Raw genomic sequence first — 288,358 nt, 5'->3', positions numbered from 1 at the left:
TTTAATTGTTAAAACAAACCTTCACATTTCTACTGAAGGTGTTGGTGTCTGTGACATAGCAATATGTTGTCTATTCAAATAAGAAAGAGCGTTGAAATGTATTGTCGTTTGTGAAAATTTTCCACTTCAGGAAAAACGACTCTGGTCTGAGAAAGGTTTGCGTTTGACTGTGCTCATTAGATATACTGTCCTCACTGACTAGCGTGACCCTGGAGCAGTTCAGAGCCCATTGCTGTCCTGCTTGAGCTGTCTTTAACGACTGCATTCCAACATAGTCCTTCTCCTTTCCCTGATCCCAAACAGCAAGCCGCAGGCAGAGCCGTTAAACACAGAAATGTGAACATCCACCTAAAATATGAAAACAAAACAGTAACAATAAGAAAGCCCTGCTTTTGCTATCTGATAATATAGACTGTGTTATCCTGTGTTATGTATTTTATGTGTAGATTTACTTCAGGATTGTAAAGGATTTTCCTTTTAAAGCCCAAACTTTTGTGTTCTGAAGAAACCTATTAATGGACTATTTTAATCTAAGTAGTCTGATTTTACCTTTTTTCTCTAACTTTTAATGACTTTACCAATATCTCCCTTTGAATTTCATTAGCAGGGGTGTTTCAAATTGGATTCAACATACATCTGAAGAGTGTTTTTAAATTGGGCAGTAAAAATATGCTTTGAATCAGAGTTGTACTAGAACATAGATGCACTAATGTTTCTCTCCTTTTTGCTGCATTTTTCATATTAGTTGCTAAGTAAAGCCATAGCTATATAGAATGTTTGATAGTAATGCAATGCCTTTTTATCAGTAGACAAATGTCCACTTAATATTCTAGCTACTCTTAATGGACCTTAGTGCTTAGATTTCAATAAATATCAGTGCTCAGATTGGTTGATTTTGACTGTAACATTGAGCACCTACACTTGGTCCCAAACTTTCCAGATCAATTTAATTAATAATCAGTTAGGCAAGTATAAGCAAAATTACCAATAAATTTTATTATGTAGTTTAATTCTCTGGATTGCCAAATTCATACATTTAAAACAAATTATTTTTGTAATCTTCATATTCTTATTCTTCTGTTTCAGCCTTTTATTTGGTTACGTCTTTGAATTATTTCAATCTTCTTTTGTATTTATTTTGAGAATAAGAAAAATAATCAACATATGTGATTCCAAATCTTGTCAAAATCTTGTCATCTGATTTTTTTTTGTTTTTGTATGATTATGTGTATATATATATATATATTATGATGTATATAATGTGAAATCGCTTAATCAAACTAATGGAATAGGGCAGGCACTAGACAAAGTCCTACCTTTAGTTAATATGATCTTTTACTTGTTGCCATCATTTCCGTCTCTGTTCTATGCTGTTGAATATTTCCATCTTATACAGTCCTTATCACTCTCCTACATAGCATGTAACAAGTTCTCCTTAATTTGTAATGATACCTAAGGTTATGTTTGTAGACTTTGACTATAGCTCAGGGGTAGACCACTTGGGTACTACAGTCAAGATCCTGATTCCACTGCAGCTATCTTGCAACAGCTAATTTTTATAGTAAATCTCACCCAATTTAGGATCATCCAGTACAAGATTTCTTAAACACTTTTTACTCATGAGGGGCTTTTTTTTTTGCGCTAGATATCAGTACGTGACTTTGAGTATATTCATTCATAAAATATGTACAAACATGAACATTTAATGATTGTAAATTAAAAATGCATTATTTTAAAATAATTTTTGATATATATTTAGTATTTATTAAAGGTGAAAGGAAATGTATATACTAATGAGACACATAGACTTATACTTTTACACAAAAACTTAAATTTAGGCTGAATAGTTGATACTACAGAACACAATATATGTCCAACATATTTCATTTCCTGATATCAATAAATACTTAAATTTATGATTATCAGTATTAGAATGCTACTTTTATAAATATGTTGTGAAATTTGAATTATGCTTTGGATTATTTTACAATTTGTTGGAAATTTGTGACTTAATATTTTTTTGATTTTTATTGAGCTCTACATTTTTGTCTGTTCCCCTCCTTGCCTCTCCCCTACCCATCAAGCCTCTCCCAAGGTCCCCATGCTCCCAATTTTCTCAGGAGATCTTGTCTTAAGTCAAAATTTTTAATGCTTTCTTTAAAACACAAGTTAACATTTCAAAAAGCATTTTTGAAACTCATACATGTTAAAAGAGTACATACATTAATTAGACACTTGATAAAGAACGATGGTTAAAAAATTTAAGAGCTTTTTTTTTTCTAATTTAATCCATTCTGTTTAACAGAAACAGAAAGTTTTACATGTATACTAAAAACAATGTACAATAACCCCAAAGCAGAATCAAGGTGCTTAGGCAGCATTGTTGGCCTTGCATGGCAGGATGGCATGCTTAGGACTGAGTGCCCATGTTGTGAGTTAAGAATAAATGCTGCAGTGACATCATATGATGCAGCACAGGCCATTTGCCTCAGATCCATTCCGAGTTCGATTTTGAATTAATCTGTAAATTTTAGCATATCCTGTTCATTTCCTTTTCATTACTTGATTAGTAGCAACATTTATTAGTTCTTCCCACCTATCCATCATGATGTTAAACAAATGAGAAAGACAACTTTTATTCTTGATGAGTTTGTTCTCCAGTGAAAATATGTTAGTTTCTGGGTAATTCTAACACAGAACATGGAGGACGATCAGAAGGATGAGGGAGACATTGGTGCAGTGTAACAGTAAAAAGCACCTACCTGTTCTTGCAGTGATTTCATCTTTGGGAAACAGCAAGCTTTATCTAAATTCTTATAATTCTGCAGCTCCCCTGGACTCACATGACAAGGGGGAGGAAAAGAAAGCTATTTACACCTTATTCTGACTAATTCCTGATACATGGTATACGGCTAGGTCATGCTATTAATTTTGGGGTTATTATAACTACTAACCCAATTACAGGAGGGAAGACAGTACTTGGGAACACTACAGATTGCTTTTGAGTGAATGAGAATAAAACTTTGAGTCGTGTAATTTGATTTGGTTTCTTGATTCTGCTACTAGAAAATGATATTCCTTCTACTCACTGAAACTCAAAATTGCTTAATGTAGTATGAACAGGTTTTAATAACCTTTTATTCTCACCCTTCAACTTTGATTACTTGTTAATACTTAAATATACCCTCTCACAGATCAAAGAATTTTTACTCCAATATTGTTAATTTTACCTAAAGAAATAAGATTATTAAATCATATATAAACAGTACAAGTATTTATTATATAAACTAACACAAACAAATACCTTCTGCTTTTACTTTTATTTGTCTTCATTCGTTTTACACATTAGTGGAGGGTTACAGGGTCTTCCATGGTTAAAGTCTTTAGAATATTTTTAAGGACATATCTTTCCAACCATCAGATTTAAAGGAGTTCACAAAAGGAAGGAAAAATAACAGAAGATGTAAACCCATGACCCTGCAAAGCTGATTATTCATCAAATTCTCCTTTCAAATGCCCTAGCATAAAACTGGGGTTTCACTGAGCATGCCAAGGTCTCCTGAGACCGCTTCTTCCTCCACTGTGTTCTTCAGATTCACATAACGTTACAGATGTTGAAGACTCACAGCCACAAATGGTTATATAAATGCTGAATGTGTCTCACCAAAATTAGCCAAGTTTGAAGGAATTATATGTGAATGTCAGGCTCACATATTTGGTATGAGTATAATACATAAACACAAAATATAACACTGAATGATCTCAAGTGAAATAAACTCAGTTTATTATTTTTTCCTGAGCCTCACATGGGCAAGTTTGTTCAAGATATGTAATTTTAAAACTTATTCAAAACAGTAGGAAATCATAAATCACAGATTATAGGTTTTCATCTATCAACATGATTTGAGATTTCTGAGTTACAAGTTCTGGACTGTACTCTAAAACACACCTGCTGTTTATTTGCCATCTGCATCTTTTGCATTGATGGTATATAATTTGTAATCAGGCTATGAAGAATGTAGTAACATTCGTCAGAAGGAAAATGGAGAATACCTTTGTTTCTTGACATATTGATCCCAACAACTTGAAAATAATGTACTAATAACAGCATCACCAAGTATATAGAAAAATGCTCTCTGCTTTGCTGAAGATTACTTAATGTTTTTTCAGGAAATGTGTTAGCTAATTTTATCTGAAAGAGAAGTGTGGACCTTACTTTATTTATTTTTTATATGTTATTCCTACATGAAATTAAATTGCATTTGTATATTCAGTGGGGAAATGGTTTTAAAAAGACCTTACGAAGGTTAGCATTTATATTTTCTGACTTATATGTGTGCTAAAAATGACAATGAAGAAATGTTTAGCTCTATGAAGCAACAGCAAATTTGCATAATAATTAATCTGTTACTCATCAATATTCAAGGTAATAGTCATGCTTGTTACATAAAAACTAGAAATCACAATTGATTTAAAATTCATTTAGATCAATAATGGGGGTGTTAAGGAACTCACAGAGTAAGGATGCATCATTGCTACAAACCATCAGGTGACCTCCATTATAAAATGGCAAAGTTGGCTGATTTGAGTTTTATTATTTTACATACAAATTAATATTCATTACTATACAAATTTCTAAAAGTTATGTGTATAATTTTTTGTTTGCAGTGCTGTAAACAAAAAAAACTATGGTTGTTAACAATGTGTAACAGAAGTCAGTATCTTTAGGCTGATAACTAAAAATAACTGAGTCGCATAAAGCCACCAATCAAAGGCAAACCACTGTTAGTGCTGTTCTCATTTTCTCTTGGTAATTGGTTTTCTTTCTTTATGCTTTTGGAATTGGAGACTTGACGGTGAAAGAAAATAGGCATGCAGAGAAAATGTGTGCAGCCCGATCCTCAGGATTAATGCTGTGCTTTTTTCTCAGATCTGCTAATGACAGATAGGCTCAAAACACCCACATTCTGAGGAGTCTACCTCCCCGGCCACTCACCTTTCCTCTTTCTTCTGTTTCTCCAGACCAAGTATATTTGTCTTGTTTTGCTCACTTGCATTTTCCTTTTCATGTTAGTGTGAAATGCTAGTGTTGGCTTGCAAAAGTTTAATTGAACATTGTTAAGTCTTCCCCTCAATCTTAGCCTTAAACCTGAGAAAATTTAAAATGAGGGTAGGGCTGTGTCCTTTCTGACAAAATGTTCTGTGTGTTTCTATTTCTTTTCAGTCAAGAAAGCCATAGTTTTCATAGGGAACATATTCATTACAAGACCTCAGTGAATGCCTTCAGCCACAGATAGCACCCAACTCTTCATATACCATATTTGTCCACATTCATGCATACTTAATGTTTAACTTACATATTATATGCAATAAAATATTAAAAACACTAACATAATAAAAATGCAGCAATATAAACCAAGAAAACTTAGGTGACTTGAGTTCTTGATTTTTAAAGAATGAGAAAATATTAAAATTTTCAGACAATGCTAACTGGGTCACTGAAACCATAGAAAGCTATGGAAAGGGGATGGTGCAGTATTCTACAATAGACTCTAGCAGATGGAGCCCCTAAAGGCAAAACCTGGACTGCAAGTATGGGAGTAAGGAGTAAAGAAGTTATGTACCAGGAGAATGTCTAACACCCTTAATTTTAGTTTAAAGCTACTTTTTCATTGTTCCTAGGTAATAGTAAACCAACCAGACATGTATCCCAGTAGAAATTTAATAGTTCTCGAAAACTTTGTAATTAAAATTTATTGTATTTTGCTAAGTTAAATATTTCATTATTACCATATTTGATTATCAAAATAAAGTATTTTGGAGAAAATATGATGTGGTGTGGGTGTGTGTGCAAGTGCAAGTGTGTGTGCACATAGACATGTATGAAATGGCCAGGCAGCAAGAAACCTCATCTGAAGATGGGGCAATGTCCATATCTGCATTTATGTATTGAACCATTTCCATACTGACATATACTTAGCATATACATATTGCTTATTGTGAAATTTAGATGCATATATTGTTTGAATAACATTTCTACACAAGACAATGCTTTGTAGAATTTGTTTTAAACATACCATTGAATATCTGCAATAATGTACCTGATTAGTTACCTATTCTTAGTTTTTTTAAAATTTTTATTATGAATAACATCACAGAAAATCAATTGCAAGTTGGATTCTGTAATGCGGTTTAGATACATAACACATCCATGTACTCCTTAACAGACTGAAAAATGGGTTAACAATGCTTTGGGAAATAATGCACCTCTCCGAAATAGCAGCAATTATTACTGAGTATCCTAACTCATGATATCCTTGGCAAATCCTCACTGGTGCTCACACTATGGCTTTATGCATATTTTTAACCAGTATAACAGATAAAAAGTAATCTTAATTTTTTATACTTTTAATATCATTGACAACAAAGCTGAATATATTCATATTTAACATATACTTGTGTTTCATCTGATGACTGTGGAACTATTTAGCTATGTTTTTCTCTTCTCATATTTGTAAAAGTTTTGTTTGTAAATTCTCTATATCTATCTCATATTCATTTATACCAAATACATCACCATGAACTTTGCATATTAATTTATAGGTGACATGACATTTTAAAGACAAATATCATTTCTTGTAATTAAACTATCAGTATATTATTTCTTATTTATATGTTTTATATCAGGGTTATGAATTGGAAATTGGCAACCATATAGCTTTTGAAAAATTCATCCAGTTAACAACTTCTTTCAAAAAATATTAACCAGTTGTATGTGTTGATTAAGACCATCTTCATATAATTTACCACATAACATTTGTCAAAATACCCCAATGTTGTTTTTTGACCTGAATTCACTAATTTTGAGTCAGTTTCTTGTTCATTTAATTTCACAAACTTTAGTGATTTTCTAACACTTGTCCAATATTTTCTTTTTATTAAATTTCATTTGTTTTATTTTGTATTTTTCTTTCTTATTTTTTGAGACAGCGTTTCTCTGTAGCTTTGGAGCCTGTCCTGGAACCTGCTCTCGCAGACCAGGTTGGCCTCGAACTCACAGAGATCCACCTGCCTCTGCCTCCCGAGTGCTGGGATTAAAGGTATGCGTCACCACTGCCTGGCTGTATTTCTTTTAATTATATTGGTTTGACAGCTTACCAAGGTAGTCAAGCTTTCACTTCCTTAATTCAGATGCATTTTCAATTCTTGCATTCTCTGGCTGGAATGGTCACTTTGATTCATAGAATTTCAGAGAACAGGAGGTTTTGTTCCTCAATCTTTATAATATTTCTCATTTCAGCTTCGATGTATAGAAGAAGGCAATTGATGCTTAAGGAGGTGTATTGGATGCATTATTGAAAATATAAGTCAAGATTTAGCAAACAGGGTAACAGTACTTAGTGATTGTAATATGAAAAGACGGAAGGAAAATGAACAGGAGGAAATGTGAGGCCCTCATTCTTTCCTGCACGCAGAAGGAAATGTGAGGCTCTCATACTTATCTGCACACATCATAGCCAGTACATTTACCTTAGCGAGTGTAGATTGCTTCTGTCTAATGTCTAAACATGAGATGTAGGGCAGTGCACTCAGCCTGTCTGTGAAGAGCACACCTAGACTTCTCTGTGAGCACCTTGTGAGGAGCAAGAGCCCCACTTCCACTCACGCACCACATGTGAACACATGTTATCGTCTTGTCATGTACTTGTGTCTCAAAAGTCTCTCACTTTGGGAAGAGTTTAGAAAGTCAAATACAACTTACTTAGGATAGTTTAGGAGGGGATGAAGTCTTTAAATTGGGTTTTATTGTGGAAAACAAAAATTTTCCTTCTTTTCTTCCTCCCTTTCTTCCTCTCTTTCTTCCTCTTTTTCTTTCTGTCTTTCCCTCTTTCCCTCTTTCTCTCTTTCTCTCTTCCTCTCTTTCCTTCCTTCCTTCCTTCCTTCCTTCCTTTCTTCCTTCCTTTCTTCCTTCCTTCTTCCTTTCTTTCTTTCTTTTTTTGAGACAGGATCTCTTTACATCACCCAGGCTGTCCTAGAACTCACTATGTAGACAAGGCTGGCCTTGAACCCCTAGAGGGCCACCTGTCTCTGTGCCTGCCAACTGCTAGTTTTAACGGCATGTGCCACCATGCCTGCCTCCCTTAAAATGTTCCTTGTGTGTTCTCAGAATATAAATTTTACTTTCTCCCTGAGTCATATCAAATACCTGTACATCACAGTACCTGTGCCAGAAAAAATACTTGTAACCAGGATTAGTTTTTTTCCCCTTTGTCATTTAGTTCTTTTCTTAAGCTTCTGTTTCTGTGTATTCAACCAGGGAGAGGATGGAAGAGTGTTCAGTTAATATCTTAGCCTTAAGCCTCTATGTGCAGTGCTTTATGTATTTTTGTACATTGGCAGTGCCTTTTCTCCAGGCAAAATTTGATTCCTGAGACAGCATAGATGGAAGCTGATGGCTTGGACAGGGTTTCTTGATGCTGATTTATAAGGACATTTCATTTCAAACATGGGCATGATTTTTTTTTTAAAAAAGAAGGAAATACTATGGGATAGGTTTTCTTTACAAACTCTCTTAAGCCCAATTTTATTAAAGTTTTAAGGCCAATAACAGTTAAATTTACACAGCAGCAAAGCTTTTCCAATATGGGAAAACAGTTTGTGATTAATTTTATTCCATTGTGTTTTGTTCAATATAAGTTCCTTATCACACACACACTATGAGCCAGATGCTAAACTTTAAATCTAAAACACATACACCTTGTGTGAGAAGAGATGACATTGCTTTGTTGAAGCTTGCATTAAACCAGTCTTTAAAAATGAGGTAGATATGTATATATCAGTTAATAAAAAATAATTGCAAAGGGCAGTGAAAGTCAAAAGTAGGATAAAAACTTAACTTATATATTTTATAAGTTGGGAATTTTACTGGGACACAACTCAGTTAGATGTTACCCAATCATGGAACTGGAGACTTCACTTGGTGACAAGTTATTGCCAGTTAGAACTATCTCCCTTATAATTGGGAGATTTCATTTAGATCACCTTCATGTTTGTATTTTAGTAAGATTCTAGTGTATTAGGTTTCCACAGTACCCCTCTAATGACAAATTTAGCTGTTTCATCCCACATTCCCTTTCGTGTTCCCCTTTCTCCCCCCTCCCCCCATTTAATTCTCCAAATCCACTACTGACATTTATCCATAATTATTTCATTTCCCTTTCCTTGGGAAATCTATCTGTCCTTCCTATTAACTTGCTGAGTACCTTGTATCTGTGGTCCTACATATTCTACCTTGATTGTCATTGATTTGATAGTTAATATTTACATATAAACAATTAAATGCAATATTTTTCTTTCTGAATCCAAGATTTCTCATTCAAGATGATTTTTTCTAATTTTATCCATTTACCTGCAAATTTCATAATTTCCTTTTCCTTAATGGTTGAGCAAGTTTCCATTGCATTAATAAAATGTACCACATTTTTCTGTTGAGGGATGTCTAGGTGTTTTCCAATTTCTGGGTATTGTGAATAAAGCATCAATTTATATGATTGAGCAAGTGTCTTTGTGGTAGGATTTAGTGTTCTTTGGGTATATGCAGAAGACTGGTAAGGCTTACTCACAAGGTAGATCAATTCTTATCTTCCTGAGGGACCACCACACTGATTTCCACAGTGACTGCACAAGTTTGCATTCCACCAGCAAGAAGGAATGTTCCCCTTGCTCCACATCCTCTCCAGCATGAGCAGACACTTGTGTAATTGATCTTAGCCATTCTGACAGGTGTTAAGAGGGAATCTGAAAGAGGTTTTGATTTACATTTCCATGATCACTAAGGATGTTGAACATTTCTTTAAATGTTTCTCGGTAATTTGAGAGTCATCTTTTGAGAATTCTCTGTTTAAATCTATACCTTGTTTTTAAATTGGGTGATTTGTTCTCTATTTTTAAAGTTTGTTGAATATTTTATGTATTAGTCTTTTATCAGATGTAAAGTTGATAAAAATATTTTTCCACTTTATAGGCTGCCTGTTTGCCTGAATGACTGTATTTTTTGCCATGCAGAAGCTTTCCAGTTTCACGGTATCTTGTTTAATTATTGGTCTTATTGCCTGTGTTATCATGGCTTGGTTCAGAAAGTCTTTTCCTGTGTCAATGACTTCAACGCTATGCCATACTTTCATCTCTGTTAGGTTCCACGTATCTGGTTTTATGTTGAGGTCTTTGATACATTTGCAGGTTTTTTCCACAGGGTGACAAATGAGTCTATTTGGATTCTTTTGCATTTAGGCATCCTGGTTGAACAGCACCATTTGTTGAAGATTCTGTCATATTTTTTCCAGTGTGTATTTCTGGCTTACTTATCAATAGTCAGGACCATATGCTAAAGTCTTCCTTGTTTATGTACTCAAACCTCTGCTCATTTATAGAATCATCTTCTTATATGCTCTCCTGTCTGCATTGGTTTCAGCAGCTAAAAATGATTGAAAAGCACTTTATGCACATAGTTATGAGATTTTTTCCACATCATTTTCCGATAGAGTTGTTTTCTGATTTATATGTGACTCGGTTCTATGATTATGCAAGAAATATATTATTATGACTTTTAAGCATATCTTTTCCTAAAGGCAGAACTGGGGAAGATGCAATTTTCTTTTATATGACTCTGTTTTATTTCAGTCTAATGAATTTCCTGCCTAGGGAGGCGATCAGAGGTGAGCACAGGGTAGCTAAAGAAGTCTTTGTGGCTTTGAAAGACCTGCATACTTTTTAAGTGGAGTGGAGATAATTCATGCAGAAAACAAACTGAGCAAAATAGTTGATGTCTGGTCAAGACTATAACCTAGGTACCCACATCATATTCAGAAGATAAACATTTGTCAGCGTGAGAATGAAATCATGGGAAATGGCATTTGAAAAGATAATTTGGGATGAAACTCTGTAAAGTGAAGATACTTTTGGTGTCTTCTGCTTTGCTTTTTCTTCTTAATTGAACTTAATGTTAACATTTTCCTACCACTGTGACTAAGGTTGAGTTTTATAATAGGTACTTAGCATCTAATCACTCAACACCCACTCTAATCTGCTGGTGCTATTAGCATAATTCACCTAGCTATTATTATCAAAGTTTTTAGTTGGACTCCTTTTCTCCCATTATTTTAAATGAACCATCTATATAACAGGTATAATGACTGCTTTAAAAGGTCAAGAATATTATGTATTTTCTGTTTTCAACTTAATCCTTGAATATTTCACTTGGAAAAAAAGCTACAAATACATTCTTTAGTCTTTGGTGACACCCTTCTTTCAGTACACTTCTAGCTTTGCTCCCTATCTACTTTTCATTCTCCTTCTCACTTATTGAACTGCCATCAAATTGGCTATTCTGTGGCCCCTCACATCAAGAAGAATCAATCTTTATTTATAAAACAAAACCCCCAAATCCCCTAAATCTCTGGCTTGCTCTGTCATTTATCACATACATAGTTTAATTAATTTCCTCAATTTAATGAAGTCATGAGTCTAATCATGCCTCTCGTCTTCTTTTTTCTTTTTTTGGTTGTTCATAATATTATTTTATTTATTTACTTATTTACTTATTAAAAATTCACACCTCCCACCTGCTTCCCTTTTCCCTCCCCCTCACAACCTCCCTTTCCCTTTCTAGTCCAAAGAGCAGTCAGGGTTCCCTGCCCTATGGGAAGTCCAAGGTCCTCCCCCTCCATCCAGGTCTAGGAAGATGAGGATCCAAACAGACGAGGCTCTCACAAAACCAGTACATGCAGTAGAATCAAAACCCAGAATCAAAATGCCACTGTCCTTGGCTTCTCAGTCAGCCTTCGTTACCAGCCACATTCAGAGTGTTCAGTTTGACCACATGCTCCATCACTCCCAGTCCAGCTGACCTTGGTGAGCTCCCATTAGATCAGTCCCACTGTATCAGTGGGTGGACGCACTCCTCGTGGTCCCGACTTCCTTGCTCATGTTCTCCCTCCTTCTGCTCCTAATTTGGACCTTGGGAGCTAAGTCCAGTGCTCCAATGTGGGTCTCTGTCTCTATCTACATCCATCGCCAGATGAAGGTTCTATGATGATATACAAGATATTCATCAGTGTGGCTATGGGACAAGGCCAATTCAGGCACCCTCTCCTCTGTTGTCCAAGGAACAATCTGGGCACCACTCCTTGGACTTTGGAACCCCTTTAGAATCAAGTCTCTTGCAAACCCTAAAATGGCTCCCTTAATTAAGATATTTACTTCCCTACTCCCATATCCACCCTTCCTCCATCCCACCCATCCCATTTCCCCAATATCTCCCGAATCCTCCCCTTCTCCCTTCTCTCTACCCATCTCCCCTTACATCCACCCCCACACCCCCGTGCACCCAAGTTTTGCCTGGAAATCTTGTCTACTTCCAATATCCAGGAGGATAACTATATGATTTTCTTTGGGTTCACCTTCTTATTTAGCTTCTCTAGGATCACGAATTATAGGCTCAATGTCTTTTAATTATGGCTAGAATCCACTTATGAGTGTGTACATACCATATTACTCTTTTTGGGTCTGGGTTACCTCACTCAGTAAAGCGTTTTCTATTTCCATCTATTTGCATGCAAAATTCAAGATGTCATTGTTTTTTAACGCTGAGTAAAACTCTAATGTGTATATGTTCCACACCTTCATTAACCCTTCTTCTATTGAGGGGCACGTAGGTTGTTTCCAGGTTCTGGCTATTACAAATAGTGCAGCTATGAACATAGTTGAAAAAATGCTTTTTTAGTGTTGGACATCTCTTGAGTATATTCCTAAGAGTGGAATTGCTGGGTCCCAATTTCCTGAGCAACCGCCACATTGATTTCCAAAGTGGCTGTACAAGTTTGCACTCCCACCAGTGGATGAATGTTCCCCTTACTCCACACCCTCTCCAGCATAGGCTATCATTGGTGTTTTTGATTTTAGCTATTCTGGCAGGTGTAAGATGGTATCTCAAAGTTGTTTTGTTTTGCATTTCCCTGATCGCTAAGGAGGTTGAACGTGACCTTAAGTGTCTTTTTGCCATTCGAACTTCTTCCGTTGAGAATTCTCTGTTCAGTTCAGGACCCCATTTTTTAATTGGGTTAATTAGAGTTTTAGTGTCTAGTTTCTTGAGTTCTTTGTATATTTTGGAGATCAAACCTTTGTCTGATGAGGGATTGGTGAATATCTTCTCCCAATCAGTAGGTTGCCTTTTGGTCTTAATGACAGTGTCCTTTGCTTTACAGAAGCTTCTCAGTTTTAGGAGGTCCCATTTATTAATTGTTGCTCTTATTGTCTGTGCTACTGGGGTTCTACCTAGGAAGTGGTCTCCTGTGCCCATGTGTTGTAGAACACTTCCCACTTTCTCTACTATCAGGTTCAATTGGTCAGATTAATATTGAGGTCTTTAATCCATTTGGACTTGAGTTTTGTGCATGGTGATAGATATGAATCTATTTTCATTCTTCTATAGGTTGACATCCAGTTACGCCAGCACCTTAACAAATAGATCTTTAACAAATAGATGTTTTCTTTCTTCCATTGCATAGTTTTAGCTCCTTTGTCGAAAATCAGTTGTTCATAGGTTTGAAGATTAATATCTGGGTCTTTGATTCGATTCAATTGGTCAATATCTCTGTTTTTTGTGCCAATACCAAGCAGTTTTCATTACTGTAGCTCTGTATTAGAGTTTGAAGTCAGGGATAGTAATGCCTCCTGAATTATTTTATTGTATAGGATTGTTTTGGCTATCCTGAGTTTTTTGTTTTGCCATATAAACTTGATTATTGTTCTCTCAAGGTCTGTGAAGAATTTTGCTGGGATTTTGCTGGGGATTGCATTGAATCTATACATTGCTTTTGGTAGAATTGCCATTTTTACTATGTTGATCCTCTCTATTCAAGAGCATGGGAGATTCTTCCTTTGTCTGGTATCCTCTTCAGTTTCTTTCTTCTAAACCTTAAAGTTCTATTCAAATATATCTTTCACTTCCTTGGTTAGAGTTACCCCAAGATTCTTTCACTATTTGTTGCTATTGTGATAGGTGATGTTTCTCTGATTTCCCTCTCTGTATCTTTGTTCTTTGTGTATAGGAGGACAACTGATTTTTTGGAGTTGATATTGAATCCTGCCACAGTACTAAAGGTGTTGATCAGTTGTAGGAGTTCTCTGGTAGAGTTTTTGGGGTTGCTTATGTACACTACCATATCATCTGCAAATAATGAAAGTTTGACTTCTTCCTTTCCAATTTGAATCCCCTTGATCTCTTTATGCTGTCTTATTGCTATTGCTAGAACTTCAAGCACTATATTGAAGAGGTATGGAGAGAGTGGACAGCCTTGTCTTGTTCCTGATTTTAGTGGGATGGCTTTGAGTTTCTCTCCATTTAATTTAATGTTAGCTGTCGGCTTGCTGTGTATTGCTTTTATTATATTTAGAAATGAACCTTGTATCCCTAATCTCTCCAAGATCTTTATCATAAAGGGGTGCTGAATTTTGTCAAATGCCTTTTCAGCATCTAATGACATGATCATATGGTTTTTTTTTCCTTCAGTTTATTTATATGATGGACTATGTTAATAGATTTTCGTATGTTGAAACAGCCCTGTCTCTCTGGGATGACGCCAAGTTGATCATAATGTACGATTTTTGGATGTGTTCTTGGATTCTGTTTGCCAGTATTTTATTGAGAATTTTTACATCGATGTTATTTAGTGAGATTGGTCTGTAATTCTCTTTCTTGGTTAAGTCTTCGTGTGGTTTTGGTATCAGGGTGACTGACTGTAGCTTCATAAAAGGAGTTTGGCCATGACTCTTCTGTTTCTATTTTGTGAAACACTTTAAGGAGTATAGGTATTAACTCTTCTTGGAAGTTCTGTTTTAATTCTGCAGTGAAACCATCTGGTCCAGGGCTTTTTTTGGTAGGGAGGTTTCTGATTACAGCTTCTATTTCCTTACGACTTACAGGTTTATTTAAACTGCTCAACTGGTCTTGACTTAAATTTGGTATGTGGTATTTATCTAAAAGAGTGTCCATTTCTTTCACATTTTCCAATTTTGTGGCATACAGGCTTTTGTAGTAAGATCTAATGATTCTCTGAATTTCCTCTGTGTCTGTGGTTATGTCCCCTTCTTCATTTCTGATCTTGTTAATTTGTGTGTTCTCTCTCTGCCCTTTGATTAGTTTGGTTAGGGGTTTGTTAATCTTGTTGATTTTCTCCAGGAACCAGCTTTTTGTTTCATTGATTCTTTGGGTTGTTTTCTGTGTTTTAATTTTGTTGATTTCAGCCCTCAGATTGATTATTTTCCAGTCTTCTACTCCTCCTGGGTAAGTCTGCTTCTTTTTTTTTTCTAGAGCTTTCAGGTGTGCTGTTAAGTTTCTAATGTGTGCTTTCTCCATTTTCTTTAATTGGGCACTTAGTGCTATGAACTTTCCTCTTAGCACTGCTTTCATAGTGTCCCATAGGTTTGGGTATGTTGTATCTTTATTTTCGTTGAATTCAAGGAAGACTTTAATTTCTCTCTTTATTTCTCCCTTGACCCAGGGATGGTTCAGTAGTTGACTGTTCAGTTTCCATGAGTTTGTAGGCTTTCTGGGGTTAGAATTGTTGTTGAATTCTAACTTTAATCCATGGTGATCTGAGAGTACACAGATGATTACTACAATTTTTTTATATCTATGGATGTTTGCTTTGTTACCAATTATGTGATCAATATTTGTGAAGGTTCCATGAGATGCTGAGAAGGAGGTATATTCTTTTCTGTTTGGGTGGAATGTTGTATGAATGTCTGTTAGATCCATTTGGCTCATTACATCTGTTAGTTGTCTTATTTTTCTGTTAAGTTTCTGTCTCATTGACCTGTCCATTGGTGAGAAAGGAGTGTTGAAATCACCCACTATTAAAGTGTGGGGTTTGATGTATGTTCTGAGTTCTAGTAATGTTTCTTTTACATATGTGGGTGCTTTTATATTAGGGGCATAGATATTCAGGATTGAGACTTCCTCCTTATGAATTTTTCCTGATATGAGTATAAAGTGTCCATCTTTGTCTCTTCTGATTGATTTTAGTTGTTAGATATTAGTATATTACCCTCTTGTTTCTTTGGTCCATTTGATTAGAAAACCTTTTCCCAACCCTTTACTCTGAGGTAGTGTCTGTCTTTGTGTTTGAGGTGTGTTTCTTGTAAACAGCAGAATGTTGGATCCTGATTTTGTATCCATTCTCTTAATTTGTGCCTTTTTATTGTTGAGTTGAGTCCACTGATATTAAGCGATATTAATGATCAGTGGTTGTTGACTTCTGTTATTTTTCCTGGTGGGACTGTTTGCATGTTTCCCTTCTTTGAGTTGTGCTGGTGGAGGGTTGTCAGATGCTTGTGTTATTATGGGTGTTTGTTGGCATCCTTGGTTTGTGATTTTCCTTCTAGTATTTTTTGTAAGGCTGGGTTTGTGGCTACTTATTGTTTAAATCTGTTTTTGACCTGGAATATCTTGTTTTCTCCATTGATGGTTGTAGAAGGAGCAGCGGGCTGCATTCCCGCCCAGCTCACACATAGCTAGTTTTACATCCAGAAATAACAACTCACAAACTGTATTCATTTAAACACTGCCTGGCCCATTTATTTCAATCTCTTATTGGCTAATTCTCACATCTTGCTTTAACCCATATTTAGTAATCTGTGTAGTACCACGAGGTGGTGGCTTTCCGGGAAAGATCCTAACCTGTGTTTGTCTTGGAGAGGAGAGTCATGGCGACTTCCTGACTCTGCTTCTTTCTCCCAGCATCCTGTTCTGTCTACTCTGCCTATCTAAGTTGCTGTCCTATCAAAGGCTGAGGCAGTCTCTTTATTAACCAATGAAAGTAACACATAGACAGATGACCCTCCTTCATCAGATGGTGAATACAAGCTTTGCTGGGTATAGTAGTCTGGGCTTGCATCCTTGGTCTCTTAGTTTCTGTAGCACATCTATCCAAGACCTTCTGGCTTTTATGGTTTCCATTAAGAAGTCAGGTGTATTGCTGATAGGTATCCCTTTATATGTTACTTAATACTTTTCCCTTGCAGCTCTTAATATTTGATCTTTATGCTGTATGCTTTGTGTTTTGATTATTATATGGTGAGGGGAATTTTTTCTTGATCCAGTCTATTTGGTGTTCTGTATGCTTCTTGTACCTTCATAGGAATATCCTTCTTTAGGTTGGGAACGTTTTCTTCCATAATTTTGGTGAATATATTTTCTGGGACTTTGAGCTGTAAATCTTCTTCTTCTACTCCTATTATTCTTAGGTTTGGTCTTTTCATGGTGTTCCAGATTTCCTGGATGTTTTGTGTTAAGAACTTTTGGATTTGTTTTGTTCTTTAATCAGTGAGTTTATTTCCTCTGTAGTATCTTCAATGTCTGAGATACTTTCTTCTATCTCTTGTATTCTGTTGGTAATACTTGTCTCTGCAGTTCCTATTCATTTAACCAAATTTTCCATATCCAGCCTTCCCTCAGTTTGTGTTTTCTGCATTACCTCCATTTCATTTTTCAAGTCTTGAACTGTTTCCCTCACCTGTTTGATTGCTTTTTCTTGTTTTTCTTGGGTTTCTTTGAGAGATTTATTCATTTCATCTACCTTTTTGTTTGTTATCTCCATTTCTTTACGGCAGTTTTCACCTCCTGTATAAGTTCCTCTATTATTTTCATATAGTTCCATTTAAAGTCGATTTCTTCTATTTCTTCTGGAGTAGGGTGTTCAATTCTTCTTGTTTCATGATCCCTGGATTCTGTTGATGTCATGTTGCCTTTTGGATTGTTGCAGGAATTTTTGCACTGGCACCTGCCCATCTCTTCCTTCAAATGCAGCCAGGAGACTCTTGGTGTCTTGGTCCAACCTTTGCTGTGACTGACTCTGGGTCGATCTCCTCAGTGCAGGCACAGGAACTGTTCCCCGGTTGACCGGTCTGAAAGGTTGTCCTCAGCACAGGGGCAGGACTCTTGGAGGTCTAAGGACCCAGCAGACAAAAGGGCGAACTGGATGGGGAGGGGAGAGTTGTGAGGAGCCAAGAAGCCCTTGCATCAGGAGCTGGAGGTGCTGTGCACTCCCCTCTGGGGCAGGTGCACACTCACTCCTCTGGGTGGGTAGCCTCAGTGAAGGAGCAGGACCTGGTCCTTGGCCAAGGACCTCACAGACAATAGGGCAGGCTTGGGGGAGGTGAGCAGTGGGCAGGGAATTGTGGAACAGAGAAGCCCCTGAAGCAGAAGCTAAAGGGGCCCAGTGCTCCTTTCCTGCTTTGTCTGCCCCGTTCTGGGATGGCACCCACTCACCGGTCAGAAAGGTTGTTCTCAGCACATGGATAGGACTCCGCCCCTCGTCTTCTTTAGTTTACTTATGACTTTGTTATTTTCTTCCTGATGTATATCACTACTTAACAATATTGTACATATTATCCTTTACTGTCTGTCTTCTGCAGTAGCCTTTATATTATTTAGACACAGTTTTTAAACTAAAAAAATTAAGATACTGATGAAAAATTTGAAATGATCAAGAAGAATGTTTGAAATTTGAATTATAGCCAATATCACTAAAGATAATTTTTGTCCGAGACAACTAATTATGTTATAAAGCCATCACTAGAGTCACAGTTCTGAAAAATTAATTGTTTGAAGAAAAATGACAATGTTTTAAATAATATTTTGGACTGCAATAGAATCTAGCACTTTATGAAACTTAATAAGATAAAACAAATGATGAGTTGAGGTTCCTTAATAGTTCTGAACGACCAAATATCATTTTTTCATTATAGAAAGTTTTGTTGTGGTTGTCATTTTCTTGGTAAAAATAACTTGAAATACTAAATGGAACTAATGTGTGTTGTTAGGAGATAGAAACTCTGTAAAGAATAAAATAGCGCTGTCAAATTCATATCACTTCAGGAGCCTCCTTAAACTGATGTGTGAATGCATAAGTTTTATCACTATTCACACTATGGCACCTACTAGATTAGAATTATTTTGTAAACAAAGAAAGATACACCTCCAATGATGTGTTCTCAAAATAAATGACTTTATTCAATGAATAATATTTTATGATTGTGTGTTTGTGTTTGTGAAAACACTGAAAAAAGTTGCTTACTCAAGAAAGTCATTGAAAGGAAGGAAACATACTGCTATATTTTGTTAGGTGAACATGATAACATATTGTCTTCTAGATATACATTTATTGTCATAGATTTATGCTGTTCTTAGCCTTGCTCAGAAAAGTTTCTTTTAGCAGTGACAGAGGCGTATTTCTTACAATTGTAAATTATATTTCAGTTTAATTGGTGGCAGAGGTATCTTCACAACTGAAATGTTATGCCATTTGTAAATAAAGAATTGGAAAACAGAGTATCATTTATAGCTGTTTTGATTATAACTTAAAATGAAAAACAATACAGCAGATCTTTGAATTATTTCTCAGCATAACAGAAGTATACATGAATCATAACTCAGGTCATTCACTGTTATGCTAACATTTATAGATTTGACAACTTAAAAGAGAGACTTTTTTCTTTTAAAGAGATTGTGATAGTTAGTCTTTGTTGTCACCTTCACTGGGTTTAGGATAATCTAGGGAGATATTTCTGGCAATGTTTAGGAAAACATTTCTAGAGAAGTTGAAGAACAAGGAAAGTCCCATCTGTTTGGGTAGCACTTTCCAAGGACTGAAGTCTTAGAATGGATACAAAGTAAACAATGGGGAATATGAATCAAACATCATTCATCTTGTTCTGCTTCTTCCATTCATATGTAATATGCTCTGCCTCCTCACATGCTTGAAGCCATTCCTCATTGTCATGATGGACTGTGGTCCTTCAACTGTGGACCCATCTTAAACGTTCCTTCCTCAAGTAGTTTCTATTGTTTTTTCTTTTTTCCCCATATAACAGGAAAATAACTAACAGAACAAGCAACCCTTTTAAATTTTTTTGACCTTTCTAATGATGAGAAGGCATATTATGCTCAAGACTATTTTTAAAGTCAAAATATTGTTAAGTTAAATGTATAATTTTAACAGAGAAAGATATTGAGTTCTTGTTCAACTAACTATTTGCCATGACTAGAGAGTTTTGAAAATATACAATTCAAAATGTTCTGATTTATTGACAAAAGCACTAGCAGATATATCAGCTCTACATTATAAAGTGTTTTTTTCTACATACAGACCTGATAATAACCTCCAAGTTTTCCCAGAGAAGGGTTATCTCTACTGCAAATACCTCTCTCTCTCTCTCTCTCTCTCTCTCTCTCTCTCTCTCTCTCTCTCCCTCTCTCTCTTTCTCTCTAAAATATTTATATCTGTTTTAAATAAAATGTGCTTTATCTTATAAGGTCTGAATAACAGAAAGATAAAAAAATTTCTAGCTCAATTTTATATTGATGGATAAAATTGAAACAATATATTATTTAGTAGATATAGTAAGATAATTTTTCTATTTGGATCATTTTTCTCTTTAAACTATTTTAACCCAGACATTATGTAAAATTTTGCATTGTAACATATTTCATACCTCAGTAACAGATGTGAGAATATCATAACAGGATTATTAGACAGTCACAATAAAAGTGCTTATTACTGTTTATTGCTTTAGACAGAATTGACGTTACAAACAGCCTTTAAATGGAAAGGATCTCTAAGGTTTGGTGGCACATTTTTCAAAGATGAATCCATGACATTCAATTAAGTATGAAAACAAAATGAAGGTATAAAACAGACTTGGCATTAAAATACCTCAAAATGTTACATAAACATCAACAAAGTGTTTTATAAGCACCATGCAGTTCTAGAATGTACTCGTGTATTCTTTTAGCCATTACTATCTCTATGACCATTTCTAACGTGAAGATACTGTGTTACTGAGCTGCCTTTAAAGGTAGCAATTAGTCCCAGTCTAAAATCGTCACATCCCAGAACATTCTTGGCATTGCCTTTCATAACAAAATTTAAAATGTTTTTTTTATAATATGAATTCATGATTTTTTTTTAGAAGAAAGCACTTACTGTTGCTTAAAAATGTGAAACATCACACATGTGAATGTGACTGTGTTTCCTTCTCAAAGCCAAACTCTTTGCCTTCCCTTGAGTCCTGACTTAAGTGGTAGCTGCTCATTCTCATCCACTCCTTTCTCTTGTGTCATCTCATCCTTAGAACTAAGGGAGAGCCTTGGTTCATTCATGGTTTCCTTTTAAGCAGCAGCCCAAAACACAAACAATTTTTTTTTTTGCCCATACTCTATTTATCACTTAATTTGTATTTTGTTTTGAAACACCAGAAGATAAGGTGTCCATTTTTTGTTTAAATTTCTCTACTTCTCTTTCTGAAAGTAAATTTTTTAGTTCCTTATTTATGTTCAACAATTTCTTTCTTTTTATTTATTTTTTAAAAAGATGCATGTTGATTACATTCTTTCTTCTCCTCCAGCTTCTCCTTCCAGATCCTCTTCTGCATATCTACCAAATTCATGTCTATCCTGTCCCAAACACACACACACACACACACAGAGAGAGAGAGAGAAAGAGAGAGAGAGAGAGACAGACAGACAGACAGACAGACAGAAATCAAAATGAAAAAAACTAAGAACAGTACTAACAATAAAACAATAAGACAAAAAATGTCAAAACATAACAAAAGGCACTCAATAAGAGCATGGAGTTCACTTTGGGTTTCAACTAATCCTGGGCATGGGGTCTAACTTGGAGTGTGCTTGGTATATCTACCCAGTGACACTCTATTGGAAAAAGTTGTTTTCTTTTTTTTTTTTCTTCTAGGTCTCAATTGCAAATACCTTGCTTAGGGATGGGATTTTGTGCCCACTTCCCCTTCTAAGCACTGGGATTTTTGCTGATTTGAACCTGTGCTGGCCTTATGTGTGTTATCACAGTTTCTGAATTCGTACGTTCACTAGTCCTTTAGTGTCTAGAAGCAGTTAGCACCGAATGAAATTTCCTTATTAATCCCGTTTTCTCCAGGCACAGGTTTCTATGTAAAAGAGGTAATACAATGACTGCAAATGGCAGAGGTGGTAGATGACTACAGAGATTTCTCTTTCAAACTCATGCCTAGTTAAATGACCCCTTTTTATTCTGCTCCATGATCTTCCTGTCACATTCTGACAGAAAGGACCTGAAATGTCCTTTCTTGTTTTATGATATCTTTCTGTTTCTCTGACATTTGTAACCAATCTTTTGCAAGTCCCCAAGTTACCAAGAATCTATATTAATTCCTACTTATTCCCTGACTCTATAGATTAAAGTATCTTTCTTTTATAGAGATGTTTTATTGTAGCTGTCTCATTTTCCCTCATGAAACTTAACATAGACTTAAAATATACTTAAAAGGATTATGCAGGAGTGGCCAAGTCAAGAGCTCATAACGTTGATAGTGTGTCACTGAGAACGTAATGTTTAGACATCACTAATCTGAAAGTAGAAATCTGAATATTCCAAAATAAATTGGTTAAGGACTGACATTAAAACATATGTGAAAATTTTCATATGACCTTCTATGATATGCCACAGTCAAAAGGCAGGTGTCTGGGAATATATCAATAAATTAGCTTCAGAGTTAAATATATAAGGTATCTATGAAACATAATGTGAGCTGGGCATGGTTGTGCTCACCTGTAATTCTAAAACGCAATAGGATCAATAATTTGAGGTCAGAGCATGCCATATAGTAAAACAATATCGTAACTCTCAAATATGCTTATACTAATAAAAAGAAATATTGTAAAGGCCCCAAACTGTGAGGCTATTCTACTTTTTCTGAATGTCAAAACATTTGAGGATGTTCAAAGTTGTTAATAACAACTGTGGCTTCACATCCTGACCTAGAGTATGGTTGCTTGCTCTTTTGGACATTAAGATGGCCCATAGAAGGAGATTCACTCCACCCTGACCAAAGGTCAGAGAAATTCAAGCATACTTCTGCTCATTCTGTTGAATTAGGATGGTTGACTTAGGGAGTGATTGCCTTCGTGATACTGCATCTATGGTGGGTTTACTGCCTAAACAACAGAATGCTTTTCGTGAATTAATGGCTTGTTGTCTCGAAGCAAGTAATGGTTCTGGTTGTCCTTTGTGTCATGTTAAAGCATTCTTTTGTCTTCTTCCTCCTTTTTGTATTTGAGTATAAAGTATACAGGAAATTAAAAATGGGTGAACTCAGCCAAAAGAAGAATTCAGCATTCAGTATTTGCTGAGTTGCCCTCCCAGTACTATCCTATGTTTCTGTGTTTCCATCTTATCTCTGTTTCTCCTATCATTTTTAATGCTCATGCTTCTACCCTGGAACGTGTAAACCCACCGTGGCTAGGACCGTGTCAACAGTCACGTGAAAAAGGTGGTTCCCAACATATGACAGCCAATGTGGCATGGCTCATGACCAAATATATGCACATATATGTAAAATTGGGATCCTACAACTTAGATATTTTCTAATGTGTGTGCTCATTTCACAGCAGAATCCTTGCTGCCTTCTGAAACATCACAACGTTGCCATTTAGTGTCCACGTTTTTCTCACCGTTTTTCCTACTTCCCAACAGAACAGTCCATGAATCCCTGCTTACAGCACTTTAGGGCTTTTGTAACCCCAAATCCCACACTATTAGATTCCTCCTGTAAAGCAGTTCCAAAGGCTACAAACCACTTGGTAAGGTTTGCGACATCAAAGGAGGCCCAACTTCTCAGCATCAGTTCTCTCTATTGCTATCCTTATTACTGGGACAGTGTACCAGGCAAGCAACTTAAGGAAGGAAGAAAAAGAGGGTTTGTTTTGACTCAGAATTCACAGGTACAGCCTATCATAATGACGAAGTCAGGATGGCAGAAAGTGGGGGCAGCTGGTCACACTGCATGTGCGGTCAGACAGCACAGAGAGATGCTCAACAAAAGAGAGGCTAGCCAGCTTTCTCTACCTACGCAATCTCAGTTCTGTGCCCAGCAAATGATAACTGCACATCAGAGATATTAAAATTCCTTCACAGACATGTTCAGATTTTTTTCTCTAAAAGATCGAAAATGCCATCAAGTAGACAGTTGAGGTCAACCATCATACTCATCATGACACAGAACAACATTTTGAAGACACTATAATACTTTCTGCTGTGTCATAGTCAGAACAAATTGGAGGACACCAACTTGGCTTTTGTTTTATCATTTTTCATGTTTATTTTTCAATATAGGTGCTTTAACTGTTTACTTCAGTAACAAGAAGTTAGGAATATTTGCCCTTAGATCTAAGGATGGATGGATGCACAATAACCCTCTCATTGGTTAATATGTCTCTAGATAGAGATCACAGCTGGAGGGTCACATCTGATAAAAGGCATCTCTTCAAGGACTGTGACATTAACACAAAGATTTCTCCTTTCATTTTATACAATGTACAGAACAAAGAAGAATTGTTTGCGTAGTCTCTTAAAAAGCAGTGTTGATCTTCCCTGCTTAGTCTTACTCCCCTATCATGAGTGTGGTCCAGAGTGTGAGATATAAAGACAATACATCATGTGATATTCTCAGCTGCTTTGCTTAATTCAGAAAAATGAATTGTGAAATCTTTCAAAGAATGACATAAAGACATATAAATGCTGCCCTGTTTGGGCTGTTGGCTCAGTAAACCGATTTCTAAGATTGCACATAAAATATAAAAGTCATTCTCCATGGTTGTCTGTGTAACTTTACTTCCATTTATCAGCATTGTCTGTAAGCAGAAGAAGGTCTTGAAGATGAATATGTTTGGATTGCTCTATCGCTCAGTGTTAGAGACAATGAATTCTTTTTGCCAGAGTTTATAGAGTAAGCTATACCATCTCCATGACAAATGAAAGGTAAGAGAAAGCAGGAAATATTCATCTTAGTCAGAGTAAAAGCTTAAAGATACTATTGTGTTCCTAATTTTCATTTTCCCTGTCATTTGCTCAGTAATACTGCTTGTTAATTTCATTCTGAAAATAGTGCAAAATAATGGAAGATTTTGTCGTATCCCCTCTGTCAAAACAAAGCAAATAAACAGACAATAAAAAGAGGGGAAAAGAAAGAGGAAGCCAGTTAAGAGATGTGGTTAACATTTAATCTTTATATAAGATTGTTTTATGTTCTGATATTGAAAATTTTTGTTAGTTGAAGACAAAATCACAAGTCTTTGTCCATCTTCTTTTGGAAAACCCCATTTTCTTTTATGCTAGCATAAAACAAATTTCCCCTGATTTGGTACTGAAAATGGTTTTCTGTGCTTGATATTTGGAGATGTTAAATATGTTTGATGTTTTTTCATAGGACCTAAGTTCAGTTCCCAATACACATATCAGGAAGCTTATAACTGTCTGTTACTGATGGCTCTTCCAGGGTTTCTCATTAATTCTATAGGCATGTGTGTGTGTGTGTGTGTGTGTGTGTGTGTGTGTGTGTGTGTGCCCTGTGTGATGATGCTTTGGTACACTGTAAAGATTTGTCACTCATATTGGTTTAATAAAATGATGATAGACCAGTAGCCAGGCAGAAAGTATAGGAAAGACAACCAGACTAGGAGAATTCTGAGAAAAGACAGAGACATAGTCACAAGCCAGATGCAGAGAAAGCAAGATGAGAATGTCTTGCTGAGAAAAGGTACCAAACCATATTGCTAACATAGACAAAAATTATGGGTTAATTTAAGTTATAAGAGTTAGTTAATCATAAGCCTGAGCTAATAGGCCAAACAATTTTTAACCAATATAAACCTCTGTATATTTCTTTGAAACCAAACAGCTGAGGGACCAGGCAGACAGAAACTTCTCTTTAAGTGTGTGTGTGTGTGTGTGTGTATGTGTGCATGCACACATACACACACACACACACAGAGATATACAGATATACAGGCATAGAGATGATGAATACATACACATGTGCAAGCACACATACACTCAAAAATAGGACTTTAAAAAATTCCATTGACCTGCATTTGAAACATTAGAACAGTGTTATTTTGAACAACATTTAAGAAAAAAATCTTTCTCATAGTCCCCTTTCAATCTGATCTTTGTACTTTGCATACTGAATTATGCTTTTCTTGAATTCATAGAGGGGAAATAGATTCCTGGGATGTTTTTGTAACATTGTTTATACAATATTTAATGATTTAGGTGTCCTGAATGGCTATATATTTACTCTATATTGGAGTGAACCAAATAGTACAAATAATTTTTAGATATATTGTTTTTATTTTTAATTGTATGCATACGTGTGTGTGTGTGTATGTGTGTGTTTATGTGTGTGTGTCTGTGTGTGCATGTGGGCATGTGAACATAAGTTGAGTATGGAAGTCAGAAGCTTGTGAAAATCTAAAAATACATGTTCTAGGAGCTGAGCTCACATCCTATGGAAGAGAAGTAGGTGTTGCTACGTGCTATGTCATTTCTTCAGGCCCCAAATAATTTTTGAGTTAGGGTATGGCTATGTTGCTTAGTCAGGAATCTAACTCTTAAAGGCATGCGCTTCTATGCTTGGAGTTCAAAATAACTTTAAAAGTGAAACAAACTTTGTTTTTTTTCTTTTGTGGATTAATGTATAATCCATGTCAGAATTGTTTCACAGTTAAATTTTGAATTCCGTGGTATGGGGGTTTTGTTTCATACACCTTTTATGCGTATTGTTGTATAAACACCTTTGTTACAAGGACGCTTAATTTATCAGCAGAAATATCATTTCTTTCCATTGTATTTTCAAGTCACTGTTTTCTGGAAAGTATTTTCAAAAGCACTTGATCCACATCATGAAAGTCTCACTGTCGCTCCTGAAAAAAGCTGCATTTGCACTCATGCCCTTTTCAGCCATAGCAGATGAGTTAATTCATCATTTCCTCAGCAGAGGTACTGAAAGTGGACATTTGTAAGGTATGCTTGTATCTCCTATTCCTATTTTTACACATTTCTGTCATACCCTTTAAAGCGTGTCAGTGATTCACTCATCATTTCTTTTACCTGCCACTGTTTGAGTCCCTGTGCTTACCAAGTACTTTTTACATCCACTCTATGCATTTTGAAATCTCTTCTGCTAGACACAGATGGAAAAGTTACTCCATTTTTTAAATGAAAAATGCTATAAAGGTAGTCATGTATAGTCTTTTAAAGTTTAGATTTTAAGTTTTCATTGACATAATTGTAAGTTTTAAAGCTTGCCTATGACATCATTGGTGTTCTGCTAGGAAGTTTTGGAGGTGAGTACTGTTCTTACTACAAACTCTGACAAAATTTTTCTTCATATTATTGTTCTACAATTTTTTTCTACTAAAATATTCTTTCAGAAAATTCTGAAACCTTACCTGGTGATTAAGATATCAATTAGAACAATCCACGTTCATTTCTGGTCTTTGCTTTTAATTTAGGCAATACATAACTGTTGATGAGACTTAGTCTATAAGAAAGGGTATACGTGCTATAAAACTGCACTTTGCAAATTCTGCAAATATCTGTTGTGAAATGTGAAGTGAATAAATATGCACAACCCTCTTATGAAATATCATCTTCACAAAAGATTGTTTAAATTCAGATGAACATAAGCAAGAAATTATGCATAATTTACAAAGATCTTAAAATATGCATTACATGATTGTTGTTGAGAAGAAAACCTTTCTGGATTACTTTAAAGCAAACAATGAAAGCAATACAGAGAAGGGAGGGATATATGTCTACATTAAAACCTAAGTAGGTCATATTGACATTCCTGTTTGAAACCATTCTTTCGTTTTGTAGGCCTGTGTCCTTATAGAATAAGCTGTGAATTTTCATATAACTTGAGGGGCTTGACATAGTGCTCAGTTCAGATATTATTTAAAAATGAAATGTTATCTTTGAGAATTCTAGTCTTTAGAGAAAAAAGTAGAAATGAAGGAGATGTGAATATCAATCAGATTGAGAACTACTTTATTACTCTTTCTGGGTTAGAAACTTAAACTTCAGTATAGGCCTTTTCCTCTCAGTTCCTGAGTTCTTTTCTTACTCATTCAGGACTTGCAGCAAATCTGGGGAAAATGTTAATATTCTTGACTAGGAATCTTTCCCCATAGATTTCTGAAAGTCTCCCTTTATAATCTACATTTGTGACACTCCATGTGATTGTTGGTTTTATTTGTCAACTTGACCTAGTCTAGAATATAGGCAATAGCAGAGTGCTTCCTTAAATGAGGTATTCAAATAAAAGAACAACCATCAAAGGATAAAGATGGCATCATTAAATCTGTTGTTTACATCATGCAACATAAAGCAACTGGGAAAGCCGAAGAGTCAACTGGGGTTTCCAATTCAGATTTCTCTTCATGAATGAATATTCTATGGTTCAAACTTCGACTTTCTTTTATCACTTGCAAGCACATTTAAACAAGGGGCAGACAATAGTAACCTCTGTTGAAGCTAATTTACCACCTAGTTATTCTCAAAACATAATATTTTTTACCTTTGAGCTGTTTTGTTGTTCTTTTTTCTACCTGTTACAGATTTGGGGGAGCCAGCCTATTATTAGACAAGAGCCTTAAAGGACACTTTGAAACAAACATGAGTCTGGAATGAAATAGAGAAATGTCTTGCTAGTTTCTTAGTAAATTCAAAAAACATATCACAATTTCCCAATATAATATGTTATACCGATTCTAGCCTAAATAGAGAAAATTGAGAAAGAGTATTTCCTTTCAAATTGTAAAAGTCAAGGATTCTTAAATGTAGTACTGGGAATTTTAGTCAGAGGAATAACACTGGTAAAAAAAACAACAAGACTGAAAGTAGGCAGAAAAAATTCTACATGCTCTGTTTGCTGATGATAATTTCCTATACTTAAAAAATTTCTGGACATTACTAGAAAACTCTTAAAGCTTATACTTTCATTAAAAGTGCAAGATGCAAAAGTCTATATATAAACTGAATAACTTTTGTATATATCTTTAACACACTTATTAAGGAAGAAATGAGGGGAAATATTCCATTCATGGTAACTTCCAAAAATAATATACTGAAAGATAAGTTAAACAAGCAGAGAAATGTATTTCACAATGAAAACACTGAATATAAAAACTGAAGAAAGCAACTAGTATTTGGAAAGACATTCTCTGACCATGGATTGGAAGAATTAATTTGTAGACCAATATGACCTACAGATTCATTGTAACCCCATCAATGTTTTAATAATATTCTTTTCAGAATTAGAAAATAAGTCATAACATTTACCTAGAATAAGAAAAGATTCCCAATAGGCAAAACTATCATTAGTAGAAAGAACAACGGTAGGAACATAGTACCTATCTCAAATTACATTACACAAGTATATAAATACGAAGTTATAGTTGCAGAAACTGCATAATATTAGAACAAAACTGACATGTAAACCAAGAAATAGAGTACAGGACTCAGGAATAAGCCCACACAGCTATACTCACTTATATTTTCCACAAAATAGGAATAAAAGTAAATTGTAAAAAAGACAGACTATTGTACTTATGGTGTTAGGAAAACTGGACATCCACATGCAGAATTAAACTGGATCTATTGATATTACCCTGAACAATAACTAGTTTAAAGTATCTCAAAGAGATTTGAATCAAGCATTTGGCAAACTCCTTCAATCACAGCATCACGGAGGCAGAGGCAGGAAGATCTCCGAGTTTAAAGTCAGCTTGGCATACAGAGTAAGTTCTAGCACACTCAGGACTGCACAGAGAAACTTTGTCTTGAACAAACTTCATGAAAATGAAAAGGGGAAAAGAGAAGAGAAAAGTCTCTAGTAAACCCTAACTGACTCCCTTAGTTGAGAAATATTCTTCCCTGATCCCATATCTATCCTTCCTCCCTCCCCCCCTCCCAGTCCCCCGAGCATTCCCGATTCCTCCCCTGCTCCCTTCTCTCTAACCCTCTCCCCTTCCAACAACCATCCCCCGCCCCCCATACACCCGAGGTTACCTGGGACTCTTGTCTATTTCCAATCTCCAGGAGGAAAACTACCTGAATTTTCTTCAGGTTCACCCTCCTATCCAGCTTCTCTAGGATCACGAATAATAGGCTCAAAGACCTTTAATTATGGCTAGAATCCACTTATGAGGGAATACATACCATATTCCTCTTTTTGGGTCTGGCTTACCTGACTCAGTAAAGCGTTTTCTTTTCTTTTTTTTTATTTTTTTATTATAACTTTTATTATTTTATTTTTTATTAATTTTTTATTTAATTTTTACTGGGAACCCCTCCAGAATCAAGTCTCTTGCAAACCCTAAAATGGCTCCCTTAGCTGAGATATAAACCTCCCCGCTCCCACAACCATCCTTCCTCCCTCTCCCCTCCCATTCCCCCAAGCCATCCCCAATACTCCTCCTCTCCCTGACCATCCTCCCTTATTTCCACCTCCACATCCCCCATGCACCCGAGTTTGCCTGGCAATCTTGCCTAGTTCCACTATCCAGGAGGATAACTATATGATTTTCTTAAGGTTCACCTTCTTATTTAGCTTCTCTTAGGATCACAAATTATAGACTCAAAGACCTTTAACTATGGCTAGAATTCACTTATGAGTGAGTACATACCATATTCCTCTTTTTGGGTCTGGGTTACCTCACTCAGTAAAGCGTTTTCTATTTCCATCCATTTGCATGCAAAATTCAAGATGTCATTGTTTTTTATCGCTGAGTAAAACTCTAATGTATATATGTTCCACACCTTTTTTAACCATTCTTCTATTGAGGGGCACCTAGGTTGTTTCCAGGTTCTGGCTATTACAAATAGTACAGCTATGAACATAGTTGAACAAATACTTTTGTAGTATGATAGGGCATCTCTTGGGTATATTCCCAAGAGTGGAATTGCTGGGTCCTGAGGGAGGTTGACTCCCAGTTTCCTGAGAAACCGCCACACTGATTTCCACAGTGGCTGCACAAGTTTGCATTCCCACCAACAATGGATGAGTGTTCCCCTCACTCCACATCCTCTCCAGCATAGACTATCATTGTTGTTTTTGACTTTAGCTATTCTGACAGGTGTAAGATGGTATCTCAAAAAGGTTTTGATTTAAATGGGATCCCAGGTCCAAGGAGAGATCCCCAGATTTTTCTCTGGACAGAGGAGAGGGTGCCTGAACTGGCCTTGTCCCATAACCATACTGATGAATATTTTGCTTATCACCATAGATCCTTCATCTGGCGATGGATGGAGATGGAGACGGAGACCCACATTGGAACACTGGACTTAACTCCCTAGGTCCAAAAGAGAAGCAGAAGGAAAGAGAACATGAGCAAGGAAGGCAAGATCAGAGGGAACCTTCATCTGACGATGGATGGCGATACAGATGGAGACCCACATTGGAGCACCGGATTGAGTCCCCAAAGGTCCAAATGAGGATCAGAAGGAGGAAGAACATGAAAAGGAAATCAGGACCGCGAGGGGTGCGATCACCTACTGATACAAGGGGACTGATTGAATGAAAGTTCACCAAGGCCAGTTGGACTGGGACTGGAACTGAGCGAGCATGTGATCCAGCCAGATTCTCTGAATGAGGCCGGATTCTCTGAATGTGGCTGGCCCGGAGTCTTTCTGAAAAGCCATTGACAATGACACTGGGACTTGTTTCCTCTGCATATACTGGATTTTTGGGATCCAGTCTGTTTGGATGCTCACCTTCCTGGACCTGGAGGGAGCGGGGAGGAGCTTGAGCTACCCATGGGGTGGGAGACCCTGACTGCTCTTGGGGATGGAGAGGGAGGAGGGGAGGGAGTGGGGGGAGTGGGAGCGTGTTGGGAGGAGGGGCGGAAATGGAGACTTTTGTATTTTAATAAACTTTGAGAAAAAAAAAAGAGAAGAGAAAAGAAGAGAAAGGAAGAGAAGAGATGAGAAGAAGGAGAGGGAGAGGGAGAGGGAGAGAGAGAACATAAAATAGTAAAATTTCTAGAGAAAAATAAGGAAATCCTTTCAAGATTTGAGACAGGAAAGAACCTACTGGAAACAATTTTAACAATACAGTAAATAATAAAGTTAGACAAATCTAATTCCACAAAATTAAAAATCTATACAGCCAAAGAAACTGTCAACTTATTAAAGAGAAAGCCTACAGAACAGGAGTAAATCTTTGGAAATTTACTTTGTAAAAGGAGCTGTTATCTATAATAAATAAAGAACTGTAAAATTTAAGCACCCTCCCCTCTGAACGACTGGAAATGTAGAAATGTCCCAATCAATAACTTGGTCAATTGGCTTAATGGTTAATTCTACAGCAGAAGCATAAATGGCAAATAAACATTCTAGAAAGTGTTCAACATTCTTAGTTATTAGAAAAATACAAGTTAAAACTACATTAAAATTCAATCTCACTGAAACCGTAATGGTCAACACCAGTAAAACAAAGGACAAGTACTGGCAAAGACATGTGGAATGCGGAACCCTTTTCACTACTGAGGCTTCCTTTGTGAAAATCAGTAGGAGGTTTCTGGAAAAAAAATGAAAATAGAACTACCATATGACCTAAATTTATCAATCATGTCATTTTCAGGAATAATGGATGAAAGTTGAAATTATATTATGCATTCAAGGCTCAGAAAGACAAATACCATGTTTTCTTTTATGTGTGGATTTTGTTAAACACACACACACACACACAAACACACACTCACACAGGTACTCAGCAGGCTACCAAAAGTGTAATGTGTACACAAACCTAGTCACAAAACCTTTGATCTATAACACTTTCATGCCTGGAAAATATGCTAGGGCAATGGTATAATACTTGTGGGAGTCACCGATCAATAAATGATTTTTCTCAAGGAACTCTCCATGAGATTGAATTCACACCCAACACTGCTTGAGTGACCAAGAACCAGGGACTAGATTACCCAGAGACCTAGGGTACAACCAAATATTACTTGTCAAAAAAGTAATGATAAGATGATACCTAATGTAAGCTTCCGCACTTTTCTGTGGACACCCGAACCTCGAAACAGGCGCGCGCTTTTCCTGACTCGAGCCCACGAGAACGGACGATCGTCCTAGGAGTTAAAACATATGACACACACACAAAGAGACCGGGCTCATCTGCCAAGGAGCAAATGGCAAATGACAGCTTTATTAAGCATAAGTCGGGTATATATACTGTGGGGCAAAAGGACACCAGCCCCCCATCAGGAACAAGGAAAGAGAGAAGTCAGGGGGCCGCACCCAAGGTCGGAGAGCAGCTGAACAGAGAAAAGAGGAAGCCAGGTGGGCGTGCTCAGGCTCAGAGAAAAGCTGACCCAGGAACCTTGCCTGCGGGCGAGAACCTTGCTTGCAGGTGGAATTACCATGACAGAAGAGTTCTCTCTAAGCTATACCCTTGGGCCGTAGGTGAAATTAACATAACAGGAGAGGGCAGTTCTATGCTACACCCTCAAGCTGATGCAGTGGAACCAGGAAGCAGAACAGCCCTGCATAGCGCCTCGGAAAAATGGGGAACCTGTGTACCTACAACCTAATAATACTCTGCTATAATCACAGATAAGCATAGATCATTGCCTTATTCAGTCATCATCAGGGAAGCTTCCTCCTGTAGTAGATGGGAACAGAGACTCACAGCCAGACATTATGCAGTAAAAGAGAGAGAGAGAGAGTGAGAGAGAGAGAGAGAGAGAGAGAGAGAGAGAGAGAGAGAGAAAGACCTGAACACAAAGCTCTAAATGGGATAACTCCATTAAATCCCTCCCCTCAGAGCTTACAGAACAGCGCAGAAGCAGAGGCACTAACATGTAAGAGTCAGGGGTGACAGAAGACAGAATGCAACAACAGGTGAGCAAGTTCTTTTTAATCAACTGAATCAAGCTCTTCTAAACCCACAGAGACTGAAGCAGCAAGCACAGGACTTGCACGAGTCTGCACCAGTTCATCTCTGTTTACAATGTATTATTAATGTGTATACAACTTTTAGTTCAGTATTTGTATGAGACTCCTGAGTGCATTAATGAGTGGCTCTCTGAGTCTGGTATTTTCACTTGTCCTCTTTTCCTTCTGTTGGTTTTTTTTGTCCAACTTCGATGTGATTGTTTTTGCTTCATATTATTATATTTTGTTGTTATCTCTTAGAAGCCTGTTCTTTTCTAATGAGAGAGAGAGAGAGAGAGAGAGAGAGAGAGAGAGAGAGAGAAAGGGAATGGATCCAGATGGGAAGGGAGGAGAGGAAGTAATGCGAGGAGTAGAAGGAGGGGAAACTCTAATAGTGATATATTTATTGTATGAGAACAGAATACATTTTCAATAAAAGGGAGAATGTCTATCTTAACATTTAGCATAGTTTTTCATTTTCTTACATACCACTATCAGTATCAGTACTATTTCTTCTAATTTTGAGGATATAAAAATTTCACCAGTGGACCAGAGACACTGCTCAGTGGGCAAAGGCATTTGTCACCAAGGCTGAATACCTGAGTTCAATACCTAGAATTTACATGGTGAAAATAGAGACCCAACCCTTGAAAGTTGTCCTTTAACCTCCACCTCCTTACTAGGCACTCGCAACAACCCTCATGTGCACTCAAACAGAGAAAATAAAAGAAAAGAATATAAAGGTAAAGTTCCCTTTCACACTTCTCACATCACACTGATCTGATGCCCTTCTCCGCTGAGTCTCCTTTCTTTCTAGGCTATTTGCTTAATCTTACCACACCATGTGTTACTGAGAGCAACAATGCATGCACAGTTTGAAGCTTTAGAAAATATTGCTAACCAGATTTGGGTTTGGACAACCCACTGATAAACAGTTTAAAAGAGTTAAATTTCATCTTCTTCAACATCTTTCTGATTTTTTTCAGGCTTTAAACTTTTAAACAAATCAAATGTTGACTTACTATTGCAATTTACTTGGACTTCCACCCTTTTTACATATAAACATACAAAGAATAAATATTTACATATAATTTTCTGTGCAATTTAATATAGGTTGTATTTTCTGGCTAGTAGTACGTGCATTTTCTTCTTTGTATCATTTCTGCTTAACAGGGGAAAATTGCTATTGCGACCAAAAGACAAGGGCAATCAACAGTCCATTTCACTTCTATTTTCAATGATTTTGTGAGTTAAATTCTCCTGGGATGGAAATGCTATATAAAATGTGAGTGCTATTGCACACCAGAGAAATGAAGTGCTTTCTTGGGAAGAAAATGAAGAAAATTTACAGGGGAGACTCAAGGGGAGCTGAGATTTTGGCAAAGAAAGAAAGAAAGAAAGAAAGAAAGAAAGAAAGAAAGAAAGAAAGAAAGAAAGAAGGAAAGAAAGAAAGGAAGGAAGAAAAAGCAGAAGCAACTTCCAAAGAAGATAAAATGACTCACATCTGCAGAACTGGTTGGGAATATATAACTTTTATTTGTGGGTTTATTAAGTGCACACATCAGCATTCAATGCAGCAAGGCTTTAGATGGGAATTTGCTACATTGCATGTGGCAAACCTTTAATTGACACGTTACTTATTTGAAAAGTGCAAGTAAAGCTTTTGTTAGGGAGTGAAGGGCTGTCAACCCATGCTCTGTGAATCTGTGATGTGTATAGGTTTTACTTCTGCAGATTTCACATCCTTGCTAAGAAATGGAGCATGGCAAAAACCCAGGTGGTTTTCTAGAAAGTGCCAGCCTGTTTTGTACTGCCGATTCCCATGTCTTCCCATCATAGCATTATATGCTTTTAAATTAGTACATTATAATATAAAGTAGTAATTTATTTTCCTGTCCTAGTTTAGTGGCATATTAATAGTTTCCCTTGTGTAAATAAATGTCTAATGTGGTATTTAGACAACATGGAGATGAAAATATAATGTGCTACTTTCCCATAAATGAAGACATTAAAATTAATATTTGAACGGGAATAAAATTCATGAAGGTTGTTAGGCAATACGGGAGTAGGCCATGGCGCTTAATCATGTTATTAGTGGACAGATGAAGCTGAAATAATAAAGATACATTTGTTAAAGGGGAAAATGTCTTTGGTTTTACATGCAGGCTCAAACAAAAGTGCAGAGGGAGATCATAGGGCAAACAAATAGAGAAGACATTTTTCTAGATCTGTGTCACTCTGCCGGCGAGGCTGCATTACCCCATGTAATTTCCATTTCATAGCTAAAAGTTATGCCTGACCTATGTAGTGTTCTTCATCATCATCATCATCATGGTTGCCTAGGAAACCATATATGTGAAGATTTTGGGATCTTATGTTTATGATGTAAGGATGATACCTTTATGCTCTTGTAGGAAACATGCTCCAGATGAGGAATTTTGTTGTTGTTGTTTTTGATATTTGTTTTGTTTTGAAATAGACTTTGGAAATTCTAGGACTTGCCCAGTGTCACCCTTTAGTATATTTGTTTTCTTCTATCACACTCTTTATAGCCTTTATTTTTAAAAATGACATTTGCTGTGGTTAGTTAAGTGGTTGCTAAGCTTCTTCACTGGTTAATTGGCACATACTAGGTTAGAAAGTGTTTTGGTTGGCAGTGATGGAAAACAAAGATCAAGAAATTTAGGAGAAATATTTAAAAGGCATGTATTTGTATTCATCTGTCTGTACTAGCTAGTCCAGAAATGGTTTCAATGCTATCTACTTCTTTAAAATCAGACCTTTACATTTTTTCCTCCCATATTATGTCATTACTGGTCTGCATGATCAACAAATTATGGTAAAATGATAGTTTTAACTTGGGGGAGAAATTATAAAGGACTTTGTAGCTTCTCACTTTCTCTCTCAGATTGGCAATACTGGAAGAGATCTCTTTGATGTGCCATGAAGTCCCTCAAGCAGCACGCTGTAGAGTATAGGTTGAGAAGATCTGAGCCCTCCACAAATGTTAACGAAGATCTGAGCCTTCTGGTAAAAAAAAAAAATGTGAGTTATCATCATGGGAAGAAATCATCTGTCCCCATTTTATTCTTTAGCTGATGTTCTTACAAGTGACACCTCGTCTTCAATAAGGGAAATCCCAGGAGAGACATTCCATTTAACCCACTCCTACATTCCTGACTCTCAAATCTAATATAAAATAACATCTCTTTTTTTTCTATTTTTAAAATGCAACTTTTAGAGATAATTTGTCATACAGAAATGTGTATCCAATAAAAGAATTGATAAATCTCATGATAGAATTTGCTGAGGTGTGTACCAATTCAAATACTCAATGCTGTGATCAGAATCAAATATCACCACATATCTTAACTCTGGATTTATTCTATTCTCTTCCATTTTGAGAATTCTTCATGTGATAGAAATAAAGATCCCTATCTAATTCTGGTACACATTAATTTACATTTTTAATATTTTATATGAATTAAGATCTTCTATTTCATGCTATATATACATGAAGTACACATATGATACATAAAGTAGTTTATAAAATATGTGCTTTTAAAAAATTTTGTGGCAACCTGGAGCCTCATGTATGCTAGCCAGGCTCTTTACCAAGAACTATATCTGCACGCCCTACTATTTTTTCTAAAGTAAACATATTTTCAAGTCTAGGTTGGGAGTGATCCTCTCAGTCTTATTAGACATCCCAAATATCTAAGCTAAAAATGTATACTAAACTCATTTTGCTCATACCATATTTTTAAATTTCACATAGTTATGATACAGTGAGGTTTATCAGGAAATGCATACAATATAAAATGATTGCATCAGCATGAATAATTAACTGTATTAGTTCAAACAGTTGCCATTTTACTGTGCTAGGGTTGTTAAAATGATTTTTTCTCTTGTGTAAATCTGCCATATTTACTTTAGTCATTCTTCCATCAGTGCACAATAAAGTAGATTCCATATTTTGACCATTGCAAATGTTGTTGAAATAAACACAGATGCTGACATTTTTCAATAAAGATTTACTTTCTTTTGGATATGTATCAGATACTAGAATTGCTGAATGATAAGAACCCTAGTTCTAGTATTTGGACAACATCCATACTCTTTTCTCTAATGGGTACATGCAGCTAGCTACATTGCTGCCAACAGTGTGTGAGGGTACGTGCAGCTACATTCCTCCCAAGAGTATGTGGTAGTTTTTCTGCATCTTTAGCAGCACTGATTTATTTTTGTCCTTTATATAATAACTATGTAGGTGTGGCATGTTAATATCTCACTAAAGTTTTGAGGTGACTTTCACTGTGATAATGTTTTCTCTGAGACATGCTGGCTGTTTGTGTTTACGGTGTGCTTTTGAGTAATATCTACTCAGATCATTGACTCAGTTTCTAGTCAGATTATTAATTTTATTTGTTGTTGAATCATTTGAATGTCTGATATAGATTGGATACAAACCCGTTGTAAAATATACAATGTATAGATATTTTCTTTTATTTTGTGGTCTGTTCACTCTTCTGAATATGTATTTATATAATCTTCATATCTATATCATCTTTCATACATTTGTATCATTTTAACTTGCTGCAATATAATAAATGTTTTTAGTTTTGTTACCAATGCCTTTGGAATCATATCACCAAAATTTAGATTAGATAAGCACCCTAAAAATTTTTCCCTATTTCTTTAACTGTTCCATTGTTTAAAATTTTACATTGTTTGCTCTACCTTGAGTTGAGTTTTAAAATATATGAGATAGTCATTTTCATTGATCTGCATATGGAGATCTGATTCCTCAAGCGTCATTCATTCAAAGGAGAGACTTTCTTCAATGAATGTTCTTGGTTCCTTTGTGAACAATCAAATGGATGTAAACACAACATTTAAGTTGGGTTCTATGCTCTGTGTAATTGATATAGGCATGTTTAATGCCAGCATCATGCTGGTTTGGTTATTGTAGACTTTAGTATGCTTTTGTATGTAAGTTTCCTGTGTATACTCTTATACAAGACACTGAATAGTGCTATTTGGAACATGTGCTACATTTTAGAGCAACGTTTTTGAGGTGGAAATTCACTCCAGGTTACCCTTTGTGGTCTTATTTTAGCATGGGAACCATTTAACAAATTGTATATGCTCTGATGAGGAAAAGATGTGTCATGGGCAGACAGTCCCACTTAATCATACTGAATAATTTTCCTCATCAAAACTGCCAGTAGCCAGGAAGTATAGGTGTGGAAACCAGACTAAGAGAATTCTGGGAAGAGGAATGGCAGAGAGTCAGTCACCAGCCAGATGCAGAGGAAGCCAGATGAGAAAGCCTCACTGAGGAAAGATACCAAGTCACATGGCTAAACATAGATAAGAATCATGCTTAATTCAAGTTGCAAGAACTAGTTAATAATAAGTCTGAGCTAATAGGTCAATCAGTGTTTTATTAAACATACACAAGTGACAGATATTTACAATATACATAAGCATTTTTCCACAGCATTGTGAAGAGACATCATAAGTACAGTAACTCTTAGAAAGGACTACAGCAACTCGTAGAAAGGGAAGCATTTGATTGAGGTAGTAGCATACTGTTCAGAGCCCTTTATCGTCATGGATGGGAACACAGTGGCATGCAGACAGACATGGTGTTGGCTATATCTTGATCAGAAAGAAGCAGGAAATGAACTGAGACACTGTTCCATATGTTGAGCATAGAAAACCTCAAAGACCACCCTCACAGTGATGCACTTTCTCAAACAAGGCCATAACTACTCCAACAAAGCCACACCTTCTATAGTGCCACTCCTTATGAGCTCATGGGGGCCAATTACATTTAAAGTACCATAAAACCCTCTTCTATTTTTAAACCAGAATACAATTTTAAAGCCCTTAGCATATCTGGGCTGATAAGAATTTGTGTTTTTTCCACTGTGTCCCCAGTCTCTACTTTTTGACTAGCACTAATAATCTCAGACATATTTACTGAATCTACAGGTAAATTATGCAAAAAAGTGGACATTAGGTTTTCTTTTCTGATATAAGATACCTCTAAAGTCATGGAAAATATCAACCTTGTTGATCATATTGAAAGATATAGTGTCTTTGCTTTATTGGTCAGGTAAACAAATATCTTTAGACAAGTTAACATCTTTGATTCTGTTTACATGTCTAAAAAATAGTGTTAAATATTCATATGGGCACAACCTAGAGAATAAGCATAGACCTTCAATATTAGCTGCTCAGGAAGTTAAAACGAGAGAATGTTAAGTTCAAACTCCATGGTTCAAGATCAGTTCTGGTAATAGAGTGAGGCCCATGTGAACAACAGAAAACAGAAAAACTTCAGATAGGATTTTATTCTTTAAGCCTTCAGGAAGAGAACATAAATGAAAAACCTAATTTTATCTGTAGACACCAATGACAATAATAGTAAAATCAGGCTATAGATAAAAGATATTTCTTACTTACCACGAAATCATAATTGCCCATTAATAATAAATTTAAAAAAAAATTTCCAATATTCAGTAAAATGTCTTATAGGGCAGCATTTTTGTTTGTTTGATTTTTAAGTCTCAATAACTTAAGAAAGCGAATCCCAGGAAGGTGTGCTGTGTCAGTTGCCAGTGTTCTAACAGATCAAACACTTCAGTATGGACAGAGTATGGTGCCTTAATCTTTGTGGAGTAAAGAATATTTTGAAAAAAAAAACAAAAATCAGTTGATTAATTTATGGCGAAAGACATCTATTAACTCCATTTTTTTCTACAGATGCCTCCAAGGATGGAACGGAAAATAGCAAAAGCATTTGGGAGCCGAAGACAGACGGCTCATCACACAAGATGGCTTTATGAAAGATTCTGAGTGCTATGTGTTGAGCGATGATTAATCTGCTAGATGCTTTTGTCTCGACATCAGAGTCTCCTGTACAAAAAGAGCTATTGATCAGTGTTTTCTGCTGACTACTGTCATCATCTGTCAGGTGCACTGCTTTGGCTCACAAAGAAGCCCTTTGAAGGTTCATAAATAAGCCCACTACAGTCTTGCTATCAGAAGGTTTGTGGGTTGGGTACAATGCTGCTAGAGGAAACATTACTTAGCAGGCACATGGAAAATTTTGGAAAAGAGCCTAAAACAGTATTGGCTTTGAGTGACTTATGCAAGGGCAGGAACATGACTAAAACCCGGAAACATGGGTAAGTAACTAACTCCTTACTACAGGACAAACACTCATTGTATGAAGGCATCAGACCATAAAGCATACTGATACTACTTGGTAGGCAGCAACACCCTGTCATCTTCCAAAGGCAGAGGAGCCACTTCTAAATTTATTATATACATTAATTTGATTGCATAGTGATATATTCATTCGACAGATTTCCACAGGTCTAATTGAAGGGTGGGCTTAATGCCACCTGATTACTGATTACATTTCATTTATTCTACCCCTAGTATTTGTGTAGATAAATTAGATGTAATTTCCAAGTAATAAAACTTAAGTGGTGTAAAATCTCAAGGTTACTAGATTGAAAATGAATGGAGATACTTAACCACATCATTGAGTGCTGTGAGTTATTGAAGCAGGCAGTGTGTATCAGTGTCAGAAATACAGAATAAGAATGGAATACTTATCTTTTCTGTCTTGGTTTTGTGAGGTCCACATACATTCTCATAGTAAAGGACGCTGATTCTTCAACTCAAGATGAGTTTATTTTCACATAATATCCAGGGTTGTTTTTAAGAAAACTAACAAGATGGGAAGATTGAATATATAGTGATAGATACTCATAGGTTATGACAACTACATCCTATGTTGTGTACATAAGCCAAAGAAGGTTTTTACTCCCTGTTCTTTCTAGAACAATCCAAATCCCTAAAAATGTGACCAGATCAAGGTTGTTTTCTTCTGTCACCTGTATGTGAAGACATTTTAAAGTACATAAGTCATTATTTACCATATTATCAACGGACATCTGATAAAAATACATATTTATTAGGATATAATAGTATATCTTTATTAAACTTAAATTCTTTTTCTGTTTCCAATATAGCAGTATTTGAATTATGATGTGAAATACTCTTTGTATTAAGGACGGCATAAACAGAAAGCTGTCATTCTGGGTTTGATGTGGTTTTTTATTGTGATTCCTTAATGATAATATAATGATAATAAAATTTCACTACTTTTAATGGTTTGGCCCTAATACACTTTAAGTACTCTACTGGAATGTGGATGTACTTTTGGAATTCTGAACTACTAATTCATAATGGGTGGCTGAGATGCAATGTGGAAGGAGACGGAATGAAAAGACTGCCGGTGATTGTTCCAGAATCTTGAGCCCACCGCATTGTCAGAAAAAGAATGTATGCAGGAGTCTGCCTGGCATGTGCCTTCATTGCTTTCTCTGTCAGGTGTGTGTGTGTGTGTGTGTGTGTGTGTGTGTGTGTGAGAGAGAGAGAGAGAGAGAGAGAGAGAGAGAGAGAGAGAGAGAGACATAGAGACAGAGAGAGAGACAGAGACAGAGACAGAGAGAGACAGAGAGGCAAAGCATTGTGTGTGTAACCTGAGGTATCAGGAATTGGCATAGGACTAGTTTCTTTCTTTCTTCCCTCCGTCCCTCCCTCCCTCCCTGCTTTCCTGCTTTCTTTCTTTTTTCTTTCTCTTTCTTTCTTTCTTTCTTTCTTTCTTTCTTTCTTTTTTTTTCTTTCTTTCTTTCTTTCTTTCTTTCTTTCTTTCTTCCTTTCTTCCTTTCTTCCTTTCTTTCCTTTTTAATTGTTCTGCCTAGCACTGGGAGTCCAGCTATCCTGGAAGACTCATATTTGACAATTTTGCCTTCTGATATTTGAGTAAAATGGGAGTATTCTAAGGTTTGTTAAAGGTATTATTTAAAGTCCCACTTCTCAACCCTGCCAGAACCTCAAGGTTAATTCTGTTAGAGGCAACATCTTCAGGCTTCCTTTGTTTACATCCCCTGCACTGCCTTATTTCCAGTAAGCCTGCTCCTTGTTACTGTCTGTAATTCACTATAGTCACCTGTCTTCATGATATATTTATTCATTCTCAAAAAATGATACTTTTGTTTTTAAAATATCGCATAACTTCTAAAAGATTTATTTCAATATCTTCCCACTTTATTTATTCTATCTGCTTTCTTTTATCTAGTTAATTGTCTTTTCCAGGATGGCAGCTGGCTTGTGACATATATTAGTAAGTTCAATAAATGTAACTTAAGGTGGGAAGCTGAGATAAGCCCAACCACAAGTGTTTGCAAGATCCAATTTTATTTATTGTTCTTTCTGAAGTTATACTAAGTTGTTTGCAGTTGAAAATGCTATCAATAAAATTAATCAGAGTTTATAGTGTAATGCAATATCCACCAAACTTAACTTTTCCATAAACTGAAAAAAAAGAATAGAAAAGAAGAGAAATTTGGGCATAATATAGTATTTCTTTCCAAAGAAAATCTAATAATGTTTATAACTCAGCTTAAATTTCACAATACACATTTTACTCTGATATATGCTACAGAATAAATGTTCTCATATGAATCACAATGGGTAAATTGTAAATTTTTTCTAGGTTTAAAACTTAAAAAAACCTTGTATGAGATCTACAAGATAAAATTTGATTCAAAGTGTTGAGATGACCCAGTAGACTAGGAATGTGTCCTAGCATGCAAACAATTTTGGAAACTCATAAAAACACATTTTTAAAGAATCCAATACAAAATTTTAGCCAAATGAAAAGTAGTAGACAATTTGTTCTTCCATAAACCAAGCTTTTTTTCCAAAAGCATTTTGCAAGTCTTCTGGGATTACAAAAAAAAAAAAAGAAAAAGAAAAAGAAAAAGAAAAGAAAAGAAATAAAAGAAGAAGAAAGAAATAAAAAGAAGAAGAACCTGGTTAGTATTAGAGAGGGTAGGGGAAGGGAGGTGGGAAGAGAGGGAAGCAACAAAAGGGAACACACATACACACATACACACACAGAGACAGAGAGCGGTGGGGAGAAGGAAAGAGAGGGATGGAGGAAAGGAGAGAGATTATTTGGTGTTTTGAAATTAAATATTCTTTTGGTCAGAACATTCTAATGGAAGTAATTATTTTCAAGGTTTGATCATCTGACAATTCAGAATGCTAATTTCGGTGAATACATGTGCAAAATTTTCTGTTATTATTTTTCATAATCTTGCTATTTTTATTTTTAGGAAACAATGCCAAACACAGCCATCACAACAGAAACTTCCTCAATCACTGTCTCTATTATATGCTTATTCATGGCCAATTAACTCCTGCAACATGAACCAGTTGTGTGAGGTTATGTTCCCCTTCAAAGATTTATAGTCTTCTATATTTCCACTTGCTGATATACTTAATGAAATTAAATTGCAAGATGGGAGTCCATCTACTTCAAGATACAGCTATATCACTCTTGGGCATATATTGAAAGGACGCTTCATTCTGCCCCAGAGGTACTTGCTCAACCATCTTCATACTGCTCTCTTCATAGAAACCAGAAACTGAAAACAACCTACATGGTCCTCAAAAGAAGAATGGATAGAGAAAATGCTGTAAATTTATTCAACAAAATATAACTCAGCCATTAAGAATCATGAAATTTATAGGCAAATTAATGAAAATTTATAAAAAGTCATGTTGAAAACATCAGACCCAGAAAAGCAAATATGGTATGTGTATGTATGTATGTGTGTATGTATGTATGTATGTATGTAAGTCAGTGATAACCAAGCTATAATCCATAGAAACACAGATATGCAATATAGGGTAAGGGACTAGAAGAGGGGAAGATAGCTCTCACTAGAAAAGGGAAATAGATTTGATAGGTATGAAAGGATTGGATGTTGGAAGGGAGGATCAAGAGGGGAGGAAAAGGGAAGAGGAGGGACAAGGAAGGGAAAGAAAACTAAAATTAAGTGGTATGTGAGGAGAAAAATTGAAAATCTATTACAGTAGTAACTTCCTAAAATATATATATTTATGAAAGCAATTTGAATAAAGTCACTAAATAGTGGAGAAAACAGAGCCCCAACTTGTCACCAAATGAAGCTTCCAGGACTTGGATTGGCTTATATATAATTGAGTTGTTGGTCAAAGGGATCCAATGGGAATCCTCAAACAACCCAGGCTGGTGCCAAGAGCATAGGTTGCTCTCCACAAGCTGACAGCAAGTCTCCATTACTGAAGACAACACCTATACAACACATTGAACATGGAAAAGTTGAGTTGGTATTTACAAAGAGCCTTCACCTCTATGTAGGAGTGTCTTTGGTACAGGAAGGGACTCTACCTGCTACCAAAAGAGAAATATAAACTCCATGCCAGCCACAAATCCCTGGATCTACAATGCTGTTCTGCCTGTAAGATATACTAGAGCAATGGTGGCGCAAAGTTTGTAGGAGTAACCAACCACTATCTAATTTCACTAAAGGTCTGCTTCACAAGATGGAACCCATACTTGACACTGGCTAGGTGACTAAGAACCTGAAACTAGATACCCTCGGGGACCTAGGGTAAAATCAAAATCAAATACCTCTAGTCTAGAAAGAGGAGGAGGAAAATAAGAAGTTAGCTATAAAATGCCTTCTCTTGACATTCTGTATATTCGTAGATCAATGCCTTATTTAGCCATCATCAGAGAAGCTCCCTCCTGCAGCAGATGAGAACAAATACAGTGATCCACAGTCAGACATTATGCAGACAGTGAGAGACTCTTAAACACCCAATGGGAAAGGGGATATCTCCACTAAATTCCTCTCCTTAGGGCTAAGGAAATGCTATGGAAGAGAAGGTGGAAAGAGTGTAAGAGCCAGAGAGTATAGAAGACAAAGCCCACTAAATCAGCATGGTTGTCTTAGTTAGAGTTACTATTGCTGTGATAAAACACCGAGAATAAAAAACCTTAGGAGGAAAGGGTTTATTTGGCTTATAACTCCATGTTACTCTTCACTTTTAAGAGAAATCAGGGTAGGAATTCAAACCTGCAGACAGGAACTGATGGGACCATGGAGGAGTCCTGTTTACAGGCTTGCTCCATGTGACATGCTCACCCTGCTTTCTTACAGAACTCAGGACCACCAATCCAGTCCAATCCAAGCATGGGACCACTCACAACAGTCTAGATCTTCCCTATCATTTCCCAGTTAAGAAAATGTCCATTAGGCCGATCTTATGGAGGCATTTTCTTAATTGAGTTTCCCTCCTCTCAGATAATTTTTGCTTGTGGGAAGCTGACATAAAACTAACCAGCAAGATGATCAAAGTTCATGTGAACTTATAGAGACTAAGACAGCATGCACAAGTCCCACAAAGCCCTGCACCATGTTCTCCGTGTATGTATTATGATTTTAGTTTACTATTTTATGGGATTCTTGAGTGCGGAGGGAAAAAGTGGGGCCTTCTCTGATTCTGGTGTTTTCTTCTCTCTTTTTTTTAATTTTTCCATTCAAAAATTTATACTTCCTCCCCTCCTCCCAGTCCCCTCCCGCTCCCCCACTCACCCTCCTCCATCCCCCTCCCTGCTTGTGAAAGGTTAGGGAAACCTGCCCTGTGGGAAGCCCAAGGCCCTCCACCCACCATCCTCCAGGCCTAGGAAGCTGTGCAACCATATAGACTAGGGTCCCAAAAAGCCAGTACATGCAGTAGAAACAAGTCCCAGTGCCTTTATCAATGGCTTCTCAGTCAGTCCCCATTTTCAGCCACAATCAGAGAGTCTGGTTTGATCACATGCTCATTCAGTCCCAGTCCAGCTGGATTTGGTGAGCTCCCATTAGAACAAGCACTCTGTCTCAGCTGGTGATCCAACACCTCCCGGTCCTGACTTCCTTGCTCATCTTCTCCCTCTTTCTGCCTTTCAACTGGACCTTGGAAGCTCAGTCCGTTGCCCTGATGAGGGTCTCTGTCTCTATCTCCCTCCATCTGTTGCCTGACGAAGATTCTATGGTGATATTCAAGATAATCATCAATGTGATAGTGGGCCTAAGACAGTTCAGGCACCCTATCCTCTGCTGACCAAGGACCTAGCTGGGGACATCCCCGTGAACACCTGGGATCCCCCCTAGAGCCAAGTCTCTTGCCAACCCTAAAATGACTCCCTTAATGTAGGTGTCTTCTTCCCTGCTCCTATATCTGCCCATCCTCCATCTCTACCCTCCCTCTCTCCCAAGCTCTAGCCAGTCTTTCCCTTCTCCCTTCTCTCTCCCCCTCTCCCCTTCCCCCAATCTCACCCTCACCCCACCCCCCACCACCATGCTCCCAACTTTTGCCTGGCAATCTTGTTTGCTTCCAATTTCCAGGTGGATCTCTATATATTTTTCTTTGGGTTCACCTTGTTATTTGGCTTCTCTAGGTTTATGAACTATAGGCTTAATGTCCTTGGTTTATAGCTAATAATAATAATGCATACCATATTCATTTTTTTGGGTCTGGGTTATCTCACTCAGGATAGTGTTTTCTATTTCCATCCATTTTCATGCAAGATTCAAGATGTCATTGTTTTTTACCGCTGAGTAAAAACTGATTGGGAGAAGATATTCACCAACCCCGCATCAGGCAAAGGTCTGAGCTCCAAAACATATAATGAACTCAAGAAACTAGACTTTAAAATTCTAATTAACTCAATTAAAAAATGGGGTACTGAACTGAACAGAGAATTCTCAAAAGAAGAAGTTCAAATGGCCAAAAGACACTTAAGGTCATGTTCAACTTTTTTAGTGATCAGGGAAATGAAAATCAAAACAACTTTGAGATACCATCTTACACCTGTCAGAATGGCTAAAATCAAAAACACCAATGATAGCCTATGCTGGAGAGGATGTGGAGTAACGTGAACACTCATCTGTTGTTGGTGGGAATGCAAACTTGTGCAACCACTGTGGAAATCAGTGTGGCAGTTTCTCAGGAAATTGGGAATCAACCTACCTCAGGATCCAGCAACACCACTCTTGGGAATATACCCAAGAGATGCCCAATCATACTACAAAAGCATTTATTCATCTATGTTCACAGCAGCATTATTTGTAATAGTAAAAACCTGGAAACAACCTAGATGCCCCTCAATGGAAGAATGGATAAAGAAAGTATGGAATATATACGCATTAGATTCTGGTGTTTTCTCTTGGGTTCTTTTACTTTGTTTGTTTTGTTCAATTTCAATGTGTTAATTTTTGTTTTGCTTTATTTTATATTATTATTATTATTATTATTATTATCCCATGAATATATTTGGGTTCTTAAAAGAAACAGAAAGAGAGTGGGTACATAGAGGATGAAATGTAGGGATGAAATTTGAGGAATATAGGAAGAAAAAAATTACAATCATGGTATACTATGTAAGAAAAAAATCTATTTTTTATTAAAAGGAAAAAGAAATACAGACAAAAGATCTCAGGTTTTATAACCTCAGTTATGAATTCCTTTTCCAAGCCACACATGAAAAAAAACTATAACTGTCTCTCTCAAGATGTGTTCTGATCTCCATCCACATGTTTGTACACATGTGCATGTGAATCTCTCTCTCTCTCTCTCTCTCTCTCTCTCTCTCTCTCTCACACACACACACACACTCACTCACAGAGAGACACACACACCTCTCTGAAAAACATAAAAATAAATAAAAACACAATAAAAAGGTAGAAAAATATAAGGATAAATGTGTGCAAATCAATCAGCCCACAAAGAAAATTATTTCAAAGAATTAAAAAACTCTATCATAAGAAATGTTCTGAACAAGTTGAATGCCACTTTTCCTTTAAAGTAAATGTAGCAACAACAGGAGAAAAACTTTGAATCACTAATGTTGTCCCAACTGTAGAAAAACTAGATTTGCTTTGACATAATCAGTTTGATGCCTAACTCATTCTCAAATATGCATAGAAAATAGATACAATGATAACATATGTATACTATTGACATCTGTGTTTTCATTGTTAAATCTTTATGTTAATTACTGTGTTCCATAATATATTCGCAATATGATTTATAAGATTTCTCCCCATATTTTTATAAAGATTGTTTTTCTATTTTCTGTTCTATATAATGAGATAATTATTTTGATACAGAGAGCTCTTTTTGACAATAAAAATAACTTTCTTAAAATGCATAATAAAAGTAATTTTGTTGAAAATATATATGTCTTATAGGTATATGTTATTATATACACAGAAACACATATAATGCATACTGTTGTATATACATATATATATATACATGTATATGTACATATATATGACTTGTTTTTAGTGATCTTTTTAAAATTAATTAATTTATATTTTGAAAAAGAAAACAAAACATCTTTTTTCATTATACAAGTTCCGAGTTACTCCCCTCCTCCCATTCCCTCCACATACCATCCTACCCCACACCCATCCAGTTCTCAGAGAGGGTAAGGCACTTTGTTTTGGGGAAGGTCCAAGGTCCTCCCTACTGTTTCTAGCTGAGCTAGGTATTGATCCAAAGAGAATAGGTTCCCAAAAGACAAGTATATGCAGTAGGGATAAATCTTGGTGCCACTGCTAGTGGCCCCTCAGTCTGCCCCAGCCATGCAACTGTCAACCACAATCAGAGGGTCTAGTTTGGTCCTGTTTGTTCCTTCTGTAAGGACATGGAAAATTTTAAGGAACTTTGTGCTTGCTTAGTAGCTGAATAGGGCACTGGGTTCAAATGCAAGACGCCTAGGGCTGCTTGGAAACAGAATATCTAACTAGGACGCTGAGCACAGAGCACTGAGCACAAAGTGCCCCTGGCATCCTGGCAGCAGACCACCTGTTAACACCTAGCTCTGTGGTCTATCAGGGAGCAGAAAAGTCGACCGGCTTCGGGGAGGGCTTCGGGGAGGGCGAACCTGCTAGTCATAACCACTTTGGGGAGGGGGCTTGTTAGAGATAAGGCACACCTGCTGTTATGCAAGACTAACTACTTTGACCCAAAATGAGCCTGGCTTGCAGTTTTTGCCCATATAATACTAACCCCAAATGATAAGGGGGCTCTCCTCCCTACTGTGCTGCTACGTGTAGGGGACAAGACCCCAGCCTGACTGAATAGAGCTCCAAATAAACCTTGCCTTTGCATTCTGGACTTGATTGGATCCTGGTAGTTTCTCTGGGAGTTGCTACTTGGGCACAATACCTCTTCAACAGGATTCCCCAAGCTCTGCATAATGTTTGGCTGTGGGTCTTTGTATCTATTTTAATCAGTTGACGGATGAAACCTCTCTGGTGAGATTTCAACCGGGCTAGGCACCAATCCCTGAATATAGCACAGTGTTCTTAGGCATTATTAAATTGAAGTGGTTTTTCTTTTTCCTTTTTCTTGTCAGTGGTGTTTGGTTCTATCCTAGGTCTCTGGGATATCCAGACTCTGGGTTCAGGCAGTACCAAGCACGTGCTCAGTGTCAGGGTCAGGATCTCAGGATGTACCAGGTGTCGGCTGGCTACTCTCACAATTTCTGTGTCACCTTTACCTCAGCACATCCAATAAGCAGTACAGGATATAAGTTGAAGGTGATGTTGCTGGGTTGACATCCCAATCCCTCCCCTGGAAGTCTTGCCTGGCCACAGGAGATGGCAGTTCACAGTATTGTATTCATTATTTCTAAAAATCTCAACCAATAGCATCCTTGTGGATTTCAGGGGGTTTTCCTTGTAATAGGTTACTTTCCAGTGTCTTTTTCAGTACTCTTACCCCACCCCCCATATGATCCCTCATGTTCCCATCCCCACTTGCTCTCAGCCAATCCATTAAATCTCTTTTTCCCTTTCTCACAGCGATCTAAGCATCCCCTCCCCCATGGCCTTCTTGTTACTTAGCCTCTCTGCGTCTGTGGATTGTAACATGGTTAACCTTTACTTTACAGCTAATATCCACTTACAAATGAGTCCATTGTGTAAATGTACCACATTCTGTTCATCTCTTCTTTGGTTGAGGGACATCTAGGTTGTTTGCAGGTTCCAGCTATGACAAATAAAGCTGCAATAAATATAGTAGGACAAGTATCCTTGTGGCGTGATTGAGCATCTTGTGGGTAGATGCCCAAGAGTGATATAGCTGGGTCTTGAGGTAAAATTTTCAGAGAAACAAACATTTTGATTTCCAAAGCAGCTGTACAAGTTTGTAATTCCACCAGCAAGGCAGAGTGTTCTCCCTGGCTCCATGTTCACTCCAACATGAGCTGTCTCTTTTATTGTAAATTTTAGCCATTCTGACAGGTGTAAGATTAAATCTCAGAGTCATTTTGATTTGCATTCTCCTGATTCTTAAGACTATGAAACCTTCTGTAGGGCTGGGTTTGCAGAGAGATACTGTTTAAATTTTACTTTGTCATGAAATATATTGTTTTCTTCATCTATGGTGATTCAAACTTTTGGTGGGTATAGTAGTCTGACTGGCATCAAAGTTTCCTTGGAAGTCTGCAAGACATCAGTCCATGACCTCCTGGCTTTTAGGGTTTCCATTGAGAAGCTTGGTGTGATTCTAATAGGTAGGTCTGCCTTTATATGTTACTTGACCCTTTTCCCTTGCAGCTATTAATATTCTTTCTTTGTTATGTATGTTTACTGTTTTGATTATTATGCGGTTCACAGATTTTCTTTTCTGATCCAATCTATTTGGTGTATGCTTCTTCTACCTTTATAGGTATCTCATTTTTTTAGGTTAGGAAAATTTTCTCCTATGATTTTGTTAAATGTTTTCTCTGGATTTTTGAACTGGGATCCTTTTCCTTCTTTTACTGATATTATTCCCATGGTTGTTCTTTTCATAGTGTCCCAAACTTCCTGGATGTTTTCTGTTAGAAGGTCTTTAGTTTGACCATTTTCTTTTACTGATGTATCCATTCTTTCTATGATATCTTCAATGCCTGAGATTTTTTTCTTCCATCTCTGGTATTCTGTTTGTGATTCTTGTTTCTGATGTTCCTGTTCACTTATCCAGATTTTCCATTACCAGAAATTTCCTCACTTTGTATTTTCTTTATTGCTTTTATTTTGGCTTTTAGGCCTTGAATATTTTTATTCACCTGTTTTTTTTTTCTTTCTTTTCTTGGTTTCCTTGTCATTCTTTAAGTGATTTATTGTTTTCCTTCAAATTTTTGTTTGTCTTTTCCTTGAATTCTTTAAGGAACTCTATCATCTTCATGAGGTTGCTTTCTTGTGCTTCGTCTGCTTTGGAATAATCAGGTCTTCCTGTAGTAGAATAGCTGTGGTCTGGTGGAGCCATTTTGCCCTGACTGTGGTTGACTATAATCTTACTCTAGCATTTAGGCATCTGGTTTTAGTGTTATTATAAGTCTAGGTTCTGATTTCTGAGTTTGTCTTTGTTGGATGGATATCTTGTTCCTTTGTTTCATTTTTCTTTTGATGTTCTAGTTGGGGCTTGGATTTCTAGTGACCTTCCTGACTTCTGATCTAGTAGGGAGTCTCTATCAAATTTTGGAGCTGGCCTTCTGTTGGTTAATTTGGCCTTTGGTTCAACAATGAGTTTTCTTTCTTCTGACTAGTGTGGCCTGTTTTTCTGATAGTTGTCATCTGCACCTGTTCTTTGTATTGGTGTGGTCTCTGAGATGCTGGAGTCTATTCCTCAGACTGAGCAGTCTAATTCTGTTGTAGTTGGGGGCAGGATCCAACAGAGGTGAGCATGATGAAGAAGGAGGTGAAGGGTCATGCAGAGAGATGGTTTCTGGGGATCTGAAAATAGGAAGTGGGGCAGCTCAGCTGGCAAAGAGATCACCCACCTATTCTTCTGACTCCAAACAACTTTTCAATTGCGTTTATTTAATTCTTAAACAGTCTACTTTTCCGATGAAAATTTATTGTCTCTTCATTTGACCTAATATTCATCAAAGGTTTACTGGACACATTGTTATGAAATAACTATGTTTTATGGATATGGTTTTAAATAACTTTGTGCAGAACTCTCAAGAAAGTCATTATACATTTTTGTTGTTTTGTTTTGTTTTTGTGTTTTGAGACAGAGACTCACTATTATATAGTTCTGGCTGTTCGAGAATTTGATATGTATACAAGACTAGCCTTGAACTAAGAGAGATCCCACTGCTTCTGCTTCTAAATGTTGGAACTAAAAGCATCTGCCCATGTTTCAAAGGCTGGAACATGTGCCACCCATCATACATTATACTGTTTCATTTGTGTGTGTGTGTGTATATGTGAAGTTATTAGCAATAAGCTGAAGTTCTAACGTGCACGTTGGTGCTGCAGATTATATTTTTTACTTTGGAAAGAATTTTTCTCTATGTACCTTTCAACAAATGAATTTATTTCATTTAAATACTAAACTTGATAGATATAAATTTGTTTATAATTGCTGCAATCCACAACATTATACAGTAATTGCTGAGCCATCCTTTCACAAGCACCTTATCAGAACCAAGGAATCTGATAAAGGCTAAACCAAAAGGCAAGAATTTTTGGCATTATTGCTTTGTGAACAAAGTGGCTGTCTTTTTTGTACACTTTTGCTGTACCTAACACACTTTCTGGTAAATATTTGGAAGTTACTTCCCCCAGTTCAGAACTATTTTACAAAAACAGTTTCCTACTCTGCCCTCTGTTCCTTTCCCATAGGTAAATGCAGAGACCTGCCTTCCTGCAATTATCTTTATCAGCAGGCATTTGGTCAGTGCTTAGAGTTTAGGCATAGAACATTTCATCTAAGATATTCACAGATATCCAAGGACACAGAATTACTACTTTGTCAAGTTGTTTCTTTAGTTTTATCCCAAGACCAGAATGGCTGATAACAGCATACTCCAGAACTGATAATTTAGATGTCTGAGTCCCTTTTTTGTTTCTACTGCCTAGAATAAAACACCAGACTTAGGTCAGGAGAAACTATAGTCTGGTGTATGTGCTATCATATTCAGGAGCCGTCAGCTTCTCCCAGACTGTTTATGTAGATTTATGTAACCTAGCTACCTGGTATCCTCTTTGCATACTGGGAGAAAAGAAGCCAAGTGCTGATTTAAAAAACCCAGGCCCTATTCATAATTTTACTGAAAATAAACCTTTCTAACCACCTAAAAATGTAGTATAGCCCACTTACCTTTCCCTCTAGAATTCCCTGATTATTTAATTCCTTTCTGAACTTTCTCCATTAAGGAGTTCACGAGACATGCATGGATATCTCCCACCCCCTTTGTACATGCGTGCGTGTGTGTGTGTGAAAACACTTATCTGATTATTCATGAGGAAAAAGAATTCTGACCCTGAAATCTGCTAGGGCTTGGGAATTGTTGGTTTTAAGGGTGCCTACGACTGGGAACGTTTGTAAGGGGTAGAATAATGTAGATCAAGGAAGAACAAGAGAGAATAAAGAAGAAAAAGAATTGAGAGAAGAATAAAGAAACATGGACAGATGATTTTCATTGCGAGAAGACTACTTTACCCTCAGATTTTAGCTCCTCATTAGCTCATACTTGGGTCTTTAACTGAACACTGAATAGAATCTTTGAACTTTAAGGCTCCGATAATATTTTATTCCCTCAACAGCTTTCTGATACTTCTGGAGACTGTTGTCTAACTTCCAATCTTTTTCCAGTTTCACTTTTTTTTTTGAGATTTCATCTACAAGTACTGTAATTATACCATTTTCACCTCACACCACTCTCTGCCGCCACAATCTTTCTGTGACCTTTCAACTCCCTCTCAAATTTATGACTTCTTGTTCCTTAATTATATCGTTACATTTATGTGTAGCTATATCTATATAAGTAATAATTATATACCTTGATAAGTACCTTTAGTGCTTTCTTTTTAAAATATGAGTTTAGGGCTAACCACTTGGGAAAATTCTCTTTTATTCAGCAGCCATTAATTGTTATAGACATTCAAATAGTGGAGAGGTCTTGTGAGCCCATTTACTCCATCCACTTGTGTATGTCAACTGACATTTCATTGGGGAGGTCTTGCTTAGGAAACAATGTGGAAGACCATATATCCCAACAGATGGCTTGGTTTCTGGCCTTTAGATTCATCTCTCTCCTCATCAACATTGTTTTCTGAGACTTAGGTTTAGGGTTTGTTTTTCAGAACTATCAACTGTGGGGTAGTATCATGTGGTTTATTATTTTCTGCATTTTGAGTACTTGTGGCTTCCTGTAATGGTGTCTGTCTGCTGCACAGTGAAGTTTACTTGGTAATGGCTGAAAAAAAGTCATCTTTATATATAAGAATACACGTTTAGAATATGTATTAGTTAGGAATTATACTGATTTACGAAAGTAGGAGTAGTAGGGTCTGCTCTAGGTCCATAGCACTTACCATGGGAAGTCTATTAGGTTTACAGTATCAAGTATTAATTCCCTCCTACTATGTAGGCCATATGTATAAATAGAAGGCTGTTGGCCACATATAAGATATATGCACCACTGTGGAACACTCAGGTATGTCTTGTGATGCTGATTATTACTGTGGGATTTAGGGCTTATAGCTGGTTAGGACTGTTAATTGCTTTTCTCCCTTAGCAGTTTATATAGCACCTTCAGATATTATGGGTAAGGCCTTACGAAAGAGGCTTTCTGTCTTATTCCAGGTTGATTCCTCCAAGTTCTGTATATGAAGTGTTGTTGGGAATAAAATCTTCTAGTTTTGAAAGTCAGCAAAGAGCCAGAACAATAAGCTATGTTATTGAAAGTCTTCAGGATTTTATTGACCAACAGCTTCCCATGCCCAAAACTAGGTTTCTTGTCAGGTAGTCTATTGTTCTAATGGGCAGCATTATCACTTCTAGTAGTTTAATGCCATTTAAACTATACATATATGTATATATATATATATAAATATATACACATACATACATACATACACACACACATAATATATGTGAAGAGAAACCATGACCATGATAGCTCTTATAAAGGAAAACATTTAAATGTGGTGGTATACTTGCAGTTCAGAGGTTTAGTTCATTATCAGCATGTTGGGAAGCAAGGCAGATATGGTGCTGAAAAAGGAGATGAGGGTTCTTACATATTAACTCACAGGTAACGGGAAGTGGTTTGAGATGTTGCACATGGCTTGAGCATATGTGAGATCCCAAAACCTGTCCATCACAGTAACACACTTCCCCAAACAAAGCCATACCTACTCCAAGAAAACCACACCTCCTTATAGTGCCACTCCATTTCTGGGCCATTTTCTTTCATACCACCATTATATATATATATATTAAATATTAAATAATATATGTTCAAGTAAAGTTAAAATAATGTTTTCCTATAGTTTTTTCAGTCATATTAGTGTTCTTTACCCCCATTTCCTTTCTCTCCCTTGGTATTGTCCTTTCTCCCTCGCTCCAGATACCTACAATCAAGTTTTTTAGGTGCCCTTTTATATCAGCTTTATCTTTCTTCCTCACACCAATTGTCTTTTTTTCCTTTTTTGATATCTCCCATTACTCCAGGTCATATACCTAAAGACTCAGAGCTAAGATCCCCAAACAGTAGAATATGCAGTGTTTGTCCTTTGAGTCTGAGTCACCTCACTTAGTGTATTACGTTTCTGGTTTCAACCATTTTCCTGAAAAGTTTATGAATTTATTTTACTTTACAACGAACTAGCATTTCATTGTGTGCATGCATCACGTTTTTAGTATCCACTCATTAGGTGAATATTTACGTTGTGTCTGCATCCTAACCTTTGTGAAGGGAGTGGCTGTGAACATGACTGAGGAAGTTATCTGTGGCATGCTATAGCTGGTCATATCTACTTTTGGCTTTTTCAGAAACTTTCAAATTGATTTCCATAAGGACTGCGTAAAGTTACAATCTCACCAACAGTGAATGAGGCCCACTCCCACTCTCCACATCTTGGACAGCAATTGCTGTCACTGCTTTCCTTGCTCTTAACTGTTCTGTCTGGGGTGGGATGAAATCTCGAAGCAGTTTTTATGTGGATTTCTCTGACCACTTGGTAGCTTGTTTCTTCTCTCTCTCTTTTTTTTTTCTGTTCCTCATGATCAGTACAGTGGATAGTATAAGATAACCTCTCTCTCTCTTCATCTCTTTTTTTTATTCTCTTCTTCTCTTACCCCTTTTATTCTCCTTTTTTCCTACCTCCTGATATTTGGCATTTTGTCTGAAATACAGTTTAGGTTGTTTGTTTTTCCAGACTAGAAATATTGACATCTCAGCTCTAGGATCTTCAGTATCTGTTCTATTTCCTTTTGAAAGTGGTTATGATTTGCTTTTCATTTTCAATTTTTTTAGAGATTTGCCTTTTTATTTTCATTCAATAGTCATTCTATGAGAAAGATTATTGAATGAATGATGGTGTAGCTTCTTCTAATGATTTCTGTTGGTTCTGCTGACCCTTAATGTTTCTTAGTTGTATAATTTGAAATTGGGCTTTGATATGAGGTGGGATTATTCGTTCAGGAGGTCTGATTGCAGTCCTAGCACACTGTTCTTTATGACCTCATAATCTGCATACCTGACTATCGATTTCTTCCCAAATTTAACAGTACAGTTTATAGGAATTTCACTGTTAATTGCTGATTAGAATTGATTTTTGTCACCCCAAAATTTGATGACATTCAAAGTGCATAAAGAAAAAAGTGACTTTGCTTTTGGTGACAAGCACTTTAATGACTGTGTAATTACTCAGCAGATTTTTTCCCAATTATCCTGTTGAAAGCACTAGATTCATCTCATTTTAATCTTAACTTTTAAAAATTTATTATGAACCAGCTAATGATTTCAAAATGACCTTTATAGTTTATCCCGTTTTTAGCCTCTCCTCTGAAGAACTTTTTCTATAATCTTCAGTCTATGATTTCAGAATCAAAAATCACAGTATTTTCTCTGACTCTGGTAATAAGCAGTGCATTGTATCAGTGAAGTTATTCTCAAATCTTAAGTTTACAGTTACTGTAAAATTTCAGCTGATTATAATATTAAATGCTACATTAAAAGATATTTGAAATGTCTCAAAGATTTGCAAAATGACCTGTAGGAACAAAGTACCCTATGGATGAAGGCCATGGTTGCAGAAGAGGAGAGCCTATTCCTGGTTTACAGGTCATGTTCATAAATGTTACATTATGCTGTCTAATAGAGATGCCCTGTCTTAGGGATGCCACTTACTTACAAGACTGTGTCTCTTGCCAATTCTTCCTTTCTCAGACACAACAACTTTGAGCACCGAGGGAGCAGCCGGGAGAGATCAACCCCGAGGGGGACCCCACGGACGCCTCGTGGACGGGCTGCGAGCCTGGGGAAGGGCGGGGCACCGCCGCAGTTAAAGTTCCCGTGTGAGCTACCAAGACTTGATTTAGATTTGTTCTTCACACGAGTTAAGTGGAAAGGCCGACTTTGAATTTTGATGCCTTCGGTTTGTCCACGAGGTCTTGTACAGTTGTAAAATGGGGGGATCCAAATTCAGGGATGACGTGATTACTCCACGATAAGAAATTAGGTGCCAGATCAGATAACCTTTCTTGGGGGGCAGGAGATGGAATATTGACACCCTAAATTAATTGAAATTGCATCTATTTCCCAAAATGGAATCCCTAGGGCCCTAAATAATGCCTTGAAATTTGAATATATGTCGTTCCGGATGTGACATTGGAAAGTACAAGATGTTAAACACTAACAGTATTACTTCCTGTATTTATTTTACATTGCCTTTGTAAAGAATGCAAATGATTTGAAATACCATAAAAAAAAAACAAAAACATGGAACTAAATTAAATTTCTTCTTCTTTGTGTTCTTCCATCTCTAAACTTTTTAGAATTCACCCCTTTCTTTTCCTGAAATATCAGTCAAAGAATGCCCTTCCCATGACTGTTTCTTATTGTTTTCAGTGCATTTTTTCCCTTTCTAAAAATCTGTTTGAGAATAAAATATTGGAAGATGTGGGACAGATTTGCATCTTAATCTACCATCTCTTAAATTTGTAGCAGAGTTCTCTATACTCTTAGGAAAGTCGGTGTTTGTGGTGGCGTGGATACTGATCACCACTTGAAGGTCTCTACACCCTTAGGAACTAAGTGAGCATTTCTGGCAGGGGGACACTGAACACCACTCGGAGTTGAGAAAGAAACTGCTTCCTTGGGTTCATTTTGAATTCATTAATAATATTCCTTAACAGAAAATCAAAGTAAATTAAACCCATTTAAAGCAACAATTTACTTTTCAGTGAAATCTTAGAATAATATACTGCTGATTAAAACTGACTACTAAATATTTTGTTTTCACATATTTTCCTGAAAACAAGCTGTTTTCCATATACATTGCTGGCATCTTAATATTGGAGGAATTTGGTTTCATGCGTGAAATTTGATTTATGTACTTATGTTGATATATTTATTACTTTTATAATGCATGTTGTGAAATATAAACCAATGTTTTTGTCCAATTTCTGTTGCTATAACTGCATAATTGGGGTTACAGGTTTATTAAAGAATGTAGTATCTTTGTCTCATGGTTCATAATATATAGAAGTCCCAGAGCCTGGCACTGGAATCTGGAAGACTTCCAGTGAGACTTTTGGATGTGTTATGCTAAGTGGAAACACACCACACGATAGGGTGGTGTGTTTCCGCTTCGATCTCCTCTTTCCTTTCTCTTCACTTCCCTTCTCTTCTTATAAGGTGTTCGTGTCTGTCAGAAGCCCACATTGATGTAAACAAGATTACCTTCGTATACAGCACTCACATATACACGACAATCATAAACCTACATCACTTACATATAACCGAAACAGGAACATACACCGCTCACACATCCATGCCAAAGAATGTGCATATACCACTTTAATACACACGCCACTCACACCCTTTTTATTTAAAGATTTTGACTTAATCTTAGTTGAGTGTCTAGACTAGAAAGTGTAAAGCAGATTGGATGTCATATTACAGCCTGCTGGAGATTCCTTTTAATAGTTACATTGATTTGTTGTCAAAATGCCTTCTAAATATTTATATTTAAGCCCATAAATTAGTGCTTCTTTCAGCGTTGTTCAGAGAAGCATCGATTTGCAGTAAGTAACTAGGAATGCAGAAAAAGTGCAGAGAATAAGTGGCTGCCAAGTGTTCAGCCCTAAACATTGAGTTTATTCTGTGCCCTCAAATGCCCAGTGAATATGGAAGAAGGGGTGGAAAGAATCTAAGAGCTGGAGGATGGGGAAAAGGGCTATGAGGTGTTCTCTTTTGGACATGACATGACTGTTTTGTTAATGAAGCCTCACCAGTTGTGGTTACCTAAAAATGACTTACACAGATGGGGCCCATCAACCCTCCTGAGTCTTCAGTCCTGCCATATGACTAGGGGTAGCTAATCATTACTGGAGAGCATTACCATTTTCTTCATTGGTGAACAGTCCAGGCTCAAGCAAATAACTCCCTATTGCTACTTATTTATATAAACAAACATAATTATACATAATGGTTAAAATAAAAATAAAACAAAGAGGAAAGTAAAAAAGGAAGCTAGATGTGAGAATAGGATGCGGACTCAAGAGGAAAAATTCAATAGGAATCGGAGTCTTTCTGAAAAGCCATTGACAAGAACACTGGGACTTGTTTCCTCTGCATATACTGGATTTTTTGGGATCCAGTCTGTTTGTATACTCACCTTCCTGGACCTGGAGGGAGGGGGGAGGAACTTGAACTACCCACAGGGCAGGAAACCCTGACTGCTCTTAGGGATGGAGAGGGAGGCGGGGAGGGAGTGGGGGGAGTGGGAGGGTATTCGGAGGGGGCGAAAATGGAAACTTTTATAATTTATTAAACTTTGAAAAAAATTTTAAAAAAAGATAGAGAAGAAATAAAGACCATTTCCTACCTGGTAAACAGTTCTCACTTTTTCTCCAACTGGGACTCTGTTCCCAAAAGGTTGCCAATGTGCTTATAAAATAATAGTACCAGTTTACTTTATATATGGCAATTCCCAGAGTTTCAGATGGATGTAAATCTTTCTGTTTGTTGTTTGTTTCGGGGTATTTGGCCATGGATTGTAGGTTTTCAAATATTCAACATTTTTCTTGATATCAAGCTACATTCTTTGTGATGAACGCACTTGTACTGTCTACCCAAAGAATGTAATAGTAACTGAATTAATAACACAATGTATTTTAGATAAAATAGATGAAGAGTATTTGGAAAGACTGAAGAAAAGATGGAGTGGAAATACTTGGACTACTATTTATTCTGGTCCTCTTGTAAATCTGCATGGTGTATTAGTTTACTAATTGTGATATTTTTATGATGCTTTGGATCAACTAGGAATCTCCTATATGTTAACCAAGTACTTTAAGGTTGAGCTGTGAGCCTACTTTTTAAGATGAAGAAATAATGAAATGGTGTTCATGAATTTTACAGTTAGAAGAGGGAGATCTGAGAGCTGAACATGAGCAGTCTGTTTCCAGGACTCTGATATTTTGGGCTTCCACATCGTGCTTCCTTTTTCTAAATAAATATACTGTATCTTAATATGCCTTACATTTAGACACAAGAAGGGATACAACATTTATTTTTAAATGATTTACAAGCTTATCAATATGTATTTTGTGGTTTCCAAGTATTGTACATCTGCTCATAAACTTTCAAGAACTTTTGATGTTGCAGTGTAAATCAAAGCAAGGTAAGCCAGTTCCAATCATGAAACCTACTAAACATTTATTAGTTTGTATGTCTGTTTTCATGAATGGGCCCTTAAAATTACAAGAATATATTCTGTCCTTAAGACTTTGCTCAGATCTCCATCGAAAGACTTATATAATTTGCTAACTAAATTCTCACTTCTACAAAACAATAATTTTTCTGTATCCTTTTGCTTTAGAATATGTTGAAATATTTTATATCTGGAATGCATTTTGAATCATAGCATATATTTTTTGAATATATTCTTAAGGATGCTAGGACTTCACCAGCGAGGGAAATTGCCTGGGAAGTGGGTGATATGTGAGGTGTCAATGACAAGACTGCCTTGGAAGTGGGTGACATGGGAGTCATCAGTGGCAGGATGAATTAGAAGGAAATAAGAGTCTAGACAATTTGTGAGGAAGTCAAATATAAAAGAACAAAATGACTTGCTACCAAATCAGGAGTTTACCTAAGAATGGACAAATCCATGAAGAATTTTAGTGTGTGAGTTTCAGGAAGTAGGGCAGAGGAGATTACTGGCTAGCCACACTCTAGTTGAATTTTTCCACTGTCATATTTTCTTATTTATTTATTTCCATTATTAGTGATAGTGTAAATCCTGAATTTCAAAACTTTGAGGAGTTGGTCAGTGCAGGTAAAAATTCTTTGAAATTATGTCAACTTAATTAACTCAATGGCAACAAATCAGAAGAAAAGCGTCATACGTAAGAGATGTCTTATGATCAATTCAACGTAAGGAAAAAGGGTCGAGTTTGCAGTACCAACCAGTACCATTACATAAAGGATGAGAGAAGGGAGATGTGTTGAAATTCTTCCATAGTGGTGTTTATGTCATTAGATGACAAATGGCATTCAGAAGATAAAAGCAGGTATTTGAAAGGAGATGTCCACAGTAGACATATTGAGATTGTAGCTGTTGTTGACTCTGCAGGCCTGAATTAGAAGGCTGAGATGGGGATGTACAGAATCAGAGAATGGAGGTCACAGAAAACAAGGTCTTCAAAGTTAGGATCAGGAAAGAATGAGATTGTTCTGAGTCCCATGCACAAAATTTCAATTATTAATGATTTTGGCTATGGTACTGAATCCATTAAAACAATGCTTAAACAAACCCCATGTGTGCACTGGTTGTTGATATTTGGTTTGCTATCTATAATAAATGTGTAACCTGATAAGTATATTTTAATTCACTATCAGCAAGTCTAGATTTGCATGGGAGTGAAAATAAATTCTGAGCGGATAAATTGAATACAATCATTGCACATAAGCAAAACTATTATACATTTAAATTGAATTATTTTATTTTAAATATTCACATTACAGGAATTAATTAGGCCCAAACAGAACATCATTATTTACACATCTAATAACTCCAGTGTCAAATCAGTGAGGTATTTACACTGAATATCGTAAATGTGATGTAAGAGACTTCTTACATACAGGCTCAAATTCTTTACACATTTATTTTTCCGCATTGGAATCTTTGTGCAGATTATGAAAACCATTAATTACTAAACAGAATTTCACAAAATTGTAGCAATCACATCATAAGAGTTATATGCCTGAAAAGGCATCAATGATCAGGAACATACATGGTAATGACATATTTTAAGGGAAGAAAATTTCAAATGGCAGCTCCGGTTTATTTTATGGAAAGTACAATTTCTCCAAACAGCTGAAAGTACAGATTTCCTATGACATCATGCCTTTCATGGCTTATTAAATATTTACTTAGCTGCCACAAAGTGTTGTTATTTACAGGTGAATTCAATGAAAGGATGCATGCGGTATCAAACTACGAGACCAGATCAGATGCTTGCTGAGTGTTACACACCTACAGTATTGTAAATGGCATATTCATCTTTTCATACTCCTGCAATATCATGAATGAATGATATAGTCATCCCTTCTGTGACAGGACAGGTTGCTCACACTTATGATGCCATGACTGACAAAGTCATCCTCTCTGTGGTGGAACAGGAGGTCTGTTCATCACTTGAGTCAATGCTTTACTTTTGGACTACAGAGGGACTCAACCTCAGGATTTTGACTTGGAATAGTAACTAGAGTCAGTTTTCTTAGCGTTATATTAACTTCATTGGTGCTGTTAAAATTAGACTTGAAAGAAACAATCTGCTGTAAATAAATAAATAAGCAAATACACATATTACTAGGATTTCTTTGCTTTGTTAACATAACAGGAAATCACCTTCCAACATGGTGAAAGTTTATACTGGTAGTTGGAATTACTGAAAGCTATATTCCACCCATTATATGTTATGATAAATGACTGCTCATTATGGAGAGGGAGAGGTTGGTCTACTCATATTACTTGCCTAAAATAAGGCCTTTCAAAAACACATGTTTTTTTTCCCCCTAAAATAAATCAGACCAAACAAACAAAATGCCTCAGCACATCCTTTCCAAAAGGACTTTTGTTTTCAGAGAGAGCTGTGATCTTTCAGCATGTAAAGGCGTGTCTCTGCTGCCAAAATTCAAACTCCTTCTACATTTTGCAAATTACCGAGAAACAAAAGATTTGGTCTACCATTCTCCCATCTCTGTTGTACCAGTTGGTTGTAGTCTGGATAGTCCGTTATTGCTCAAGTATAATGCAGGTCTAACTTAGTGTTTCTCCTTTTTGGCAGTAGTACTGATTTGGCAGTGTTTCAAAAAATGATAAGCTTTCCTTGATTATCCAAAGAGCTGCCAGAATATTGTATTCATATAATGGAACATTGTACAATGACTTTTTCACATGTTCATGCTAGAAACTTTAACTTTCTATGCTGCCACTTGGAAGATTTGCCAGCAAATAATTTTATTTTTTGTAGTTAATTGCTGAAAACCCCAAGAACAAGACTTTTTGGGAAAATTTATAACACTATAATGCAAAGTTGGAAGAAAAACTAAAGCAGGACAGTATTCTGCCTTGTCACAGGGGCTTGTCAGCTCTAAGACTCACAGTTCACTATGTAAATATTGCAAAAGGACTCTTGAAAGAATGCAGATCATGCACACAGATTAAGACAAAGCTTGCATGGTTCATTATAGCATGCATATGTTCCACTTACAAACACAACCTTAATATTATCACAATATTTAACATCTTATTTCAAACATGCATTGGCTACTAAAATAATATTTCAAAGAAAAACTGATGTCTGATATAAAATAATCATGTTATTTCAAGTGTGGAAAAATACTCTACAAAAAAATAAGTAAAAAAGTGATTTCTGATCAATGTATGATTTTTTATCTATAAAATCCTAGATGACTAATTAGTGTGCTTACAACAACCCTGTTGGTTCTGCATCATAATAACACACCCAGGGAAAGTTAATAGCATTAAACAACTGGCACAATGCAATGTAATTTTTATAAGAAATAACATGAACCTATGATCTACACATTTGGCATTAGAGAGCATTTTAAATTTGCTTGAACATGACAATATCGTAGTGCAAATTGCAGTACAATAATAAAACATATAATTGCTTTTAAAGTCGTTTAGGGCTTACTGGTCCTTAGAATTTACATACTGAAAGAATTGGCACATTTTGTTTTAGTGTGATTGCTTTGCCCTTCGTTTCTTGAGTATGAGTCCCTTTATGAAAATGACTTTAACTACTCAAGGCAAGCATCGACTATGGTTTATATGGCAACCTTGACCCAAATCAAGGTGGTAGGCACATACTCTGTTCTTCCTTTCTGGATCTTCACTATAGCATTTTTCTTTAGCAGTACTTTATTCCAAGCTTTATATGGAATGGTCTGCCCCTTTCCTACCAGTTATAGAACATAGTCACCTGGAAGAAAGCATGGAGGAAAAGTCTAGAGTATATGGTAGCCCATATTTCTGATCAGGATTTCTGACCAATGTCCATGTTTATCAAGAGTTTCTTAGGTGAATCTAATGACAGTCTATCACCTTTGGATAACAAACGAGGAACCCGTGGCTCAGAAATACTAGCAAATTACACTATAGTTGCTAAAAGATAAAATGGACTTTGATCATGAGTTTACTTCACATTTTCTTGTTTCTTCTTGATACTCTCTTCTCTCTGAATCATGTAAACCTGGGTCTAAATTTAGACTTGTTAAACTCCTTATTTTGTGTTGTTAAAAAACACTATTTTCTCTCATGCTGGTATAGATACAGAATAAATCACATTACTACTGATAAGATAACTTATTTCCAAAAGTATACTCAGAGCATTTATGAAATGGAGTGTTCTCTTTTACCTTTCACCCCCACAACACCTGCTTTGATTCCTAGGGAATAATATAAAACAACTGGACTCCTATCACATGTGATTTTAAGAAATAGAGAAAGAAATGGAAAAAAAAGCATGTTCCTTGATTCGTTTTTAAAAACAGTGCACTAGAATCTGTGTTAAATTGTGCCTTCTTATAAAGTAGGTGGTTACCAGATTTATGTAGACCATCAATTAGTCTGAACTCAGATCTCGTCATAGTCCATGGAGATACATAATATCCTAATCCACTTGTACATTCCTTTGGTGATCTCACATTGACAAGGATGTCATCTCTAGAATTGTCTCAACTCTAGCCTGAAGGGAGATAGTGAGGGCAGTTTGAAACAGGGCGATGCATTTTTACTTGCATCCATTTGTTGCATAATAAGTAGTCCTGGGTCCAGAATGTTAATCGAGTCTTTGTAAACTATTTTTTTCCAAGCCTGCTTATCTAGCCGCTATGCCCTCATTAATCAAAATGAAATTCAATCATGTGTGGAAAAGTTAGCTTAACATGCTTCTCCAATTTTAGATTATATAGAAATCACCTGTAATCCCCTTTTTTTTTTACTGTGTTTACCACAATAATAGCTCTAGTCACCTCTTATTGTTCATTACATATTCAACTAATTAAAAATATTCATTTGCCAGAGAATTCAGTAAACCAATTCAATCTTTTAGGCTTTCTTTTAAGATATAATATTTCTAGTATCTCTTAAGGAAACACAATTAAAAGATAATTAACATAATATTTTCAATATCACTCTATTTTCATATGAAAATTTTCCTTAAGTGTATTTTTTTGGGCCATTCATTCAATTTAAAAATTTTACATATATATATATATATATATATATATATATATATATATATATATATGCACAGTTGTTATTGTTCATGTCAAACTCCTATTTATCATGCAATTTGTAGGGACTTAATCACAGCCTGACTAAATTATTTCATTTCTGCACCACTGAACAAATTAATTTCTGTTTAATGAGTTTCTATCTTAACATTTTGACTTTTACATTTTCGGTAATCTTTGGGAACGGTAAAAGGAGGCTGGGTTCTCTTGCATATTGCCCTTACTTCGTTCTGTGCCTAAGCCACGGTTGATGTGGAACATTCAGGCAGGTTGTTAGACATTTCTATGAGTGATTTACTCACCAGAAAACTATACTTGAGACTACTTCTGCTATTCTATCCTTGAACTTCAGCTGCATGACCTTCTAAAGAGACAAATTAACATTAATTTAATGATTTCTCAAAACAGTGAAGAAAAAATAAGGTCTGCTTATTTTAGGAGATAGTCTATGTGCTTAGTGAGGCAAACTGTGTCCATCCATCACTGCCACCACCCAGTGACCCTTTCTGTACTCTTTAATTTCAGTAGATGTTACTGTATGCTTCTACACTGCGTTTGTGCATATCTCTTCTATTGGATATTTACCCTTTGGCTTTTTAAAATTTTCAGCAATTCTTGTGAACTGCCAGCTTAACATCAACAGATGTTAGAACTGAAATTTTGATATGTTCCAGATTCTTCTTACCCTCTTTCACAACTGAGGGATATATTAAAGGTAGAACACACACACATACACTTAAATATATGTATATATCATTGTCTATTATTTTAAGTTATTCATTCATTTGTTTTCAAGATAGGCTATAGGTTATGATAGCTATAAAAATCTGAGAGTTAACAGAGGCAAAGAGCTCAAGCACAGCTAGTGAATAACATAACTTGCATTTAATTGTGAATTCATGATTGTGGACAGTCTACAATGTTATAATTGACTGTCATATCCTAACTATCACACAGACTGCTGAAACCCAGCAAAGCAAGTGCTCAGGCATGTACGATGGCTTGTTGGCTGCAAGAGATTCTAATAACTGTCTGCTCTTGGTTTTGTGCTGAAAAAAAAAACTGCATTGAAAAACTAAAGGAGAGAATGAAAAAAAATTCTCCAGGTTTATAGCTGGGAATGGTAAATTGTTTGCCCTAAATCACAGGATTAGCTGAAGAGCGGTACAACTGTGTAAGGCATAATTAGGTATGAGGAACATCTTGAGTTATGAAATATAGTAATACATATCATTATATTTAAGAAGATTGCAAGTGAGCAGTATTTCATGCATTGTTTGAATATAGAATGATTTCTATTTAATAAGCAGAATACAGACTGTTAAAACTGGCAACATGCCAGAATCTTCTAGGGAGTTATTAAAAATATAGACATGGGGCATTAATGCTATATAGTAGTAGGGAGTCCCCAAGGTAGATGTCCGTCAGGCACAGGGTCCTAATAGCATGGTTCCTCCCTTTTTCATTCTTTTTTATTCTAAGTTGAAAAGATTCCAATTGCCTAAAACAGGGACCAGTTGTCATATTATTAGCAAATGTCTCTTACAAACTCTAGATCACATGACGTAGTGACGATTAATTAGTTATGGGTTAAAAGAATAAAATTTCTAAATTTATGCTCACAGTCTTATACAATCAAACTGTCTATTCCTGTTGATGATGAAATGCCTGAGGAGCTTAAACTGACTTCCTGAGTTTTGCATCAATAAATAGTTTTATTATAGTAAGAATTTTAATATTACAGGAAGAATCTGAATTATTTTAGAATAGAGTTCAATATATGGTTGATTTTCTACAGGCAATCAAATTCTCAGAGTGCAGTATGTTACAAAGGACCTAAGAGGAAGGGAATACAGGAGAGAGATTAGTTAATTGAGCACTTGCTACATTGTAAGCTTCAATAAAGAAACAAGATTTATATTCTTTCCATCATTAAAGTAACCAGTTTCATGCTTTAAATACTTATATATTGCTGTAGAGAAATAAAAAGGAATTCTATTTGGAGCATTAACTTCCAAAATATTTCTAGATGGGCAATAAAATTTGGAATTTAAATTTACGCAAATATAAATTCAGGCCCTGTACTAAAGAGCAGGGGTGTTGAAGGAATCCTTACGGACATGGTAGTCCAGAGAGGTTAAGTGACTTTCTCATGGCTACAATTTGTTGCAATTATTGCCTAGGGTAGAATTACTTATATTTCTAGTTTAGCAGTGTGTCTCCCATTTGGACTCTATTAACTGCTTATGAATATGGATGGGTTGAACATGAATTAAAAAGCGGGACCACACTTCAGATAGGAACAGAACTTACCCGTTTTCAAAGTGTTATAAAGTTGCTGGGGTAGAGATGTTCCCAGTTGAAAATCACCTGACTGACTTATGTTTGCAGTACCTTCACAGTACAACAAATGCAATTAGCAAGGGATGAAGGGTAAAACTGCTTTCTCTTCTCACAGTTTGATAATACATGTTTGCTTATCATGGTGCTTCATTTTGTATGGTATTAACATTACCATCTATTTTCTATTAGAAACAGCTGGTGAGTGATTAATATTAAAATAGAATAGAACCAACAAGTTCCAAATATAGTTTAATCTTTTTAGCATTTTATTTCTTTTGAGTTCTTTTATAAAATTTTATCTATTTATATGTTCTGTATTAGTGCTCAATGTACATACCTGCATGTCAGAAGAAGGCATCAGATCCTATTACAGATGGTTGTGAGTTACCATTCTGATTTCTGGGAATTGTTTTCAGGACCTCTGGAACTCCTGCACCTCTTCTGGATTCTCAAAGCATGATAAGAATTTATACAGTTCACTCTCTCTATCCAGGGAGCAATGTGAACAGTAAAGTTAATATAAAAATTATCTCCCTTTGTCTGGAAGAAGCTGGTATTTTGACTACATTAAAAGTATTTTTCATGTCCACTAATTTCACTGATGTAACCATTGATGAGGCATTTATTAGTGACCTGTCCTTCACCAGGAATGACTTACCCTTTAGCTTCTAATGTCTGTTCTATTCACCAGCTTGACTATAAATTTTAATACTTCCTCCCTTGAGATTAGAGTACAGGGCAGGTGATAGACATGAAGTAAAAATACAGAGAGCTAAACTTCATGAAACATTAATCCACACAAATCACTTTTCTGGGTGAGTAGCTGCCTTGAAATCTAGTCTGAAAATAGACCAGTAAATAAAAAAGGTTTCAGTAATTTATTTTCTGTTTTTGTTCCTCCTTTATTTAATCTCTAATTAGAAGAATTTAAAGACTTAGGAAATAATTCCTTAAGTAATCTGTCATATGTTGTGTGATGTCATTCTGTGTATGTGTTGCTTTATTGGTTGATGAATAAAAGAGTTTGGGGCAATGGCTAAACAGAGGGAAGTCAGGCATAAAATCTGAATGAAGATAAAGATAGAGAGTAGATGGAGTCAGGGAGATGCCACATAGTTTCTGAAGGAGGATGCGTTGTAACCTTAGAAATCTTACAGGTAGGTCACAGCCTCATGGCGATACATAGGTTGATAGACATGGGTTAATTAAAGATGCAAGAGCTAGCTAGTAATATGCTAGGGTTATTGGCCAAACAGTGTTGTAACTAATATTGTTTCTATGTGATCATTTGGGTCTAGGCAGTCTTGTACTACAGTCATTTTATACATCAATGCTTTTAGCCCAGGTTTACACACTTTAGGGCTATGCTTTTCACAGTAAGTTGTTGATATTTTCCCACTAAGATTATTTTTTTCATAGTTTCTACCTCAGATGAAGTCATGGCTGTCCTAAAATAAATGACTGTCATGGTTTTTCTTCTTCAAATATGGATCCAGATAGATATAGATAATTCAGTATATGTTCTTATCAGAGAACTTTAATCAATTACATATTCTTACTAATAAAGCCTACAATACTTAACAAATTAAATATTCAGAGCACTGGTTGTAAAGACTTTCTGCACTTGGAATGAAAACTTGTTCATGGCCCTTTTAGAGTCATAGTCTATTCCCAGACATATTATGTGTCTTTATTATAACCAATCGCAAGCCAAGTTGATTGAATCAATCTATCTTTCACATGAGATATCCTTAAAAAACTGTGAGTCACAGGAATTTTTATGAGTGGCCAGTGGCAGATCTTTCCAGTTGTTATTTTTCACTTACACATAGCAAAGTTCACTCTTCCTGCTAATGATCAGCTGCTAAAACAAATCAGAAAAAGTGCCAACACTTAAAGTTTTGTTAACTATATATTCAAAAGGTGAAGTCCCAGAGCTTATCATCCTACATGCCAATGTGATATCCACATTGCAGGAATTGGGACAAATATACAATAAGTTGTAGAAGGGGTGGAGACAAACATGAGATTAACAGCAATAGGATCCTTACATTCTAATCTCTACTATCACTATGTGTGGGGTTTGAATGACTTTCAACATATGTCATGAAAAAATAATGCTCTCTATATAACTAATTCAGATAGAAAGAAGAGTTTAGCTTATGAATATTGTTGTGATTTTCTCTAATTAAAAAGCTGGCTATTGATTGTTCACTTGGAATTGAAAAACTCATTTCTATGGCTTGGATTAGGCTTACAATGTACAGATGCACTAATGAAATACTTGTTGCCTTGGCTTGGTTTATATTTCTGGCATTTATATTGTAGTTTCATTCCAAGAATAAGCTCAAATTCACTGTCAACAGAAGAGACAGCTAGGTGCCTCCAGGTCTCTCAGCGTCCAGTTTAGCAATGATGGATGGAAACACCATTAGATGCTTTCCACCTTTCAGAGAAAATGCTTTCTAAGCTTAGCATTGCATTGCATCTTTAGGTACCCACATTTTATGGATCAAAAAGATAACAAATAAATATAAATGTCTGAAATTAGCTTTTAAACAAATAAATATATGGTAGAGCTTTTAGGACAGTACCCATGTATATGCACTTTTCCTCCATATACATAAAACAATGTGTGGACAGAAGAAATAAATATATGTCAGATCAAATGATGGAAAGAGCTTGCAGCTCCAACACATGCTGAGTAGCAAAACAATTGGATAAATTCATTAGTAGTTTTTTTTTCAGTAAATGAACAATGACTCATACAATCTCCATTAAGAGTTGCACACAATCGAACTTAGAGGAAGCTCTCTTTTACAAGCCCCTTTAAGGCAGTGACAACACGTTTTCATCTTTATTTTTGTGTTATGTTGTTGTGTTTATCTTGTGTATAATTATTTCTGAAAAAAATGAACATGAAACCCCAATTTCTGTTTAATTCTGGAGTATTTGTTCAAATCCTTCCCATGCCAGGAAAGCTCATTCTCACGGGGCACACAACTACCAGCTAACTGAACTAAAATTTATCTTTCCCTGGGATCTATACAGAGAGTGAGTAAATTCTGTTGATTGTAACAGTTAATGGGAAACCTATAGTGAGTCACGAAAGATCCAATTGGATTTCATCAGAACATTACATTTCCTGTAGGTTTTGAGCAGAGTAGAGCACAAGCATTAGGAATCCTTTGGAGAATAATTTTCTGTAAAAGTCTTAGGTATCTGCCTTTTTTTTTCCTAATCTACTTTGTCTGCATACTCCTGTCTACTTCCTCTAGACTTTCAAAAGAGAATTTCTGCAGGCAGCTGAAAGTTCATGGGTAACAAGCCCCCAAATTCAGTGCAATAATAAGCTTATACTGGTTCTGTACAGCCCTGAATAACATAACATATGCTATGCTTGAATAGTTTTAAAAACATAATAAAAAGATAATTTTCAATTAATAGCCATAGACTAGAACTGTTCCTTTATTGAAACAAAGAAAAATTACCCATGATTTTTCAATGCTGTTAATTTATTTAATAAAAATATATTGAGATCCTATTCTGTGTTAGCACTGTCTGTTCCTTGAAAGTTCCCACTTTACTATATTTAATGATATATCTACCAATTGTAATAATTTTGTTTAGGTGTTTTAAACCTTTCAAGTTTTACATGTATTTATTACAGAATATGGAAAAAATACAACTTGTAAATATTGATGCTTTGGAAACTATTTCAAATGGACAACGTAATTAAAATTATATAAACGGCACAATTTATGTATTTTATCTGTATTGCAGATACCATTTTACTTGTTTTATGAGGAAATTGCTTATTTTTGCAAAAATGGCAATGTTAAGGATTTGATAGGGGACAATCAAAGCTTCTCCTAGCTGTTATTAGGCATTAAAAATATCACATAAATTGTATGCCTCCAAATTCTTGGGTATTTTAAGATATTGAGAGTCTGCATTTGCAAAACAACTTAATGAAAATGAATATAAAGTCTAATAACATTTCTGCTTCATATCTTTCTTATTTACTACATGAATAAGTCCGTCTTCACAAATGTGGTAAACAGGTAAAAGCAACATCAGTTATACACAGTGTTCAACTCTGAAGTCGAAGAGATTAAGAATTAAGTGATACTCTAATCCTTCTTTGTTAACATTATGCAAGCTAGAATCTAGACATTATAATCCTTGGTAAAAATCTTTCAAATTTTAGGATATGCATTTTTCCATTTCCCAAACAGATTATAGATCGGGTTGGTGTAGAAACAATTGAATCGTAACCTTACTTTACAGGCAACTATAAAATGTGAAAAAGAATGTTTACAAATAAGAAGGAAGAATAAATTATTTCCAGTGCTCATTATCACATATATACAGGATAATTTAAAACCAAAGGGAGTGATCACTAATTCTGAGCTCTTAAAAATTTCCATCAAAATATACATGTTACTCAATGGAGCGTGAAAAAAATAAACTGTGACGTAAAAACAAAGTGTTTCTCTTCTTATCGTCAGAACTTGAATGGTGTCACATTCAGATATTTCACTAAATGTGAAACTATGAAAACTTTAATTCCAAAACCATTTCTCTAAATTACCAACAGACTTATATTCTTGATGCCTTTTTACGTGATCACAAGCCAGGCAGGCATGCGATTCCCAGAATCGTGGGAGGTTGACAGTGAAATCCTTCCTCCAGTTAAAGTAACTAAGGTACAATTTATTGTTTTTGTCAACTTCCTTTAGGTATTTTGCCAGCTCACTGGGAGAGTTATAATCTTCCACATGAATGAATGAATCAGCTGGAATGTAATTCTCATAGTTTTCCCTAGATGGTCCCAAGACAACGGGTACTGAGCCCGCCAAAAATGCATTGTAAAGCTTTTCTGTGATGTAATCTTTGTGAATTGAATTTTCAAAAGAAAGATAAAATTTACAAGTAGATATAGTGGGAATCAAGTTTTTGTCATTCACGTATTCTCCAAATGCTTGCCCATAGGTGTGGATTTCAATACTCTTGCTCAGCTCATTATAATACTTGACCCTGGCATGCTCGGGGTTCCAGTTACTCACAACCCAGCACACCAGCTTCTCTTTGTTTGGCACTTCAAACACAAAGGGATTTGTGCTCACCGTCAAGAAGCCGTAAGGCACTTGAATATCTGAATCACGGCGATAAGTTAGTGTCAGGTTGAACAAGTGCTCAATCCCACTCTTCTGGGGAGTATGAGTGGGTGACTCTAAGTTCATCCAAATCCATTTCTGAAAGGGTGGCCTCGCCTGCTGAGGTAAATTGGTCAGATCCCAGCTGATGTCTCTGTGGTGTATCAGGACCGCGTGGGACTTGTTGTACAGTGAGCGGTCTGTCGTGAGATGGCATCCGTGGATGTTGAACATCGCTTGGCAGGATGTAAGGTCAAATGTCTGCCCAAACGGCCACACCCAAACCAGAATAGTGGTTTCGTTAAAATAATCCGTTTTTGTGGAGAAGAAATTTTTCATTTTCAGGACAGAACTGGCAGATTCCATTGGACTGAAGACCCAGCTGTTGGTCGGCTTGATGTAAATAAGCAGACATGCCATGAAGCAGACCAGGATGATGCAGACGATTAGAAATGGACGAAGAATGCCTTTGGATGTTGATGTCATAATTTTTTCTGTGGAAAAGAGAAAGATAAGGGAGGATAAAGGTAGGAACAAAAGGAAATACCAAATATAATTTAAGAGAAATAGTAAGACTGTTGTAACCTCTGTGAGAAACAGGTTTCGTGTAGGCACAAAATTGGTTTTAAATAGAAGTTTTCAAGAAACTCTGGCCTAGGAAGAATAAATTAGAATTCAATTTCAGCATTGCTTCAGTGACTCTAAACCTACTCTGATTTTGTTTGTTAAAAAAAACTTACAAAACAGATGACCATAGTAAAAGTCTAACTATATTTATCAATAAGTATTCCTCCATAAGATTTGTAAATATTTTCCAATTGATATATTTGCTTGTTCACAACTATGCTTAAAAAATTTTCTTTTTAAGAAATAGAAATAGCATGAAGTTGGGTGGGTAGGGGATATAGAAAGTGTTGGAGGATGGAAAAGAATATGATAAAAGAGTCTGTGTGAAATCCTCAAAGAGCCAGTAAAAATTAAAAAGAGATAGCTACTTACTTTTGCCATTAGCATGAAGTTAAGAGAATATTAACGTTTTTGAAAAGTTATTATTTGTTTCTGGTAAAAGTATATTCTACCCTTTATATATAAATATATCAAGATATCCATGTGATGAAAATGTAATCTTTGATATTTTCTTTTTGTAAATAATAACAAATCTAGTACTGTTTTCCTCTTTTTATTTATACATTTCACAATTGTCTGACAATTTTGTTTCAATAACCTTGTAGTGAAACAAGTAGGTAGCAGTATTTAACAAGCACACTGTTGTCATTAGAAGAAACTCTCATTGGTCAGATATTAGGGTTTCAAGCTTATCCTTTGGAATGAAATAATATTATTAATAAAATTCTTAAATAAAATTCTTAAAATAAAGACATCATGGAGAAAAACATTATTAATCAACTGAACTTTAATAGCTTGTGCCTAAAGCAATGAGTCATTTGACTTTTTTTGTGTAAGAGTCCTCAAAGGTGTTCTTTTACATTTGTCTCTTTGTGAATATGGAAAATGAATGTCACATGTAATATATTTACAAGATTATTTCTTAGTAGAATTATTACCTGTTCTCTGAAATTCATATTGATTTTTTTTCTCTAAAATCACATCACTCATCAACTTCAGATGTATGACTTATCTTGAAATCTTGATCAAGTATAGGGTATTATAATATAGAATACTCTTACCTAAATTTAGGTGAACATTTGAAAATTCACACACACAAACACATACACACACACAAACACACACACACACACACTTTCTTCACAGCCTTTTAAATAAAATAATGCTGTGTGAGTTATAAAGCTCGATTATGTAAGTATAAAAATTATGGACATTGAATTCTAGAGAATTCCCTGGACAGAATTATTGGAAAAAAATGAAGTTTTCTCTCAAAGTTAGATTCAGTCTTGAAGTCAGTAACCAAAAGAACTGACAAAAAGGGGAATATATACAACATATCTAAGACCTATTAGTTCAATCTTAGTCTACAGAGAGAATTGGGAAGGAATTATAAAGGAAATCTCAATATTTACAAAAAAGTAATATTGCAAGTATTTTTATTCCCAAGTTTATGGTATGTGAGAGAAAAATAGTACTTAGAAGAAAATTACGGGTTTGATAGTTTTCAGGGGATTGATTATTTGATCAGTTCAAGAAGCCCCACAAAAGACTATGTAATAAAGTTAACAAAAAAAAAAACACCAAAAAAGAAAATGAAGAAAATAAGTATAGGCAAACTCACTGATGTTAACAGCTTAAATTTGAGGGGACTGGTAATATCACAATATCTGAAATATTAATAGAAAGATTAATCAAGACAGAAAAGAAGAAATCTGGGTTAAATATCAAAAGGGTAAGTAATGATTAATTTAATGCAGATTAAAATTAGAAATAGTTATTTAGTTATTTTACTAATATAATTAAAGGACTTGATAAAATAAATGATTATGATTTGAGTTTATTGGTATAAAAAAATTCCATTGAAAACAGAATTTTTCAAGGCCTGGAATTTATGAATAACAATTGAGATTAAACAATAGACCTAGAGAGCACAAAAGGACTGAGATCAGGAATTCATTAAATTGAAATTTGCTGTGATAACTCTTTTGAATGCTGTGAATATATGTTGCTCTTGTTGGCTGACAATAAAAGCTACTTTGGCCTATAGCAAAGCAGAATACAGCTAGGCAAGAAAGAAAAATGTGGCAAAACACAGATAAAAAGAAATGGGTTCATTTAAATATAAGAGCTAGTTAGTAAAAAGCCTGAATTATAGGCCAAAAGATTTGTAATTAATATGAAGCCTCTGTGATTTAGAAGCAACTGTAGAAGAGGAAGAACAGAGAAACCTACTTTACAGAGATTGTTATCGTATTTTTTTTAAAAGGAACCATTTTAGAAAACATAAAATTAAGGAAAAGTGATTTAATTATTTATTATATTAGTTAAGTTATAATCTTGTTAAAAATATATCTGAAAAGATATTTTAAAAGGTCAATTTCAGTTAGAAATACACACAAAGCTAAAAGCTTTAGCAAAAAGAGATTTGTAAATATCAAAGAATGCATTGCAGAAGAAGTTTATGGACGTCAATTTACATGGAGTCAACACCCATTTAACTGTTTGAAGAAATTTTCATGAAAGTCATGCTAACCCACACTAACATGCTATCCTGTGTATAATCGCATCAGAGCTGCTCCCTCTGTAAGATCGGGTTACAGTTATGACAGCCACTATTCAATAACTGCCTATTCAGCGGGGACTGTTCCAGGTTTGCATGGGCCATTTCTGCCAGTCCTTGTAGAACAGTTGTGGAGAAGGCCGTTGTTGCCGCTTCTTTACAGATGATCAAATAGGGGCAGAGGTACATCTTACAAGTAACTAGTTTAACCACTGAGTTGTTTTCTATAGTGCACACCAAGCAAAATAATACATCAATAAACTATTTGTATTATGCAATTATTACTTCTGAGACTGATCTAAGACCTTACACTCACTCACAAACATCAACATATCACCTCATATTACCATTTTACTAAGAAATACACTGAGGCACAAAATGGCTAATGAGCAGCTGGCACAAGGTTAGTCAGTCAAGAAAGTTCAGAGCACACTTTCCAGTGCAGGCTGCTGGCTGCAGGGAATGAACTCTTGGTCGTGTTTCACAATCTACAGTTTTGTTCACTGCAGGCAGAATCTGCAATCATTTTAGCAATACCAGAGTGAGCCCCTTGATAGGCTTTGCTTTCTTCATTGATACAGCATTGCCCTCTGTGTAGAATAGGTGCTTAATAATTGTTCCTGAGTCATGTGAATAAATGAATAAACTACAGTGCTTCACACACGTGTAAGGTGCCGTGCTAGGCACTACAAACACAAACTATGGCATGAGTGTGAATTTGTGTTTACTTGTTTTCTCTACAAATGCAGCACATGGTTGTGTCGACAGTGAAAAACACTGAGGCTCATAGGAAGCATCTGGGGAAAATCTTGTATGGGATTTTTCTCCTGTCTCAATGTTAGTATGCATGCAGTTGATTCTCCTTTCTTTATTAAAAAAAATGATTTGGTCACAAGGCAGAACACAGCACTACTTTCGCTATGTGTTCTTTGATTTCCCTGTGTCCTGGGCTTTTTGTATTGCTTGCTCTTCTCTTTACACCCTCTACCACTAATTCTTCACTGCCGTCAGGGTCAATTACTAAATGATGGCCCAGTCATCCAATAAGGCGTCCATTCACAGAGACTGTCACAAAGCTTAACCTCATAGGGCCAAGCTGATGCTCCTTTGACAGGAACAGTTTCACTTACTCCTCATAACGGAAATTCAGGTGAAAACTCAACATGTATTGATCTATCAATCAAGTCAACCTACTTTTTTAAAGCCTCGAAGCAGAGTTGCTATATAGCTTGCTCCCGCAACAGCAATGAATTCACAAAATAAGGGGAATTGTAGCCATAAATCAGATAATTGAAACTTTTCAGTTATTCTGAATGGCTTTATGGTGTGTGGGAGATGACAAAGATTTACTATTTAAAGAAAAGAACAGAATTCTTTGGTGAAAATAATGCTTACTAAGATTTTGTGTAGGAAAATATTGTCCATTGAGAAACTAATCCTATTTTTCAATATTGCCCTAATACATGATTTAAAAAGTGGAAGGGAATTTAAAATGAAAAGCATTGTGATTTGCAAATGATAGATGCATTTTCAGATGGTTATTATGCAGAGAAATGAGAAAGCAAGGAAGTTGGGAATCTTCAAATGCTTGAGATTCTACCAAAAGCTTCTCTGTGTGTGCTGATTGATTGTTGAGCTAGTATTTTTAAATGGAAAGGGCATGGACTAAAATATAGAACAGAATTAAACAATTGCCTAAAACTGTATGAAAGAATCAACCTTTTGGCTTGAGTTTACCATTTAGGCTTTATCTCCATGTGATGGTTACTACATTTTATTGTCTTGCCTACATTACACAGTTGGAAGAGATCACTACTCATATCAGTAGGACCTACCCAGTCAACACATTTTATCACCATGGAGTAGTCAGTTACTTTACATTGTGTGTGTGTGTGTGTGTCACATATTTTTATCCTTATTAAAAGAAAAAGGTTGGTCAATGAATACCAAATCCAAAAACTAGGAGTGAATTAGTGGAAGTTTGATGGGGGGCTGGTAGTTGTTTGAGTAGTTATGGTCCTCATAGACTCATGTGTTAGAATACTTGGTCCACAGGGAGTGGTATTATAGGAGGTATGGCCTTGTTGGCATAAGTGTGGCCCTGATGGGGGATACTTTTCATTGTGAAGGTCGGCTTTGAGGTCTTATGAGTTCAAGTTTTGCCAGAGTGACACAGACTCCTGCTGCCTGTAGATCAAGATTTAGAACTCTCAGCTCTTACCCCAGAACCATGTCTTCCTGTACACTGCCATCTCCCACCATGATGATAATAGACTAAACCTCAGATATCATAAGCCACCCCCAATTAAATATTTCCTTTATAAGAACTGCCATGGTCATGGTGTCTCTTCACAGCATAGAACACTTAGACATTTAAAACAAAATACAATTATCTCATTGTATACCAAATTATACTCTCTCTCACATTATAAAGTTGTATATATCAATTACTTCTCTTTCAAAGTCCTTTGGAAGTTTAAGTTGTCTTGAGCCTTTCTCATGGGCTTTATTGGTTTTATTTCCCACAGTTCTCTGTCTTTGACACGGAGCTGCAAACCTGCTACCTGGGGAGAGATGCTGCTTACTTTCTGGCAAGGAAACACTGGTTGATTTCTGAAATGCTCTCAGATTTGTGTCTCTGAACCTCTGTCAAAGATCCTTAAATATAATCTCTGGTGTTTCCCTGAGTAAACCTTTGTTTTGCTTCCTTGGACGCTGGGGGAGTTTCCACTAAATTGCTTCAGTAAGAATGGGATCACCCGTCTTTCCCCAGGGTCACCAGGGCTTTTCCTGAGTCTTCTTCAGAATGGTTTCCATAGGAGCTTTGTCTTTAGGAAGCCTAATGAATGGCTTTCTTTCACCCTGCCCCCTTTCCTTTCTGTCTTCAGATATTTGCTGCTAATAGTAAATGTGCTACCAGATGCCATTTTTTTTTTGTGCACTATCAACTCCTTTATTTTCAGGACTTTCTATATTCATTCCCTTTGAAATCCTATTCAATTGAGGGATTAACCCCTTTTCTTCTGCTCTTTCTCCTTTATCACTAGTTCTTAATCATTGTCTTTATTCAATAAGAAGCTCTACTTACCAGCTTGAGCTATAGTGACAACAATCAGATTTGACACAGAGCCCAAGTGTAGTCTGGCTCAAATTCCCTAGGGGATGCTGTAGAGAAGATCAGGGGCCCCTTCATATTCTTTTCCACTAGAACATGCTTCCCTGTGCCCCTGGAGGCCAGTTGTCCTTCATAACATGGCAGTCAGTACCAACATTCTCTATGATTACTGTCAGGTATAGACCAGATAATAGTTCATGAAACACAGGGAAATTTTGGGCGTGCGCGCGTGTGCGCCGCACACACACACACACACACACACACACACACACACACACACACACAAAACCCCTCATTTTGCTTTGGGATATTCACATTTCTTCTTATTTTAAAGATAAAGCACCATTTTATCCAAATAATAAGCAACTAATTCAGACAATTCTCTTAGGCAATTCTTCATTCCTTATATTGACACAAAGTCCTGACCAAATATTATCTGAAAAATATTTGTTGCATTACTTGATTATTCTTCATTTATCTAAGTAAAACACCTGTCATCTCTTGTGTGGAATACTGGCTTTTCTTTGAAGTTACTCATTTGGCATTGGCTTTTTAAAATTGTCTTTTGAATAAATTGTACAATCATAAAATTGTATATGGTAAAGGAACATCTACCATGTAATGTTCAATAAATCATGTAATGTTTTAATTGGATCAAAATATTTATATCTACAAACATTAACCATTTATTCATGGTGAAAGTTTTCAAAGTTTTTTTCTTCTTCTTTTTCAAATGTCTAGCCTAGTACATTATTCACATAAAACTGTATGTATCACCGTACTGTGCCTTTACATATCACTATATTGTGCAATAAGGTAACAGCTTTTTAACTACTTCTATATATTTATGCAGTGATTTCTTAGCTATGAATCAGTTTTTGCCCATTTTTCTCTCCCCTTCTCCCTCCTACATATAGGTAGCTAACATGCTCCTTTCTCCTTCAAGGAGGTAGTCATTTTTATAGGCTACATATGAGTAAGAACACACATTACCTGTCTTTCTGCTGGAACTTACTTTGCTCCATTTAAATTTGCTCACACTACAGAGCACCTGTGGTCTGTAAGGCCTGGTCCCTAGACCATAAAATTCACCTCTAGCGTTTTGACATTCCAAAAATAACACACTAATGAGCAAGTCAAATCAACCTCAGGAAGAAAGCTTCTCTCTGGCCTCCCCATCACTTCCTGTCTCCTTCATCACCGTTCTTCTCAGTTATATAAACCACAATTCCTTTTCCTGGAGAGAAGACATACAAACTGGACATTCATTCTTGAAAGCAAGCTACAGCTCCCCTCCAGTTATTGCCCTAATAATTCACACCCTTCTGCTTTGGAACTGTTGGTGACGAGATTCTTTGGTCTACCTTGTTGTTTAGTGGGTCAGAAGATGCTAATTTCAGCAGGGATCCTGTTGGATAGTGAAGAAGAAGGCATGTATGCTGCAGAGGCTAGGAAGAGTCTGAATGCACTGGCCTTGCAGGGCTCCCATGTAATAGATCATTGTCTATGGTCCAATCTTGTTTCTGATGATGCCCATGTTCCATTAAGTCTGTACATTAACATCTATATCTTATAATGGACATTTATGTACTTATTATTAGGATTCCCTTGTCTTATACAATCATCATTGGATGACAAGAGGTTATGTGAGTCATTGTTCACCACAATCCTTCATGATGTCTGCCTCTATAGTATCACTTGGGGTATTACTAGAAAGATTAATTTTCCCAGCAAAGCAAATGTATGAAATTAAAAACTGGAGTGAGTAACAGCAATCTTTTTAAGAACCCTACAAACAGTCCTGGTGAACAGCGAAGTTCAGGGATCCCTGAAGTAGAGTGACATCTCGATCCTCTAGTCAAAGGTACTTTTTGGTTCAGGCTTCTTTATTCTAATGGCTTTTAAGAAGTTTAAAGTGGACACATGTTCCACAGACAGCTCCTGATGATAGGGCACCATGGGCTCTAATCTCATTCTTGCCACTGTAACATCAGTTGCATGTCTTTGCTTGTCCCTATATCACACGGTTTCTGCCTGAGAAGGTTTCCTTTCTCAGCATCTGAGTTACTGCTTTTCATGTTTCAATTCTCAGTTGCACTCAAAGGTCCTTATGAAAGGGATGCTGATGACCTTCTCCAACATACTACGTCAGAGTTCTTAAGTGCATGCTTTCTTATACTACATGTCATGTTTGCACTGCTTCATAGGAGCAAGTCCACACATTTGTACATTTGATGTTGCTGACCCTGTTCAACTGAAAGTAGGTTCATAAGGCAGAGACGTCCCTTTAACACTCACATTTTAATTTCTAGGGTTTAAATAACAATGCGTAGTTTTGCTCTTAACATGTTTTATTGGTCCTTACAAGGGAGTGTAGGAAGGTCAATTAAAGTAGGCAAGAAATCTAGGTTTGTTTTATTGTCTGGTTGTTTCTACAGCAACTAAGGAACAGCACATGTTCACTACCCATGGACCACTGTTGATTCAAAGCCTCTACAACACTTCTCTGCTAGCCATACCCTCTTTCTGACAATCCGTTACCTGACACTCTCTTCAAGCAGTTTTGTATACTAATTTTATATATGTGTGTGTGTGTGTGTGTGTGTGTGTGTGTGTGTGTGTGTGTGTAGTAAAAAGAAAGAGGTAAAAACATTTTAGTCAGTTAATATTTAAAAGATTTACAAGTATGGATTTTTAACCAATAATTCATGCAATAAAATCCTTTTCTAAGAAAAAAAAAAAACCTCTATTGAATTTCTTGGCTCTCACCTGGACCTCACCATCTATGTTCATGTACTTTAAAAGGCATTATCACGATGGTTCAATCCTCAGCAGCCTGGCTAAATGGAGTTTTATTTTTCCTCAGTTGATGTCCTTGCTTTTCATTTGGCTGCCCTTGATTTGTGAATCTGTGCCTTCAACTTTATTCCTGACCACATCCTCTGAATGTGTGGACCCCAGGTCTTAAATCCAGCTTCCCCTGAATTCTAACCTGATTGCCAGTTTCTAGGTTTTAGTTGCTCTTTCAGAATCTGCCACCAAAGTCAAACATGTCTTTGACAATGCTTTGAGTTTGCCAAAATGATCACATTTCTTTCAGTGTTTCCTCCTTAATTTCTCATCCTCTGCCCACTGATAATTGGAAGTTTCACCCCAGTTTATATTGGACAGTAGTAAAACCATAAAAAAAAACCAAGTACTTGATCCTCCTATTCTTCTGGAATTCTCTTCCTTTCCTCCCTCTTTTTGATACAGATGCTTGCTATGCAGGACAGGCTGGCCTGAAATTTGAGTCTTCCTAAAATTAGGGTTAAAGCATGCTGCACTAGTACACATGTCTTGCAGTAAAAGATTGTGAAGCCCAGGTATGAGCTAAACCATATACTCTTTGGTTCATTCTGGTTATTAAGAAGAAAGTCCTGGAGAAGGGAATTTGTAACATGATCAAACCTGTTGGTAAACACAGTAACATATGGAGCTCCTGACAAAAAGAGTAATAAAGTTTGCTGAGAAGAAACTCCTCATCTACGAAATACTTAGAGACAATTCTTAGTTTAGGGCTGATTACTGAAAACAAAACTAAAGTTCCAGACATTAATGAGATGTGACTTCCTGGAGGGTGTCTGTCACATTGTCACTGATATACCCTAACCTGGAAGTTTGAATGCAAAAATCCAATTGGGATTTGTGTTTTTCCAGATCAGAGTGTGTTTTTATTCTGAAAGTCTTATTCTTTTATTTGCCTCTTTCTGTCTCTTTAAACTCTTAGAGCCTAGTTTCTTACTGAAGTGAATCTGATGGGACACATTTTTTGCTACTCTTCTCAACTGCCATTCTGATGGTTATTTTCAATTTTCCTCTAATGTAAATGTTACCAAAAATACCACATATGCAAAATATTTCTAGTTGGGATGTTGACTCTTTCAACTCCATAAATTTTATCTTGAGTTCTCTTCAATCTTTCTCTCTTCTTACTTAATTCAGTTCCCTAATCCTAAAATATCTGTGCTTGGCCCTTACTCAGGTATTTATTGCTATTTCCTTTAATTTCATTGAGCTCTTCGTTTATGTTATTTTAAACTCTTTCAATTATGTGACTAATTTATGATTGTTCTTTTAAATTCTGTGTCTTAGAGTTTGTCAAAGTAAATTTAGAGAACCTTTCTATAGAACTGGTAGGGTTTTTTTTTGTATTTTTGATTTAATTGATTCATTGATTTTACATCCCAACTACAGCTTTCCCTTCCTCCTCTCCCCTATTCCCTCCTCCTTAACCCCATGGATACTCCTCTTCTGTTTCTGTTCAGGAAAGAGCAGGCCTCCCATGGGTATCAACAAAGCATGGCATATCAGTAGACTGAAGATGGATGACCCAATATTACAGAAGAACTTTGGATGACTGTCCAGGTAGCAAGAAATCTCTGTCAATTCTAGAGTTTTAGAAGTTGCTTACAATGTACTTAGTGTTAACTTAGGTAATATTGTATCATTCTGGGGTCTTTGAAGAGTTAGAGAAAGGTAGTTAAAGTTGTCCTTAGTTATGATAAAGGAAAAATTAGATATAAAACTTTTGACTCATGATGATAGGGGGAAATTGGTTTCTCAATCTCATGGAGCCAGACTTGCCTATTGAGCACACAGTTTTTGACAGAGTTTTAGCCATTTCAATATCAATTGTTCCTTGAAAATTTAAGACAATGGTGTACCTGTTAGACCTGTGTATATAAAAACAAGTATACAATAGCTTACCTTGGCAGGTAATTTGTCAAATGTAAATTAACCAAATATTGTAACTATTATTCTTGCTTGAGATCTGCTTTATTATATGTAATTTTATTATGTGAAAGTTAAAACCTTTCTTTTCATTTAGGTAGAAAAGGGCAGGTGATGTGGGATTTTTCTCTGTATGCTGTTAATATGTTTTATTACCACTGGTTAATAAAGAAACTGATTTGGGCCTATGGCAGGGGAGAATGAAGCCAGGAGGAAAATCCAAAAAGAGATAAAGAGAGAAAGAATACAGGACAGCTGTCAAAGGAAACAGATGTCTCAGAACCTTACAAGCATCATGGTAAAATACAAAATAATAGGAATGGGTTAATTTAAGATGTAAGAGTTAATTTAAGATGTAAGAGTTAATTAATGAGAAGACTAAGCTAATAGGCCAAGCAGTGTTTTAATTAATGTAGTTTCTGTGTGATTATTTCAGGTCTGGGTGTCCCTGAATGAAAAAGCAGCCTCTGTCTACATAATTAAAGTTAAATGAGGTTCTAATGATGGAGCACTGATTGAATAGAAACAAATTTTTAGCCACTTCAATATCAATTGTTCATTGAAAATTCAAGACAAAGAGGTACCTATTAGACCTGTGTATATAAAATGAAAGTATACAATAGCATACCTTGAACAGTTTTCAGCACAAAGCAAGTATTCAGTAAATATGAACACTAGAGTTAAACATGTGCATAGAGCTTAAAAATGAAGAATATTTTATTCTTGAACATAAAATTGTCACATAAAGCAGTAGTAATTTAAAAATGTACCTCTCCAGAGAGAACTACAAGAAACTTTACAATGGTTGACCTTGTCACTTAACTATGAAGTAATAGGCAACCTCTCACAAAAAGAAAATGCTCCTTGCATCATTAAAGTATCATTGACTGCACAGAAAATCTAATTTGCTCAATTTGAATTTTATTTTGTTTCATCTTTTAGAATAATTACTAGTCAATTATTTTGTCATAAACTGTGTGCTCAATAGGCAAGTCTGGCTCCATGAGATTAAGAAACTAATTTTCACTGATGTAGTTTGCTCAGCTTGGACTTACAATTTGTGAAAATATATCCTTTTATGTTGACAGAGCTTTCTGTCCCCTCTGGTCCTGTAGCCATTCAATGACAAAGAAACACAGAGAGGCCTACGTTAAATATAAAATGGTTGGCCTATTAACTCAGGCTCTCATTAACTAATTGTTACCTCTTACATTAACCCATAATTCTTGTCTGTGTTAGCAATGTGGCTTGGTACCACTGATAAAGGTGAGGCATTCTCATCTTGCTTCCTCTGCGTCTGGGTAATAACTGCATACTGAGTGTTTCCTCTTCCCAACATTCTCCTATTCTGGCTGCCTCACCTATACTTCTTACCTGGTCACCCATTCTATACTTTTTGCCTGGCTACTCGCCAATCAGTGTTTTATTAAACCAATACAAGTGTCAAATCTTTACAGGGTATAAGATCATTGTCTTAAAGATGTTCTCTTTAGGACTAAATAATTTTCCATTTATTTTTACTCTCTTGACTTTCAATGTTCTTAAATAATTAAATTCTACCTTTCTCTTTCACCAAACAGACTAACACAGTAAGGGTTTGCATATGAGAAATATTAATTCGTTCTTTTTAAATTATAGGCTTATGATTGAGTGTTATGAATGGTCATCATAGCTGCTACAAGAAAACTCCCTTAAGGAATCCATAAATACACAAATCTATTAATTCACAAGTAGATATACAAATTCTGCTGAATAACTCATCCCTTTAAAAATGTTCCTCTTAATGATGCTATATTCTATTCTTTCTTCCTTGGAAGATCCACTCATTCCCCTAGTCCCTTAATAGCTACTAAGATCTAGTAGTTATTCAAACTGAAACTCACGTATCTAATGTTTAAAAGCTAACACCCACATAGAAGACAAAACATACAATATTTATTGTTTGGGGTCTAGGTTAACCTACTAAGAATAATTAACTGCATTTAGTTTCATCCATTTACCTGAAAATTTCAGAATTTCATTTTTTAATATCTGGATAATATTTCAACACATAAGCATAACATAATTTCATTTCCCATTTAGCAGTGATGAACATCTAAACCTATTTCCTAAATTATGACTTTAGGTAAGGGCTGAAAAGAGTTCAATTTTGTCAAGTTGTGAGCCCCGTATACTCACATGCTGAATATTTGATTTATAATGAAAGCTATTTTGAGAAGTTCTGTATTTAGGAAGAAGTTTGAGAATATAACTAAGGATTGTCTCTATCTTAGAGGGTCAAGGGTAGAAGAGGAGGACCCTCAGAAGATAGTATGGTGTTTTCCTCATTGAGTGATGGTAGATTTACCATTCAGTTTATTTAAATTCTACTCTCTTCCTGTTACGTGAACACACATTTTTTTTAAAAAAATCATGCTTTCTAAACTATGTGCATATTATTTTATCCTGTCAAGTTGAGAGCTAAATTAATAATCAAATTAAATTGTATGTCATAAAACTCTAGAGTAACTCTAAAGTCATTTCTGACAACTCTGAGGCCATTTCTCGGCAGTAGTGCCCCCCTTCCCCTGGGAACCAAGGACCTAACAGCTACACATTCACCTACTGAATGAAATGCTGGGAACTTTCCATCTCCCTCAGTTCTTGTGAGTGTTCTCCAAATAGCGCTTCATTCCTGAAATTGGGACAAGATAACCCACAGATGTCCACAGATGTTCTGACTCAGTCCCTGGGAAAGGGGCAAAGTAACTCCAAAATGTTCCCTTTTACCTCATCTGATTTGACAACTGCTCTCCAACCAATTATTGGTAATAGTCCTTTAAATAAGCCAATCGTAATAGTTAAAGAACAAACCCTAGACTCCCCCCTTGTTTCTGTGCCTTTTTACTTTAAAAGTAGCCTGTACCAGCCATTCAGAGTCTTTCTGGCTTCTCAACTGCAGAAAGACCCTGTCATGACAGAATTAATAAAATCCTCATGATTTTACATCAACTGTGGGATGAGTTGCGGTCTCTTAGGGTGACTCCTCCTGGTAGTTGGATTTCAGGGTACAACAATGTAAGCCAAAATACTTATTATGACCTATATAAAATGTTTACAACCATAAAGTTTAAGACACTAGGTTGAATTTTATTTTAAAGTTAATTCTTAGCTAGGTGGCTAAGAAAAAAATAAAGTTAATTCTTTTTATATATTTATCTATTCATTCTGGTTGGTAGATTACTAATGATAACGTGAGAACAGTTTAAAAAACACACTCAACATTTTATCTATAGGAGTTAAATATACATCTAAGTTAGGTGTTCTAAAGTATTTGCATGCAAGTAACTGCCACACAGATGTTGGTTAATTACAATACTTGAAGGCTGAGTTTGTACATTTATCAAGCAGACCATTAATTTTTCTCTGTTTTGAAAAGACTATATCTACCATATGTTGCTTAACAAAAAATGTTAATGGCAACACACTCAGTTGACACAAAAGATGGAAATGGTAGAGAAGGGAAAGAAAAATAAAAGGCAAAGGCAAATGGGCTTGGTGGTAGGGAGAACCAGGAAGTGGGGTCATCTTGAAGAGGACACCTGTCTTTCTCTCTGATGAACTCCACACTTTATCTCCTTCACTATAATACCTATGAGCCAAAGGGGCATTCTTTAGTTCTAAACTGTCCCCAAAGGAATCAAGGACAATTTCTTTTTCTTTTTCTTTTTCTTTCTTTCACTTGGTTTTGGTTTTTCGAGACAGAGTTTCTCTGTAGCTTTGGATCCTGTCCTGGAACTCATTCTTGTAGACCAGATTGGCCTCGAACTCAGAGATCCCCCTGTCTCTGCCTCCCTAGTGCTGGGATTAAAGGCTAGACCACCACCGCCCAGCCGACAAGGACAATTTCTAAGTGTGGTTCTAGGAAGGAAGACCCCATTCAAACTCTATTTAGGGAGGCAAGATCACCTCACACAATTCACTGGTCCATAGCAGTATTTATGCCTGCCATCTAGAAAAACTATACCAGCAATAATCATTTAAGAATATAGGAGTGATTCAGAATGTGATAAGAAAAATGCATATATATGTAATAGTTTGAATTAATTTTAGAGGACTTTTTGGAGCGTGTTTAAGGCCATTCCTTTTGGACGCTGGAACAGGGAAGCATAAAACTGTCCTTGCGTCTGCTCTTGTTCCCAAGTCGCTTACCACCTATGAATTCTTCTGCCTTCTCTGCTGATCCTTTTCCCTCAATCCCACTATTCTAGATACTCTTGTGTTTATTTGAATTTTTTACCACGTGGTTCCAAATAAAAGCATACTAATGAAGAAAAATTGAAATTCCTTTACCCTGTCTCCTAGTTCTAACTTAACCTGTAACAGTGAAAGATGATTGTCCTATTTCAATAGCCTTCAGAAGTGAGATGTCTGTTCCTTTCCTTTGTTTTGTGGCTTTGGTTTTGCTTCTCCGAGACAATGTCTTACTTTGCAACTGTCACTGACCCAAAACTCTTTCTCTAGCTACAACTGGCATTTTTTTTGCCTTAATATGCATCATTTATATTGTAATATGCAACCATTTATTTTTATTTGGTCCCATGTAAATGGAAAACTTCTGGTAACCTTTAAAAACAGCATTTTTTATGCTTAAAAAACAATGATAAGAAGGCCTCAGCTATCCTTTCTTTAATAGCATCTTTAGTGTTTTTAACACCTGTTTATAATAATGGCTGTCCTTTAATACAAAGCTGTGATTGTTACAATATTAATTCTGTCTCTTTTGGGACCAGGCAAGAGTTTGCCTTTAGTCTCATCTCTCTTACTCATATCTGCCATGTGCTGTTTGTAGATTTCAAAGTGGTGAGTGGTGATATCTCTCTGACACATGCATGAGGAAATTACTGGGCCTTTGAAACTTTGTGTTTTCTATTTTAATCTGTGTAAAATATTCTTAGTTTAGAACTCCCATTAGGTACTGATTCCTCTTAATCCTAGTTCACACAATAAAATTTCACATCTGTGTTTAGAAAACCTAAACTAAGTTAGGACATATTATTACCCATTTTGTTATGCAAAATATTTCTTAAAAAATGCTTCATCACAACCATCTGGCAATCACATTCATTTGAAAACTCTTACCAGTGTTGTAAAAAGACAGTAACTATTATGAAATACTAAAGAATACAAAGTAAAATCTGTAGGACCTTTCTTTAAACATTCATAATACATGTAAAATTATATTGTGCATGTAAAACTCCAGGTGCACCATTTGCCAAATTTATAAGATAGATGCAAATCTATTATATCTGAAGAATTCAGCAATTTTATCTTTTTTTCAAAAAAAGACTTTAAATGAAACAAGTATATGAATCAAGAAAAACTCTAGTGAATTGATCGAACAAGTCCAAGTCTAAAGTCCCATGAAAGGAGAGTTGTACACGATAGTCTGTCAATACGTTCCATAAGTAATTCACTACCAGCAATGCGGAGGCCCAAAGAGGCCAAAGATCAGTTTGGGACTTGTTTTTAGTTCATTCATAGCTTTTGGGCTTCAAACTCAAACAAAGATCCCACCTAGTTGTAAATCAGAGTTCTGCACTCTCAAGGCTCTTGTCAACAGGTGTGGCTAGTTGTCAGACCTTGTGCTCCTGCAACAGGGAAGTAGTTGGTTCCTACCTAAAACAAAAGTCTAAAAATTCAACTAAGTTCCAGTTCCCTTTATGGAAATAACTTGAGTGGTTTGCCTATATGGTGTTTGGTCTAGGGCACAAGCAATGAGTCTACCCCGTGACTTTCAATTTGTATGTTAATGCAGTCCTTTTGTTCTCCCACCTTTTGAAATCAGGGGTATATTAAACTGTTGGAAAGTAAAACTTGGGCGAATTTTCAGTACTCACTGAAATTCCCTCCTGATATGTTCCTGCGTTTTATTATTTTTGCTCGCATCTCGTATTTATTACTATATTTTGAAATTCCCATACCTCCACTCTGGAAAGGGTATTTTTGTCAGGGCTGGTCCCCATCACAACATCGTTTCAAGCACTTTACAGATTGCTTCCAATGCATCTAGCAAGGAAGAGGAGGAGGTTGTCATTTCTCGCATAACTAATTTTTTAGTGGGGGATGGCAAAAGAAAGGAAAGAATGTAAGTGCGTGAATGAGAGAGCATCAATTCAGGCAAATTTTACGGAGAAAATAAGGCATAATGTGTGTGTGTGTGAGAGAGAGAGAGAGAGACACAGAGAGAAAGACAGACACAGAGAGAGACACCTTTGTTAACATAAATAGCATGATAGAGGGTATTTAAGGTAAGACTTTGAGTCTTCTTCATAACATCTAAGAAGCAACAGAGAAACTGAAAATGTAATGAAGAGGAGCAGCCCATTAGTTCCTGATAAGCCACGACCTCGTGGTGACATACAGTTATTAGAAATGGTTTGAATAAATATGTGAGAGTTAGCCAATAAGAGGCTAGAACTAATGGGCCAGACAGTGGTTTTTTTGGTGCCAATAAATGATGGTTTTACTAACCCCTTTTTCTTTGAGTTTGACAACTCAAAGTCAAATTCACCACATTCTGTGAGTCCTTTTCTAAGTCCAGCTATTCATTTGAGCATAAGTTCATTAAAAGAGACTCTTTCAATTAAAAACAATATTTCAACAGTACAAGGAAATTTCACATCTAATTATACTTAGGGGTCTTCTATTCTAAAATGAGGATTGTGTTCTTTCTTTAGCTTTCCATGATGTTCTGAGTGAGAACGGGAATTCATCCCTATGTCAAACGTACAAAAGGCTGACTGTCCAGGCGGACTTTCAGACACACTTCTGAGTCTCCCGTCTACCTGTTTGCTTGTTGTGTCTCCTCGCTTGTCCCCCCCCTCACCCACACGTGTATTTCACTTTCGATAATACTTTGCCGAGTGCTGAGACCTTATTTTTCCTCCCTTCTTATTTATTAAACAGGCAGAGAAAAAGAACCCTTTTCTGCAACACTAATAGCCTCACCCTGGTAGCATAATGACTATGGAATGGACTTAGATTTTCTACACCTGAAAGGAGGTTTCACGAAAAGGAAGGACGTGGAGATTAACAACTGAAATACCTTGAAAAGTAATGATAAGAGGATGCTAAGAAACAAACAAAATGAGGGAACCATCCGGGTGTGTGGTTCACGCCTGTAATCTCAGTGGACTAGGTAGGCTAAAACTGGAAGATTGGAAGCTGGAGGTGATCTCAACTACGGAGATCTTGAAGTCAAAGACTCTGTCCTGGAACACAAAAAACCAAAAGAGGTAGCTGAGTTCTAGCTTCACTTTGCTGCTGAGATGAAAAAGCGGGAGAAGATATTTTTTCTTTTTTATTCTGAGACAGGGTTTCACTGTAGTTTGTTTTGGCTTTTGCTTTTTTGTTTGTTTGTTTGTTTTGTTTTGTTTGTTTGTTTTAGAACCTGTCCTGGAACTAGCTTTTGTGAACCAGGCTGGCTTAGAACTCACAGAGATCCGCCTGCCTCCGCCTCCTGAGTGCTGGGGGATTGAAGGCGTGTGCCACCACCGCCCTACTGGGAAGAATGTACTAATTTTAGTTTGCAGGTTATCATCTATCCTTGAGGGAAGTCATAGCAGGATTTAGGCGGAAACATGAAGCAGAAACATACTGTTTCCTGTCCCACAGGTTTTTGCTTAACTAATTTCCTTACACAGCTCTGTAGCATCTGAGCAGTGAATGGTGACCCACCCCAGAGGCTGAACCCTTCTATATCAACTAATAAGACGTCCCACCCCATACAAAGAAGCCCCCAATCTAATCTGATCTACGAAATCCCTCAATTGAGACCTGCTTCTCAGGTGGCTCAAACTTGCTAGGGCGGTATACCTCTTACTGGGTAGTGAGCTTTATTCTTTCATTTGGAGGGCTATCCTGTACGTTTTGGGTTCGTGCTCAGCCTTAAGCATTCAATGGTTACTTCTTTTCATGAAACAATGGGACTGCTTTCCTACTTCTCTCTGAGAGCCACTTCTGAACACTGGTGAGTTCTGTAGAAGCACACAACTAAGGCTTTAACCTCAAGAAAAATAAAATGTCGCTTGTAGTCATGCATTGAATGTCAGAAATAAGAGAGCAAAAAGTCACCAGAAAAGGTTTTCAGAATCATTCACAGTAACTAGCAGGCATTTCGGAAGGCATAAAACAGATGCAAATGTTCTAGCTGAATGTGAAGCCAACTCTCCTAGACAGATCTCAAATTTGGTTCTGCAAATCGGAAGAAGCGTCCTTAGCTGGGGAGGTCATAGGCTACAGGTGGGGATCTACTGCTACTGGTCTTGATAAATGATTACGATTCAAACTGCCTTCTATACATTTGTGTTTTTGTCCACAGAGCAGTGCTGTGCGAAGCTTTCATGGGAGAAGCTTCTTACTGCAGTGGCCAGTAAGAGCACAGAGATCTGGAGAAGCGCAGAGATAAGAAAGTGCTTTGTTGTGGGACTGTGGTGTCACACGCCTTTAATCCCAGCACTGGGAGGCAGAGGCAGGCAGGACTCTGTGAGTTCAAGGCCAGCCTGGTCTACAAGAGCTAGTTCCAGGACAGGCTTCAAAACTACAGAGAAACCCTGTCTCTTAAAACAAACAAACAAAAAAGTGCTTTGCCACATAGGGAATAAGTAGTTCGCCCCTTCACAAAGGCTCAGAAAACATGCAGAAGGGGAGAGTGAAAAGAATACAACAGTCAGAGTACGAGGAAATGTATGGCAAAACGATATCTTCTGAACATGGCATAACTTTTGCATTAGTGAACACCATCAGCTATGCTTATGTGCCAAGAGTTTATGGGAAAGACGGGTGTTTGACTCTAGTGTTCCTTTATACCATGCTAAGAACCCTACCTCCATCCCTAACTCTTGACTTAGTAAGTCACCAGGCTCCAGCTATGGATTCCAGGGTGAATTCTTTGGATTAGAGTGCCAGTTATTTACTCTCTTAAATCTAATCAGGCTGATGAATATAAGCTAGTCTTGGGATCCTCCAAGTATTCATTCACCAGCAAAGACAATGCGCTAGCCAGTTAATATCTGCTTGCTTAGCCTTGTCTAAATGCATCTGCGAACAGACAGCATTTATCTTTGACCCCCAGTTTCTTAAGGCCTCTTAGAACACTATTTAACTATGTGTTGGTCTGCTTAATAACATATTCTAAATGCAGCTACCACCCCTTTCCCTGTTCCCCTATATAATTTTATCCACCGCCACCCCCAACCGAAGCCAAAGCAGTAGGATTTAAAGAAAATACCCATAGAAATGGACCACATTTAATCCCCACCCTGCAAACAGAAAAGTTACTTCATCTCATTTTATATATGTATATATATATATATGTGTGTGTGTGTGTATATATATATATAGAAAATATATTTTTTTTTCTTTATATTTTTATCTGATGCAGGACACTCACCCTATTCTCCAGTGTTTAAAATGTATTACGTGAATTGACAACTAAAAAAAATCCTTTTCAAGTTGCAAAAATGTGTCTTTTGCAGCTAATATAATTTTATTGACTTTCAATAATTCATAATATTACCAGAAACCATTATCATAAATGTATAAAGTAACAATTCCAAATGACAATAATATCACTACTTAAGAAATTGACCTGTATGTATGTGTGAAAACATATGACTATAGTTTAAAGGTTTGACATCTGTATAAACAATTCTTTCAACAACAGCAAAAATGAGAGCTTGATTTGTGCAGCACCGATCTTGATATGTTAAGCTGGATTTTATTTTTCAGGTCTGTGGTTACTACAAATAACTGTTCTTAACATTAAATATTGCATAGAAGATCTCTTAAAATTCAGACATTCAAAACTGAGTTTCTAGCATGATTAATAAAAACTCAGAGACAGATATTGGTACTGAACCTGAAGGTCAGAAAAGCAAAAATGCCAGTCACTGGCTCTTACCTCTACCTCAGTCTGAAATGGTGAACGTGCCTCCAGGAATTTCAGAATGAGACTGTGTGTGAGAGCTGTCTCCTTCAGCCTTATATTCCTCTCTAGGGTTGAGATTAAAGGCGTGCACCACCACTGCCCAGTTTCAATGGCAAACTAGTGTAACTGCTGAGATTAAAGATGTGTGTGACCATTGCCTTGTCTGTAAAGCTGACCAGTGGGGCTGTTTAACTCTCTGATCTTCAGGGAAACTTTATTTATAAAATACAAATGAAATATCACTACATCCTACATTTATCAAGTAAAAACATTCAACTCTCAGGGATCACAATATCTTTGATCTGAAGTATACATTGTAAGCTATTTCAATTCCCTTGGAACTTATTAATCCTGTGAGATTTGGGCACAAACTCGATTATCCTGCATGATTTCACATCACTGACTGATGAATAAGAGAAACTTCAAGTGAGAAGTGAGTTTGTTATGCTGTAGACATACATTTTCCCCTCTGAAACACTTTGTGATTTCATTAGACACTCCAAAAACCTATCTGGATGTAAGCATTTTTTCAATATCGAACCGAGTTTGAACTGCAAATGAGTCCTATTTGTTTTCAGGATTGGTTTTATCTCATTAAGTCAAGAGTATTTGTTTTATGATTGTATGCAGAAGTAAATAGCCTTTCACAGGCCTATGATAAAAGATTAAAATTTGTTTTCAATGTATTTTGTTGTCAAGAAAATGATCTTTCACTCATTGCTAGCCTATGATATTATGTTCCATTTCTGCTACAATAAAATTTTGAGTTGATTTTCCCTATATGAGATAAAATTAAAAACAATTTTCAAAACCAAAAGAGAAACAGTAGAGAATACATTACATTTCAGAAGAGATGCGAATAGAAGAGTGAAAGTCTGATTCATAATATCTACACACTATAGAAAAGGTCGTCACTTAAACACTCCAAACACAGAATATATTGTGAGTTTAAAATGATTGTGCATATCTGTAATAAGTAGATGTAGTGAAAGAATATCTCCTAGTTCTGATTTTGAATGAAAAATGTCTCAAGCGAAATGTAGAAATAAAACAGAATCAACAATAAAATGACTCTCTATATGACTACTGAAAAGGACCTATGATTTAGTTAGATTTAGCTTGTAATGGAGCTGACACTCGCAGGTAACTGCACATGTACCTATAATATATCTACACCTAATAGTATAATCATGTATCTATATGCACATCATTAGCAATATTTCATGAAATATTCAAGTAACCATCTTCCAGAATAATGAGATTATGCTACTCTATTGTACTAAGGATGGATTAACAACTGAAATCATCAAATAACTCAACTTGAAGCTAAATACATAAGTCATGAGAACCTTAGTTAAGATCCCTAATGAATACATAAAAACCAAGCATAGTAGTATATGTTTATAGTTCCAGTAATGATGAGGGAGAGGCAGTCAGGTGCCTGGAACATTCTGATTAGCAAGCAATGATGAATTAATTAGCACCATATTAATGAGCACCGTGTGAAGTGAGAGACCCTGCTTTAAAAAATAAGAGGACGACTGAAGAAGATACTCACACACTCATGCACGCATACATATATACCATATACACACAAGGAGATAAAAATACATTGAAATTTTTATATTCACTTCATAGTTTCCAAACCACATTAGTTATTATTTGGTGAGTCTATAGCAGATACAATTGGGACATTATACAAATGCTTCAGCTATGACTAGCTCATTTATTTCTCCATTGTTATATATTATGTATAATATATATGCATATATATGGGAGATTTGAAATCTGGCTGTTCATTCCAGATTAGAAACCAGTGACAAATCCAAGAAACAATCCCATACAAGAAGTCTAGCACGGGGAACCAATGGGCTTTCAGGAATTACTTACAAGAAAATGAATGACTAAAAGTTGAGTCACTGGAAAACCGAGAGACCACATCTTCAACTGCTAGCATGAACGAGAGCACACAAACTGGAACTAGGATATCAGGCTATAAACTCTTAAAGCACAACCCCAGTGGCATACTTCTTCTAACAATGCTGTACCTCCTAAGCCTCTCCAAACTTTTTTACAAACTGGAAAAACATGTTCGAATGCCTGAATCTATGAGGGGCACTTTCATCCACATCTGCCACATTGGTACTACAGCATTTTGAATCTATAAACTAGCAGTGTTGTCAGCGGAAACTCTTCTCCAGCAGACTGTATACTGCACATCAGTACAAGAAAAACCACAAAAGAAGGATCTACCCTCTAGTATATTCCATTTTTGGTTTTCTCATGTCCTGTAGCCAAAGATGTCATGTCTTTAGCAAGTGACTATTGCCATCTAGCTCTGGAATGCAACCAGCATACAGGCATTATTTATATGGTTTGTGAGGTGCTGGGAGTGATGCTGGCCATAAAGCATTAGGGAAGTACTGCAATCCTGGTACTGGAATTGTCAATCAACAAGCTAATGGCTTCTGAGAGTTGCATTTGCCACTCTCGTAGGAAACTTTCCTTTAAGCTTTTATAGATCTGTAAAACACTCAAGGCTTTACATTCCATACCTTTTCACAAAGATCTCTGAAGGCACCCTCTTGTTGTACACTCTAAATAAGTGGAAATCATTCTCACAGCTAAGAAGAACCTCGAAAAGATACGTTAGAAAGACCCAACATAGTGGGAAAGAATCTGATTCTGAATCAAGTATGTTATCAAAAGAACTATGCTGATATATATCATGGGTAGAAGGTATTAATCCAACTGTCATTTAATTATTCAGAGTTATTTTTTATTTTATTTTATTTTTCAAGACAGGGTTTCTCTGTGGCTTTAGAGCCTGTCCTGGAACTAGCTCTTGTAGACCAGGCTGGCCTTGAACTTGCAGAGATTCTTGAACTTGCTGCCTCTACCTTCTGAGTGCTGGGATTAAAGGTAAGTGCCACCACCACCCAGCCAGTTATTTTCCATTCTGCCTTCTCACTTTTAATGCTGATGTTCCTCAGCACCACTGCGCATCTTTCCATCCTTGATGGTCTTGGCACAACTTGCACCAACTCAGGTCCCAGGGAGAACAGGGTTGTGATCAAGCCTTCCCTGCTTTTACTGGAGACTACTCTCCAGTTCGGACAACTCCTAATCAGCATTGTGGCCCTTGGTTTTTCACTGGCTACACCTGTCAACTGATAGGCTTCAGGCTGTGTGAATAATCTCCACACATGATCCCCCCGCCCTGTGTGTGTGTGAGTTTGTGTAGGGGGGTTATAGGATATGTTCAAAACAAATTCTGGAGGGTAGCTGACCATACCTAGGACAAAGTTATTTTTTTTTTAAATTTGAACAGCTTTATCACGTATAACCTTCTGAAAGCATTAGCTCAATATTTGAGTTTCTATTAAAATTTTTCCTAAGAACTCCAGATTAGCAAAACATTTATTACATTTGCCTTTGAATTACTTGTACAGACAACTTATATGCTTTGTCTTTTTCTTGTTCCTCCTTGATTACTTCAACAATTCAGGAAGATAATTTATATGTTGTTCAAAATTATGTAGCTTCTCCCTAACCTCTCATAGATGGTATCTCACCATGAGGTTCAGCAAAACCATCAAAACTTTATGTAAAAGCTACAGAGAAACCCTGTCTCGAAAAACAAAAACAAACAAACAACAGCAACAACAAAACCCTTATGTAAGTCCCATTGGCCCTGCTTATCCAACTTTATTTCAAGTTCTTCTATCAAAACATTCCCAGGAATCTCTCTTATGACCATTTCCCTAAAAAATGCCTGGCTCTCCACTATTTTCTTTCAGATCAGAGTATTCAAAAGGGCCAGCCTCAGTCAGTGATGAGCAAGTGTCCCTAATTTCTTGTCAGTCTATTAGGAATAATTTCTCTCATAAGCCTTCAAATTTTTCAACCTTCACCTCAAAGGGAGATGGGAAGTTTTTATTATCCAGTTTTTCAAGTTTTACAAACCCCTTGACCCCATGTCCTGGAGCCTCTGGAGCCATTCTGTGAGAGGCACTTTTATTGCTTGGTTAAATATCTTTCCAACTCATTCAGATAAAATGTGCAGTATTCCATTGTTGCCATGGTTTCCTATACTGAGCCATTATTAAAGACCTCGACATCACCACATTTACTCTCATTTGTGGATTCTTGCTTTTCTCTGTAGTAGAGGTCGCCCCTCAGGGATATCTTCTATCACTTCTATTAGTTTATCTCTCTGCTACCTGGGCTTTCTGTTGCAAGGATTCTAAGATTTGGGGTCCCACGAAAAGGCCTTTGCTTGAATCTTATTTTACACTGTCTTTTGCTTAAATCCGGCTAACCTTCAGAAACTATGCCAACACTTTTTTTCCATTCTTTTGTTCACTTGTCCTGCTGAATCAGAAGTTAATACAGTGGATAGAATCTTGATTTCTTTTCTTGATTTTTCCCCCTCATTGGGCATTTTCTTTCTTGGAAGATGGCTGAAGCTAAATTTCTTGTATTGTCCTCAATAAAAAAAAATGCAATTGATTCTACAGCCTGCTTTTGATCTTGTTCTATACATGCAACTTTCAGGACCAGCAATATATACTTTTAAGCCATCAGCTATTATACCCATCTCATTCTCCACAAATATAAACCTCTCTACCACCACTACATAGAAAATTACATGGCCCACTCTGTAATTCCCCTCAAAGATGCTCCAATTGTGGATACCTTAGTCTGGATCTCATCTTAGTACCTATTGCAGGAACATGCAACTCTGACACCATCATTACATTTTAGGATTGCCTTCACAGAAGGCTCTGCATTCTGACATCCTCAGTTGCAGTTCTCACCACTCAATAGGGGACATGCAACTACAACTTCCAATTACTCTTTGGTTCTTTAGATTGGACATTGGCTACTAACTGTACCATGTACTTTTCCTAGGGAGGCATGAACTCACTCTAGATAGGGTACTGATGAGAGACCAACGACAGTTCCACTCACAGGTATCTTGGTGAATGAATATGCCTTAAAGGAGCGTGAGTGACTCAGGGGCAGCTGCATCACTCCTACATGGGTGATGACTCACACAAGCTCTATCTGTCAAACTTCCTGGACCAACTGTAGATAGTTTGTTTAGATGGTCTCTCTACAGCTATTGTTTTTTGCTTTTATGATCTTGGATGGCGCTTCCCACACCTTGTAAATTTCAACATACTTCCAGAGCCTTAAAAATTTCATTTACTTCCCAAGCTTGATGAATCTCTTACTCTGTCCACATTCAGAGGAAACTGCCACAACACTGGATGAAAAATATCCAGAGAAGTCAACACAGCAGCATGCTAGGGTATTCTACCTTTTTGCATGCTTTACTAAGTGAACGTTATTCTTGTGAAGACCAATTCTTTACATAAAGAGTGATATCCCTCACCCCTCACTTTTCACTGTTTTTTTTTGGGGGGGGGAGGTTTGAGACAGGGTTTCTCTCTAGCTTTGGAGCTTGTCCTGGAGCTAGCTCTTATAGACCAGACTGGCATTGAACTCACAGAGATCCGCCTGCCTTTGACCCCGAGTGCTGGGATTAAAGGCGTGTGCCACCACCGCCCAATTTTCCTCACTTTTCATTGATATCATTGCAAACATCACTCATTTTTTTTTTAAAAAAAAACTTCCTTATTATCATGGAAATTCAAAGATGTCTACTATTTACATTAATCAGGTGTGTCCTGTGTGATGATTCATTCATACTGAAAGTAGCAGTCAAATCAGAACAATTCTGCCTTTTCACATTCTTCACTTTTTTCTTCCTAATTCTATTAAATTCATTGTAACCTTGAATTTAGTTTTGCTGTGTCATTTAAAAACTCTTCTCTACTTTGCTTAATCAAGTTATTATTCTATAATCACTTTTATTTACTTTATTTATATGAAACATTTGGTATATCTACTTCTCACCTCCAGCATAACTTTCCTTCAAGAAACCATGTTTTTTTTTATTGGTATTTTACTGCACTAGTCAATCCTGCCAATACTTAAGATCTCGTCTTTAATCCCAGCACTGGAGGCAGAGGCAGGTGGATCTCTGTGTGTTCAAGGCCAGCCTGGTCTACAGAGAGAGTTCCAGGATAGGCTCCGAAGTTACAGAGAAACACTGTCTCAAAAAACCAAAAAAGAAAGGAAGGAAGGAAGGAAGGAAGGAAGGAAGGAAGAAAGGAAGAAAGAGAGAGAGAGAGAGAGAGAGAGAGAGAGAGAGAGAGAGAGAAAGAAAGAAAGAAAGAAAGAAAGAAAGAAAGAAAGAAAGAAAGAAAGAAAGAAAGAAAAAATATTAAGCCGGTGGTGGTGGCACACGCCTTTAATCCCAGCATTCGGGGCGGGAGGCAGAGTCAGGAGGATCTCTTTGAGTTTGAGGCCAGCCTGCTCTACAAGAGCTGGTTCCAGGATAAGCTCCAAAGTTACAGAGAAACCCTGTATCAAAAAAAAAGAAAAAAGAAAAAAGAAAAAAAATGATAAAATAGGCGGTAGTGGTGCACACCTTTATCGCAGCACTTGGGAGGCAGAGGCAGGTGAATCTCTGTGAGTTTGATGTCAGCCTGGTCTACAAGAGCTAGTTCCAGGACAGGCTCCAAAGTTACAGTGAAACCCTGTCTCGAAAATCCAGAAAAAAAAAAAGATCTCAAGGCACAAGTATCCTCTAATTAATACCTAGCCTTTACAACTTCTTTTATTAAATCAATATATGCACAGTAAGAACATTCATATCTCCAGATCAAATCATTCATGAATGCTAGCTAGTCTCAGGTATTATGACACCTATTTGGCCTTTCCATTTATCTTTTCCACAGATATAGCTCAATTTCCTTCTGACATTAAAAAGAATGCTACAAATTAAAAAAAATAGTCAAACAGGGCAGTGGTGGCACATGCCGGTAATTCCAGCACTCAGGAGACAGAGGCAGGTAAATCTGTGAATTTGAGGCCAGTCCGGTCTATAAAGTGAGCTCCAGGATGGCCAAGGCTACAAAGAGAAACCCTGTCTTGAGAAACTAAAAACAAACAATCAATCAAAAAAAAGAAAGAACCCAAACAAAAAACAAAAAAGGAAAGAAAAATAATTTAAAAAGTAGTTTATTACTGACTTTGCTTAGAGATTAAAGAAAACGTGAAACCCTCCTGTATTAAATCTCTTCTCTTTCATCCCTCCATCTCTCTGTGCGATAATCTCATCCTTTCAGACTAGAGAGAAGATTTTACTCTTCATCCCTCACAAATATCCAGTTCACCACAAACTCTTTTGGCTCTGTGTGCATATGATACTTCAATGATTTCTAGATCACTATATCCTCCATTCTTCCTGCTAGTTCCCAGTTTCTTTTTAAATGCAACAATGAATCCCAGGCGCTAACCTGCTCATTCCTTCATGCATCACACAAATCGTTATCTACACATGGAAGAGTCTTTGACTTTGCCCCCATGCTTCCAGTCACTGTACTATATAGGGATAGGAACTAACCATTGTTATCCAATTTACTGACAAAACTCACTGACACGAGAAGAAGCCCAAATTAATGTTAAAATGCTTGTAAGAGACTGGAACTTGTCTAATACCCAAAACCTTTACCGAGTCTCTTGCTCTTATTCTAGTGCCTGTTATGATGATGCCTTGCAAGTTATTTCAGTTGACAACAGCAATGTTACCAAGCCTATAGGATAATACTTGGAGGGCATATACTAAAAGTTTAACCATATATTTTCTGATGCTTTATGTAATATAGACCTTGGACTGAAAAAAATAAGTTGTGCCTGTTCTCATTTTCTTAATTTTTGTTTCGTGTGGGAGGGCCTATTTTAGGGTGTATGGTTCCAGCCCTGTGCAGGTGATCCTGGATATAAGAACACAGGTTGACTAAGCCATGGGAAACAAGTAAGTAGGTACCATCCCTCTGAGGCCTCTTTTTCAGTTTCAGCCTACATTTCATGCCAGTATCATGTAGATGTTGGAAGAATCGTGGAAGTTCTTTGCACATTTAAAGTCCCATCAAAATGTTTTGGATCTGTAATTGGGAAAGACAAAAGTCTTCTGGGAAGTTTTTCCTCAGGGTCAGCACCCAGAAGCTGCAGTTCAGATGGCGGCTGAGGCTGCTTTGTATTAATCTGTTAGCCAATCCTGATTATGTGTAAGAGTCTCACAGGTGCAGTAGTTCTAATGGTGTGAAAGCTATATGGCTGAACAGGTTGTGGGTAGAAGCTGAGGCCTGGTGCCATGAGAGGCTAGGAGAGGCTGCTAGTGAGAGTGCAGCCTTAATTGCAGTGAAAACTCGGTATGCTGCAGATGCTAGGACTGTGGAGTGATTACCAAGAATGGGAGCAGGTATAGAACTTGGGAAGCCTGGGGTAGAAAGCAGGCTATGTGTCTTGTAGATAACAAAACCAGAGAATGTTGCTGCCTACCTCGATGCCCAATATATCATGAGTCCAAGATAGCAGACATTTTCTTGCAGAGTTTAATTTACATTGCTTCGGTTTGTTTTGCTTTGATTATGTCTTATCTGTGTCCTGATTCATTCCTGTTGGAATAAGAAGTATGTGACTTATTTTTCCATTTTCAGAGAGACTTCAAATTTTGAAAGTGACAGCAGTCTCTTTAAAGAGACTGAGCTTTTAAAATGTATGAACATTTCAGGACTGGAGCTTTTAAAGTTATACTCTGACTTTATTGTGACATTAACAAGATCTTGGAGACAAACATGAGGGAAAGACTATGTTTTACAGTGATATATCTCAGAAGCAAGTTGACAGGACATCAAGTTGCTAGTTATTATTATTATTATTAATTATTATTAATTTTTTAAGTTGGCAAATGCTAGGATAATCTCAAATTAGACCCTGACATTCAGGCCATACCCATAAGTACAGCAATGGAAAGCAGACCTGTATGAATGAGGCATTTGAGGCCAACCTTAGCTGCTGTAATAGTGGCATTTCTTGTTGCTGCAACAAAATATCTGACAAAAGCAACTGCAAAAGGAGTAATTGAGCCTGGAGAGATGCATCAGCAGTAAGAGCACTTATTGCCATTGGAGAGGACATCGGTTCACTTCCCAGCATGACATGGTGTCTCACAACCACCTCTAACTCCAGATATAAGTTTCAGGGGCTCTAAACCCCCTTTCCACCTCTGCAGTCACTGGGCATATGCGTATAAACATGGAGGAAAATACACTAATAGAATATAGAAATAGCTATCTATTTATCTAGATAGATAGATATGCAATTTTTTATGGAAAGGATTTATGTTTGTTTACAGTACTAAGATTTAGTTCCCAATGGTGAAGAATCCTGGGTATTAGGAGGCTTGAGGCAAGGGACACCCTGCGTACAAAGTCAGAAAGTAGAGAGAGATGAATGTCAGTGTTCAATGCTCTTTCTCCGTTCATATGTAGTCGTAGGATTAGTCCACAGAATCATGCTATTCACAATTTTGCTGGGTCTTCTCATCTCCATGAACCTAATCTAGGAGTATCCATTTTCAGAGTCTCGTTACCATGGTGATTCTAAATCCCATCAAATAGACAAGATTAATCATTACAGATACAAAAGAAGTTCACAGCCATTCTGAGAAATATGAGATCCTATATAAAAAAAAAACTAATTTCTGAAATTGAGAAGTTAGTGTCATGACACGTATCTGCTGTTACAGTATTTAGGAGGCTGAGCCAAGAAGACAGAAAATTTGAGGACCAGGAAGCAGAAACTTCTCAAATAACCAACATATATACACATGTACACATAGAGAAAAATTTCCTCAATTGAAACACAAAGAACAAAATGTAAAGAAAAGAATAACAGAATTTCAAGGACCAGGGAGCAGTTTCAGGAGCAACATATCATTAATTGGAATATGATGTAAATTAAGGAATCTGACAACACAAAAAATTTAATAATGAACAAAGTAATAGAAAAGAATTTATTAAATAAGCAACAACAATAACAACAACAACAACAAAAACAAAATCAGTGATCTAAGTCCAAAGAACACCAAGTAATAAAAAAATTTGCCTCTAAATGCATTGCATTACTTCCAAAGCACAGAAAATTAAGGATAGAGTGAAATACCTTGACAGAAGCTAAAGCATGCAGAACATACCAAGCTGGGCGGCCTTGGCACACGCCTTTAATACCAGCACCCAGGGAGGCAGAGGAAGGCAGATCTCTGTGAGTTCAAGGCCAGCCTGGTCTACAAGAACAAATTCCATGACAGGCTCCAAAGCTACAGAGAAACCCTGACTCAAAAAACCACCTTAACATTTCCTGAGGTCCCTCTATTTCGAATCTTCAGACCCAGATCTGAGCAGGTGCTGCATCTACATTCAATCTTGACTACTATGGTTCAGAACACTTCCTGTGCTATCCATCCAGGCCCCACCTCTAGACTCAGGTCAAAGCTGTATCTGTAAGCTCTTTTGGTGAATTTGACTGTTTTCCTTCCTCCCACATCTTTCCCCTTAAGGGTCAGGTCTAGTTAGGTAATATGTTTGTGAACTCTTACTCTCTGCTGCTTATCCATGCATCCTTCCAGGCATCAATTAAATCTGTATCATCTATCTCTCTTATCCCAGACACAGCTAGGATCAAAATTTGTGTGCTCCCTTGCTGAATCGAACCCAGGTCCCTGGACATATTCTGCTTTCCTGATTCCAGCATATCTGAGAGCAACACTGAGTATTTTTCAGTGGTTCTTCCTGATTATTTGCTACCTTCTGTTTTTTCAGTCTCAAGCCCAACTGGAAACTGTATCAGAGATCTTGAATTTTACTGAAGAAATCACAAACAAAACTTAAGAATCACACATCACATTTGTAACCAGTGAGTAGGAATCACTCTACCACCTCTAATCAATAATCAAGACTTGGCATCTGGAAGACTGACCTGACAGAAAATCAATAAAGTTCAGATGGCAGAAAAAGCATAACCAAATATCAACTTAACAGAATCAGGCTAAAATTTTACATCAGAAGTATAATCAATAAAATAAATTCACATATTTATGTCCTGTCACAAAACCACAAACATGAAAGACCAAGACAATATGTCCCTTCCCCAAGGTCTACTGGTCCTGTGGAAATGCTCTTCAATGGAATTACTATATTAGTTACTCTCCTATTGCTGTGATAAAAATAACTTGACCCACAGCAACCTCTAAATGAAAAAATTTAATTGGGCTTATGTTTCTACTGGGTTAGAGTCCATTATGGTAGAGCAAAGGCATGGTAACAGAAACAGCTGAGAGCTTATATTTCCAAGTGCAAACAGGATGCAGAGAGAGTGCACTGGAATTGTGAAATGCCCTTTAAAACTAAAACCCATCCCAAGTGAAACACCTCCTTCAATAAGGCCTCCTAATTCTTCCCAAATAATTCCACCAACAGTACAGTATTCAAACACATGCGCTTATGGGGACTATTCTTATGCAGACTAAAACAGCTACACAGATTAAACTTATTTACAACATAGAATTCAAAAGAATAATTTTAATCTAAGAATTCAAAGAGCATACATGCAAGTATCTGAAAGAACCTAAGGAGGAATAACTAATTTAAGTACAAAAACACCACAAACAACTGACTGAATGGAATTGAAAAAAATAATACAACATTTTAATAAATAGAAATGCCAAATAAAATCAAGCTAAAATGAAGACACACTGAAAAAACAAACGACCCAATATGAAAATTCAGAGGAAAGTTTTATGAATAGAATAATCATGACAGAATATTAGATGTCCCAATAAAACAGAGAAATTGAACTAGTCAATGAGAGAAAGTGATAAACTAAAAGAAAAGCAAACACCATACACATAAAAGGAATATGTACGAACCTTTGCACTCCATGAAACAATCAAATCTAAATTATCAACGATGAAAAATAAAGGAATATCATGTCTATGGTATAGAAAAACTCTCTAATAGGATCATAGAAGAAAACCTTCACAAATTAAGGCGAAATATTTCCACAGTTACAAAAAGTACACAGAGCACCAAATAGACCTGACACATTATAGTTAAAACACAAAATATACAGATTTTGTGTAGACTTTGTAAAAATCAGTAATGATAGTCACAGATTACACATTGTGCATTGAACCAATCAGGATTAGGGAATCCTTGGAAAACATTACATCTGTAATGAACATATCTGCATATATTCTTTTCATTGTTACAAAACATAGTATGACAACCACATACATTGTGTTAGTTGTAAATGATCCAGGTATAATTAAAGCATAAAAGACAGTGTTAATAGATTGCATTCAAATACTATGACACATTATATAAAAAAGATGAACATTAAATGTTAGTATCAGAGAGCTGGTTCCTGGACATAATTCTCAAGAACAGTCAAGGCCAGCTGTTCTTAGATATGACTCTTAAATAGAGACTTCTCCTGAAGTCTCTTGGTTAGATATCCATGTGGCATGATTATTGTGAAGGGATTGGATCCTGAACATCCTTAACTAATCAGAGAATTAATCTGGGGATATCTACCACAAGCAAGGAGATTCAGGTTTGCTTTCTTCAACCGTTATTCCTAGGTCCTTTTCAAAATCACAGAACTTTAAACTCAGTTTTCAGTTTCTTAGGGGATCTCTGCATCATCAGGACAGTTTCTCTAATAGGGATTTTAGCACACTTTTTCATGCTCCCTTGGAGGTATCTCTCTCCAGTGTGTACTGTCAGTTCTTTTCTAGTATAGGTAAAGACCTTTTTTCTAATGACTCCATTAATTTTGGTTGTCAATGAAGGGTTGGGTGTTTCAGTCAGAAGCAGTTACTTCTGAGTTTGGAAGTTATTCACTGATAGTAAAATATGATACTACATGGGTCATTCAGTCTTACATAATTTTTAATTATTATTGGCTCTAATGCCACGCTGTATGTTGGAAATGGCCCTTAAAATATACATAAACCATGTTACAGGTTGGTCTCATGACATTGCAAGCTATGGTGCTGCCATGTAGCCCTGGGAGATGATCCTAATGTGTCCTCCTGCTCTGCACTCTCGAACAACACAAAAGGTTTTAAAATTACTTCTCTTGAGTGAAATCTTAATATTTGGCACATCATTAGTAATTTTGTCAAAGCTTTTAATAAACAATAATCTATACAATTACAATCAATAATTCACGAACCTATTCTGGGAGATCTCAGCAGATCTTACTTTTTATATTAAGACTTCCTATAGATTGTTATAAGCAAATAACCAACAGCATGGTGCTACAGAATTATATTAGAAGTTCTTGGACAAGACATTTCTGAAGGAAAACCTGTGAATATAATGTCAAATAATAAAATCTGGAAATACCCTTGAAACTTTTCTTTTTAGTAAAGATTTGGGAGGCAATTTTACGTTTAATCAGAAAGAGGACTCTTGGCTTCTTAACATGTACTGCTGTCTGCTATCAAATGCCTGTTGATAGAAAATATTTCTTCACCCAGAATTCCTGGCATGTATTTTATCTGAAGGGTAGAGGATATGGCATTGCAAGTTGCTTACCCTCCAAATAAGATTCTGTCAGTTGAATTCTCTTACTTCACTTTCAAAATCTATTTTATTCCCTTGTTATAACCAGGGATGAAATATTGCATGACCCAATGACTCCAAACTAGCATAGTGTGATATTTCACTACCTTGTTTTATCATTAGTCTTTGAGAAGACTACATCCCATTTTCTCTTCTATCAGGTTCAAAGTGGTCGGATTAATGTTGATGTCTTTAATCCATTTGGACCTGAGTTTTGTGCATGGTGATAGATATGGATCTATTTTCATTCTTCTACAGGTTGACATCCAGTTATGCCAGCACCATTTGTTAAAGATGCTTTCCTTCTTCCATTGTATGCCTTTAGCTCCCTTGTCAAATATCAGGTGTTCATACGTTTGTGGGTTAATACCCGGGTCTTCTATTCGATTCCATAGGTCGACTTCTCTGTTGTTATGCCAATACCAAGCTGTTTTCAATACTGTTGCTCTGTAATAGAGTTTGAAGTCAGGGATGGTAATGCCTCCAGAAGTTCCTTTATTGTATAGGATTGTTTTGGCTATCCTGGGTTTTTTGTTTTGCCATATAAACTTGATTATTGTTCTCTCAAGGTCTGTGAAGAAGTTTGATGGAATTTTGATGGGAATTGCGTTGAATCTATAGATTGCTTTTGGTAGAATTGCCATTTTTACTATGTTGATTCTCCCAATCCAAGAACAGGGGAGGTCTTTCCATTTTCTGGTATCCTCCTCAATTTCTTTCTTCAAGGACTTAAACGCTTTACTGAGTGAGGTAAGCCAGACCCAAAAAGAGGAACATGGTATGTATTCACTCATATGTGGATTCTAACCATAATTAAAGGTCTTTGAGCCTATTATTCGTGATCCTAGAGAAGCTAAATAAGAAGGTGAACCTGATGAAAATCATGTAGCTATCTGCCTGGAGATTGGAAATAGACAAGAGTCCCAGGTAACCTCGGGTGCATGGGGGGGTGGGATGGTTGTTGGAAGGGGAGAGGGTTAGAGAGAAGGGAGTAGAGGAGGAATTGGGAAAGCGAGGTGGACTGGGATGGGGGAGGGAGAAAGGATGGATATGAGATCAGGGAAGAATATATTTCAACTAAGGGAGTCATCTTAGGGTTTATAGGAGACTTGATTATAAATGGGATCACAGGTCCAAGGAGATCCCCAGATTGTTCTCTGGACAGAAGAGAGGGTGCCTGAAACGGCCTAGGCCCATAACCATACTGATGAATATTTTGCTTATCACCATAGAACCTTCATCTAGCGATGGATGGAGATCGAGACAGAGACCCACATCGTAACACTGAACTTAACTCCCTAGGTCCAAACGAGAAGCAGAAGGAAAGAGAACGTGAGCAAAGACGGCAAGATCAGAGAGAACCTTCATCCCACGATGGATGGCGATACAGATGGAGACCCACATTGGAGCACCGGACTCAGCCCCCCAAGGTCCAAATGAGGAGCAGAAGGAGGAAGAAAATGAAAAAAGAAATAAGGACTGCGAGGGATGTGATCACCCACTGATACAAGGGACTGATCTAGTGAGAGTTTACCAAGGCCAGTTGGACTGGGACTGAACGAGGACGCAATCCAACCAGGTTCTCTGAATGTGGCCGGATTCTCTGAATGTGGCTGGCCGGAGTCTTTCTGAAAAGCCATTGACAATGGCATTGGGACTTGTTTCCTCTGCATATACTGGATTTTGCGGATCCAGTCCGTCTGGACACTCACCTTCCTGGACCTGGAGGGAGGCAGGAGGAACTTGAACTTCCCACAGGGCAGGAAACCCTGACTGTTCTTAGGGATGGAGAGGGAGGAGGGGCGGAAATGGAAACTTGTATAATTTAATAAAATTACAAAAAAAATTAAAAAAAATAAAATAAAATTTTCTCAAAAGGAAAAAAAATCTTTGAGAAGCTATGTAGATGGCTGAGACTATAGTGTGATAATACAAAAGATGCTTAAAGAGAATTGAAACTCATTAGGAACCAAAGAGACACATATTTCCACAACGTTATCTTTTTCAAGCATTAATTTGATTTGGGATTCTTTAAAGTCAAATATCAAACTCCTGGAGAATCTTGTGATCTCTTGGACTGTCAAGTGAATCATCACTTTTATGACCAAGATAGGGAAAGCCTTTTAGGGCAAGTAAAAAGATACAGGAGGCAAAGCATTTAAATGGAGTTTCTGGGCAACATGCTTCAAGTTATTTGGTAGCAGCATGGGCCAACTGGTTATCAGAGTTGAGGTGGTGAGGACGGCTCCCACCTGATAGTCTCAGAGGCAGTGAATGGACCTCTGCCATGAGGGACTGGGCAAAGTCCAAAGGCAAAGCAGCCTTAGTCCTAGCTAAGCTGCTTAGCATTTTAAGAAGTGGTACTGATCAGAAAAAGATTATAGATACACAATAAGGACAGATTCAGACATAAAATACCTCTAAATGAGACACAGTGTGTTTAAAACATGAACACAGGCTTGGGAGAGAGAAGAAAAAGAGTAAAGAAACAGTAAATGTAGTATAACAGAATACAGACAGTCATAGATTAAGGAAGTAAAGATAATAAAATAAATATTAAACTTGCAGAAAAATAATAGAATAAGCAAAATAAGCCATATACAGATGGAAAATGAACTGAAAGTCTGAATTTGTATATTATTGTGTTTTCTTTGATCTTTTTTGATTGTGAAGGAGCTAAGTAAAGAGAGACATTTCATTGTATGAACTGCTAAGTTAAACTAACATAAAGGTATTTTGACTTCAAATTTTGAATCTAAGGATATGTTACTTTGGAAACATTTATTATAGTGAAAATGAATACAATTTCAATTAAATATATTTAAAAGTATATCTATATTTCTGTTTCTATGCTGTCTCAAAAGCACGTGAAGACAGACAATTGGGAAGTACAACTGAAGATATACAAACAGTAATTTCTACTATAAACTTCTGTTTTCCTCAGATTTCTCCTGACATTAGGCAGTTCAGTAAATCAACAACTTGGACAACTATGTATCACAGCATGTGATCCAATGAGGGTCTGAAACTTTACAAACATTTAAAGCTCCATGAAAGCTTCCTGATACATTACTCCAGTTATCTTTAGCTCTGATTTTACTTGGATGACTCTAGTGACAATTACACAAATCATAAAAACACAATTGTTTTCCTTCAAGTAGAAACAGCCAAAGGCAGAAATACTTCACGGTCAGACAGCACACCTAAAGTATTTTTCACCAGCACAAATTACTAGTTACTAAAATGATCGAACAATTGAAAAAGCTCATCAAAGAGCTCACTTTTGACAAACTTCAGGATTTCTTATTTAATCCAGTGTGCTAAACTTTCATTTAGTGTTGTCCATACTATAACAAGCTTTGAATTATCTTCCAAACTAGAAGCATAGGAGATAGTGATAGTTTTAAGAGATCATTCAAGAAGTCTGATGGAAAAAATTCTACCCATTTTTATCTTTATGTAGCTATATGTATGCAGATGTTGCCCTACCTCTGGCCATATCTGACTCTCTGCCCAGTACTTAGTAGAGACTCACTCAGAATGTCTAATGCCTGCTACTTTTATATCATATATCTTCTCGGCAGGGAAACTTATTCTCTGCTGGTTTATATGAGGATTAAAAGCCATCAAATGTATTCTTTCGTTTGAAAATATATACCATAAACGAAGTCAGTGGCAACATGTCCATTAATTAATTTATAAAGATGTTTATATAAGATAGAAAATTTAAGAGAAGATCATGGACAGAACTATTGTAACCATTAATCTTATTTTCTTCATAGTTATATACCATTGAAGTTATCCTTGAGACCACTTCTAATTATTGTTTCTAATAATATTTGTTTTATTTTTAAAAATAATCATTTTAATTGACACAAAAAAGTATAGAGAAAAATATAGAGCTAGGTAAATTACATTTGCTATAAGTGTACTGTTCATTTATATCACCACATTACACAAAGTTTCTTTATTTCTCTATTATCTCTCTTTGGAGGAAGACATTGATAGATTGGAGGACAGCTGTACATGAGACAATATACAGTAAGGTCACTGCATTCATCTGATATAAATTAAAAATTCAGGACTCAGCAATTGTCACTAATGTGTATGTTCATTTCCTGCCTTTGAAAACATTTTTATAAAAAAGAGATTATATGAGATATTTAAGTTAGATTTATAGCCACCATTAAATTTCTGAAGGTTGAATGTGTAAATTTTCCTGCACTGTCTTTGTTTGAATAAAGTTTTTAAGACCCCAATTACTTTCAAAATATTATTACTTTTATATAATAAATTCCAAGCTAGAACTTTTAAAATATAACTACCTCAAAATCTTGAAGTATTGCTTTCTCTCACGCAGTATACATATCCTGCGAAGCTTTGTGTGTGTATGAGTGTGTGTATTTTCTTCTATAATATAAGCAAAAGATACTCCCCAAATTAGTATATGGTTTATGAAAAGATTCAGCATCTTAGCCTGTTTCTTTATTTAGTGTTTATTTAATAAATTCTGAGGAACTCAAGGTGCTGCGATATTTTCAGTGATTTTGGTAATTGCTTTGGAAGCACGGTAGTTAGAAATATCATATTTCACATGCACAAGAGAAATCCAAGGTAAAGACTGATCATATTATGTGGAATCAAATAATAGAGGATCAAATAATATATAATAGGAATCCAGTAAGAAACTAGATCTAGTTTAGCCTTGTCAGCCCGTCACGGTTTCGAAACATCTTTAGTAGTGGGTACTGCTCACTCAGTTCCTTTGGGGACAAAATTTAGTTAAAACCTTTGCCTTTTATTGTTTTCGTTCTTGTTCTAACAAAGAAATGGAACATTAATGGGGGTAGAGGGAATAAAAAACATTTCAAACCAACATTCTCTGACAGTTATTTTATTTAAAGCATCATATCTCAGTTCTTTAGACACAGGCAGTGAAATTTACACCCTGAAGTTTCAACTCTCTGAGCACCTGAAAAAGGAGCAGTTTCATTTATATCCCATAAACTGGCTTTGTGAAGGGGTGAAGGGAAACAGCACAGGAATGTCCTGATGGCAAAAGTGAAAAAGATGAGACAATACTAACGGGTAGCAAAAACTATTTGACTGGTTCATTGTGACGCGTGGTCTGGCTTGTTTATAGGATCCTCAGAGTTTTTTGGAGGTTGGAAGGAAAGCTGCTTGGACTATAGATACTAATCTACCTTGCTGTGCTGTGTAATGTGATGAGAAAAAGATCATTCTCATTTGGGATAGGCAACACAGTTCAAATACCTGTGTCTTAGTTAGGGTTTCTCTTGCTGCTAGGAAGCACCATGACCAAAAAATAAGTTGGAGAGGAATGGGTTTATTTGGCTTACACTTCAGCATTGTTATTCATGCTGAATAAGGAAATCAGGACAGGAACTCAAACAGGGCAGGGTCCTGGAGGCAGGTGGTGATGCAAAAGTCATGGAGGGGTGTTGCTTATCGGCACGCTGCACGCTGCACATGGCTTCCTCACCGTGCTTTGTTATAGGACCCAGGACCAGCAGCCCAGAGAGAGCACCACCTACCATGGACTGGGTCCTTCCCCATGGATCACTAATTGAGAAATGCTTTACAGCTGGATTTCAAGGAGGCATTTCCTCAACTGAGGCTCCTTCTTCTCTGACGACTCTAGCTTGTATCAACTTGACCCACAAAATCAGCCAATACAACTGGCAAATAATTACTTTCCTCTGTAAAATCAGTTCCCATTGTAACCACAAAATCTTGAATTAAGCCTGAAAGAAAAAGTTTGATCTTGCCCAATAAAAAGATACTAAAATGTAACCAGCTACAGTTGAAATGTTCCAAATTTGTCTTTTTGAGACTTGGTTGCCTTACTCAGACCTTTTATAGTTCTATTCATTTAACTGCAGATATTACTTTTCTTAAAAGCTAAATAATATTCCACTGTGTAAGCACACATTTCGTTATCCATTTATTAGCTTTATTGGTGTTGAGGATGTTCCCTATGTTTGGCTATTGCACAAGGAGCAGCAATGAAAATGGGTAAGCAAGAATATCAGTAGTAAGATATAGTGCCCTTTGGGTAGAAGTCGAGAGTGATATAATTGGGTCTTGTGCTAGATCCACTTTCACATTTTTTAGGAAACTCCACACTAATTTCCATAGTATCTGAACCAGCTGGTTCTTCTATCTGCATAAATAAACATTCCCCTTTCCTCACATCCTCACCAGCATGTGCTGTTATTTGTTACTTTAATCCTGGGCATTTTCACTGGATTAAACAAAAACAACAGCTCAAAGTTTTCTTAATTTGCATTTCTATGGTGACTAAGAATGCTGAATGTTTTAAAAAGTGTTTCTCATCTGTTTATTTTCCCCAGTTTTGAGAATGCTGTTTAATTCTATACTCCATTTTTAAAATTAGGATATTTGTTTTCATGTTGTTTAAGGCTTTTTGTTATTGTTCAAGTACTCTGCCATCAATCTTTTGCTGCACATACAACTTTAAAGCTTTCCCCATTTATGAATGGCGCCTTTCATGTCTGTACAGAAACTTCTTAGTTTAATGACATCCTATTTATTAATTTAATGACATCCTATTTATTAATCTCAATACCTGTGTATGTCCTGCTCAGAAAGTCTTTTCCTATTTTCTTTTATATGTGGATATTAGTTTTTCAGCTTTAGATGTGTGTGTTTCAATTAAAATAGTCACAGAGGTTAGGTAGCAACCAAGAGATGAGGAAGGAGGAAGGGATCTTCCAAGGAGGGTAAATGGAATATTGTCTTATAAACTGATGGAAAGGAAAGTAGGAGGATTAAATGAGGAGGGGGATGGAAGGGCAGAGTAAAGAAGAGAATATGTGAAATGCAATGAATCCCAAAGACCTTTTGAAAAGCCACATGGAAACTTTTTACCATAATATGTGTGTACATACACACACATGCATGCACACACACACACACACACACATACAAGCAGCACTAGAAATCATCATGTTAGACAAAATAGGCAAAGAAAAATGCCATATGCACACACACACACACACACACACACACACACACACACACACACACACACGGAATTTAAATGGAGACACTATGAACTGGAGTATAAAATGCCTCCATTATACGTTTTATGCCATAATGTGAAACCACCAATACTAGGAATTACATTTTAATAAGTCATTGACCAAAGGGATTCCACAGAGCACATCAAGCACCACAGGCTGTTGCCAACGCTATTGCTTACTCTTCCTAACATGACAGTAAGGCCCTATTGCTGAATACACCATTTATCCATGTTATTGAACATGAAGAAATTGATCTGGTGCCTAACCAAAAGCTTCATATCTACAGACTAACACTCATAATTTTAGAAGGTATTGTGCAAGTTTCTGCAGGAAAACAATTATCATTAATACTGTAGTCTAAAACAACAGCCCGCTTTCAAGATTTACTGGTGGAATAATGCTACAAATGTTATGGATGTAACAAATCACTATTGATTGGATTTAATTCCATGAGATAGAATCTATGTCTGTCACTGATAAAGTAGTCAAAAACCTAGAACTAGATAGTTTATGCGTTTAAGGAGAAAGCCTACTCCTATTATTCTGTTTGGTGAACATAACAGTAAATTGACTCCAAATGACAAACCACTATACCACTATACAACATGGTAATGTACAAGGAGTGAGAGATTTTGTAGCCCTCAACCCTAAATGAGTTGTCTTTTACAAACCCCTCCTCCTCAATGTTTACATCCATGTGGTAGCAGAGGTGGAAAGGTTTTTAAGATCTAGATGTGCTGGGTGACTCCAAGGATATAATATTTTCCAGATACAACAGGGTTGATAAAGGTCTGTTAAACTGTGATACCATAATTAGAATCTGCCTAAGTTCAAACCAGACCAAAAAAATCCTTCACAGAGAAGAGAGAAGGAGAAGGGATGCAGGCTCTCACTCTTAACCAAGAAAATATTTGTTATTGATACCCTTGAGCAAAGACAAACTCGGTTTTCTACAAAGGAATGTAAGTGGGTATACCAATCCAATTCCAGGGCAGGACTCATCCAGGGTAATTCTGCCAACACAAAATGGACTACATGTTTCTTGTAAACATTTTGTTTTATTTGGCATTTTTTATCTTATTGGATATGTTGCTTTTATTTTAATTTCTTTATTTTTCTGAGAGGAAGAATATAAAATTGAGTGAGGTAGGGATGGGAGAGCTCCTGAGAGAAGTTGGGGGAGAGGGTTAAATATGATCAAAGTACATTGGACGAACTTTTTAAAAAAATCCTAAAAATCAGAGAAATTTAATCAGTTCCAGGAGAAGTTCTAGATTAGAAATCAAATTATCTTGCTAGCAATAAGTTAGAAATGAAATGTCTAACAGCAAGAAGACAGCATATGTGGCATAGACATGTTGGAGTTTTAATCAGACATAAAAACCGTATGTCACTTGGATGAAATAGATGATGCTAGAAATCATCATGTTAGGCAAAATATGCAAAAAAAGTTAAATGCCACATGTTTTTGGCTGGATATGAGAAAAAGTATATATATATGACATAAAAATGGAAGAGCACTACCCAGGGCAAAGAAAGAGGAGGAAGAATGGGACATGATAGAAATGACCTTCACATGGTCATGTCTCTCTCTAGTTTTAGCGACAATGTCTCTTCTTGAAAGGCTACTAGTTACATTATATTATAGTCCATTACTACTAAACTTGTTTTAACTTGATTGTCTTTTAATTGGATTGTTTACTGGAGAATGGGAATTCAATATGTGAACAGGGATCAGAGAGCAGCTATTCAAACCCTAATATGGCCTCTTCAAAATGACAAGAAAAACCTTGTAAAATAAACTAATTGCTGAGACTTATGTTTGCCTCCCACTGAATTCCTAATCTGTATTTTTTTTATGTTTCAAGTTAAATTTAATAATAAAAGTAGGTGTTATCGGGAAGTATAATTTAATTGCCATAGAGTCTAGAAATCCTTTTTGCTTTTTGTTTTTTCTAAAATATGAGGGGCACAAAGGTGCTAAAGGAGGGGGACTTGAAAGGGACTGGAGAAAGGATGTGGGATGATTTAATTAATTTTATTTAAAATGATTTTTAAAATATTCTAATTTTATTTAAAATAATTTTTAAAATATTCTAATATTCTTAAAAGAAAAATTTTTATCTGCATATTGTAGGCCACTTTTATATAGAAAAGAGAAGATTTGTATTTAAGAAAAAAATCTACTGAAATGATAGTAAAGTATGGGTAACATTGAAGATGGTCATTGCCTGCTCATCATGCTCGGTCAAGCACCTTGAGGACTGACTCTACCATGACAGAATCCAGGAGGCCTCACCTAGTGCTCACTTCTATCTGCAGACAGAGGAACTCCACAGCTTTACCCATCAAGAAGTGTGCATATGAAGGGCAGATTTTTTAATAAGAGTATCTTGTTACTTAGCCCGAGATGTTCTCTCTTCAAAGTAAATGTATTTAAATGCTACAACTATTGTAAAAAATTGATGATGATTATATCTCTTTATTGAATAAAAGGAGTTGGATTGAATTAAAGTCAGTTAATATGTAATCATAATGTACTCAACGACCACTGATATCTGAACTCTTTAAATACAGAAGTTAATAAATGTATTTTTCTTTTAAAAATCTGAAATGTACATTTTACTTTTATTATTGTTGGACTTTTAATGACAAACATAGTTTTCTTTTACACCAAAATGAAGAGATAATTGTGATTAGAGATAATTAATAAAACCCAGAAACATACACAAGCATTAGCAGTAGATCAGCAGGTGGGAAGTGGTCACTGCTTTGCAGCCTTGCATTTCATTCTGCACTAATAACCAACTCTAAGAAGCATGATCAATATTATTAGTTTGACAGTGAAATACTGAAGAGCTTTTAAGAGAAATGTGAAGTACTATTGTTAATAATATCAAGCATTAGACATTAGACTGAAAGCATCTTTCCCATGTACTGCCCTTGCTAAACTGAAAACTGGTGCTAAATTGGGTTAACCCACCAGAAACACAGTGATAAATGCAGAGAAAAGAAACATATAGCATCTCCCCTCTTGGGTGAATTATGGATTTAATCAATTTGTCCCTCTGTTGAGGTAGGTTCCCAGCCACAACTTAGCAAAAGAAATATTTCTTAAAGGGGCAACAAATGAAAATATAAATGCAGATGGAAATAACAACTTAAAAAATTAAATAAGAGCAGTGTTTCTGGCATTCATGATCTAAACTGGTAAAGTAAAAAAGAGAGAATTAAGAAGTAGGCAGTGGCTCCCATATACTGCTAAGAAATGGTTCTGAAAGTATAATGCAGGAAGATTTAGCAAACGTGTGTGTGTGTGTGTGTGTGTGTGTGTAGATACATGAACACGTGTACTTGTGGGCAGAGAGAACAAAGGAAGTGTTGCAATTTATCAAACTTTACTGACCCTGGAGCTAGGTTGGTTACAAGAAAGCTGTAGTAATTCTCCTGTGTTTGAGTGCTTTGCTCCCACCCCACCACTACAGGAATGGTTTACATGTACACATGACCATAACTGATTTTTTATGTGGGCATAGATTATCCAATGCCAGGAAATGATGAGCAGAAATGCTGCTACTCGCTAGGACATCTCTCCAGTCATGACTCCAACAAGTTTCTAGAAAGGCTCACCCAATTGTACTTTCTTACCTGAATTTGGTCTGACTTCACTGCTTAGGAAGATATTTGTAAAGTATCCATTGCTTTTTTGTTTGCAAAGTACTTTTAAAGAATATCATACTCTTAGAGAGTAATGATGCATTCTGCTTACTCAGATCTAATCCCCCAGTCTCATCCCCAGCTCTGCAGATGAACACCAATGGAAACCTTCCTTTCCCACCGATCTCCTGTGGATCCCATAGATCTTCCCTTTCTGGCATTTTTCTTCACACTGTTGTAGCCACTTTAATATCTAACAAAATAGACTTCAAACTCAAACTATTCAAAAGATATAAGCAAGGATACTACTCACATATCAATGGAAAAATCCAACAAAAAACATTTCAGTTTTTAACATCTATGCCCCAAAGATAAGGGCACCCAAGTTTATACAAGAAATACTGCTACAACTGAAATTATATATTGATCCCCACATACTGAGAGTGGGGAACATCAATACCCCACTCTCATCAGTGGACAATTTAGAAAGACAAAAACTAAGCAGAAATAATTGAGTTAAAGACTTAATAAACCAAATGCATCTAACAGATCTTTATAGAACTTTTAGCCCGAACACAAAGTATATCTTCTCTGCCTGTAACATGAGTGGGGCCTGTTTTTTTGTGTATCTGTCCTGCCCGTTCCCCCAGCTGTAAACTTTGTACTTAGTCCCAAAGTAAAATCACACAAGGGACTCCGTAAGTTATAAAGCTGATTGGCCCGTTAGGTCAGGCTTCTTACTGGCTAACTCACACATCTTATTTAACCCATTTTTCTGATCTATTTTAGCCTTGTGACTCTGTACCTTTTGCAGTGGGGCAGCTCACATCCTGCTGCTTCAGTGATCTGGGCAGGAGAGAGAGCAATCAACTTCCTCCTTCCCAGAATTCTCCTGCTCTCCTTGCATCACTTCCACTTCCTGTCTGGTTTTCCCACCTACACTTCCTGCCTGGCCAATCAATGTTTATTTAAAACATGATTGACAGAATACAGACAATTCTCCCGCACCACTTCCCCCTCTTTTTTAAAAAAAAAAAACAAAGGAAAATATCCATAGTCCATTTTTTGGGAATGTGGGTGTAGTATTCAAGGCTACTTCCAGCTGGTTGGGGGCGCTGATAATCTTATGGGGGCCTAAAGAAAATTTAGAGTTATGATCAAGTCCTGACTGAAGTATCTTGTGAGTCTTGATCATCTCAGGCAGCAGTCTTGAACCTGTTCTGAAGAACTCAGACATCTGGGCCATCTGTTCCTACTGGAGATTGCTCAGGTGGTCTCCCTTGGTCAAAGATGATTTTTCTTAACTCCGAATAAATCCAGAGCCTCTCATTTTCTGTGGAAACAAAAGCAAAATCTCTTCTCCAATGTAACATACCTTTTGACTTCAGTTTTGAAGCCAAGGTATTTTCAAAATACTTATCTTGGATTAATTCTGCAGCATTTATAAGCAAATATCTTTTAGCAGCTGTTGCTCCTTCCTCAGTATTTAAACAATTCAAAGAGAGCATAAGAGCAAACAGTATCAAGATTCTCTGTGTATTTTCCATCTTTATGTGGCTTTATTTTAACCTCTATTTCTTTTATTTTTACTTTTAACTTTTGGCATTTTGAGACAGGTTCTCTACATATCTTTGTCCTGGAATTCTCTCTGTTAACCAGGCTATCCTTGAACTCCCAGAGATCTGTCTGTCTCTGCCTCCTCAGTGCTGGGATTAAAGGTGTGTACCACCGCACCTAACTACTCTTTTTCTTTCTTTTTAATTTTAAGGCTTTAAACCTATTTTTTTCAAGCCTGCATATATTTTTAACACACTGTAAACCATTTAGAGGTTTTCTTACTCTTTGAATCTCTCCTTACTGTATATCTCTCTTTTTCTGACCACATGAATCTTTAATTTGCTAAGGAATATGGAGAAGACAACACTCAAAAGCTCCTATGGTATTTCAAGGTCCTTGCCAGGAAACAAGCAGCAACAGTGTATCCATAGTCCTGATTGCCTGCTTGAAAGAGTCAGTTTTCCCTGGCAGGCCGGAAAGCTGGCATTTTAAAACAGCGCAGCTTTTTTCCCTGCTACAGCTGAAAACCAAAATGCTTTACTCTAGTCTTTCCCAAGCTTTCTCAGGCTTTCTGTGGATGCAGTTATCCACGTGGGCGCCATTCTGTAACATGAGTGGGGCCTGTTTTTTTGTGTATCTGTCCTGCCCATTCCCCCAGCTGTAAACTTTGTACTTAGTCCCAAAGTAAAATCACACAAGGGACATCTTGTGTCCTTGCATCACTTCCACTTCCTGTCTGGTTTTCCCACCTACACCTCCTGCCTGGCCAATCAACGTTTATTTAAAACATGATGGACGGAATACAGACAATTCTCCCGCATCTGCCCATCGTGGAACTTACAACAAAATTGACTATGTACTTGGACAGAAAGAAAAATCTCTATAGATACCAGAGAATTGAAATAACTCCCTACATTCTACCAAGCTTCCATGGATTAAAGCTGGATATCAGCAACTACAGAAACAACAAAAACTTCCCAACTCATAAAAACCAAGCAACTCTCTACCGAACGGAAAATGAGTCAAGACAGAAATAAAGAAATTGAACATTTTTTAGGACAAAAGACGTAAGCACACCCAAGAGTAGTAGATGCCAAATAGTTAAACTGAGGGATGAAATGAATAAAGTAGAAATAAAATGAACAATACCAGGAAGCAGTAAAAGAGGAGTTTGTTCTATGAGAAAAATCAACAAGATAAACAAACCCTTATCCAAGCTAACTAAAAGGCAGAAAATAAAAATATCCAAATTTTGTAAAAAAAATCAGAAAAGGTGGACATAACAACAGATATTGAGTAATTTTAGAGAATCATAAAAACATACTGCAAAACCTGTATTCCACTAAATTGAAACATCTAAAAGAAATGTATAATTTTCTCATGAAGTATTTACTTGAATTACAAAAGTCAAATCAAGATCAGATAAATAATTTAAGTAGAAGCAATCATTAAGTCTCCTAATCAAAATAAGCTAAAGGCCAAACATTTTTAGTGCAGAATTTTACCAGATTTACAAAGAAGAGCTAACACAAATACGCCACAAAAATATTCTACAAAATAGAAACAAAAGAAAAATTGCCCAATTCTGTTTATGAGTATACTGCTACTCTGTTGTACAAAACACAGAAAATGCAAGCAAGAAAGAAAATTACAGACCAATTTCTCTCATGAATATAGATGTAAAAATACTCAATACAATGTTTGTAAAATGAATTTAAAAACACATCAAAAATATCACCCACCACAATTAAATAGCCTTCATTCCAGAGATGAAGGGATGGTTTAATATATGACAATCAGTAAATGTAATAAACCAACAGAAATGCAAAATTTACACGATCATCTCATTGGATACAGAAAAGGCTTTTGACAAAATCCAACATTCATTCATGATAAATACTATCTTAGAGATTATGGATACAATAAATATTTTTTAAAATGATAAAGGTTATTGTCAGCAAGACTATAACCAATATCAAATTCAGTGAAGAGAAACTCAAAGCAATTCCACTAAAATCAGGGACAAGATAAGGTTGTCCATTTGTTTCAAAGTCTATTCAGTATTGTATTGAAGTTGTAGCTAGGAAAACAAGACAGCTGAAAGAGATCAGGGAGATACAAATTGGAAAAGGAAAAGTCAAGGTTAGTTGCAGATGATATGATAGTATATACAAATGACTGGAAAAATTCCACTGGAGAATTAGTACAGTGATAAATGCTTTCAGCAAAGAAGTTGTGAAAGACTTGTATGAGAAAATCTTGATGTATTTTCAGAAAGGCATGGATGCTGATATCAGAAGTCAAAAAGATCTCCTATGCTTATGTTTTGGTCAGGTTAATATAGTAAAAATGTGCATCATACCAAGAGCAATCTACAGATACAATGCAATCCCTATCCAAATTCCAATATAATTCTTTGCATAACTTGCAAAGACAGTTCTCAACCTCATACGGAAAACAAAACAAAAGAAAGCAACCAAAGGTATATAAAAACAATCCTGAACCCTGAACAATAAAATAATTTTTAGAAGTCTTACCATTTCCAATTTCAAGTTATACTACACAGCAATAGTAATGAAAATCCCATGGTATTGGTATGAAAACAGGTTGATCAACAGAATCAAGTTGAAGTCCCAGACATAAGTCAACACTCATATAGGCAACTGATTTTAGATAAAGAATCCAGAAATACATACTGGAAATAGATAGCATCTCTCAACAACAGTGCTTATCCAACTTGATGATTTCATGTAGAGGAATGCAAATACATCCATACTTAACATCCTGAACATAACTTAATTCTAAGTGAATCAAAGACCTTAACTAAAAACAAAGCAAAGCAAAACAAAACAAACAAACAAACAAACAAAAATACACAGTTAACATGATATAAAAGAGAGTGGAGAATATCCTTGAACTCAGAAGATGACTTTCTGAACAGGACAACAATATCCCAGAAAATAAAATCAAAGATTAATAAATGGTATGTTAATAAACCAAAAAAACTTCTGTAAGGCAAAGGACATTACTATTAATAAGACAGAGCAACATTCTACAAAATGGGAAAAGATTTTTACCAACTCCATATCTCTCAGAGGACTAGTATCCTAAAATATATTAAGAATTCAAGAAAATAGGTATGAAAAACATAACCCAATTTCAAATTGTGGTACAAATGAAAACAGAATTTTCAATAGAGAAAACTCAATTGGCTGAGAAACACTAATAAATGTTCAACATCCTTAGCAATCAGGAAAATGCGAATGAAAATTACTTTGGGATTCAATCTTAAAACTGTCTTAATGCTAAGATCAAAAGGAAAAGTGACAGATCATGCTAGTGAAGATGTGGAATAAGAGCAACATTCTTCTACTGCTGATGGGATTGCAAACTTGTACAGCCATTTTAGAAATCAGTGCTGCAGTTCCTCAGGAAGGTGGGAACTTTTCATCTTGATCTACTTCAAGATGCAGCTATAACACTCTTGTGCAAGACCCAAAGGATTCTCCATCTTATCACAAGGACACTTGCTCAACCAAGTTCATAGTGGTTTTGTTCATCATAGTCAGAAACTGGAAACAATCTTGATGTCTTTCAACAGAGGAATGGATAAAGAAAATGTGGTATGTTTACACAGTGGAGTATTACTCAGCTGTGAAAAATATGAAATTTGTAGACTAATGGATGGAACTAAAAAAAATAATCATCTTTAGTTGAGGTAACTCAGATTCAGATAGATGAAATTGTATTTATTCACTTTTAAGTAGATATTTCACTCTGCAGATCCAGAGAGGTTAGGTAAAGAAGAGGGGTCTACAGGGAACACATGGGCCTCCTTGAGGGAAATAGATTTTATGGGTAGAGTGGGGCCGGGTGGTGATTAGAGAGGAGGTATTGGGTTTAAGGGAGTGAGGGAAGAAGGTGGGAGTTTGGGGAGATACAGACACAGCTGTAATTTTTTTGGGTGGGGGGCTTTGTGGGAAGGTGTGAAAATTTAGTGCAGTGGACACTTCCTAGTATATCTGATTGTCATCTTAACGGGAATTCCTTGTAATTGGTGATGCAGAGTCTCAACAGGTCATCTCTTGTTGTCAGGAGAGGCTTCAAGTGTGTGTGGGGGGGGACCATGATCCATTCAAGTGAGTCATTGCTCAAAGGAGCACTATGGAGATCCTCAAAAGAAATCAGGCTGTTGTGAAGACAAAAGGTTTCTGTCTGCAAAGTGATAGCAGGGCTCCATTGATGAGGAAAATACCCACATAACTCACTGAACATGGAGAAGTTGAGCTGGTGCCTACATGGAGTCTTTACTCTTCCATTCTGGTTTCTTTGGGGAACCAGAGTATTCTACAGGCTACTGAAAGACAGACATGGGAACCAACACAGCCATAAAACCTATACTCTGTCCTGAAAAATCTGTTAGGGCAACGGTAGCACAGAACTTGTGGGAGTTGCTAACCAATGCCTGATTTGACTTAAGGTTCATTCCACAACATGTAACCCATACCCAGCACCACTTGGGTAACTAAGAACTAGAAACCAGTCAACCGAGAGATCCAGGATAAAACCACATACTAGTGGTCTTTAAAAGAAATCAGTACTATGATTCCTAATGATATTTTGCTCTGCTAATAGATCAGTGCCTTTTTCAGTTATCATCAGAAAAGCATCCTCCAGCATCAGATGGAAACAGAGACCCATAACTGGACATTAAAAGGAAAAAGAGGAACTGGAGAGATGACTCAGTGGTTAAGAGCGTTGGCTGCTCTTCCAGAGTCCTGAGTTCAATTCCCAGCAACCACATGGTGGCTCACAGCCATCCGTAATGAGATCTGTCTTCCTCTTCTGGCGTGCAGGCATATATGGAAGCAGAATGTTGTTTACATAATAAATAAATAAATCTTTAAAAAAAATAAAAGGAAAAAGTATCTAAATGGAAGATCTTCATCAAATCCCTCCCTGGTGACCGCAGGGAATCTTGCAGAAGAGGAGGCAGAAAGACTGTAAAGCATAGGGTATAGTGGTATTAACCAGGTGTAAAAACAAACCACAAGATATACAATGAAACTCACTTTAAGAATTTTATTAAAAAACAGAGGGGAAATGTAAAGGAGGGGGTCCACAGGACTGTCTAAAAGCAACATGGTGAGAAAGAGTGGAGTGGTCATGTCTGCTTTTTAAAGGCCATATAGTGTATGCACATAAGGGCTTATGTAGTCAGTTATGTAGGGTGGAAGGCCCTAGGGTGACTAGGCAATTTTGCTTGAATGATGATGGTGCATGTCAGACTGTGGTACCATAAATGCTAATGCCATGGGTTACTAAGCATTCTGCCTGAATGCTGATGGCCATGGAACTTTAGTTGTGATGGGAATGACAAGAGATAGAGAATACCAGAACAAAGGACCTCTGAATCAAAATCAATTAAAAAAGGCTCATATAAGCTCAGAAAACAAAGCAACAAGCACAGGGCCTACATGGGCCTGCACCAGGACCCCTCTTTATACATATTATAGCTTTTAGCTTGGTATCTTTATGAGGCTCCTGACTGAGAACAAGTGGTTCTCTTATTCCTGTACCTGGTCTTGGGACTCTTTTCCTCCGGTTGTCTTGCAGTGTGTAATTGTAAGGTGATACTTTTTGCTTAAGTTAATTATATTTTATATTGTCATGTTTGGTTCTTGTCTCTTAGAATTCTATTCTTTTCTAATGGGAGACAGATCAGGAGAGGAGAAGAGGTGAGGAGGAACTGGGTGGAGTGGAGGGAGGGGAAACTAAAATCAGGTTAGTATTCCCTTAAATACAGATTACTGCATGACACCCATTAATGGCTAATGTTCTTTTCTGTTTTTAAGAAAAGGGGTCCAGATAAGTGAAGCAGTATACTGTGAAAGGGCAGAGCATATCACACTGAAATGAAGGTGTAGAAACATGGAACGGCGGGCTGTGTTCCAGCCCGGATCCCGGCTAGCTTATCCCTGAAATAATTACATGGAAACTGTATTCACTTAAACACTGCTTGGCCCATTATCTGTAGCCTCTCATTGGCTAACTCTTACATATTGATCTAACCCATTTCTAATAATCTGTGTAGCACCACGAGGTGGTGGCTTACCAGGAGGATTCTAACCTGCGGCTGTCTCGGAGAGGAGAGTCATCGCGTCTGCCTGCCTCTGCTTTCTTTCTCCCAGCATTCTGCACTGTTTACTCCGTCTACCTAATTTTCTCCTATCAAAGGGCCAAGGCAGTTTCTTTATTAACCAATGAAAGTAACATATAGACAGATAACCCTCCTCCGTCATGAAGGGAGTCACACTTTGAATGATCTGATTCATTGTTGATTAGAAGTTGTTCCCATGTATTACACTAAGTATCTTGTCAATTAGGTATGATAGTTAAGAACTTGTGCAAGTAGCTCAGGTTATTATCCATGTATAAGCAAGGAAGTAAAAGATGGGCTTATTTGATGGCATCCCACTTTCTTTTCTGACACTAATTAATGGCTTCTTTCTTACCTAGAAATTTTGTGTTCATTAGTGCTTCTCCCAGATAGATTTCTACACTCCCCTTGCTGCTGCCCAGATGTGTTTTGCATGTACTTTGTGAGGTAAAGCTGAGTTTTCATGTGTGGGAATAAAAACACATTTTATATTATGCCTTCCAAGTTTTGATACATGTATTTTTAGCAACACTCTTTGTAACATATACATTTATAACTCTACCAATGTGATGGCCAGTAATATTAAATTACTTATACTTAGCATAATATGCAAATCATACACAGTAATATAGCAAGTCATGCAAAATGACTCCACAGAACACTGTGAACCTTGGCAGACAGATCTTTACACCAGTCCTAAAGTAGTCTCTTCATCTGAAATGTGGTATCTAGAAAAAAGGGTCTTCCAGACATTTTATGATATATAATTGCACAGAATTATTTAAGAGACACAGTTGATTTATTTATTAGAGCTTATTTATTGAATATTCATTTTGTATGAAAACTAGGGCATGCAAAGAACAAAATGGACATGGCATCCCACAGCTTTGGAGCCAGTGACAGAAAAGAGAGTGGCACACACACAATGCTGCAAGTGAGACAAAGCGCTCTGGAAGCCAGGGTTAGTGCCAGATGCCTGCAGGAGGGATGCCCATCGGCAAAATCTAGGTCATTATTCAAATCTGAGTGGCAAGGATGTCTTGCCTGAATCTGTTGTCTTGTTTGCATTACAAGTGTCTATCTAAGCAAACCAGTGAAAGATGAGCCACTAGAAGAGCCAATGCCATAGATGAAGTCTGGGAAGTACTGGGCTTTAAGTCTCTGGCTTCTTCCCAGGGCTGATTCACAAAGTGATAGTGATCTCCCTCTCTAGGGTCATGGGAAGGATTTCACTGGCAGTAATTTTTTTTTTCCCTTTATAGGCCCTGACATTTATTGTACATGTTTAATAATAATGTGTCTTCTGGTTCCTCCTTTAAATATTTATTTTTCTCCTTATTATAGTATTTCCTTTTTTGTTTTTTAAACAATCTCACTTTACGTACCAATCCCAGTTGCCTCTTCTTCCAATCTTCCATTACCCACCCACCTTCTCCCGACCCCTCCTCCCATTCACTTTCTTTTATTTCCTTAAGTGTCCTTTTTTGTCTATCACAAATTGTGGAGACTGAGAGACCATTGTATGTAAAGAAGCTAATCCTGGTGATTTAAAATATACTCTAAGCTCACAGCTATCTATGTCTTTCTTCCTTACATAACTCCTTTTATATTTATATCACTTATATTGGAAGGTTGCCCTCTGGAGAAAGAGAAAAAGATAATATATTCCTTAGGCTCAAAATACCCCAGCTGGAATTAAAAGCCCATGAGAAATGTGGACTATGAATCTTTCCAAAATACAGCTCGGCTCGGAGCTTTTTGTCTCCTAAGAATTTAGGGGAGTTTTTCTCTGCCTAATGGTGTGGAATGATTCTTCCAACCATATGAGTGTGCTCTCAGGCCATGTACAGTGTGGTGGGGGAAGTAGGAACCCAGGACTGGTGGGAAAGCAAATCTCCTCAAGGTATGTGTACTTGATCTGACAACTGGCTAACAATTTCAATTCACGCTGGGCAGCAAAGAGAGAACATAAAGTAGAATTTCTTATATTCTCTTAGACAGTTTGCTTTTTCTTTGTTAAAATAATATTATCTCTTTTGGACAATATAATTGTATTGGGGGATTATATTATATGTATTTATAAAGATCTGGTCTATGGAGTAGAAGTTACCCTGAGGCTAAAAACACTATCAAGTTTAATCAATAATTTTTAGCCTCAGAGTTCTCCTAAGTTTTCCTTATAGCTTAAATTTTACATTTGTTTAGGTAGCATTCCAAAATGACTTTATGGCAAAAAAGTATTTTAGACGCTATAAAGTCTAATATCTTAGGAAGTAATACCTCCAAAGTATAAGTTAGCATTCTATTGTCCAATTTCAAAATTATTTATGTAATAGCACTTTCTATATCTTCCCTTTCTGTATCCAAGTGACATAGCTCACACCTCCATAAGTATTAAGTAGCTTTGTAAAATATTAAAGAGATCACAGTGAGAATTTGGGGGGTGGTATTTGGCACTATGCTGGACTCTTGTGTTTTCCTTACAGTTTTCTGTAGCAGGCCAACTCTACCCTGATTTTGTTTCTGAGGATTTAAGTCTTCACAGGTGGAGGCTCCTCTAGACAGATGGAGGGGTCTTCCTCTGCTGTGCTGCAGGTGAATAGTTAGTCCACTCACAGAGGCATCTGTGTTTGCTGCTGTAAATTTCTCTACTTTAAGCAGTTGTTTAAGCAGCAGCATCTCTTTCACTCCATGTATAAACAGAGCTGTCAGAATAAATCTAAACCACAGCCCTGGCCCCCTTATTCCTGTAGTAAAATAAAGTCCTCCAAGCCTTTCCTATTCCTGATGATTACATCAGACACCCAAAGCTGTGACTCTCTAATGCCTACTGATCAGTATTCTGTCAGAGACGAGCTTTGACAAGGGTACCACTTTCCTGGGTAGGGGCATGGAGGTTGGAAAAATAAGTAAAGAGAACAAAGACATGAGTAACGATAACAAACAGAAACATAAGATAATAATATCAGGAGGGATTTCCAGTGAACACTGAAATCGCCTGTGTTTAATTCCCATTTGCTTAAATACCTCAACCCCCGACAGTAGGAGAAGGATAGAAATCTGTATTAACATGATACAAGAAACTGAACTGACCAGGTGAAGGATTCCAGGCTTCTCTCTTAGTTAAACTTTCTGTTGCCAGAACAAGACAAGTAATGTTCACACCGCAGATGAAAACATTTGTAGGCGAACCACTCCCTGGGTGAAATCTCTAGTTATCTCCCCAAGGGCATAGAAACTTAGTTGGGTCCTTGGATTTTTGCTAGAGGTAGTAGTACTAGGTCTGGATATTAGCCACTCCTATTGACAATAACCTTGAGAGAGCAGAACTCTCTGGTCCCTATAGAGGTGGGACCTTCGTTTGAGGTAGAAAGAGCAATGACCTTGAAGGAACAGAAGTAAGTTTCGACTCTCTGACCTTTAGTCAAGATAGCTAGGTTCATATTTTCAGGCATCCACAGTATTCCCTTCTACACATTGAAAGCTTCTCATATATATATATATATATATATATATATATATATATATATATATATATATATATATATATACTGCTCACTCTTCCTGGAATGTGCAACTCTTCATTTACTACCCCTAACTTCCATGTATTCAAGTTCATACACCATAGTGTTGCTTTCTCTGTGATGACTTCTGTAATCCTGACACTCCATGTCAGATTACAACCTGGTGGATTCTCAAAGGTCTTTATCTAAATCTTTTATTAATACCATTTTATCTTTCCCGTTTTTACTCTTGTACTTATTTATTTAGAAAAGAAAGACTCATCTGAAAAAAACCCTATATTTTTGTGTTGAGACAGATATTTATTAATGTTTTTAGGTCAATTGCTTACTTCTGGAAGAAACCAAAGTTATATGTTCTAACAATATTATACTTGATTTTAGGCAGCCTAATTCTGAGTTGCAGAGAAATAAGAGTTAAGGGGTGGGGGGAAATACTTGCTTTAAATATTAAAAGAAAACTACTTTGGGTAAAGGAATGGTGGAATATGTTTTAAATCAGATGTTTTAAAATTGTATCCCCAAGATGTTTCATTGTGGGCTCCTATATGCATTTTTTTTCATTTTGAAATTTGCTATGTGATCTAAATTAGTAACTATGTTCATCACTAAAATAAATGTACTCTAGTGATAAAGAATTCCATTAATTTAACAAAATCTTTTGGAGTATTGGTCCTATAAGATGCTGTTAGGGAATAATATAATGAAAGCAGTCTATCATTTCAAGTCTTCCAAAATCTGATGGTCCATGCTTTAATCTAACTGACTTGAACAAAGAATGAACGTTTTGTTAGGGATTTGTGTGTATTTAGATTTAATAAGAATACATGTTTACATTTTCATTTACCTATATTAATATTTCAATGGTACTTACATATTCCTTATTTTTATATAGTCTTAATCCTTTTAAAAATATATGTCCGGAGCCTCATGTACATTGAGCAATATAAAATTTTTGCAATGTCAACTCTCCCACAGCAGATCCATGCTTTGGAATAGTCAACTGCATCCATGAGGCCAATATAAATGTAAAAAACCCAGGAAGAAATAGCCTTTATTGTATGTTTCCAATACTTATCTTACTGTGCAATTTTAAATGAAGCAAAACTATAAAGTTTGAAATCTTGGGCAGCTTGAGTTGGTTTGATGACTTATAGAGTACTCATTCATGTAAATACCCACTCCCCAACAGAGGGACTTTGACGATTATTTGCTTATATCTTGTACTAATGACAGCTGTTGACTAGCTTCTGTCATCCAAATCGTCCAGAGCTCTATGGAGTTCACAAAGCTAAGGAATGTTAGAAACAGATGTTCTAGTGTTCACCTAAACCCCACTTCCCGCTGGGCTGATGAGAATCTGAGTCCTTGAATGGCTTGTATTCAAGGTAATTGAATCATTTATTGTATCTCTAGCTCAGTAAATAGTCTGCTGCAATTAGCAGTTAGAAAATAATTATAATAATTACAGTTTGTGAAATATTTGAAATGCTGAAATTGGCTTTGAATGTAGGGCCGGTCTTCAATTAACTGTACATGACTACTTTATTTTTTAAAAACATAAATGTCTCTTTTAAGGTGTCCTTTATATAGGAGAGTTTAAAACTATATTTGCCTCTAGTGTTCTTTATCCTATGAACAATGCTTCCATACCTTTATCTTTACATGGAAATTTATAAAATGAATTTTCTTCTTCTTCTAAAATATTGTCTACATCTTGGACCCTGTATTTTTTGTCAACATACTCCTGATATCTTCAGAGAACTTTTGAGGGTTAATTATACAGGCAGACTTCACCTTGCCTAACCACCCGTAGGTGATGGTGCATTTTGCATAAGACAATGATTGCTGGATGTTATAGTTTGAATAGGAATGCAAGCTTCATATTGATCTGAAACATGAGAAGAAATATGTCTATCCTGAGGCTTAAAGTGGATAAATACTAATACATTTAATATTTTTATACATTTTTATTTATATTATTTATTTTTTTTAAAAATTTATTTATTTATTTATTATGTATACAATATTCTGTCAGTGTGTATGTCTGCAGGTTCGAAGAGGGCACCAAACCTCATTACAGATGGTTGTGAGCCACCATGTGGTTGCCGGGAATTGAACTCAGAAACTTTGGAAGAGCAGGCAATGCTCTTAACCACTGAGCCATTTCTCCAGCCCTTTATTTATATTTATTGAGCTCTACATTTTTCTCTGCTCCCCTCCCTGTCTCTCCCCTTCCCCTTTTAGTCTTCCCCCAAGGTCCCCATGCTCCCAATTTACTCAGAAGATTTTGTCTTTTTCTACTTTCTACTTCCCATGTAGATTATATCTATGTAAGTTTCTCATGGTGTCCCATGTTTTCCTTTTCTTTAGATTCAGCCTAACACCGTGCATATACTCAAGGTAGGAAAAGTATAGTGCTGTTATAACTCAAGATTTTGAAGAGGGCAGCATTGCTTTCTTTTTTATGTGAATGGAAATTGTGTTTGCACTGACTATTACTCTGGGCTGTGAGCTTTTTGCTTTCAATTCAATGTCTGGAAGAAAGACATTTGGTTGGCAGATTCTTTATATTTCATTATAAAATAATAAGGGAGCAAAAGTAAGTCTAATTAAATTTCTGCTATTCAAAGACAATAAAATTTCAGCTCCAAATTTAGTGCTGAACAATTAGGATTGCCAATTAACAGCAATAAAACCGTGGCTGGAGCAGACCTGTGAGCATATCTAGCTGGCTCAGGATACACTATGAAATAAATTCAACATTTGCTTTAGCATTGTTCAGCCAAACTTTTACCACGGTGTAATACTACTTTATACTGATTTGGAAAAGAATGAAAAGGTACATATAATGTAAATTTAGAGACATGTTTTTGACTTATATCTCTAATAATGTTGTAGCTTACAACTAACTAATTTGCTCTCTACAAATTTGATTTTTTAAAAAGGAGAAACAAAGAATACATATGTAAAATGCTCATTTATTTGGTGTCAATTCTCGGGAAATGCAGTTATTTATTTGTGTTTATGATTTTACTCTTTAAAGTTTTTTTCATATAACATATTTAGTCATATTCTTTCCATTCCCCCAATGCGTCTCAGGTCTTCTCCCCTTTCTCTGCCCACTCAACTTTGAATTCTTTCTATTAATAACTGCTGGGAAGGGAGAATTAGCATTCTTCAATGAGGTGACGTGGTGCCAACTATACTCTAGGGATGGCCCCATGAGAGTTCACCAACACAAAATGGACTCTATGTTTTGTTTGTTTTCCTGAAATATGGGATGGGTGTTTATACTGGACTACAAAGATATAATTGTTCGTGGTATCTTTTTCAATTTGCATATTTGATGCCAAATGTACATTAGATATTTATATTAGCTTTGACATATGAACATGTAACAATAATGATTTATAAATACAAATAATAACTACAAATAGGGAAGAAAATTGTAGCTGCTTTTAGAATTATTATTTAAGTAGTCTTCCCCTATCTTAAATGAGAGGCTCTGTGTGTGGACACATAGTATAGGAAAATACACAGAGCTCCATGGTCTAAAGTAGCTCTTGCCCTTTGGAATCTTCCAGCTAATGGTGCTAGCCAGATGATTCATTCTTCTGCTCAAAGCCAGCAAGTGCTTCCTTTCTAAGTTTGATTGAATTTGAAATCCCTTTTATGACCCTGATCTATAGCATTCCTGAGCCCTACCCCTGCCTTTCTTGTCATTTGCACTTTTAGTTCCAACTTCTTCCTTGTTACCTCCACTGCTGCAGGGCAGAACTTTAACAAATCAGAAAAAGGTTTTCTGCAGATTTCACAAGGTCCCCCCTTTCATATCATTCAGATCTGGACTTGAAGTTCTTATCAGTGAGTTTCTTTGACCACTCTTTCTAAAATGAGCTTCAACTCATATTTTGGATATAGTCTTCTTATGTTTCTTCTTCAATTTCCATACTGCCCAGTATACTATAGATCAGACTTACATACCCTTAAATGAAGAACTATATAAAAGTAGAAAGTATTGTCTCCTGATTTCTTTGAGATGTCCCAATTTTTCCAAACATTACTTGACACACAGTAGTTGCTAAGGGTATATTACCAGATGCCTAATATACATAAAGCAAAGAAGATGTGTCTTGTCACAACCCTAATAGAATAAGTCATGGAGTCAGTAAGAGATGAGAGAGCACAATCCGTAAGTCAGAGGACACTGTGTTTACTTTCACTGTGAAGTTCTTCCAATCCATTTTCTGTACAGTAGTCTATGTAACTGCGAGAGAACACTATTTTTCTTTATGTTCTTCCCACTTAAAAGAGAAGACAGAAATGTATTATTTTCTGAGAAATCATGAAAACATATCTGTAATTGGTATAATTAAGCCAATGTTTCAAATGGAGTATCTGAAAATAGATCTTACGTATGAAATTAATTTATCCTTTTCTTGTTAGCTGACTCCTATTTAGAATCTTAATAACTGAATCAACAGAGACTCATCATGCTCCTAATCCTTTGGTAAGCAGATTTCTTTCTTAATTACCTTCCATAAAACTCATTTAGCTTATATAAGAATTCTATAGTTTTACCAGGCACTATTGGACTATGTATAGGCTCAAATGCTTCTAATAATAGCCAATTGTTGGAGGGTAAAGTTGATTGATTATATCTTCATGTCCATTTCAGCAGTCTGTTTTCCCATTTGTTTCAATACAGCATATCAATCTCCTTTCCTATCAGCAGAAAAACACATTATAGCTTTGCATAGCATTAGTCACACAATCTCCCTGAATGAAAACCTGCTGTTCTTTGTAGACAATTTGTGAAGCCAAAACCAAATATCAATCATTCAAGTAACTGAGAAAAATAATCACCAAAATAATTTAGAAACTAAATTCCTACAAAAGCAAGAGTCATGAATTATATAATAAACTGGTTCGCACTGGCATGTGTGTGGTGTGTGTGTGTGTGTGTGTATGTGTGTGTCTGTGTGTGTGCATACACAGCCTAGCAGTTCATCATGACAGCATATATTCAGGTGAGTGTGCTGAATGAAAAGGGTCACCAGGGAGACCCAGTGTGAGGAAGAGCAGAAGGATGACAATGCAGTCTTTAGTAAGCAAGACTGCTTAGAACACTGTTGGAGATGACTTTTTGAGTCAGATGCAGAAAAAAACAAGCATAAAACTAGTTTATAAATATATTTTAAAGACTAGTAAATAAATATAAAACTTTACCCTCCAACAGTTGGCTGGGAGAACAAGTAGAAGGTAAGTGTACTTAAATAATTCACATGATTATCTTTTCTTCTGTCTTTAAGAGAGTCAGTTTCTAGTGTGTCACAAGGGACATTTCCTATTTTATTCAAAAAAGATACTAACTTGGTCCTTGGTTCTAAAATCTTAGCTTGCCATTAAAGTTCATATTTTTATGTTTTAAAATGACCTTGTTGAACAAACACTGATAGCTCAAAAAACAAGTAATGGTCGTGCAGTTAATACACATGCACTCAGAATATAGAATTCCTGAGGGTTTGTGACTGAGTAATGAGAACAAATAGAAGCAAGAAAGGATGAGAATGGAGGGAAGAAGAGAAAGTGAAAATAGGAGGAGAAGAGAGATGGAAGAGTTGGTGGGATAAATAAGGAAGGAGGGAACATAGCAGGGAATATAGCGTAGTACAGAACCCTGTAACTAATCCTTAAGATCTCATTTTCGCTAGCCCCATAATGGTTCTCTCAGTCAAGACAACTCTTTTCTTGCTCTCTGTTTCTGCCCTTCCCCCATCTCAACCATCCCCTTTCCTTACGTTCTCTCCCATTCTCTCTCTCCTCCTCCTCCCCTTCTGCCCTCTACTTCCCCCAACCCTATGCTCCCGATTTTCTCAGGAGATCTTGTCTATTTCCCCTTCCCTTCATGATCTATGAATGTCTCTTAGGGTTCTTCTTGTTACTTAGCTTCTCTGGAGTCATGGACTATAGGCTCCTTATCCTTTGCTTTACAGCTAGTATCCACTTATGAGTGCATACCATACTTTTTTTCTAGGTCTGGGTTACCGCACTTGGGATGGTTTTTTCTAGTTTCAGCAATTTGCATGCAAATTTCAAGAAGTTATTGTTTTTTTTTAGAGCTGAATCATACTTCATTGTCTGAATGTACTGCATTTTCTTTATCCATTCTTCAGTTGAGAGGCATCGAGGTTGTTTCCAGGAATTCACAAGGATGACCCCAACTAAGACTAAGCAAGAGTGGAGAGTGGTGCCTGAACTGGTCTTGCCCTGTAGACAGATTGATGAATATCTTAAACGTCACCATAGAACCTTCTTCCAGAACTGATGGAATCTGATGCAGAGATCAACAGCAGAGCACTGGGCTGAGCTCCCATAGTCCAGTCGGATAGTGGGAAGAGTGAGAATATGAGCAAAGAGGTTAAGACTATGAAGGGGACACCCACCGAAACAGCTTGCCTGAGCTGTTGGGAGCCCACCAACTCTAGCCTGACAGCGAGGGAACGAGCATAGGACAAAACTTGGCCCTCTGAATGTGGGTGAAAGTTGTATGGCTGGGATAGATTGTGGGGCTACTGACAGTGGGACCAGGATTTATCCCTGCTGCGTGCACTGGCTTTTTGGATCCCATTCTCTTTGGAACGAACCCTTGCTCAGCCTAGCTATAGTGGGGAGGGCTTTGTTCCAGCCTCAAAGCAGTGTTCTAGACTTTGTTGACTCCCCATGGGAAGTCTTATCCTCTCTGAAAAGTAGATATGGGGTGGTTTGGCAGGAGAGGGGTGGGGGGAGGGGAATGAGGGGGTGGGGGGAGTGGAGGAAGTTGGAGGACGGGAGGGAGTGGGAACTGGAATTGGTATGTAAAATGAGAAAAGATAACTTTTTTAAAAAAATAAATAAATAAAAAATAACAAATAATTTTTAAAAGATGTCATTTTTTTTTTTTGGTCTAACAAACAACATTTGTCAGAGTAGCTCTGATTTTTCTAAGCACATTAAAGGTCTTCCTCTCTTGTTGCTCCCACATTTTAAAAAATATTTCTTAAACCACTTGACATTCCCAGATCACATTCTTATGTTGCTAATTTAATGGCTGAATGTTAGTCAGCAAATATTATTGTGCCTGCATCCTGTCTTTCTTTGTCCCAGAAAACTCTTGGAATTTATGCTTTGTGTTTCCTAGTATGCAAGGCAATGCTTTGGGCTTTGTATAGACACTGTGTATTCTTATAGAAAACTGTGCCTATGGGGAAGTTTTCTAACATCTCAGACACATTCATCATGTTACATATGAGAAGTAGCTGTACACGAACCTTTTAGAAGGGTCTCTTTTCTACTTGACACTGTGAAGAACAATTAAATTTATTATAATATTCATCTTTATGCCAGTGTACAAAGCAAATCATATAAGCATCTGCATTTTCAGGTAAGGCTCTCAGGTACAGAAAGGTAAAGTAAGTTATGAGAGGCTGTGCAAATAGAAAGAGTACGAAGTAAACTAAAACAGGATAGTGTAGATAAGACCTTGTCATTTAGAGTTAAATTGTCAGGGTTTGCTTTCTAACAAGTTACATCAGCAAGGAAAAGATCCTTATCTTAGTCATTTTGATGTGCTCCAGCAGAATGTCGTAGACTTGGTTACTTCTCACTAAACAACAGACATTTATTTCTGATGGCGACTGAAGGGTTGAAGGCCCAGAGCAGGACAGGATAGGTGTCTGGTGGGGATCCTGCTCCCTGTTTGTCACCACAGGGCAACAGGAGGCGCAGTAGATCTCTGGGCTTCTTCGTTTAAGGACAGACATCTGATTTGTGAGGGCTCTACCCCCTTGACCTCCACCCTACTCCACACTACTCACTTGAAATACCATGAACATTCTGACTTGACTTTCAGTGTATCCATCAAATTGACAGCATCAGCACTAAGATCAAAACAGCTCTGCATTTCCCTGTGATTCTATTCTTCTTTCTGTCTGACATGCAGGTGAATTGTTTGCTTGCTCAAACCCACAAGTGGTTATGAAGAGCACATGATAGCTATATGATATAAAATTCTAGCATGTAATATCAAATAATCATTGTAACCAAATATGGTGGTCTTATGTGTTGTCCCCGATAGCTATGTTCCTTCATTGCAATTGAGACAGTGTCTCAGTTCATGGTTGAAGCTATGATCTAACTCTTCTTTTTCTTCGGTTAATTTGAGAATTTCATAGGTGAACACATAGTAATTATATTGTTATACCCTTTCCAGCTCTTCATTTTTTTTTCTCATGACCCCCTTTACTCTCTTCTCAAATTCATGATCTTCCTACTATTTTTTTTGTTATCAGACACATATGTATACAGCATATTTCTTTTTGAGAAAGAGAGAAGGGTAGTGTTACTCTCATTTGCATATATTTATACTTGACCACTTAGGATTTAATTCTCAATCCTGAATATAATGATGGGTCTCTATCTCACACCAGTCACTGACTGCCTATAGCTCATCATCCAGGAGTCTGGCCTTGTGAAATTTCCCTGCATCCATGTTGATCTGATCAGTGTTGTAGTCTTTGCACCATGCAGGCAGCCATGTTTTTGGGATTCATGGGTACAGCGTTGCCTTGTCCAGAAGACATTATCTTGTCAAAGGTGTCACAGTTTTCAGGCCACTTAAAACTTTCTGTCCCCTCTTGCTTATTTTTTTCCTGATACCTAGGTAAAGGGGTTTGTTTTAGATGCCCTATTTTGGGCTGAGCACCCTAAGATCACTCATTCTTTGCCTTTTGGTCAGTTGCTTATCTATTATCCTCTCCTGCAGAAGGAAACATCTTTGATGAAAAGTAGGGCAAGGCTGTACTTATCTATGGGTACAAGGACAGAACTTAAAAGGCATCTTGAAACTTCTATACTTGGTTCTTTTCCAGGGCCTATGACTTCTCTAGTAATAAGATATTGATAATAGCCTTAATAGCAGGCATAAATTCCTTATAACTGAGAACTTTAGGTTCAATTAGACAGCTACTAGTTACCCACAGGCACAAGTATTATCTTTGCAGCATTGGGGATATCTTGATGCTCTGATCTATGCTGTCTAATTCTTCTTTTTCCTGCCTCAGCCAAGGAACTAGAATTACAGCTGTATATCAGTACACTTAGCTAGTTATGTTCTTTCTGTGGGTGGTAATAATAATGATGATGATGATAATAATAATAATAATGAAATACCAACAAAATACAAACTATTATTTAATATGAAAATAGAAATTCTTATACACAATATGAGTATTTTAGTGAAATTTGAGGATTCACATGAAAAATACTGTACCACAATTGTTTTATTGGCTATATTGTTAATGTTTTCTTAATAACCTGAAATATTGACTCCATAGTATATTTGGACACTATCTCCACCTTCCATTGAGACAAAGTGAAATTTCAAACATTCTCTGATCTATAATTAGACTCATTAAGCTTTGCTATGTTCATTCATGATGAAACTTTAAGTCATTTCTATTACAAACTTGCCTTTACTATGCTAAATTCTCCTGACAGATCCTGAAGTCTTTGGTTTCTTGTTTACTTTTAGGAGGATGGAGACCACCTTCACTCACAGATGGCAAGTATAGAATTTGACATTGAGGGACTGGTGGGTAGATAAAGGTACTTGCAACAAAGCATAAGAATCTGAGTTCTGGCCCTAGAATCCACATGGTGGAAAGAGAGAACAAAAACCCAGTTTTCCTGTGACAACCCATGTATACTATGTCATATTCATAGGTATGCACACATGAGTAAGAATGTAGGCACACATGTACATGTATATACACACTAAATGAAATAATTAAGACAAAGAATTTTACATTGACATATCTTACTCCTCTCATGGACATTATTCTTATTAATTAGACCTTGCTGGAATTTCTTAAATTCATGGCTAGGAAGAAGATAATTGTAACACTACAGATTAACCTCACCTTTAGTTCTATTGGCTAATATAAAAAACCACACATAAGAATTTACTACCTAGAAACTTGCCTGGAATCTAGAACATTTTAATGAGATTTGTTTTCTTTGTCATTTCTCTACATCTTGTTATATCTCAAAAATTACTTGTCTTTAAAATCTTTTAAATGCTTTGGCAATTTTATGAATAAAATATTCAAGTTCATAAGCTGATGTCCTTGTTCCAAGTAGCACCATTAAAATAACCTTTCACGAATGTACCTCTCTACCAAGAGTTACTAGGTGGGGTAGAGAAAGGGTTCACTGAGGATGAGAATAAAGAAAAGTATATCTGTCAAACAGCAAGAGCTGAGTTATAAATAAAATTTAAGAAATTAGCAAAGATACAAGAAGCAAAACCTTCAATCAGAGTATGGGGAAGTAGAAATCTGTGAGTGGATCAAGTCCTAAAAGGACTTCGCTGTCGCTGTTCACTTGTCCACGGCTCTCCCAGGCCCCTGGTTCTCATTCTGCAGCATTGTATCGGCATTCTCTTTGAAAACTAGCCCAGTTCACTATGTAAAATGCATACTTCTGAAGATGTACTCTTTCTCTTCACCTTAATCTTCCTCTGCTCTGCTGCCTCCTTCCCTTGAACTCAATCTCATGCTTCCCCATGCCTCTATAGCCCTATGTTTTCTTACCTTTGCTTTGTTGTCTTTTCTTGATGCTCTTCAGTGCCCTGTAACCTATTTACACCTAGTTTCCCTCAGCTTCTGCCCTCGTTAATGCTTTGCCCTTGAAGAAAGTCACCCATGTTTTGATGTTTTTACAATTTTAGTTGATATACCTTATTTATTGTTACTTTATCATCTGTTCTTTCTATATCTCTGTTGTCAACAATTCCACAATTCTTGACACCTGATTCTCTACTTTCATTTTTAAGGTAATTCTTCTTTAATCCAAAGACAACCATAGAATATAATGCTCAAAATAATGTCTTTGTTGCTAAACCAAGTCAACTTCAACATCACCTTCCTCCTGCATTTAAATCCTTATGATTTAACTTCCTTTCATTCTCAAAATTATTTACCTTATTACTTCAAAGACAATGTACAATCTACCAGATGGAAAGCCTTCAATATTTCATATTTAAATTATGACATGCTTGCATGTGTTTTCACCAGCATGATTTTTGCTTCAGTCATCATTAAAGATGACATTTCATATATTTTGATGTCAATTCAGGAATCTGAATTAACCAACCATTCATTTGCTTGTATTTCCATGTTTCTCTGATACTTGCTATCTCATCATTGTTAAAGTTTCTCCAAATAATTACGTGCATGTACTATCACAAACACACTACTTACCCCTAATTTTCTTATCTAAGCTTATTCTGTTACTTCACTAAAAGTAAGCTTGCCATGATCACTTAGCAATTAGTAAATCTTTATTAAGCTCAATTTGCAGTGTTTGATTTATTTATATTACTTCATATTTTCAGTCATTGGTAATTTCTCTTTGTCTTTTCCTTACACTTAATATTTATGTCCCAATACTCTGGTGTTATACTAGCTGTAAAATTTACTTAGTTATTTAGCATTTAATTCTTGATGCTTTTTTTACTCTATTTCACATCCTGACAGGTACTTCTGAGGGACTTTCTCCATTCCTGTTACTCTACTTATTTTATTTGCTTGCATAGGTCTCTGGCCCAGGTTTTTTCTTCAATTCCATGATTCTATATGCAAACATAAGGAGAAAAGGCCTTTAATGAGCCCACGTGCATTAAAACAAATTCTCCATTCTGTATATTTCTTATCTTTCCTTTAATATGAATCAATTTATTGGATTATTCTGACATTCACCAAATGACTGAGCTTAATTGATTCTGGAATTCTAATCCCTTAGCATACAACAAATTTTGAATATAAAAATTTCTGTTTAATAAATTTTATCTGTCTACTTTCCAATATGACTATAATTACTTTCATTCATTTTAGATTGCTTATTTTATGGCTGAAATTTTCATAAGAAAGTCTCTAATTCTATATATTGCATTATCACCGAAGTGGTCATTCTAAGAAAGTGTATGTGAAAAGTACTGACTTTTTCAGTATGACATAAAATATTCTTCATAGTTTGGTTCACATTAACTTTTCAAACTTTCTTTTATTGGTGTCAAAATATTTTTTGGCATATATCCCTCCTAAAAGATTTACTAGAACATTTGTAAATGCAACATACTTTGTAAGAAGCAAAAAACTAGAGATCATGATAGGTATCATTTCTTAATCTATGTCACTATAAAACATTATCTTTTTCCTATGTAAGAGTTGTTAACTTTAGAACTGGCAGCATTGTAAAAGTAAGGAAATGAAGAAGAATGTGTTGTCTGGATTTTATCATCAAGACAATATTCTAAAAACATGAACAATAACAATAAAATGTATTCTGAAAGAAATGGATAAACTGTTTTTTCCACTGTGTATTGTATATAACCTGCTGGAATTTTAAGACTTTTTGAAGTACATAAAAATCGTAATTAATTATAATCCAAGAAATTAAAATAAATTCATACTTAATTTGATTTAGCAAAAAGTATATATTCTTTAAAAAACGTCTTCACTAATACACAGAAGTTGGGGTGTTTTAAGTGTTATTTAAATTTAAATCCAATATAGGACAAAATAGACAATACTCATGTCTGGAGAAATGGCTCAGTGATTAAGAGTGCTTGCTGATTTTTCAAATGGTATGAGTTTGATTCCCAGCACTCACTTGGGATAGCTTACGATTGCCTGTCACCAGCTAGATCCAATACCCTCTTTTAGATTCCTTAGGCATTCACAGATTTCTATGCACATACACAGACATATAAATACACACATACAAATAAAAATAAACCCAGTCCTTGAAAATAAGAGGAGAGACCAGTCCTGAACTAGGTTAAGGTGATTGGTGCTTGAGTAGTTCAACTTCAAAGGATGTTGTGGACCAAGGCAAGACCAGATTTAAACTCTAGTTTGGGGTCACAGGTACAGGGGAAGTTACACTTCTCACTGAACCTCCCCAGGGAGTTAATAATGAAGTGATGGATGATGAATGGTGATGAGGTTGGTTGCAAGATATAATTCTAGTCAAGCCCAAAAATTGGATGAGAGGTTCACAGCTCTCATGGAAGGTTTCAAGTTCATGAAGGATGCCCTAGTTGACACGGCACAAAACCAGATTCCCAATCGGAGAGAAAGTATGAATCTAAATACTAGACTCAGAGAAGGAAAGGTCTCCTCAACCCTAGTAGGACTTAGCAGTCCAGTGAATATTGTAAATGCCACCAAGTGGAAGGAAAAAAAAAGGGACTAGAATTTTAAAAATAATGCATACAAAAGAAATAAGAAAACTTTAACAACAAACTCCAGGTATACAGGTCCTATCACAGAAGTAGAAACACCATGAACAAGACAATGAGTCCTCTGGAACCACTAATGCTACAATAGCTTCTCATAAATATGATTTGAAATAACTACTGGACAAAGAATTTGAATAATTATTATAACTACATACAAACAATCGAGGAAGACAAAGATATGCTCTTAGACAATGATACAAAGATATGAATGAAATAAGGAGGTCAAACCAAGCTATGAAAATAGAGATAGAATTGGTGAAGAAAATACAAACTAAAATGATATTAAAAAATAAAACTCCTCATATATAGATAGCTTCACAAATAGAATGGATTATATGGAAAACAGATTTATGGATAGAAGACAAATTAGATGAATCAGATCATTCACTGAAAGTGAATAATAAATTCAAAAGAAAATGAGCAAAAAACTGGAGAGCTCTGTGAAGCTTTGAAAATAACTAACCTCCAAATTAGGAAAATTGACTAAGCAAACCATAGCAATGTCACAGGCAGCATTTTCACTGAAACCAGAAGAGGAACTTTATCAGAAAGCTTATCGGATAATGCAACTGCATTCAGCAACAGATCTAAACAGCTTCGAAGGCAGATGTGGTGGCGTGGATGCAAAATAAAAGCCGTCATGGCTTTGGCCGCAGCTATCCTTTTGCTAATGATTATCATTCTTATAGTTGTGAAAAATCGTACTTGATTTGATGACAGAGATCCTCATTAAACAAGATCTGGGACAATAATAATTAAAGATTGCTGCATAATTTAAATGAAACCTATGTATATAAAACTTTCAATTTTTCTTTTTCAAGAAACTAAAAGGCAAGTACCACTTCAAATTGGAGCATTGAGAATATCCAATTATGTTCTTCTCAACTAGCAAAATGTGTTTTGAATAATTATATTTAAGACAAAGAAAAAAAAAAAGAGGAACTTTATCAAACACAAGGAAGAGATATCCATTTTGCTTCAGAAGGTCTAGAGGACAATGTACATTACCTAGCTAAAACCCGGTAAAAAGCATAACTGCTAAAATCAAACCAACTAAATAAACAATAAAACTCTTCACAAGATGTAGTTAAAACATTAAATACACAGAATAAAGAAACTATTTAAGAAACTGCAAGGGAGAATGGCTAGGACACCTTTAAAATCAGGCTCAATAGAATATCTGATTATTTGACTAAAACTTCTAAAGCCCAAGAGCCTGTGAAGATATATTCCAAGTTCTCAAACTGGACAGAAGGCTCAGTGGTTAAGAGCTTTTGCTGTTTTTCCAGAGGACATACATTGAATTCCAAAACCTAAACGGCAGCTAAAAACAATCTAGAGCTCTAGTTTGCAGGATCTCAGGCCGTTTCCTGGCCCGTGGTAGCAGTGCATGCATATGCCATACACATCACAGTTATGCAGAGGAAATACACAAAGACATAGAATAAAAATCAACTGTCCAAATTCTGAAAACAACAGTTGTCAAACCAAAATATTACATGCAGCCAAAGTAATGATTAAAATTAAAGGAGAAATAAAAACTTTCCATGACATCTCCTTTCTGTCCTCCAGGACAATTTTTCCAGTATCATCCTCTAGCCTGTAGCAGACTAGTTGCAGGTACCTATCCTGGTGCCCTTACCTTTATTTCCTGGATGCCGTGCTGAACCTTGCTGCTGACCAAGCTTCCATCCTTCCAGTAAACCTCTCAACCTTCCCTTCAAGTCCTTAACCATTCCTTGGTGTCAGTTAACCATAGCTAGAACTTCCCGTGGCCACATCTGGCTGCAGCTCAGACTGGATTTTCGTTTTCTTTCCTGTCTTCTATTACAGTTTCTCCAGTTTTACCCCAAGTCTTGCAGTCAACTACTTGTAGATAACCCTCCTCCCAATCTACCCCTTTTCCTGAGGACTCCATCAGACTTTGGTGCCCTCCTAACTTTCCTTCTTCCTGTGGATTCTTTCAGCCCTCCCTTGTAGCCCTTCTCATTCTTTCATGTCAGACCTTGATATTTAGAAACACTATCTACCTGGGATCCCACATCAGGTTTGGACTCAAGTAAGTGACTCATAGTATCCTTCCATTATGATCTCTTCATTCCTATCCTTATAACAACTTCATCCTACTGTAACAACCTGTTTACAGTTGTCCTTCATCCAAGATCAAATCTCTTCTTTCATCCCTATTTCAATAACTTGTTTTTTTTTTCTTTTAACTTACTGCAACTTACTTTCAAGATCCCTTTCTCATTAGAGTTGCAGTTCTCTGGGGATCACACCTCCTGTTGGGAATCTCCCAACAAATCTCCTTAGGTCTTTTCTGAAGCTCCTCTCAACTTCTTTCCTAGCCCATTTCTATTTCTCTCCAACACCCACCAATGTGCAGAAGCACTCTTTATCAGAAAACCACAGACACCATGTTTTTTTAAGATCCACAAAGAGCAAAAGAAACCAAAGAATGGAACACCCACAAAACAAGGGAAAGATCAGATATCAATATCTAAAATCATCTCAATCATCCTAACTCCAGATTCCTAGACACCAGCACAAAAGACAAACATTCACAGACAAGTATGCCTCCATCAGAATCAGCTAACCCTATTACAGTAGTCTCCTTAAATTCAATACAGCTGAAGTACAAGGACTGCAAAATAATAACTATGAATATGTTCAAGAACCTTAAAGAGTATATGAATAAATAATCCCTCAATGAAGTCTGTGCAAAATACAAACAGTTGAATGAAATGAGGAAAAAAGTTCAAGAAATGAAAGAAGAAACAGAATCACTAAAGAAAACCCAAAAATTTGCAATACATGTACATATAAGTGTCTAATAACAATAAGATCCAACCAAAAGAAAATTATAGACCAATCTAATGAACAAAGACACAATGATTCTCTGTTAAATACTTGGAAACTTCCAAAATGTCATCCACTATGATAAAGTAATAATCAAAATGATACAGGGTTGATGAAATAAATGATTGACTGTAACCCACCACATAAGCAGACTGAAGGACAGAAATGACAAGAGTATTCATGCTGATGTAGAAAAGGCTTCTGACAAAATCCAGTTTTTTTTATGGTAAAAGCGTTAGAGAATCTACAGGTACAAGGAATATACCTTAACATAATACAGGCAATATACAGCAAGACCTCAACTAACATACCAAGTTGGGAAAACAACCAAAACATTGACACTAAAACTAGAAGCAAGAAAAATATATCCACTCTCTCTACTCCTTTTCAATGTATTGGTTTAAGTCTAGAGAAATAACACAAGAAATTGAGGTAAACAAGATACAAATCATAGAGGAAGAAATCAGAAGTATTCTTATTTGAAGACACAAATATACACACAACGCACCTAAAGAATTCACCAGAAATCTTCCAAAGATGATAAACACATTTAGGAAAGTAGTGGGCTGAAAAATTAATACAAAGTAAATAACTTCTTATACCAACATCAAACATTCAGAGAAGGAAATAAAGGAAACAATCCTACCCACAATAGCCTAAAACTGAAAGTACCTAGGAATAAATCTAACCAATGAAGTGAAAGACTTCTATAACTAAAACTTTGAGACACTACAAAAACAAATTGAAGAAGATACCAAGATGGTAAAGATTTTACATGCTCATGGATTGGCAGGATTAATTCTGTGAAAATGATCATTATACCAAAAGGAGTCAATAGATTCAAAGGAATGTCCATTGATATTCCAACACAATTCTTCACAGAAATTGAAAAATCAAATTTTAAATACAGAGTCAAATTGATTCTAAACAGTAAAAACACTGCTAGGGGATCACCATACATGATTTCAAGCTATACAATAAAGTCACAGTCACACAAACTTTATGGACGTGACATAAAAATACACAAATTGATTAGTGGAGTAGATTTAAGAGTCCAGATGTAAGTTCACATACATCCAGGCAACTTATTTTTTATAAAGATGCCAAAAATTAGCATGGAAAAAACACAGTATCTTTAACAAAGTGTGGGGAAAGTTGGATATTTATATGTGGAAGCATATGAAACTTTATTCTTGTCTCCCACCCTGCACACAAACCAATTACAAGTGAATCAAAGACCTCAAAGTTAGACTTGAAAACTTAAAAGTTCTATAAAAAAGTGGAGGAAGTACTCTTTTGAATATATGCTTAAGCAAAGACTTTCTGAGTAGGGTTTCTGTCACCAAAGAGACCATCAGTCAAACAATGGTGCTTAATTATATCATGGTTTTATTTAGAAGACATCAGTTACTTCTCTGTATTCTACTATAGTTCTATAGTTTTCAGACAGACATGTTACCTATGAGCATGTATTTTAGCCAATTATATTTCTTAAAATTAAGCCTAGAATCATATTAATTACTTGATAGCCAAGCAATAACATTTCCATTGTAATAATAAAGGGTGGATGGGGATTTTATTCAGTGGCAGGATGCTTACATAGTGTACTAGAGGCCCTGTATTTGATGCTTTAAACACATAAACACACACACACACACACCAGTTGTTTTATAAAGTATAGGCTAAGTATAAACAAAATTGACTTGTAAGCATTTGTGTTTGCATTCACAGATTAAAAGTGCTATTAGCCTTGGATAGTCATGGAAAGAAGGAAATAGATGTTGTGCCTCTGACTATAATGAAATACAGAAAGGTCATGGTTCTCATACCTTACGATACCACAAAGTTTTGAGTTAATAAGTTCATTATAAAAATGCATAGACTGGTGTTTTTTATTTTAGCCATTCTGACAGATGTAAGATGGTATCTCAGAGTTGTTTTAATTTGCTCTTTTGTGATGGCTAAGGATGTTGAACATTTTCTTAAGTGTCTTTTGGTCATTTGAGATTCTTTAGTCGAGAATTCTGTTTAGTTCTGTACCCTGTTTTTAAATTGGATTATTTAAAATTCTGATGTTTAATTTCTTGAGTTCTTTATATAAATTTGGAGATCAATCCTTCGTCTGATGTGCGGTTGGTGAAGAACTTTTTACATTCAGAAAGCTGCCTCTTTGTCTTATTGACTGTGTCCTTTGCTTTAAAGAAGTGTCTCAGTTTCAGGAAGTCGCATTTATTTATTGCTGTTCTCATTGTCTGTACTACTGGGGTTATATTTAGGAAGTGATCTCCTGTGCCCATGCATTGAAGGCTAATTTCCACTTTCTCTTCTATCAGATTCATCCTGGAGAAGATGTGGAGTAAGGGGAACACTCATCCATTGCTGGTGGGAATGCAAACTTGTACAAACACTTTGGAAATCAGTATGGCAGCTTCGCAGAAAATTGGGAATCAGTCTACCTCAGGGTGAGCAATACCACTCTTGGGCATATACCCGAAAGATGCTCAGTTGTACTACAAAGACATTTGTTCAACTATATTCATAGCAACATTATTTGTAATAGCCAGAACCCAGAAACATCCTAGATGCTCCTCACCTGAAAAATGTATAAAGAAGATGTGGCACATTTATACGTTAGAGTACTAATCCGTGGTAAAAAAAAAAATTACATCTTGAGTTTTACATGCAAAAGGATGGAACTAGAAAACATCATGCTGAGCAAGGTAAACCAGACCCAAAAAGATAAATATGGTATGTACTCTTTCATAAGTGGATGCTAGCCATAAACAAAGGCTATTGAGCCTATAGTTCATGATATGATCCAGGAGAAGCTAAGTAACAAGGTGAACCCTAAGAAATATATGTAGATCTACTTGGAAAGTTGAAATAGACAAGATCACCTGACAAAATAGGGATTATAGTGGTGGTGGGGGGGGAGAAGAAAAGATAGAAGGGAAGAGGAGGGGAAAGGGGGAGAGGTGAGGAGAACTTGAGGGAATGGGACAGTTGAGATGAAGAAGGATGGAGATGAGAGCAAGGAAAGAGATATCTTGATTGAGAGAGTCATTATGGTTCTAGCAAAAACCTGGCACTAGAGAAATTTCCAGGAATCCACAAGGATGACCCCAGCTAAGATCCTCAGCAATTGAGAAGAGGGTGCCTGAACTGGCTTTGCTCTGTAGTCAGACTGAGGAATATCTTTAATATCACCCTAGAACCTTAATCCAGAAAGTAATGGAAACAGAGGCAGAGATTCACATCAGAGCACAGGACTGAGCTCCCAAAGTCCAGTTGATGAGAGAGAGGAATAAGATATGAGCAAAGAGGTCAAGACCTTGATGAGTACACACGCTGAAACAGTTTACATGATCTAATGGGAGTTCACCAACACCAGCCAGACTGGAAAGGAACAAGCATAGGACCAAACTAGTCCCTCTGTGCTTGACAGTTGCATGGCAGAACCACTGGCAGTGGCACTAGGATTTATCACTAATGCATGTACTGGCTTTTTGGGAATCTGTTCTTTTTGTCTGGATGCCTTGTTCAACATAGACATAGTACTGAGGGCCTTGAACCTTCCCCAAAGTAATGTGCCATACCCACTCAGAAGAGTTCATGCGTTGGGGGTAGGTGGTAGGAGGAGGGAATGGAATGAGGGGAGGGAGTGGGAACTTGGTTTGGTACGTATAATGAAAACAGATAGTTTTTTCCTTTTTTTAAATAAATAAATAAAAATATGTAGACTTATCTTAAAACTGAAAATCATACTTATTGACCGCTGGCACTCCTTTCCCTCCACCCTCTGCCTGCTGGTTCAGTAGCAAGAACAACAGTATAGAACAGCAGAGCTTTACCTTTACTGGCAAAATCCTAACACATTATACCTAGTATCCTTAATATTTATATCACCAATGATCATTATTTCCTTTAATGTTGAATACTGGGAATGATTAATTAGATTGGCCTGCAGCTGGTGTCTCTAATTTCAAGTAGTCTAAGTATTGATGTTAATATATAGCCTCTGACATTCTCTTATTATAACCCTCCCCTGGAACAATAGAAGTGGTACTCATTCATTTATCAAGTCAACAGAGCATTGTCTGAGGTCACAATACAATGCTCTATTTTCTTGGTTTCCTTTATTAAGAGGCAGAAAGGAAAGACAAACTTGCTAGTCTGAAACATCATTTTGATCTTATTTTCTTCAACTATTAATAGTCTATAACAAACATGTAGTAAAGAGAGTATTTTTGGCTAAAATCAGGATGACAAAATTCCTTCCAAATGACATCTTACTGACCAAACAAACCTACTTTCTTACTTTCTACTCAGGATTTTGAGTAGATTTAAGAGTTGTATTTCTCTCTCTCTCTCTCTCTCTCTCTCTCTCTCTCTCTCTCTCTCTCTCTTTCTCTGTGCCTTTCTCTCTCTCTCCCCTTCCCCTTACTCTTCTTCCCCCCTTTCCCTTTACTCTCCATAACTAACTAAATAAATTATACCCACTTTCTCTGCATGGTGTCTATCTGTCTCTCACCTGCCTATTCAATGAGATGTCTTACCTGCCATCTCCCACCAGCCTGGGACCCACAGAGGCCTTGCGTGGTGGGACTGGCTGCCCCCCCCAGGGAACTGTGCCATTTTATCTAAACCATTACAGTAAGTCTTTGTCCTTTCTTGGAAGGCTGGGTTCAGATGTACTAGGTTGGGATAAGAAGCCTGAAGACTAACCTACTCTTCTTATTCTCTTAAATAAAAAGAGTTGTATGTGTGCATCTGTACATCTGTACTCTATGATTGTGTGTTCATAATCTGCATATTGATATAAAGTACATTTATTAATGTTGATCATAGTGAAAATGAAATTCCATTTTAAGTGGAAAATAGTTTTAACAATGTATTAGTCATGCAAGCAAACAAAACCAGGCAAAGTAGAACATGGTAATTATTGGTCAGTTGTAGAAATGTTGAAGCAACTGTTGTGAGTTACTGAAAATTTCTTATGAATGAGGTATTAAAATCACTGTTTGAATTATGCCTTTTAATTCTGCCCACTATAACTAAGAAAATTAGGGGGCTTAGTTTCAAATTTATCTTAGACATAAAAATAAACAGATAGTTGATTAATAACTTTGTCCATCATTTCTTATCTGCAAATTTTTAGAGTTAAGATCTGAATCTAACATTTACTAGTTATGGTTTAAGAAATACTCGTACTACTAATGACATTAGCCCCAGCAAACCCCAACCATTGACTACTCAGTTATTTGTAGTGATTCTCGACAATGCTAGCTTGCTTTGTTAAGTATTGACAAATTTTTGTATTCTGAGCTGTTTTAAATCAACCACCACAGAATTAAAAAGGTTTCCATTTGGATATGAAAAGGGTTTCTTTCTAGTTCTCTCTTTGTTGTTTCTTGACAATGGAATTTCATTTTCACTATGATCAACATTAAGAAATGCATTTTATATTATTATGTAGATTATGAAGACACGATCATAGAGTAGACCACATGTACAGATACACACAAACAACTCTTAATGAAAGAACCCTGCACTAAACAAAAGGATCATTCAGTATTTGGCTTGACTGTTACAATAAGAATCTGAAAATAGAACTCTGTTCAAAGAAATTCTGATTCACAATGTTCTCTTTTTATTATGATTTATTTAACTTTATTTTATGTGTATTAGTGTGAAGTTGTCAGATCCCCTGGAACAGGAGTTACAGACAGTTGTGAGTTGCCATGTGGTTGCTCAGAATTGAACTTAGGATCTCTGAAAGATCCTGAGCAGTCAGTGCTCTTAACCGCTGAGGTATCTCTCCAGCCCGATTCACAATGTTCTTAAGACTCCTCATGGTAATTAATATAGACCTTTCAAGTTTCAGCAAGACTTAAAGTACCCTAAGAAATATCATAAAATGTTTAATAATAAAAGAAATGGTTATATCCAAATCACTAAAACATACAAGATAAAAGTTCAAATGACTTACAAAGGTCCTTGTTTTGCTCAGCTGTGTGAGTCCATTTTACAAACTTGCTGTGGACAAGTACTGAGACATACTCTACTTTATGTATTCTCTACTGCAGAACTGAGCTTGTGCATCATCTGAATCATAATTCCGATGGAGTACATACTTTCCTACCAACAAAACCAGAGGTATGCATGGGATAGGTAGAGGGAAAACTGGTTAGGAGAAGGGAAGGCTGGTTAGGGGAAGAGCAGATAAGACACTTAATTTCTTTTGATTTTTCTGAAATATTCAATGTTTGAATATACATATATATTCATTTTGACATATTTTTGCTTTTGTCCCCAATACTGGAAACCAAAACCATGACTATGTGTGTGTCAAGCAAATGTACTACCAGTTTACTGTATCTGTAACCCTCCTTGATATTTCTGTTTTTTATCTGAGAAAGCTCCACTGTGGAGCTCAGGATAACCTCAGTCCAAAGATCCTTTTACCCATACATATACATAGAAATTGACAAGTTCAGAGGCACATACCAACATGTTCCGTTACTTTTACATGCGGTTCATTAGATACAATTTTCAAAATTTAGAGTTTTACCAAGGAAGAATTTATCAAGGAAGAATATAGAAAGTATTGCTAGTTATTGAAAAATATTCAGTATGTAATAGAAAAGATTTTATATTTGTTCTGAAATAAATTGATGCAATGTTAGGGTAGGGAAATATATCAGAGAGAATGGTTTTGATAGGGAGACTACAGGGAGATAGCATTGCTTAATAGCTCCTTTTGTCTCGTAGATTTCAGATAAAGACATTGGCAAATCCCTAAATTTAAAGACTTGATGAGAACTAGATTAAAATACCTTTTCAAAGGAGTGTGGTAATAATAAAAACTCCATGTATTTAGTATCCTCTTTGAGAAGCAGTATAGCACATTTGGATCAGCCCTTCCTTCCATGCATTCACTTCTTCAATTTGTCTCCAGGTGAGAGGGAATTGCCATACTTGTTTGGGAATAGTGAATGAATCTCTTGTATAATAGAGAAGAAAAATTACTTTAGTCTGTTTCTGTAATATCTTCAAAACTAAAGGATTTAAACCTTTCTCAACCTTGATTTCTTAGGAGACTTGGTGAGAGGGATTCCCCGAGGAATCAATTTGTGATCCTGTGAAAGCTGGACTATGGAAGGCATCCAGAAATATCTAATCAGTCATGTGTGTTCTTGGCATGCCCATGAATCTGGAAGTGGCAGGACAGAAATGGCCTCTGTCAGCCTCCTTGGAGAGAGAAACTTGCAGCAAATGTGAGAATCCTCACTGAAGCTGAGTAATCGTGACTAACATCAGCAAGGATTTGAAACATAGGGCTGGGTGTGGGGATAAGAGTGTGATGCCACTGCTCCTGCAGTCTGTATCGCTTTCCTTTAGTGCTACAGCTTCTTAAAATACTGATACAGACAAAGAGGGAAAGCAGATAAGAAGAAAGAAATCAAGCCATCCTCTACAAAATAACTGAGTGAATATTAGACCACTGAAGTATTGAAAGTCACTTGTGACGTTTTCTGCGCTTTTTTTCACATTCTAACAAAAGTAGCAGAGAATTGAAATTAAAAGAGAGAGCTATACTGATGTATTCAAATAAAAGAGACATAGTGACTCACAGACAAAGTGTTGCTCTCAGTTCAAATTTGCTGCGAACTCTGCATAACCAGGGAGCAGGCATGACACTAACATATGTGTACTCTTCTGCTGTAGTCATAGAATCAACACATTTGAGGGTGATGATATTCTTCACTTGGTTTACAAAGGAGCTACTCATCCTCACCACTACCCCCTACACATACACACACGGTGTTAGAGATAAAGCTAAAATGACCGGATATGATTACATCTCTTCTCACAGTTCATTTGAAAATACTCCTGGTATGTAACTAAAACTGTATACAGTGCTTAAGAAAAATGTGCAAAAGGTGAGCTGGATATTGATTCCTACTTAGGTTGAACTGTCTGGGCTGCACCTGGGCTTATTGATTGCACCAATTCTACATTGCACTAGTGCCTAACAACAAATATCTCCTGAGGGTGTTTAAACAAGAGAATAGGTGTCTATTTGATTCTTAAAAGCAATTCTAGAAACATAGACTTCGTGTTATTGAGACAGTCAAGATGAATCGTGGGCAGGCAAAGACAGCTGTTTGTGCAAATAATGAAACTTTAATTTTCCCATCAGGTTTGATGGTTCTTCCATCATATTTATATAGAAACGTCTCACTTTTTATAGGATTTGGGCAACTTGACTCCTCTTGCATTCTCTAAGTGCCACAGGCATATGCATTTTCTTCAATCATCTACAGTTGTATAAAGCTTATGACAGACAGTGCTGTCTATGAAATTATTTATATTTTCTTTTCTACTCTTTGAAGAATAGATGTAAATTATCCCACAATCTGCCTTAGTAGCCATAAATCATGACTTGGAATTTATAAAGGAGAATGAAAGATTACTTTTCATTCTATGCCTTTTAGGTCTCATTGGTGAGGTTTTTCTTTCCTGTATATTCTTTCTGAGCTGGCCAATGTAAGGTAAGAACACAGTTGATATTTAAAGTGCTTATTAAGCCTCTTTGATTCTCCTTCTCCTCTTCCTTCTATTCTGTTATGAATTTTAGAGACAAGAATTTGCTGTGTTCCTACTGATGTCCTTAAACCTACTGTCCTTCTGCCTCAGTTTCCCTCATGTTACAGTGCTGTTGTGCCTCCTCCTCCTCCTGCTCCTTCACCTCATCATTCTCCTCCAGTTTTTGAATTTTTATTTTAAATTACATACAAGCATTATCTTACTGTTAACATCACAGATCTGGGGAGAGTTATACTGGATCATCTGACTCCCAGTTTCAATTCTGTAGTTTCAAGACCAGTAAAGACAGCTTTGCTGGCACAGTCTCATCAGAGGCTAGCTTAGGAAAGGTTTCCGGCCAAGTGTCCTCATGCTGTTCACTTTTTAAAAGGTCCACCATCAGTAATCAAAGGACTCCTGATGGCTCTTGCTGGATATACTCTCCAACATGCTAACAAATGGTAGCTCAGATGCTGAAGGTCAATCTCTTCAGGAACTCTGCTGCCAAGATGAAGTCTTACAGATATGCCAATGGATCTGGAAGAATCGCCCTTCCATAGCTTTCTGAGGGAATCATGAGTTGGAGGAGGTACCTCCTTACTTTTCCTATGTTTTACTGATTAGAACCAAGTAGCATATAGAGAAGATCATACACTACACTACATACTAGGGCCAAGCATAATTGAGGGGTGTCTTGGGGACTGCCTGCCACACCTGTCAACTCTCCTACGTCATTCTCACTCTCTCAGCTCCGGCTTTCACCTGCATCTGCAATGAAGTTTGAAAGTGTGCCCATATAACAAGCTGGACAGTGGTGGTACATGCCTTTTATCCCAGCATATGGGAACTAAAGGCAAGAGGATCTCTATATGTTTGAGGCTAGCCTGGTCTACAGAGAGTGTTCCACGACAGGAACCAAAGCTACACAGAGACACACTTTCTCAAGAAAAATAAATAAATAAATAAATGAAACAAAAAAGTTAGTGACCTATATACCAGTCACAGACATCTATCTTATTGAAAATAAGTGCTCAGGAAGAAAGAGGGCAGAATATACCTTGAGTTCACAGAGGCACTAGGCAGCATGATCTACATGCAATGGGTTTTGCAGACATTACAATAAAGAAGACTTCAGAGGCTATGAAGGTTTCTGCCAAGGATGCAGGAAGCCATGAAACCAAACATATGTGACAAAGTCAGATTCAGGTCTTATTACTCTTAGTAAGATTTTGAACTGTATGCTGAATGGGAGTAGAATAAATAGGCATCCTTGTCTCATTTCTGATTTTAGAAACAAGGGTATTAGTCTTTCCCTATTCAATATAGTGGTCGTCGTGGTTACTCTTTTTTTTTGTATGTTATGAAGCCTTTGTTACTTTGAGATATGCTACTTCTTATTTGTAATTTCTTCAGTACTTTTATCCGAAGGATGGTGAACTCTGCAAAGCCATTTTCTCAATTTGTGGAAAATATTCTGTGAGTTCTGTCATTAAATCTGCTAAGTGCTGCCTTGAACTTTGAATTATTGATTTGTGTATAGTGAAATATCATTGCATCTCTGTAATGATCATGACAGCTGTTATTCTCAATGTGTTCTTGATTTCTGATTGGAAGAATTTTACTGAAATTTTTACATCTATGTTCGTCAGAAAAACATGGTTTGTACTGTGCTCTCATCCCCATACGCTCCTCCCCACCTGGTGTGTCCTTATCCCATGTAGGTATCAGGTTAGTTATGATTTTATATCAATTGATGGGAAGGGTGACTTATCTGTTTTTTTCTGGAAATTTTAAGCACTTTGATGTTAGCTCCTCTGTGAATGTTTTCTTTCATTAGGTAGTGAAACTGTTTGGCCCGAGGTTCCTCTTTACTTGGAAACTTCTTGTTACAGCTTCAATCTCATAGATGTGACTTGGGTAGGACATATATATCCAGACATTCATTAACTTTTCTTGCTTTTTTCACTTATCTGGACAATAAATTTCTGAAGTATCCATAAATTTTTTAAGATATCACTGGAATTTGCTGTGACTGTCTTTCCCATGTCTAATTTGGTTTGTTCAGGTCTCTTTTAGTTTGTCTAAGAGTTTCTCTATCTTGCTTAAGTTTTCAAAGAACCAACTCTTAGTTTGCTTGTTTCATTGTGTTATTCTTAGTCTCCATTTCATTTACTCCTTCCTTGATACTTATTATTTATTACCATCCATTGATTTGGATTAAGATTGTGTTTGCTTTCCTAAGACTTTGAGGTAGATCACTAGGATATTTATTTGAGATTTATCTCATGTCTGAATGTAATTGCTCATAATGATCTTTCTTATTCAAGCTGTCTTGGTTGTTATCACAAAGTTTTAGTAATTGTGTTTTTATTATCACTTGATTATAACAAGTTTTTTTTCTGTTTTTATTTCTTTCTTCTTCCTCCCTTCCTCCCTCCCTCTCCCTCCATTACCCTACTCTCTGTCTCTTTTTCTTTCTTTGTTATAGTTTTTCTTTAATTATAAGAACTTTAAAAAAATCTTCCTGATAAATACAATAGTTTTTAAGAATGTATCTTTCAGTCTCCTATTTTTTGTTTGGGTTGTTTTGTTGTTGGTTTCTAGTTTTATTTCACTTTTATCCAATCATTTAAAAGGAATAATTTCAGTTCTTTTATATTTTTTAAAATGTGCTTTGTAGCCAAGATGTCTTTCAAAGAAAGTCCCAGGGGCTATTGGGAAGAGTGTGTACTCTGTTTCTATTGCATATAGCCATAGATATGTTTTAAATATACTAGAAAAATGATATACTTTACTTCCGATGTTTCTTTGTCAGATTACTTTGTATCATCTATCTAATTTAAAGAGGAATATTAAAGCAGCCTCTAGAATTGCATCTGGAGCTTTGTGACTTTTTATATTCATTAATACTTATTTCATGAAATTGGGAGCTCATCATTTTCCCTCAAATATATTTACAGATGTTACATCTTCTTGATGAGTTACCCTATGTTTTAATATGCAAGCTATCTTTAATTCATACATTAGAATGTAAATACCAACTAGTGTTTGACATCCATTTACTTCGTGAATTGATTTCCATTTTTTGACTCTCAGTATGCATTTTTACTCATGAGGTGTTTTTTGGAGACAAAGAACAATTGAATTTATTTGTTTTTTATTTAGTCAGATTGTATCTTTTCTTTTAAAAGAATAAAATTATTTCTTTTATTTTGGGATTAGAATTACATCAGTTTCTCCTCTTTTTTTCCTCTTCCTTCAAATCCTTTTATATATCTCTGGTGTAGGAGGTTCTTCTGTCTATGTGTTGCATTTATTGGTTGAGTAAAGAAACTGCCTTGGCCTTTTGATAGGGCAGCACTTATGTAGGCATAGTAGACAGAACTGAATGCTGGGAAGAAGGGAAGATGGAGAGACGCCATGGAGATGCCAGGTCAGACATGCTAAATCTTTCCCAGTAAGCCACAACCTCGTGGTGTTATACAGATTATTAGAAATGGGTTGAATCAAGATGTGAGAGTTAGCCAATAAGAGGCTAGAACTAATGAGTCAGGCAGTGTTTACATGAATACAGTTTCTGTGTGATTATTTCGGGGGTTAAGCTAGCTGGGTGGCCAGGATGAAAAGCAGGCCCTCCCTCCTGTTACATATCTCTCTTTGCTTTCTTTCAAATTCATGCCCACTTTTTTCATTAATTGCTGTTACATGCATATATGCATATGCACATACACATATTTTCCTAAATAGAATATGCTCAGTTTATATAATGTTACTTTTCTCTATATTTTCAGAGTTGAACATTGCTATTACATGACCAATTGGTGAGATTTTCCCTAGTGAAGACTATTTCTCTTAGCATTCCTTAATTGTACATAGAACTTTTTTCTAGGGTTAGGCCTAGTAGATTTCCCCATTTACTTTGGCATGTCTATGGTTGTCATCCTTTTCCAGCTCAACTTTAGTCGGTCATATTGGTGAGACTTTATGGGTGTAGCTTTAATATTACTAAGAAACACAGCCTCATAGTAAAGTTCTTGTTTAAAATCTTTAAATTTTTCCACCTTCACTTACTCAGTGTTTTATGAGCCTTGAATGCAGGGGTTGTTTTCTAGCAGCCTGTGTTGTTAATATGGATGTTGCCAGTAAAACCATAAAAGTGTAATTAATTTATACAGGGAAGAAGCTACTGTAAACTCAAGTGAGTACAAGAAGGATGTAAGTTCACAACACTGAGTAGGTTTAATAGAAGCTTCTTAAAAAGAAGTTCTTATTGAGAGAACCCTTTACTAGTAGATGGCAAGCATTAGTTATAATAAAGAGGAAATGAACAAAACTGTGATTACTAGTCCTTCTCAGGGTTCTGTACATGGAGGTGGTAGTTTAAGGACTTTAATTCTAGATCGTCCCTTTCCAAGCTGCATATCATTGGTTCACATATTAGTTTTAAGTTATGTGTTTTTGAATGCAGAACCCAGTTACTAACTTCCAGCTCTGGTCTAGCATACATGTTGACAGTGTTTGTTGGTTTAATGATTATCCATTGTTTTACCATTGTTGTCTTTCTGTTTGGATTATTGCCATTATAAAATAATAAAGATTAGTTATTAGTAGCGATCAAGAGCCAGGAAGCAGCAGCGAGTGTTTGATACTGAGTCTCATAATTCCTCTAGTGATGAAAGTGACATTAGAAAATAGGAAATTAAAACAAACAAGATTCATCTTTTCTTGTGGATTCTCCTAAATATATATATTTTCTGTGTGTAATTTCACTGTGACATAGCTATCTTCTAAAACAGGGCTCTTATGAAGTATGAATTAGGCAGGAAATGTCAAGTAAGCCAGTAAACGGAAAAGATGGGGATAATTTCCACTTTATTATTATTTTATTTTTATTATTTTAAAATTATCTAATTTTGTAAGTCAAGCTTTCTCTCAAGGGTGACCTTGTAGTGAGTCATCTATTGATAGGGAAGCAATGAGTTCTCCAAGAGTGACAGAACAGGGTCCATAATATTATGTGATTTAATCAGGGACCATTTCCTCACCATATTTGTCAAGAAGAAAAGGAAGAGACCTTTTGAAAAACTGCAGTGACAATAGAAGAATACAGTTATTGTTTGCATTATGGAGAAATAACACTGGTAGTAGAGAAAGAAAAGCCAACATTTAAAGAAAGAAAATTCTATTTTTTTAAAAAAAAGTAAGAGATGGTTGAAATTAAAACTTCAATGGACAAGAAAACAGAGTAGGAAGTGAACCATGAAAGGATTTTAGATCATTCTAGAACAGATAAAGAGTAAAATTAGTAATAGAGAAAGAGATGATGGAAAAATAAAAAAAATATATAAACATGAAACAAAGATCATCAAATACCCCAACAGAGTAAATTTTTTTTTAGAGAAAAGCAGTCCTAGCCTTAGATGAAAATATGATTGACATCTATGGGAAAAGTGATAACCTCTGCTTCTTTGGAGGCTGAGAAGGGAAGACCTTGAAATCAAGGTGACTCTGGGCTATTTAGTGAAACCTTATCTCAAAAACATTTGACTCTATAAACATACAAAATCTTACAAATTTTTATACTAAAGTAGAAAATGTTTTCTTGTATAACTTTGTTAATTTCTGTGATATATTTTACATTTCCATTTTATTTTTACTGTTTTCTAGGTAGTAACTTTCTGCGTTCATTTTACAGTTCCATACCTGCAATAATAGGTCAAGTCAGACAACTTAAGGAAAGCCTATGTCTATAACTTCCTACGCTTCCTAGTGGAAACTACTCTTCAATACTCTTCATCATTGTCCCAAATTTTTTTTCTAATATTGTTGTTTAAAATAGACTGGGAACATAATGGCCTCGTGTTCCTAGGAGACAATCAATTTTATTCCATAGGTGTGATAGCAAATAGTCACCTGCGGTGTTTTTAAAAAAAAAATGTACTCAATCAATGACAGTTCTGGAAGCCATCAGAATGCATTTCTCATACATATGTAGGATGGATGGCGGTACACGTCAGTGAACACACATTTGCAAGTCAACTAGATAGGAACAACACACACTTCAAAAAGTCAGTTGATCCAAAGAACACACTTCTGAGAGATCATCAATCAATAGCATGCTCATCTCAGGGACCATGTGTTTACAAGAGAAGTTCATAGAATTAATTCTCCCAAAGCCTGACAATCACTGCTTGCTGCTTTTCCTCAAGAGCATGGATAATTTCAGCAGCCCTGTTTCCTCTGATAAGCTGCATGATTGGTGTATTCTCCCCATTCCTAAGTAAGCAAAAGATTCAGCTTCATGCTTTTGCTTAAATTGAGGGTTGGATTTTATCCTTTTGGCAACCAAGAATTCTGTGGTTAATAATTATGTGTAATCATGGAGTAAAATCAAGGAAAACAAAGCCAAATAACTGTAAATTCTGGCATAGCAGGATTCTGAATGAAATGTATTTGGATTGGGTTTTTAATAACTCTATAATCCTTTTTGTTATAATAAGAGAAACTTGAGTACAAATTGTGATTTCGGCATTAGAGAATACTAAGCAACCATACCAAATTCTATAAAAATTACAATGTTCTATAAGACAGTTGAGAATTCTAGGGATGTTATGATTCCTTATTGTTTAGAATTATTGACTCTGATGCCCTGAAAATTTATCTCCAAATTTCAAACCAGCCTTATCCAACATAAATAATGCTTTCCCTCTGGTGAGTTAACCCTAACCTGGAAATTATCTCTCCATCTTTCTTTTCATTTTACCATGAATCTTCACTTAACACAAGCAAGGTTAGCAGATGGTCCTAAAGTTTTAGAGCAAGAGATCTCACATCACAGCAGCCAAGCTACTATGGAACACAGAACATCATGTTCCTAAAACTCACTTCCCTCACTATCACCTCTCATTTCCTGCTCTAGACAGCCACATGTTCTCACTTTATTGCCTAAGATTGCTCTGTATTTAATGCAGCCTCTGAGAGGAAGTACAGCTTGGGATGGTGTTCCATCACCCTAAAGCAACATTCTGGTCAACTTTGAAAACAGCATTCCAAAACCATACATATAAAAAACACTATATTAAGTTTTTATGAGGGTAGTGAGTTAATAACATTAACTTGAAGTTATAAAATTTACATTAGCATCCTGTTATCTTTGATAGATGAAAACAAAGTGAATTTAAAAAGTCATCATATAGAGAATAGCAAAACTGAAGATTATTTTCTAAAACAGATAAGGAAAACTAACACAACTGTAATTTATCCCTTCTACTCTCTCCTCTACTCTACACTCTGTGCACCTCAATCTATACTTTATTGTTCCATCCTTGACTTTAACTTTTACAACAGTGTGTTCTGTCTCCCCTACTGGAAATCCACTCATCATCGCTCCTTGGCAATTTTCTGACATACAAATGTATTCTAAATGAAACATACATTTCTGAAGATTCAATGTTAACATCTACAGATGAAGGAAACCATATGACATTTGTATTTTGGGGGTCAGAATCATTTTATTCAATGATTATTTCTACCTCTATAAATTTACCTGCAACTTTCATAATTTCATGTTTATAGTAGCTGAATAATATTCAAGTATATAAATATATATTTCCAATGTTTATTCATAAATTGATAGACATCGAGGATATTTCCATTTCCTGGCTATTGTGAACACACCAACAAAGAATAGCTACAAGCAGGTATCTCTAGAAGAGGAGAGTAGGATATGTAGTTTTTTGTGTAATCGTCAGGGTAGATATTGCTGGATCATATGATAGATCTATTTGTAGCTTTATGGAGGATTATCAACACTGATTTTTGTAGTAATGTCATCAATTGCCATTACCAAGTCATAGTACAGAAGTAATCTTCTCTTCCAAAATCAATACAGCATTTATCATTTTTTCTTTGTTTTCCCTAGCAAGTCTGACTTGGGTAACTAATACACTTTTGAAAAAGATGTATGAAAAACTACTTCTTTAGTATATTCCTAAAATACATGCAAATATGAAATTCTTTGTATATATGTGTGTGTGTACACATAAATATATAATGTATATATATATATAAAGTTTATTATCTTGAAATTGTAATATAATAACACTGGGTCATATTCCCTTTCCTTTAATCCCTCCACTCCTCCCATTCAACCCATTGTTAACACAATTTTAAATTCACTGACTTCCTTTTGTTACTACACACACACACACACACACACACACACACACATCCCTATAACAAGTCAAAGATGCTTCTACTAGATGCCAGAGATTAATAAATCAAGCCAGGTGTCAGGAATGGGTGATTTCTTTTTGAGTCATTGCTTAGTAATGCCCCATAGATCCCGAAACATCAAGGCTATTGTTGCTACTCTTTGGTAAGCTACAGAACTTGACAGTAAGACTCTATTGTTGAAGATATTTGAATCCTAGAACATGGCTAAATTAAACTGGTATAAACCTGAAAACTTCATCCCAATTGGCTATCTTTTATAGTTCTAGAAAGTACTATACATGCTACTAGAAGTAATCATCAATGGTGTCCAGCTGTGAATCCTCTGAGATACAATAATGACTAACATCGCAAGAGATGCTCAGGGGTAAATAGTGGCATGGACATCAAGGAAGTAACCAGTTATTTTCCAATTATATTTGAGTCATGCTCCACAAGACTAAACCTGCACCAAAAATCCCAAAAAAGCTATTGAGTACAAGGTCTTAGGACCTAGAAGAGAACTTATTTCTATGATTCTGCTAAATGGACATAGTATTAAGCTGACTCATAATGACTTTTAGTTGTAACCATAGAGAAATACAATTCTGAACTCCCATTTGAAAAGTTTCTATTTGCAAATGGATGATTATTGATGCAGAGATTCACAAGTTGAAAGGTGAAGAGAGTAAGAAGACCCATAATGCTCAGCATTAAGTAAAATCTATGTATGTTACATTGCCCTTTCAAGACTCAGGAATCATGAAAAGCAGGGCAGAAAGAATGTTAAGCGTAGAGATGATAGATGTTTACAAGGAGGCAGTACCTCATATATGTACATATGAACTGATAATTGATGTGATAGCTTACAAAACACAAATAAAAAAATGTGCAAACCCGAACAAGACCAAATCCCAACATGGAGAGGTAAGTGACAATCATTCCCATTCCTAGCCACAAGAGCTATAGATATTTATTTGATTCTGGGAGAAGGAGAGACTGTTTTCTCTACGAGTACAGTTCCTGGTTATGCCATCCACCATGCTCCAGTGGAAGACCACACATCCAATAAAACTTGGACAACGCAAATAGATCTTGATGGGTTTTTAAAAAGGACTTCAAGCTCAGTGGATATGTAATTGGAAGGGTAGGGGAGGAATACAACTCTGAGCAAAACCCATGTACAAAACTCTCAAAGAACTAATAAAATTAAATAACAAATAATGGGCTAATATAAGCTATAAGAGTTAATAAGAAACCTGAGCTAATGGGCCAATCAGCTTTATAACTTATAGAGATCTCTGTGTGGTTGATTTTCCTTGGGAGTTGCCGGTTGTGGGGTACTGGGTGGGACAGAAAACCCAACAAGCCGGCCCCTCATATTACATATAAGCAAAATAACGACAGAAGAACATGATTGAAAGAAACTGAAAATCCTGAAGGATAATTCATTTCACAAATAACTAGAAAGTCAACATGAGAAATAAATGGTTATAAGTAAATATAATCTTAGGTGAAAGTAGAGAGCATTTTTACCTGCTTCTACTCACTAGAAATGCTGCCAACAAAAATATTCATTCACATTGCTTCTCACAGGAGGTTTTGATGACTGTGAAGTGTGTTTTTGTCTCTTTACAGTGTGGCTATAGGGAAGCCATAGGCTCCTGTAAAATTTTCAGGCCAATTTGAAAGTAATGAAGTATATTTTTTGACTATTTTGTTGACTATGCCTTTCTTTCACTTAACATTTACTATAAAGCATAGACGCTGAGGTACTTATAGCTGCCTATTAAAATAATAAAATGCCATTAGAAAGCATAATAATCAAACAAAATAAGGTAATATAATAGTCCTTCACATACTGACTTTTACTCTTTATTTTTTACATAAATTAAATAAGCCAGTAATTTCTTCAGGAGACAAAACATAAATATAACCTTAGTTGTCTGCTAAACATTCTAGGTTCCAAGGTTCTATTTGAGCTTTGTAGTTTGACTCCTTTAAATTTACTTTCCGAGTGCAGATATGACTTGTTTGTGATAAGCATGGTGTAATGGAAGAACTTGTTATATGTTAACCATTCTTCTCCCTCCTCATCATGTCCCATTGATCTGTGTGTATCTCCACCTACTTTTACAACAGGAATTAAATACTGATATACGAAGGACTTTCAGTATCAGTCATGGGATTGCAATGCATTCCACGTTCTCAGTCCTTCCCTGGTTTCTAGTTACTCCTGAAATTGGTATCTTCATATTTCAGCTATATATATAGCTCTAGTTTTTACAGTTTCTTTTACATTTTAATTTATCTTTATATAAGGGTTTTAAAAAGCAAATGTAAAACCTGTATTCCTGAATGACTCAGCGTAGACTGAATGAAAGTTCAGTCTTTTAGTTACTGAAGACAAAGTTAATGTGGATTGGAACTTTTATTAACTATGGAGAAGGTCAATCACAATGCTTTCCTCAATGTAAATAAAACTCATTCCTTGTTATTATCTACTTACATGTTTGTTTGATCTTTTGAAATTTTTGTGAGATACTCTTCCAGCTACACCAGGCTCTTACCCAGCTCCTGAGCACAGGCGATCTTCCTGTCTTGGACTCACCAATAGTTGGGGTTGTAGTTGTGGATTCACACTTTGTATACTATTTTCTAGTTCCTGCCATCTATTTATCTGCCAGTTTCAGGATTTCATTTTTTTTTACAGACGAGGAAAACAACATTCTGAATAGTACCACATTTTCATTAACTACAATCCACTGTAGGACATTGAGGGTGTTTCTATTTCCTACTCTAAGTAGTTATTCTAGTATAGAGGCAATGTACATGGATTGTACATTGTACTGTCCAGTACCTGCGGATTAGGATGTCACATCTTTTGGGCATATACAAAGAAGGGGTATAGCTGCATCATATGTATATATATATGATGTTATATGTGTATATGTATGTATATATCCTAATTCCATCCTAAAAACCTTATTCTTATATCCACGTCTAAATGTGCCTCTCACCCCTCATGGAAGACTCTTCTTCCTGCAGCAGAGAGAGACCATTACAGAAATCCACAACTGATCAAAGTGTATCAAATAAATGGTCATAGGACAACTCCAACTTAACACCGCTACATACACATACCTGGTTGATTTTGAATGATGTGTATTCATATCCCTTTGCTTGTTTTTCAAGTCTATCTTTTGTTTTCAAGTTTGCTTGTTTTTCAAGTCTATCTTTTGTTTTCAAGTTTTAAGAACTTTGTAGTTGAATATTAATCCTGGCTAAGTCATTTTAAAAGTAGAAACTTAAATTAAGAAAATTCCCCCACCATACTGGCAGGTCTTTAGTGCATTTTCTTATTTAGTGGTTGATGTGTGAGAGCCCAGGCAACTGTAGTTGGTATCACCATTGAACTGGTATTCCTAGGTTCTATAACAAAGAAGACTGAACAAGCCATGAGAAACAAGACAGCAAGCAGCACCCTTCTATGGACTATGCATCAGGTCCTGCCTCCAGCTTCCTGCCCTGCTTGAGTTCCTGTACTGACTTCCTTCATTGATGGCCCCTGATGTGAAACTGTAAGATAGAATAAACCCTTTACTCCCCCGAGTTGCTTTTGGTCATGGGGTTTATCACAGCAATAGAAACTCTAAGACAAGATATATAGATCATTTTCTGTCCCCCTTTCCAACTTCTCCAATTGTTAACAGGCCATGGACCATTTGTAAAAAGTCAATTAAAACAATAACATTAAGCAAGCTATAGGCTTTCTTCAGATTTTGTCAGCTGTATCTCTCTACTCATTTCTTCCTTCAGAACCAAATCCAGAATATGACAATTGAATAAGTCATACTATTTGTTCGTGACTTTCAGCTGTACTATTCAGTTCTTCCTGTCATTACTCTTGAAAATCAGATGAGGATGTGTGACTCCCTTTGTAGTTATCTCATTTTATTTAATTGTGTTTAGTGTTTTTTGCCGTTGTCTGAGAAGATTCAAGCTGTAGGCCTTGAGAGGGGATATCACAGAAGTGTGACGTACATACCTCATCACACCAGGTTAGAAAGTGTCAGCAGGGTTTGTCATTAGGGATGTTAATATTAACAACATCATAGCCTTAAGGATGGTGCCAGCTAGACCTTCCACCAGTTCCTTCCTTATTCTGTTCTCTGGGAAAGAGGTGTCAAGTTGGGCTACACCCAGGAGTAGATTTAAGCTTTCTTTTGTGGAAAGTGAATGAAGTATTTGCATGTAATAAGTATAACTTTTGTGAAATGAATATTTATTTTGAATCCTACTTATTAGTGCATGTACTTATATGAGTGTGAATACAGGGGCTGTGTTTTCTCAGCTGAACTGCATCTCCATTTATTTGTTTGTTTGTTTGTCTGTCTGTCTGTCTGTCTGCCTGTTTGTTTGTTTGTAGCAGCCTGAAGTACTTGAGCTTTATTTACTAAAAGCTCACTACAAACTCAGACATACTGATTGAGTTTTGTTTCTGTTATGTCCCAGAGAAAGTTCTCTTCTCTCTTCCTCTCCTCCTCCTCCTCCTCCTTCTCTCTCTCTCTCTCTCTCTCCCTCTCCCCTGTTTTCTTTTTTGTTTGCTTTTTAGCACTGCAATGTTTCAGAATTGCCTCCCATTTTTCTTGTCCTAGACACGAATTGTCTATCGCTTTCTCGTGCTCTGGTGAGACTTTAGAGACAAATATTACTTAGAAGGGGAAAACGGGATATGCAGAGTATCTATTGTCACGCAGTGTCATTGCTCCTAAAAACTTTTCACAGACATAGCTAATGTTATGCAAGTTTATTCGTATGTACACATGGCTTTGTTTCTGTATCTGTGTATAGAAATAAAAGTGAACTCACACTGGCAATTAATGTTTTTGTTTTAGTATTACAATTACAACACTCTATATAATTTCACCTTTTGTTTCACATTGCCAAACTCTTTTGTAAAATTCTCCTTGCCCTTTTCAAAATCAATAGTCTCTTATTTCATTAATTGTTGTTTCATGAATAGTGACAACTCAGCCATTATATTTTCTGTATTTGTAATATTGTCTTCTTTCATGAGCAACCTTGCAAATTCTACAAAAATTTTATTTATTCATATATTTTATCTAATACATAAAAATAGTTTCAGAACTCTATATTCCTTATAGCGAAAACAAAACATTCAAAAGGAAGGAACACATCTACTCCTCTTTATGTAGTTAATCCAAACTTATTCTTTTCTGATTTTGTGTTGCTCAAATTCTGTTTCCCAAAATAAATTTTACTAAGATATCATACCTAATTCATTACAAAATCAGTTTCCCCTTTGTCTTGGAGATACATTCTATTCAATTTTATTGTATTCTGTGTACCTCAACATTGTATTTAGGAGTTTTGTGCCTTTTGTATAATTTGCCCAACAGTTGAAGACTATACAGAATAATATTGTATCCCACATTTCCCCATGCAATCAGAAAATTTCTTTTAGCCAGTAATCTAAGTCAGGTAACCATGGATCTATTTTTTTCCCATCTCAGTTTTGCTTTTTTCCCCCCTGAATTTAGATACTTTATATCACACAGTACTTAGACATTTTGGGGCTTTCTTGTTTTACTTGCAGAAATGGATTTGGGATTCAGACATTAGGGTCTGTGTATACAGATCAGTGGCAGAGCACTTGCCTAGAGGACACAAGGCCTTGGATTCATTTCTCAACATTGAAAAGAAAATAGAAACTTTTATGAGAGTCATCAAATCAATAGCTCTTTTCTATACTTGAATAGTATATGCTATTGATATTCCAGTTTGTTTTTCAATTTAGCAGTTAAATACAGCACTCGTTTGTTTATTTCAGACAGAGTGGCACTATATGGGTCATGCTGGCTTTGAACTTTCCACACTGCCCTAAGACGTTTTCTCTTACTTTAGTCTCTTGACTGCAAGACTTATAGGCATGTGTTACTGCATCCAACAACATTTTGATTATTAATAAGTTTTTATGAATAAGTATTAATTTGCTATAAATATTTACACACTTTTAATGTAAAAAAAGGAGTATTCTCTTCTCTTGGGTAGATACATAGAAATGGAATCATTGGGTCATATAATTTGTTTATATAAAGGGTATCTAATTGATGGTAATTCCATTTGTGATCTTAGAAAGTTTACAGCCAATTGACAATGGTATTCAAATGGTAGAAGCTGTATTCCAAATTTTGACCATGTTTAGTGCACAGCAGCAGTTCTCAACCTGCCTGGTATGACCCCTTTGGAGACGTCAATGAACCCTTCCACAAGGGTTATCTTAGACCAATGAAAATCATAGGTATTCACATAAAGATTCATAACAGTAGCAAAATTACAGTTATGAAGTCCCAACAAAATAATTCTGTGGTTGGAGGTCAGCACAACATGAGGAACTGTATTACAGGGCCACAGCACTAGAATTGTTGAGGACAGGGTGGTGTAGAGGTTATGATACCCCATGATGATGGGCTGTTCTGTTCTCTGCTTTTGGGTTCTCTGGACCGTCACTATAGATGCAGTATCTGAACTCTCCTATATAAGGAAAGACTGCAACCTTTTCGATAGTAATTGCTCCATTTTGAATTTCCAAAATAATGAGTCTTTAGCATGAACATAGTGCTATGTTCCCAAAACTGCATTTTGATTATAGAGGATAAAATAAAACAGATGATTGAAATGCAGTTCACCTACCTCATTTTATAATTTCAATGTAGTCATAAAAAATTCAAATATTATAACCATCTTCAACTCTGAAAATCTAATAATGTATCCAGTTTTGCTTCTGTAGAAAACAAATGTCAGGACCCTCTACTCTATGAGTGAGCAGATCTACTAACCTCACACAGGAGCTGCCCAGAAAAAGGCTGGGGGACCAAAAGCAAGGCTCAGAATGTGGATCCAGGCTTAGTGGAATTTGATATGTAGAGGTAGCATTTCCTTATACCTTGAGGATGATGCAAGTTTGGATTAGAATAAAGGAAGTGCTACTGTCCCACGCTTACATTTTTCTGGGAGAAAGGATTGTGATTCCTAGTTCTTCCTATTCCTTTGAGTAAGCTTACCGTCCTCTTAACCCTCTTTTGCTTTTGTTTTCTTGACTTTGAAAATGTTTTATTTCTAATAAACACATAAAATGAAACACATTTGACTGATATTATTTGATTTTCATATTAGTATAACTTTTGTTGTGCTCAAAGGAGGTTATGCACATGTTTTTCCTGAAACCGTTATCATTTTATTATGAATAAACATTCAAAATCTTATCTTTTAAGTTTTCTTTAAATATTAATATAATTTATTTCACATAAGCTTACTACTTCTTCAAACAAAAACAGATTTAACTTGCTTTTCAGTCCTGCAAAATGAATAATAAAAACAACTTATCTCTATATTGATCACTTTTCCTTTTCTTTAATTGAACTTACAAAAGCATACATGTTCTGTAAATAACATTGTGATGTAGCTATCATTTAGTCAATATTATTAAACACATTCACAATAAATAGCTACTAGAGAAGAAAATATAAAATAAGAAATTGACTTGAACTTAAAATCCCATTTCAAATTATATCTATCAAAGGCATATCAAGAACATTTTAGAATGTAACAAAATATATTCTAAAAATGATTCTGTCTTTCTTTCTAAGAATGCAAAGATACTGAGTTTAAAAATTTAAAGATATTCCATATAATTGAATGCCTGTATATTATTTTACCATAACTATTATTTCATGCTAAAACGTTCAAATAGTATTAAGTTTAAATTTGCAAAGCATCTCCTGAGATCAGATCATCTGAAATTATTGTATTTAGAATGAACTTTAGCTTATAATTTTCCAAGAAAATATGCAATATCTCTATTTTCAACCCAAATACATTTTCCACACCACCAAGCAGATTAGCAAACGTGAATATAGACTCACAATGTAGAGAGGAGCATGGGAAGCCGAGACAGGTGTTGAACTACTCCACTGAGTTGTCAGATACTTGAACTGTCACATCCTAAACCTGTTGAAATGTAAATAATAAAAGAGATTAGTTAAATGTGCTGAATATGCAACAGAGTCAGGTAAGATATCAGTTACCTCAGCTTATGAACACATGACTTTACATATAGCATTACTCCTTCTCTCACTCATGGTTTCCCTTTTAGTTCTTAGGCAAATGTTATCAAAACATACAAAATATCAGCAGTGGTTGGTATATAAAATTTTTAAGTAAAATTCTGTAAAACTCTTAGGAGTATGTAAATCTTAATAACTAAATACATACATTTCATACAATAAGCTTTCATAAAGTCCATTATTAGTAGTATAAATTGTATCCAAAGGAAAATACAAAATAAAAGAAAGTTACCAAGTTAATTAATGTTTTCATTGTATAGATGGTTAATAAAATAAAGATCAAATTTCTAGATTATTTGCATAAGCGTCTTTCATTTTCAAGCAAGTATTTTTAAGACAACTACATGGTTCATATAGATAAAGGGAACTGCATTCCCATGTTCTTGAATAGCTTCATTTTTTATGACTAAGATTACAATTAATTAAAAGATGGGAAGTTGGCTCCATTGAATTCAACCACACTAGACAGCAATAAATATCATTTTAGAATTTAGAGTCATCTTTCAGTGTAACTATGAGCAGCTTCAAATGAAATTCTACTTCAACATCCGTCTCTTCCTGCACCTCTGGTATTACTGTTTTTTTGCCACCTATTGCCACACAGAGCAAACATCTTTATCTTACAAAATACAAATTAAGTCAGGTAAAGAGTAAGATTTCACCTGAAGATAATACCTCCTTAAATTGGGCTGGACAGATTTGTATAATATGTGATATAAGTTTTGTTATAAAATCAACAATTTGCTTATCCTTAGACGTGACTAAAGCTAATGGTTAGATACCTTGTACACTTACACACACACACATAAATTCATAGATGAATTACATACATATATTACACACACATACATACATATATAGATGTGCACACATTTTATTTACACACAGAGAGAATCTCTTGTTCCAATGCCATAGTTCACAAAACCTTAAACTTTGTACCCTTGAAATTACTATATTTAAAGGAAAAAAATCTCCTGATCATAATGAGGAGGTGTACAATGTCTTTAGTTATATATACTAAAAATAACGATAATTTAAATTTCTGTCAAATTTTATGCTCTCTCTCCCAAGGTATGTCATTTAATATTGATTCAAACACATTTTGAGAAAATACAAGTACATCCTCAGTTAAGTGAGGAAAAATAAAAGAAAATACAAATACGAGAAAATGTACTGCAGATTATAAAAATGAAAACTCACCTAGAGTTTATTTTTTCTTTTCTCCAAACATATCACAATATGGAGATGCACCACTGCACAGTTGGCAACATTTATTCACGGTATTGTGGGGGCCACACGCTAAGCTGCAGTCCAAGGAAGTTTTGTTTTCCTCACAGTTATGATAATTCAAACCTTTCATGTGTACTAAGACTTGAAAAGTACCAAGACTCATGGACAATTGTAGCCCTGACATCGCAAAGCCTTGTTTTTTAGTTGTAGACTTTAATTCACATGGATTCCTGGGAATCACATTAAGATAATTCGACTTAGGTATCTACTTTCAATATTGTTGATCTTTCAGCACCGTAAAGGTCTCAAAGTACAAAAGAATAGTGAACGTGCTGTCGTTGGTAGAATTTCTTCTGTAGAATTGAGCTGCCTCATGTTTAGGGCTGCTGAAATGGTAAACCACAAAGCAGCATTTTATTTCGTTAATGCATGCAATGTGTTAGTTGGAATTCTTGACATAAGAGATATTAATAAAGAGGATGGTTCAGCTTTGGAACACTAGTCTCATGGAGAAGTCCTGTTTGAATTGAAAGGACCTGACCTCACATTTTAGAATTTCTGCATTGAAAAGTACACACTACCAAAACCCACAGATCAGGAACCAGTGATACATATTCAAAGACAAGAAAATAGTCACTGTACCTGTATCTTGTGTGGTGATGTGAAGTGTGGCTAGGTGAGTAGATTGCATCATACCATGAAGGCTTGAAGTTCATTCTAAGGAGCTCAGATTTTTCTCAAAGAACTATTGGATAGAGAGAGTTGGACTTTGGGATAAACATGATCTGATTAAAATTAGAAACCATGGTGGTCCAAAAGCCCATTGTAATGGTTGCATGGAGGCAGTTAAATTGTTGGCATTGTGATCAGAGAGAAGGTGTTTGGATTTGTGAAATATTTTAAATTTGATTAATTTCATCATTTCTTTTAATCTTTAACTTTTTATTTTTTGTATATGGGGATTTTGCCTGCAAGTACATCTTTTCACTATTTGTGTGCCTGTTGCCTATCGAGGCCAAGAATGTTCAGATTTCCTGGAACTGGAGATACATGGGTTTCTGAGCAGCCGTGTGGAAGCTGGGAATTGAGCCTGAGTCACTGAAAAACCAGCCAGTACTCTTAACCACTGAGTCATCTGTCCAGAATCAATTTTAATATTTCCTCATTGTAATTTTTTTTAGATTTATTTACTGTGTATAAATATATATGTGTGTATGTGTGTGTGTGTATGTTTGTGTGGAAAGGTGTATGCAGATGTGAGTGTTTTTGTACCTCAGCTTGTGTGTGGAGGTCTGAGAACAATTCATGTGGCTTACTTTTCTTCCATTATGTGGTTTCTGGGGCTCAAAGTCAGGTTATTACGATCATGGCAAAGTACTTTTACCCTCCATGACACCTCATAGGTCAAAACATTGGTAAATTAAAGCATTTTACTTCTTTTCTCTATAGAAGTGTTTATTTGAGTAATAAAAATGAATATTTACACAGGACACTAAAGTACATTTGAATAAAACAACTACCTACTAGTTTTATATATTTTTCCATTTAATGTTTATTTAGGTGATCAAGAGACTAAATACCATTAATCATATCACTACGTTATATATAAATCCAAAGAATAGAAAAATAGTTAGAGGAAACATTATTTTGAAAGGAAAAAACTTTAGAGGATATTAAATGATCTTTCTGATATGATCTTAGGTATATTCAAACCTTAATTCTGATAATACAATCATGCTTCTTGATTCAGATCTCTAGATGTGATTAAAGGCCAATGACTTTTGAACAAATAATGACAATTACATTACACCATTTATAGTAATAGATGAGATTTGCTTTCAGAAGAGGTTACAAAGTCAATTCCTGTGGCTGTACTTCAAATAGAATTTTATGGCTTCACAATTACTCAACTAGGTCTTTAGGACCACATTAATTCAACATACATTCTTCTAAATGCCTTCTGTGTAATCAAGAGCAGCTAAGTGCTATGAATATCAGGGTTTCTAACATATTCTTCTGGCCCTTGGAAGGGTCATATCTAGGGGAAGAAAGAGAGGAAGACTAATGAAGAACTTTCTACTAAATATTTGTCTGGGGACACATATGTAGCAGTACTCCATTATCCCTGGCAGAAACTTAGTAGAAAATACACAGTGTTTGGTTAATGATGAATGGTAACCCACAGAGCAGCATGCTTGGAGACAAGAAGGAAGGGTAATAGAGTATGGGAGTAAAACATCGTCTGACTTGAGTGGAACAGAGACATAGAAAGTGCAACAGAGGAAACATAGGAAGTGCAACAGAACACGAGAAGGCAGGAGAGATGAACAAGGGCCCAGCTACTGGAGAGTCTGAACCTATCAACACTAATTTCAGCAAGTAATTAAACCATATCTATAATATATAAACAGTTTTAATGTGTGTGTGTGTGTGTGTGTGTGTGTGTGTGTGTGTGTGTATAAGAGTGGAAAAACAGAGTCTATGGTCTATATCCTCACTCAGTCCTGTAAATAGCTGTGTACATCACTGTTATTCCCGTATGAAGAGCATTACATGTTCAGAAACAAAGTAGCTGAGACAAGTGTCTTAGTATTTCTTTTGCTGTAGGGAAACACCATAACCGCAGCAACTCTTATAAATGAAAACATTTTATTGGGGCTGGGCTCGCAGGTTTAGAGGATAAGCCCATTGTTGTCATGCAGGAACCCTGGTGATCTGCAGGCAGACATGGTGGTCTGCAGGCAGTCAAGCATCCAAGAGTTCTACATCAGATTGTCAGACAGAAGGAAGAGAGGAAGACATTGGGTTTGGCTTAGTCTTCTGAAGCTCTAAAGCCCACTCCAGTGACAGACTTGCTCCAAAACAGACACACCTCCTAATGACAGGATTTGATTCTTATTCAAATCACCACACAAAGTTCACCAAGATAAACGGTGTAGCTACACTCTAATCCAGAAAGTCTATTACAGATACCTGCTCTTCACCTGCAAATCTGACTCATGATCAATGTGTGAGACCCTAAAGCAATGGTTCTTAACCTGTGCATTGTGAGCCCTTGGGGGTCAAATGACCCTTTCGCCGGAGTCACCTAAGACCTTCGGCAGACACAGATATTGCCGTTACGAATCATAACAGTAGCAAAATATCAGTTATGAAGCAGCAACAAAAATAATTTTATGGTTCGGTGGGTCACATAACATGAGGAACTATATTAAAAGGTTATAGTTATAGGAAAGTTGAAAACCACTGTCCTAAAGGGCTTCCTCTGCATAATGAACACAGAAAAAAATGAACAAACAGAAACTTCCTTACAATCAAGAAATGTTGGTCTTCCCATTCTATTAAGTAAATATGTGACTAAGAATCCTGGTCCTACTACCACAAAACCAGGTGAAAAGGATAGGAGTGGGGGAAATCACTAAATATGTCTTCAGTATTCTACTTTGAAATATATTTTGAACTGCATATACTAAGAGTCATCTCAAGTGGTTCATATCTTGATAACAAGTTACAAAAGGGATGGCCATGGGAGGGGCATCTAAATTCTGATAGCATCTAAAGTAATTTTTATTATTTAGAATTGGAATCTGTCAAAAGTGGGATTTCCTTTTAACTTCCCCATTGTCTAGTTGATTTGGTTGATCTCTATGTGCCTTATGCACAATGTAAGGACCCCTGGCAGTCTCTCACAGCACACCTACCCTTCCCCAACTCCCACTCCATCAAGATATTCCAGGCCTGAATATTGCAGCACAAATGAGCCACAAGAAAATGACCTTAACAGCAATGAAGCCAGTAGAGATCCTGAAAGAGTAAATGAATAAAGTCTTTAAAGAAATCAAGCTATAAACAAAGAAATGAAGAAAAGATTAAATTCCTTAAAGAAAGAAAAAATAACATACAAGAAGAAGACACATGAAGAAAATGAATAAAACAGTTCAAGGCCCACAAATAAAAACTAGAAACATTTAAAAGAAAACACAAACTGAAGGAATTCTGGAGATGAAAAATCCAGGTAATCAAACAGGAACTATAGATGCAAGCAACATCAACAGAATACAAGAGATGAAAGAAAAATTCTCAGGCAAAAAAGATATGAAAGAAATTGATACATCTGTCAAAGAAATTTTATATTTTAAAAATCCCTGACACAAAACAAATAGGAAATTTGGGATACTATGAAAAAAATGCTAAACCTAAGATTTGGAATAGAAGAGGGAGAATTGCAGCTCAAAGGAACAGGAACTTCTGTAAAACAAATCATAAGAAGAAATTGCTTCCCAAATAATTAAGGTCATGTCTATGAAGGTACAAGATGCTTACAGAACACCAAATATATTGGATCAGAAAAGAGAGTCCACTTAGAACACAATAGTCAAAGCACTAAATACAGAACAAAGAAAGAACATTAAAAGCTACTAGGGAACAAAAAGGACAAGTAATATATAAAGGCACACATATTTGAATTTATTTAGTCAAAAAAACCCCAGAAGGGCATAGACAGCTATCCTGCAGACTCTAAGGGACCACAGATATCAACCTAGACTACTATACACAGCAAAACTTTCAAGTATTATAGATGAAGAAAAGAAGCTACTGAAAGACAAAATCAAACTTAAATGATGTCTATCCAAAAATTCAACATAATAGAACATACAAGATTAACTTGTACTCAAAGGGATTAACTATACCTATGAAAACACAGGAAGTAAAAAATCTCACACAAGCAAATCTTAAAAAAAAGACAAACATGCAAAAACACCCTACCACTGCCAACAATAATAATGTTACAAGAGTAGCAATCATGATCATTGATATCTGTCAATATCAATAGACTCAATTCCCCCCAAAGAAGACGCAGACTAAAAGAAGAAATTCTAAAACAATATCCATCCTCCAGCTGCATTTTAAAAACACATCTCAAACTGAAAAGCTTCTGTAAAGCAAAGGACACGACCAACAAGATAAAATGGCAGCCTACAGAATAGGAAAAGATCTTTACCAACTCCGTATCATACAGAGGGCTGATCTCCAAAATATACAAAGAATTAAAAAAATTGGTCATCAAAAGAACAAATAATCCAATGAAAAATGCAGTACAGACCGAAACAGAGAACTCTAAACAGAGAAATTTAAAATGGCTGAAAGACATTTCAACTTTGAGATTCCACCTTACAACTGAAAGAATGTTCAAGATCAAAAACAATGCTGACAACTTATGCTGGAGAGGTTGTGGGGTGAGGGGAACACTCCAGCATTACTGGTGGGAGTGTAAGCTGGTACAGCCCCTTTGGATATCAGTATGGCAACTTCTTAGAAAATTAGGAAACAACCTTCATCAAAACACAGCTATACCACTATTGGATATAAACCCACAGGATGCCCAATTGTACCACAAGGATATGTGCTCAACTATGTTCATAGCAGCATTTTTTGTCATAGCCAGAAACTGAAAACAACCTAAATGCCTCTTGAAGAAATAATGGATAAGGAAAATGTGGTACATTATACAAGGAAGTACTATATAGCAGAAAAAAATAATGACATCTTGAAATTTGAAGACAAATGGATAGAGCTAGAATCCTCTCCTATGGTCCTCCTACTCAGGAGATCTTGTCTTTTTCTACTTCCCATGTATATTAGATCCATGTATGTCTCTCTTAGGATCCTCATTGTTGTCTAGATTCTCTGGAACTGTGAATTGTAAGCTATTTTTCTTTGCTTTATGTTTAAAAAAAAACACTTAAGAGTGAGTACATATGAAAATTGTCTTTCTGGGTCTGGATAACCTCATTCAATATGATGTTTTCTAGCTCCACTCATTCAGGGAGTGGGGAGGTATATTGGGGAAGCGTCAAGGGAAACAATGGGGCCTTTCATAATGATCATGATGCATTCCTAAAACTGTGATGTATTTTTTTTAAAGTCAAAACTAGAAGCCAGTAAAAAAGTTGTTCATGTAACCATGGTAAGAAAAAAGTCTCTCCAAATGTAGATAAAGATGGCCTGTGCAATTTGTGGCCACTTAAGCGCAATACACTTGGTGTTCAGAATTTTGCCTTGTGCAAAAGCCCTTCTCCATATCAGGACCTGAACCCAAGTCAAGGCTGGACACTGGCAATGTTTACCTAAAACATGGAAGAGACAGGAAGAAAAGATATATTTAAGAAAGAACTCTACATATATTCTCATACAGATACATAATAAATGATAAATGATAATTAGATAGATAGATAGGTAAAGAGACCAACAGTCAGACAGATAGGTAGGTAGGTAGATTAGGATAAATAGATGATAGATAGATAGATAGATAGATAGATAGATAGATAGATAGATAGATAGATAGATAGATAGACAGAATTATAGACAGATAGAGAAAAATTGTAGGTAATAGATGAATAAATAGATAGAAGACACTAGAAATTAGTTTGAGAATAGATGGTAGATAGGATATAGATATATATGTATACAAAACTGTTGTGACTGGCCATGTAGTATTTTTCAAACACTCTGGTCTCCTCTTGCACCTTCCAAGCCTTCAGGCTTATCTTTCTCACTGACAGCCTAGGTTTCTAGGCCTACCATGAATAACCAATGCCTCTCCTGTTAGTTTTCAAGAGGAATCCTAAGTCTTGTCCTCTGTCTTCTTAGCTGGCTCACTGTTTCACCATCAAAGTCACCTGTCAGTAGTCTCACACCTGTCAAAGTGTTCCCTAGTCAATGTTCATGGTTTATGTGATGAAGCACACATTTTAGTGCAACTTGGTGGATGAAAAGAATGTAAACTTAGTTATCACTTTTTGGCATTCTTTTGCAGGTAATGTACCCAAGTGTATCTAGCTACAGTATAATATGGATTGACTTAGAACTCAAATTCAGAGTCACATGTGATTATGGCAAGTGAAGTCTTACCACTACTCTAAATTTGAAATAACTATATATTAAAGGTAAATTATAGCATCAGTGTATCTATAAAGTAGATTCATGAACCATTTCAGCATCCTTGAGAAAAAAATTTTAATTTCACTTTTTTAATCTGTTTTCAATGTGTGTGTGTGTGTGTGTGTGTGTGTGTGTGTGTGTGTGTGTATAGTTTAATGTAGAAGATAGAAGTGGGCATCAGATTCTCTAAGGCTGGAGTTTTCAGCAATTGTGAACTGCCTAGTCTATGTGTTGATAACTAGACTAGGGTTCCCTCTTTCCCTCTGGAAGGTCAATCTAACTTTTAACCACTTCCAGCCTTTTAAATTGCACATCTGGAAGAGACATGGTATCTTCCAGCACTCCTAAATTACACATCTGGAGAAAAAGTGTCTGACCACCAGATTCTGACTTTAAAAAATATCTTAATGCAATGACAGATTTTTTTTTAGACCCGGTTTCTGGAACTAGCTCTTGTGGGCCAGCCTCATCTTGAACTCACAGAGATCCATTTTCCTCTGCCTCCTGAGTGCTGCTAGTAACGGCATGAACTACCACTGTCCAGCTCCAGATTTTAAGAATTAAATAAAGGAAAAAATAATCAAGCATCAGGTAATTTTCTCAATAAGAAATAAAGGGTCTTATTTTCTTGTTCCCATTAGTGAATGGCTAAGACCTAGTTTCAAGCTTTATTTTTTAATTAAAGGGAAATTAGTTTGTGCAAAGTTTCTGATGCATAGTTATCCCTTTGCCAGTCCATTGAATGAGGTTACTTGTGTCAGCATTTGCACATGCAGGCAAAGTCGTTTCAAGTTCACTACAGGCTAAAAAGATACATGAGTTCTTGCAATGGTAAGCAGGGAGATTGTGGAAGGACAGATGATTCTCTTTTCTCCAAGGAGAAAAATGATCATCAAAATAATGTATATGGACATACATCCAATAAATGTACATATTTATTTTCTTTTTTGTATTAAATTATAAAAGTTTCCATTTCAGCCCCTCCTCCCAACACCCTCCCACTCCCCCCACTCCCTCTCCTCCTCCCTCTCCATCCCCTTGAGCAGTCAGTGTTTCCTGCCCTGTGGGAAGTTCAAGCTCCTCCCCCCTCCCTCCAGGTCCAGGAAAGGTGAGAGTCCAAACAGACTGGAGCGCCAAAATCCAGTATATGCAGAGGAAGCAAGTCCCAGTGTCATTGTCAATGGCTTTTCAAAAAGGCTCCGGGCCAGCCACATTCAGAGAATCTGGTTGGATCATGACCTCATTCAGTCCCAGTCCAACAGGCCTTGGTGAACTCTCATTATATCAGTTCCCTTGTATCAGTGGGTGCTCGCATCCCTCGCAGTCCTGGTTACTTTTTTTATTTTCTTCATCTTTCTGTTCCTCATTTGGACCGTGGAGTGTTCAGTTCGGTGTTCCAATATGGGTCTCCATCTGTATCGCCATCCAACGTCGGATGAAGGTTTCCTCTGCCCTTGCCGTCTTTGCTCACGTTCTCTTTCCTTCTGCCTCTTGTTTGGACCTAGGGAGCTAGGTCCCGTGTTCCAACGTGGTTCTCCGCCTCCATCTCCATCCATCGCCAGATGAGGGTTCTATGGTGACATGCAAAATAATCATCAGTATGGTTGTGGGCCAAGGCCGGTTCAGGCACCCTCTCCTCTGTCCAGAGAACCATCTGGGGATCTCTCCTTGGACCGGGGATCCCCTTTATAATCAAGTCTCTTGTAAACCCTAAAATGATTCCCTTAGTTGAGGTATATACTTGCCTGATCCCATATCCATCCTTCCTCCCTCCCCCCCATCCTAGTCCCACTATCTTTCCCCAGTCCTCCCCTACTCCCTTCTCTCTAACCCTCTCCCTTTCTGACAACCCTCCCACCCCCCCATGAACCCGAGGTTACCTGGGACTATTGTCTATTTCCTACCTCCTGGCGGATAGCTAAATAATCTTCATCAGGTTCATCTTCTTATTTAGCTTCTCTAGGATCACGAATAATAGGCTCAAAGACCTTTAATTATGGTTAGAATCCACTTATGAGTGAATACATACCATGTTCCTCTTTTTGGGTCTGGCTTACCTCACTCAGTAAAGCGTTTTCTATTTCCATCCATTTGCATGCAAAATTCAAGATATCATTGTTTTTTACCGCTGAGTAAAACTCTAATGTGTATATGTTCCACACCTTTTTTAACCATTCTTCTATTGAGGGGCACCTAGGCTGTTTCCAGGTTCTGGCTATTACAAATAGTGCTGCTATGAACATAGTAGAACAAATGCTTTTGTAGTATGTTAGGGAATCTCTAGGGTATATTCCCAAGAGTGGAATTGCTGGGTCCTGAGGGAGGTTGACTCCCAGTTTCCTGAGAAACCGCCACACTGATTTCCACAGTGGCTGCACAAGTTTGCATTCCCACCAACAATGGATGAGTGTTCCCCTCATTCCACATCCTCTCCAGCATAGGCTATCATTGGTGTTTTTGAGTTTGGCTATTCTGACAGGTGTAAGATGATATCTCAAAGTTGTTTTGATTTGCATTTCCCTGATCGCTAAGGAGGTTGAGCATGACCTTAAGTGCTTTTTAGCCCTTCGAAGTTCATCTGTTGTGAATTCTCTGTTCAGTTCAGTACCCCATTTTTTAATTGGGTTAATTAGAGTTTTAGTGTCTAGTTTCTTGAGTTCTTTGTATATTTTGGAGATCAGACCTTTATCTGTTGCAGGGTTTGTGAAGATCTTTTCCCAGTCAGAAGGTAGCCTTTTTGTCTTACTGACAGTGTCCTTTGCTTTACAGAAGCTTCTCAGTTTCAGTAGGTCCCATTTATTTATTGTTTCTCTTACTGTCTGCGCTCCTGGGGTTCTGCATAGGAAGTGATCTCCTGTGCCTATATCTTGTAGACTACTTCCCACTTTCTCTTCTATCAGGTTCAAAGTGGTCAGATTAATGTTGATGTCTTTTATCCATTTGGACCTGAGTTTTGTGCATGGTGATAGATATGGATCTATTTGCATTCTTCTACAGGTTGACATCCAGTTATGCCAGCACCATTTGTTAAAGATGCTATCTTTCTTCCATTGTATAGCTTTAGCTCCCTTGTCAAAAATCAGGTGTTCATAAGTTTGTGGGTTAATACCCGGGTCTTCTATTTGATTCCATAGGTCGAATTCTCTGTTCTTATGCCAATACCAAGCTGTTTTCAATACTGTTGCTCTGTAATATAGTTTGAACTCAGGGATGGTAATGCCTCCAGAAGTTCCTTTATTGTATAAGATTGTTTTGGCTATCCTGGGTTTTTTGTTTTGCCATATAAACTTGATTATTGTTCTCTCAAGGTCTGTAAAGAAGTTTGATGGGATTTTGATGGGAATTGCATTGAATCTATAGATTGCTTTTGGTAGAATTGCCATTTTTACTATGTTGATTCTCCCTATCCAAGAGCAGGGAAGGTCTTTCCATTTTCTGGTATCCTCCTCAATGTCTTTCTTCAAAGTCTTAAAGTTCTTGTCAAATAGGTCTTTCACTTCCTTGGTTAGAGTTACCCCAAGATATTTTATGCTATTTGTGGCTATCATGAAAGGTGATGTTTCTCTGATTTCCCTCTCTGCTTCTTTATCCTTTGTGTATAGGAGGGCAACCGATTTTTTGGAGTTGATCTTGTATCCTGCCACATTACTAAAGGTGTTTATCAACTGTAGGAGTTCTTTGGTAGAGTTTTTGGGGTCGCTGATGTACACTATCATATCATCTGCAAATAACGAAAGTTTAACTTCATCTTTTCCAATTCGAATCCCCTTGATCCCCTTATGTTGTCTTATTGCTACTGCTAGAACTTCAAGCTCTATATTGAAGAGGAATGGTGAGAGTGGACAGCCTTGTCGTGTTACTGATTTTAGTGGAAAGGCTTTGAGTTTCTCTCCATTCAATTTGATGCTAGCTGACGGTTTGCTGTATATTGCTTTTATTATATTTAGGTATGATCCTTGTATCCCCAGTCTCTCCAACACCTTTATCATAAATGGGTGTTGAATTTTGTCAAATGCTTTTTCAGCATCCAATGAAATGATCATATGGTTTTTTTCTTTCAGTTTATTTATATGATGGATTACATTGATAGATTTGCGTATGTTGAACCAGCCCTGCATCTCTGGGATGAAGCCCACTTGATCATAATGGATAATTTTTCTAATGTATTCTTGGATTCGGTTTGCCAGTATTTTATTGAGTATTTTTGCGTCAATGTTCATGAGTGATATTGGTCTGTAATTCTCTTTCCTGGTTGTGTCTTTGTGTGGTTTTGGTATCAGGGTAACTGTAGCTTCATAAAAAGAGTTTGGCAGTGATTCTTCTGTTTCTATATTGTGAAATACATTAAAGAGTATAGGTATTAGCTCTTCCTGGAAGTTCCGGTAGAATTCTGCATTGAAACCATCTGGTTCTGGGCTTTTTTTGGTAGGGAGATTTTTAATAACAGCTTCTAATTCTTCACGACTGACAGGTCTATTTAGATTGTTCGCCTGTTCTTGGTTCAACTTTGGTATATGGTACTTATCTAAAAAAATGTCCATTTCTTTTACATTTTCCAACTTTGTGGCATATACATTTTCGTAGTAAGATCTAATGATTCTCTGAATTTCCTCTGTGTCTGTGGTTATGTCCCCCTTTTCATTTCTGATCTTATTAATTTGCATGTTCTCTCTCTGCCGTTTGATTAATTTGGATAGGGGTTTGTCGATCTTGTTGATTTTCTCCAAGAACCAGCTTTTTGATTCATTGATTCTTTGGATTGTTTTCTGTGTTTCTATTTTGTTGATTTCAGCCCTCAGTTTGATTATTTCCAGTCTTCTACTCCTCCTGGGTGAATCAGCTTCTTTTTTTTCGAGAGCTTTCAAGTGTGCTGTGAAGTCTCCAATGTGTGCTTTCTCCGTTTTCTTTAATTGGGCACTTAGTGCTATGAACTTTCCTCTTAGCACTGCTTTCATAGTGTCCCATAGGTTTGAGTATGTTGTGTCTTTATTTTCATTAAATTCAAGGAAGACTTTAATTTCTTTCTTTATTTCTTCCTTGACCCAGGGGTGATTCAGTAGTTGACTGTTCAACTTCCATGAATTTGTTGGCTTCCTGGGGGTATCACTGTTGTTGAATTCTAACTTTAATCCATGGTGGTCTGACAAGACACAGGTGGTTACTAATATTTTTTTGTATCTGTGGAAGTTTGCTTTGTTACCCAGTATGTGGTCAATTTTCGAGAAGGTTCCATGAGCTGCAGAGAAGAAGGTATATTCTTTCCTATTTGGGTGGAATGTTCTATAGATGTCTGTTAAGTCCATTTGATTCAATACCTCCAATAATTCTCTTAATTCTCTGTTAGGTTTCTGTCTGATTGACCTGTCCATTGGTGAGAGAGGAGTGTTGAAGTCTCCTACTATTAGTGTGTGTGGTTTGATGACTGCCTTGAGTTCTAGAAGTGTTTCTTTTACATAAGTAGGAGGCTTTATATTAGGGGCGTAGATATTCAGGATTGAGACTTCCTCCTGATGAATTGTTCCTGTTATTAGTATAAAATGTCCATCTCCATCTCTTCTGAATGATTTTAGTTTGAAGTCAATTTTGTTGGAGATTAGAATGGCCACGCCTGCTTGTTTCTTAGGTCCGTTTGCTTGAAAAACCTTTTCCCAACCCTTTACTCTGAGTAAATGTCTGTCTTTGTGGTTGAGGTGTGTTTCTTGTAAACAGCAGAATGTTGGATCCTGTTTTTGTGTCCAGTCTCTTAGTCTGTGCCTTTTTATAGGTGAATTGAGTCCATTAATATTAAGTGATATTAATGACCAGTGGTTGTTGACTCCGGTTATTATTATTTTTTGTTTGTTTGATTAATAGAGTTTGTATGTGTCCCTTCTTTGAGTTAAGCTCGTGAAGGGTCGCTAGATGTCTGAGTTATTGTAAGCATTGCTGGCAATGTTGGACTCCTTTGGTTGCAATTTTCCTTCTAATACTTTCTGTAAGGCTGGGTTTGTGGCTGCGAATTGTTTAAATTTGTTTTTATCCTGGAATATTTTGTTTTCTCCATTGATAGTGAATGATAGCTTGGCTGGGTATATTAGTCTGGGCTTGCATCCATGGTCTCTTAGTTTCTGCAGTACCTCTATCCAGGACCTTCTGGCTTTCATGGTTTCCATAGAGATGTCCGGTGTGAGTCTGATAGGTTTACCTTTATAAGTTACTTCACCTTTTTCCTTTGCAGCTCTTAATATTCTTTCTTTAATCTGTATGTTTTGTGTTTTGATTATTATATGGCGAGGGGATTTTATTTTTTGATCAAGCCTATTCGGTGTTCTGTATGCTTCTTGAACCTTCATAGGAATATCATTCTTTAGATTGGGAAAGTTTTCTTCTATAATTTTGTTGAGTATATTTTCTGGTCCTTTGATCTGCAGTTCTTCTCCTTCTTCAATCCCTATTATTCTTAGATTTGGTTTTTTTATTGTGTCCCAGATTTCTTGAATGTTTTGTGATGAGAATTTATTGGATTTGCTGTTTTCTTTGATCAGAGCATTTATTTTCTCTATGGTATCTTCAGACTCTGAGATTCGTTCTTCCATCTCTTGTATCCTATTGGTTATGCTTGATTCTGTAGTCTCTGTTCGTTTACCTAGATTTTCCATATCCAGCCGGCCCTCGTTTTGTGTTTTCTTCATTGTCTCCATTTCAGTTTTCAATTCTTGAACTGTTTCCATTACCTGTTTGATTGTTTTTTCTTGGTTTCCCAATATATCATTCATGGATTTACTCATTTCTTCGATGTTTTTTCTATATTTTTCATCCATTTCTTTACTCATTTCTTCAATCTTTTTGTTATACTTCTCATCCAGTTCTTTAAGGGAGTTATTCATATCCTGTTTAAGGGACTCTATTGCTTTCATAATGGCATTTTTTCCCACTTCTTCTGAATTAAGAGGTTCAAGTCCTTCTATTGTAGGGTCATTGGGTTCTGGTGTTTTCATGTTGTTTTTTAGATTGTTGGAGGAGTTCTTGCCTTGGCGTCTGCCCATCTCTTCCTTCAAATGCTCTCTACTGGATCTTCTAGTACCAGGTCAGGTTCCCTTGTTGGGCAGGGAATTCACTGACAGAAGGCCTACCTTTCCTCAGGCAGTCTATTGAAACACAGGCACTCCCTACTACCGGGTTGCACTCACAACCCAGGCCCAGAGAGCAAGGGAGTTGCTCTGGGGCGATCTTGTGGCCCCAGAAGGAAGGGGGGAAGAGAGCCATATTTATTTTCTTAAAATTTTCCCTAAAGTTTATTCTAGAAGACCATGTTTGTATGTGTGTGTGTGTATGTATTTGTGTGTGAGTGTCTGTGCATGAGTGCATGTGTGGAGCATTATTTTTAGGACTTAGAATGTTCAGGTTAAAATCTAACGTGGTTTGTCTTTTTCTTTGTCAGCGTAGGTTTTTTAAACTGAGACATTTTAAACAATCCATCCCCTCTATGGCATGGGATCTAGCTGAAGAGGCATAAAATGACTGTAAGAGCCAGAGAGGGCGGATGATGCCAAGGAATCAGACTCTTCCAGATATAAAAGGATTGATACACATAGGAATTCACATAGACTGGGACAACACCCAGGATCAAACACGACAATGTCCCAGTGCTGAGATTTTGAGACTAAAATACCACTCATAATCAAGAAGCAAGATACAATTGATTCCCGGAAAAAAGAAAAACATCCATTGGGACAATCACATGCTTTACACTTTCGCTATTGTCACTGATGTTTTCCAAAACACAGTTCCCCTTTCAAAAACACAGACCATCCCCAGGTTTCTTAATGTTCATGCTAAAGTTTCTACAGCTTAATGTGGAAAGAGAAAAGAACGGTCTTCCAAATCCACCTTCACCCATTCTTTTTGTCTTGTCTTCACTCCAACCAAGCCCAGTCACACAAGTCTGTCCACCATTTCACATTTTATTTTCATACATTTTTAAAATGTTTGTCTTTTTTTGAAATTAGTATTTTCTTTAAAGTTTATGAAATCTGCTAAGCCTCTGGTACAGAATTCAAACCTTAACTTGCTTATTACATTTCATCTCCCTAATCCCTCTTTTCCCATAATTTCAGACCATGCCAAAGGATTTCTTGTAATTTAGCTTGTACTCTAATGCGCTCTCAATATTATGTTTCACCATTGCATCAAATGGTTTTTAAGAGCATAGTAGATTTAAATGAAATCATCATTTTCATAACTTTAATTAACAAATACTTAGGCTATTTATGATAAAGCATGGCAAACATGTTCAACTCCCAATGTGTCCATTACTTTTAAAAAGAGTTTTACAACTTTCCTTGCAAATGTTTTTCCTGTAATGTAAATGGTTGAGTATGAACAAGTAATTTTTCCTTTGCTATTGGAGTACAAATGAGTTCGTTCCATTTTCACTCAACATGAGCCTTTTGAAAATTAATTCACAAATCCAAGAGGATTCGTGACATTCCACTGACCTTTCTGTAGTAGGCTGGATAAAATTCTCAAGGGTAAGCTTAGAGCTCAATTAATGAAGATTCTATATAAAAATTCAAAGTCACTGTGTTCTCATTCCATTGAATTTTTTGGTTTGCCTTCGAAACTGATTATTCAAACTATGTGCAGGGTCTTTGACTGCCTTTGGACACTGATGGACCTTTGCTTAACAGCAACAATGGAACAGTAGATCTCTCTCTGGTCCTCAAAAGAAAGACAAGAATGACCACAAGACACATACTAGAAAAAATGGATGAGGATCAGGCAAGGGCAGTTTTCCTGTAGAATTTGCTTGTGACAGAGTGCAGATATTCAAACACAGCTTGACTTTATTGCAGTTTGTCATTCTGTGTGATTTTAAGGAAGGTACTCCGAGTATTAGTTCCCTCTTATGAGTGTTAATGCGATACTGTTCTTGGCAATTTCATCAAGAAATGGCAAGGTGTTTCTTGAGAGGAGGAAAAGAGGGAGAAATCACAACGACTTGCAGTTTTGTTTGTAACGATGAATTTTTCTTTTCCTTACAAAAGTGACACGGCCCATATGTTCATGAAACTAAAATAGTATTTTAAGATAAGGAACTGGCTTCTCTCTTCCCCCAGACTGTTGTGAGTTAATTTTAGCAATTTGTTGCCTACAATAATTTCAGAGAAAGCTTCAAACTTTTTTTTAAAAAAACTACACATTTAAGATGAAACTATGTAAGTCTTTGTTACTCATTAATTTAATAAGCATTTTCCAGTAACTTCTATTAAAAGTGATAAATGAATTTCAACTCATTTATAAAGAACTTGTCAACACTTGATTCAGGAGACACAGATGCAAATGGCTATCAAGGAACACTGTCGTAAAGACTACACTAGGAGTTTGTACTGAAGTCTGTGGACTACCATAGAGAGGCAGGCGAGAGGTATGCAAATGAATCTGAGAAAATGTTCCACAGAAGGGTCTACACTTTATCTGAATCATCCGTATTTCAACAAGGTATTTGAAATAACTCCTAAGATATTGCAGCGGAAGAGCTAAATGTACATTAAAAATGGAAACTGTACAGTTAATACTGATCCAGGATACTTACTACCATAGGACAGTGAATGGTAAATGGCTCTGGGTCCTGACTTTTGAAAGTCAGAGATACCTACTAAGGAAACCATCTTTATACAGCTTAAAAGAAAATGATGTAGTCACATACAAGACAGGCAAACTTATCTGGAGGTGGCTTCAGCTAGTAGGTAATACTATTTTCAAAGACTCTGTGACTAGAAAGCATTACTGTTCAAGTACATTATCTGCTTTGACTAGTTGCTCCATACGTGGATCCCCCTGGGATGAATGAATAGACAAGATCACCTGCATAAATTGGGAGCATGGGGGGAGGATTGTTGGAAGGGGAAGGGAGAAGCAGAGGGTGTGAAGGTAAGTAGAGGGAGATGAAGAAAGTGAATATAAGGGAACAGGATGGTCTAGTTGAGGGAAGGAGGGACAGGGAGAACAAGAAAAGAGGTATCTTGATAGAGGGAGCAATTATGGCATTACAGAGAAACCTGACACTAGAGAAATTCCCAGGAATACACAAGGATGACTCTAGCTATGACTCTAAGCAATGGTGGAGAAGGTGCTTAAACTGGCCCTCACCTGTGGTCAGATTGATTACTACCTTAATTGTCATCAGAGGACCTTCATCCAGTAAAGGACTGAAGCAGATGCAGAGATCTACAGGTTGAGCTCCCAAAGTCCAGTCGAGGAATGATAGATGAGCAAAGGGATAAAGACCATCCTGGGGATATCCACAGAAACAGCTTACCTAAGCTAATGGGAGCTCACTGACTCTAGACTGGCAGCTGAGGAACCTGCATAGGACCAAACGAGGCCCTCTGTATGTGGGGGAGACTTGTATGGCTTGGACAGTTTGTGGGACCAGAACTTATCACTAGAGCTTGAAGGTTTTGTATCCCATTTCCAATGGAGGGATACCTTACTCAGCCTAGATATGGGGAGGAGGGCTGTTGACTCCCCATGGGAGGATTTACCCTCTCTGAGGAATGGATTGGGGTGGGGTGGGGAGAAGGTGGAGGAAGCACGAGGAGGGAAGGGAAGGAAAACTAAATTTTGTACGTAAGATAAAAAAGATTGCTTGAAAAAATAAAAAAGAATAATATATTCTTTCAAGAAAAACAGGGGTTAATAATAATAATGATCATTGTCAGCATAAAATGAGATTTTAAATTTAAAATATTTATTATCATGAATTATGTATATGTATACATACACACATAAAATATTTGGAGTGTACATGAGTGTAGATGTCTGTAAATTCTAAAGAAGTTGTTGGGTCTCCAGAAGCCACAGTTACAGATGATTTTGAGTCTAGTAACATAGATTCTGGGAACTGAACTTGGGCCCTCTGCAAGACCAGCAAGTGGTAAGCTTTCTCTCCACCCTGGAATTCTGATGCTTTAAGGTGGGTTTAAATGTAGTAAGTGTTCAATAATTATACATACCAGTGATATCATTTTTTCATTATTATCCATGTATTTGGCTATACCTATATGCCTCTATACTGGTAGGATGTTGAAAGGATCCAGGATGCTCCACAGATGAAATATTTGAATCGTTATATAAGTATGAATTCACTATATATTATAAAATGTACTTGTGTGTTATAGCAAAGAAAACAACTAGAACATAAAGAGAAAGAAAGGAAATGAAGCTGCATTAGAAATATCTTCCTGAAATACAAATCTACATAAGAAGGAAACGTGACAAAAATAAACCAGAAAAATGAAGGAAGAAAAATAAGAGATTACAAAAGAAAAAAAAAGACTAGGAACATTTATAGCTCCCTCCTGCAAGGAACAGTTTCCAAGAATATGCTACATTAAAAAAAAAAGCCTGCTTAAATGTCATCTGAGAAATGCTGAATTAAGCAATGGAAAGGCTTCTTTCCTAAAGGTTTTCTCAGAACTCAAGGAGTACACGGCACCGTCATTCCAAAACATATTGACTCTTTTTTTTTTCAGAGCAGAGCACTACTTCTGAAGGAACATTGGAATATAAGAAGAGTCAACTAGTTTCCCCCAGTGCTGTTCATCTATCTGACTATAGGATACGAGAATAGTGCTTTTGCCTCATACAGAAATGTGTTTTAACTGTGACTCTGTCGTTAGGTAACGTTAAGGAGATGTCTAAACTCCTTTGTCCCACAGTTCAGTTTTGTAAACTCTGGTGTGGCTATGTATAGCTCCCTCTAGAACTCACACATAAAAAGGTAGAGTCCCGGATGCAGTTGTGTAGGTACCAGTCACTACACTGGAGCTTCACTGGCAAGACTGCCTGCATTATGAAAAACAAAAACAAAAACAAAAATCTCCAGCAGCAGCACTTTTCACCGTGTCTTCTACATATTTGTTGCTGCACAGAAGAGTCTACAATGCAGAAAAGAACAAGCAAAGTTGCTTAATTCCCTTTCTGGTAAAAGTTGCTAAAATGAATATTTTCAAACTTGACTTTTGTGGATTCTTATTCACTCTACATCTTTCAAGCAATGTTACTTTCTTCTCAAGAAACATGACTCCGTACTCAGAAATAATACAGCCATGAAGCAAGTAAATTTATTTGATCACATTCCTTCTTGGACATGGTCCATTCAATCTCCATAGCCCTTAAAGGTGTTATCAATCAAAGAGGCCATACAAACTTAGCCATAGAGAAAAGCTTAAATCAGATTAGACTATACTAGTTATGTGAAAAATAAATATGGCTGTAGAAGATATAAGAAAAAACTATTTCAGAAGGAATGTGATCAAAATTAAAATAAAAAAATTTACTTACCAAAAAAATTAAACAACCTTATAAAACTAAAATTTATGTTTCTGAAAAAAAAGATTCCTATAAAAAGGTGACTTTGCCAATTTTCTCACTGATTTCATAAATATTTGGTATGTTCCCTGACTATGTGAACTTCGAACTGGTGGTTCTTGATTCCTGATTACATAGGGAGACCCAAGAGGAGCCAGAGGATACATACTGATCATTTGAACTCTTGTAAGGAGATAGTCCCAACATGCATCTTTGTATCGTTTCTATTAATACATACTCAGAAATAAGATGCAACATTTTTGTTTATTTTTAAGCTTACAAAGGTGGAATCAAGTACTACATGCCAGGTACACTTAAGGTTCCATGTTGAGATAAATCTTGAGTTAGAAAAGGTATAGAGATCAAGTTCACTCTTCTTATTTGTTGTTCAGTACTACATTGTAAGGGACTTTTAGAATAATGCTGAGGTTTTTTAATCTAACTATTAATTTGATAAATATTTCAATAAAATTTTGGTGTTAAGATCTTATTAAAATTTCAGAATAAGCCTTACTGTTCGTGATGTATTTTTATTATACTCCTTGCTATAATTTGGTGATTTTATCAAATATTATTTTATATTCATGTTTATAGTGGTATACAAAAAATGTAAATCTCTAAAACTATCTTTATTTTCAAGGTTATGTTCATAGTATAAATTAATTAGAAATTAATAAAATAGCAATTAATATTTTAGACTCTTTCAAAACATTCTTACCAACAAATTCTGAAAGAACTAATAAAATTTTCTCATGAAACTACTTAGTCTTTCTGAAAGTCTTCCACTTAACTATTTTTTTGAAAAATGATTTAACACAAAGAACAACTGCATTCTTTCCTAATCCTCATCAATTGGAAATACAGTGTCATATTTATAATTCCCTCAGTCATTTCATGGCTATCTGGGAATATATTATAGATACGACAATAGTTTTTAGCTAGTTATTTAAGAATTTTTGGAATAAATATTTCTAAGAAGAAAATTATACTACATGATAATGTCAAGACAATAATATTACATGTCATGTTGTATAATATTGAGCCCTTCTATATTTTCCAGTTATAATCCAAGACATGTATGACAAGAACTTTAGTTCTTTGAAGAAAGAAATTGAAGATGAAACCAAAAATGGAAAGCTCTCCCATGCTCTTGGTTAGGTAGAATTAACATTGTAAAAATGGCAATCTCACGAAAAACAATCTACAGATTCAATGCAATGCCCATAAAAATCCCAGCAAAATTCTTCACAGACCTTGAAAGAACAATACTCAACTTCGTATGGAAAAACAAAAAACCCAAGATAGCCAAAACAATCCTGTACAATAAAGGAACTTCTGGAGACACCACAATCCCTGACTTCAAACTCTACTACAGAACTACAGTACTGAAAATAGCCTGTTATTGGCATAATAAACAGACAGGAGGACCAATGGAACCAAATAAAGGACTCAGATATTAATCCACACACCTATGAACACCTGATATTTGACAAAGAAGCAAAAAATATAAAATGGAAAAAAGAGAGCACATTTAACAAATGGTGCTGACATAATTGGATAATAACATGTGGAAGAATGAAAATAGATCCATATCTATCACCATGCACAAAACTCAAGTCCAAATCGATCAAAGACCTCAACATAAAGCCAGCCATACTGAACCTCATAGAAGACAAAGCAGAAAGTACACTTGAACATCCTGGCACAAGAGAACAATTCCTAAATACAACCCTAGTAGCACAGACACTGCTAGAAACAATAAATGGTACCTCCTAAAAATAAAAAGCATCTGTAAAGCAAAGGACATGGTCAACAAGATAAAATAGCAGCCTACAGAATGGGAAAAGATCTTCGCCAACCCCACATCAGACAGAGGACTGATTTCCAAAATATACAAAGAACTCAAGAAATTGGTCATTAAAAGAACAAATAATCCAATACAAATATGGAGTACAGATCTAAACAGAGAACTCCCAACAGAGAAATTTAAAATGGCTGAAAGACACTTAAGGAAATGTTAAACATCCTTAGCCATCAGAAAAAATGCAAATCAAAACAATCTGAGATTCCATCTTACACCTGTAAGAGTGGCCATGATCAAAAACACTGAAGGCAACTTATGCTAGAGGGGATGTGGGACATAGGGAACATTCCTGCATTGTTGGTGGGAGCGCAAATTGGTGCAGCCCCTTTGGATGTCAGTATGGCGATTTCTCAGAAAATTAGGAAACAACTTTCCTCAGTACCCAGCAATACCACTTTTGGGTATATATTCAAAGAATGCTCAATTGTACCACAAGGACATGTGTTGAACTATGTTCAAAGCAATATTGTTTGTCATAGCCTGTAACATGAGGGGGCTGGCTTGTTGGGGTTTCTGTCCTGCCCAGTACCCCAACAGCCGGCAAATCCCAAAGAGAAATTACACACAGGACTCCATAAGGTTATAAACTGATTGGTCCATTAGGTCAGGCTTCTTGTTAACTCTTATAACATATATTACCCCATTATCCTTATCTATGTTAGCCACATGGGCTCGGTACCTTTCTCGGTGTGACAGCTTACATGTTGCCTCTTCGGTGGTCTGTACAGGAAATGGCTGAGAGAGAGCTTCTGCTTCCAGAATACTCCCAGTCTCTTTGCTCCACCCCTACTTCCTGTCTGGCTTTCCCGCCTATACTGCCTGCCTGGCCAATCAGTGTTTTATTAAAATATGATTGACAGAATACAGACAATTCTCCCACACCATTTCCCTCTTTTTTTTTTAAACAAAGGAAAATACCCATAATCCATTTGTTGGGAATGTGGGCGTAGTATTTCAGGCTACTTCCTGCTGGTTGGGGGCGCTGATAGTCTTAAGGGGACCTAAAGAAAATTTAGAATTATCATCAAGTCCTGACTGGAGTATCCTGTGAGTCTTGATCATCTCAGGCAGCAGTCTTGAACCTGTTCTGGATGAAGAACTCAGACATCTGGGCCATCTGTTCCTGTCGGAGATTTCTCAGGTGGCCTTCCTTGATCATACTGGATTTTTCTTAACTCAGAATAAATCCAAAGCCTCTCGTTTTCTGTGGAAACAAAAACAAAATCTCTTCTCCAAAGTAACATACCTTTTGACTTCAGTTTTGAAGCCAAGGTATTTTCAAAATATCTATATTGGATTAATTCAGCAGCATTTATAAACAAAAGTCTTTTAGCAGCTGTTGCTCCTTCCTCAGCATTCAAACAATTCAAAGAGAGCATAATAACATACGGTATCAAGATTCTCTGTGTATTTTCCATCTTTATTTTAACTTCTATTTCTTTTATTTTTACTTTTACTTTTTGAGACAGGTTCTCTGTATATCTTTGTCCTGGAATAACTCTGTAGACCAGGCTGTCTTTGAACTCACAGAGATCCTCCTGTCTCTGCCTCCCCAGTGCTGGGATTAAAGGTGTATGCTACCACACCTTGAACTCACAGAGATCTGTCTCTGCCTCCCAGGCATTGGGATTAAAGGCATGTACTACCACACCTTGAGGTCACAGAGGTCAATCTACCTCTACCCCTTGAAGTCACAGAGGTCAATATGCCTCTGCCTCCCAGGCATTGGGATTAAAGGTGTGTACCACCACACCCAACTACTCTCTTTCTTTCCTTTTAACTTTAAGAACTTTAACTTTTAGCCTGCATATACACACTGTAAACCATTTAGAGGTTTTCTTCATCTTTGAATCTCTCTTTACTGTTTATCTCTCTTTTTCTGACCACATGAGCCTTTAATTTACAAAGAAATATGGGAAGCCGTGGCTTTGACAGCTAGATCCAGCTCATTCCTTAGCTTTCCAGACTCATAGCTGAGATACCAGCCACAGCTGTGTTCACTGCCACAACTTGTCGTGTTTCAAGGTCCTTACTAGCAAGCAAGCTGCATCATTCTGCTCACAGACCACACTCAGTCGGACTGCCTGCCTGCAAGAGTCAGAGTTTGTCCTGGCAGGACAGCCCAGAAAGCCGGCACTTCAAAACAGCACAGCTTTTTTCCTGCTACGATCGAAAAGCATGCGCTCAGCTTTTCACCAACAGCATTTAAGTGTTTCGTGGCAGGACCTCTTAATGAGCTACAAAGTTTTGCAGCTAAAGCTGAGTCAGGAAGCCTCCCTTAGATGAGAGTGCTTGCTTGCTCTAGCAAACAGAGCAGTCCTGAGAAATTGCTGCTACCAACAAAACATGCTTTACTCTATTCGTTCCCAAGCTTTCTCAAGCTTTCTGTGGATTCAGTTATCCACGTTGGCGCCATATGTAACATGAGGGGGCTGGCTTGTTGGGGTTTCTGTCCTGCCCAGTACCCCAATAGCCGGCAAATCCCAAAGAGAAATTACACACAGGACTCCATAAGGTTATAAACTGATTGGTCCATTAGGTCAGGCTTCTTGTTAACTCTTATAACATATATTACCCCATTATCCTTATCTATGTTAGCCACATGGGCTCGGTACCTTTCTCGGTGTGACAGCTTACATGTTGCCTCTTCGGTGGTCTGTACAGGAAATGGCTGAGAGAGAGCTTCTGCTTCCAGAATACTCCCAGTCTCTTTGCTCCACCCCTACTTCCTGTCTGGCTTTCCCGCCTATACTGCCTGCCTGGCCAATCAGTGTTTTATTAAAATATGATTGACAGAATACAGACAATTCTCCCACACCAATAGCCAGAACCTGGAAACAACCTAAATGCCCTTGAATAGGAATGGATAAGGAAAATATGGTACATTTACACAATGGAGTACTAAACAAAAGAAAAAAAATAAAGACATCTTGAAATTTGCAGGCAAATGGATGGATCTATAAAACATCATATCGAGTGAGGTAACCCAGACCCAGAAAGACAAATATCATACATACTCACTTATAAGTGGCTTTTAGACATAAAGCAAAAACCAAACCAAACCAAACCAAAACAACAACATAAAAATAGCCTACAATTCACAATCCCAGAGGCCTTGCCAACAATGAGTACCCTAAGAGAGACATACTTAGATCTAATTTACATGTCCAGTAGAAAAAGGCACAATCTCCTGAGTAAATTGTTAGCATGGGGACTATTGGAGAAGGTTGAGGGGGAGGGCAGAGGAAGGAGGGAGGAGAGAAAATGTATAGCTCAATAAAATCAATTAAAAAAGAAAAGAAAAAAACCGTGGAATAATAGTAACTATTCAGCATTTGTTTAGATTGTCTTTCTCTTCATTCTTCCACAAAAACTCCTATTGGATTTCTTTATTTGTTGAGTCCCAAAACAAAACTAGAATATTAATATACCATGGTATTTTATTATCTAAAATATCTCAATGTTTTATTCAATGTTTTACTTTTCTGTGATTGTATTCAGTCTAAATATTTATGGAAGTATAGATAGGAAATACTTTGCATTTTTATTGTATTATATCATGAGTAACATAATATTAGACTGCCTCCAAATTGTGAAGTAAGATATTATTCAAACTTTGTAAAAATTGTTTGTCTCATAGTGAATCTACGCTTTAAAAATTGTCTGTTATAGCTACATTTTAGTCATTGTTTTCTTTTGAACTGTTTAAAGAATGATATTTCTGTTAAATCTTTTTTGTTGTTGTTGAGAGTTACATATGTATTATGTTGTGACATTATATTTTGTTTAATTATTTATATTACTATACACTTTGGATAGATCTAAACCAGTCATACAATAAAGTATGTGTTATAAAAGAATTTAGATTGCTGTTGTACTTTTAGATACTATGCAGGAAATAGAATGACTTTATCTTCTAATATTGTATTAGACAGTATTGTTTAGTTAGCAAAGTAAGGAATAATCAAAACTCAGAAAGAATATATATCACATAATAACTCTAGGGATTCTGGTTACAACTCTCAAAAGGGAATTATCCAGATGGGAAAAAAAGTTCAAAAAAATCTTTCAATTTATCCAAAAGACCACCTTATAATAGTCCATTGAATATTGATTAATACACATGGGTGAGAAAAATACTGAATGCTGAGGACAGAATCACATAAAAGAATCAAAAATCCATCTACAGATATTAAAGTAGCTATAAATTGCTAGTGTTGCAGTCAGCAAAGTAGAAAAATCCATTGTTCATCAAATGTTGAAAAGATATCCACAATATTATAGAGAGATTATTAGTCCTTGAACAAAGGTTTTCAAATGGAAAAAGGTCAGAATGTTTATAATTGAACAAGACTAAAGACAGCATTGAAGAGATATACAAATATCAACATCCAACAAATTTAAAATTCACAAACTATAGTATCTATAAAATTAGTCATGCAGTATTCAGAAGAATGGATAGAGGGGGGACAAAAACACGGGGGACATTCTTAAATACTCTTTTTGAATTCTAGAATCAAAATTACCACTACTAACCTAAAAGTATAGTACTTGAGATTAGCTATGTACTACTGCCAAAGACAATACAGGAAATTGAATATATGGCAACAACAATGATTTGCTTTAAAACACAAAGATAACCAATAAAGTAAGCATCATATAACTCTGGAAAACCTTCAAGACACCTGACACACATCTATTAAAGGTTCCTAAGAAAGCAGGGTAGAAGGGAGAGAGAAACATTTGAATAAGCAATAATGAATTTTTTAAAATATAGTGACAGCTATAAATGTACAAAAATAAGTTTTTTTAAAAAGGCCATAGATAACAAATTAAAGGAAAATGTATCACAACATACAATAATTAACTTGTATGAAAATGAAATAATAGCATTCCAAAATCAGCCAAAAAACCCATTTATGAACATAGCACAATTATTCTAAAAAATGGCATATGCGTAACAAGAAGCAAGGAAAGTCAAACAGTTGAGGGGAGTTGGCTGTGAATGCACTAAAACCCAAATGCTCAAGTGAAAGCATTTTGAGCAGTCGAGACAAAGGAAGGCATTCTCAGACACACAGAAACCTCAGTGGTAGATGCAGTAAAGGAATTCCTGCAGAAGGGAATGGCCCTGAGAGGAAATACATCAAAGGATGAACATTGCAAACAGCGAGCAGAGCTAATGATGTCACTTTACCTCTTAATTACAACACCTGCCCAAGAAATATGAGGTTTGGACAAAAATAAAACAAATGCTGTTGGTTCATAGCATGTTTATAAGTATATGACAATAACTTGAAAGTTGATGGGAGAAATATAATCTGCTATTGCAAATTTTGGTACCAGATGTAAAGGGGTATAGTATCACTTGAAGGTTGATTGCAGTAAGGTTCAAAATTAAATGTGATATAAGCCATGAAGTAACAAAACAAACAAGAATATTGTTAATCAACTCATAATAGAAAGAATTCTTTTTTTCCTTTCTTCTTTATTTGTTATCCTTGAATGCTCAGATGTGTGTGCCTCCGGCAACTATTCAGAAGGTACAGATATAAATCACAATCTGTCGGGGCCACACTCCTGAACTGCACTCACCTAGTCCTACTCAGTGCATGGTCCTCATACCATCACATGTCTCCTAATCCCTTACTGTAGTTGATTCTTATTCAGTAAGGACTGGAAGAGAGTTCAAGGAAGAGGAAGCTATATAAAATAGTGCAAAATGGCTTGGCAGAGTAGTCTCAGGACTTCCTCACAAATTGGGCTTTTGATATGGAAAAAATAATAAAAATGTTGTGTTCCTGTTTACTATTAATCACAACATTAAAGTCCAGTCTCTGTTATATAAAAGAAAAACATACAGCTCATGAGAGAAAATGCTAAGAGAATGCCTTGTTACTTTAAGATTGGGAAATGATTCTTTTTTTTAATAGGAAACAATTTTTTATATTAATTTATTTATTATGTATACAATATTCTGTCTGTGTGTGTATACCTGCAGGCCAGAAGAGGGCACCAGACCCCATTACAGATGGTTGTGAGCCACCATCTGGTTGTTGGGAATTGAACTCAGCACCTTTGGAAGAGCAGGCAATGCTCTTAACCTCTGAGCCATCTCTCCAGCCCCGGGAAATGATTCTTAATAACATTGTATATAGGTCAACTTAAAAGATGAAAAGCTAGTGAATTCAATATATCAAAATCATTGATTTTTAGTCAAAGAGTAAATTAATAAACAGTTAAGCATGAGAGGAAATTTTCTTTATGTAAACCTGAAGACCAATTGATTTTTACAATAGGAAAATGAACTAAAGCTTCAAATCACAAATAAAAAAGCAGACCTATATAGCTTGCAAGTAACTGGACTTACATGTAAGTGCAAAGAATGTTCGATCAAGATGCAAAACTAGAAATTTAAAGATGCAAAATGTCATTAGCAATGTATGGAAATGTGTCTCCTCTTACAATTTGAGACCATTTTATGATACAAAAAGTATGTGCATAATTTGAATAAACATTTACTTTTACTTATCCAGGATGCTGTTGTTTCGATATAACAATTATTAAGGCCCAATCATTCTCAGGTAAGTTGAATATGGCTGATAAATTACAGGTGTGCCCTACAGATAATACTTATGTGTTGTTCAAAAATCCCATCCAGGCCACAAAGATATCCATGTGTGCATTACAGTACAGTTTGTTCTAGTTAGAAATTGGATGTAACATCAAAATCTGCCTCTAGAAGATGAACTATCTAAAAAGGGGACAACTATGAGTTATATATTGGTTAGACATTGGAAACAATGAACTTACTCTCATGTCTGTACATATGAAAGCGACTTAAATACTAGAAAACCCTGTTTTCATTTTTAAAGCATTTGGGGTCCCACTGTAACTCAACAAGCTAACTGCAGTAGAATTTACTATGTATCAGAGATATTTTGTTGAATTCACTTTATCCACCAGTGTTTGGCAGAACTGGTTTATTCATTTATTCCAAAGATAAAAAGGGCTCCTTTGAAACTTCTGTTTCAGTACTTATGGCTTTAAAGGTTTTTTTTTTCCTTCACAGCCAATGTTGAATTCCTGACCTCCAAAATAATAGCAGAATTAGAAACAAAGATTTTGCTCAGTAACTTGCCCTCCAATGAAATTACTGTCTTTATAAGGGACAATTTCTCTTTCACATGAATATCTTTTTGCCCTCCCAATTATGGTTCTTCAAGTCTGCGATATCACTAGGACTTCCCAAACTGTTTGTGATGTTTCTTTTTTTATATATATTTTATATATTACATTTAAATGAAAAGATTTGGAGAGTGTGCTCTGTGGAGTCTGGCTATCCTCTTAAATGACCATTTGGGGGAAATGATCCAAATATTAACTTTCTGGGTAGAAAGCACATGATAAAACAGAAAACTGAGCAAGATAATAATTTATCCATCACATTACCCCAGTATAAACTAAAACTTAGGCACAACACCACATAGAAAATTTTGGAAGGATAAATATCTATGTAGAGACATATACATTAAACATCAAAGAAAATGTCAAAGGAAAATAGGAGTATGCAATGGGAGTCTTTCATAAAAGCTTTACTGATTGGATAGAACGTCTACTATCTAACTGAGATTTTAAAATATTTTTTCTGATATGCTGTTCAGATCATATACACAGTATACAATTATGAGTTTGATGGTTGCTTTAAAACTATACTTTTCAGATCATTTTCTCTAGACCATTTATTCACGAATGTCTGTATATTAGAATGATTTGTCAGAGATATACAATAAAATTAACTTTACATTCTGAGAAACTTAGTAAACTATAAGGTAAATCATCACCTTCCATCTTTGATAAATTCAGTTTTGAATCTGTAAACATGTAGCACGGTGCAGCCCAGTCTTAACTGAGGAATCTGCAACACAAGACTGGCATCTAAGACTCAGGAATCATTGCAGAAGACTGGTTAGACAATGTATAAAAATCAACAAGACAGAAAAATTGCCGTGAGATTCTATGTTCGACAGATGGCAGAAGCCACACCCAAGAATTCTAATCAGCATTGCTGCCTAAACATGACCCGAATAAAAACAAAAGCAATAGGCGTACTAACACGCAAGGGGGATATCTCATGGACTCTCAAGCCTACACAAAGAACTATAGGAACCATAGAAACACTAAGAACAGAGAAATCCTCTTTCCCAGTGGAAAGCACATCTACTGATTAGCCGATGTTAGATTGCCAGCTCCGAAAACATAATACAAGTAACATGAAATCGACATAAATCGACAGGATGTTTTTATGCATTCGGGAATGTGGCAATGTGTGTTTGTGTGAGAGAGACAAGTAATGAAGAAGAGGTCTTTGATCTGAAAGAGAGCAAGGAGCCAAGGAGCCACATGGGAACATCTGGAAGTAGGAAAGGGAAAAGGGGAAGTCATATGACTATAATCTCAAAAGTAATAATAACTGCAATAGAAAATATTTCATAAGAATGAATGGCAGCAAAATTGTAAAGTAAAAGTTGAAAAAACTCTTTTGGGATTTGGTTCTTTACCCCAAGTCCCTTCTTAGTTAGAGAGCAATGTTTGTAGTTTGAAATTAGACATAGCATGGATGAGATATGCCAGATGGTCATTCCAGGAAAGTTAGGAACATCTTTCTTCTTCAAAGAATTCTTTGGCAAATCAACTCAAAATTACTTTGCCTGTTAAAAGGAAATAGAGAGATGCCATCTTCCAAGCTTCAGAATTTTAGTGAAATTAAACTTTAGTCTGTTATTTTTAAAAATAAAGATGCTAAGCACTTGCCTTTACAAAAATAGCCCTAACTCTTAACTTTCTGATTTGAATTAAGAATATCAAACATCTCTACTGAGTGCCTATTTAATTAAAGGTATTTTCTGACAGGTCTGTTTTTACAATATTTTTGTTAATTCTTAGAAGATTCCATACACTATATTTTAGACATTTTCAAATACTTCTCATTCGCTCCCAGATCCACCTTTATTCCATACTCACTCAGCTTTGTGTCCATCATATCCTATGAGTGATGCCTAAGACCTTTGTTATGTGACTAGGCCCTGGAGCAAGTTTGTCCTGCCAGTGACCATACATTTAAAGAAGATTAATTCTCTGTTTCTTGGCAGCTATCAATTACCAGCAGGTCTTTACCACTATGCACAAATAAAGCCATATCTTACAGAGCTTTGGGGCTGAGAACCTAAAACTAGAGAGGTCATAGGATCCAGGGAAGACCCTCCTACTTTCACTCTGTGGATAGAACCAAATGTGTCCTAACTACCTCTCATTGTACCCACCCATTAGTGTAGCACTGGAAGCTCATCTGCTGAGCTTCTTTCTTCAGTGATGGCAATTAATATTGAGCCCTACTCTGGCCAAGAGCAGAGCATAGTGACTGTACAGTGATCACCTCTTTAGATAACTATATCACATATAGAGACACCTATGTCACATTCCCCACATATACATGCATATATGTGTATGCATACACACATATATGTATACATATACAACTACATATATATATATATATATATATATATATATGCATGAATGAGGATCCAGTAGTTGCTCATTCCCACAAAACTAGATGTGTCAGCTTGCCTTCTGTATATGCTAGAATCTTGAATATGTAGGAGCAAGATGCCAGGGATGCACTGGCAAGGCGAGGGCAAGCACGTGAAGAAAGAAGGAACCCCTCCTTCTTCCAGTGTTCTTACATAGTCTGCCAGCAGAAGGCATGGCCAATATTAAAGATATACCTACTTACCTCAAGATCTGGGTTAAAGGTCTGTGTCATCCAGCCTCAAGATCCAGATCACAAGTGTGCCCTCCATTTCCGGATTGAAGTTAGTTTGGGATATAGTCAAATTAATCACCAAGAATTTCCATCACAACAGTATTTTCTGGATACAATAATGTAGTTGCACTGTTGAATGCATAGCAGTTGTGACAGAACACATAAGACCTGCATGTTATCAAGCCAGGCAAGGCAAGGTGGATAAGGCTGAGATTAGAAAATTGATAAATTGATAGATAATAACATATTTGGGAAATATTTTGTTAAATACTAATATTTCCCTTTACTGTGCCTCTGACAGGTTAAAAATTCAAGAAATAGTTACCAAAGAATATGTGTATGCAAGTAAAGGGGAAATTAAAAAAGAAAACCTAATATTTTGAGTAGATTATGTAGAATATCTTAAGCATTATAATTTTGGGTTTTTTTTGTTGTTGTTGTTGTTGTTCAGGCCTGAACTCAGAGATTCCCCTGTCTCTGTTTTCTGAGGGCTAGGATTAAGGGCACACCCCACCCCACCCAGATAAAAGCTGTAATTTTCAAAGATGTTGATCATCTCTCATTCTCCCTGAGGAGGATCCTACAAGAAAACCTCACATCAGTGGATGGTAGCTCAGTAAGAAATTAGTTCAGGATGCAGAAACATTAACAGAGCTAGTTGAGAACACAATGGAAACACAGAGGGAAAAATCAGGCTGCCTACTGCAGATGGTACTTGAAAAGAAGCCATGACCGACCACCCCAAATGTAGTAGATATGCTGGCCGTGTCAGGGCTACACAGAGAACCCCTCTTGAAAAAAAATATTATAAAATCACGAAGAATGACACAGTGACTAATAATCTGGGTTTTCTTGTAGTCTCTTAAAGGCCAGCAAATAGAAATATCACAAACTTATTTTAATTTGTAAAGTAATTGAACCTTTTCATTGCTGAGTGTTTTATGTGATAGGTGTGGGAAACTCACTAGAGTTACTTACTGCTAGAAACATTTTCAGGGAATAAACCGTGAGGCACAAAATGGTGGCATGGTAAACATTTTCTGGATTTTATATTCCTTTAAGCTTTTGTGCCCTTATAGAAATAATTTATTGTGTGTTTATGAAGATAACACCTGGGACCGGAGAGTCTCCTGAATGATAAGAGTCCTATTTGCTCTTTTAGAGGACCTGAGTTCAATTCCCAGCAACACCGTGAGTAGCTGCAGTTCCAGGGAATCCGATATCCTCATAGAAACATACATAAAGGCAAAACACCAATGCACATAAAATGTAAATGAGTAAATAAATAAATCATTTTTTAAAAGGACAATGCCCAATATGAACAACTCAACAACTCTATTTTCTAAGGAGAAAAGCCATGTCTCTTTTTTGCTTCTATTCCCAGACTGTGCAACACCTAAAGTACTTTTAAAAATTTTAACAAATTTGTGGTAAAACTTCAAGTATGTCAATATTTGTCTTCTTTAATGAAGTAAGACTGTAATTTATATTCACAAAATAGAATAGGTCAATTCTACAGCCAGTTGCAAGCCCTCAGGTAATTGTTCCCAGCCAACAAAACCATCTATCAAGTGGATCTGTTGTCCTTGAAGTTTAGTAAAGATAACTTGACATTAAAGATAACTCTCATTAAAACATGCTTCCTTAGAATTCAGCTCCAAAAAAGCTTCTGATGTTTCTTGAAATCTCAACATCCTTTTAGAAAATTCCATTTGGGGTTTCAAATTACAAACAGGCAAGCAGTCTTTTTGTAGTTTTAGTTCTTAAAGAAAGGAAGTGGAGACCCTATGGTTCTACTTTTGAATTGCACAGGCTCTTAACCACGGAGAAACTGAGTGCCCTGAGTCACAGCTTCCCTCCGGACCACTAGCCCATTATTTATAGTAAATAGATAGGGGGGTGACAGGCTGTGAGCAGCAGCACAGCTGGTATACCTGTCCTTCAGTTGTACATTGAAGAGGAGGAACAAAGGACGCTTTAGCGGCAGGATCTTTGGGGCTATAAATACTTGGTGATCTAACTGTAAAGCGTGTAGGAGGAGAAAAGCAATGTTATCCTCTTATGTGTCTTAGAGTATTGGATACACATTAGAGTCCTGCAGGTCTTCCTCACTGACCTGCTGTCAAATCCCTTTGTATAACTCAGATGAAGAGAAACTCAAGGAACCAGGCAGTGACACCCTTGACTGCCTAAATCTGCTACTTTAAAAGTTTAAATTATTTAAATGAACTATAAAGTGTGAAATAATTCCCATTAGTTTCAATTATACATTTATGTTACAAAAATATCATAGTCTATGGAGCCTAGTCTATTAAGTCTTTCCAAATACACTTACATTACTAAAAGTTAAGTAGGTAAAAATTATATGTCACGAATATACTTATATAAGTCAAACCTGCATTAGAAAGAAAGCTAGTTACTTGTTAGAAAAATAGACTTCAGGCCAGGAAATAGTGGCTCACATTATCCCAGCAATAAATCTCCTTTAATCCCAGTATTCAAAAGGCAAAGGGAGGGAGATCTCTGAGTTCAAAACCAGCCTGGTCTACATAGCAAGTTTCAGGACAGCCAGTCTGCATGGACTAGCTTTTTGGGATCCTGGTCTGTTTGGATGCTCACCTTCCTGGACCTGGAGGGAGGAGGGAGGAACTTGGATTTCCCACAGGGCAGGAAACCCTGACTGCTCTTGGGAATGGTGAGGGAGGAGGAGAGGGAGTGGGGGGAGCGGAAGGGTATTGGGAGGAGGGGAGGAAGTGGAAATTCTTTAAATAAATAAATAAGGAAAAAAAATAAAACCAAAACAAATAGCCAATAAACAAACAAGAAACCAAACAAACAAAAAGAACTTCATTCCTGAGGGGAGAATTCTTACCATTTTCTTAGAGATGCAAAATATCAAAGTGAAATTTACAAGAGTTTGTGTTCCATACCTCTCCAGGGTTTTTGGTATCAGATTGTTTAGAAATCCAATTGCTACAGCATCACTGGCAGCCAGAAGCCTGGATACTCTTTTTTTTAAAAAAAAACTTTTTAGCAAGCACTTAGCCTCAAAGTGGAATCAACCCAAATAGGCTTTATACCTTTCCTGAACTCTGTACGTCATTAATAAAATATTGGTTACTATGACTTTGTAATATATCTTAAAATTTGGAAAGATAATCACTTCAACATTTTACCCTTTGAACTATCCAGATTCTTTTGTGGTTTTATATGAATTTTAGCACTTCTTTCCTGTTGCTGTGATGGCTATAGGGACTTTTGTTGGGATTGTACCGAATTTGGAAATTGCTTATAGATAGGATAATCATTTTGATAATCTGATTTCTAAAAATCCGTGAGAATGGAAAGTCTTTGCACTTCTAAATGTCTACCTTAATTTGTTCAGAGGTTTAAATTTTTAATTGTAAAAGTCTTACACCCCCTGGTTTATGCTTACTCCAAGATATGTCATTTACTTTGAGAGTATTGTGACTAGGAGTAAATCCATGATTACATTTTCATCATGTTTGTTAGCAATAGCCTGGAAATGGAACCAATCTAAATGTCTTGCATCTGATGAATGGATAATGAAATATGATACACTTAAACAATGGAGCTATATATTGAGTTGTAAAGAAAATAAAATCATAAAATTTGCAGGTAAATGCATGGAACTGGAAAATACTATAAAGAATTTGTTAACAAAGACTAAGAAATGAAAAAAAGATGAATGTTCTCTCTGTTTTGTGGTTCTTAATCCTAAATCTTTAGATGTGAGTATATAAGTTGGAGTAGATGCAGCAATCAGGAGAGAAAAAGGGGACCATGCTGGAGGGGGGTGTTGTGTTGTAAGTGTCAGAAAAACAATAACTGGGAAAGTGGAATGGGGAGTACTTTAAAGGAGGAAGATAATGGGAGAAAAATACAAGAGTGGAAAAATAAATAGCACTAAGGATGTTTGGAAACTTGTAAGAAATTAAATATAAATGTATGTATGTGCTTATTTATGTGTCTGCTTGTGTAGTTATTGAAGATATACCACTAGGGGTACTAATACTAATTAAAACCCAGTCCAAACATATGAAATTTCTGTTTGATTTGATAGCTGAGGGAATTCAAATGACCCCAAAACAATACAGACTATTGCTGTTTCCATAGCTTGTCACCCCCAAATTCCTGTTGCTGAAGATAACATGCCTTTTGAAAACAGAACTTGGAGGGAGTGAGCTAGATCTTACCTGAAGCTTCCTCCCTGGGGACTAGCTTTCAGAGGATAAGAAGGTGTCATTCAAGATTTTGGAAGAGGAAAGTAATTAATAGTCCTACCCAGTTTTGATGTTTATGAATCACAAGGGTAACTGGCCTACCAAGATCTCTGAAAAGGTGCAACAATGACCCTTATCTGTTCAGTAACCAGCAGCTCCCTAATTGGGTAACGCCCACTTAATAGGAGGATATTCGTGGCTGATACTGTGAAACTTGCCAAGTACCTATTACCTACCCCTAACTGGTTAGGTCGAGAAATCTAGAAGAGAACCTATCCTCCGACTTTTCGAACTATTATAATTTCTGTCTGCACTGTAAACATTCATTTTATACCTTCAAATAGGTGCAGCTCTTGCCCCCGGTCACAGAAATTTCTTTCTGCAGCAGACATATATTATTGTGAAAAGCCCCAGCCAATCACAATGCAAAGAATCACCGACCATGGAGGGTCCATCCCTAAGTGATACATCTTTAACAAAAACTCTCCCTCTATGTATATGCTAGTTTATGTATGTGTATCTATTTATGTGTTACCTATGATCTAAATTCTTCTCAGTGATTCATTGTCTTTTAAGAAATTTACGGTATTTGGTTATTAAATTGAAATTTTATTTCTTCTGAAAGAATGTGTTCTCTATGTTGTTTAGCAGATTGTTTCCAATGCCCAGATCTTAAGCCCCAGTGTCTGAAAGGACAGAAATGATAATTCCTGAGGTTTTTACAAACAGCAAGAGGTAAAAATAATTGCAATCCCACTTGTTTCACAGAGAAGAAAAGTGTCACATTACTGGGATAAGTTTAGCTTTTCTAAGAATCATAATTAAATAAAAATTTGACTCCCACATAGATATTAGTGAATTAGGCTGCTTGGTGAAATTCATATTCACAACTCAATATCAATCTCATTACACTATATATGTTACAACAAATTACTCTAATTTTAAGTAGTTTCATTTTAGCAAACCAAAGAAAAAGGTTTCATCACACACAGTTGACAGTCTTTGTGCATACTGAGATACAGAGACAGAATGACATGTATTTTATGTTAAAAATCACTATTGAAAAAACTCAATGACAAAACAGAATAATAGTTTCAAAGAACATCAAGGGCCTCTCATAACCACCTTTGCTAATTGCTGTAATATTTTCAACGGTAAGGAATTTTTCCATTATTCTTATTATAAATTACTTCTTTTTATTATAAAATAATTTCAAGTCAAAAAATTTAAAAGATATAAATCAAGACACAACGAACATTGTTACCTTGTAATATTGAAAATCTCTGTGGCATGAGCTTTTGTGAATGCCGAAGAACTCCATGCTTTGGTAAACTGAACTGGAAGAGCAGGAGCTGGCTGTGTTCCCCCATGACAGAAGACAGGGGTTGGTGCAGGTAAGGGTTGCCCATGGGGGCAATCCTAATGATAGAGGCAGTACTTCAAGGGGAGAGCACCAACTTAGTTCTTCTTCCTCAGACCACTTTCCTATTCTTTGCCCTTATTATGTTTCCTAGCCTTCATTCATCAGGTTCTCCTTGTTGTACTGAGATTCTAACGATTAGCTAGATATGGATATGCTTCAACCAGTTTCTCTAACTTTTGACCTCAGTCTTGATATTCAAATTTGCATTTTCTTTAATCTAGTAAACATTATGTATGTGTGCATGTGCACATGATACACACACAGACACACACAGACACACAGACACACACACACACACACACACGCATGCACGCACAGCCACTCAGAGTCTTCTCAGCTTTTACTGGACTTTGATATCTATCACTATCCTCCATCTTTGCTTCTCTTCTTCCCAGAGCAGTCAGGACTCATATCTTCACATCCCCTCCAGTTTGTACCTTCTGCCACATTTTGATAGGAACCATGTGTGTTTGCACGTAAGCTACTACATTTATTTTCCTGACTTTTGAGACAGAGTAGCTATCTACAGAGTCGGAAAGAGGATTATGGCTCAGAAGAGTCCCTGCTGCTTCTTTGAAACTTAGTCCCTTCTCAGGGCAGTACTGATGTATGCCTTATGTATAGAACATAAACATGATTTATCAAAATATTTGAAAGATTTAAAGTTTTTCTCTCAATCAGAGTAATCATAAACATTAGGTGACTACATTTGTTAATTTCATATTAAGATATGTTAGTTGGAATATGATATAAAATAATAATAACTGCAGAAAATATTACCTTGACCTCTTTGAGAAATAAAACTATAAATTTAATCATAGAACTGGGTAAGTAATATAGATTATTATACTAAAATTTTCTTGATTATGGGACATTTATGTTACTGCCAATATTCTGGCATCACAGATAAACATTTAAATAAATGTCTTCTCTGTATTATCAATTTATTATAATAACATTATAAAATGATAATTGTGACAAAGAATATAGAATTTTGAAGCATGCTATATTTGGGTCAAACATATGAATGGTTCCCTTCATATCAGTCAACCAAAAGCAAAGATTAATTCATTTTATTTTGTATGTATGAATGTTTCTTCTTCATGTATGTATGTGCATCACATACCTGCTTGGTACTCCTGGAACTGAATGACATTTTGCATAACCTCAAATGTGACCTGTAGTTTGATGACTTCCAAATTTCAATACTAGCTATACTCCCTTTCCAGAACTTTAGTATTAAAAAATTTATTCATTTATTATTTTTCATGTTCAGGCACATGAACCACCTGAGTGCAATGATCCTGAAAACAGAAGAAGGTGTCTGAGGGCTAGAACTAGAGCCCCAGAAAGCTGTAAGCCTCCATGTATATGCTGAGAACAGAAACTGAGTCTCCTCTAAGAGCAAGAAGCAAACTTGATTACTGAGAAATATTTTCAGACCTGAAAACTATACTTAATGACTTGTTTGTTTCTTACTCTTCTCTAGATGCTTGTCTGCAATGTTTGTTTGAAAAGAGAGATCCATGGGCTGGATGGTTGAGAGCACTTGTTCCTCTTGCAAATGACCTGTGTTTGATTCCTTGCACCCATATAGTATTTCCCAATCATCTATAAATTCAGAACCAAAGGATCTACCATCCTTTTCTGACTTCCGCAGGTACCAGGCATGGTACACAGACACACATGTAAACAAACACTTATACATATAATTCTTTTAAAACACTCCATGTGAAAAGTAATTTACATTATTATTCAAACACCATCTGCTTTGTAGAGCCACCATGATAATGAGAGCAATGAGGCTTCATGATAGCAGTAGCATATAAGAGAACTGCCGGTATTTATTATTAAAATTCATTTGAAAAATTTACTATATAGCTTTAACAACATGTTTGCCAATCATTAACTATTGTATCTAGTAATATTAAAGCAATAATAAATTTTATGCCCATTTCACAAGAAAATACAAAGACTTATAATAAATTGCCCAAGGATGTTCTTATAAAACAAAATGTCAAGCTAGCTTTTTAGACTTTCTCATGAAGTCTTAAGTCCAGACCTCCGTTTCCAGGCTAAAACCAATGAGAGTCATTCTTGATTGATTCCTTCCTCTTCTATCATTAAATGATTCATAGAGAGCTGTCATTCTCACAAATATTTAGTGATACTTTGTTACATCTACTACACTTCCATTTTCCCAGAATATCCTAGTCTCAAAGTACAGCAAAAAAGTTCTAATAGTTTGTTTCTAAGCTATTTCCAGTATATCGTCATCATATTCTATCATTCCTTTGTTTAAAATGATTCTGTAAATATCCATTCCTTACACTATAAAATTCAAGTTTCTTAGTATAATGCACAAGGTCTTTTATAATCTAAATTAGTATGACATTTATAAATGTTCGCCGTTTCTTTCACAATCCTGCTTAACTATGGTCTTAAATGTATTGAACTTCTAACTAGGTTCCCAAATATCAGCATATATGTGTACACAAGTATGCATACATATGTATGTGTGTGTGTGTGTGTGTGTGTGTGTGTGTGTGTGATGTAGGAGGGTCACCTGTCAATGTGTTACTTTCATTGGTTAATAAAAAAACTGCCTTGGCCTTTTGATAGGCCAGTCCTTAGGTGGGTGGAGAAGACAAAACAGAATTGTGGGAGAAAGAAAGCAGAGACAGGCAGATGCGATGAAGCTCCAGCCCAAGATGGACATTGGTTAGAATCTTCCCAGTAAGCCACCACCTCGTGGTGACACACACATTATTAGAAATGGGTTAATCAAGATGTGAGAGATTGCCAATAAGAGACTACAGATAATGGGCCAGACAGTGTTTAAATGAATACAATTTGTGTGTTGTTATTTCAGGTGTAAAGCTAGCCATGCGGAAGCCAGGAGGGATGAAAAGCAGGCCTGCTTGCCTCATCACTACAATGTGTGTGTGTGTGTGTGTGTGTGTGTGTGTATGAGTGTGTATGTGTGTATATCAAAATCCCATGCATATGTGAGTATCCAGAAATCTTCATAATCTGTATAAATATACTAATATCCACAGTATTTTAAATTACAATATACAATATCTTACTGATGACAGTCTTCAATGGGATTTTCTTTTGAGAGAACAGTTGAAGAAACAGAAAGAACTCAAAGCTTCCAGACAACTATATTTTTGGAAGCATGTTATTCATTGCCATCAGCCAATCTCATAAACAAAAGAGTTTAGGGAATGTAAGATTTGGGTCCTTGGAAAGAGTTCCTTGCAGTCTGTAGGGAGAAGACTGAAAAATTTTACTATATCATTTCTACAATAATGCCCTAAAATCATAGTTCTGATTATAAGGTATATGTACTCACACATCTCAGTACAAAACATTCACTGCTGTTTACATGAGTTTTAAAAAGATTTTCACATGCTTTATCCTCTTAATGATTACTTGGCCTAATTCTAAATTTGAGGAAACTGGCTTGAGTTTGAAGAAATTGGATGGATTCTGAATTAATCATCATGGTTGAAAGGTGAAAAAGAATGGCTACCAAAACAGATTTTTTAAAATTATTTGTGAACTATGATTACTAGAATTGGTTAGGGGTGAAAAGGATTGCTAATATCAAATAAAAATATTACAAATTTATTTCAATAAATGATACTTTTCAGGTATACATTTTATAGAGCAATCAGTATACATATTAGAATAATTAAGCTTATAGTAATATAAGTAAGATTTTCCTTGGTGCTAGAATCTTATATCAATTTCTACACATTTTCTTTATTAAACATACAATTGAAAATCATCATTCTGTGTTAATTCTTAATTTGTTTTATTTTTGATATTATTCTATAATTACATTTTGCCCCTTTCTCCCTACAAACACTACCATATACACCTCCTTACTCTCTTTCAAATGCAAAGGCACTTTTTTCATTGATTGATTGATTGCATAAAAATTTATTAGAGTGAAGAAATAAACCTTAATGAAAGAAGTTCATTAACTTTCTTAATTATTTTCTTACTCTAAGAGTTTTTATTATGCTAAAAACAATGATCATAAGGCTCTAACTAGTCAGCAGTGACACCGGTCATTTAGCTACACCAACATCTGGCAGGTAAAAGACAACATCTAAATCAAAGATTAGCTAGGCTGGGAAAAAAAATGAAGCTTCTTAGAACAGTTGCTTGATAAATGCTTCCCACTTTATTCAGTGTTTACTTTTTGATAAATTGTCAGGCTCCGCAATGATTTTGCCTTGACATTTATTTCACAGTGAGCTGCCATTATCTTGTGACAACCAATTCCTTTCTTTTACCTCACAGTTCATAATTGCTGAGTCTTCTCCCATCTTTCTTATAAATTTTGAGATTGATGTTGTAAAATTCCAAACTTTCTGGGAAAATATCTTAAGAAAATATGGGAAGGGAATGGGTACCTAAGACTAAAGATCGTTTAGAAAACTAATATGGAATCCTATTATTGTAGAAACTTCCTAAAACATATACTCACACCTACATAAAATATTTAAAATATATTTGCCCTATAGTTGTATAAAAATACTCTCTCTTTCTCTCCATATATATATATATATATATATATATATATATATATATATATATATTTGTATTTTCTAACCTATACTACTTCTCTTTGTTTAAGATTTATATTGCTTTTCTATTTTTCCTGATTATTCAAATTTGGGGTGCATAATTTTTTAAGTAAATTAAAAGAGGAAAAAGAGGAGCCTGATGTAGTGTCCATGCTATGGTAGGAGATAAGTAATCATTAACCTTCCCAACTTTGAATCCTGTAAGCTCAAACAGCGTGTGTTGCAAGATGTGCCCACTGGTGCAATAGTAGCATGGATACCAAAGGAATAACCAACTTTTTTTCTCACTGGATTTAACGCCCATCCAAAAACTGAAGTTCATAACTGGTAAAGGAGGTCCTTCTGTGTATGTGTTGCTTTCATTGGTTGAATAAAAAACAAACTGCCTTGGCCTTTTAATAAGGCAGCATTTATGTAGGCAGAGTAGACAGAACTGAATGCTGAGAAGAAGGGTAGACAAAAAGTCGCCATGAAGCTTCCAGGTCAGACATGATGAATCTTTCCTGGTAAACTATGACCTCCTGGTGTTATACAGATTATTAGAAATGGGTTAAATCAAGATTTGACAGTTAGCCAATAAAAGGGCCAGGCAGTGATTTAATTAATACAATTTCTGTGTGATTATTTCAGGTGTAAGCTAGCAGGGCAGCTGGGACCAAAAGCAGGTCCTCTCACACAGCACATAACTGCCACCAATATAAGTCATAAATGTGTGATAGACAGGTCATAGATCCTAAATAATAGCCTACTTCTACCACTCTGCTAAATGAGTATATTATTAAATTTATTCCTAATGATTTATTGTCATGCCAACAGATTAGTACATATCTCAATCCTCATCAGAAGTTTTGCTTGTTTGTTTCAGTATTTGTTTTCCTTTTTCTCTAACTTTACTTCTTTTGCCATTGGTATATGGCAAGTAACACAAATATGAACCACTGGTCAACATGCAGAGAATAAAACATGATATGCCCTCCTCTTAGAGCTTGAGGACCTTTGTGGAACAGGGCAGAAGATTATAAGAGTCATGGGTCGTAAGTGACTTTAAGAAAACAGTGTTTTCTGGACATAGCACAGCACTTGCACATGTGAACTCACAGTAGTTATGAAAGCATGCAAAAGACCTGTGTGAGTTCACACCTACAAATCCCAACATACAGCATTGGAGGAGAGCAATGGTCCACCCCTTACTAAAGAGCTGTTTATTGGCAAATCATAGGTGCTATGAGAGGGATATCCAACTTTCTTCCAGGGTGTTTTCCACACTGATGGACTACATTCCATTGAAGAACTATACATCTAAGAATACAAGGGCATTTTGAGAAAGTAGGGGATATCTGGGATAAGAGGAGAAAGGAGAAAATGTTAGTCTAGATGTAAAAATAAATAAGCAAATAAATAAATGAAAAAGGGTCACACACAATGTTATGATGATTTAAAAAGAAAGGACAAGCTGGGCGTTGGTGGCACACACCTTTAATCCCAGCACTTGGGAGGCAGAGGCAGGTGGATCTTTGTGAGTCCAAGATCGGCCTAGTGAACAAGAGCTAGTTCCAGGACAGGCTCCAAAGCTACAGAGAAACGCTGTCTCGAAAAGCCAACCAACCAACCAACCAACCAACCAACCAATCAATCAATAAAATGAAAGGACAAAACCTGAGTGGGATGGAAAGGTGAGAGAGATTTTGAAGATAGTGAAGTAGTTAGTTGAAAACGGTCAAAGCACGCTGCACATAACTACCAGATAACTAACAAAAAAGTAAACAAATAAAGCAAATCTAGACCTATAGCATTGCCATGGATTTTGTATGTGTTTGTATATGTAGGGAGCATGAAAATAATAAAATTTTTAAACAAATATTTCTTTGCAACCCAAATAACTTCACAAGAAACTTCATATAATAAAATTCAAGAAGGCACAATGATAATTTCATCTTGAAAACACTGGCCATATCCTATTTTCTGAGATGGTGCAATCATGTGACCAGTTACTTAGAAAACTGAGAAAGTTGCCAAGAACTTGTAATCATTGGTATTCCTCTCACTAAACAGTTTATATTTTCTAAGTCTTATATCTGTGGTGTTGGAGACACACCGTATTCACAAGAAAAGTAAACAGAGAGGACATCTTCTAAGACACCAATGTTTGCAATGATAAATTATTAATTACAAAAACATTTATAAGGAAACAGCTGGACAATGGATCGCACTAACTAGACCTAGAATACCAGTAAATTTCACTTTTATTGTTTTGTCATAAAGATGAGGAAACTAAGGTTTATAACGTATTTATAATACACTCAAGGCAACTTATATAAGTAAAAGACAAAACAAAGCTAAAGAAGCCATGGCATTAGTATTCTGCTGTATGAACAGAATGCAGAGATTTCTTAAAGTCGTTATCTCAAAGCAAAAATGAAACATTTATTTAAAAAGATTTTTCTTTTTATGATGGTAGAAAGATCCCATGGTCTCTGAACACCAAGCAGGTACTCTTCCACTGAACAACATTGCAGACCAAAATTCAATTTTCTTGATGCTTTCCCAAATCTAGTATAAAATTATAGAGTCTTGAATATTGAAGCCCAAGAGATTTTGATAAATCTGATAGTAGGATGATTCTTGGGGAAATCCTGTTCTGGATCACAGTACTCGATCAATCATAATCTTTCCATTGCTTTGGCAATAAAAGCACAAAAATAAGATTTACTAGACATTTGCCTTTAGAATATCTAGTGCAGTGGTTGTCAACATGGCTTTGAATGACCCTTTCACAAGGATTGCCTAAGACCATCAGAAAACACAGGTGTTTACATTAAGACTCATAACAGGAGCAAAATTACAGCTATGAGATAACAATGAAATAATTTTATGGTTAGGAGGGTTCACTATAGCATGAGGAATTGTATTAAAGAGCCACAGCAATAGGAAGGTTGAGAAGCACTTATCTAGCGCATGGAGTAAAGTGTGTGTGTGTGTGTGTATGTGTGTATGTGTGTGTGTATGTGTGTGTGTGTCCATTCATGTTAAGGTAAAAGATGAAAATGAGGGATGGTTTAGATGGAACTGTGGTCATAAACATGTTAAGAACAAGAAAAAATTCAAGTAATTAAAATGCAATTATTTTGCACATTTGAACTATTTTTATATGCAGGATATACATTTTAGAAAACAGCATTTTGTGTGCTAGGACTCCAAGAATAGTTACTACAGTGCAACAGCTGTGGCCACAAGATTTGGCAAGGACTTGTTCTAATGAGACCTCTTCTTTGGTATGTGTTGCCCTTATCACACACTCACATGTCAGTTGCCTTTTATTGAGTGCTGTCAATCAGTTTTAATTTTATCGATTATGATGAATACTCATAAAAACACATCACTTTCTACATGATTCAACACAGCTCCCAAGCACACAGGTTGTGCCTCAGCAGCATGCAGTTCTGATGTAACAGGGTGAATAAGATTATATTATCAAAAACAATGAGCTGTACAATATGTTCCTCATGGCGGTCAGTGTGGAGCAGCATCTTCTCACTAGTGAGTGACCTTGAGTTGACAAAACCAAGGTAATTATTCCACCATAATGCCCATATTTCTGGGACACTTACTATAAATTTGTAGAGCTTGGCAGTATATATATCAGTAAAAGTTTTAAGTGACTCTATAATAGAACTTGACAGTATAATCAAAAATTTCTCCTCTGACCAATTGAGTCATAATTTGTTCATTTGGAAGATTTTCTAAGGACTATAAATAACAAAAATAATATTTTGTGTTTAGGTTTAATTATGCAGTTGTGTTTCTATTAAGTTATTTGTCAGTTTGAATGCATGGTCACAACTTTTTATGTCATAGTCTTAATGAAATTAATGAGAGACATTTGCACATCTGCTTGAGTGATAAGCATCAATGATATTGATGAGATTTTTTTTGTGAAAATTCTCTTTCCAAAAGTAAAGCGATTGTATCCATCTTTCTGAAAATCTGGAATCAAAACCTTTATCATGGTATTCCATGATACCATGTTGTTGTCATAGTACTTCAAGCATTAGTGGCCATCCAGTTCATTGTTATTGAACATTTAAGATCCCATATCAAATATAAACTTACAATATTTTTCATGCTTCTTCATTCTATATATTTTGACTTTATACCCTGGAAGCAAGTCTAAACTGCATAGGCTAATGATAGATCACCCTAGAAAAGAGTTTTTGCTTTATCATTGGTGCATTTATCAGATGTAGTATTCTATTTCTACAAAACTCTACCTGTTTACTTGCTCTACCTTCCTCTTTTTTCAGAACCATCTCCATTTCTGTTTCCAAATAGAAGCAAGGAAGAGTTCACACTATGGATATTTTATACCCTTCCATTCAAATATTACAATGAATAATTTTACCTGATGGCATGTGGAATACTATCATGACATCATTATTACTATTTTATAACTATGGCATAGTTAAATGTTAAAACATCAAGTTACTTAACTCAGTCCACAAAAATGATTAAGATAGAAATCATTTCAACATGGGATAATGTCCCTGGCTACTAAATGTGTATCAGTGTTTCTGTCGCTCAATAGGGGAATGAATCAACCTTTTCTCTTTGAGTCCAATAAAAAAAACTGTGCTGGGAGGAAGCCTGTAATAAAAAGGGGGCAGTTAAAAGCTTCGCTGGTTAAATGTTATTGTAGAGTCAGCTCCTGAGAGGGACAGATTACCCTATCTTAATATAATGATGTTAAAAGATTGACTCCAATAGAATGAAGAAGAGAAATTAAAGCTTAAGAATATAGATGACTCCAGAAACTGAAAGGTAATGTCTCAGAATCATAAAAGATACCTCAGTTAAAACAACATAAAAGGGATAGAAAGAAAATTCCAGAAAGGTTTAAAGTGTCAAGAAGCAGTTTTGTGGCCTTTGCAGCCTTTACTCTCTCCCTCACTTCTCTCATGGGGTTATTATAAGTGTTAATGCACATACGGCTGGAAATGCATTTTAACATGTATGTGTGTCTTTATAACATTTTTCATGAAAAAGCAAGGTGAAATACAACAACAACGCATTTTTCTTTTAAGCTCTCTTTTTTGAAGTCAGACACTGAAACTGAATTTCACTGACCAGGTGCATTAAACCTGTTGTAAAAATTAAAGATGTGGTATATTCTAGATAAGCTTTATCATATATTGAAAGATAATAGTTTATTTAAATTGTTATTTTCAAGCTAATCTACTAGATTAGTAATATTAACAATACTAATTTAAAGCAATATTTTTGTATTTAGCATTTCTAAATGTTGTATGTTGTAAAATTAAATTAAATTAATTTTATGTGTTGTTATTAGTGTTCTTTGGAAAATAAAATGGTTTTAATGAAGTAGTCTTGCTATGTGCAATATATTGGATTATTCATTTATTGCATTAAGGAGCTTATTACTGCCATTAGGGAAATTACTCACCCTGTAAAGGGCTTGCAATTCACCAAGTATACATAAGGATTTGGGTTCTATGCTCAATACCTACCTATAAAAAGTCAGACATAACATCAACTTGGGCCTTTAGTCTCAGAATCTGGAGATGTAGACATAGGTAGGCAACTAAAGATAGAGGGCATTCTATCTATAAGCTCCAGGTTCAATGAGAGATCACCTCTATCACAAATTAAGGAGAAGAGTAACTAAGGAATTTATCCAGCATTGTACCCTGACCTCAACATTAAACATGCATTCTCACATATAGAACACATACACCCACACCCACACACGCCTCCATATGTTTACATCTGTGGGAAAGCCCTACACATGGGAGTTTGTATTGTTCAGTTTGACACTAGACATATGGTATTAACCCAGATCATGCACTGTCCTTGTAACTAGATCATTAATGACAGTAAGATGGAATTTTGCCAGGTTCTGATTTCATAAAATGAGATCTACCAAGAAAGAAATTAGTTTATTTCTCTATACAAATGACAGACACATTTGTTGTTTTGTATTCTTTCATTGTTGAATTTGTACTTAACAAGTGATTGTACAGATGAGATTTTTAAATGAGTACAGAAACACCATTTGAAGTCTTTGCCTTTGGCTAGGGGATAGCTTAATGGTAGAGCCTTTCTTAGCATGCATTATGCTTGGGCACAGTCCCCCAGCACTGCAATAACACAGGGAAAGAAGACACGCAATCCCTTCAAAACAGCCACCTTGGAAGGCCAACGCCACCCACGATGCTGTGACAGGAAATATTTTGGAGATGCCAAGTTAAGAACTCTTTTCGAGATAAAATATGACTCAGAAGAAAATCAGCCTCCTCACTATACATTCCCACTTTGAAATAAGGGAGGTAACTTTTTCCATGCAGAGAAGTTATCACATTAAAGAAAAACCCTGGGAGAGTGTTCTAAAAATTAAATCTAAATGATGTCCTAGAAATGAGCCCTACAGCAGCACCAGCTACTGATGCACCCAGAGTGATGACAGAGGGATGAGACGAATAATTGCTTTAGATAATAATTAAAATCTTTCCAACTATGATAGTCCCACATATGTATCGATACATGCACAAACATGCATGCACACAAACACATATATGCATGTATGTATTTATGTATTTGAGTCTGGGAAGTCCCACCACATCACACATTCTTCACCATTAAAGAAAGTATATTCTGGAGAACCATCAACCTTATAGTTGACTTTGTTCCTGAGTGAAACCCTAGCCCAAAGTAAAACAATGTTAGCTTGCTGGTAGGAGGCATGCAAGTGTGTAAGCATGTGGTTAAAGGATACTACGTATGTGGTGGGCACAGATTAAACAGGGAAATAAGGCTAAAGAAAACTGACATAAGATAACTACTGGAATCTGAAGAAGTGCTCGTGGTGGCCGGTGCTAAATATGTAATTTAGCAGAAAGCACAAAGTGCTTCAGCTTGATTAAATGCTCAGAACTGTCTGCATTATGTCTCAGCCCTCACTGTCTTCTGCACATGTTTGTTTTTATACTAAAATTCTTAAATACCTACGAGTCTCATACCTAGATTTGATTTGGCAAGAATACTCAAAACTAATACAGTGCTAATCCTACTCTATATACGCTAAAATCTATTTTTAATTTCCAGGAAAGTGAAATATCATTAATATTATTGTTAAGTTATTCACAATATTGTTTAGTGTTTATTATGAGACATAAATTTAAATAGTGAGAATTTTTTATATTGACAACAACACTCTTTTCCCTATGCCCAAATTTATTGTTCAAGTGCACAAAATTCTACTAAGCACCCATAATCAATAAAGATAATATTATCATCATAAACTGGGCAAAGCCTATGAGTAGCAAAAGAGTAAGAGGTAAGACCTTGCCAAGTTTTTAATTTGTCCCTTCCAAGTAACAGCATTGCTAATGCTTAATGTGCATATTACAGAAGGCTGTGGCTGCTTGGTCTCGCGACATTAAACATTTATAAATTCATCATTCAGTCCTGAAAACATTCACTTATATTTTCTTACATGGAATTATCGTGCATTTAAATTTTACTCATTTAAAAAAGTTCCAGTGCATTAGGTCTTCAAAGAGATTTTCGAAGTGTTCAGTTACTTCTAACTGCGGCTTTTTCTGTCGCTTTGGAGAAGAGCCAGGTTCTCTTGGCGCTTTCAGTCTTACTCTCTTCAGGCACTTCTTCCACGGATAGTGAAAAGAGGTCTTCTTTCAGGATTGCCTCAACAGTGAGAGGTCCTTTTGAGCTTTAAAACAACCAAGCTTTAAAGAAATTAAACTGGCATCTCTACAATGCTGTAGTTTTTGCTCAGTGAGAAATCAAGCTGTCTGAACAATGAATGCTTGTCTAAAGCAACTATTCACCAGAGGTACTGCCTTCTGGGGACTGGGCAAAGTTTTTACCTACTGACAAATGGGACAGCATAACAGACCGGAACTGTGCCCAACCCCAAATGTTTTGTGTTTCCAGCTCAGAAGTAAGGAGATCAGTTACCACCTCCCTGCTTTTGACCCATAATAATAATATAAAAAAGAGCAAAAAAGAATGTCAACTAAGATGGCGTGGCAGTCCAGAGAATAATGGGGAACTGCTGTCAAAGTCCTTAATTTACAGATTTAGAAAATGTTCTGGGATGTGAATGGAATTGGAGAGTGGAACTTCAGTGAGTGTCTAAGAAAGAAAAAGCGCGATATTGAGAATATTGTATAGGGTCTATAACAGTTAATTTAGATTCAGATTTTATTCAAGTCAACGTATTTATTTGTATATTAAATAACAGGTTTGCTTTAAGATTTTAAAGCCCTGCACTTTTAAAGCCATTTACCGTCCACATGTCAAAACTTCTGAAGGCCTTTGAACAACTCCAAATGTGTATTCTCTATGATGAGCACCCACATTGTTCATTAATGCCTCTCAAGGTGTAAAGTGTAGAAACCATTTAGAAAGAACTCCCCGGGCAGTGGTGGCACATGCCTTTAATCCCAGCACTTGGGAGACAGAGGCAGGCAGCTTTCTGTGAATTTGTGACCAACCTGGTCTACAGAGTGAGTTCCAGGACTGGCTCCATAGCTACTGAGAAACCCTGTCTGAAAGAAACAAATAAAAAGCAAACAAACAAAAACAAGAGAGCGAGAGAGCAAGAGAGAGCGAGAGAGAGAGAGAGAGAGAGAGAGAGAGAGAGAGAGAGAGAGAGAGAGAGAGAGTAAGAAGGAAAGAACTCTATGGTTTGCTTTCTCATTGAAAGATGGATCCAGTTTGATCACTGCTTTGTGTTTAGGGGTGATAGAGTTCCTCTTTATGATCCTATTTTAGCTTCTTTTGGTGACAAAGATGGAAGAGCAACATAAAGAAACTGAACCAGGATATTTTACATTGGACTTGTGGGATAGTTTGCTAGATTTCCACTTTTCCTTTTCCTATCTCAGCTGTATCTCGAGCCACACAGTTATCCCTAGTAGTGAGAGAGAAAGGAGAGAAAGAATAGAAGAGAGAAAGAGAGAAAGCGAAATGAAGCACAGCGGGATAGAGTGGGCATGTGAACACACACATGGGACTTTCAGAGGGACACAAAAGCTTTTACAATAATGAATCTACCGTGGTTTAAACCGGTCTCTAACAGAGTGGAGTTGCTGCCAATGTGCTGATGTCAACAGATAGGGCTCTTAAGAGGTGCTGAGCCAGGCAGACTCCTTTCTCATTTAACTGGAACCAGAACTTACAAAAGAGTTTGTGCACCAGTGGCTGACTTGTTAACTTGAGGACACAATGTCCCTTTCTGTCCAGGGATGAATCTTGAAAACAGATGTAGACTCATATAGACTAACACATGACACTAGATCTCTTCTGAGGTTGTGATGTTCACAGTATTGTATGTAGTAAGTGTAAGATAAGGAAAATGGGCAACTATGTAAATTGATAGATAAGTTAATTTTCTGTATATGCATCCTAAACAGTATGTTGCATGCCTTAAATATACATAATAAAAATCAATTAAAATCAGTAATAAAGTAATGTCAGTCTCTTGTCTTCTGGAACATAAGTACATCGATTTCAAAGATATTCCTTAAGGAGATTCTCTCAAGTTGTGAAAGGAAAACTACAAGCCTATTCTAAGCAGTTCTGCTCTTGAAAAGGAGGAAATCAAGTCATAACCTTATGTGTATTTACTTCATGTCTCAAGAAGAAGCTTGAGAGGATGGTTCCTTCATTTTAGGTGTTTCCCATTTATTTTAAATGTTTGAAAATATAGTTTTTTTTAGCCCCTCTCTCTCCTCTCTTCTTCACCTTCTCAATTTGTTCCTATTTCCTTCTTACAAAGTTTACATTGTGAAAATTGTATAGCATTTTATCAAGTGTAACTTTCCTGTAGACAACATGGAAAAATAAGGAGAGGATGCTTTGCAGCACCCTCTTCAAGACTGCTTCATATATATGGCCCATCCCATCATCTGAGTTTGTCTTTTCTTCAGCTTTCTTCTATAGTGGCTTTCAATACAAAATATGGCTCTATATCCTGTGTTTACATTACATTCGTTTTCTATATTCATTATAGCATAATTTTGACATATTTCATTTGCATTAAGCAATTAAAGCAATATATTATAATCTAGCCTAAATTTAAAACTTTTATAATTAAGTTTATTGGTAAATATCAGTGAAGCTATACCCATAAAGTTTGAACAACATAACTGCCTAAATGAATCTGATAAGGGTGACAGCAATAGATACATTAATATGGAGCTGGTAACCTCACTCTACCCCATCTCTAGACAAAGTACTAGAGACAGTTAAGGAATGTTGAAGGCCTTAGAAATATTTCACAGTAAAAAGACCACCAATTGGCTATCCAGTACTAAGTAGAAAGTAGGGCCTGAGATCATATACTAGCATTGCAAGTATTATACAAGGAGAATTATATGATGTTAGCAGGTTGCAAACATATTTAGAAATATATATGTAATAACAGGTCATGATTTTGAGAGTGCATGGAAGTGGTTGGATGAAAGAAGTGGAGAAAATTATGTAATTGTATTTTATTTTCAAAAATATGAAAACAAAGCAAAGACTTAGAAAGAACCTACAGGCAGATGTTCTGAATTAACAAACAAGAGTCTTAATGAAGACATTCAATGGTGATCAGATATCACATGGGCCTGGAAGAGGAGAAGATGACACCACATAAGGCGGGACATCAGATATTGATGTGTTGTGCTCTTTCATGCCTTTTAAACTGGTTCATTAGCGTCTTACTAAAATTGAATGCTGTAGACTTACAGAGACAAAAGCAATAAGAACAATGGAGATCTTGACTAGAGTTAAATCAAGGCTCATTACCATTTTTAGATCAAAATTGTTTCCTAACTTAGTATGCAGGTTAATTTCTAGAGTATGCCCTAACAAATTGTTACCACATAATGGGATGGGCTACAACAACAGAACTGACTTTCACGTGTAGGATGGAGTAGACAAAAATATCCATATGGGCAGTGTTGCTGCGCTTCTCAGAGTCGCTGCTGCACTCCCTTGTTTCCCTAAGCACTGAATGTTGGTCCTTCCTTTTCTCATCATCTTCTCTTTGTGTCTACAGACTCCGTGGTTCAGGTATAAAAACACAGTTACTGTTTTGGCTTTAACTACAGGATATTTTTATTCCGGGTATAAAAGTGAGATCAGAAATCCATTCTAAGTTATTTTCTGAATGTCCTTCTTTCCGTTTTGAAATAAAATATCAAGAGCTTAAATAAACTCACTATGACAAATGTTTTAACATAAAGAAAATATAAAGAAGCAGAGAGGGAAATCAGAGAAACATCACCTTTCACGATAGCCACAAATAGCATAAAATATCTTGGGGTTACTCTAACCAAGGGAGTGAAAGACCTATTTGACAAGAACATTAAGTATTTGAAGAAAGAAATTGAGGAGGATACCACAAAATGGAAAGACCTCCACTGCTCTTGGATTGGGAGAATCAACATAGTAAAAATGGCAATTCTACCAAAAGCAATCTATAGATTCAATGCAATCCCCATCAAAATCCCATCAAACTTCTTCACAGACCTTGAGAGAACAATAATCAAGTTTATATGGAAAAACAAAAAACCCAGGATAGCCAAAACAATCTTATACAATAAAGGAACTTCTGGAGGCATTACCATCCCTGACATCAAACTCTATTAGAGCTACAGTATTGAAAACAGCTTGGTATTGACATAACAACAGAGAAGTCAACCTATGGAATCGAATAGAAGACCCGGATACTAACCCACAAACCTATGAACACCTAATTTTCGACAAGGGAGCTAAAGGTATACAATGGAAGAAGGAAAGCATCTTTAACAAATGGTGCTGGCATAACTGGATGTCAACCTGTAGAAGAATGAAAGTAGATCCATATCTATCACCATGTACAAAACTCAAGTCCAAATGGATTAAAGACATCAACATTAATCTGTCCACTTTGAACCTGATAGAAGAGAAAGTTGGAAGTAGTCTACAAGATATAGGCACAGGAGGCCACTTCCTAAGTAGGACCCCAGTAGCACAGACAATAAGAGAAACAATGAATAAATGGGACCTACTGAAACTGAGAAGCTTCTGTAAAGCAAAGGACACTGTCAGTAAGACAAAAAGGCTGCCTTCTGACTGGGAGAAGATCTTCACCAACCCCTCATCAGACAAAGGTCTGCTCTCCAGAATATACAAAGAGCTCAAGAAACTAGACACTAAAACTCTAATTAATCCAATTAAAAAATGGGGTACTGAACTGAACAGAGAATTCACAACAGATGAACTTCGAATGGCCAGCAGACACTTAAGGTCATGCTCAACCTCCTTAGCGATCAGGGAAATGCAAATCAAAACCACTTTGAGATACCATCTTACACCTGTCAGAATAGCTAAAGTCAAAAACACCAATGATAGCCTATGCTGGAGAGGATGTGGAGTGAGGGGAACACTCATCCATTGTTGTTGGGAATGCAAACTTGTGCAGCCACTGTGGAAATCAGTGTGGTGGTTTCTCAGGAAACTGGGAGTCAACCTCCCTCAGGTTCTCCCCCCAGCAATTCCACTCTTCGGAATATACCCAAGAGATGCCCTATCATACTACAAAAGTATTTGTTCAACTATGTTCATAGCTGCACTATTTGTAATAGCCAGAACCTGGAAACAACCTAGGTGCCCCTCAATAGAAGAATGGTTAAAGAAGGTGTGGAACATATATACATTAGAGTTTTACTCAGCAGTAAAAAACAATGACATCTTGAATTTTGCTTGCAAATGGATGGAAATATAAAACACTTTACTGAGTGAGGTAACCCAGACCCAAAAAGAGGAATATGGTATGTACTCACTCATAAGTGGTTTCTAGCCATAGTTAAAGGTCTTTGAGTCTAGAATTTGTGATCCTAGAGAAGCTAAATAAGAAGGTGAAGAAAATCATATAATTATCCCCCTGGATAGTGGAACTAGGCAAGATTGCCAGGCAAACTTGCATGCATGGGGGGTGGGTGGGTGGTAGTAAGGGAAGATATTCAGGGAGAGGGGAGAGGGGGAGAATTGGGGATGGCTTGGGGGAATGGGAGGGAGGGAGGGAGGAAGGATGACTGTGGGAGCAGGGAGGTTTATATCTCAGCTAAGGGAGCCATTTTAGGGTTTGCAGGAGACTTGATTCTGGAGGGGTTCCCAGTAAAAATTAAATAAAAAATAAAAAAAAATAATAATAATTAAAAAAAAAGAAAACGCTTTACTGATTCAGGTAAGCCAGACCCAAAAAGAGGAATATGGTATGTATTCACTCATAAATGGATTCTAGCCATAATTAAAGGTCTTTGAGCCTATTATTCGTGATCCTAGAGAAGCTGGATAGGAGGGTGAACCTGAAGAAAATTCAGGTAGTTTTCCTCCTGGAGATTGGAAATAGACAAGAGTCCCAGGTAACCTCGGGAGCTTTGAGGGGGGGTTGCTGGAAGGAGAGAGGGTTAGAGAGAAGGGAACAGGGGAGGAATGGGGAATGCTCGGGGGACTGGGAGCGGGAGAGGGAGGAAGGATAGATCAGGGAAGAATATTTCTCAACTAAGGGAGTCAGTTTAGGGTTTACTAGAGACTTGATTATAAATGGGATCCCAGGTCCAAGAAGAGATCCCCAGATTGTTCTCTGGATAGAGGAGAGGGTGCCTGAACTGGCCTTGGCCCATAACCATGCTGATGTATATTTTGCTTATCACCATAGATCCTTCAGCTAGTGATGGATGGAGATGGAGTCGGAGACCCACATTGGAGCACCGGACGGAGTCCCCCAAGGTCCAAATGAGGAGCAGAAGGAGGAAGAACATGAGGAAGGAGATCGGGACCGCGAGGGGTACGATCACCCACTGATACAAGGGGGACTGATCTAATGAGAGTTCACCAAGGCCAGTTGTCTGGGACTGAGCGAGCATGTAATCCAGCCAGATTCTTTGATTGAGGTCGGATTCTCTGAATGTGGCTGGCCTGGAGTCTTTCTGAAAAGTCATCGACAAAGACACTGGGACTTGTTTCCTCTGCATATACTGGATTTTTGGGATCCAGTCTGTTTGGATGCTCACCTTCCTGGACCTGGAGGGAGGGGGGAGGAGCTTGGACTGCCTGCAGGGCGGGAGACCCTGTCTGCTATTGGGGATGGAGAGGGAGGAGGAGAAGGAGTGGGGGGAGTGGGAGGGTGTTGGGAGGAGGGGCGAAAATGGAGACTTTTGTATTTTAATAAACTTTGAGGAAAAAAATTAATTTATCAGATAAATTTCTGCAAATTATGTACATTAGTACTTTTATGGCTGAGTTTCTCATTTGTGTTTTGGTGAGACTCAGTTTACATTTTTCTTTCCCTTTTAGTTCAGAGAACGTGTGTAAAGTGTTTGCTTTGATGAGACTTTTTACCCTTTGTCTTCCAGAGTAGTTTAATTCAACTCTCCTTAGAATCTCTGAATGCCTCTAGAAATAAAGGAAATGGAAACTAAAATATTTTGTCACTATTCTAAACTTTTAAGAAAAAAAAACAGATAAAGGAATGAAACAGTTATTTATCTAATGAACCTCTTCTTATTAATATCACATACAGCCAAGAACTACACACATTATAAGTATTAATATAACTATTGCTCCAAATGATTAAGTAGATTTTTAGTTATAATTTAGAATTTCAGATACCAGAAAATTTTGCTTGTAATAAAGCTTTTCTTTCTCTACTACAGAAACCTCAAGAATACAAATAGTAGTTGTTATTAATGGTGTCTTATAATTCACTGTGCTTTTTACTGATCAAAACACCTTAATCTATTTTGTGAAAAAATAATCCATTTGCAGCAAAATTGAGTCTCCTTGTATGACTACCTTTTATTTTGTAGTGACATTCATTTATATTTTAATGAATAAAATTTGCCTGAAGATCAGAGAATAAAACAGCCCCACTGGTCAGCCTTGAAGTCCAGGCCATGGTAACACACACCTTTAATCTCTGTAGCCACACTAGTTTGCCATAGAAACCAGGTGGTGCATGCCTTTAATTTCAGCCCAGAGAAGATTATAAAATATGAGGAGACAGCTCTCAGGATCAGTCTCATTCTGAATTTCCTGGAGGTAGGATTGCATTTTGGAGTGAGATCAAGGTAAGAGCTAGTTGCTGGCTATTTTGCTTTTTTGACCTTGAGGTTGAACCCGAATTTCTTTCTCAGAGTTTTTATTGATCGTGCTTCATTTTGGTGCCCAATGTGAGGTTTGAACCCACGATTCAGAGATTAAGCGACTAACTTCACTTCAGCGCCCAACTTTTGAGGCACAAATTTATGAAAAAAAATTGCCTGAATATTTCTAGTCATTAGCCCATGCCAAAGCTGAGATTAAAATTTCAAATGTGGGAACTCAAATCCAAATTTGAAACCCTGCCACCTAGGTTTGGGGCAGGGGTGGGGGATTAGTGGTCCTACGTCCCATTTACTGCGGCTTAGCTTCCATGTAAAGATAGAAAACACCCAGAGAATCTGTATGTTATTGTGTTGTCCTTGAATTGTTTGACTGCTGAAGAAGGAGCAACAGCTGCTACTAGACATGTGATTATGAATGCGGCTGGATTAATCCAACCTACAGATTTTGTAAGTGCCTTGACTTCAAAGTTTAAGTCAAAATATATGTTACTTTGGAGAAGAAGTTTTGTTTCTTTTTCCACAGGAAATGAGAGTCTGTGGATCCAATCTTGGTTAAGAAAAACAAAGTTTGATTGAGGAAGACCCCCATAAAAAAAATCGCTAATGGGAGTAGATGCTGCATGGGTGAGCCAAATTGCATCATGCTGCAATTCTCTACAATATCCTGTGCATTACAGAGCACTGTTGGACATTTCCAAATGGTAAAGATAATACTAATTTTTCTGATTCATTAATTTCATATTCTGTGTCATATTATATCCACAAATTATGCATTGTCACAATTTTTGTAGAAGAATAATCTGATACTAGAACTAAATAATAGAAACAATTGATCTGATTGGTGTGTATTTAATCAGATAGTGAGTCACTTTCCAAGAGAAGTTTACATCTTCAATAGGAGCTGAGCAGTATATGATCTCTGAACCAGTGTTGCAATGCTTTTGAGAGGTGTCTGTTCACAAAATTCTTCCTCTCTCTTTCAAAGAAAACTGACTACTTTCTCCTGAGAATGGAAAGATTTTCTTCACTATTAATGCAGTCATTGCTATAAATGGTACTTTGGGCAGAACAGCTTTAAATTTTCTGAAATATGAAAATGAGTGAAATGATCTAATAGCCTAGACATAAATGCATCACTTTAACGTTTCTTTATTCCACATGTAAAATGTCTAAAATCTAGCGTAATCCTGAAGGCTTAACTAAAGTGGCTACGGAAGTATTGGATCGGGACTTATTTATTAAGGGATGCAATAACACTCTCACAAATACAGAATGAAGCCACACCTCTGCCTCTTTGTCCACCAGGGTAGGATGGGGAAAGCGCTGGACCAGGTCACAAAGCCTTGGCATCAGGAATCCTTCTAAGTCCAAGAGAGGAGCCCATGACCCTCGTTCCTTGTTTCTTAAGGGCTCACTTATCGCCAGAGAAAAATCATTCCCACTCCATTCCATTGATCATTGGACCAAATGGCCAAATTCCTACAACATTTAATTTCTATCACAGTTAACTATAAAATTAATTTTATAAAAATGTAAACTAGAGAATTATTTGGCAACTTTTGACCCATGTAGACAATTATTCTGTCATAGACTCATAAAAAGCCTGCTATTTGATGTGATTTGGTACACAATTTTTAAAAGTTACTCCCTCATTTTTGTTTGTTTATTTTCTGTGATTCTGTAGCTCTGAGGATACTTGACCATCTCCAGACTAAGGAGTTAATACAATAGTTTAGGGCAGGAGCCTGGAGGCAGGAACTGAAGCAGAAGCCCTGTAGGAAATCTGCTTACTGACTTGCTCCCCAAGAAACAAGACTGCTTCTTCAATTTTCTTTCTTTTACACTCTAGAACCACCTTCCCAGGGGTGGCATTATCTACCCCAAATGGGCTGGACCATCCCACATCCATCACCAGTTAGGGAAATGCACCACAGGCTTCCACAGACCATACTTGCGGGGCATTTTCTCAATTGGCTTTCCCTCTTTCAAATGACTCTGGCTTGTGTCAAGTTGACATAAAAGTAGACAGAATGCCATTATATGCTGTAGTTGTGTGACATGTTTCATTTATTAATTTTATTTTACTTTATAAGTTCTCACATGAATCTGAGATGACACTTTAGGCTTTTAAGCAATGATAGTCTGTGAAATTTTCTGACTGTTTTGTAGATGAACTAAACATGTTTTGTATTATGTGAACTTTGGCAGCTAGAGACCCATCATTATAGTGAAAAGTGATGTATTTGGGTATTAAGTTTATAAGAGATTGATTGCGGATAATGTTCATTGTGTCCATAATACCTAGGAGGCACTCTTCTGTATTTCTCTATGAGGTTCTTTCTAGAAATATTTAACTGAGGAGCGAAGATTCACCCTGAGTATGGGTGATACATTTTAATAAGCTGAAGTGCCTAGCTAAAGCAAAAGAAAAGATTGATGGTTAGTGACTGTTGGGAAGGGGATGCCATTTTCTTAAATTGTATAGTCACTGAAGACAAGAGAAATATGTCGTCCCCTCTCACCCCTACCACTTGTGGTAGTCAAAGGAGCTGATCTTTCCACTTATAAACTGCAGCACTGGGGAAAAGGTATTGACAGATTGCAGGTAAACTGGCCCCTCATTTTGCCCTGTACCTCATCTGCCATATGGTGGTGGGGGTGGGGGACACTGTCCACTCATGCCCCTTATGTCTGTGGCTGTTGGGAGAGATGGCCCTGAGGTCGTAAGATTGAGATAGCTGTCCCTGCCCTCACCAGCTTCAGCACCCAGGAAGGTGTTCCCTGAATGTCACATTCACATGAGGAACACAGTAGAATGGGCTCTGATGGTGCAGGTGTGGGAGAGAAAACCCTGTGAGCATGAAAAAAAGAAGATCCAGCTCCACCCCTTGTTCCCCCTACTGGAGAGGTGACTTTGGTGGTAAGAAGAGGGGAGAGCAGGAAGACTGGCAGCTATGAGTGAGCCTACCCCAACATCCACCCCATCTATGATCTGATGGAGCACATGAAGGGATCAGTTCTGTGGACTCAAAGTTGCAGGATGTCTAGGACAGAAAGCATCGATAGTGTAGCAGAAATCAAAGACTTTGAACAAGACTGTTTGCCAGCAACACTAGCAAGTGAAGATATATGAACAAAAGGGTTTACTGTGTGATTCACTATGTCACAGTACACTTTCCATAACACGATTTTTTTTCCTTTTTTCTCTTATACTTTAGTTTAGTTTAGTTTGGGGAGGAGTTTACACAGGCAGAGGGTAGACACAAAGGAATAGAGAAATGAATGGAATGGAGATGCATTATGTGAAAGATACAAAGAATAAATAAATAGAAAGCTACAAAAGGCTTGGAGAGAGTAAGGATATAAAAGATATACCTCGGGATGATACAGAAAATCAAGAAGACAACCTAAAATGGTGATGCTGTATGCCTTTAATACCAGAACTTTGAAGGCAAAGGTAAGTCAATCTCTTAGTTTCCAGCTAACATGATCTATACAGTGAGTTCCAGAATGGCCAGGGTACACAAAGAAACCCTATCTCAAAACTACAAAAAGAAAAAAGGAAAGAAAGAAAGGAAGGAAGAAAACAAACAGCCTAATTAAAAAATGTTCCATGGAACTATACAGAGAGTTCTCAAAAGATCAAACACAAATAACTGACACTTAAATAAATGTTCAATATCTTTAATCATCAGGTAAATGCAAATTAAAACAACTTTAAGATTTAACCTTAGCCCAATCAGCATGCCCAAGATCAATAAAACAAATGACAGCTCATAGTGTTGAGAATGTAGCAAAAGAATAAACCGCTGCTCAGAGCACGGACCAGCTAGTACAGCCTGTGTGGAGATCTCTCAAAAACTAAAATAGCGATCTATCACAAGATTTATCTATACATTATTGGGCATAAATCCAAGGAACTCTGCAAGAAACCCAAAAGACAAACATTGTACATTTTCTCTTATACGTAGATGTGAGCTTTTAACATAAGATGTGTGCACTGCAATTTGTATACACCCAGAGAACTCTACCAGAACTTCCAAAAGACAAATGTTGTATGTTTTCTCTTGTATGTGGATATTAACTTTTAAGCTGTTAATATCTGTGCTTCAATCTGAATAATCAAAAAGACTTGATACATAGTAAGGGAATAGGTAGGAGAAGGAGATATTCTAAGGAAGGGGAAACAAAACATAGGTGTATAAAGAAATTAAAGGAAAACTGAAATTGGAGAATTAAATTTGGAAGGAGTCGGGAGGGCAGGGTAAAGTAAGGACTATGAGGAGGGCCAATCAATATTAAAAGTCTTTTTTTTTATTTTTTTATTGTCTTTTGAAAAAATATGGAAATTTATTACTATAGAAGCTTCCGAAACTATAACCATGAAAGGAACTTAAATGGGGTCACCACAAAATTGGGGAAACAATGCCCCAATTTGACATTTTGTGTTACCAAGTAATACCTACAGTGTCAGGAATGGATACACCTTGTTGAGTCTTTGTCCAAAGGGGTCCCAAAGACTTCCTCACAACATTATGGGTTATTTCCAAGGCTGTTGGTTACACTCCAACCTGGTAGCAAGATCCCAGTACTGAAGACATCACTAATATGCTGACATGTCTATCAATCACTTTCTTTGACCATAATATTCCTTGACAATTTTTCTTTCCAGTTTTTCTCTTTGACTGTAGTATTGAAACAACCACTTTGGCTGATCCTACAATACAGATATATGCATCTTCCCTTGGTGAGTTCCTTGATTTGGGTGCTTTATCTTTAATGATGCTGATGCATCATTCCTCCATGGCAACCAATTTTATATTGAACATCTGTACTGTGATGTATTTCATCAAAAGACATTGGTAACAGAGGGTATCATGCAATCTAATATAATTATGTGACTGTTTCAACCTATGAGTGTGCATAAAAATATTAGAGTTTAAATAGATATACATTACATGCACTTACACTAAGATGCTAAGCTTGCTTTTAGAAAATAGCTAGTCTTTCATAAGTAGCAGAATGAGGGATGATTTAACATTCATGTGAAACATATTGTAGCAATTAAATGCATTTATAACTTAAATTTTAAGAATACTCGGAAATCATGATTCTAAAGAATGTGATTTTTAACTGTGCTTACATCATTCAGAAGAACTACTGAGGAATTTCCCAGTAAATTCAATAATTAGGTATTTGTTAGTTGAGATATTCTATTAAGCTTTCTATTAAGATATTCTATTAAGCATAAATATCAAGCATTTTAAGAAAATATATACTCTACTGGTCTCATGGCACTGTTGAAAAATAAGTTATGTTACTTGTGTGTGCTTAAAGTCCTGCTTTAGGTTTAAGCATTCAACTGCTTTTCTAATCCAAACTCCCAAAGTCCACATTCTCCTCAACAAAAGCACAATCAGGCCTATCACAGCTGTACCCCAATCCGTTGGTACCAACTTCTGTGTTACTTAGGGTTTCCATTGCTGTGAAGAAACACTATGATCAGGGCTACTGTTACAAAAGAAAACATTTCAATGGAGCTGGTTTACAGTTCAGATTTAGACCATTATCATGGCAGGAAGCAGAGCAGAGTGCAGTCAAACATGGTGCTGGAGAGAGACTGCAACTTCTACATACCTCAGGTAGCAGAAAGGAAGAGTGACACAGGTCTGGCTTATGGATCTGAAACCTCAAACAAAGCCTATGCCCAGAAACGCACTTCCTCTAACAAGGCCATACCCTGTTGATCAGGCATTCAAATACATGAGTCTGTGAAACCACCAAATCTGGTAACACACACACACACACACACACACACACACACACACACACAACAACAACAACAACAACAACAACAACAATAGATTAAATAATACTGTACCTTTTCATGGATTTTTTTTTAATTTGGTAGCATATTACACATAATCTAACCTTCATTAGGAATTCAGGCATCCAGAGCTTTATTTGTATACAGCATAACCATCCTTTTAAGATGGAGGAGAAGTGAAAATGCTAAACAAATTTTAATGCTATTGGTTCCTGTGTTCTCCTGCAGTCTCTTAATTATGTACACAAGCAAATGTAACTATTGTTGTTGCTTCTCTCCCAGGGCAGTGAAGCTTTAAATCCCACCTGCTGCCTCTAAGAGGCAAATTAAGGAAAGAAGAGAAACAATCCTGCTACTTAAGTCACCATGGATATCAGATAAGTTGTGACAAGCAGCAACAAGGCCAGGAGAGAGGCTTCAGTAAACGTGTTTAGAATCCTGGACTGTGAGAGAAACCTGGAGCGCTAAGCAAAGTATATTCATAAAACAGGTAGGAAGAAGAAAGGGAGAAGTTACTCGGTTGTGAATAATTCAGAAAAATGTCTGCAAAGCAGGCAGAATTATGATGCTACATCCACCGTAGCCAGGTGAGTCACCACAATAGGGGAGAGGACCCTGGGAGGGAAAAGTACAGTATCTTGTAACAGGACTGCCTAACTTATAATATTTGTAAGGAGATCAGCCCAACCTAACTAGAATGTTAGGAAAGGTTAGGTTTCCACATAGACCAGAGATTTTATAATTAATCAATTGAGTGAGTAGAGATTAGAAGAGAAGAATCTTTGTCTTGTTTCTGAACTAAGAGGAAAAGTTTTAAGTTACCCTAGAAACTATCTTAAATAATATTTTTTAAAAAAAACAGTTTAATAATTTAACCATTAATAATTATCTGCCCTAACCTTTAGTTTTATTATATTTGAAATGGGCATGATAATCTATTAGTGCACAACACAAAAGACACAACTAAATGGATTAGCCTCAACTGTTTAATATACTTACACACTAAAAAGTTTTAGGTTGGGGCATCATAATTGCTAATATTTGATTTGGATCTAAAGTATTTATCTAGCCTATCAACATTAAATCATTCATAAGGAAAAAATAAATAACTGCACTGAACTCAACTTTATAACATTCATGCTAACCAAGGTGAAATTTGCTAGTTTTTAAAATGTTTACATAAAAGGGACTGACAGTCTGACATTGTGGCATATGTCTATAATCCTAACATTCAAGAGAATGCGGCAGGGAAATCCTGAGCTTGAGGACAGTGTGGGTTAATAGTGAAGTCCATTTTTAATAATAAAACAAACAAACAAACGGGGAGAAAGAAAAACCCCATACAGAACAATGGACTGACAGAGATGGCTATGGTATTCAAACACAAAAGAAAATAAATGTAAATCAGGTTTCAGATCTCAGTCATGAATATATGTAAAATTCTTTCAACACTGCTGTTCACTAACTTGAAAATGATTTGCTAAAAAAGTAAAAGTTTCTATAATTTTATTTTTTAAATAAAAATGAATATTTTATGTTTTTTATATTTTGCTATAGCGGGGCCGAGGTTTAAAATTATGATTTTTCTTTCTTCTTTGTCTTTCTTTTTTTTTTGTAATTTTCTTTTCCTTTTTCTTTTTTTTTTTTAACAATAGCAATAGGACAGCATAAGGAGATCAAGGGGATTTGAATTGGAAAAAAGAAGTCAAACTTTCATTATTTGCAAATGATATGATAGTGTACATAAGCGACCCCAAAAACTTTACCAAAGAACTCCTATAGCTGATAAGCACCTTTAGTAATGTGGAGGATACAAGATCAACTCCAAAAAATCAGTTGCCCTCCTATACACAAAGAACAAAGAAACGGAGAGGGAAATCAGGGAAACATCACCTTTCACGATAGCCACAAATAATATAAAGTATCTTGGGGTAACTCTAACCAAGGAAGTGAAAAACCTATTTGACAAGAACTTTAAGTCTTTGAATAAAGAAATTAAAGAGAATACTAGAAAATGGAAGGATCCCCCATGCTCTTAGATTGGGAGAATCAACATAGTAAAAATGGCAATTCTAACAAAAGCAATCTATAGATTCAATGCAATCTCCATCAAAATCCCAACAAAATTCTTCACAGACCTTGAGAGAACAATAATCAACTTTATATGGAAAAACAAAAAACCCAGGGTAGCCAAAACAATCTTATACAATAAAAGTACTTCAGGAGACATTACCATCCCTGACTTCAGACTCTTATTATAGAGCTACAGTAATGAAAACAGCTTGGTATTGGCACAAAAACAGAGACGTTGACAAATGGAATAGAATCGAAGACCCAGATATTAATCCACAAACCTATGAACACCTGATTTTCGACAAAAGAGCTAAAAGTATACAGTGGGAGAAAGAAAGCATCTTTAACAAATGGTGCTGGCATAACTGAATGTCAACCTGTAGAAGAATGAAAATAGATCTATATCTATCACCATGTGCAAAACTCAAGTTCAAATGGATTAATCAGACCACACTGAACATGTTAGAATTTTATCATTAATTTTTTACTTATTCTTTAAATTTATTTTACATTTACAATTTTAGTTCTTCAATTTCTGAAGTCCCTGTGTAAAAAAACAGGAATAATATTTTTTAAAAAAATCAAATAATTGTGTGTCTTCCAAAAACCACTAGTTTCATACCTGTCAATCTCAATGAGAGAGATATATATGACATTTGAGAAAAAGAACTTTAAAAAATATGAACTAAAAAAGACATAGATATAGCTTAAGAATTCAAAGAGGAAACAAACTCCAGAAACTGTTTTAGAGGTACACAAACGAAAATCTCAATAAAATTAAGAAGTCAGTTTAGGACATGGAAATAATTGTATGGAACAATAGAAACACCGAATAAAAATCAAAGTGAAGTAATCTTGGAAAGAAAAATTCAAGAGTTAAAATAAAACAACATTGGAAAGCCTGACCAGTGCAGTAGATCACAGGATCATTCAGTCAAAGATGGTGACAAAACCTTTGAAAGTGTAAATGAAGTATGTAAGCTGTTTGAGATACTGTGATAAAAACAAAATTAGGATTATCCACATTTAAAAATTCTGTGCCAAAGATATATAAGATATATTAGATTGAGTCACAGGAACAAAACATAAAAAGTCTAGACAAAAAGAGATGACCCGGTATAATGGATACACTATTTACACATAGAAATTTGTCAGAGTTTATTATAGTTAAAATATTAAATATACAGAGTGATAAAGCCAATACTTAATGCTAAAAAATAGAGCATTTAATTTAAAAACTATGACACCCAAATAATGCTGATTTTTCCACAGAAACACAAAAATCCAGAAGTAAGTCATTTAGAATGATGCATTTCAACTTTTGAAAGACTTCAGTTGCTAAATCAGAAGAATATATCTTGAAAAACTCTCAGTCATAATTGAAGGAGAAGCAAAAGGTTTTCATGATAAAAGAAGATCAGAAGAATTTATGGGCACCAGACCACTTCTACACTGGTTACTTGAAAGAATGATTCAGACAGCAAATATAGTAAACGTATTCAAGAGGTTACATGGGGGTAAATAAAAATCTTAAGACAGCTGTTAATTAAATGAGGACTAAGAAAACAACAAACACTACAAAATGAAGGGAATAATTAACACATTTCAATGATAATTGTAAATATTAAAGGTCTGAGATCCAAAATCGAAACACACAGAATAGTAAATTGCATCAGGAAACTAAGTTTTCAATTTTCTTTCTCCAACAAGTATACCCTACATTTAAAGATACATTTTACCCAAGAGTGAAGCTATGTATAAACGTGTTTTACGAAAATGGGATTAGGAAACAAAACCAATTTTCTTCTTCTAATGTCTGACAAAATTGACTTCAAACCAAAACCGGCCAGAAGAGAAAAGACCACTTCATACTAGAAAGAAAATATTCCATCAAGAGGACATTACCGTTCTACACACACGTATGCACAAACATAAGGGGCAATTCATGAAGAGGACATTATGTTTCTAAACATAAATACTCAACATGGTCATGCCCATTTTTATAAAACAAATACTACTAGATACAAAGACAGACACAACCCAATAGAGAAAACATAACTAACTTTAATGTCCCTCTTCTCACCACACAAAAGTCATCCCAATAAAACATAATGAGAAAAGCATTGGAGTTAAGTGATGTCATAGGCAAATGTATCTGACAGAGAACAGTCCAATTCATACACACTTTAAAAATGCAAATAAATGATAAATGGTTAGTTGCATAAGTCAAGAAGTGATAAAAATATTGCTAGAATAATGTGAAAAGGAAAACAGCAGCTTTGAGATAAAAAGGCAATTCTAAGAGAGACATTTATTGCGTGCCCACGATTTAAAAAAGAGAGAGAAATCAAGTTTTTCACCTAATGGTGTACTTTACACCATTAATAAAACACAAGAAATGACCTAACTCAAAGCAGTAAGTAGAGAGAGATAAATAAAATCCGAATAAAAACTAATTAAATTGAAAAAAATAAAGAAAATCTATGAAAAGAGACATAGTTTCATTTATAGTTAGAGAATAGAAAATGTTTAGTCAAATTAAGAAGAGAGAAAACATAAACTAATAAAGTTAAATAAAAAGAAAAATATTTCAACTGATACAAAAGAAATTTTAAAATTCCCTAATATCTGCACCTAATTAAATTGGAAAATTTGGAGGAAGTAGATGAATTCCTAGCTGTATGTGACCTGTCAGAATTAACAAAGATGAGCTCAATAGTTTGAACAAGTGTATAATAAGCAACAAACTAAAGCAGTTAAAAATGTTTCCCAATGTACAAACAGCCTGCTCAGGATGAATTCTATAGAGAAGTACATTCTACCTTCAAAGAACCAACATCATCACTTTTCAAGTTATTCCACAAAATACAGATGAGAATAATGCTTCCAAAGTCACTATTATCAATACAAAAATTAGACAACACCACAAGAAATTACAGATCAGACTTTCTGTTAAACACAGATGTTTAAAGTCTTTGCCAATCTCAGATAATAAACTCAAGACATCAGAAAATTATTCACAGTAATCAAATTGACTTCAATCCAGAGACTTAAGGAAAGTCAAGTAACATCACTTTTCACGTAAGTACACTTAAGGACAGAAAGCTTATGATCGTCTCAATAGAGAGGACTCTAACAAAATCCAGTATCTCTTCATATTAAAATACCTGAAGTGACTATAAATGAAATGATGAATGAAATGTGTGTGTATTCACATATATTATCTATATAATATAAATGTATGTGTATGTAATATATATATATATATAACCTATAATCAACCATAATAAGCAGCATTTCCACTAAGATATGGAATGCTTATCTTCCACTTTCCACAATGCTTCCACAATGCTTCCACTTTCCCCTCCTATTTAATCAAGTGCTTGAAGTCGTACAGGAATAAGACAAGACAGAAAATGAAAGGGATACGAATGAGAAGTCAGCTATGGATGGATGGAGCTTTAGGGGTAGAGAGATTCTTGTAAGGCTCCATAAAAGACCCAGACCCACCTGCCTGTAGACTAAAACAACAGCAAAATAGGATAGCTAGTTAGAAGCATTGAGAAGCTCTCCCTATGCCCCCACCCCACCCCAGACAAATATCATTCTAAGAGAGTTGACTTTTTGGTTTTAAATGAAAACCAAGCCCTACATGAAGGTTTCTTGTGACTGCTATGCTCATTAAAGTGGAAGTCTGTCCAACATGAGACTAAAAGTAACAATCAATAAGATCTGACATAAAGAAGGCACACCATCCTCATACACTGAAAATTTAAAGGTGAATCCATTTAAACCAGAGACAAAACTGCCTTAGGGAGAAAAGGTCTGATTTTAATTGATTCCCAAAGTGAAAAATAAAATAGAGATTCCATACTTATAAGCCAGTCATATGCTAGTTTCTAAAATGCAAATAAAATGTTTTTGTCTATTTTTTATTGGTATATTCAACTTTACAGGTGAAGTTATGATTGTAAACCATTAATTAAAAAGTTACTTCTGCGCTTTATCTACTTTGTGGAGTATTGCTCCACCTCCGGAGAACTACTCACTGCTGGGTCTTCTGATACTTTATGCTCATTTCAAATCCCTAGTCACTGGCAATCATAATTAATATCTACACAGGTCTATCACTCAGTCTGCGGTGTGGGAAGCTCCTCACATCATCCAGGGATGTAAAAGAATTTCTTCCAGGTTTGTAATATTTTCTCCAGGAGGGAAAGGGAGATACAGGAGGTAAAGTAAGTGTTGCATGTCTAGGAAAATTCAGACTTGCAAAATTCTGAATAAACCTGCCTGGGGTAGTCAAGGCAGCAAACAACTACTGAAGCAGTAGAAAGCTCCAGGGTTAGTGCTTCCATGAGCTCTCAGTAGTTTGGGGGTGTGGTGCAGGAGAATTGTCTGTATTCTGTCAATCATGTTTTAAATAAATGCTGATTGGCCAGGCAGAAGGTGTAGGTGGGAAAACCAGACAGGAAGTCTGGAGAGCCGAGAATTCTGGGGAGGGGGAAGCTGATTCCCCTGCACTCCTGCCCATATCACCGAAGCAGCAGGATGTGAGCTGCCCCACTGAAAAAGGTACTGAGCCACATGGCTAACATAGATCAGAAAAAAGGGTTAATCAAGATGTGAAAGTTAGCCAGTAAGAGGTTAGACCTAATGGGCTAATCAGTTTTATAACTTACGGAGTCCTCTGTGCCATTTTCTTTGGGGTTTGCCGGCTCTGGTGTACCGGGCGGGATAGAAAACACAAACAAGCAGGCCCAGACTTCTCATGTTACAGGGGTGCTTGGTTGTTCTTTTGGGGTGATATAGCTTCCTTTGAGTCATCCTTGTTCCTGTAAACGAACACTTACACATACTTCTGTTAGCTGCATCAATAAATCTTATTGGCTCAGAGAGAGAGAGAGAGAGAGAGAGAGAGTAAAAAATATCCTTATTTTCAGATGATATGATTCTATATGTAAGGATCCTCAACATTCCATTAGAAAATGACAGGTTGCTACACACTTTTAGAAAAGAGGCAAGACACAAAATTTATATACAAAGTTGTAGTTTTTCTATTTGCCAATGGCAAAAAAAAAGAAAGGAACTTCTCAGTATAGTGTATATTTTTTACCAGTGATTGAAGATACTATGACGTCAGCTGGGAAATAGAAAGCACTTACGTTCTTAACCGTTTGTGCACCATTTGAATGACAAAGCCAATTTCCAGGCAAAATTTTCCCAGCAGTGCAAGAGCTGCACAAATTTTGTGGGTGTACTCAAATGTTATCAGATTTTTTAAAGCCCTTAACTAAAGGAGGAAATGAATGCCTGGTCTAGTGAATCTGTCCGTCAAGACTAGAATGAGACCAGGAAGAATTCACTGTTCAGCTGAATTGACATAGTACATTTTGAACACTTAGGTTTATACTAATAGACAAATGTTCCCTTCATCCTTAATAAAGAAGCTTCTCTTTGCAGTGATTGTGGTGAATATAGAGTCATGACTTTTCAACAAGTTTAGAAAGTGATGGTTAAGTGTTCAACCTTGAGCATATAGTCTCCATCTGTTGCAAAGACAAGCTTTCTTGATGAGAGGTAAGGACTACAGTTATCAGTGGGTACAAGGACAAACATTTAGATTTATTATTCCGGCTTAATGAAAGCAATGGTTGTATATTCTCCTCCAATATACATGGCCTGAGCTGTTGGATAGCATCAAGGTATGTGTGTCTCTTCTGCACCCTTAATGCTACCCTGTCTTGCTGATCCACAGGTGTCATAGCTGGGTAGGATGATCTGTTGCTTCTTTGCTTTGGAAGCTCACATGCCTTCTTGAATCATGAAAGTCAGTCCTCAGGGAAGAACCATTCTGGTCAATTCCAGGTTAGAGGTCTCTGGACTCTGCTTTTGAAGTGTGTGGTTACTCCAGTGAGAGAGCCTTATTTCTACCTCTGGGGGGCAACCAACGCCAATAGAAATAGGCTGTATATTTTGGAAATCTCTTGGACTACCATGGCCAACAACTTCAGCTTGGGTTTCTCATGTCTGGTATTAGCAGTTTTGTTAGGTGGATTTTGTCTCTTGAAAGAAGTCTTATCAGCCAAGATAAGAAAGTTTGCTAAAACTGTGTGCATTTATTCGCAGAATTACTTGTATTGTATTATTTTTCTTTAATTAAAAAGATAACAGTGTGATTCTCATGATCTTTCTAGACATACATCATCATTGTTATTTTACTCTCCTTCCCCTTTCTGTATTGACCTTCCTCTGCCTCCCTAAAAAGACTCTCTTTCCTATATCCCTCATCAGGCCACTTGTGTCTTGCTACAATCCTCTCTATTGCCCACAGTCCCATATTTTGTCAATGGTGGCATTCTGCTTTCCTGGTTTCTGCAGTCACTCCAGACTGTGTGCTCATATCTGAAGATTTGGAGCTTGAGATGTGTGCAGTTAAAATCTAGTGAATAAAATTGGCATACTAGTACCAGGAACAAACTTTAGTTTTCTTTCAGAAATAATAAAAACTAATCCAAAGATCTGAACATTGTAAATTATAAAAAAGAAATTGTTGAAGAAAATGCTGTGTTTTAGTGTTATGTATTTTTCTGAATGTCAACCTTTTTAATTTTTGAATAGAAAATCAAAACACTCCACATATCTATATAATAATTTCAACTGCACACAAATGCTAAAGATCAAATTTAGCCAAAATTAATTATGATTCAGAGATCTGAGTATTTGTATAAACTATTTTCTCTGGGCTGTGAAAAGGTAACTATTCTTATTTTGCATAAAAGTAATATTAGAAGTAATCTATTTTTTACACAAAACTTTACAGTGAGCGAGAGTACAAGACTGAAGAAATGGTGATTATAACTGGGTCAGTAGAATGCCTCAGTGTGCTCGAATTCTAAAATGAATGGATCAGAGAATTTTGTTCAACAAATATACTTAGAAATGTATGTTTATGAATGAGAACATTAAGAGTCCTAACAGTCACCTTCAGGTCAGCTATAAGCAAGGATAGTTGGTTCAGGCAAGGCTAGCTGGTTCAGGCAAGGCTTACTGGTTCAAACAAGGCTAGCTGGTTCAGATAAGGATAACTGGTTTAGACAAGTCTAGTTCGCTCACAGCCTTTTTCCCTACCTTACGCTTGCAATCCCTTTGCAGAGTTGCCTGTACAGTTGCCAGATCATAATTATATAATGTGGAAAAAAGTCTTTTAAAAAATCTATATAGAAAATGTTTCCATTATTATAGCCATCTGGCTATTTACATTTAGGGAATACTAAACAATTATATTAATTCTGAATTATGTACATAAGGTGTATATATAATTCAAAATACACACACACATATAAAACAAATCATATAATTGCAGGGTGCAATAAGGAAAAATCAAGTGATATAGAATCCTTCACGCTGGTTTGCTTTAGATAAAATTCACACCATGTGGTGGGACATATGCTGCCTAAACCCTGTTCTCAATGAGAGATATTCATATACAATTAATATTCACTAAGCAGTGCTTTGTTATATGGAACTGAAAAGTTGCGGAAAAGCATACTGGAGAAATAGAAGTAAGAGACAGAGAGACTATCAGTTAAATGTGGTGGTAGGGGAGTGGAAGAGTCAAAGAAAGGAAGAAATATTCTGTATCTAAACTTGGGCTATCCTTGGGATCAAGTCCTCTTCTACTTCCCTTTTATATAGTAATAAGATAGTAAACAAATAGGCAAAAGTGATCATGCTTACCCCAAAGAAGATGCTAAAATGTTGACCCAACAAACCTTCCACCTTCCAATATTTCTTGAATGTCACTACCCAATCCAGATTGCATACTTCGTTTCTCGGCCTTCTGTTACCATACCCTACCATTCAGGACATAAGATTGAGACTCCACCACAGGTTCTTTAATAGACTTCTCTCCAAGACTCTATGCTATTCTCTCCTACTTCGTTGTTACCATTTGGGCTGCTGTATTTAGATTTTTTTTTCTTTAACCCTCTACTTGGTTCACTAAAGAATAGGCATTATCACCCACAAAATAAATTTGAAGCCCAACCGCTATCACTTCAGTGTTTTGTGATCTGCTTATCGTCAGTACTGTGGCTATCATGTGACTTCCTTTCTCTGCCTCTAACATTGATCTCCAGAAACACTTGAAGTTTCCTTTGTCTTTGTGCTTATGCAATCCTAGTAGATAGGAAGTGGAAGTTTTAGATAACACTACCCACTACCCGGTTGATGAAAAAATAAATGCTTTCACTTAATTCTTCTCATCAGTGTTCATTACGTCAGAGTGTATTTCAACATCTTAATGTGTTTAGGTTTTCTAAGGGTTGTTGAATTGGCCCTTTGAACATCTGTGTCCTTGAACTCTGATGAACATCAAGACAATAATGACACGTAGTTTTATGCTCTGGATCACAAGGCACTACTCAATATCTTGGGCACTGTTGAAGTCTTTTGTGTAGGTCATAGTCTATAGACTGAATATAATGTAAGATATTGCATATAGCATTTAACAGGAATCAAATCAATCCTAAAAAGAAAGACAAGAAAGCAGGAAAGTCAGGAAGAAAGATAAGAATACAGACTTTTTTAAATTTAGTCACTGGGATATTGTTTTCTTATATAACTTTGACCCAAGTTGTTACACTGTATTTTATGGACATGCAAAAGGAAAGAATACTAATTCTATTAAACTACACACATTTGCTGATCACTTTATTACATAATTGAATTGTTTCTGCCAAGACAAACATAGTAAAAACTGAGATAGATACGGTGTCTGACTTAGAGCTAATTTATTCTTTACAAATTTTCCCTTTAATTAAAAAATTAATTAAAATGAAATGGTGTGTATGCGTGTTTGCGTGTGTGTGCATGTGTGAGTGGGTGTGTCACTGTACCTATATAGTGGTCAGAGGAAAGCTTCTGGCAGTCAGTACTTTTCTTTTGCTGTGTATGCTCCAGAAATTGAACTCAGCAGACTGGCCTTAGAGGCAAGTTACCTTTGCATGCTGAGCCATGCTGCTGGCCTCAAACAGTGCAGGAAAATTACAATAAATTTTCAAATAGAATTTTCTTGTAATAACAGAACAAAATAGTACAGTAGAAAATGATGGAAAAGCAATGTGGCTTCTTTTTACAAGGCGGTTAAAGAAGGCTTTAGGAAGTAGAAGAAATACTTGAGTTTATAATTGGAAAAGTAAAAAAGATCACAGGAAAGAGCGACACCACCTACTTAAGTCTTGATCTAGGAAGAATCCTGTTTGGCTTAAATGGAATTGACGAAAATGGGGAAAATGTGCAATATAAAATTAGGACAGAGTGATAAAACTTAGTGATAAAGGGATATGTGGGGATTCTTGAATTGCTAGGCAGGTGATAGGGAGTAGCTAGTAAGCACAGACATGTCTGTCAGTGAAAAAGACCAAAGAAGTTCCTCCCAGCCTCATGTCTGCAATATTCATAACCAGCATTAGTATTTCTTCTTTCCCCCTTTTTTCCCACTAATGGCACATAAAACTGAATGCTGACTATTTCAATTAAAGAAATATTTCATGGACACCTACTGTGTGATTTTAGTGATTCCACCACTAAGGACATGACTTAGAGAATATTCAGTGTAGGCAGAAAGTCAGGCACATTCACCTAATTTGGGAACAATACAAGAAATGATGAGGCAGTCGGCATATTCCAAAATAGCAGTAAATACTGACTATTCTAACATGGTGATTTGGAGAGTTTCCTAGAATACAAAACACCTGAGTTCTGAGTCAGCTGTTCAGAACAACAACGAAAAGTTATCTGAAGAAGGAAAACACAAGCAGAGGAAGAGAAAAAAGAGGAAAAGGAAGAAAAGCAAGAGGAGGAGGTAAAGACGCATTTCATACAGATTTTACAAAATAACCTTTGAACGTAACTAAAGCCTTGGCTAGTTGTTCACATGCTATGCTCACTTCATTTCACCAGTTTGGTGTGTGGTGAGATTGATAGGACCCCATCAGAATTGAATTTTAAATAGGTCACAGGCAGCGGGTGGAAACGCACTAGACATTTTCTCCCCTGCTTCCATTAAAGTAGACACTTACTTTAACAATGTCAAATCATTTCTGAATTCTTTTAAATGCCCTTTAATCATGATAGAACAATTTCTGATATCGCTCATATTGTAGATCCCAACATCACTTGAATTCATGTGACCTAGATATGACAAGGGTAGTCAGCAATGAATATTTGCGACCTTTCTGTCTGCATTTCCTTTCTGAAAACCTTTGGTCTTCTTATTCAATACAATACTTTGCAATTAAGTGGAAAACTATAACCATAAAACCTAACATCTCAAATTTGTGCCTCTTTTAAATGAGGTATCTAGTTATATTTTACAGATCTTCCTGCAGCCTTCTGACCTTTGGATCTATTTTAAAACGTATTTTATTTTTTTCTGTTCTAGGAAGCAGCTGAGGATCCATGATTAGATGTGTGTCTCAGGTCGCTGTGTAATCTTTAATGAAGTCCATAGCCAGGAAAGTTCTAATAGTGTTTGGAATTATATCACAGCTTGACATTTTTACATGTATGAGTATTTGTCTGACAAAACAAATACTATAACATCCACCTCCCCTAGGACAAGAGGAATTCTTTTAAGAACCTACACACTCTTCCAAAAGATACAGAAGAGCAAGAGATGCATAATTCTGGAGGTTCCACGATGCTTGTCATCAAATTACACTAGCATGTGTATGCCAAGGGTTAGATTGTTATTAGGCCTGAAAAAAGATCAAATATTTTTTCGTTTGCTCATAGAAAAGTGGATCTGAAATGTTAATGTTAAATAAAATAAACTATAATTACGAAGACAGGCATTACATGTGTTCACTCATATGCATAATCTAGATATTTTTAAAAGACAATGAAGTAGAATGGGAAAAAGAAGGGAGACAGGAGGCAGAAGGAGGAAAACAAGAGTATGATAGTTGTACATTATGTAAATAAAAATATCATACCCAATCCTGTAAATTATATATCTAAAATATTAATAAAGTTAATTTCAAAGAATGTGTGTTGTTTTAATGTTTTCTTTACAAAAATCATGTTTTAAGTACATTTTTGGAGTGTTGATACAAAGAATTTTCTCCATCTTAAATCTTAATATTCAGTGAAATTTTTTAACTTAATATGAGTACTTGAGTTTACAATTTTTATTCTGATAGAAAAAGATAACTTGAGTTTTTAGATATAATCTCTGTTCTGAAGCATAAATGTTCTGGCACAAAGCACTGAAATGAAATTTGAAAAGAAGTTTTAGTGTGATGTGGGATTCCCCACTGGAAGTTGTGATTACCATGATTAATAAAGAATTGCTTTGAGCTTGTGACAGGCAGAACAGAACTAGGCGGGGAAAATAAAACTGAATTCTGGGAGAAAGAAGGTGGAGTCAGGAAGAAGCCATGTAGCCCTGCCAGAGACAGACGCTGGAACTTTACCTGATAAGTCACAGTCAAACAATGTTTTAAATAATATAGTTTCTGTGTCATTATTTAGAAACTGAGCTGCCAGGTGGCCAGGAAAGAACCAAAAATGTAAGAGCTAGTCAATAAGAAGCTAGAGCTAATAGGCCAAGCAGTGATTTAATTAATATAGTTTCTGTGTGGTTATTTCAGGCCTGATCAGCCAGGAAATGAATGAGCAACATTAGTCCACAGATTTTATACTTGATTTTTCTATCAGATAAGGATAAAACTAAGATAAATCTTAAAGAACTTCTAAGTAAATGCCATGGTAGTTTGTAAAATTGTGAGTTTTTTTCCTCTTTATTCAATTATTCACCCTCATCTTCCTTCAGCACTTGGGACTGAAGTCTGTTTTGAGCATTCTACGTAATGCTCTCCCACTAATATATACTTCTAGACCTCAGAATTACCTTTAGCTTTGGACTCTGTTGCCTCTACTTTCATAGTCACAGTCCTTGATTTTTCCACATTCCTCTCTGTCAAGGACATTATTTATTCATGAAATTACACATTTATGACACTTTACTGGTTTCTCATGTAATGTATATCAAATACACTTACATCCTTAAAGGACATGGTGATCTAAATGTGTTTGAGTTCACTTATTTGTTTTCTATTGTCACTTATTTACTGCAATTTGAAATCAAAGCCTGAAAGAAAGCTTACTGGTACTACAAAATTTTCTGCTTTGGTTCCCAAAAAGTGAAGACAGGTCCAAGCTCTGTAACTGTCAGTCTTGAACATATCTCAGTTCCTTTGGTCTTCAGTTCACTATTCCAAAAATGGAGTGAATTGAACAAAAATCGCATAACTTAAGTCATAAGCTTCTCAAACAAGCTAATAATCCAAATTTACACTCCAGAAATATACATTCAAATCCACATACATATGGATATCCTGTGACTCATATCATGATAAAACCACTGGTTAAATGCTCTGGCGATCCAGAGCCCTTACTTAAGGATGATTTTTATGGTATAGTTTAGCAGATGCTTGTTAATTAAAGCATAGTCCCTAGAACATCAGTGAACAGGGAGCTTGTCAGAAATCTCACAAGATTAATGAATCAGCATTTGCATTCTAATAACATCTTGAGGTAATTAATGAAGAGATCAAGTATGCCTAGCCATAAGTTTTGGTATAAGCATATTTCATGTGAATGAACAGAATACTAGGTCATGTTTAAAGATGTTCTTTTGCCTGCTTCCTAAGGTTCCTAGGAACAGATAAACCACAGTAAAGATGATGAAGCTGGGCTTCTGATTTCAAAACAAAATGATGAGCCTAACACTGAAAAATATAATTGTCTAGCAGACAACAATCATTCTTTATAATATGCTATGCTTGACCTAATCATAATCATGATTAATTATGAATCATATTAGCAGAAGATATCACCATTAATGGTGATATTGATGAAATGGAAAGCAAAAATAAAAGAAAATCCAAAATTACTTTGGCATAATGACAGCTGTTATGTGAGGCACTTATTCAATCAATCATGCAGCACAATAACTATTTTGCCATTCATGATAATACCAACATATCAAATTAGCTCTGCTCTAGATGGGTTTTAATTAGTGTAACAAGTATCAGGATATAGTCGGGCTTTATAATCAATTATTATTACACTATGGGAATCTGACTAGAACCTTTCATAATTAAGGTAAATATTATTTTAAAAGGATATCCCAATGATTAATTTAGGTTTCCATATTTAGCTACTTAGTTCTTAGAATCTCCGTTCTGAGGCATAAGTGCTCTGGCTCAAAACTCACATGCAAAAGAAAGAAAAAGAAAGAAAGAAGTTTAGAATTTTAAGTACTCATTAACAGATGTTAGACTGAAATTATCTATAAGATCTTCCAAAATTAAAGTAATTTTTGAACTTCTGAATAAATACATTAGTCTATAAAACTATGAGTACTTATATTTCTAAAATTGACTCTTGAAATGTAAGAAGCTAAATAATTTAAAAGTGTATCTCTATCAAGAGGAAAAAAGTGAAATTTCAGGCAAAAATGGGTGGTGACATCTACCGACCCAACAAAAGAAATAAAATAGAAGAAGGCATGAATTTCAGTGTTCCTAAAGTTTGCATGACACAATAATAGTACCTCAGCCATGCTCTAAAGGCTCAATGGATATTCTCTCTTTTCCTCTTTTGCCCCTTTTCATTCTCCTTCCCCCTCACTCTGAACCCCCTTAGTGTGTATGTGAGATATAAAATGTAGAATATTGTCCTGTTCTGGAAGCAGCAGAACTTATTGAAGAAAAATAGGTATATAACTTAGTTCCCATTAATTATTTCTTATGCTTAGAAGCTCTGTGAGTCACATAAGTTAATAGTTCCTAATCCCTCTGTAACTTTTGCTTCATAGGAAATGGTCATCTGCTAGTGTACTATTATACAAGTTTATTGTTTTTCTTGTTCTGTTTTATGTTTCTGTTATCTAAGCCATGGTATGTTTTAGTTACTGGTCAATGTTTGGCATACTTTCTGCTCTTTTAGTAATACATACTTTTTCCAGAACAGATCTAGCTTAAAAGCTCAGAAATTGAGCAAAGAAAGAAAAATGATGGGTGATTTCTTTTTCTCCACTTAAGAATTTTTCAAACTTGCTCTACATCTGTTATAAAAGCCATATGAACTTGCACAGCCACTGTGGACACCAGTGTGATGGCTACTCAGGAGGATGGAAACAATTCTATTTCGATATCCAGCTATACCATTGTGGACAGATTTTTTTTGGGGGGGGGTCACCAGCTCACAAAAAAATGATTTGGAGACTTATTATTAATTATGTAAGTTCAGCCTATTGGCTTAGGCTTGTCCCATTAGCTCCTATATCTTAAATTAAACCATTCTTATTACATTTTGAATCATGGTTTTTACCTATCTTTCATCTTTTCCATCTTGAACATCCTGTTTCTTCTCCATTTCCTCTGGTGTTCCTCCCCAACCTAGACTAATCTCCTCTCTTTCTCTCTCTTCTTGGAAGCCCTGCCTAACTTCCTTCTGTCTAGATACTGATCATTCAGTTCTTTATTAAATCCATCAGAAGGCACTTTGACAAAGACACATCTTTATAGTTTGCAAAAAGATTATTCCACATAATACCATTCTAAGGATAGTTCCAAGAAAGTCTACAGAGACATTTGCTCAGCCCTGTTCATTAGTGCTTTAGTAGACAGAAAATGGAAACAGACTATATCCCTATCAACAGATGAATGAATAAAGAAAATTTGATACATTTATACAATGGAGTATTATCTAGCTGTTAAAAATGAAACTTTAGGTAAATGGATGGTACTAGAAAAAAATCATCCTGAGCAAGGTAATTCAGATCAAAAAGTTATGGTATGTATTTGCTTATATGTGGATGTTGGTTGTTGTCTTTAACAAACAGGCTATAATGCATATAACCACAGAGTTTAAGTATAGAGTAAGGGACTGGAGGAATAAATGGCTCACCCAAGGAAGAGAAAATAGAATAGATAATTATGGATTGATTGGGGAAGGCTCAAACAGAAGGATCAAATGAGGAGGGAGAGGAAAGAGAAGGTGAGGAAGGGAATACAGGAAGGGAGAGCTAAAATTGAGTACCACTTATGGGATTGTGTGGAAATCTGACACAGTAGAAACTTCCAATAATATATACATATATGGAGGTGATTTAAATGGTTTACAAAATATTGAGGGAGATGAAGTCTGAGCTGGACATCTCTCTCACAGTCCTGGGAATCTAATCATATAATTGGCTAAAGGACCCCATCAAAACACCCAAACAACCTAGGATATTTCCAAGGCTACTACAAACTGATATTAAGGCCCTCGTGCTGATGACACCTACAAAACTTGTTAAACATGGAGAAGTCAAGCTGGTGCCTACATACAGCCTTCACACCTACTAAATAGTATTCATCGTACTAGAAGGTGATCTGCCAACTACCAAAGGGGAAAGGTAAACACTAACCCAGTCACAAGCCCTTAGATCAACAACAGTGACTTGTATGTATGATGTGCTAGTGCAATAGTGGCATAAAACTTTTGGGAGTTTGGGATATTCAACCAATATCTGATTGAATTTAAGGGCAACTAATGAGATAGAACAGTTCCCTGATTGTGCTCAGGTGGCCATGAACCTGAGACTAGATAGACCATGGACCTAGGGGAAAAAATATAATTGTTCTGCTTAAGTAGAATAGCAGTAAAATGACTCTTAATGAAGTTCTACTATACTCACAGATCAGTATCTTGTTTAGCTAACATCAGAGAAGTTCATTCTTGCAGTAAAGGGAAATCAGTACAGAGACCCAAAGCTAGACAATGTGAAGAGAGTGAGAGACGGCAGAACATTCAGGCTTAATGGCATATCTCCATAAAGCCCGTACTATCAAGGTTCAGGGAACCCCAAGGAAGAGAAGAAAGGAAAGACTGTGAAAGACAGACAGTATGAAGAACAGCATGAAATCACGGCCTTCTAAATACAGTAGAACAGATGTGCATGTGAACTCATGGAGACTAACAGCATGCAGAGAGCCTTCACAGTTCTGCAGCATATTGGGCCACTTGCTACGATGGGAGTTACATGCCCCATCCCTAACACAAAGCTATCTCCAACTGATACACTTGCATACAAAATTTCAGAAAAGTGAAACACCAGTGAAAAAGTGAGCACACACACATGTGCAGGTACGCACACACACAAACACACACACACACACAAATAAAACTCATGGACTTTTATGATACATAAGCCTTAAAGACCAGGTGATTTCACTTAGCAATATGCAGTTGTGATTCTGCTGCATCTTGGTTAGTGTATATTTTTTATTACTCATTGATATTCCATTGTCCATATATACGATAATTTATTTATCTGTCCCCCTCTGAAGGGTATCTTGAGTACTTTCAAGGTTTGTCAGTTGTAAAAAAAGTAGAAGTAGATGTTTATTTCTAGAATAAATAAATATTTGATGGTTCCCAGTCACAGAACTAAACTGTCCCATATGAATAGTAACTAATAAACACATTTTATTCCATTGCATAATAATGGATTCTCAGGTTGATTCATGTCAGTTGATTCATTTAATAATGAAGATCATTTATCTCATACTGAAAGTTCACACACAGATTAATAGTTGTTTGTTGAATGAGGAAGTAATTCAAGGAAATAGTGTAGAATGCCAACCACCTTTTTACATAAATTATATTTTACAGCCCTTTTACATGTTGATTTATTATTTATTTTTCATGCCATTTTGCTGTACAAGTTTGTTATCAGGGTTGAATATCATTTCCGATGTACAGCAAGGACTAAGTGGGTATTAGTGCTGAACAGTGACTAATCAAATGATCATTCTCTGACAGTTGTAATGCTCTTCTCTCTGCTCACAGTGTTGCTGCTCACAGTGATATGGTGCTCCTCCTCCCACATTTGATGATGATATCCCTTCCCCGTTTGGTAAGAACATTCCTCTGCCTGGTGCCTTCTCCTGAAATGGCCAATATATTAATGAAGGAGGCAAAGATAGAGCGATTTCATGAGGACTAAGGATGAAGATGAAAGCTTATCAGAAAATTGCCATTTGATAGAAGCCAAATAATCCCTTTTGTTTATGTCTATATAATTTTATTTTCAGTCTCTTTGGTTTTTATTACTATATTGAAGCCTTTATGTTATCGTCGACAACAGATTTAGAAGATTTTATTCTGAAACTATGGCCATTTTAGTAAATTAGACATATTATAAGTATATAACTATATATTGTGTATCATTGAATATATTAACAAATGTGTATATATGCGTGTGTGTTCATATGTACATACATGTGTATATATGTATTTCTGAATAAATTTACAAATGTGAAAGTCTATATCTAATTATATATGTGTGTGTCTTCTTGAAAATTTGAATGTAATTATACTTGTATGTCTTTTCATACATTGGATAGATTTTTGATCTTTATACATATGAAGAAATATGTTTACCTGTATTTGACTATATTTATGAGTGCTTATACTCTGGTATGTCAGGCCAAGTTGAGCAAGTGTACTACTGATAGTTATTTGTTAGGAAAATATACTTTATGGTATGCTTTATTTATATTCCTCATCTATGGCAATAAGTCTTTTGTATATTTCAGGAAAATAACTTGAAGAAGAAAGGAAATAGAACTTTCACAGACCTGCTGGATTTGGATAATTTCCATTCTATGTAAATAATTGTAGCTAGTCTATTTGTGGACATTGTTCCTTTAACTGATGAGAAGTCAATCTTTTACATGCCTATACTCTACCTATAAATAATGACAACCTGTCTCAGAGTTATCCATCCCATCAGGCCAATAATTATGATTTAATAGAAACTCACTATTTAGAGGTTTAATTTGTGACCAAAGTTTTAACAAATTATTGGACCTAAATATATATAAACTGAAAACTAATATAATCAACTTTCTTCAGGGAACTATAACATAACATACTGAAAATCTTAGGAACAAAGCTTAGAAGTGCTGCTGATATGGCTGAAAAAGTGAAGTTTAGATATTTGTTGCCTGTTTTTATATATTTTACATATATATTCTTTATATGTGTAATAATTCTTTATATGTATATATATATAATTCCTTCATTTAAATTTCTTAAAGAGTACAACTTAAAGGAATAATATACTCAGAATTTACCCAGACCTTTACTACACAGCACAAACACATTGAGTTGCGTGTACTTCCTCCTTCCTACTGCCCTTCCCTCTAGTGCTCTTATACTTCACTAAAGATTTGGATGTACTACGAGGGTGAACATTCTCTACTGATGAAATAGGATTTTTAAAATGCAGCCAATCAAGAGCATGGCTAGAAAGGCTTGTAAAAAGTGGAAACCATTGATTTCTGTATATTTAAAATAAGCAAATCATTCACTCATAATGTCCTATAAGAAACCAAGTGAGACTGCTCTGGGGTATATGGCTGAGAAATGTTTGTCCTGTACAGTACCATAATACTTGTTTTTGTAAATTCTTCAGGTTAAGCACAAGAGTGTTCCTGAGGATGCAAAGTGGCCCAAAACATAATAGTCAAGTGTGGTTCCTTAGATCAGTGGCAGAAGACATGAGAACAACATAGAACCTGTACACAAACCGCAAATTAAAATATCTAATATTCAAAGAAAGAATTGCAAAGACGTAAGCTTTAGACTAAGTCTGGCTCAAGCAATTGTTTAGTGTGGATTTGTGAAAAATCTGTGGTTCACGCACTAGTTGTGGTAAACTACAAAACTACAAGTTTGAAACAGTTCTTTGTTTGTTTGTTTGTTTTTCAAGCCAGGGTTTCTCTGTAGTGTCCTGGAACTAGCTCTTTTAGACCCGGCTGGCCTCTAACTCATAAAAATCCGCCTGCCTTTGCCTCCTGAGTGCTGGGATTAAAGGTGTGCACCACCACTGCCCAGCTTTAAACAGTTCTTAAACCATCCACGTGTATGACAATGCAGCACACTTCCCTCATTCCTAGTGTCCCTCTTGGTACCATGAATTCAGCTTCAGCTTCCCATTCTAAACCTATGGAAATCACTTCTTTTTGTTTTCATTCTACTTTTTGATTTTTTTCAAATGTTATGTAAATTTGATAGTGTTATTCATGTGTATCCTTTTGAGGGAATTACTTTCACTGTAAAAATTATTTTTTACTGCTGAAAAGAATACCATTGTTTGAGTACTTTGATTTGTTATTTATTTAATAATTCATGAGCAGTTAAGTTTCACTTTTTGCAAACATCATAATACTCTTTTTTTTCTCACTACTTTGATTTTATCCAAATGTAGTGTGATGCAGGTGTTTTAATTGTTAGTTACCATGTTTTTAGCCTTTTTGTCTCTTTTTTTTTTTAACTCTTTGGGCATCTGCCACCCAGTTCCCAAATAAACACAAGGAGACTTATTCCTACTTTTGAATGCCCAGCCTTATCTTGACTTGTTTCTAGCCAGCTTTTCTAACTTAAATTATCCATTTTCCTTTAACTACATTTTGCCTCTAGGCTTTCTAATCTCTCTTTATTCTATATATCTTGCTTTCCTTCTTACTCCATTGCTGGCTGTGTGGCTGGGTGACTAGTCCCTGGGGTCTTCATCTTCTTTGCATGATTCTCCCTCCTTTTCTAGATTTCTCCTCTGTTTATTCTCTGTGCGATCAACTTCACCTATCTTTTCCCCTCTCTAGATATTGGCTGTCCAGCTCTTTATTAGACCAATCATGTGTTTTAGACAGGAAAGTGACACAGTTTTACAATGCTAAAAAATGCAACATATCTTTCCAACATTAAACAAATGTTCCTCAATTCCATAAGTAAATGTAACGTATCTTAAAGTAATATTCTACAACATTTGACTCTTTATAGTTATGATCTTACTACTACTTAAAAGAACTCATTGGGAAAAGTCTAGTCTATTCCCCGTTTCTGTAAGGAAATTTCTTCTTCCTCTTTAGAGTTTCTTCTTTTTTCTGTCTCTTCTTTCTCTGGAAATTCAATGGCAGGTGTAATGGTCTGCCACTGCTCAGGAGTTCTTGAAAAATGCTTCTTGAATTTTTGTTTTTAGTTTGTTTACTTCTTTCTCCTTCTCTTCTGCCTTCTCTTCCTTTTCTTCTACTTTCTATTCCACCATATCTTTCCTCTCTTCTTCTATTTTTATCTTACTTCATCATCATCATCTTTTGATTCTCAGCCTGCCTTAACATTTATCACAAGCAAATACTCAGTAGAGGTGCTGTTAATACCAGGGTGTATCCCTTCAAGATGCCTTTTACTAGGAAATGCCAGGGGTTTCATTTTATGTCTATATATGTTATATTTGATTTTTAATTATTTGTCAAAACTTTACCTTATCTATTGCTAGATGATATATATCATACTGATTTTATCATTACCTCTACTGTGATCTGATCCTACTCAGAGCTTTTACTCACATAGCAGGAACTGTTGACCTATTTCTTCAGGGAAGGACCTTTATACAACAATCTGGACATGTATTTGCTGTCCAAATGAACTCCGTGTGTTATTGAGTTCAAGAAATGGTCTATGTTAGTTCTTCCTCCAGCGAGTACTGTTTCCAGTCTTTCCAGAGTACTTTATCAAGAGAGGCCTTCCTTCAGATAATGACTTTTAATAAATGTGAAATCCATTGTACCACACCAGCTTAATAATAATTAAAAGAGAAAATTGCCTTTTTAAAGGATTACCTAATTTTTCTTTACATAAATACGATTCTAAATATATTTTGACTACTCATTATATGCTACTTTCTATATTATTATACACCCACCAGTCAAGCCCAAGTGGTCCAAGAGTTGCTAATTACATAATTGGATTATCTAAGTATCACTTCCTAACTGTTTAAGCAAAAACAGAATAATTTCTTTTGACATTTATTGGATAATAATTTAGTGTTGTCCAGAAGTTTAAAAACTTCTAGATACTATCTAATTGTACATTTTTAGTTCCCAAATATTTTAGTTAAAGGGAGTAGGAGTCTTAAAGATCCTACAACATTTGACCTAACTCTCCCAACCAGCAATTCTGTGATACTTTGAGTCCATTTGTGTGCAGTTACAGACTTATACTCTTTTGTCTATATACTGTGTTTCTGTGGAGCTGTAAATTTTTGTCTATATCATGCTTTAAAAGGTTTTACCACCTCTTCTCTCTATCATATTTTCACACTGCCAGTTATGTTCAGTTGATCATATTTTCACAAGAATTTTACCAAAGTCGTCTATCAGTGTACTCAATGCCTTACCATTTGTGGTTCCCACAGAAGCATATTGTCTTCTGATTCACTTTAACTTTTGTATTTTCCTAAATACTATACATTGTATTATGTTTAGGTAGTTCCTTGATAATTCTGTCAGGAGAATAGTGAGACAATATAGAAGCAATACAATTACCAAGGGCATATTAATTATGAGCATTATGAAAAATTGATTCCAATAAAAATAAAATAACTTGCAATTTTTAACTTTCCATAATAATAAAAAGTAAAAAAAAATAAATTAACAATGTGTATTGAAGTGACTACATATCAACCCATAGCAGCCAGCAAGAGAAAACAAGAGCCAGAGGCCATCATCACTTCAGAACTTCTACTCTTCCTTCACAGAAAAAAATCCTGTGTCCCTTAGAGTTTGGATTTTTTGTTATGTTTTCTGGTTTGCAGAGTGTGAATGACCAATTCAAAACAGAACAAATTGAAAGATGGTACACAGGAGGAACAAAAAGGCTTCTTCAGATTCTCAAGTTAGTGCCTTGGTGATAAAGACGGGCTGGTGCGAGCAATAGATGTCTCCACGTAAGAGCAAAACATTGTGAGACAGAAATAAAGAAAGAAAGTATGATCACAGCAAAAAAGAGACAAAAAAATTATCCTCATCTTCAGTCTCCTCTGAGACAAGGAGAGGTTTGTCACTGTGGAGTTTCTAGCTTGGGACAGAAAACTTAAATCAATCCTGGCTAAAGTCCAACCACTCATTTACCTTATAACTCTTATCTCAGTATCTTAAGTATATAAAGTGAAATAAAACTTTAAGATTTAATTATATGTCACAAAAAAGCATTTACGTATATAAATCACTATTACTAAGAAAAGAATCATCATTATGAACCCCAAGACATTATTTCTTTTCTAATATTCTCAAGGAACATAATGTTTTGCTTTTCATTATTTGAAAAACTTTAGTCAAATTTCTAAGTATAACTTATTAATAAAATTTAAGGGCATGAGAACATATAAAAACCAAATGTTTTAGTGAGTTTTATTTGCAATCTACACAGATAAAATATACATTTCTTCTAGCCTGTGGTTATGACTCAAATTTGTACTTACTAGAACAGAAATTTGTAATGATATAATCTCTCTCTAATAATATATAGTTGGGAGAAAATAATCTTAAATCTATACTTACAACATACTTGTTCTAAGGACTTGCTGATTCAGATATCTCAGGTATCCCAACTGAAAAAGCATCTTATCATTAGGATGCCCATGTAACAATGGATAAAGAAGGAGTCCAGCTAAAAGAAGCATTTATTGAAGTCCTTTGTTATCACTGAGAAATAATTTCCCACGAGTGTTTCATGTTTCTGCACATCTTATGAATCACGGACTAGCTTGGCTTCAACTGTTTTTAGATTTCTGTAAATCAAACATTCCAAGAAGGTACAAAAAGAATCTCCTTCTGGAACAAAGGGAGAAACATTTACTGTCTATTAAAAAAGATTTGCATGTTAAAGTACTTGCTTCTTTCTTGTAATGTGTAGGAATGTGAGAGTATGTTGAGTGAAAACAGAGCACAATACATCAACACAAAAGTCTTGATACTATTTGTACTTCTAGGAATAACAAACCTTCCTTTCTCTCTAACAGAAATCCAAAATCATTTGTGAGCATCTATGAAACTATGACGGGTTTTTGAGCTAAGGCACAAGAAGAGAAAAATCTCAGACTTCAGAGATGTTGACATTGATAAAGGTAAAATGCATTCTTTCTGCATGAGGATGGCTGAGGTCCTTGCTAGTTTTTTCATGGGATTGAATGAAGTCTACAGGAGTATATCACAAACACACAGTAAACAATAAATGGTCTATCTTTTACCTGTTATTGATAATAAATCAAGGAAGTTATTTCAGTGTAATGAATAGAAAATAAGGAAAATGGAAATGTCAGAAGGTCATCCCAATTGTTTTTAATTCTCCTATTAAGAGAAACACGCCCTCCTCAATAGAAGGAGTGGAGCACTTTCACTTGTGCAGCCCTATAAATAGTAGCAGTAAGTTATGTCCTTTGTAGGCTTAGGGTTCTGAAACTTTCTGACAGTATTAGAAGAAATGAACACATACATCCAGTGTGAAGGAGAATTTACCGTGTCAATCATAAAATCCTTGGTTGTTTCCTGAGAGAAGGACCTTGAAATGTATTACTATAAAGTATATCTACTAAGATAAGATGGAAGCAATACATTGCTTTGTGCCTAAATCCCACCTAAGCTCATTTTATCATGGCAGCCATGGAGCTTTTTGTAAGTGACAATAAGGTTCTCAGAAGTTGTTTTGTTTATTTCATTGTGTTTTCTCTCTCTCTCTCTCTCTCTCTCTCTCTCTCTCTCTCTCTCTCTCTGTGTGTGTGTGTGTGTGTGTGTGTGTGCCTGTGTGTGTGTGGGGGGTGTTAGGGACGTTTTCCAATAACAGTGACTTTATTCTTATTTTCCTAAATAAAAAAAATGTGGAAATCATGGATGTGTGACATCTTCGTCTTTGTTCATATGAGTTACAATTCAGATTAAGGTGACTCAATGAAAAATCAGAGTGATGAAAGAAATCTAAATTCTTGGGATCACTAGAACTATGTAGACATGATAATTCCTCTTTCAGCCACTGTTCTTAGTGAGAACTTCTGCAGTATTTTTTTAGAAATACAAAAACACCCATAAATTAAATATTAAATTAATCTTCTTTTATGTGAATATGCACATGTGTAAGTGTGTTTAGGAATCTCATTGATCGGAGGGGTTGGGTATGTTGGATGTAGATGTTCAGATAACTTCTTTGCATATATCTGTAGAAAATAAAGGACTTGAGATTCAGGTCATGAGCTTATGCCAGGATCATAGCAGGAAAGACAAGGAAACGACATCTGGTGATAAGGTTTTGTGAATCTGTTTAACAATGTTCTACGGGAAAAAATAGCATTTTATAGACTTACTCTTTATCATCTCTTAAGTACTGGAAGACTATCAAAACTGGGCAAACACACATGTCATATGTGCTAATAAGATATAAGTCTTACATGATTTCTGGTTTTTTTTTTTTGTCTTCCCATATGGTCCAATCAAAACTGCTTAAATATTATAGGAGAAAGAAAGACCACAGATGTGGTTATAGATTTTAAGGGGCCATTGGCAGCAAGGGAGGCCATATCCTAGTGTAGCAGCTTTCCAGAGAAGTGAGAGAGTTAATCAACTTTATTAGCTCAGAGTGGATTAACTCCCACTGAATCCAGCTGTTGGTCCCTTAGTCCCAGCTGTTCAAACTTTTGAACACACTGCACAGATTACACTTCTCGAATGGGTCTTGGTCTCTATCAAGGCCATCTTCTCTCTGCTAAAGACTCCTAAGGGTGAAATATCAAATAACGTTCATAAAACATGGTCATCGGTATACTTTCCCCACATTCTTACACCTTGCTGTGAGGATTTCTTAAACTTGTACATAGACACAAGCACACACATACATATGTGAACTTATATATATATATGTATTTATGTGTATATATACATATAGATATATATGATCTTTAAAAAAAATCAGATTCATTCTTGTTCCTCTTGGGAAACCAAGAGAAAGCATAAAGAACTAAATTCTAAAGAAATAATTCTTCATGTGCATAAGATATATTTTTTCATCCAAAATTCTTCAAATACAATAAGAAGTTATTACAAGCTATTACTATATAGAAGCTACAATATTATAAATTATGATGACTATGGAAAGAATCTTCCAGTCCATGTTCTACATTATAAATCTCTCCAAACTATTTCTCAAGAAAATATGTTAGCATTCCAACTAAGTTTTATCATTTTTCTAACATTCAGTTGTTACTACTCAATAAATTATCCTTATCAAATTAGACAGAGATTTTGATTGCTTAAGTTTAAATCAATTTTATTAAAGTCATTTATAGACTTGTCAGTATTAAAGACACAATACAAGAATTATTTATAACTCTTGTCCCATAATTACTCACTTTCTTGTGAATGCTTACTAAAAGACAAAGTGGGCAAATCTAATCTCTCATGAAAGTATACAAATCAGCTACATTTCCCTTGGAAATTTACCTTATAACATAATCATGTAATGTGTTTATTACAGAGTAAATGCTTATTTACATAGGAATCATAATCACACATCTTAGGAGACTGTGAAACTTTGGTTGAAATGATCCTATTTTGTTTCCTGAAAAGGCTTGTTTTTAAACATATTACTGTATAGACTGAGGCTAGAAAGAAAAATCATTCTGAATGCTTATATAATAACTTGCTATTCCAGCTATTAGTAGGTTTGTGACCTCATAAATTTGGATGTTATAATATATAGACTACTGTAAATTAAAGTATATATATATTTGAAAGAAAAATCCACTAACACATAAATAAGCCAGCACAAGACATTGTAAATTAGATGTAAGTTTATATATTCATTGTCCAAAGTTTTGGTTTTAAATTTGTCTAGAATTTAGTTTAATTAGATAGTTTATATGAATTTGCCTTTGACTCTCAAATTTTGTGAAAGAATTTAAATAACCACTTCATTAAAAAAGAAAAATGCATTTTCATTCCTGAAATTAAGAAGACTTCTAAAAAAATCAAGTTTGGAAAAAAGCTGTTCCCACCATAATAGGAACTGTACGCAGTTATCTTTCTTTGAGGAATGGGTTCAAGGCACTATTCAGCTTTTATGTTTCCACTCCATGCTTCTTTTCCCTCAGCCTTTCTCTCTCTTTTCCTTGCACTCTTAGTAAAATAATTTGCATGAAGCATTCAACTAATGACCACTTGTTGATGAAATATCTATGTCACTTACACAATTGTTAATATGTTTTTCCAAGGCAAATATTTATTTTAGACCTGTCCTCTCGGTAGCACATAATTAAGAACATTCCATATTCAACAATGTACCAGGCCATTATCAGTGTACCTGTCTCCTCATCTGTTATATGAAATTGTTTTGCATAGTTTTACTAACTACAGGAACTTTAAATCCAGGCGAGTCTTGAACTTCTTTATATGAATGCTTAGAAATCTCTGCCATACTTTATGACAAATTAATTTCAAGGCTCATAGATAATTATGCGACAATTTTAATATTGTGACACAATTTAGAATTATGTTAGAACACATTGATTTGATTTTGTGCTTATCACAAAAACAGAGCAGGCAGCGTTAATTCTTGCTGTACTTTGGTCAATTGTGATGGATCTTTTTAGTGAAGACTATTTTTTGTCATACTGTACATACAAATTACCCCATCACTACACAAAAGTATATCCAGAGGGAAGATTAAAAGATCCTTTGATTCAGCTTCTATCTCCCTCATTATCCACCCATCAAACCATAGAGGAACACCTGAAGCAATCACAGTTTTACGTACATGGCTTCAAGTATTCTTCTTGGTTCAACACTACTTACAGTTAAGCAAATTCCCATATTTAGAAAAGCAAAAGTAAAGTTGGTACTCATGGCCCCTGTGAGTTTTGACGCAGCTGAACACATTTACTGAAAACCACTGCTGAGCATTGTGTGCCTGCCCAGACTACGTAAGACAAGGGGCCACAAAGGACACAAAATGAAGCAAAATGCCTGATAATGCAAAGGGTGGACTTTTTAAGGCAATCCTCACTAAATAAACCCCTCATATAATTGCTTGACTTTCCCTTTTCTATTTTGGTGAAGTGAGAATTGCCTCTTCAAGAAGAGGACGGAACACATCCTCTCCATCAACTGCAAAGGTGAGGGTGGCCATTCAAGGCTTACTCCCCTGAAATTGCTTACAGAAATACCAAGAAACTTATATTCACACAGTCCATACTTAAACAGGGTACCTTTCAAAAGTTTCTTACATTTTTTCAAATACTCGTTCGTGACTGTATTTTTTAAATATTAACCCTATTCAGGAGTTGTGCGCAGTAAAATGTCACTTCCAAATTAATATTTTACAAGTTTGAGTGTAAATTTTATGTCATGTGTTTGAGTATAAAATTTTATACTCATTTTACGATATAAGTACAAAGGAATCTTGATACCAATTGCAGTGTTTAAACTATTTCCCTCTTTCCTTACCCCCTCAGTCAGATTCCTTCACTGAACACAATGCCTAGTTTCACTCAAGCCAAATACAAACAAATGCCGCGGAACCCGGTTTCAGCAGGAGAGGTTGCTGTACTCGGGAAGCTCCTACAGAAATCCTAAGGAAGACAAGACATGACACCCTACCTGAAGAGCATGATGTCGAGGTCGCCTGTACAAAGGTTCCCTCTCAGGCACTAAACATAAAAATAAGGGCTTCTGATATCTCAAAAAAGACTCCGAAGGTCAACTCTGCCGCCACCCTGTCCTCTCTCAAGAAAAATCTGCTTAGCCTCAAGAGTTGATGGGCTTTGGGTGGCTTGGCTGATGGAGATTCACAACTGGGCTATGTATGTAGGTGTTCTGCCCTAGACCTGAAAGGAAGACCGACGGAATCCGGAAAAACAGGTAAAAGAAGGTTCCTTTCCCATGCTCAGCCAACAAGACTGCAGACAAGAAGTCTAAGCAAGGTAAATAGTTATGCACTTTGAAACAATGACAAAAAGTTTAGTCCCACAAGGTTTGCTGTTTTTGTCCCTTTCCTTTCATGCTCGATCATCCGCTAAGCAGACCAGGTGCAGAGACACAATACACAGAATGCAGGATTATCCAGTGTGTCACTGTCAGTTTTGAGGTGAGTGTCCGGAAAAGCTGGGAGGCGGCATCATATGGAGAGAATGAGGTCAGAATTCACTATCACTCTGAGAAGGAGCAGGACAGAGGGACCGGTGGCTCTGTGGTCAGGCTTTGAGGGGAGGCGGGTCAGGGGAGGACTTCGTGGAGAAAGCTGGGTCCGCGCTACAGCGCGCGGCAGAAGAGGGAATTCAGAAAGACCTGGGGACAAGGAGAGCAGCAACGACCCTGTTTGAAGTGAAGCCGTCAGGGGCTATCTGCATCGGGAGTGAGGGTAGCAGCCAGAGGGCCAAAGGGTGACAAGGGACTAAGACCTACAAGCGTTTATCTCTGGAAGAGAAAGGGTTCAGGTTCCCGGCTGGTGGAGTTGAAACCTCCCCGGAGACCTGCCGGACACCCTGTGCCAGGAGAACACCCAGCAGGTGGTTGGGGTGCCTCTGGCGTCTAGGAATGTTCTGTGGGAGCTCAGCCCTGTGCCTAACACCCTGGACTCTTTGGTACTCACCGATTCCATCCCGACAAGGGAAAGCGCCATACAGGGCGCCTGAGGGTAGCGCAGCGCGGGCGGGACGAGGGCTTGCGGCGGTGGCGGCGCTGTCCTAGAAGCAGAGCTGGAGTCGGGGGACAGCCAGGCTGCGAGAGCGGTGGCGGGGGCGAAGGGCACCGGGGGCGGGGAGATCGGCGGCTCCAGAGCTGCAGCGCCCCGCGCGCTCTCTGCCCATCTCCGGGGCTGCTGAGGCTGCTGCTGCCCAGAGCAGCCAGGCGAGGGGGAGGGGAGCAGGCACGAGGCAAGGAGGGAGAGCAAAGAAAGCCGGGAGGGGAGGGGGGCAGGGATGCGCGAGGGGAGACGGAGATGATCACCGTGAGTTCGGAAGGGAAGGGAGGAGCGTAGCAGCCGAGTACAGGTTCTCACCCGAGGAGTTCCAAGATGAGGATGTGGGTCTTGCCCTAATCCCCTGCCACTCCATGCTTCCCCCTTCGCGCCCTTTCCTTTGGCTCTTCCTCTGGTGTCTGTGGCTGAAAATACCCACGCTCTGCCGCGGCTGCAGTTTCAGCAAGCTGCCGCTTGTGCTGAGCAGGGAGGCTGCAGAGACAGAGCTCTGGGCTCCCAGCCTGTGGCACCTGTGCGCGCACACATAGCCGCTGGTTCCATTGCTGTAGCTCCCAGCTGCAGACTCAGCCTGTCGTCTTCCTCCACTCTCCTTTTCGGTCAAGCTATGATTCTGTACATGCATCAAGCGCATCTGTCGAGTTCTCTATTGCTGTTTGTTTCCCAGGGCGCTATTTGGCACCGACTGTCCAGCCAGAAGGCAACAACAGGGAGCTCAGTATGGCAACCTTCTCCTGTCCCTTGAATCTGCTGCCTAGTCATGGATGGAGGTGTCTATTCTCGTCTGGAGTTGAAGAAATAAAGACCGGTGGAAAAAGACAACAATTTTTGAACCTGTTTATCTTAGCGATTTGGAGAGGTCATAAAATGTGAAGGGAGAGCTGCAGTCAGTATAGGTTTTCCTCTTTAGCCAACATTAAAAAATAAATAGGTAGATATAGATAGATAGATGATAGATAAATGATTGATTGATAGATAGATAGATAGATAGATAGATAGATAGATAGATAGATAGCAATGAAGGGCATAGGCTTCATCATTATCCCTCCTCCCATTTTCCTGGGTCAGGTTTGTTTACTTTATTAGCCTACAAATCAAACCTGGATATTTATTCTTAAACTACAATGATTCAAATACATACAGAAACTATATGTAGTGCCTCCTCCTACATGCCAAGCATCAGAAAATGAAGTCACACATTTAATAAATACAAAGACAATCAGAGTATTACTGACCAATTCCTATGAACCTTGGTTGTCCTAATCTTTAATAATTGAGGATAGAGGGCAGGCAAGGAGCAAGTGGATGAGGTATGGAAAGAAACAGGTGGAAAGAGGAGTCTAGTAAACCTCTGCTCAAATAATACAGGATGTGCCTCTGTACTCCATAACAGAGGACTAGAAGAAAGAGGTTCTGATGTGTGTATGTGCATGTGTGCACGCATGTGTATATATGTGCTGTTTATGCGCATGTGGATGTATGTGCTGCTTTTTTAAGTGTAGTAATCTTTCATCTGCCAAAGGAACTAAGTCTCTAGCATAATTTAGACATTTTATTTTACATAATTATGTCTTACATAACAAATGTACTCATATTAAAATAAGTGCACTCTCAGTTGTAAATGCAGGGTGAAAACATTTTTTAATGCAACAAGCCAGGCCTAAATATTACTGAGAACCTTCTATCTCTTCCTGTGCCTGTTGATGTGAACCAAAGTAAATGCAAAAGTTTAGTGATAAATGAAAATTTGATAGTGTCCCTGACTTGTTAGACTCTTTCCTGTTCAGCGTGTGTACTAATGAAAATATTTGGTTTCACATCGACTTAAATGTAAGAATAAAAGAAGCATCTGTTCAGTACAAGCCATCAGACCATACACCTTGCCTGCTCCAAAGGGCATATGCAGTTATCAGCAGATAAACCCACCTACTGTTAATCACTTAAAGAACATGGAAAGAAAAAGGTTGACTAAGCCTAAGACCCCACTCAGCACTCTTATCATTCTCAGAGGTGAATGGTAAACTTTGCAAACAGTAGTAACTGCTTAGTCATGGGATGGTTACTAGAATTAGCTAAAATACAGATGTTCTCATATATGGTTACTATTGTCCTCTGTTTTTAACATAATGTTTTTATATAGTTTTAGTATAATTGAGGATTTCACACATATACACATACAAAATATTTTGATATTATCCACTTCTCATACCCCTCACCCTTAGAATAATCCACCCCTCCCCATCTCAATTTTATATGCTCTGACTTTATTTTTTATAACTATAGTAGTTCTAATGATTGCAGCCTCCAGAGGTTCACATATTGGAATAATTGGTCCCCAGTGTTGCAACTGTTAAGAAATGATTAGGGATTAGTTGAAGTTTTATGTGCCCTGCTAGAATGAGTCCTGTCCCAGGGCATGAGCTTGCAGCCTGAAGAACTTTCTATCCTCCCTAGTGTGCTCTCAGTCCTTTGCTTGGAGTTTGGAATGTGGGTTCTCAGATGTTCCTGCCATCATGGCTTCGTCTCACCATCATGAACTCTCAGCCTCTGAAGCCACTATGCCAATTAAACACTTTCTTTATAAGTTGCCTGGGTTATGGAATTTTTCTCACAGAAATAAAAACGTAGCTAATGTAATAAGCCACAGAGAGAGATTTGTCCTCATGGGTTTGAGACCATCTACTAGAGTATGGTGGACAGCCCAAGGGATACATCCTTAAAGAAAACCGACTGTCTCTCCTTCTTCAGACACTGATTGTCAGCTCCCCAGACAGGTAGCATTTCCATGGGTGGGGATGCTACGGTGCTGAAAGGAACCTCGGCTGCTATGAATTCATGAGTATCATGATCCTGCTGTGTCCCATAGATACCGCTTCCCACATGTCCTTCCAAACCCTGTATCAATCATAATGGGATATCTTAATCATGACTCATTCTTGTCTTAATAAGATAATTTGCCTTTCAGAAGTTTTAGTGCTGTCTCCTCATATTTGGTTCATCACCTGGCAGTAGCAATGCTTGTGTGGTCTGATTTTATGGTTATTAAATGGAGAAGAATGGAAGTTAAAATTCCTTAACTCTAAGCAAAAAGAACACAAGAAAACACACAGTTTCACTTCAATCTTCTTCCATAGCCACACGACCCAGTAGAGACAAGAAGAAAGATAAAAGATGAAATAGCATTTTAGTTTTCTTGCCTGTAGACTTAGATTTTGAGTTTGATTTTGGAAGAATGAAAACTTTGCTTTCTACCCTAGTGTTCTCTCATTTGTATCTCCATTACTGTATAATTATATCATGAATTTCAATAAGAGAAACCAAAATAAGTTTATTAATAAAATAAAATTTCTTTGAATAGCTTGGTACTTTAAATTAGTTGAAAACAAACTCATTTGAAATTTTCTGATACTAGAGGTCTCAAGGCTAATCTATGAGTTATTAATGAACATATGGTATGAAGTATTTAGTGCAGTAAAATCAATACTATATTTATAGAACAGACACTAAAGGAACACTCTGTACTATGTTAAGCATTACTACAGTGATGGAAAATGCTTATTTTGCCCTTACAAAGCTTATTGTTCAATGATTTCATGAAATAATTAATCAGTAAAAGAAATTATATGATAATTGCAATTATGGTATGTTTTAGGCCTAAAGAATAAATACTTGATAATTTTATTAAAGTCATTAAGATGCATAAAAGTTATATGCAGAAAGATTATGATGTTCTGCTACAGTGGAATTATATATGAGCTGTAGATGGACTTTTCTTTGTGTTACCAACTTACAAATAACAGCACAGAGACTTATTATTAATTATGAAAGCTAGGCCAATAGCTTAGACTTGTTTCTAACTAGCTATCATAACTTAAATGAACATATTTCTATCAATTCATTTCTTATATCATGGCTTTATTACCTTTACTCTGTACTGCCCATGCTGTTTCCTCTGAGTCCTGGTGTCTCCTTGTGACTTCTCCCTTCTCAGCATTTTCTCTGCCCCAAACACCATGCTTAGCTCTTGGCCATTTAGTTTTTCATTAAACCAATCATAGTGAAATACTTTCAGTTAGTGTAAAGGAATATTTCACATGAATGAGCTTTGAAGAGAAAAGAGGAAAAAGGGCATACAAACAAAAAAAAACAGAATTAAAAGATCAAATTGACACAATATGAGAAAACCATACTGTGTAGGTAAGTGAAAATTTAGTCATCATTAACTATTTTAAATAAGTGTCTGTTTTCACTTGTGGTAATTCATAGAATAATGTCTCTAAGCTTATAGAATATTGTAGAAACTACAAATGAACTATACTGTACGATTGGTACCACTGACTACATGAACTAAAACTTATATGAAGATGATGCTGGAATCTGCAGCTTTCACTCTGTCCCATAAAGAATATTCCACACTGATCAAAGAAAACAGCAAATCCAATAGATTCTTAACACAAAACATCCAGGAAATCTGGGACACCATGAAAAGACCAAACCTAAGAATAATAGGGGTTGATGAAGGAGAAGAATTACAGCTCAAAAGTCCAGAAAATATATTCAACAAAATTATAGAAGAAAACTTTCCCAACCTAAAGATGGATATTCCTATAAAGGTACAAGAAGCATACAGAACACCAAATAGACTGGATCCAAAAAAAATCCCCTTGCCATATAATAATCAAAACACAAAACATACAGAATAAATAAAGAATATTAAGAGCTGCAAAGGAGAAAGGTCAAATAACATATAAAGGTAAATTTATCAGAAATACACCTGACTTCTCTATGGAAACCATGAAAGCCAGAAGGTTTTGGATAGATGTGTTGCAGAAACTAAGAGACCATGGATGCAAGCCCAGACTACTATACCTAGCCAAAGTTTCGTTCACCATCAACAGAGAAAACAAGATATTCCAGGATAAAAACAAATTTAAACAATATGTGGCCACAAACCCAGCCTTGCAGAAAGACTAGAAGGAAAATCACAACCCAAGGAAACCAACAACACCCATAATAACTCAGACATCTAAGAGCCCTCCACCAGCACAACTCAAAGAATGGAAACACACAAACTCTACCACCAAAAAAAGAAAATAACCGAAGTTAACAACCACTGGTCATTAATATCACTTAATATCAATGGACTCAATTCACCTATAAAAAAGCACAGGTTAAGAGAATGAATACAAAAACAGGATCCAACATTCTATTGTTTACAAGAAACACACCTAAACCACAAAGACAGACATTACCTCAAAGAAAAGGGTTGAGATTTTTTTTTTTTTCAATTAAATGGACCTAAGAAACAAGCTGGTGTGGCTATACAAATATCTAACAAAATTGACTTCAAACTAAAATAAATCAGAACAGAGGGAGATGGAAACTTTATACGCATAACAGGAACAATTCATCAGGATGAAGTCTCAATCCTGAATATCTATGCCCTTAATATAAAAGCACCCACATATGTAAAAGAAACATTACAGGAACTCAAAACACAAATCAAACCACACACACTAATAGTAGAAGACTTCAACACTCCTCTCTCACCAATGGACAGGTTAACCGGACAGAAATCTAACAGAAAAATAAGATAACTAACAGAGTTAATGAATCAAATAGACTTAACAGACATATATAGAACATTCCACCCAAATAGGAAAAAATATACTTCCTTCTCAGCATCTCATGGAACCTTCTCGAAAATTTACCACATACTCGGTAACAAAGCAAACTTCCACAGATACAAAAAAATTTTAGTAACCACCTGTGTCTTATCGGATCACCAAGGAATAAAGTTAGAATTTAACAACAATTCTACCCCCCAGAAAGCCTACAAACTCATGGAAGCTGAACAGTCAACTACTAAACCACCCCTGGGTCAGGGAAGAAATAAAGAAAGAAATTAAAGTCTTCCTTGAACTCAACAAAAATAAAGATACAACATACCCAAACCTATGGGACACTATGAAAACAATGCTAAGAGGAAAGTTAGTAGCACTAAGTGCCCAACATAAAAAAAAAAAAATACGGAGAAAGCTCACATTAGAGGCTTAACAGTGCAGTTGAAAGCTCTAGAAAAAAAATGAAGCAGACTCACCCAGGAGGAGGAGAAGACTAGAAACAATCAAACTGAGGGTTGAAACCAACAAAATAGAAACATCGAAATCAATCCAAAGAATCAATGAAACAAAGAGTTGGTTCTTTGTGAAAATCAACAAGATTGACAACCTTTATCCAAACTAATCAAATGGCAGAGAGATAACAGGCAAATTAACAAGATCAAAAATGAAAAGGGGGACACAACAACGGACACTGAGGAAATTCAGAGAATCATTAGGTCTTACTACAAAAGCCTATATGCCACAAAGTTGGAAAATGTAAAAGAAATTGGCTTGGTTTTAGATAAATACCATATACCAAAATTGAATCAAGACCAGGTGAACAATCTAAATAGACCTATAAGTCATGAGAAAATAGAAACTGTCATTAAAAAAAACCTCCCAGTCAAAAAAAGTCCAGGGCCAGATATTTTTAATGAAGAATTTTACCAGAACTTCCAAGAAGAACTGATATCTATACTCCTTAATGTGTTTCACATAATAGAAACAGAAGAGTCATTGCCACACTCTTTTTTTGAAGCTACAGTTACCCTGATACCAAAACCACACAAAGACTCAACCAAGAAAGAGAATTACAGACCAATCTCACTCAAGAACATCGCTGCAAAAATCCTCAATAAAATACTAGCCAATTGACTCCAAGAACATATCAAAAAATATTATTCATTACGATTAAGTAGGCTTTATCCCAGAGATGCAGGGCTGGTTCAACATACGGAAATCTATCAATGTAATCCATCATATAAATAAACTGAAGGAAAAAAACCATATGATCATTTCATTAGGTGCTGAAAAAGCATTTGACAAAATTCAACACCCCTTTATGAAAAAGGTCTTGGAGAGGTTAGGAATACAAGAACGATATCTAAATATAATAAAAGCAAGATTCAGCAAGCCAACAGCTAATAACAAATTAAATGGAGAGAAACTCAAAGCCATTCCACTAAAATAGAAACAAGACAAGGATGTCCACTTTCACCATATCTCTTCAACATAGTGCTTGAAGTTCTAGCAATAGCAATAAGACAACATAAGTAGATCAAGGGGATTTGAATTGGAAAGGAAGAATTTAAACTTTTGTTATTTGCATGTTATACAATAGTGTACATCAGTGACCCCAAAATCTCTACCAAAGAACTTCTACAGCTGATAAACACTTTCAGTGATGTGGCAGGATACAAGATCAACCCCAAAAAATCAATAACCCCCCTATACACAAAAGATAGAAAAGCAAAGAGGGAAATCAGAGAAATTTCGCCTTTCACGATAGCTACAGATAGCATAAAGTATCTTGGGATAACACTAACCAAGGAAGTGAAAGATCTATTTGACAAGAACTTTAGGCTTTGAAGTAAGAAACTGCAGAGGACACCAGAAAATGGAAGAATCTCCCTTACTCTTGGATGGGTAGAATCAACATAGTAAAAATGGCAAGTCTACTAAAGGCAATCTGTAAATTCAACACAACTCCCATCAAAATCCCAACAAAATACTTCACAGACCTTGAGAGAACAATAATAAACTTTATATGGAAAAAAAGACCCAGGATAGTCAAAAATAATCCTATACAATAAAGGAACTTACGGAGGCATTACCATTCCTGACTTCAAACTCTATTACAGAGCTACAGCAATAAAAAACAGCTTGGTATTGGCATAAAAACTGAGTTGTCAACCAATGGAATAAAATTGAAGACCAGGATATTAATCCACACACCTGTGAACACCTGATTTTCGACAATGGAGCTAAAATTATACAATGGAAGAAAGAGAGCATCATTAACAAATCGTGCTGGCATAACTGGATATCAACCTGTAGAAGAATAAAAATAGATTCATATTTATCACCATGCACAAAACTCAAGTCCAAATGGATTAAAGACCTCAATATAAATCTGACCACACTAAACCTGATAGAAGAAAAAGTGGGAAGTAGATTGGAATACATGGACACAGGAGGCCACCTCCTACGTATATCTTCAGTAGCAGAGACATTGAGAGCAACAATGAACAAATGGGACCTTCTGAAACTGAGAAGCTTCTGTAAAGTAAAGGACACTGTCATTAAGACAAAAAGGCATCCCACTGAATGGAAAAAGATCTTTACCAATCCTGCATCAGTCAAAGGTCTGATATCCAAAATATATAAAGAACTCAAGAATCTAGACATAAAAATTCTAATTAACCCAATTAAAAAATGGGGTACAGAACTGAACAGAGAATTCTCAACAGAAGAAGTTCAAATGGCCAAATGACACTTAAGGTCATGTTTAACTTTCTTAGCGATCAGGGAAATGCAAATCAAAACAACTTTGAGATGCCATCTTACACCTGTCAGAAAGACTAAAGTCAAAAACATCAATGATAGCCTATGCTGGAGAGGATGTGGAGTAAGGGGAACACTCATCCATTGCTGATGGAAATGCAAACTTGTGTAGCCACTGTGGAAATCAGTGTGGCGGTTTCTCAGGAAATTGGGAATCAACCTACCTCAGGATTCCACAATTCCACTCTTTGGAATATACCCAAGAAATGCCCAATCATACTACAAAAGAATTTGTTCAAATATGTTCATAGTAGCATTATTTATAATAGCCAGAACCTGGAAACAACCTAGATGCCCCTTAATAAAGGAATGGATAAAGAAAGTGTGGAATATATACACATTAGAGTACTACTCAGTGGTAAAAAAAAAAATCTTGAATTTTGCATACAATGGATGGAAATAGAAAATACTATCCTGAGTGAGCTAACTCTGACCCAAAAAGATGAATAAGGTATATACTCACTCATTAGTGGACTCTAGCCATAAACAAAGGATATTGAGACTATAGTTCACAAGCCTAGAGAAGCCAAATAACAAGGTGAACCCAAAGAAAAACATATATTGTTCCTCCTGGAAATTGGAAGCAAACAAGATAGCCGGGCAAAAGTTGGAAGCATGGGGGTGGAGGTAGGGGCAGGGGTGGGATGTGAGAAGGGGAGAAGGGGAGAGAGAAGGGAGAAGGGAAAGACTGGGGAGAGCTTGTAGGAGTGGAAGGGTAGAGATGAAGGAATGGCAGATATAGGAGCAGGGAAAAAGATATCTACATTAAGGGAGCCATTTTAGGGTTGGCAAGAGACTTGGCTCTAGAGGGGATCCCAAGTGTCCAAGGGAATGTCCCAGCTAGGTCCTTGGGCAGCAAAGGAGATGGTGCCTAAACTGGCCTTTCCCTACTATCACACTGATGATTATCTTGAATATCATCATAGAAGCTTCGTCCTGCAATGGACGGAGATAGAGACAGAGAACCTCTTCAGAGCAATGGACTGAGCTCCCAAGGTCCAGTTGAAGGGCAGAAGCAGGAAGAAGAGGACCAAGGAATCAGGACCGTGAGGTCCACCCACTCAGAGACTGTGCCTGATCTAATGGGAGCTCACCAAATCCAAGGGAACCGGGACTGAAGGAGTATGGGATCAAACTGGACTCTGAATGTGGCTGACAATGGGGTCTGACTGAGACACCATCGATAATGGCACTGGGACCTGTTTCTACTGCATGTCCTGGCTCTTTTGGACCATAGTCTATTTGGATGCACTCCTTCCTAGGCCTGGATGGAGGGGGGAGGGCCTTGAACTTCCCACAGGTCAAGATACCCTGCCCTCTCTTAAGGAGGGAGGGAGAGAGAGGAAGGGGAGTGGGGGAGCAGGATGGGAATGGGAGGAGGGGACGAAGTGTAAATTTTTGAATGGAAAAATTTAAAAAAAAAAGAGTATTCCAGAGCCACAATGAGAAAGCAAAAGAAAAATCTCTGACATTTCTATTATCAACAAGTTAGAAGATAGACAACCTGCCATTCCCCAAATACATAGACGAGGTCTTAAAACTGCCAAGATTGAATGTCAATGTCAAGGATTTTGCAGTTTTGTGGGGGGAGGGCTGAGAATGGTTCCAATGACATCTTCTCTAAGACTGTACCAACAAACCTGTACTTCAGAAAAGTGAGAATTTCAATTTGGAATGGGAAATTTATTTTCCTACAGTGCATTCAAGAATTGGTCCTTGAATACAAAAAACACAAAAAAGGGAAAAGCATGGGCATCACAGGAGTCAGCTGAGGCAACCTGCTGACACTGGCTTGAGAAGTTTGCATCCCTTTCTCCCCTGGATCTCTAAGGGATGAACATGGCTTGTAAACCTCTGGAGGAGGTCAGGAGAAGTGTGGTTAGATAGGAGCATGGATGGCAAAAAGTGTGTGATTCTTTGGTAGCAACAAAGAAAAGGATTTGGAATCCTGGGACACTCTTTCAGCTTCTCACTTTGATTAAAGATAAGTTGACTTCATTAATTTGATTAGCTAAAAATAAGCACAGTATCAATATAAAAACAAGAAAGTCCTTGAGAGCAGCTGAAATGAACTAGTGATTGAACATTTTAACTTGAAAAAGAAATGTTGCTGTGGAGAAGTTGAAAAATTGTTTTAATATTCTGACATGAATTTCAATAAAGGAGCAGCAAAGGAATTGCCTCTAAGAGTGAAAACCACAGGCATAAGAGAGAGATGATGAGAAAATAGTAACTTGTGACACATGGCTGGCAGAGTTCAGAAGACAAGTGAGGAGAAAAGGTGCAGTTACAAGTTAGAACAGAAAATAGAAGAAATGCAGCCTAAAGTAGACATCGAGGCAAAGAATAAAGGTGGGGACAGAAATTTTAAAAAACTTAGGAAAAGGATGAGGTGACAATATCAAGTCAACAAACATAACAAGTCCCGGGAGAATAGTAGACACATCATGCCCCTGAAGAATAAGAACTGGCAAGGAAAAGAAAAAATGCTTTAAAATATATTAAGAATGCTTTCTGCAAAATAAAAAATTTCAATTTTCATTGCCCAGGAGCAATAATTACCAGAGAAATTTCTCTAGAATGATAAACTCCAACTTCAAAGAAAAACTATTTTTTTTTCTTTAGGATTTTCCTTGTCTTTTTGTTTGTGTTTCGTTTTGTTTTGAATACATCCCAAGCACAGTTTCCCCTCCACTACTCCAAGTTCCTATCCCCCTTACCTCCACTATCCCCCAGATCCACTCCTTCTCCATTTACCTTCAGAAAAGAGCAGTCTTTCTACATTACAATATACACAAATCCTTATATCAAGGCTGGCCATGCAAGACAGGAGTAGGGAATGAGTCCCAAGAGCAGACAACAGAGTTACAGACATCCCTACTCTACTCTCACTGTTAGGAGTCCCCCAAAAACACCAAGCTACACAAAAGAACTTACAAGCAGAGGAGCTAGTGTACCCCATAGGCTCTCTGTGTTTGCCACTTCAGTCTCTGTGAGGTCTTATGAGACCTGCTTAGTTGATTTTTGTGAGCCATATTGTCTTTGAGTCGTCAATGGATCCCTCTGTCAATTCCTCCTTCCTCTTTTCCACAGGGCATTCCCAGACCTCTAAGGGAAGAGACCCAGTGGAGATCTCAAGTTTGGGCTTTCTCTGTGTGTAATATTTGGTTATGGGTCCCTGCGTGTGTTCCCATTAACTACCAGCGGCCTCACCCTCTCTGGTGACACTTGTACTAGACACCAATCATGTTTGTCTTTCTGAGTCTGGGTTACTTCACTCAGGATGACTTATTTTCTAGTTCCATCCATTTGCTTGCAAATTTCAGGATGTCGTTTGTTCCCCTAACAGCTGAGTAATCCTCCATTGTGTAAATACTACACATTTTTTGTACCTATTCTTCAGTTGAGTGATGTCTAGATTGTTTCCTGTTTTTGGCTATTATGAATGAATCCACAATGAACATAGTCAAGCAAGTGTCCTTGTGGTAAGATTGAACGTTCTTTAGGTATATACCCAATAGTGGCATAGAAGTTGTGTCTATAGGTAGATCAATTCCATGGTTTCTGAGAAACCACCAAATTAATTCCCACAGTGATGGTACAGGTTTGTATTCCCACCAGCAATGTAGGAGTGTTCCTTTCGCTCCACTTCCTGGCCAGTCACTGAGATGTCACTTGTGATCTTAGCCATTCTGACAGGTGTAAGATGGAATGTCAAAGTAGTTTTAATTTATGTCTAAGAAGAATTATTGATACTATCCTTAAAATTCTGTCAGTTCTAGTGGTGAAGTACAGTCATTCAACATCAGTGGAGAAAATCTGCTGCAAGTCTTAAAAAAGTATGCCAACTATAGTTTGGTTGTTTGTTGGTTTATATTTACTTAATTTTTAATTTATGCTAGTATAATGAATACAAACTGTTTTGAATTTGAGAGAATTCCAGGAATACTACTCTCAGGAAAGCATCTTTAGGAAATCACTAAACTGAAAAACAAAATGCAGCTTTCTAAGATAACCAAAAAAAAAATATGCTGGATTAGAAACTGATTGTTCAAGGTAATAAATTGGAAACATTTATCTATTGATCTACCTTTACAAAAATATAAGAAATGAGTAATAGACTAGAATGTAAGGTTTATTGATGCAAGCCTTATAAAGTACTACATCTGAGCAAAATCTGAAGAAAAAAGATGAAAGAAGATAGGGTGTAAAGATGATGATCCTTTGATGAGTAGAAAACAAAGAAAATCACTTAAAGCAACAAAAAAAGCAATTGAAGTAATAGCTGGTGTTAATATTAAAGGAGGAATATAGGGAAGAATAAGAAAAATTTTTTGTGCATACATATTTTAGTTAGTGTGTGTGTGCAAGCATGTGTGTGTGCTAGTGAGTATGTACATGCACGTATGTGTGGGTGTATGCGTAGACAGTAGGTCAATGTCAGATTCTTCCTTAATTTCTCTCCATCTTATTTTTATAGACAGGATCTCCTGCTGAGCTTGAAGTTTACATGCTCAGCTAGAATGGCTGCCCAAGGCGTCCCTGGAATCCTCAGAGGACCCTCCTGAGGGTACTGTGATCACAAGTGTATGCTGCACAGGTATTTTATGTGGGTGTTATGGATATGAATTGTGGTTCTCAGACTGGTGACAAAAGCTTTAATAACTTCTTTAGAATATTATTTTAAGGTTTGTTATTTTTGTTTAAGCTTGGCAACATTTATTTAATGATTCAAAGAAGTGTTTGGTTAAATAAAATTCACCTGTCATCTGAAGGCTGAGTCAGCAATTAGCTGACAAAAGTCATCGGAAAGAGTCAGGTGGAGAAGGGTGCCTGAGCTAATGGGAGCTCACCAAATCCACCTGGACTGCGACTAACGGAGCGTGAGATCAAACTGGACTCTAAATGTGGCTGACAATTGAGGCAGACTGAGAAACCAATGGTGATGGCACTGGGATTTGCCTCTACTGCATGTACTGGCCTTTTGGGATCATATTCTATTTGGATGCATACCTTCCTAAACCTGGGTGGAGGGTACCCTGCCCTCTCTTAGGACTGGAGGGGGAGGGGGAGTGTTGGAGCAGGAGGGAAGTGGGAGGAGGGGAGGAAGTGGAAATTTTGATTGGTATTATTTATAAAGTAATAAAAAAAGAAATATTAAATACCTCATGTGTGTATTTAAAAAAATCAAAATCAAAGAAGGAGGAAGAAAAATCACAAAGACTTTTTGAGAGACACAAGGAGGTGAGATAACTGAGTTAGGTTAGAGGCGGCTTGCTATCCAGCCTCTCTGGGAAGCAGGATTCTACCTCAACCTTTAAATCTTGAGTTTTTTTAGTGGAACAGAGATTTTAATAAGTTCTCACAGTAGTTTTGAAAGAGCTGCTGCCTGAACAGAATTTCCTCAGGGCGCTGCTCTTGTGGCCTAGTCGCCGTTGGTAGCAACAGAGTGGCAATGCTGACTAGGATAGTCATAGCTTAAAAGGAAACAACCATTAAAAATTAGGACAACAGTGACTGTCTGTCTGTCTCCCCGGATCCAAACACTTTATTTTTTAATCATTGATTGTTTCAGTAAACTAAGCTATGGCGTCTTAAAATAGAGAACTTTTTATTTTCAGTTTTCTTATTATATACCCCATTCATAAAGGAATAAATTTTAAACTAATCAAGTACAAAACAAAAACTTTCACCATATAAAATACACATAAAAAATTAAAAACTATACTGAAAACAAAATTTATAACCATAAGGAATGAAAGCAGCATAAAAGAATATAGCATAATAAGGAGTAATTATATTATACATATCAATAGATATCTGTGTGTTTCTAATGTATATTTCTATAAATATACATAAAATATGTATTTCCATATTTGAATACAAAAAGGAGTTCTGTGTAATTTTCCAGTAAATGAGTTTAACGGGAACTGAAAAAGAGAAGAATGGGTATGCACACAAGAAGTAAGAAAGAACTGCAAACAGCCAGGGACAAAGCTGTACCAAGGCCAAATTCTGTTCATCAAGAAGAAAATAGGCACTTTTCTATTATAAACAAAGCTAGTAAATTATGATTTTTATGTGTGTGCTAGATAATATCCCACTAACATTGCTGCATGAGAAATTATAGCATTCAGAGATACAATGAAACTTTTATTAATGAGAACCTTAAAGCTTCAATCTGTGTCTATTTAACATGAAATTAGAAAGGATGTTAAACATGAAATATTACATATATTTCAAGGCCAGTATTGTAAACATCACTGCAAAAGTTCTAGTTAAAATGTAATAGATAAATCACAGCACTGTATGAATATCATTACTATTTGTCTGCTGTTTTGTCAAGAATGTAAGGAAGTATACATATCAAAATATATATTAGCATGTGTCATCATTTATCTTGTCTGTAAAACAAAAATAAAATATCTATACTCAGCTTCCATTCTGTCTAAAGTCATGTTTGTGTAGCCATTACACACCAAATCCTTAGCAAGAAGACTGGCGTGGAATAAGGCTCTGCTAGATGTTACCTGTTGTGTTTATTAGCATCCTTACGATATTAAGAAACTGTGCTGTGATAGCAGAATCAATCTTTCCTTCTCTTTCTTGAATAATGAATGCTTTGTGCTGGTTTATTAAGGTTTTATTCTCATGTTTTATCCTGTCTTGGGTTTTCATTACTGAGATTTCAGTTCTCTTCCTTTTGTATTATTATCAAGGTCCTGCTAAGAATACAAACAATTTTGAAAATCCAGGGTTCTTGAGACTACTTATCTTAAAATTATTTCAGGTCATAAAAGTAATATATGAGTGGGTTAAGCATTTTCTTTTTCAGAAGAGACTTCAGTTTTCAGTGTGGCTATTTGCAAAATTGATGTAGAATTCACTCCCTGCCTGCTCAATCCCCTTTGTGTGTTGTCAACATCTCCCATATTTGTTGTCTACAGTGACCCTACAATGATACACATTGTCACTAATATGGACAGTCAACTTTAGGATGGACTGATAAAATCATACATTCTATGCATTTTGCAATTTTATCATGATATGTGTCCATAGCAATAATACATCGCAGAATGATTATCCTGTTCCAAACCTTCTCTGCTCTTCATCTGTTCATTTCTCCTTCCTTCCTTGACAACCTACTGTCTATTTGCTGATTTTTTTAAAAAGATGCCTTGCTTTCTCCAAGCTGCTTTATATTTGAAATCATATGTATATGACTACTTCAGACTGGCCTCCTTCTTTACTTATACAGATTCAATATTATCCATGTCTTTTAGTGACTTGAGTCTCATATGCCTCCATTTTTATTTTCTGTATGTTCCACAGTTTATAGAGCTAGTAATAGAAATTATGATTATTTTCAAATTTTGGATTTATGAATGGGTTTGTTATAAACAACCATATATAATTGCTGTATGGGCATTGTTTAGACCCCTGTTTGTTACTATTAATTGTGATTGGTGATCACATGTTAGGAACATATTCAGTGTTGTTAGAAACTAAAATGTTGTTAAAAATTGCTCGGCTATGGTAGTTGAAGGAGATTTGTTGAACTGACATCAGGCCCGGGCAATGCACTTGTCTGCCAGACATCCCTTGAAAACAAGAGGATATTTGCAGTTTTGGCAGAATGCTGCCTTCACACTCCAGCAAGTACTTCCTTGGCCAGATGTCATGTTCTTCACATTTATCTTCCAGAGAAAGGTTCAATTAGTAACATATAAAAGGCTACTCTTTGTACAGAAAGAAAAAAAATATTAGTAGATTGTTCTCTTACACATTATATACTTTGTAATCAGAGCTGCAACACTATCAGAAGGCTAAGAATAAAGACTCTCCACTCTGCTTTCCAAATCAGCTGAGTCCTTTGCTGTTCACGTTTCAGTGTTCATAGTCTCTTTTACCTTGTCTTTCCCAGCCAACAGTTATTGTAAGGAGAGGGCCCCTTGCTTGCCCTGTTGTAAGGAGAGAGCCCCTTGCTTATCCCAGCTGCCTGGCTAGCTTACACCCAAAATAACCACACAGAAATTGTATCAATTAAATCACTGCTTGGCCCATTAGTTCTAGCCTCGTATTGGTTAACTCTCACATCTTGATTTAACCCATTTCTATTCATCTGTGTATCGCCACTTGGCTGTGGTTTACTGGGAAAGATTCAGCACGTCTGTCTCTGGCGACTCCATGGTGTCTCTCTGCCTCTGATTTCTTCCTCCCAGAATTCAGTTCTGTCTTCTCCACCTACCTAAGTTCTGCCCTCTCAACTAGGCCAAGGCAGTTTCTTTATTCATTAAACAACAAAAGCAACACACAAACAGAAGGAACCCCTAAACCAAACAGTGAATGAAACATTCACATTACATCTTGTTCTACATCTATTCCACATTCACTGTCGCCAATACTGAATTTAGAGAATAGCAACAATAAGGTGGCATTATATCATCTTCATTGCTTTAGATTTTACTTCCTGATGGTATACAATATAGGACCTTTTAATATGCTTAATTAACATCAGATTATTTATTTTTTTCTGAATTTTGAATATTTATCGTATATCTTAGATAGCAATCCTCATCATTTAGGCCAATCTGTGGTTTTGGCTCATCGTTGTCTTAGCATTATTTTTCACAGAGGAGAAGTTTTAAATTCCGACTAAATAGGTTTTATCAATTATTTCTCTCAAGGATCATATCCTTGTGAGATTGTTGTGGTACAAATTGTGATAGTCAATGTCATTTACGATATTTCCTTATGGTCACTTCTAGAAATATTAGACTAGGCATTTAACATTTATGCCCATGCTTCATTTTCACTTGCTTTTGATAAGACTTTAACCTAATCTCTGTTGTGGGTATACAGCCTATGTCTAGTTCATTTTTCCTCATATGATAATGTGAAGCTCCAGCAACACCTATTAAAAAGCCCTGAACTCCTGTGATCCATTTCATTATCTGTTTCCCTTGTCAAAGGTTAGTTGATTAGGTGGTTTTATTTCTACATTATTCTTACTGTTTTACTATATAAATACACTTGTCTGTTCTCCAACTAAAATCATGTGAATTTGGCTATTATAGCTTCATAATTGTTGAGTAGTGTTGACCTTCTTATTGTATTATTGTCCTTCAAATGTGTGTTGAATATTCTGGATCTTTTACCTATCATTTATCTATCTTTTATTCATTATCTATCTATGTGTTTGTCTATCTATCTATGATTGGCAGACCCATGCCAGACACACACACACACACACACACACACACACACTCAGAGAGAGAGAGAGAGAGAGAGAGAGAGAGAGAGAGAGAGAGAGAGAGAGAGAGACTGATTTTTCAGTTTGAGCAACAGAATTCATAGCCTTGTGCTTGCTAGATGATCTTCTTATTCAAGTAATACACTAGTAGGATGGTATTAAACTGTGGATAAGTTTGTAAATATCTACAAGAGTAACTCCCTGTGTATTTATTTTCCTTTACTTTTAATCCATGTTTCTTTTCTAATTTGAAGCAAATGTCTTTCTTCACTTACAATCCTTACAACCCTGTTTAAATCCATTTTATCTTATGAAGCTTTATTTCCCCCTGAAATTAGCATAGCTTTCAATTCTTTTCTGATCAAACTAAGTACTTTAAAAAGAATTATTTAATACTCATTGTATATAGCAATGGATTTCATTTTGTCATGTTCACACATAGGTTATATAGCTTATGTATACTCACACCTCATCCTCCCATTTTGCCCTCCCCACCACAATGATCTATTTCTTCCCTTGCATTAGCCTCATTAGTATGTGGTTTTGGAATAAATCTGAAGGTCAAGTTGGGTAACTGTAATATTGTGACAATATCTCCCTAATATAGATAGTATAACAATGGATGGAAATGTGGCTATACCTCAATGGTACAGAGCTTGCACATAACTTTTAAGGCCCCAGTTCAGTTCACAACACCACAAAATAACTAAACCAAACACAAAACAACTAAAGTAGCTTTTCCTAGTACTTTTTAAAAATTTCTCTATTAATTTAGTTTTTAATTTTCAAAATTCTAATAAATTTAAGTTATATCTTATGCATCATATATACGGTATAAAATAAACCTGCATTTTATTTAAATAATAGTGCACTATGCACAATATTTTGCTCAAAATGTCTACATGAGTAAATCTTATTTCTTCCGGTACAAATACCACTCATTATATGAGTCAATTTTAATTGCAACGTTACTCTTTACATGTTTATTTAGGTTTTTAAGTAGCATATCATTATTAAAACTGATTATATTTTACATTCTTGACAACATTTTCTAGTACATATAAACTCAAGATTTTTATCACAGTGATTCTAGAACCTCCCTAATGCTGCTATCCTTTAATACAGTTCTTCATGTCACAGTGACTGCCAACCATAAAATAATTTTTGTTGCTACTTTATAGCTGCAAGATTGCTTTCATTAATTGTAATGTAAATGTCCATGTTTTCTGATTGTCTTATATGACACCGCTGAAAGAATCGTTCAAACCCAAGTGGTTGCTACCAACTGGTTGAGAACTACTGACCTAGAATATATCATTGAAATTAATTAAAATTTATTTTCTACTGAAAAAAGTCAACTTTTTCTCAAAAAGGATATAGATATTTAATACTGTGTCATTTTATGGACTTTAATGTTTTTATCAAATTCTTGTTAATACAGTAATTTTATAAGATAAAGTAGTTTCATAAGTGTTTGTACTTGCATGTTTGTAATATTGCTACTTAAATGTATACATATCAGTCATTAACCTTTGACTTTTTTCTCCTTTCTCTCTCTCTCTCTCTCTCTCTCTCTCTCTCTCTCTCTCTCTCTCTCTTTCTTTTGATTTTTGAGACAGGGTTTCTCTATGTAACTTCCCTGTCTGTCCTGGAGCTCAATCTCTATACGAGGCAGGCCTCTAACTCACAGAGCTCTGCCTGCTCTGCCTCTCAAGCTCTGAGGTTAAAGGTGGGCGCCACCTTCTGCTTGGTTTTCCTCTTATATTGTTTCAAGTTGCATTCTTTTCCGCTCCTTTTTCCTTTTATGGACAATAGACTTTTTTCCCTCAAATTATATTTCTATTCTTCCACTTCCTCCCCACCTCCCCTCCCATCTGGACCACCCCTTTCTATCTCACATTAGAAAACAAACACCCGATTTGGATAAAACAAACAGAAAGAAAAGAGCACAAGAGAAGACATAAGAGACTCATTCATATGCACACTCAGGAATCTCATTAAAAACACTGAACTGAAAGTCATAATATATACACAAAGGACCTGGAGAGTAAAGACAGAAGAAAAAAATTTAATAAAAATAGTAGTGTAAAAATTAAATATAAAAAGGAAAAGGCTGAATGTGACTTTTATGAGACAAGAAACCTCCAAAAATGTCTGAGTTTCTTTTCTGTTGACCATGCAATGCTGACCACGCAGCCTACCCTTAAGAGTAGTTTGTTTTCCTGTGATACCCTCTTAGGGAAAGCTAAGCATGCAGTTATTAATTAGAGAGTGCTTCTGAGTTAGGGATAGGGGGATGTGTTCAGTCCTTATTATAGCTCTAGGACTCCATCTGGTAAAGACCCCTGTGCATACTCTGACTCTCTATAAGTTCATATGGTCTTTGCTTATGCTGACATAGATGACATTGTTCTCCTGGTGCTGTTCATACCCTCTGACTCTTAGACTCTTTCTACCTCCTCTTCTGGAGGGTTTCCTGAGCCCAAAGGAGAAGAATCTGATGGAAACATCCTATTTAGGGTTGAGTTCTCCCAGATCTCTAACTCACTGCATAGTGTTAGGTTGAGAATCTCTGTTCCCATGTGCTGTAGGATGAAGCTTCTCTAATGAAAACAGCTGAGCATGGATCTATGAGTCTAGATCTGTCTTAAGAAGTATTTTATCGCAATAGAATTTCTTTTAAGACTGCTAATATTTATATAGCCTAGGTTCCAGGCTATCTAGTCCCATATTCTTTCTAACTCAAGCATTGTTGAGTATATGTTTCTTTTTAGGGACTAGTCTTAAGTCAAGTGAAATATTGATTAGTTACTCCTGCAAGCTTTGTGCACCATTGCAAAAGGATATATTGGAGGCAGTAAACCATTGTAGATGAAAAGGTTTGTGGCTGGCTTAATGTGGGTTTCTGTTTTGGTAGGACAGAGTGTACCTTCTTGTACAAAAGAATATAAGGATCAAAGGGTTTGTGTAGGCATCAGCCCAAGTTCTCCACGTTCACTGACTTGTGTTCCCTTCAGCAAAGGGTTCTTGCTGTCAATTTTCAGAAATTAACCTGTTGTCTTGGCACCAACCTGGAGTATCTGTGATTCCCATGAGATCCCTTTGCCACAAACTCAATTAGATGTAAACCAATCCTGGTGCTGGATACTTTGTTTGCTTAAAAGAAATGGTTAGTTCAGCCTGTCTCCCTATTATTTGGTGATTTGTTTTCTTGATATATTGTTTTGGTGTTTTTTATATGTTTTGTGTATTTGCTCCTTATCAGACATATAATTGGTAAAAAAAAAATCTTTTCTTATTCTGTGGGGTGGTGCTTTGTCCAAATAAATGTGTCCTTTGCCATGCAGATTTTAAGTTTCATGAGATCCATTTATTAATTGTTGATTTTAGTGCCTATGTTAATGTTGCTGTGTTCAAAAAGTCTTTTCATGTTTCAATAAGTTCAAGGATATTACCAATTTTTTCTTCTAAAAGGTTCAGAGTATCTGATTTTATACTGAGGTCTTTGGTATATTTGGAGTTGAGTTTTGTGTATAGTGATGAGTATGGATCTATTTGCATTGTTTTACATGATGATATCCATTCAGTATTACCAGTCCTGCTTGTAGATGTCTATTTTTCAGTGGGTATTTCTCGGTTCTTTAGGCATTTCCCAGTGGAAATTTTAGGTTCTTTTTATATATGCTATTATCTTCAAATAAAGATAATTTGATTTCTTCTGCTACAATTTGTATATCCTTGATCACCTTTAGTTTCCATATTGTTCTAACTAGAACTTCAAATAGTATATTGAGTAGGTATAAAGAGAGGGCCTGCCAGCTTTGTCTTTTTCCTATTTTTATAAAATTCCTTTGATTTTTCTCTTCCTTTTAATTGATGTTGGATACTGTTTGCTGTAATCTGCCATTATAATGTTGAGTTATGTCCCTTATATCTCTAATCTCTGCAGGATATTTATAATGAAAGGTTGTCAGAATTTGTGAAAGGTCCATTCTATATCTGACATGACCTTGTGCTTGTCTTTCAGTTTGTTTATATGATAGATTACATTTATTAACTTATGTATGTTGAACAATATTTACATTTCTGAGCTGAAGCTACTTGATTGTGCTAGATGACCTGTGTGATGTGTTCTAAAATTCAGTTTGCAAGTATTTAATTGATAATATTTGCATCTATGTTCATAAGTGAAATTGGTCTTCAATTGTCTTCTCTGTGCAGTCTTTATGTGGTTTTGGTACCAGAGTAACAGCTACCTTGTAAAGGGGATCATGCAGTTTTGCCCCCTTTGTGTCTATTTTGTTAATAATTTGAAGAATATTGTCAATAACTTGTATTTGAAAGTGTGGTAGAGTTCTTTTCTAAACTCTCTGGCCCTGGGTTTGGTTGGGAGAACTTTAATGACTGCTTTTATTTCAATAGAAGTTATAGATGTGTTTAAATTGCTCAGCTATTTTTGTTTTAACGTTAGTAAGGGATGTTCAAAGTGAAAACTTTCTGCTTCTTTTAGATGTTAAAATTAGTGAAGTACAGGCTTTTCAACTATCTCATTATGATTTTCTGGATTTCCTATAAGTGTGTTGTCATTCACCCCTTTTCATTTTCATTTTCCATTTTGTTAATTTAAGTAGTCTCTCTCTACCTTTTAGT

General features: G+C 36.3%; 1 protein-coding gene and 2 long non-coding RNA genes across 3 annotated transcripts; 2 read left to right on the top strand and 1 right to left on the bottom strand.

The window, feature by feature from the left end:
- Positions 1–62,746: 62,746 nt before the first annotated feature.
- Positions 62,747–266,679, bottom strand: Fut9 (fucosyltransferase 9). The gene is made up of 3 exons (XM_048420453.3): positions 265,904–266,679; positions 171,604–171,688; positions 62,747–74,590 (listed from the first exon to the last, which is right to left on the bottom strand). Exon 3 carries the CDS (start codon positions 74,580–74,582, stop codon positions 73,503–73,505), a length of 1,080 nt encoding a protein of 359 aa, XP_048276410.1. The 5' UTR covers positions 74,583–74,590; positions 171,604–171,688; positions 265,904–266,679; the 3' UTR covers positions 62,747–73,502.
- On the top strand, positions 149,184–157,447 carry LOC146891468 (uncharacterized). The gene is made up of 3 exons (XR_014997357.2): positions 149,184–149,316; positions 152,941–153,010; positions 153,951–157,447. It is a non-coding gene; the product is annotated as an uncharacterized LOC146891468 (long non-coding RNA).
- On the top strand, positions 265,245–266,829 carry LOC146891467 (uncharacterized). Its single transcript, XR_014997358.2, has 2 exons — positions 265,245–265,399; positions 266,676–266,829. It is a non-coding gene; the product is annotated as an uncharacterized LOC146891467 (long non-coding RNA).
- The last annotated feature ends 21,529 nt before the right edge of the window (positions 266,830–288,358 follow it).

Source organism: Myodes glareolus, chromosome 16 (genome assembly GCF_982192425.1).
Source record: "Myodes glareolus chromosome 16, mMyoGla1.1, whole genome shotgun sequence".
Taxonomy (NCBI): domain Eukaryota; kingdom Metazoa; phylum Chordata; class Mammalia; order Rodentia; family Cricetidae; genus Myodes; species Myodes glareolus.
Note: the sequence above shows the minus strand (reverse complement) of the source record. Positions and strands in the feature narration are given on the sequence as shown.

What these genes read in the sequence shown, in the direction of transcription:
- Fut9 (XM_048420453.3), bottom strand. Translation starts at nt 74,582, where the DNA reads ATGACATCAACATCCAAAGGCATTCTTCGTCCATTTCTAATCGTCTGC.